We start from the raw sequence: 268115 nt of genomic DNA, 5'->3' as shown, positions 1-268115 counted from the left end.
TGCAGTATACAGAATTTCGTCTCAACGGTATGGCGTATATGTCTGCCTTTTTAGATGATTGAAAATAATAAAAATTAGCAGGAGCCAGGCTTTTATAAAGAGTGTTACGAGGGCCCATTGTAGCCTAACGCTAGTTACTGCTAGTGAGGAACCTAATGTTATTATATAGAAAGTCTTTAAAATTGCCTACGTGATAAATCAGTATTTGAGAAATTAGGTCGGGTTACCGTGTCAAAATGTTATAATACACGATTGTTCTGGTATATTCCTTATGATGACGCGCTGGTCTCGGGTTAACGTCGGTTTACGTGAGATCGCGTGTAAGCTGTACACATTTTCGTGGATTCTCTGGAACGTACGCGAGATATGCAAAGGACTTCCAAGAATAGAGAAACTGGGTCAGGTGTATCGAGAAAGATCTAGATGATTCTTGACATGGCGAATCGTATAAAAACCCGCCCAGATCGGAGAGTTTCTAAGCTTCTGAACGAATACAAGCGACGACACATATTATACCATTCTACTATATATCGTCAGTGCTCAACTACCAATACTTTCTGAAGGATTGAGATATCGATACCAAGATTGATTCTACACTTCCATTCAGAAGTTTGAAGAGGACTTTACTGTGATACTACAGTTTTCAGTCGTTATTGCGGAGAAGGTGAAGAATTTCTGTCTCCGTTGAGGAAGTTCGTTACGCCAGGAGTTGGTGGCTATAAAGCTGATTTTGGACTGACTCTGGTAATATTTAGTCGGCGAGAAGTTCGACTTGTGCTTCACTCTATTGTGGCTGGAAGTCCGTCTTCTGTTTTGGAGCATCGCCGGAAAGAAGGTGACTGCTGTTTCTGGGATCGCGAGAAACTTCGTCGAGGACCAGTGAATTTCGCGGTACAACGGACCGAGAATCGTCGTCATCAAGGTCGTGGCCGCTGAGGGATATCGCCGTTGGAAGAGACCAGCGTGTTTTAAAGTGTATCCTATCTTGTTAAGTTTGTGAGTAATTTGACATATATTTGTAATTACCACTTGTTGTTGTTAGTTCAAAATCCATTGTTCAATATAGTTTACGTTCTCATTTAAAATCTCTAGACTCGTCAACTCGTCTGTGTTCCTTACGGAAACGAACCCAGGCTTGTGTCTCGTTAAAATTAATTATCGAGACCTCTCGCATTCCAACGTAAGAAGAGTGACTGTATTCCTTGAACTATTTGAGGCAGGATTCCACGTGTAAGGGAAGCTATCAATTAGGTCTGTAATTGTACTAATAATTAAACGTTAAACTGAAAGTTTGGGTGAAGATGAAGGAGTGGGACAGGGAGAGTGGGAGGGTTACACCAGCCATACCGTTGATATTCTACATGACTGATATTCTACATGACTAATATGATTCAAAATACCTTCTTCTTTCAGTCTGGTGGCATTAAACCATTCATCATCTAAGTAGATCTCAAACTCTTCATCCTTTTCATCGAGACCAATTTGGACCTACACAAAATGAAAGATCTTACACGTAACGCTTCATCTTAAACACCAGTACGATTAAACCAAATCATAGCAAAGAATAATGACTATCCTGGCAAAGTTTTTTAAAATAACAGAATCGCAAACCAACCAGGGACTGAATCCTGTTCCTTTTTGTGTTGTGAAGAGTGTAATGATGCATTGGTTAAATGGCGAAACTGAGTTGGGTATGGGGGAGGGTTGACTACGTCGAAAGTACATTTTTAATTGCTGAAAAATTACTTGATGTAACTTGATGTTTGAAGTTCCTCGGTTCAACTGATGACACCCGTTACAAACGGAAGGTCATGATTTTAACGCTGGTGCATGGGGAAGGGGATCGAAAGCACTTCTGTGATGACTAAAGAATTACTTGTCAACAACAAAGAGAAGTTTACCCCTGTTCGACCTCGCAAGAGGTCCTACGGGGGATAATAGATGGTTTGGTAGAATAGACACTTTTTTTTCTAGGGAAAGTTGTCTATTATTCAGTCAGGGTGATGATGAGAAGTGAAGTATTGTGCCATAAATAAACAAGATGTCGGAACTGAATTACTTGTAATTCAATCTGCTAGATAAAAGAAAGTAATAATTAAATTTTCAATACTAAGTTTGTATTGATTTACAGAACTATGGGGTAAATGAGTCTTCTAAGCTGTGACGCTCGAGCCCTTTCAATTTGGTGGAGGGTAGGCCAGGGTTCAATCTAGACAGAAACAGATAACTTGCCTACTCATTCGGTTTAATGGTTTTGTTGCAACCCATTTGGCTCCGTGACTTAACTTACTTTAGTAGCATTGACAAACACCGCAGCAAATGCATTGAATACCGTAGCCTGGGTTGTCTGATTGGTCTTTCTGTTGATTGCCCTTTCTGTTCTTCCTTGAAGCACGAAAAAGTCTTTCTTTGTATCTTCTGCTTCAATTGAAACAAGGACATACTCTCCCAAGCCATTGAAAGTATAGTCATATCCATCCAAGGTTCTCATGTGAGGATCACCAAAGAACCATCCTAGATAGTGTACGAAATAGAAAGGTATAAATGTTACATGCAATCCCTGACATAAAAATAAGAGACTGTAGGATACTTTAGGAGACTGTATGATACAGTAGGAGACTGCAGTAAACTGCGGAATAATGTGGGGACTGCGGGAGACTGTAGGACACTGTAGGAGACTGTGGGAGACTGTAAGAGACTGTAGAAGAATGTAGGAGCATGTAGTCTCTTTAACTTTGTTTTGTACACTATCGTTATCTTTTAGTTGAAATGAAGATCTTTCCTTTAGTTCGCAAGATGATTAATGGGAAAGGCAGCACAGTGATCCTATTTTTCATTAATTGAGCAATTGGACTCCTTTTGGTTTATCAATCTGTTCTGTAAGCTGAGAATAATTAGATGTACTACTACACCGCCTACCCTCAACTTAAAGGAAATTTCAAGCAATAACAGCATAAGTATAAACATGAGCTTTGGCTCATCATGTCTTAGGCTAGGGTAGATAGGAGTGCATATGTAAAGGAGACGGGTAAGTGGGGAGTGATGTAAATGTCCTTCTCCTTGACCCAAATTCAATATACAAAGTTAGTTCAAATTACCAGTGCAAGAACCATATCAAAAAAGCTTTCTCGAATAATAGAATTTTTGGAGATCATCAGAAAGTGCCCAAAAGGAACAGTACCAATACTCCAAAATCCTCTGAACTAAGACAAGTAATGATGACATAAAACACATTGCCTTAAAACTTCCTCACCCCATCCTGGAGGCCTGTACCAAAAGGTTGAAGCAGTGGGCCTACGATTCCGATACAGATTGCAGAAGTACCAGTCCCTGGACTTGTAACAGCAATGATACCGAGGTAGAAAATCTTTCTCTGAAAAAGGCAACCCGTGAAAATTTTAAATTGATTCTTCCAAGAGTAGCTTTTGCAATTGATCCAAATACTTTTCAATGATGTAAAAGAAAATTAATTAAAAAGGGACATAACAACTTTTATAACCATATATCTGATTGTCCTTTGGGTAGCTCATTTGGAGAATCAAATGTATATCAGATGTATTGCTCAGATATGAGACATTTTGGCTGCGTTTAGATTACGGATCAGACCCCGCGAACAATGCTCAACATTAAAGCAATATACAATTCAATTAAAACCTCCGCGTATTCACGTAAAGGTAGAAAAGTATATTCTCGCTATGAAGTTCATTGAATAACGGACAAGGACGATGCCCTTGAACGAGAAGTTGTCTCAGTTCTTGCCAAAGGTAAACGACACAACCATAAAAACTTCTAACTTTAAAAAAATTATAGAAATGTAATAGGGAAGCTTAAACTTACCAAACCACTTTTCATATCTGTATTTGTCAAATCGCCATCCGTTGTTATATTGATAACGTTCTGCAAGGCTGCTTTGAAACAATGACCGGTACCCGTAATTAAGGGATTGGGTGTAAGTGTTGTAACAACAAATGTTGCCCTTGGCAGGGCTCCAGCTCCACCAGTCCCAAGAGTTCCATCCCCACCACCACGACCCACCCCACGACCACCACCATGGACGAGACAGAGCTGGCTGATAACAAATTTCACCATCTGACGAGAAAACAAAATCGTTTAAGAGTTAACAATTTACCTTGAAGAATTGTCAGGATGTTTAATTATCAAAATGCAAAACATATTTAATCATGGTTTAAACATTTCGTGAATAAATAAATGGTTTGGTTTTGACAAGATGTCATTAGTTCGTGAACTATTTTCAAGTTTCCTTGTGAGGTAGAAAAGCGACTTACATTCTCTGGATATATCTTCATAGAAGTCATCCCCAATTTGAGAAGTCAAATGGTCAGGCACTTGATATCTGTATTTTACATCATACATCCGTGATGTTCGAATGTATCTCCAGTCTCTACGTGCCTGCCAATATGAAGGAGGGCAAGGATCAAACCGAAAGGTCCATTGATATGGTGAAGGCTCTTGATAATACCAATCCAAACAAAACTGTTTTGAATTGACAGTGGTTTCTGTATTATCCTCTAACCTGAATTCCCATTTTCCTTTCAAACCTGTATTGCCAGTCAGTAAATCAGGTCGAAATTTGTCCAACGTCGAGGAGAAAGGCAAACTATTCTGTATCTGAGTACTTGCATAGCCGTTCGATCCTCTAGAGTTGTGGCCAATGATTACATTCGGATATGACAATGCCTGAACGTTCCAATTCATTTCACACTCTTGGTAATTAAAGAGGGCAAAGCTGTATCTACCGTCTGTCAGTAACACTGCCTGGAAAGTATTAGCCTGTAATGAAGATCATGACGTAATTTAGCGTTAGTATATGCAAAAAAAACTTAGTTTTCTTCACTTAATTGTAGATTGATATCAAATGAGACCAAACAATCCTAACATAAGGATATTGTGGAATGAAGAAGATATGATAGTTATTATACGTTTTGGGGTCCAACAAATAGCCCAAATTGTCCATTGCGGCAAAATCGTAAGGCACCAAAATTACCCATTTCTCATTTCTTTATTCATTATTTAAAGACGAATATTTACGGATGAACAAGTGCAATACATCTCCTTTGATAATTCTTCCTTCAACTTACTTCAACTCCTCCTGGCCGGATAAGTTTCTCCCAAGTTACAACCAACATCCACGTTGCTCTGAAAGTCGGAGGCTTCTTTGGTGTCCTAATTTTATCGGTAACGCTATCTATGAAGGTTTCGTCTGAACTTCTTTCGTACACCTTCGGAGAAATTAAAATGAATCTCGTTTAATGGTAAGCGTACACTTAAGCAAAACGGCGATAAAGTCATGAAGAATCATCAGCCATCTTGCATGCACAAACAAAATGCATCGTGTCAGTTGTTTAACAGTTAACAATATAAATTTAAAACAGTATTTAATTATGATAATCAGCTACTTTGATTAATATCTTTAGCATTAATTTTAAATCGATGGAAAGCAAATTGTGATATTGCTTAATTTTATTATTAACTGAACTTATAAGTAAAAAATACCTGGTAATAGACATTGCTATAGCCCAAAGCTATTTCAGCATCTGCCCAGAAAGGAGCCACAGCAGGTAGATAGTCAAGGAACCAAGAATGTGGATATGGATATGATGATCTATACCAGTAATACCAGGAATAATACCAGGACGTGTCTCTTAAAAAAATTATGAGACCATTCTCTACAATCTGAAAGTAATTTGGAAAAGATAATATTCGAAAAGGTTCAATCATGTATGTTTTGTTTTCTTCTTCCTTGAGTTAACTAAGTTTGAAAGAAGCTTTTAGTAACGGTATGTTATGTAACCGTCTGCTACTGATTATTGGGCTTCAAGTACAAACCATTAAGACAGAATTGAAGTAGTGTAGTTTAGAGTTGTTTAAAAAAAAAGGAAAACTAAAGTTATGGAATTGGAAGTCATTAAATTTGACATGGTTCTTACGTTGTTGTTTGTATACGTGGCTCACAGGTTTAAAAGCCAGTCATGTTAAAAAATATGCCCTCATTTTGGTATCTTTATTAACGAGCTGTATGATAGTCTCAGGCTCCCACACTAACCTAACATCGATTCCTACAAATCAATACATACACTCGCACGCATACAAAGCGTGCGCTAGCGCAGATACTCGCTCGAGTGCAAGAATCTGCAAAAGCCTCCTTGTAATCATAGTTGCTAGCGTATTTCATTTTCTTTAAAGAGGACGTTAACTACAACTGAAAGTACTTACGTAGAGACTGTAGTAGAAATTGTCTCCGAGAGGAAAGCCAGTTGGTATCGAGATAGTTTGACTTACGAAGTTATCCGCTGTTGCGTAAGAATACCCTTCCGGCCAAAAATATCTGTAACCTGTCCATGTTCTAAAATACGTTAAACGAAGGTCTCGTTGGCTTGTGCCAAACGGCAGTAATATTTCTTCTGCAAAGGAAAAGTGTAAATTGAATATAAATGAACCACCTGATCCATAACTGCATCACCTTCATTTGGGCAAAAATATCAAAACTATTGTCGATTCTAACAAATATGCTCTCTTTGCTACGTGTTCAGAGAGTTATGACGCATACTTGTTATTTCTCGCACCCATTCCTGCTACCTTGACCGTTACTTCAAGTCCCCTCCCTACATAACCAGAGTTTGCTTCAGTATCTGACAATCTGTTCAACTACTGAGGGTACTAAATGCTCTACATTCGTCATCGCTGTAAGGTATGAAACCATTAAATTATATCAAATACACCTACCAACACATTTTCCACATGTATCGCTGAGTATGTAACCATCTGCACAGCCGCAATTGTAGCTACCGTCCGTGTTTTCACATATCTCTTGCTCTCTACATAGGTCAGTTTGTAATTCACACTCGTCGATATCTAGATAAGCAGAATATATGTAAAGTAAACGACAACACAGATAAGGATCCAGCAAGTTGACATTACGGTCACTTACTTGAAAGACAACCCTGGATTGTTGTTTATGGTAAGAAAACAAACGGTTCCCTCTATTTGCTTTTGAAATACATAAAAAAAATCATAACGCATTGTTTGATGGACTCGATTTAAATTGATGTTCCCACCCATCCCCCATATACATAAATAGCTTTCTCTGCAACGCAGAAAATATTAATATGCTAATTACTCCCCCCCCCCCCTCCCATCCCACCACCCATGACTTATGTTGAATTATCAGATGATGGATTAGAATCATTGAAAGATCAACAAAGATCTTACACGATCAATTTCGGTCCTTAGTTAACGAATATGAATACTTTAATTTCGGTTGCCCGTTACAGTTAGGTGTGAATGGCTCAAAAATAATAACTAAATATGACTTACCATCGGTACATAGGCGGCCTGTCCAACCAGCAGAGCATGAACATTCGTACCTATTTTCAAGATTCTCGCACACGCCATTTTCACAAGGGTTGGATACACATTCATTAACATCTATGGCAAAACGGTTATATTGTGGAAGTAAAGATACGTAAGTCTTATTATATTAGCTAAACATCATATCAAGATTCAAGAAAACGAAAGAACATTCAAGAAGATGGAAGCTGCATATCTTAGTTTACTCCTTGGATAATTATTTGAAATATTCATAAGATAAAATGTATGCATAAGTCACGTAGTACATGGAAAGCCTGGTGTTTCTTACTGATTGTCTAATTTATCAATTATGTGTTGGCAATCTATATATTGAACTTTTCATGACGTAACTAGTGACGTGACGTAAGTTTTGGGGATATAGTATTCTCTCAAATATATGATAGGCATTGGCCCAAATTAGCCGTGAGCATAGATTACCCTATGAGTGTTGTAAAATCATTATGTCCAAATTAATGGGAATTAAATATTGAAAGTCTCATATCATCCTCTGCTTGATGATGGAATAAATGTTATATTTTTATGCGTTGTAATTATATTTTCATGTACATTTATATTTTCTGTTGTAACATGATTATCTATTATTAAGTTATCGCTCATTATATATCTTTCATTATTTGTATCGTTCGTTACAAACATACGTGCGCATACACGTATACATACATATCTTTACAAGTTATGTTTATTATCAGTTATGTAATTATTATTATTCTTATATATTATGACCGAAATTATCATATGTTATTATATACCAATAATATTGTTATATGTGTTAATGATATCGAGTGTCATAATATCATCGTTTAGTTTATGTTATCATTTATTTTACAACATCTTATTTCATATTACAATTCTTTACCGTATCGTCATAATCTTAGTCATCATTATGCTATCGTTTATCCTTCTTTTGTTATGTTTGTTATGTTCATAATATCAAAAACAGTTATCCATTATTGGTATGCTCCCATTGATAACATTATCATCATTACGTTTGTTTTACATTTATTATTACATACATAACAGTTTGTTGGTATGTTTTCTATTGTTATTAATACTTTCATTAAGTATGCTATCAATGAAATATTCTATTATAATCATGCATCTCTTTTACTTTTATAACTAGTTTTATCATTCTCTAAGTTTACTTTTGTTTAAACATATAGACCCAGTGCTCACCCGCACATGTGGCTAAGTCATCCAGCCATTCACCATTTTCACACGTGACAGATTTGCTGTTATCATCAGATTCGTAACCAGCATCACAAATGGCAACAACAAGTGTTCCGTGTTTGTTCTCTGAGTTACTAGGCCGTCCATGGACAACATTTATCGATCCACAAGGTGCTGCAATAGGTAGGAATGATGTAGTACAACCCTTATATGTATTCGTGTCGACACAGACCCAGAAATGACAGAATTAATGAAAAATATTATTTAACGATAAATAGATTATAAATTAAGTATGATTTCAATCAGAAGAAATACTGAAATATCTTTATGTATGTTCCTACTGACTTAAGCTTAATGTAAATATATTAATAGGCTTCATCGAATCAAAATATCAGGGTTTATGATGTCAACAAATGTACAAAATTTCTTAACAATGATCCTATGGGTGCTTTATTGCTAAAAAAAAAACAATGAACCATTCAACGAAGTTTATCAAATAGCATGTTTGGTTGATACCTCGCGGAAATGTTTTACAAAATTTCTCGTTTGGACGTGACATTTTGACTCAAAGGCATACCTGAAATATGTTTTTCTAAATATTATATGTCATCACCTATTCCCTACTTCTAGTCTTTGATAAGGACTACTACATGTGTATCTTTCTCTTATCCAAACATTAGAATAAACAGATTAAACTTACCAAAACAATCTGGAACAGCTCCAGTCCATTCACCCTTTCGGCATTTCAGTTCGGTATTACCGTTAATGACATAATTAGCTAAACATGAGAACGTGATCGTTGAATTTGGAGCGTGACGAGCTTTCTTTGGACTGTAACTGAGTGTCACGTTGTAATCCTTCAAGGAAAAACTATCGCAGTGATCTGAAAATTAAAGCAACAATTGGAAACAACAATAAAAAGAAACAATGTTGTCAATTTGTAAATTTTATTTAGGTTTGATATTTCCCAAGGGTTTGGAAGTAAAGGGAAATCAATCTCATTTGGCATTCCATCTAGGTTATCATCAAGGATGACACCGACTTATATATATGTATATGTAAATGTATAAATAGATAAATGACAAAAGGTGCTATATTTCTATCATTTTATCTATATATGTGTAATACACAACTTCAAACCTTACCAGTGTACAAACGCCTTTACATGCATCTGTTAAACATTGTGAGCAATTTAGAAGAAAGGTCCATACAATTATGGACGGAACTTTTACTAAATATTTTACTCACTGAATCAACTCGTTCCGAGAAAACTTGTTCTACGCTTAGTATGTCCAATGATCAAAAACATTTGAGGAGAAGATCACACAGTGCTATAAAAACAAGTATCGCCTATCGAGTATCATATATCATGCCTATTATTGTTAGTTTGTATTTTCCCTTGCTGTTCCCCTTTTGCCCCCCCCCCCCAATACTGTGGAGGACAATTCCACTCCACCCCCCTCTCCACCTTTCTGCCTCTGTCTTCATCTGTGGCTACGCCACTGCTCAATCCCAAATATATAATATTCGTAACAATCTCTTCTTTTGATTTTAGAGATAAAGAGAAGTTGCCATGTACAGTATAGGTCAAGAAACCTACAAATAATACCCGTCCGTCTAAATTACAAAGAAACGAATTAGTAATTCAAAGTCAACGTTCATTTGCATAAGTCTCTACATCTTTCAATAAATACAGCTCATTACAATAAAATAGGTAAAATAAAGTTTATCCGTATTACAAGGTGCACGTCCGTCAATTTAAGAATCATGCATGAGAGTACAGCTAGAACCAGGCTTCAGTGATTGAATGCAATCGATGCGTTTTTCATTGGTCGAATGGGGTGAAACACTCCAGCTATCACTATAAGTAATACGTGGTATAAATAACCAATCACATGTTGAAGCTAGAGATACTATTCGTTCAGGCGTGTTGTATTCAAATTCCTCACCTAGCAAGTTGTTACTTTTTTTTAATGTGATCTTTATGACGAGGCACAGGCGAACAAACAAGTAGACAACCAAATGGGCAACATTAAGTCGTAAACAAATGCGTACGTACACTAATATATTTTACGAGATTTTCATATCAATTGGTAGGGACTTGCTATCACTGGAGGTACACGTGTTGCAAGTAACGGTAGAATATTATTATATGACATGTATTACCAATGGATTCGTCGGGTGGTATCCGTTTGTTGTACTTTCGATAAAAAAGAACACATATCTTAGATCAAAATGATGTTTGAAAGGTGTCTCAATTCTAATGTCGCCATGAGTTTGTCTAAACCCTTCATTACATTTTTCTTTTATAAAGGAATAAATTGATCTCCTACCACTGCAGAGTTTGTCATCTTCGTCGGACCCATCTTCGCAGTCATCCTTTCCATTACAGAAAAGTGAATTTTCGATATATCTACCGGAATTACATCGCGTGTGACCGGCCTTGCTGCAATGTTTCGAACTTTTCTCTACATCTGTATGAAAAGGGCAATGATAAATATTAGTCGAGGTGAGAAACTTAGAAAGTAATAAATGAAATCAAATTGTCACGTTCTTTCCGCTTTCCCTTTCTTTACAAATCACCAAACAAAGCGACCGTACTAAATGAACATTATGTGATAATAACAGGAATCATAATTTAATAATATTTCTTACAAACCGTTTGTAAGTGTCACAAAGTTCCAGTGAGGGAACTTAGTGCGATAAATAAATATTAAAAACTCAATGATTGCTTTAAGACTAGAATTTTATTTAAAACGACGGAAATCGACATATACAGCACAAAATACCCGAACTCTGTATTGTACAATATATTCCAAGGTTTAGATTTGTTATAAATTCACCAATTGCGTCACTTACTGCAACACATGTCCTCTGCCTCATCCTCGCAACCATCACAATCACAGTTGAAGTTACAAACTTGACTCTGCGTAACGCAGCCATAGTTTGGCGAAGAACATTCAAAATTGTGACAGGCTCCTTGAAACACAAGATGGAAAATAAAATAAAATATATGTTGTTAAATTCACCTCTTTAATCACAAGCAATTACTAGACCAGCGAATAAATGAATAATATATAATCCCAATATTTCTTGGCAAGACTATAGTTCCTTCTGTTGTCATCCATTCCCTTTCGAAAGGAAACTTTAAAATGGCATGCATGATGTTATCTTTGATAATGCCATATATTACAACAATCTATCAGGGTTCGAAGAGAGAATGACTCCTCTCAGATTTCTTGGTTACTAAATTGTGTATTAGTAAAGTTTTCAACTTTCGTCTTTCCTTCGTTGTTTTCTATTCTTTCAAAGATATTTTAAAAATATGCAAACAGAATTCCTTTATTTTTCAAAACAAAGGACAAATCATTTATTTGCCTCCTTGTTTGTAAATTCTTCTTCTTGTTTTGGAAATTTTTAGTAAAGGTGATCTACCAAACGAATAAACTTAATATTGGTAAAGTTGGTATGCCAATTCTAAATTTAACTTATGAACAACTTTTATGTGAAGATTTATTCACAACAAGACGAACCATTTTATAAACTTCAAATATTTACTTAGGTAGTTATGTATTCAGTACTTTCGCTCTCTATTTTTATCTGTCAAGAACACAATATAAAGAGTCCCTGTAAACTTTAAAAGATTAGCTGTCGCCACATTTGTTTCCCTATGTGTGCTTATTTTGTTTTCCTACTTTATTTAATAGATCAAACCTTAAAAAATATATATAAATGCAAAATGTATTGCAACCATACCCTGTTTGGAAAAGTTGTGTCGACGCTTAATCCAGCTTAATATATTAAGTTTACCAGACAAAGCAATGCTAAAACAGATTTTTCAGTTGCAAAATAACTAGAAAAGATCAAATTTCCTGCCATTATGGTTTTGTATTAATCTAAAACAATCTAAGCAAATAAATGAGCTTACTTCTACAGCTGGTACCATCACCGATATATCCGTCTTCACAGTGGCAGTCATGTTTGCCACCGACTAAACCACAGAATGCTTTATTATGGCAGCTGATATTGCCGCATGATGGAGTATGGTTACTGGAACATACGCACCGTTCATCACAGGTTCTCGTAGTAAAGTTTGCCCCTAGCTACAGGTGAAATTTAAGTTTGATATAATAAACAAGTTTTATATTATAAAGATTCCGCGATTAAGAAAGACCCTCAGACCGGGGACAAACGAATGCGTTAAATGGGAGTATAATCAATCTTGGCTGTTTTATTCAATCAATTCATATAAATGTGCCAAGCGCCATCTTTCTCTTGGCGTGCTTGGAACCTCTACCCGAGTGTCAGGAACACACACACACACCCTTCCTTCGTCTTTGTTACCTTTCCGTCTTCTCCACTATTAGGGTAAGTATTACTTAGGTTCTTGCGTAAGGTTACAACAAAAAACAGACCTTCCCGTTGCACCCGTTTCTCCATCTTGAAAACAAGTTATTCCCAGTCTCAACCTTTGCCCTCATCATTACGTTTTTGACAACGGTTTTGTTTTCTTCCTTAGGCACACCCACTTAAGGGTAGCACAAGGTCACACCTGTTATGTCCGTTATTGTGCAGCTACCTCGATATCAACAATAGCGTTCTCAGATAGCTGTAGCTGTTCCCAATTATGTTAAGGTTACATAAAATGTGCACACAACGAGGATTCATGAGAAATGATTATTCAGTGAATCATAAAACAAACAATTCAATGCTAACACCATTCTAAACCTTCCTCCAAAATCATGCTTCAAACCACTCGCACTGACAGTACAAACAGTTCATAACCCTTTTCCGATGGCAACATGATATGCTCATACTGCTCATACTACTCAAACTGTCAATATGAGTGCTTTGAAAGAGGAAAGCACAGTATATGGAAAATAGACCCAACTGGGTGAACAAAATGAAACGTAGAGCAATGATTTGTAGGAATCGTTTAGTGCATCTACCCACCTTCTGATAGTTCCCTTTGTAAAAGCATCCACATTGAGATGAAGCAACACAAGCATTGCCTTCACGAGTATATCCATTATCACAGAAGCAACCCTCAGCTCGTTCTCCAGATGCACAATTAGTAACTGCAGTTGACGCACATGTGTTGGAACAAATAACTTCTGCACTGACCTTATAAGTTGAGTTAGACGGGCAGCGGAGTTCTAGTGAATGATTATAATAATAATAAAAATGTAAGATCTTTATTTTGATAATTGTATATATTTTCACTACATTAATAACATTAAATTCTTAGTGTAAAAAAAAATGTCGAATTCATTCAAACTTTCAAATAGATTGAAACATTTTCAATCTAAAACAGTTAAATAGTTAGGTTATAGAGACTAATATAACTAAATTGACGTGCTAGATAAATATTGCTATAATAAACAATAAGTTGTTACGTCATCAGGCAAATACATCGAATCTCATGTCTAACTTTGGGAAATATTCCCTCTTGTAAGGTCATAGAGATTATCAACAGAAATGAAAATCAAATAGTTGAAATTGACAGGAGTGACCTTTTCATTTATGTCCTCAATATAAAAGTTGCAATATTTTTAATGCATGGGTCTCAAATCTGAATGAACTTATCAATAGGCATATATTTTAACATATACGTAAATGAACAACGAAACACTAAAAGGATACTTATGAATGAACTTAAAACGAGGAAGAAACATCTGTCCAGACAAAGATCCGAACCAGCGACACCAGGATAACTGGGATCACTTGCATAATTTTCTCAAGCTCTTTCATTTATTTCAAATAAATATTTACAGCATGCATGATTAACATAACTAATACGCAAAAAATCGGCCAACAAATTACTGTCGGATGTTATGATATAATATAATTTTGTAATCGATACTGTTTTGAAAACAGCAATTGATACTCTTAATATATTGGGATATGTAACAATTTAACGTACTAACTGTAAAGAACAACATCAAACAAATAATAGATACCTGTATGTGTCAAGGCCGCATTCAGGAATTCAGAGCAGGGGAGGTTATGACCCTGGGGGGTTTCGAAGCCCAGAGTAGGGAGGTCTTATGCATACTAAGTGTATAAATAGGGTCTTTAATTAGGTCTACAAGCACGGTTGTGTAAATAATTACTTTTACCAGTTGTGTGGGTCCGAATTCGCGCCTGTGTAATATTAACTGTCTGAGAGATGTTACTGAACTGTTCAAATTCAGTGAGGTCTGTTGTTTTGCTGCTGCGCTGAAGATGGAGCTAACACTAATTTTGGGAATCAGAAAGAATTTAGAAGCTATAATTAAAGTAGTTTGTAACAGAAGATGGTTACACCCTTATATATGATTTTGTTGCCCCTACTACTCTACATGAAACCAATGAACTATCTTATTTGTCTTTTGTTGTCACAGTTTAACCTTTTGAACAGTTTGACATGAAAGATTCCTTTTACGATAGGGCAAATCTATTCATCATTCAATCAAGTTACCGTCTCGATGTAAGTAACATGTCGGTGTAATGTAACGTCTCTTTGTAATGTTCTGTATGTCTAATATTGATTTTGTAATAGTTCCTAGTCCAAATTTCTAGTTTACAAAGGGCGTTAGGGGTAAAGGTACACATTTTGTTATCAATTTACGACACATTTTGCATGTTCTTTTATTAAAATGCTCCTTCATCGTTATCTAATGTATGGTTCGATTGCTTATCAGTTCGACTACAGTTTAATATGGAATCATCTATATATAATGGAGGAACGTAAACGAAGGTTGGTGCAAGAAATGCACGTAGGCATGTGTTTGCAATAATGAAATGGGACATAACACATCATATGTCTTAACATCTCCATGGAATATGTAGGCCCACTGCCAGATAACGTTAGAATTCCATCAACGTGCTTCCTCTATCACGTGGTACATGCATTGGCAAATCAAACAGTCGTTTCGTCACTCCGAATGACGAAAATATCACGTATAAATCGAGAAGAACGCTAACTTAACAGTTTCTACATTTTAGAAGGATAAGTCGGTGTTTGAAATCGATTGTTGAATAACAATGCAAGAAATTGTCTTGCCCCGGAATATCCTTTAAAGTTAGTAGACAGTACATCCTTCACGTGTCGAATCCATGTCCCAGAACTTGTTTAATCTAGTAAGGTGTTCTTTTATATTAAGGATGTCACAATTCCATCAAATAAACCTCGGCCCTGGCTAAATGACCCAGGATATCACGTAATGTCCATGTCAATCAACAGTGGCGTCGAGAGCTACGTCGGGCCTCCTGACAATTATCTCACCGAGCCCCTCTTTAAGGTCTAAATGTTCCGCAAGTACAAGGTTACGAAAATACATACATTAGCCTTTATCCCATATTTCCCAAAGCTCTCTAATTGACCCCTGGACAAAAGCTGAAGCCTCCGCCACTCTTTCTCGACAGGCCTGCGAATTAAATCACATAATTACCTTCACATACGCTCTTCTGTCTCCAATCAGTGACTTCAATGCCGGCCATATTGCATTCACTAACGAAGCTTGATATTGTCCCACAACCTAGGTTGTCCTCTTGATTATAAGTATCAACACTACATAAGTCTGCGATGCACTTTTCATAATATAACTCGCTGTTACGTTGAGGACCAGCAGCAGATATTAAGCATGAAGCAAACGGACCTGGAAAACGAGAAATGTAACAGTGTATCCTACTAACATTAACATGTTCACACTTGAAAATGAAATGATTATTAAGGGAACATTCTCACACATTATTCCAATATAACAATTAAAAAAGCTGTGTCATATTCAAATGAATAAGCCACAACCAGGGATGTCTTCGTGTCCGGTATATGCGTTTCCGAATTCGAGTACAGCTAAACTGAGGCCGAAATCATACCAAGTCCTAGCGGCAAAGGTCTTGTCCATGACAAAGTTACAGTGGAAGTCTCAATGTCTATCATCATCCCCAAACTGATTCTCTCCAATACGTTATCTCCTATTTGAATATTTGTGGCGTTAAGTAATATTGTGTGCACAAGAATAAGGTATACATCATCCTGCCATTTGCTATCTAGATATTACTAACCGAGAAAGTATAAAGAGAAAATTAAAACGCGAAGCAGTAATGCTTAGTTTACCTTACCTGTCCACTTTAAAAATCTATTTTCTTTAAAGACGCGTTCACTTAGTTCTAGTTTCTTCTAAAAAAAAAGTTATGTCGTAGAGCAGTAGGAAACTTAATTGGTAATTTTGAGAATACATTTGTCAATCTTGGACTCGCTTGGACATGAGTCAGAGTCCAGACCACAGTAGCCTACTGATACTCTCGCCGGATCACACACCACTTTCCCTCTTCAACACCTCTCCCTTTTTGCATTAGTTGGTAGAGTATGGAAATATAGTGGACGACATATTTATAAATTTTCCCTCAAAGTTTCGACTACTTTTTCTTCTTTTTTGTCATCTTTAATGATGGTAGTCCTGCTCAGTGCAGAGCCACTACTATTTTGTCAATTATTTTCTTATATATAATAAGTCAACATTTCGATAAATAGGATCGACGTTTTGATTTTTGTAATATGTTTAGTAATATGTTGCAAACATTCGTTAACTTTTCCTTCTCTAAATTCAAGAAAAAATCTGCAAAAATATTTGATATCGAAATGTCGACTTTTCATCTCAAACTGTTGGCATTTCATTCCAAATAATGATCTTTGTATATCGAAATGTTTCCTCGACAGTTCAGTATTCAGTCTTAAAGTATCGAAGTCAAATGTTGGACTAGAGTGATACTATAAGTAACGCCCGATGGTACTACGTAAAAAAGGAAGTATAGGCAACTAAGGGCAACGAAAGGTCCAAATGTAGAACAGTTGACGTTTTCAGTGATCCTTTGAATTTTGACTTCGTTTGTCGAAATTTTGAACATTTCTTCAAATTTCGACTAAGAAAAGGCAAATGTCTGACAGATTATGACTGTAACTTGAAACAAAAGATGATCATTTGATTGCCTGCCGCTGTCTTTGTTGGTACAATTATCCAGCAGCATGGGCGGCGATCCGTACTTCCGAGTGGGGGGGATATGACCTTGTTGACTATCTAAGTGTAGCGCCAACATCGGTTGGCGCGAAGCGTACAAGAAAATTTTGGGATTTTCAAACCCTCTAGATGGCCGGAAACGGCACTTCCCGAGGTTCCCAAGCGGCATATACCCAACTTTAAAATAGGGATATCATGTCCGAAATATCTCATAATCAGGATCCAAAATCTTTTTTTTTTTAATTTCGGGTGTTATTTTGGGAAAATTGCCCCTGTCAATCTTGTTTCAGGCGCTACGTTAGAATGTTCGACAGCTCTTTTTTTATATTATTCGATGAAGAAAATAGGCCTGCACATGCAATACACAATTACACATAGTTACATTCAGAGGTACCGATTGCTAGGGCATCCAGGTGAAACGTGTATTAAGCATTACCCTGGTAACATGAGATTCTCAGCTGTTCGAGGAAACAGGTACGTGTGTAGGCCTACTATAGGGCCTATATGAATACTATTAGGGTGCATATATGTACTATATCAATACCGAGGGCGCAATAATACATTTTGTTGTTATAGGGCCAATGAAGCCTACAGTCAACTATTCTTGTTTTATAAAGACGCTTAGTTTAATAAGATCGCACTGCGTTTATGGTAGGCGAGAAATGAAGCTAAAAAAGAGCCGTACATTCAAGATGATGCATAAATATAGGCATGAAAATATTCTTATCCCTGGCATTTGGTGGGGGGATATGGTGTATTACATCCCCTCCACCCATTTTCATGGGGGGATATATCCCCCCTTCCCCCCAGGATCGCCGCCCATGTCCAGCAGAATAGTCCGGCATTGCCGTGGATTTTATCTTTTGTAACAGTTCTATTAGCTGTACTAATCTCTGAAGTATTTATATGTAAGCAATAATGTAACAGCAATGTAACTTGACATAGACAAGTTTTGTTAGAGGTGCGATTTGTCAAGTTGTCTATAACTTTTATTCCAAAACGAGTGTTTAAAATGTTCTGTTTTAATTTGAAGCAGAAAGTATTGTATTTAGTGTTGTTTTGTTTGTTTATGAGTCTACTCGCAATTACTTTTTGCCCAAAGGTTTAACATACTAACCCCTCAGGTCTCTAGAACCAAGCCCCAGGACAGTCCCTAAGTGTCTATTCTTGCAGATACAACGTAGACAGAATGGATTGTCACCGACACTCATACTTACATCACTTAAATTCCTACGGTGCCAACACTACCCAATCACCCAAAGCCCTCCTGTTTCACCTCGTCCCACACAAAAGGTTGCAAACAGTCTTTCTTTACATATTCATTGTTAATGTACAAAACTTAAAAGTTTAACCCACCAGATTTATCAGTCAATATCGAACATCTGTAAACTGCGGAAGACATAGTTGCATTGTCACGACATGTATGGTCATTTGCAAAATTGCCGTCTGACGTGCCTTCCTGCTTTATAACGAAACTCTTGACAAACTGGTTCAAAGTTTGCTGAAAATAACAAACGAAAGTCAAATAATAAAGTCTAAGATAAACATATTCAGCAGTACAACAACAAATTACAAATAAATCTGTCTTTTAATCGCATCCTTCTGATCATATTGAAATCATTTTCACATGAAAATTATAATCTTTCTATAATCACTGTAATATCCAGGTTAAGGCTGGAAGGTTTCCTTAGTGGTATAGATTTTCCAACTCATTGTCGTTTCATAAACATACCATGATACACGCACACATGAAAATATGGTATATCTTCCCAGTAATACTTATACATGTTGATATTGATTCTTTTTCTATTTTACTCACAATTTTGCCTGTATTGTCAGCAAAATCATCATCAGGTTCACCATTAAAATTTCCTAGAAGGCCATCTACTTTGTTCTTCCACGATGATGTTAGGCCCACAGAAAGACACCCGTGGTGGGTAATCCATCTCACTTGCAACCCAAGGTTAGTCTCCAGGATCTGTTTAGTAAATAAATTTTTAAAAACAGTACAATACAGAACATACCTTTACAAGTTATCTCATGAAAAAGATATTGAATTATCAGATGAAATTAATTGTTCCAAGTGTTACTTCGATATTGCAAGCTATGACATCCATGCATTCGCCACCGATATGAAGATTCGCATTATGTTTCGTTTTACATCGATAAAGCTCATATTTATATAAAACATATAGTTGAATTGACAGGTGTATGTCGTTGTCTCCAACTCCATTGATCACGTAACTTACATACTAGAAATAGTTTTATTACATGTTTCCTTTATTGTATCCTTTATTGAGTATAGTTTTTGTCGAAGAAACTTTCCCATAGCATTACAAGTGATATATGAAATGACGGGAGCTACAATCCACATAAAAGTTGCTCTGAACGAATTAAATGGGTACTTACAATGTATGTTCCAGTTTGCCATACCTCCACTTCATATTCTGGGATAATGATAGGCAAAATATTCTTTACCTCATTCAGCATAATATTGCCTTCTGTATCAAACTCAAATACCAGAGCCTAGAAGGGAAAAAAACGTATTACCTCATATAAAAGCCGGACTCTTCTCCACCCAAGCATTGTAATTCACAATTCTCATGTCTGTTTTAGCATTTTGCGAAATATAAAATGTAACATGCAATACATTGAATCAGGTATAGGTGATCAACCAGTTTCGGAATTAAGTTTCCACTGTGAAACTACTTTCCACTGTTGGTGTAAACTGTAGTCGTCAACATATTTGCCCTTTATGATGATCAATCAACTTTAAATGCTCTATACAGGTCCACTGTTTTGTTAAAGGCACGGAACATTATCATTAAAAACCCGATATTGTATTATCTATTGCCAAATGATCTTGATGGGATTGTTGTGAAAAATGAAGGAAACAAATCTTATCATTGGTTAAAGCAACTGACATACTGACATGCTTCACATTAAAAGCAACAAACATATCTTTGTCTTACCTCTTTTACGAATTTGAGTTCAATCTTCAGCTTCATTATCTCTGCCATTCCTACATCAGTCTTCTTCTCCAGTTGGATAAAAAGTTTGAAGTTACAAAATTCTGAATTCAAACAAACGTCTTCAAAGCGACTCTTGCAACCTACGAATAGGTCAGATCCATCAATGGTAAAGTTACGTCCATCAAAAGTCTTGAAATTTACATTTCCAAACGCATTTCCATACCGATAAGACTTTGTCAGTCGAGGAGTTACCGGAGCTATTGTCGTTATGTCCAAAAAACCATTGTCCGTGGAAACGACCGTGGAAACCTCTTCATCTGTTGAATGATACTCTGATGTACGAACCATATCATCAGTCGTAAAATTAGGGTCGCTGGATTTAACTCCAGTAATTGTTGACTGCTCAGTCGTTGTCTTTGATACTACATCATTGGTTTGCATGGTTGTTTCATCCGAAGTGACCACTGACTGAGAAGTCACGATGGAAGAAACCTCATCATCTGCTGTAAGAAACTGTAATGTACTAGCCATCCCATCAGTCGTGAGAATAGGATCGCTGGTTTCTTCTGGTATAGTAATTGTTGAAGGTTCAGTCGCTGACTTTGATACTACATCAGTGGTTTGCATGGATATTCCATCAGAACTGAATATTGTTTGAGAAGTCACAGAAGACGTAACATCATGATCTGTTGTAAGATACTGTAATGTACTAGCCATCCCATCAGTTTTGAGGTTAGAATCGCTGGTTTCGTCTACAGCCGTTGTTGACGGTTCAGTGGTTGTCTTTGATACTACATCAGTGGTTTGAATAGTTATTGTGTCACTAGTCTCCATTGACTGAGAAGTCACAATAGACGTAACATCATCATCTGTTGTAAGATACTGTAATGTACTAGCCATCCCATCAGTCGTGAGGAAAGGATCGCTGGTGTCTTCTAGTATAGTTGTTGTTGACGGTTCAGTCGCTGACTTTGATACTACATCAGTGGTTTGCATGGATATTCCATCAGAAGTGACTATTGTTTGAGAAGTCACAAAAGACGTAACATCATCATCTGTTGTAAGATACTGTAATGTACTAGCTGTTCCATCAGTCGTGAGGAAAGGATCGCTGGTTTCGTTTACTACAGTAATTGTTGACGGTTCAGTCGCTGACTTTGATACTACATCGGTGGTTTGCATGGATATTCCATCAGAAGTGACTATTGTTTGAGAAGTCACAACAGAAGTACCCTCATCATCTGCTGTAAGAAACTGTAATGTACTAGCCATCCCATCAGTCGTGAGAATAGGATCGCTGGTTTCTTCTGGTATAGTAATTGTTGACGGTTCAGTCGCTGACTTTGATACTACATCAGTGGTTTGCATGGATATTCCATCAGAAGTGACTATTGTTTGAGAAGTCACAAAAGACGTAACATCATCATCTGTTGTAAGATACTGTAATGTACTAGCCATCCCATCAGTCTTGAGGTTAGAATCGCTGGTTTCGTCTACAGCCGTTGTTGACGGTTCAGTGGTTGTCTTTGATACTACATCAGTGGTTTGAATAGTTATTGTGTCACTAGTCTCCATTGACTGAGAAGTCACAAAAGACGTAACATCATCATCTGTTGTAAGATACTGTAATGTACTAGCCATCCCATCAGTCGTGAGAATAGGATCGCTGGTTTCTTCTGGTATATTAATTGTTGACGGTTCAGTCGCTGACTTTGATACTACATCGGTGGTTTGCATGGATATTCCATCAGAAGTGACTATTGTTTGAGAAGTTACAACAGAAGTACCCTCATCATCTGCTGTAAGAAACTGTAATGTACTAGCCATCCCATCAGTCGTGAGAATAGGATCGCTGGTTTCTTCTGGTATAGTAATTGTTGACGGTTCAGTCGCTGACTTTGATACTACATCAGTGGTTTGCATGGATATTCCATCAGAACTGAATATTGTTTGAGAAGTCACAAAAGACGTAACATCATCATCTGTTGTAAGATACTGTAATGTACTAGCCATCCCATCAGTTTTGAGGTTAGAATCGCTGGTTTCGTCTACAGCCGTTGTTGGCGGTTCAGTGGTTGTCTTTGATACTACATCAGTGGTTTGAATAGTTATTGTGTCACTAGTCTCTATTGACTGAGAAGTCACAATAGACGTAACATCATCATCTGTTGTAAGATACTGTAATGTACTAGCCATCCCATCAGCCGTGAGAATAGGATCGCTGGTTTCTTCTAGCATAGTTGTTGTTGACGGTTCAGTCGCTGACTTTGATACTACATCAGTGGTTTGCATGGATATTCCATCAGAAGTGACTATTGTTTGAGAAGTCACAAAAGACGTAACATCATCATCTGTTGTAAGATACTGTAATGTACTAGCCATCCCATCAGTTTTGAGGTTAGAATCGCTGGTTTCGTCTACAGCCGTTGTTGACGGTTCAGTGGTTGTCTTTGATACTACATCAGTGGTTTGAATAGTTATTGTGTCACTAGTCTCCATTGACTGAGAAGTCACAATAGACGTAACATCATCATCTGTTGTAAGATACTGTAATGTACTAGCCATCCCATCAGTCGTGAGGAAAGGATCGCTGGTGTCTTCTAGTATAGTTGTTGTTGACGGTTCAGTCGCTGACTTTGATACTACATCAGTGGTTTGCATGGATATTCCATCAGAAGTGACTATTGTTTGAGAAGTCACAAAAGACGTAACATCATCATCTGTTGTAAGATACTGTAATGTACTAGCTGTTCCATCAGTCGTGAAGAAAGGATCGCTGGTTTCGTTTACTACAGTAATTGTTGACGGTTCAGTCGCTGACTTTGATACTACATCGGTGGTTTGCATGGATATTCCATCAGAAGTGACTATTGTTTGAGAAGTCACAACAGAAGTACCCTCATCATCTGCTGTAAGAAACTGTAATGTACTAGCCATCCCATCAGTCGTGAGAATAGGATCGCTGGTTTCTTCTGGTATAGTAATTGTTGACGGTTCAGTCGCTGACTTTGATACTACATCAGTGGTTTGCATGGATATTCCATCAGAAGTGACTATTGTTTGAGAAGTCACAAAAGACGTAACATCATCATCTGTTGTAAGATACTGTAATGTACTAGCCATCCCATCAGTCTTGAGGTTAGAATCGCTGGTTTCGTCTACAGCCGTTGTTGACGGTTCAGTGGTTGTCTTTGATACTACATCAGTGGTTTGAATAGTTATTGTGTCACTAGTCTCCATTGACTGAGAAGTCACAAAAGACGTAACATCATCATCTGTTGTAAGATACTGTAATGTACTAGCCATCCCATCAGTCGTGAGAATAGGATCGCTGGTTTCTTCTGGTATATTAATTGTTGACGGTTCAGTCGCTGACTTTGATACTACATCGGTGGTTTGCATGGATATTCCATCAGAAGTGACTATTGTTTGAGAAGTTACAACAGAAGTACCCTCATCATCTGCTGTAAGAAACTGTAATGTACTAGCCATCCCATCAGTCGTGAGAATAGGATCGCTGGTTTCTTCTGGTATAGTAATTGTTGACGGTTCAGTCGCTGACTTTGATACTACATCAGTGGTTTGCATGGATATTCCATCAGAACTGAATATTGTTTGAGAAGTCACAAAAGACGTAACATCATCATCTGTTGTAAGATACTGTAATGTACTAGCCATCCCATCAGTTTTGAGGTTAGAATCGCTGGTTTCGTCTACAGCCGTTGTTGGCGGTTCAGTGGTTGTCTTTGATACTACATCAGTGGTTTGAATAGTTATTGTGTCACTAGTCTCTATTGACTGAGAAGTCACAATAGACGTAACATCATCATCTGTTGTAAGATACTGTAATGTACTAGCCATCCCATCAGTCGTGAGAATAGGATCGCTGGTTTCTTCTAGCATAGTTGTTGTTGACGGTTCAGTCGCTGACTTTGATACTACATCAGTGGTTTGCATGGATATTCCATCAGAAGTGACTATTGTTTGAGAAGTCACAAAAGACGTAACATCATCATCTGTTGTAAGATACTGTAATGTACTAGCCATCCCATCAGTTTTGAGGTTAGAATCGCTGGTTTCGTCTACAGCCGTTGTTGACGGTTCAGTGGTTGTCTTTGATACTACATCAGTGGTTTGAATAGTTATTGTGTCACTAGTCTCCATTGACTGAGAAGTCACAATAGACGTAACATCATCATCTGTTGTAAGATACTGTAATGTACTAGCCATCCCATCAGTCGTGAGAATAGGATCGCTGGTTTCTTCTAGTATAGTAATTGTTGACGGTTCAGTCGCTGACTTTGATACTACATCAGTGGTTTGCATGGATATTCCATCAGAAGTGACTATTGTTTGAGAAGTCACAATAGACGTAACATCATCATCTGTTGTAAGATACTGTAATGTACTAGCTATTCCATCAGTCGTGAGGAAAGGATCGCTGGTTTCGTTTACTACAGTAATTGTTGACGGTTCAGTCGCTGACTTTGATACTACATCGGTGGTTTGCATGGATATTCCATCAGAAGTGACTATTGTTTGAGAAGTCACAACAGAAGTACCCTCATCATCTGCTGTAAGAAACTGTAATGTACTAGCCATCCCATCAGTCGTGAGAATAGGATCGCTGGTTTCTTTTGGTATAGTAATTGTTGACGGTTCAGTCGCTGACTTTGATACTACATCAGTGGTTTGCATGGATATTCCATCAGAAGTGACTATTGTTTGAGAAGTCACAACAGAAGTACCCTCATCATCTGCTGTAAGAAACTGTAATGTACTAGCCATCCCATCAGTCGTGAGAATAGGATCGCTGGTTTCTTCTGGTATAGTAATTGTTGACGGTTCAGTCGCTGACTTTGATACTACATCAGTGGTTTGCATGGATATTCCATCAGAAGTGACTATTGTTTGAGAAGTCACAAAAGACGTAACATCATCATCTGTTGTAAGATACTGTAATGTACTAGCCATCCCATCAGTCTTGAGGTTAGAATCGCTGGTTTCGTCTACAGCCGTTGTTGACGGTTCAGTGGTTGTCTTTGATACTACATCAGTGGTTTGAATAGTTATTGTGTCACTAGTCTCCATTGACTGAGAAGTCACAAAAGACGTAACATCATCATCTGTTGTAAGATACTGTAATGTACTAGCCATCCCATCAGTCGTGAGGAAAGGATCGCTGGTGTCTTCTAGTATAGTTGTTGTTGACGGTTCAGTCGCTGACTTTGATACTACATCAGTGGTTTGCATGGATATTCCATCAGAAGTGACTATTGTTTGAGAAGTCACAAAAGACGTAACATCATCATCTGTTGTAAGATACTGTAATGTACTAGCCATCCCATCAGTCGTGAGAATAGGATCGCTGGTTTCTTCTGGTATATTAATTGTTGACGGTTCAGTCGCTGACTTTGATACTACATCAGTGGTTTGCATGGATATTCCATCAGAAGTGACTATTGTTTGAGAAGTCACAATAGACGTAACATCATCATCTGTTGTAAGATACTGTAATGTACTAGCTGTTCCATCAGTCGTGAGAATAGGATCGCTGGTTTCGTTTACTACAGTAATTGTTGACGGTTCAGTCGCTGACTTTGATACTACATCGGTGGTTTGCATTGATATTCCATCAGAAGTGACTATTGTTTGAGAAGTCACAACAGAAGTACCCTCATCATCTGCTGTAAGAAACTGTAATGTACTAGCCATCCCATCAGTCGTGAGAATAGGATCGCTGGTTTCTTCTTGTATAGTAATTGTTGACGGTTCAGTCGCTGACTTTGATACTACATCAGTGGTTTGCATGGATATTCCATCAGAAGTGACTATTGTTTGAGAAGTCACAAAAGACGTAACATCATCATCTGTTGTAAGATACTGTAATGTACTAGCCATCCCATCAGTCTTGAGGTTAGAATCGCTGGTTTCGTCTACAGCCGTTGTTGACGGTTCAGTGGTTGTCTTTGATACTACATCAGTGGTTTGAATAGTTATTGTGTCACTAGTCTCCATTGACTGAGAAGTCACAAAAGACGTAACATCATCATCTGTTGTAAGATACTGTAATGTACTAGCCATCCCATCAGTCGTGAGGAAAGGATCGCTGGTGTCTTCTAGTATAGTTGTTGTTGACGGTTCAGTCGCTGACTTTGATACTACATCAGTGGTTTGCATGGATATTCCATCAGAAGTTACTCTTGTTTGAGAAGTCACAAAAGACGTAACATCATCATCTGTTGTAAGATACTGTAATGTACTAGCCATCCCATCAGTCGTGAGAATAGGATCGCTGGTTTCTTCTGGTATATTAATTGTTGACGGTTCATTCGCTGACTTTGATACTACATCGGTGGTTTGCATGGATATTCCATCAGAAGTGACTATTGTTTGAGAAGTCACAAAAGACGTAAAGTCCACATCTGTTGTAAGATACTGTAATGTACTAGCCATCCCATCAGTCGTGAGAATAGGATCGCTGGTTTCTTCTGGTATATTAATTGTTGACGGTTCAGTCGCTGACTTTGATACTACATCAGTGGTTTGCATGGATATTCCATCAGAAGTGACTATTGTTTGAGAAGTCACAATAGACGTAACATCATCATCTGTTGTAAGATACTGTAATGTACTAGCTGTTCCATCAGTCGTGAGGAAAGGATCGCTGGTTTCGTTTACTACAGTAATTGTTGACGGTTCAGTCGCTGACTTTGATACTACATCGGTGGTTTGCATGGATATTCCATCAGAAGTGACTATTGTTTGAGAAGTCACAACAGAAGTACCCTCATCATCTGCTGTAAGAAACTGTAATGTACTAGCCATCCCATCAGTCGTGAGAATAGGATCGCTGGTTTCTTCTGGTATAGTTGTTGTTGACGGTTCAGTCGCTGACTTTGATACTACATCAGTGGTTTGCATGGATATTCCATCAGAAGTGACTATTGTTTGAGAAGTCACAAAAGACGTAACATCATCATCTGTTGTAAGATACTGTAATGTACTAGCCATCCCATCAGTTTTGAGGTTAGAATCGCTGGTTTCGTCTACAGCCGTTGTTGACGGTTCAGTGGTTGTCTTTGATACTACATCAGTGGTTTGAATAGTTATTGTGTCACTAGTCTCTATTGACTGAGAAGTCACAAAAGACGTAACATCATCATCTGTTGTAAGATACTGTAATGTACTAGCCATCCCATCAGTCGTGAGGAAAGGATCGCTGGTGTCTTCTAGTATAGTTGTTGTTGACGGTTCAGTCGCTGACTTTGATACTACATCAGTGGTTTGCATGGATATTCCATCAGAAGTTACTCTTGTTTGAGAAGTCACAAAAGACGTAACATCATCATCTGTTGTAAGATACTGTAATGTACTAGCCATCCCATCAGTCGTGAGAATAGGATCGCTGGTTTCTTCTGGTATATTAATTGTTGACGGTTCAGTCGCTGACTTTGATACTACATCGGTGGTTTGCATGGATATTCCATCAGAAGTGACTATTGTTTGAGAAGTCACAAAAGACGTAAAGTCCACATCTGTTGTAAGATACTGTAATGTACTAGCCATCCCATCAGTCGTGAGAATAGGATCGCTGGTTTCTCCTAGTATAGTAATTGTTGACGATTCAGTCGCTGACTTTGATACTACATCGGTGGTTTGCATGGATATTCCATCAGAAGTGACTATTGTTTGAGAAGTTACAACAGAAGTACCCTCATCATCTGCTGTAAGAAACTGTAATGTACTAGCCATCCCATCAGTCGTGAGAATAGGATCGCTGGTTTCTTCTGGTATAGTAATTGTTGACGGTTCAGTCGCTGACTTTGATACTACATCAGTGGTTTGCATGGATATTCCATCAGAACTGAATATTGTTTGAGAAGTCACAAAAGACGTAACATCATCATCTGTTGTAAGATACTGTAATGTACTAGCCATCCCATCAGTTTTGAGGTTAGAATCGCTGGTTTCGTCTACAGCCGTTGTTGACGGTTCAGTGGTTGTCTTTGATACTACATCAGTGGTTTGAATAGTTATTGTGTCACTAGTCTCTATTGACTGAGAAGTCACAATAGACGTAACATCATCATCTGTTGTAAGATACTGTAATGTACTAGCCATCCCATCAGTCGTGAGAATAGGATCGCTGGTTTCTTCTAGTATAGTTGTTGTTGACGGTTCAGTCGCTGACTTTGATACTACATCGGTGGTTTGCATGGATATTCCATCAGAAGTGACTATTGTTTGAGAAGTCACAAAAGACGTATCATCATCATCTGTTGTAAGATACTGTAATGTACTAGCTATTCCATCAGTCGTGAGGAAAGGATCGCTGGTTTCTTTTACTGCAGTAATTGTTGACGGTTCAGTCGTTGACTTTGATACTACATCAGTGATTTGCATGGATATTCCATCAGAAGTTACTCTCGTTTGAGAAGTCACAAAAGACGTATCATCATCATCTGTTGTAAGATACTGTAATGTACTAGCTATTCCATCAGTCGTGAGGAAAGGATCGCTGGTTTCTTTTACTGCAGTAATTGTTGACGGTTCAGTCGTTGTCTTTGATACTACATCGGTGGTTTGCATGGATATTCCATCAGAAGTTACTCTTGTTTGAGAAGTCACAAAAGACGTAACATCATCATCTGTTGTAAGATACTGTAATGTACTAGCCATCCCATCAGTCTTGAGGTTAGAATCGCTGGTTTCGTCTACAGCCGTTGTTGACGGTTCAGTGGTTGTCTTTGTTGTAATATACTCTGATGTACTATTCATCCCGTCCTTGCCACTGGTGGTTTCATCGCTAATCACTGTCAAAGTAATGTTGGAATAATCAATTTTCAATTAGATTCCAATTGATAACTTCGATTAATTACTTTTGTTTTTTTTAACTGTGTTTAATCTTTTTTAACTTTTTAACTTATTCCCAAGAGAGATTATCCCATTCCTTTGTTTCCGTAACTTGATCAATTGTATACCGATTTATCTCCTAAAATATTCAATTGTGGTATGTCCTCAGACTGTCACTTATAGTTTCCTTACCGTTTCAATAATCCCTATGTCGATTTTAATCACAATTAAACAATAAGCAAATGGTCTCATTTAAGATAAACTTTGTGTTGATTGAAATGTAAAACTACAACTTGTAAACATTTTCAACATATTTTTTTTTTCATTTAAAATATGATCTTTTCTTAACGACAGGTATTATATGGATCCAATAGCATTTTTTTCTCACATGACACCGGGACATTTATGTATGTATACGATTTATCTCCAAAAATATTCAATTGTGGTACGTCCTCAGACTGGCACTTATAGTTTCTATAATAATGACCTAGTTTCAATAATGAGTTGATGACCTAGTTTCAATTATGAGTTGTTCCTATTGAATCTTTCATAATATTATCATGTGGTTGCCATGGGACCCGTAGGCAAAGGTCGCGTCGTTTGATGGCGATGAGATGTATAACTCCGTTGATTTTCCTCTTGTTCTTCTGCTTGTCTCATAGACCAACTATTTGTAGTTTATCAACGATTTGTCATTGTGACCCGTAATATTAGAAATATTTTGTATTGAAAAAAGTTTTTGGATTGACATAGTTATTCATTTTCTTTCAGCCAAGTAGTAATTTAGATCAATTAATTAAAGAGCCCGTCTACAATTAAGCCACACTTAACCAATATAACAAATCACTAGTCAATAGAAAACATATCTGAAGGGGATTATATGCCTTAAACCATGCTTGTCTATCTTAACTGAACACATCAATCATGTCATAGGAACACATGTAATTGTGCCGTGGGTAGATGCGTGTATGTAAGGGTGGGTGTAGCGATGTGCAGGGAATTCATGAGCGTGTCTCATATCAAGAGTACAAGTTCGTAGCCTACATGAGGATTCGGGGTACCATGGACCCGTGGTTAATTCAAAAACAGGCTGATTTGGCGGGACTAGTTTTGGAACTTGCATTCGTATTTCATGGTGACTGCCTTATGTAACCCCATCTCTCCATCTCCCACCTTACTATGAAGTCAAATAGGTTTTCCTGACTAAAGGATGATCATTCTTGGACAGCATAGAGATGTGAACTTTATCACATCTGATGCAGTACTATCAAGTCGTGAAATTATCACCTGTGCTGACCAATACCCAAATAGTATAACCCAATTTGGTAGAGTAGACTAACCTGTGACTCCTTCAGTGATTATGGTGGTGTTAGCATAGCTGGTCTTGACAGCAACTGTAAAGAAAAATGAAGAATGCATTTTGACAGTCCGTGCATTAACTGTGAAAGCGCATCTTTGACATCTGACCATACTATCATCACTCCCAGCTGCAGTGGATCAATCAAATGTTGTAGTTGCTTTGTCTTGTTCTTTTGGAAGGCCGGCCTTATCGCAACAATGGCCATGTCTACACTTTAATGACGAGAGAAGTTTTACTGGGCACCCATCCAGCTGCTTTAAATAAAACACTATAACATTAGCTCTTGCATGCTAACATTCCAAATGGAATAATTCCCCAAATGTAAACCTTTGTAACATAGATTCCGAACTTTTTTAAAGATTTCAACAAATGACTTTAACCATGTATGTTTCAGTTTTGTTTAGTTTCAAGTTGGTGTTATATTAAAGAAGTAGATGAGTTATTCAACTCAGTTACACTGCTTCTTAAAAAGATCGTCCATTTTGTATTCTTCTTAGTATTCACATGATGATAATATTATTAGTCTTTAAAAAATTCAGAATTACTTATAAATCCTGTACATGGACGTAGCTACATGGGGTATGGTTATGTCCCCCCCCCCCCCACAATAATTAACTTGAATCTTTAATATCTAGAAAATCGGTGGTCAGAAACATGATAGTGGGGAAATTATATATATGCAACATGTCTTAAATTAATTGAGATGATGGCAGTTTGGACAGGATCATTTTTCTTTCTGAGTCTATAATATTAAGCTATTTCTAATATTCTTAATCAGGCTTACATTATCACAATATTTGACGAAATTCGAACTTAGCATTAACACACATCAACTACTTGTACAACTCAGTTGAGAATACCACAAACCAACATCAAAATTGTCTGAATACGACCAATTGGCATTCGATTTAGCTAGAAATTTCGAAATTCTGAATTTCAATAAGGGATTTGGTACGTGTTCACTGTCTTCGTATCGCAAGTAAGGGTATGACTATAATGTAACCTACAGTATAGGCCACCTTTACTAATGAAGTCAAGAAGATTTCTATCTGTCAGTGTTATCATAATATTCTTTGTAACAAATACATACTCAGGATAAAAAAATATGATAACAACTTGATCAATAATTGTTTAGACAGTAATTAAAACTCGATTAGATGAAATCCCACCTAATTAAATAACATATAATTATGGTTAGTTTGGTCATCAACAATTCTACTAACTTGTCATACGGCACCCCTCCATACGAATCCACCCACTTGGAAAATTATGATTCGAGTTGGTATAATATTGACGATTTATTCCCCCCCCCCCCCGATCACAAGACCCTAGCAACTTCCCTGATCCTGTTTATATTTTTCATTTGTGTCGTCACCAATATTTGTAACTATCATATGCAAGAGGAACAACATTGTCGGAATTGAAAATGTCAGAAAGTGATATACTTACAAAGAAAGATAAACGTGCACACGTATCTTAAATCCATTTCACAGAAGATGAAGACTATGTAAAACAATTTTACACAGGTAGAAGCATAAAAGAGCAGTTCTTCTACATCGTTAATGAGGAAAGGAGATTTCAATTCAAAGAGGACAAAATATGTAATAGTTCTTGTTAACTACAGAACTGTTATGGAGAGCTTTTACAAGTACTGATAAATTTACAAGAAACTGGATGGTTCAGTATCTAGTTATTGTTTGAATTGAAGGCGTATACCCTGGATTTATGAGTTTATGTGAGAGTATGTATTTACTTTATCTAGTAATTGACCTTTGTACTTTAGTTGTACATGTTCTCCTTTGCCGATGCAATTGCTTATCTATAGTAGAATTGAATGCCTCTTGAAATCTTGTGTAAATACAATTGGATCAACTTCCTTCTACTTTACCTTCTAATATCTTACATTATTTATATAATCCAGAAAGCATACATCAAACATGCCACATACTTAAATTTTATTGCAAGGCTTGTTGAAAACATTCGTCAATTCTGACAGGTGACTTGAGATGAATAGTGAATATCCCTATAGCCCGGCAGCCCAGTGCACTTTGATCAAACGAACGAGGTACCAATATCTGAGTATTGGAACATTTGGGGGAAAACCCAGTATATCCAAAAGTGGATGTCTGCCGGGGTCCCTCTGCTGCATGTGGCCCCTGGGGCCGGTTAAAGGGGGCCAAAAAATGCATTTGCTCAAACGAACGAGGTACCACTTGAAACCAATGTCAAATTAATGCATGAATGCCACATAGTACTGAATGGCCCATTCCAGACAAATTTTCTGCTGCAAAGGGCCCGCCGGACGCCCCAAAAGGGCCCCTAAAAATGCATTTGATCAAACGAACGAGGTACCACTGGAAACCAATGTCAACTTAATGCATGAATGCCACAAAGTACTGAATGGCCCATGCCAAACAAATTTTCTGCTGCCAAGTGCCCGCCAGACGCCCCCAAATATGGCCCAAATGGCCATTATCGTAGCATTGACCCAGATTAAATATGCAAGGTACCACTCAAAACCGGTTTGGAATGTTGGGGTTGATCTTACAGATTATGGAAATCATCATTCCAGACAAATCCCTGCTACAAAGGGGCCAACAGACCCACTAAAAAAATGGCCCCCAAATAGGCTATGATCAATCATAGTTGGTATCACACAAAACCAATATCATATGAAAAGGTGCTTTCCACAGAGTAAAGAACTGCCAATGCAAGACAAATTTTCTTCTGCATAGGTCCCACCAGATAGAAAGAATAGGTGGCCCAATGTTGCCCTATATGGGCCTAATGAATTGTGTATTGAGGCAGACTATATGTGCCTTGTGACATGAAAACCAATCTATAACAATCAAAAACATCCTGAATTAACTGTTGTAACTGTTGTATAAAAGAAACTTTTACATTTAACAAACACAGGAAAAGTGGAATATTAGTCGATAGAGCAAATATATCCTGTCAATCAGTTTTAATTTTTGAACTTTGAATTTGAATGGAAGAAAGTATCATCAGTCATTGTCAATGCATCCTTTTATTATTAGCAACAGCATTTCTTCTCTGTGGACGATGCCCTTAGACTCTTGTAGGTGCTAAACAATGTAACATCTTTAGGTGAAATTATATAGTATCGAAAACATAATTAAACAAATGACGCTTGTTATACTTTATCATTCATGAGTCTTTACTTGATTAGACCTATTGGTACATAGCCAAATTGCAAGAATCATTTGTTAACGTTGATTGTTGAATAGGAAAGTGAGTAAATTCCTAAGTTAGTAAAACATTGCAAAATGATTTACATGTATGCCTACCTCGTGAGATGATCCCGCATGGTGAATCCCCGGAATTTCATTCACCTCCATATCGGAAATCAGTTACTTTGCCCAATCTTTCATCCAGTAGATATACAAGTCATGTACATTACAGATACCAGGCAAGAGTTAAGCAACTCTTTCTCAGAGAGTTAGAATTATAATGTGGGGAACTGTAACTCTTGCCCAGACCAGCAAATTCCAAAATATTTAGAGGCTTAGGTGAAAGGGTTATCTTTATTTTGCTTAGAGCAGGGAATAGCTAAATAAGATAAAACACTGGTCTTAAAACACTGGTCTTGTGTACATTAACTCCATTGTGGTTTGAGTATAGATAAGGGGAACATAAGGAGAGGGATTGACATACAGATAGTGAGATTTATCTTGTGAAAGGAGGGAGTAGCCATGGGCGGCGATCACGGGGGGTGGCGGGGGGACATGCCCCCCCCCCCCAATATTTTAGGTGAGGGGATATAGTATCTAATATCCCCCCAATATTTGGTGGCATATTTTTTTGTGGCTATAAATAGAAAATAATGCGTGAGATTATTTATCCAAATCATATTTGGCGGTGGCTAAAACTTCATCCAACAAATGCTGCATGAGGTAAATGACTCTTCGTGGTCGTTTCTGTGACCTGTGACCTAATAGCGTGTTGTCACTCATGATTATTATCATAATGTCTGTACATCTCTTGTGTATGAGTGTAAGTACGTACGATCCTATATATATGATCCACATCGATATGGGTTCACTGGGTTTCCATTTGGCCTGTTTCCTACAAGATTTCTAACCGCATGCGCGTAGCCAAGGGGGGGGGGGGAGAGAACGCCCTTTCCCTTGAGCATATTTTTTGTATTTTTTGTATGATATCGAAGTTTTATAGTAGCCGTTATAGCAGGTTTAATATTTGTACACCAATAAATTAACTGTGTCCGAATCTTCGAAATTTCCCTGACCAACATTCTTCATCATACTTCCCTCTACTCGTGCAATTTTGACGGGTCTGTTAGGGGTTGAAGAGGGTTTTTCTATATTGGTTGTCCATAGATTAAATTTTTGCAACATTATGGGTATGTTTTGAAATGAATTTATTATTCAAATTCTGAACAAATAATGGGCTTAAAACCTTGAAAAGTGGGGCTGACGGGTATTGTGGGCCGTTATGTAGAATAACCTACAAAAGCAATGATCCACAGGAGATGCGATGAGGTCGAACATGATGTGTGACTGGTGACAATCTTGAAAACTATTGAGAAAACTTGGTTCTCAAGCAAAAGTGTACATCTGGTTGGTCATTTCCAAGTGCCATTTCCAGTGATCTTGGGGGTATCAAAACCAGAAATTTTCTTGTACGCTGCCCGCCAACCAATGGTGGCGCTCCGCTTTGATAGTAATTCGCGCCCCCCGGGTTAGAAAATCCTGCTACGCGCCTGCACCCAAGCAAATGTCCCCCCCCCCCGATATTTGAAACAAATCCCCGCCCTGGGAGTAGCCTACAGCAGATATTCTTTAAGTTGTGTTTTGGGAGAAACAGGCAAACTGTTTGCTAATTACAATATGTTGTGTTACCATGGTAACCTTTTTTTAGCTGTTGCTTAAAATCCAGTCATATAATCATCTTGAGTAGAATTTGAATATATATTGTCACCACTTTTATGTATTAGTATACTATATGTTTTTTTTTTCATAAACCGATTTATGCTGGAAATGATATAATCATGAGCTTGAAATGTCATGTTACAGGGCACATGTATAGTCTGCATCAATATCCAATTCTTTAGACCCATATATAGGGCCACATTGGGCCATCTATTCTTTCTATCTGGTGGGACCCATGCAGAAGAAAATCTGTCTTGCATTGGCAGCTTCTCTACTCTGTGGAAAGTACCTTTTCATTTGATATTGGTTTTGTGTGGTACCAACTATCATTGATCATAGCCCATTTGGGGGCCCTTTTTTAGTGTGTCTGTCGGCCCCTTTGCAGCAGAAAATTTGTCTGGCATGATGATTTCCATAGTCTGTAAGATTAACCCAAGCGTTCCAAACCAGTTTTGAGTGGTACCTTGCATATTTAATCTAGGTCAATGCTAATGGGCATTTGGGCAGTATTTAAGGGCGTCTGTGATTGGCGCAGTAGTTGGGAATAGTTGCTGCATTGTGTTAAGATAACTATACACTTTCGTTCATATATACCTACCAAAAGTTTTGGAAAGTTGCTCATGTGAATATCCTGAATATGCTCGTGTTGATCATACTGATATCGACAGAGTATTGATGTATCCATGTTGAATACTAAAGTATATCACGTGCTCGCTGAAAGCCAATCATAATCGAGGAAATAATTTCAGCGTCAGTTCAGTTTGGGAAAAAAATATTCGCGGCCTGGGGAAGAGGTCTATTGGGTGGAGGTATCCTCCTCTCCTTTCAGGAACGTTGTATGAGTCAGCTAGACTCGTTAGTTGCAAACTGGGTTTATATAACTCAAGTAACTCATGTTCGAAATACTTCGTGCCTCTTTTTCTCCACAAATATCGGCATTTTTTTTTTTTTTGGCCATCTCTATTTTGAAATCCAGGGTCCTAACGTATTTTGATTAATATTGTGTACAGTTGAATACTATAATCACGATTGCTACGTAACTAAGTTTGATCAACATACTTATTGGCCTATAAAACCATAGAAATTTATGACTAGATGAATGTATATAAATTACCATATGTAAACCTTTGGAACATATCTTTAGTCAGACATAATGTTCTCGAGGCTTTGTGTATAATGGGAATGTTTAATTGACTCCAATAGGGTTGTGAACTTACACAATAAGTGATAACACTATTTACACATTTTCAATAAAGGCATGTTATTCTCTTTTGCAGTCCCGCCTGTACTTTACAAGCCATTCTTTTGTCCTTGTATATATGTAGATTATATTTACATCAAATAAACAGTTTCAGAAGATGACACCTTGAAAACTAATTGTTCAAGGAATTAACAGCCTTATAAATATAGCATCATAAATCGAGGGGAAGCTCATTGTATTATCTTTAAAGTGCCCCCCCCCCCTCCCTCTAACCTCTCCCAACGACAATAGCCGAGCCAATTGCATTTAACAAATGTGATTGCCCATCAAACATAGCCCCATCTAGCCACAAAACTATTGTACAGCACATTCAAAGATTGTTCGCCTCAGCTGTATAGCTTGTAAGTCGTTGAAAGATTCAAGATTCAAGAATACATTGCGATGTGAATATCTCTCTAGCTTAAAATAGCAGGAACGTTCATTTAAGGTGGAAGAATTGGATGGCGTCCAAGAGAAAAACCTTTTCCCTCGTTAAAAATGTATATGTCACTACACAATTCATAGGATATATTTAGCCAGACGTTTCAAAGTTCATATAGCCTATCAGTATTTCGTTTGTTTCATTTCAAGAAGCGCACCTTTGAGTATATTATTGTCTAGAATTCTCCTTCATCATAACTTTCATGGTGTCAGTAGGCTATCACTCTAGCGCAGGCACATAAATGTTAATCAATCATGCATAAGGAACAATGAAAGCAAAAATACCATTGAACCTTGAGAAGTCTTTAAAGCTTTTGTAAACATGCCATTGGAGGTCAACAACATCATCTCGGATTTTTGGGGTTTTTTTTCAAATTTGTTTTGTTCCCGTTCTGTGTGTCTAACCTGGGAAATCAAACCACTTTGCCTTGCACGGCAGACGGTAGTATTGGAGCGTAATCCGAACTCTTAATACTACTAAGTTGCGTCTATAGATTGAACGATCAGTTTTGTAGATAAAAATAAAATAAACAATTCCATAATGATAAAGGTTTTGAGATTAGGAAATAATATTAATTTAGCATTTTTAGAAATAGCAATATAGAAATATTCTTACTTATTAGACAAAAATCCATGGAACAAAAAGTACATAATTTTCAATTTTCTTAGTTTGGTTAATAATGCCAATACATATCACAAATTAGCATCAAGAGAGTAGTATTCGGAAACGTTGATCTCTGACCTATAAATAGTAAAAGACTAATTCTCTGTGTTAATATGAATATTTCTTTCATTTTGAATTCTTTACATACGCAATCATTGAGCAAATCAAGTTTTCATTTCTTGCTTCTTTTCTGTCTGTCTGGGGGTTTTTTGGGGCTTTTTTTTTTTTTGCTTTCAACTTCAAATTTTGGACGCCACTATAAATTGAAGCATCAAATGACCAATCATATATTCACTCACCAAGTAGAAACTGCTACTGTTCATGCTGCTAGGCATAATGTACCGCGTAATGTCCATATAAAGCTTACCATGGAATACATGCATGCAGATGGCGTATAACTTCACGTATCAAGTCAAATGATACTGATACGCTGTCATTAACATACACACTAAACGACATAAAAGAAATTAAGACATTCATTAATAATTTACAAATGATCGGAATTTCGTGTTCTCTAAAGAGAAACTGAAGCAGAAATTGTCAGTGGCGTCGCAAAGGGGGGCCTGGGGGGCATGTGCCTCCCCCCACAAAATCGTGCCCCCAAGAGCCCCCCCCCCCCCCGATAGTGCTTAAGCTTCACTACTACCCTGCATGAATTTAAATTTTCAACACTCTGCTTCACGTTGAAAGCTTTCCCCAAACCCTCTTGAGATGGAGAGGCTGAAGTATGCTTCCGCTTATATTATTCAAGCGTTTAAAGTGAGTTTAAATGACAGAAAAATAAGACAAACTGCTAGCAACCTTAATTTAACAAAATATTGAACATATGCTGATACGACATTTTTGATTCACTAGGATATGTACAAACCTCTTTATTAACAAATAATCGATCCATTAATTAAGGGGAAAATACAAGATGAAATTTAAGAACAATAATCTAACCAAAAAGTTGTCTCCTATAGAACTTTTCACTTTTTAATGCAAAGTTCGTGTGAAATTTATTTGATTCTTCTCTTCTTTTTTTTCAATTTTTACGTAAAGTAGCCCTTATTTTTAACACTGGATATATAGGCCTATCTCTTTTTTGCCTTTAATTGACTTCCGTTTATAAAGAAAGGGCTGATATACTTACAAGATATAACGAGGAATCCAACACATTTTAACCAATGGCTCATGTCAGCCGCTCTGCAGTACATTTGAAATCCAAGAGGGTCCTAGCTTGAGGACTTTCAATTCTAAATCAATGATAAACGGTCATCCGTTGAATTTTACTATGACAGTCTGCAGCGATTCAAGCACGCCGAGTGTGAAAGGCAGCTAACCCCTCTCAACTTGGTTGGGTCACATATTATAACCACATATGTGTCTCAATTACCGGCGTTGCTATAGCAATGAAACAAGAGAATGACTTTTAATGTGTTCTTGGTTATGTTTTCATGCATTGACCTCACGTACGTGTGTGACTTTAGCTGCTGATTGATAACTTGAACGTGATACTATGCAGCAATCACGGAAAAAAAAAGTTTGAATGATGAAAATGTCTTTTAATTCAGTTAGTCAAATAAACTGTTAATGATATGAAAGAAAATACAAATAGCACACGTTCGTGTATATAATTCTCCTTGGTGTTAATATACCGCAAAAACTGCCATGTAATCCTCTCAACTAGGCGTGAATGATGATGTCTACACAGTGGTGGGAAAGTATATATAAGGACTTTCAGCTGAGAACCCTATGGAGTTTGGTTTGTGAAGTTTCATCCTGTTACTCATCATATTTCATCATATATGTTTTTCTGTATGTTTGTAGCCTTTCTCTTTTAGCCTAAATTTCAGTAAAATATCCAAGTTGGCTTTAAAGCTTGTGTTAATTATTGTGTGGAAAAAGTGGACAATTTCATTCCTTGAACTGCTTTGAACTTTATCCAACATTTCTCGTGATGGAATTTATTCTGGGAAACCCCTCGGTGGATGATATCATTCTTGTACAGTGTGCTTAGTTAACCTCAAAAGATCATTCAAACATAGAGCCTACACAGACGTTCAAAGTAACGTGTACGTATTGTAAACTGTTATGTTGCCGATGTTAACGTCTAGACCTTTGTTATATATGCACTGTTGTAAAGATATATGAACGACAACAGTTCTCTTTGGCGTAATCTCCATCTTTCACCAACGAATTTCTAAGCTGCTTTCCTATCTTCGTGATGTTCACTTCGTCGAGTCGAGTTTAATTTCATACTTTAATTATAACAACCAAAGCATCAAATATATTGATACTATATCTCATTGGTAACTTTTCCCGCGGTAGTAGTTAATATTTCGAGCAAACGTTGTAGACTTATAATACTCAGGTGCGTATCCAGGGGGGCGTTGGGGGCGCGCGCCCCCCGGGTAAGGAAAAGGGGAGAGAAAAAAAGAGAAGAAAAAGGGGAAAAAGGGGGAAAAAGAGGAGGAGGAGAGGAAGGAAGGGAAAAGAAAATGAAGAAAGAGAGAAAAAGGAGAAAAGGAGGGAGTTAAAGAAAAACGCGAAGACATCGGGAAGAGAAAGAAGAACAGTGACATCATTACAGCGCTGAAGGGTAGCCAGTGACGGATCAATGATTTCGTAAATGTGTGACTCACCCTACCCCTTACACCGACAACTCCATTTTTTGACGTTTCCATTTCCTCTCTCACTATCACAACGCGTGTGTAGAATTGTGCTATGAAACCAACTGTGGCTGGTCTCGAACTCGACAGCGTCGTCGGGGAACATGACGATTTTTGGGATGAGGGCGACCGCCCGCCCCCCCCCCCCATTCAGCATTTTTTAAATGATATCGCTAAGTAATTTCAAAATAGAAAGTGCTTAGATGCAACTTACAAGGCCTGGGAAGTGTCATTTCCAGCGATCTGGGAGACATTTTTGGCCAAAATTTGCTTGTACGCTTCGCGCTAACAAATGGTCCTGGGTGGTGCCATTTCCAGCGATCTGGGAGGCATTTTCGGCCAAAATTTTCTTGTACGCTTCGCGCCAACCTATGGTGGCGCTACGCTTAGATAATTTGCCTACAGGCTTCGCCCTCCCTTGACAAATTCCTCGCTACGCGCCTGTTTGAATTTGTAACGCAAACAGCAGATATCACATCATATCAGTGAGCATGTAATTGGCGTTCCAGGATGAAAAGCCTCAAAACTGTCCGACTTGCCTGAAAAAATAACCAAAAATTTTCGCGCGCGCTCAACGTGTCAATATCTTATAAGCAAGCATCGGTTATTACATCGCATGCAATCATGTACCGTACGTTCCGTTAAAATTGCGCAGTATACCGCGGGATGCTAATGTAAACAACGACATGTCTCATGTAGATGTATAAAAAGCATGGAGGTCCAATTATGTCAAAACTCTCTTTTACATTAGTAATGGCGAATTAGGGGCTGCACCCCCGCCGCGCAGTGGCGGAGCGTCCATACGGTCATGGGGGCGGATACCCCCCTGACGGACTCAAATGGACTGCTGGCGCCTTTTTCAGCTCTTTACCACTTTTTACTTATTCTAAATTATTGACTTTTTTATTGCGCTCTCATCTACTTATTGACATTTGTCACATTTTGTTGGTGTAATTTGGCGATGACACCTTATTCTTCGTTTATCTGCAAATTAGCCAGGCCCGGAAATGTCATTTCCGGCGATCTAGGGAGTATCTTTACTCAAAAATTGTCTGTACGCTACGCGCCAACCAGTGGTGGCGCTCCGCTTAGATAGTGTCGAAAGCACCCCTACAGACCATTCTCGCCCCTCCTGACCAATACCCCTAGCTCCGCCACTGCCGCCGCGCCTCCTACGCCTATGTGTGTATAGTGTTCGGTTTCGAAAATATCTGTTATTTTTTCATTTCCTTCAACCAAGTTTTATAATAGCCGTTATAAGAGGTTTTAATATTTGTACACCAATAAATTAACTGTGTCTGAAGTTTCGAAAATTTCTGACCAACATTCTGCATCACACTTCCCTCTACTCGTGCAATTTTGACCGGTCTGTTAGGGTTGAAGGAAGTTTTTCTATATTGGTTGTCCATAGATGAAATTTTGTACAACATTATGGGTATGTTTTGAAGTGAGTTTATTCACGAGAAATGTGAATTTTCAAATTCTGAACAAATATGGGGCTTAAAACCTTGAAAAGTGGGGCTGACGAGTATTGTGGGCCGCGACGTAGAATCACCTACAAAAGCAAAGACCCACAGGAGATGCGATCAGGTCGAACATGATGTGTGCCGGGTTGACAATCTTCAAAAAGGTTATGAATGGAAAAAAACTATTAGGAAATACTTGGTTCTCAGGCAAAAAGTGTACATCTGGTTGGTCATTTCAAGCCCGAGAAGTGCCGTTTCCGGTGATCTGGGGGGTATCAAAATAAGAAATTTTCTTGTACGCTGCGCGCCAACCGATGGTGGCGCTCCGCTTAGATAGTAATTCGCGCCCCCCCCCCCCCCCCCCCGGGTTTGAAAATCCTGGATACGCGCCTGAATACTAGTAGGATCAGACTTATCGAAATTATGTTTAAAAGGCTAAGGGTTCGCTTTACGATAAAGTATACTGACATAGCACTATTTTTGAGAGTAAATAATAAAGCATCACTATACTGCCAATTAGTAAAGTAACTTGGGTCTCTCGTTAACCAGTCGATGAACGTTGCTTCATAACAACTTGAATGGGTGTGATAAATCGATCTAAAGCGAATCGAGTTTTGCTTTTGGGAATTGTTTTTCTTTGATGCTTGTTATTGTAATGTTGTGTAATTGGATACATTTTTCTCTGTTCTCTTGTTTATAGCTTATGTTTTATAAAGAAATAACCTGAAAATACCTTTTTGTAGGAAAAGGTTTTTATTCACAAGGGGGACAATGGGCATCCATTTGGGTTAGATTACCCCTTTCTGTGACACTAACAATTTATGCAATTTATACACCCAATCAGTGCAACGAAAAGTTTTTAAAAAGGGAAAGAGGTCTGTTATATTACTCAAAAGTACGTTTGACACTTTTGTAACAATATAGCATTGTGGTTTATGCATTTTCGGTGTAAATTAACAACATTTTTAAATATCTTCAAAAATATAAATCTATGATAAAGTGATGTTGTGAATACATCCATAAATAAGTTATTGAAAGTCCGAATTTAATTTATCTTACAACATAAATAAAGTCTAGTCATACACAGACCAAAGAAAGAATGACCGTTGTCTTTTTATTGTTAAAACAGATGATCAAGTCAAGTCAAGTGGGAGGCAAATAATTTGTGATAAAAAACCTATTTCTCTTGAATTTTTAATCCATTTTAATCCATAAAAATTATGTAGCATCGTTTGTTGCAATTTAAAATCATTCGTGTCTTGAAGGAATCAATAATAACAGCTTATAGGGTAAGCCTATTTGTTCATGTGATCTGTCAAGAATTACACATTATCGGATCACTTAGAAGGACATAAAAGAGACGCATTGCTTTATGCTTTCACTGCAACGTATAAAATTCTTGTCCCATCTGTCCTAGCTAAATTTATATCGGTTAATGTTGAAGTGTCGTCCGTTAGCTCAGTGGGTTTAGCAGATGACTATATGAAGCTGGTATATGGAGTTCGAAACCCGCCAAAGAGAGACGATCGCATGTGACAAAATTCTATTTTGACGTTTCATTCTTTTTCCCCTCTTTATTCATTCTCGTCCTTAAGTATTAGTCTCGATATTCCGAAGAACAGAGAGGCAAAAGAAATGAAATGGGGGTGTAGGCGGTTTTACACTATCTAACACAACATAGTGGCCAAGAACCTGAAGTATTTTTAAGGGAGGGCCCGAAGAAGGTGATGTGTTGGTTAGCACGACGGTGTAAGCGAAAGACCTTGCACTGCTAATCGAGTAAACCGTGGCTAGGGTTCGAGACAGGTTGGAGGCGATAATACCTCCGGCTGTAGGTATGGTGCTTTTTGTGGCCTATAGGATCCCGCGCCATGTCTGCCTTGTTGTCGTAATCGAACCCGGGAGGAACCGAGGAGGGTTGGTTGGTCAGAGGTCGACCAGAAGCGTTCTAGGTGGCTTGCGTTAATCCTTGCCTATGGCCTGCAGAGGGCGAGACACTCTCTGCGACCGGCATGTGTGCAACGCATGTCCACTAAATACGTGGCTCAATGAGTCGCTGTCCTCCTAAAAATGTACCTACGGAAGCTTACAAGTGCCATCTTAATATTTAATATATGTACAAAACTATTACTTAACTAGCGCCATCCCTTTTGCTTCCCGCATAAAGAAGGAAATTCTTGTTGCAATCCTGGTTGTTAGGTAATATTGGTTTAATTCCGAAACAATATCATAAAACTGAATGTTTCTTCATACTATCACTTTTGTAAGGCTATAGCCTTGTGATATTATTAATTTTCGATATAAATTAACAAAATTGTCAAATTCCTTTAAATACAAATCAGTGGTAAAGTGATATTGTAAATACATCCATGGATAAGTTATTGACCAAACAAATTGGTTCCTCCATAAATCAAGCTATTATTTTTATTAGAAATTTAAGAATCTGACTGCTTCTCTCAATTTGAAGAAATTTAGACTTTTCCATAGCCATATAGAAGTTAGAGATAAAGTCTGTAATCCTTATTTGTGGTCCGGAACAATTTCGTAAAACTGAATAATTTGCCTCAAATTTACACATTTGGAAGCTTTAATTGTAATCCGGAAAACTTACGAAAAACTGAATGTTTTGCCTCAAATTAACACTTATAAAAGGATATAGCTTTGTTATTTTATTAATTTTCGATGTACGTTAACAAAAGTTTCGATTTTCTTTAAATTACAAATTTAGGGTAACATGATATTATAAACACATTCATGTATAAGTTATGTTCAAAACATACATTTCTCCTTAAATCAAGCTATTATTTATTATTAGAAATATGAGATAATATATAATCGTAGAAGTCAAAAAGCTCGTTTTGAGTGTTTCCTTAATTTGTAGGGATATGAACCTGATATTGATTCCTGAAAAACTGACATTCAAGATCGGGAATTTTTGAAAATAAATAATTTTCCTTACGCCGTCGTTCTTTACAATTATCTTTGGAATACTTCACACTGACATAACGGATTTTAAATTTTCAGAAGTTCCCACTGAATAGCAAAATTAAATATTTATATCGGAGGTCGGCTCTGTATTAATTAACTTAGTTAGTAGGTCCACAAAATACCACATCGTGTAATTATGAATAATTAAATTCCCACTGGCCCTCTTTTAGCAGACTTGATACTAAACGTGCAATGTACAAAAGAATGATCAAATATCAGTCAAGTCATGAAAGCCATTAGAAGATACATTGGTCACGTGCTTTAAAGTTTGTCCCTATAGGCTGTCCACTGTTTTTATCCCGGCCTATGTTAAAAACAAAATTAAAGCCGCCGGCTACAATAGTGGAACCCCCCTTGGGAATATTGCAAAGAATTATAAACCTCTGAGAAATAAAATCGAAACAATCAGCATTTTTGGACATATCAGCAAGCTATATAGTAAGGACTTTCTCTTCCAAGATAATGTCTAAAATTATATCTACCGTAATTGTACATACTTTCCTTTAAATTTTGCCATCAAAACTCTGATTAAATCATACGCAGACTAGACAACTATTTGTCGTACCGTATGAAAAAACAACCCCCCCCCCCCATATTTCCCTATTCCAATATCCCACATCATTTAAACTAAAAGAATAAAGAAAACATCTGCTTTACACCTATATGTAAATGAGAGAATAACTGTCTACGTTTTTTGAATTGCCTTAGCCCTCTTGCATTAAACGAAATAAAATTGAACTCAACCGCCCTGACATTGCAAGAGGGATCCGAACAATAAAGACTAACAAAATCTAACAATATGAATCTCAGACATATACCACAAACAAAATATAAGTGAAGCAATATCAAAGGTATACATAGTTAATTAGTCAATTATTACAAAGTTAGATTTAACATATCATAATATATACATTTTAAGGAGAGAATAGAAAATTATACTGGGAGAAACAAAAGACAAAAACTGTCCTTGAAGAAATGCATTTTGTAACTCCATGAAAGTTATGATGATGATGATGATGATGATGATGATGATGATGATGATGATGATGATGATGATGATGATGATGATGATGATGATGATGATGATGATGATGATGATGATGATGATGATGATGATGATGATGATGATGATGATGATGATGATGATGATGATGATGATGATGATGATGATGATGATGATGATGATGATGATGATGATGATGATGATGATGATGATGATGATGATGATGATGATGATGATGATGATGATGATGATGATGATGATGATGATGATGATGATGATGATGATGATGATGATGATGATGATGATGATGATGATGATGATGATGATGATGATGATGATGATGGGGTGTTCTTGAAAGTTAAAACGGCAACATGTGTTTCGATATTGGACGCCAATTTCAAAGTTATTTATTTTTCTTTATTACTTCGAAACAATATTATTTACCACATTATTTTTCGTACTGTTTACGTCAAGAAATATTTGTTTTTCTTTCTCTTCTTTTTGTCAGGGGTGAGTGGGGTGGGGTGGGGTGGGGTGGGTGGGGTGGGTGGGGTGGGTGGGGTGGGTGGGTGGGGTGGGGTAGGGTAGGGTGGGTAGGGTACAAATTGAGCAAGTAAAATATGTTTTCTTTACTTCTATCCAGCCCTTTACGGTAATTAAACTCATTTAAAAAATATATCCAGAGACACTTCTTACAACATTCTATTCGTACTGCTTTTGTCAACGACTTAATTTATGTTTGGTGTTTATTTTTTTTTTTTTTTTGGGGGGGTGGGGTACAAAATTGAGCAAGTAAAATAGCTTTTCTTTTATATCTGTCCAGTGCCCTATAGGAATACAAAAGTAATAACATAGCAGAATGCTGTAAAATGGACTGAAGAATGATGTAAACAGAAATATCACAAAGATGCATATGTATACGGTACTGCATATACCACTCAAATATGCACGTCAAACAGTTTCAACACAATCTTTTTTAGACAAGCTAGAAATAACAATACTTTAACAATTTGAGAGCTGTTATGTATTACCCGTTTTTAATACTCTACTGAGAACACGGTATCGTGATCAATTTATCAGGAAACAAAACTGATTTCTGGTTTAATACTTGGAATATCTCTTATTATTATTTTATGAATTATTGAAGTAAAAGAACAACCGACTTAAAATGACTTAAACAATTGCAAAGAGCAACGAAATTTGTTACAACAAACGGGAATTGAACCAATGACCCCGGGATGACCTCAGAATGACCTCAGGATGACCTCAGGGTGACCTCAGGATTACAAGTTTTACCCTCTACCTGCTACTTGGGAGCGTGGGGATTCAAACTTCTCTACTGAGTTATGTGGGGATGTCATGAATCTCTATGAAAAGGACCAGGGGCGAAGTAAGGTATATATAATGGAGGGGTGCTGCTCTGGGGTCTTATAAGTCGAATTATGTAAGGGATCTGGGTTCCCCCCCCCCTCCCCAACCCACCCCTACCAAAGAAAAAGATGTTGACGTCAAACGTTGGATTCTGGTGAGTAGAGGTGGTTTAATTGATTCTCGGCTGAATGTATCAAAATTCCTCGAAGACTGAACGAGAGAGTTTTATTCGATACAATCCAGAAAGTTGCCGGGAATTGATTTCGACAGAATTCCCGCTTTTTATGTCTACAAAAATGATATAATCAAATGAACAACGGAAAATTGAAGTCACTATAGTTCGAGTCCTGTTTAGCCCAAAAGTAGTCTTTGTTTTGTTATTGTATTCATATATAAATATATATATGCGTGTGTGTGTATATCCAATGCCCTTCATTTTGTAATGCCCTTCCAATATGTGATAACTCAGTACAACCTATAGCAAATTCTGTGCACATTGAAGAAACGCCGTATTCCAAATGGGATGATGAATTTCAAAAACACTCAAAAACACACACACAAAAAAATCAATGTTCACCAAAACAAAACCTTTTACATAAAGAGCAATATTTGTGTATATATTAATTGTACATTTCAGTCAATAGGGGGTTTCAAAATCTGGATTGGCGTGGGCAAGTCTCCACGGTTTATTGCTCCAGATTTTCGCATTCCAGCCCACAAACGCTTAAAAGCAGCTGAACAAATCTCGACAACCTCGAAAAGAGAGAGAACAGATATTCCGAGCCAAAGTCCGAGCTGTCCACCGATATCACTCAAAAGATCCCCAAACTGAAATAAAAAACAGACTTGTTTCCTATCAATGTTAATGCATTACGATACTGAAAATTGTACATCTCAAGCCTTTTACCCCTTCCCCCTCCCTCCATCACTATCCCCTCCTCCACCACAAAGCCTCACATAACGGAGGAGGTGCCAGTCGTTTATATGTGTGGCGTAGCCAGATAGACGCACGGGAAATTGAGTCCGCTTGTCCCCCCCCCCCCCCACCCGCGGCCACAAACATTTTCGGAGACGAAATTGGGACGAACAAAAGCTTGGCAAGAGAAAAATCAATCTATTAGCAATGCTCTATTTATTTAATCGATAAGGTACTGGTGTTTTTATAGAACGATGTTATGTGCTACGCGGGAGTCGTCCTTGTTATACTTGGCGCAGAACGATTTAAATCTGAATCTGATACTGAACAATGTAAATCTGAATCACTGAATGACCGTTTAGTCAAATGTCCGTAGGAACTTGATTTTAGTCTTTCAAAAGATAAAAAACAGCTACTTTTGGGCCAATATAATATAGAGAAATGAGATACCTGTGTTTACCTCTAAACACACGTATTATTATTATTCGTTTTTGAATGTTTGATGTTGTTAATAAAAGGCCAATTGGGGCAGGGGTATGTATACCGCACCCCCCCCCCCTCCCTCTCTCTCTCTCTCTCTCCTCCAAACCTTCTTCCAAATGGCTTACACTTTATAACACACTGAGGCACTAAGTCTGTATACAGGCAACATTTATAGTGTTCTACTTAAAATTTAGTTATAAAATCATGGAAATGATAGAAAACCATACAAATGCAAATTTCATCTCTTACATATTCATATGCAATTGAATTGTGATTTCCATTGAAACTTTCATTATATGAATTAAAGAAATGAGATTTCAACGTTACCGTGTAGGATTTGTATTGAGTGATTTTCTCATAGTTGAATTCTTCAAAAAATATTTGAACTTTGGCAACATTTCTCCTGCAATTGAAAAGCGCAAATGAAACGTTTGCTGTAGAATATTGACTGTAAGAAACCGAAAGCTACTAAGCAAGTTGTCCTTTTTTTTACCAGTCATTATCAAGATCTTTAAACAAGGGTTTTAAGTTTCAAGTGGATTCTGTGAATCCATTCTGGGTCCTACTATATGACTTTGGAACATTGGTGGTTTGGTATACATACATATATATATATATATATATATATATATATATATATATATATATATATATATATATATATATATATATATGTATATATATATGTATATATATATATATATATATATCTAAACGTCATCATCATAACAAGTTTGTCAAAATTCCATAAAAAACATCCAAACAAATTGCATCATCATTATCACCATCATCACCATTATCATCATCATCATCGTCATCACCACCATCATCATCATCAACAACATGATCATCATCATCATCTACAGAATCATTATCAGCAATATAATCATCATCATCAACATCTACAGAATCATTATCAGCAACATCATCATCATCATCACCATCACATCTACCACCACCACCATCGTTCTCATTATGACTATCATCACAATCATTGTCGTCATCATCTACAGAATCATTATCATCATCATCACCAATATATTATCATCATTTCCATCATCATCATTGCCATCATCACCATCACCATCACCTCCACCATCACCATCATCATCATCATCATCATCATCATCACCATCATCATCATCATCATCAACATCAACATTATCATCATCATTATCATCATTTGGTTATTGGGTTATATAATAATATAGTCCACTCACTCAAGCCATTCATGTGGATCCTCCGCTCTTGAGAGATGACGGCGAGCCTCCACGTTGGTGCTCATAATATCGGCAAGGACTCCAACCTAGTCAAAGATTGAAATGAAAATATTGCTAAATATTTCAGTTTGCGACTTAACCATAGGTCCATCCACGAAGTACGAATTGAAGTAACGAAACACCGGCTGTCAATGTCATTTTCTTTCTTTACTCATAGCGAAAATTAAAATAATGGCAGATGATACTTTATGTTTGAAATATTAGAATCAGAATGACTTAAATAGATAATCCTTCTATTTATATATTTGATTTAAAAAAAAAAGGGTGTTAACGTTATTATTTTCATCATTGGAAGCATGCCATTGTGCTACACAAAAGCGCCAATACGGGCAATGTGAGGGGGTGATTCATTAACTGTTATGAGCGTCATCAAGTAACCTGTACATGTAATTAAAAAAAAAAAGCTTTACTCAAGTTTTGCTTCCAGTAATCGATCAAATGACACCCCAGACAATATTACCTCACAAGCGCGATATGTATGCGGTATGTTACGCATAACCATAGAGTTATCCCATAGATTTACTTCCACCGACTTGGAATTTTCCTACGGCCTTCACTGTACATGTATAGGGAGACTAATAATGGTAACGTGACAATGGGGTCAGAATAGTTGTTTGTGAGGAGTCGATTTTTTTGTTATGCTCGCCAAGTGGTGAAGACATCATACTCTCCACTTTTATACCATTTTTCGTCGACAATTATTCCAAAATTGGATAATTACAGTTCTTAGGTTAGTAACCATTACTAGGTTCTTTGTCATGAAAGGCAGGATTCAGACCACTGACGTCACATGATGACCTGACCACTCTTCGGGGTCATATCAGTGTTATGCGTCATCAGAAACTCCCTTTTCTATCTTTTCCAATCTCAGAGGGTTCGAATAAAAATGGACACTATTGCTGTGAAGGTTTAAGAGCACAAACAAACAGCAAATAGCTAAAAAGAATTTGTGTATACCTTATAGTTGATGTTTAATACACAGAATATTAAATATCATGACAAGCTCAATATCAAATCACTGATCACAGAATCACATATCGTGTAGACCTTTGCACCGAAACAGTCTTCTAAAGAACACGATATAGATAACTTCTCTCCAACATCGTCGTTCGTAATGTGATTTATGGTTTATACACCACACTGCCATGTTGATTATGGAATGTTCCGAATGGCTTTTATAACATAAAGACAACCCTATGTGTGTTTTATGGTAACCCTAATCTGTGTTTTATGGTTACCCTATGTGTGTTTTATAGTCTATAAACTATACACTGTACATGTCGCGTGTTCAATTAAATGTTTATTAATGTAATGACAATTCTATTTGATTGGTCACGACGTTTATAAATGTCAATGAATGTAGCGTAATAAGATTACTAATTTTATGCCAATCTATTTTTCCTTTTTATCACCCGGGTATTTTTTCATATTCGTGTTTACTACAGTACAAAATATACAATCAAAAACGATTCGACAATTTTTCCCACCTTTTTCTTCTTTATTTGTAATAAACCTGCACAAGTCCAACTTTATTACTACAATAAAAGTGTTAGTATCGCACCATACCGTCAGCTTCATATGAGAGAAGCGCAAAATATACTTCAACAATTTAGCAATTATCTTAACTTGTTATAATGTATCATTTACATCTGAAATATACCATAGCTTGCTGGTCACCACTTACCGAAACTGCATCTGATGGCCACTGTGCCATGCTAATAGATGGGATGTAAATCTGCTCCCTGAACAGTGAGAGACAAAAAAAAAAGTAAACAATCTTATGCGTGGAGTCAAGAGCAAACTTTATAGTGAGTCCGAATTTGTGCTAGTATTCTAGCATATAGTTGCATGCTCTCGTACGAGCCCCCAATTGATTTGTAATGAGTTCTCATGTCATTCCGGAAATTTAGGATAGATAGTAGGCCTAGTGCAAGACTAGAAGTATTAGAAAACTTGCGATCAATTCCTCACACTGGTACTCAAGCCAAAGAGTATTTTTCGTGCACTCGTACTCATACCAAGAGAAATTATATTGTACTCGTATTCATACCAAGGGGAGCAGTATTTGTATCCGTACTCATATCAAGAGGAATTATACTCACCTTTGTAGTCATACAAAGGTGAGTTGTTTTTGTTCTCGTCCCCATACGGAGGGGAGTTGTAGTCGTTGCTCGTACTCGAACAGATGAAAATTATACTTGTACTCAAACAAAGGTGACTTTTATTTGACCCCGCCCCCATACGAAAGGGAGTCGTAGTCGTTGCTCGTACTCGCACAAATGAGAATTGTATTTGTACTCATACTCATGCCGAGGGCAATGTCGTTATATATTTTGTAAATATAGTGACCACATTCATTGTCCAATGTTTTATTCATACTTGTTATAAAAACAGCCCGATGTCTTCAGCTGACAGTGACATAACATAGAGACAATGCACGGTAGAGTTTCACGGCAAGCTTTATCTCGATAACAGTATAGCTGCCTAAGCTGTACATCAATGCATACGAATGAGATCAATCATAATATAACAACATATATCCATCGGTGTAAACACCCCTTGGCAAACGGATGATCAAAATTTCTGAGAAAGCAAACTTTCGGCCTGAAGTATACGCTTACCATCAAGGGCGTAGGAACCGGGGGCTGGGGCGCCATCCCCCCCCAGTGAAAAATATAGGGAGCGGAAGTATCATTCCGCCCCCCCCCCCCCGCTTCGCAAGTCAGAAAACCCCTTTTTCATTTCTCAATAAATGATAAAGTGTGAAGTGTGCAATATTGCACCAAATTGCATCTGAGGCCACCTGGAAATGCCAAAAATTTCCAAAATGGAAGGGGGACACCCCTCCCATTAGACCCCTCCCCCAGGCCGGCCATCATTATTCAGCCCCCCCCCCCCACTCAAAAGTACCTTCCTACGCCACTGCTTACCATAGCCTGGTGCGAGCAACAACGATCACTTCATTTGACCAGGCTGGCATTAAAAAGGACAGGACCCAGCATATAGACCTTTGAAGAACGTCATGGTGCGAAACATGTGATGGGGAACTAACATGGGATATTTGGACTAGTTGTGAGCGATGTTCGAAATATTACTTGCACCACATTACAACACTGAAATCATCAACAGTTTCGGTGATACTTAGCATTTCCAGAGATTTCGAACATTTTCAAGGTGAAAATCTTGGAAATCGAAATAGCTTATATAAAACATACCGGTATAGAATCTTTCCTTTCCCCCTATTATCTTGGACTATGACATATCATAGACTAACATTGTGCATAACGTGGTTCCTAACTAAATTCGGTCCTGCTTACACGAGATATGTAATATATGAAATACTCACACACAGCGATTTACGCAGTCACATGCGACGTCGCCTTTCTGATACATTGAGAACGTGGTATCTTGACATTGTTTCTCTGTCAATAGTAAATAAACACACTGATGTACAAATGGCGATGATATAGAATCAGACTTCTGTCACTGTAATATATCTATACAATTTTGCCTTCATCGTTTTATTTTTTTAAACAGCCAGCCTTTAGTGACATTTCATCTATTTATTATTGGTTTTATCGCTAATATTGTTGACATTCAGATTTTGAAGCTAGACTGCATGGAGTTCTAATTCTTTACCAGCAGAGGCTAAGATTCTTTCCGATTAGGTTGAATGTACCGTTATAGAATGTTTGCTGATTAACCCATTTACAGGTGGTGCATGGGTTTATGTCGATTGTTAAATGTTCATCTAGTTAGACACGCCTCACCCGAATTGGCGTTCGGTCCGTTGCTTTTGTCGAGAAATCATAGTCCGCATTTGTTCCACTCATTATTTTAGTACCATTGCATTTACTCCATCCTTGCTCTTGTGGCTTTTTAAAGGCAATGGTCCCCCTACCCCCAGCCCCTCCCGTATCTTCTTCGCAAATACGAACAAATAGAGGGCGCTACAATATAGCACTATAAATCAGTCATACCTGTTTCCGAGCTACAAGGTGCCTCGGTATTATTCTTTCCGGTCGGGAATGCAGGGTCCATGCAGTGGCAATTCGAAATCACTGCGTGTTGGTAACAAGATCTCTCACAGGTCTATAAAAGTTAAAACGTAACGTCATATATAAGACGATGCATCAATACATTGTCTTGATTGAATGTCTTGATTGAATACTATAGCCTAAGCGCTAATTCCTAACAATGATAATACATGTATCTTTTACATTATGTTATATGAAGAAAAAAAAGGAAAACAATTCTTGACAAATGGTGGACCGTAGCTTTATACAGAGAACATTTGCCAAGACGTTCATTGCAAAGTATAGCGCATTATATCAATTAAATTTCTTCGAGGCACAGGGCAAATAATGATTGGAGCAAATGGGCCAGAGAATCAAACTCTCACCACATATATATTTAAATATTTATAAAGGTTAGGCTTTTGAAAGTGTAAGGCATTATAAGTCTGCATACGCAAGCAGTACAATAATTTGAGTTGATTTTTTTTTCCCGACGGTTCGAACTCAAATCTTTCCCGGGTCGGCCTTCTACATTGAGATCCCCTTGTATAGGCGGTATACCTCTAGTGAATACATGTAGTCTCTGTCAGTCGGAACTGTTATCTTCCCAAATTAAAGTGGTTGAGAATTTATCGCTGAGGTAAAATCAAGCAGGACGCAACATGACTGTAGGACTGTACGAAAGGGTTACTATATGGGATATCCAATTGACAACTTACACACATTGCAAAACAGTCATTCTAATCTTCAAAATCATTGAGGTTTTAAATGAATATAAATGTATCCCAGTTGTAAATGTTCTATGCTGCTGCCCGATCGATGAATTTCGGTTTCTTTTTACTTATTCGTTGATATGTAAGTTAATAGCACAGGACAACATGTAATTTTCTCATCTTCCACCCCCCCCCCCCCCCAATCACCGCCCTGATGGAGAATTAAGGTTTCTATACTAACCTTAAGACTATAGGCTACGTTGAATTTCTCCACGTAATAATCTTGGATGTGTTCACCTGATTGTTCGCCTTGGTGCAAACATTCAAAGTAAGGTTCACCTAATCTTGAAATCTCAAGCTAACATATGAAGAGAAAACACCAAATCGATGATGGATGCAATGAAATATATGAAAATAACTACAATTAAACACCACCAAATTGAACGAACAAATACAAACCAACAATAAACATGATAATATATATATATATATATATATATATATATATATATATATATATATATATATATATATATATATATATATATATATATATATATATATATATATATAGTTTTTTCACTGTTCTTGATTTTCCAACTCATTACGATTTTCATTTATATATATATTCATTTGCCTTTGTCGTTTACCTCCATTGCATTAACATAAAGTCTGTTCAAAGTATCTCTTTCGAGATCCGGCTTTAGGAATCACAAATGATTTCGAGTTGGTCAGCATCGTGTTTGATCTCTAGAGTAAGGCAAAATATGTCACCAAAAACAGAACTAGTATTGTTCGATACAGGTGACAAACGCCTACAGTGGAATTACGACCTTCCTAACCGGTTTCGAACCTCTGGACATACAATCAGCGTCCATAGCCTAGTGGTTAGGGTGTCCGCGTAAAGAGCGGAAGGCCCGTGGTTCGAATCCCGGTGGAGGCTGAAAGTTTTTTCACTGTTCTTGATTTTCAAACTCATTACGATTTTCATTTATATATATTCATTTGCCTTTGCCGTTTACCTCCATTGCATATATATATATATATATATATATATAGGAATAACGGAAAAACTATGCTGCATTTAGAGAAAGGCTGGATCTCGAGTGAGATACAATAATTAAATTAGGTAAGTGATTGGTAATGATAAATGATTGGTATTAAGTGATTGGTATGAATTAAGTGATTGGTATGAATTAAGTGATTAAATTAAGTGATTGGTATTAATTAAATTAGGTAAATGATATATATATATATATATTTAGGTTTTGGTGATTTCTGATGAAAAATCAGCCAAGACATAGCCTGGGCTTGATCAAACTTTCAACCCCAGTTCCCTCCTTACATTGAGAATTTGACTGTATGATCACGGCGGTGTTATACTGTGTGTTACGTGTTCCTTTGAGAGGGAATATATGATACATGCCGCCCCTGGTTAAAGGTTGACGAGCGATTTACATTACCTACTTTATATCTAAAAAAGAGCTTTCATGCTACGAGACTGTATGAAACGTTGTCAAATGAACTGTTTATGTAGATTGTCTGTATATACCAGTTGTGTGTATGAAGTAGTGTTACCATTACTGACATAGGGCTGTACAATTTGCTCAAGTATGCGCTTATTGCTTACCTTCTTTATACCGATTGCTGTATTAAACCCTGTTGATATCAGGATGCCGTCATCTTCAGGTAGAGGCATCTTATCTGCTTCATGGACCACTAAGGATAATCCTATCGTATCTGTCAAATCCGCCAGGTACTCATCTTGCTCAACAAACAGCTCCAGTACCAGTCCTATATCAATAAAAAAAAAATATGATGATAATAATAATTTCGTTGGATTAATCTTCTCCGTACAGACAATTCCATCCGTCTATTAATTACGTCAAGACGTTCATGTTCTTCCTTATACATAATATTATAAATTAATACGCCGATCGAATCTTTTCTGTAATTCTCATTACAGAAATGACGCCACCAAAAGTCTGGTATTGAATAGGCCGACTGATTTCAACAAATGAATGGCTGATAAAGCCATGAGAACCGGCTGGTGTGTTATACGAGTATGTAAATATATTATATCTAAATGTTTGCGTTATTTAACCTTACAAGATGGGATTATTTGAAGGGAGAAGATCTGCATTGATATATATATATATATTTTTTTAAGTTGTGCATTCGTAGGCATATACATATAGACAACAAATTTGGTCTATAATCAAGTCAACGCAAGTTTTGCTAATAAATACTTTGAAATATATAAATATATATTTAAAAAAATTAAATCCCCGACTGACGATGGCCACAACCCCACCCCCCTCCCCCTTCCCCCTTCAGTAAACATTTAGATGATGGGAATATTTTCAACGAGAGAATGCGTTTATTTGTTCCTACCTTCTTCTTTTTTTAATATTTTGTATGTATTCAGCTTAAAAACACTACTTCATGGTCGTAAACTGAAAGAGCAAATCATTTGCCCCATTTTAGAGATCAAATAAATGTTTAGTACAAAAGTAACAGTAGTTGATTGTTAATGTGTGTCGCTATGGCAACAGTTTGAATACAATTGAACATCTTGGCAAATGTTTGCTGATGGAAAGAAACAATCCAATGCATTAGCTTTTGTCTTCAAATACTACTGAATAATAAATCAAATCTACATTTTTAAGATCTGATCCATTAGCGTGGATAGTTTGATGACATGAAAACAATTTCTGGACAGCGGAATGTTATAAAACCTAATGGAATCATAAATAGCTCTCCCCACTTCACGTCAATTTAAGTGGAATCATTTTAGAGTGTGTCATACACTTTGTTTAACAAAAAGCCTTCCTCCTTTTCTTCTTCTTTTTTTCTCTCTCTTTGTGTTAAGTTTAGTTATAATATATATATAAAGTTTTACTAAATTAGCCAGAAATTATTAAAGAGAGGCCGAAAAGTTGATTTTGCGGTAGATTACTCCATTGTTTCCATATTGCTATACAATAAGTCATGATGAGTATGATCAAGTGGTTTTTCTCTCAATACTGAAGTCTAGTGTTAGTTCATTTATCTTCACAATAAATAAGTATAGGGCATGAGTGACATTACTTAGTTGGACCTTTCAAAGGGTTTCAAAGGGACTATAGGGAACATTTTAGCCTTTACAAGCCTATAATCCAAGTATAGGAAAAGAATTACAAACAAAATGTTTGTAAAATCCATCCCGGTTTTCAAGGTACTCAGCTTTAAAACATGGAATGCTCAATTAAGGGTAAATCGATGATGACGTTGGCTGCTCCGTCTAGTAGCTCTTAGTATGATTATGTTACTCGATTACTTTATAACTTCTCATGCCTCAAACAAAATATATTATGTAACTCCATATAAACAGCGGAATAAGATTGGCGGATATTCAACACCATATTTTTATACTTGGCAAAACTTGTAATGTATTGTTAACATGTTATGTGAGCCTCCCACCTCTCTGCCCCCCCCCCGCCCCTCCCGCCCCTCCCGCCTTGGTTTCAGTGTTGTATCTGATGAAGTGACCGTATGGGTCTCTAAGACTAGTCCATGCAACCACTTTAGGTAATGAGCTTCGAATATTTAAAGGGTAATTTCTCAAAAATTCAAAGTGGTATTAAATTATTACCATGATCTCATGGCAGTTGAGTGTTTATTAACTGTGTACAACGTATCAATTAATCGCGTTATGTCATTTATGTACTTTATGACTCTTAAATCCCAACGTCACGAGTATATAGTATGTACATACCATTTAATGGACCTGGGTGACTAGCTTGCAGTTCGGTTGTATTCCGTCTACCAAACGTAAAGCAGTTCCCATAAGTACTACTGTAAAATGTCGAAAAGTTCCTGGTGAAAGAAAGCAAAAACAAGAATATGTAAAGCAGTCTTTTTCCCATGTAACAACAAGAAGAAAATATCAAAAGGGATAGCCCTACTTTAGCTCATGTTTTTTTCTTATGTTTTGTTTTTAAGTAAGGGCTGGATTGCAAATTTTTCACGTATACTTCCTAAGAATGGTTGGTATAGATTTTCTTTAGTGACAAACAGGCGTGGATCCAGGGCTTGTGGGAATGTACACCTCCTTCTCGCCTTTTTCTGTAATCCCACACACACATAAAAAGGTTAAAAATATTGTAGTTATTAGCACAAACATGCATGTACAGACCTAATTATAAATACAATTTATATCCTAAGTATGCCATAGAATGCAATATTTTACGTCTACAACTTTATAATTTTTTCAGGAGAGGACGCCCCATACCTTCCTTCTAAATGGGAGTCGGCTTCAATAACCCCGAGACCAAAATCCCGGCCTTTTTAAAATCCTACATCCTCCCTTAACCTAACGGAAAGCAGCAATGAACCATTTTCGAGAACATTTAGTGTACAAATTACTGCACTGATATTATAGACTATTAACAGACTTCCACAGCCGCCTGTAGTGCGGGCGGAAGAATAATTATGATTAGGCTAGCCAATCATGGGGTTTCCAGATAATAGTTTCATAATATGACTCAGTCCGTCCATACCAAATTCTAAGGTTAAAGTATACTAGGCAGCGAGACCTACCAAAAAAAATCGGTAACCTTCAAACCCCTTCGGTAACCTTCAAACCCCTTCGCGAAGGATATGATACTGTATATGATGTTGGTTAAAGGCAAATGAGCGATCTATACACTCCAGTAGCGTAGGAAGGTACTTTTGAGTGGGGGGGGGGGGCTGAAGACTGATGGCCGGCCTGGGGGAGGGGTCTAAGGGGAGGGGGTGTCCCCCTCCCCTTTTGAATTTTTTTGCATTTCCAGGTGGCCTCAGATGCAATTTGGTGCAATATAGCACACTTCAACTCCCACTCCATTTTGTAAAGAATTTTGCATTTTCACCTGGCCTTAAATGCAATTTGGTGCTCCAAATGAGATTTTTTTTCTAATTTGGAAATGAAAAAGGGGTTTTCTGACTTGCGGAGCGGGGGGCGGAATGATACTTCCGCCCCCCCCCATATTTTTCACTGGGGGCTGGCGCCCCCAGCCCCCCCCCCCGGTTCCTACGCCCTTGATACACTCAGATGTGTGTTTCCTTATTATGATCATGCAACACTCAACTACCAGTTGATGCCATCACGCTAAGTCAAGTTTAAGAGGAGTAACGGCTGATGTCACAAGACTACCCCTCCCCCTCCCATCCCCACATATACCTTCCAACCACCTTCTACTTTCCCTATCTGTTTCCGCCTATAGTTAGTATGGCTCACACAAAGGTTTCACTACATAACAGTCCAATCAACAGAGGTCCCCGGAGCAACTTTGGCCTCCTCTTCCTCAATAAAAAATCGGGGAAAAAATCCCAAAGCAAACAGTTGCTCATCCAGCCATTTTTCAAAAGCTAAACTCAGCTAGCTTGTCTCTGAGCATCCCCTTCCTGAGTATCGAGAACATGGCCAACTCTTATATCGTATTCGAATCGTAACGACCAATTTTTTGGTATGTATGGTTACTTACGACGGAGCACATGGGAATCCCTGCCATTCACATTTCAACAACAGAGTTTCCAGTTGATGTCCAAGCTCGATTTGTTTCTCTTCGGTGAGGTTGGAGATCTTAGAGGTGAGATCTTCCCTGAGCTGCGAAGTTTCATCCTTCGTAGCGAAAAATTTCGGATCCGCCCGATCATTCCAAGTCTCAATAGTCTAGAATTCGAGAAAAAAAAATTGTACTTAAAACTACGGAACTCTAAATAGACTGGAAACTCTAAATAGTTATGCTAACATGCATAGTATAACGTACACGATACTGCAATAACTTGAAAACTGTTTGTTGTAATTTTACTTGGCGTTATATTTCTATTCGCGTATCACGACAAAACGGTACTATGTCTGCGTTTCTATTACCTCTAGAAATTTGAACAAGATCATGAATGATCTACAGCAGTCAGGGGCGGACTGGGTCTTAAAACCGGCCCAGGCATTTTCCACCTAGACCGGGCCATTATTCATTGATATGTTACTTACATAGTGGTCGCCGTCCTGGGGGAGGGGTCTAAGGTTACAATAATCCTTAAAATTCGGCTTCCGGTAACACGTATCAAACATTCAATTGATGTATATATAACGACAACAAGACATTAAGCATATGGACATTAATTTACTCTTACTGAGGTACGTCCGGGCGGCTCATTTGCTTTCATTATTATCATTTGCTGTAAAATCAACTTTGCTAGCATATTTTCTCGCAAATTTGGAAATCAAACTCGACCTCTTCAAGGAAACTTAAGGTCCCTGAAAAAGCACCGTGTAATGGTATTCCCTCGGTAGGACCAGGGACGATTATATAAGAAAACCCCTTTCATGGGTTCCAAATGAGCAAAATAGAAGACTGAAAATTAAATTCGTTTACAATTCGTTATTTGTACAAGTGGGTATATCCAGTTATGTTTTTGTATTACCCTGTTTAGTAAAATCAACTCAAACCTTGTCACGCTGTGGTTCCAAGCAGAACCATTATCTTGCAACAGCACTAAAAGCCAATGGCGTGCGCAAGGAGGGAGGGCGGGAAACCCCCTCCTCCACAAAATCCTTCATTCGCATCTGGCTGTTTCCATAAATTTCAGCCTCCTATACCTTATTCGCCGCTGCTACTGGCATCTGTTAATGCTTGTATACAAAATAATTCTCTAATAATAGATTTACATACCCATCTTAAAAGAGTCTTAGTTAAGGTATCAGAAGCACACCCAACCATCATCAGGTGTCTATATGTGATAGAGATGAACGACATACCCCCCCCCCCCCCAAAAAAAAAGGTTAGAACATGTATATTCCACCCTGCAGGGAAATAGCAACTTAAAAGTTCTTTGACAGACAAAGGTGATGGCGAGTTGAACAAAACAAAATATTACAGACCAATTCTCACTTGCTTTGATTTTATAGACTTATTATTTATTGCAGTACCTATTTTCCGTTATAAAGTTGGGCTTCACAAAATAATGGTGGATCGAACATGTTGAATTTCTGAGCATGTACCTCATAAGTTATGCTTTCATTCATCAGTGTCAAGTGTGTAAATTCAACTTGAAATGAAAGAAGGAAAAATGAATAGAGAAAAAAAGAATAGCTAAGGGAAGAGCCATTTTTCCACCTCCTGGCAACACCTTTTCATCATGACCTGACAACATGACACACTCATGACACAAATTTAAATCCTGATATCTTCCAAATATTTCGATTTATTCCTTGAAATTGTAACTTTTTATCTCAAAATGGTCAACAGAATAATTTAATCTCAACATGTCAACTTTTCTTGAAAATTCGGGATAATTACATAGTTAGGTGGTACTATATAAAGGAGAGTGTATGAGGGTATAACGAAAGGTCCAAATAAACTGTTGAATGATTTCGGTGTTTCCCTCAAACTTTCGACCTTTTCGACATTTCGAAATTTTTAAGGAAAAAGCCTAAACTGCCACGGACTTTGGTAGGCCTATATGACAAAACACAGAATGATAATTTGACGGTTAGCTAGCTGTCAATTTCCTCGTAGAAATGAAACCGGGCAATGCTTTTACGTCGGTATACCAATGTGCTATGCAGTCATACTTGTAACATTGACTCGAATTTTCAATGATTACATATGCCAGGGTTATTATTATGCATGTTTAGACATGGCAAAACTAAAAATGACAGATAAATCTACACCTCAGCTCCCCCTACTCAGTGGTTCATGCATGGGCGGCGATCATGGGGGGACGGGGGGACATGTCCCCCCCCCCAATATTTTTGGTGGGGGGATATAGTATCTAATATCCCCCCCAATATTTGGTGGCATAGTTTTTTTTAAGCATATGTTTTGTAATTTTTTTATGATATCGCTAGTAATTTCAAAATAGAAAATGCTTAGATGCAACTTACAAGGCCTGGGAAGTGCCATTTCCAGCGATCTGGGAGACATTTTCGGCCAAAATTTTCTTTTGTGCTTCGCGCCAACTTATGGTGGTGCTACGCTTAGAAAGTCTGGGTACAAGCTTTGCCCCTCCCTTGGCAAATTCCTCGCAAGGTGCCTGTCTAACCGTGTCACAATTTGTTACTATATATGACCGAAAGTAGTTTTTACTTTTTTTCTCGAAATGACTAGCTAGACGGACTGCATCCGTAATGAAATTTGGTTTGCATGTTTTGTATGAGTGTAAGTACGTACAATCATTATGATCCACATCGATATGAGTTCATTGGTTTCCATTTGGCCTGTTTCCTACAAGATTTCTAACCGCAGGTGCGTAGCCAAGGGAGGGGGGTGAAGGGTGGAGACCGCCCTCCCCCTCAAGCATATTTTTTTGGTATTTTCTATGATATCGAAGTTTAATAGTAGCCGATATAAGAGGTTTTAATATTTGTACACCAATAATTTATCTGTGTCTGAATTTTCGAAAATTCCTTGACCAACATTCTTCATCATACTTCCCTCTACTCGTGCAATTTTGACCGGTCTGTTAGGGGTTGAGGGGGGTTTTTCTATATTGGTTGTCCATAGATGAAATTTTGTGCAACATTATGGGTATGTTTTGAAGTGAATTTATTATTCAAATTCTGAAAAAAATAATGGGCTTAAAACCTTGAAAAGTGGGGCTGGTGGGTATTGTGGGCCGCGACGTAGAATCCTACAAAGGCAATGACCCACATGAGATGCGATGAGGTCGAACATGATGTGTGATTGGTGACAAATTTGAAAAAAGGTTATGAATGAAAAAAAAAATATTAGGAAAAACTTGGTTCTCAGGCAAAAGTTTACATCTGGTTGGTCATTTTCAAGCCCGAGAAGTGCCATTTCCGGTGATCTGGGGGGCTATCAAAACCAGAAATTTTCTTGTACGCTGCGCGCCAACCAATGGTGGCGCTCCGCTTTGATAGTAATTCGCCTGCATCCAAGCAAATGTCCCCCCCCCCCCAATATTTGAAACAGATCGCCGCCCCTGGGTTCATGTATAGAAGGTGAATAACCGGCACGCGATTGTAGTAGGCTATATAGGATTGGTCAAACTTGTGCAGAAAAGTGTGCTGCAAAGTCATTACTATATATAAAACGGAAAGGCTTCGAACGCTTGAGCTTTCGTGATGGACTTTATGTTTTTATGTAATGTTGAACCTTCGTGGTTCACGATCCACACGCTTATGTTGTCTGAATAATTCTTGCGTCACATTTTGGTTCATTCTCCTCATTTAGTTTCGACCTCTAACAACTGTGTTAAGTGCATTAGCTATATACAGATGGCAAATACAATCGCTCTGTCTTTATTATTGATTACTTGCAGTGGGTTTATATATACCTTACACACACATGCCTCATCGATGAAAGATGCCATTCATTTTATCCCCGACGATTTGAGCAAATAGCCTATGTGGCAAGTCCGCCACTGGCAGCAGTATAGATTGTTTTCAACGTTTTGTTATCCATCACTTTCAACCTACATCCACAGATATAATGTTCCAGAATTTTACCTTAAATTAGTTCCACAGTTAAAATTTGTCCAAAGAGATTACTAAATTCTACTTGAAGGGCCTAATGCTATGTAATCTTGACTAAATACCGGTACGTGTCAACATTTTGTTAAAATTAAGTCTTTAAAATACACAATAAGTGAATAAGTCATCAAATTAAATGCAAACAAGTTTAATTTGATAAAACAAATTCTATGTAACTTTGAGTAAATTCGATCAACAGTTTGGTTGAAATTAAGTCTGTAACATTCACAATCAGTTAATAGATCATCAAATTAACTTTAAATATTTATTTTGATGAGACCACGAACTTGTTATGTAACGTTACTTGCAAAAAGGGTTAATTTGATGAAATGATAATTAGTAAGAACTGGCAATATATTTTTATGATAAGTTTAAATTTCCTTTTATAATACTAAACCTTCTTTTGGGTGGGATCTTTCTCTTGCTTTGGAGAAACCATATATGATGTCTTAAAAGACATGTTCACATACAGGAATAATGATCTTTACATAAGTACAACGAAATATGGCATCACAAATCCTAACCGTGCGCCAAATCAATTTACTGTTCCTTACTTTAGACTTAGGTCTTCACAACTTGGTATTCGTTATGTTAGCGTAAAACTTTGGAATTTCCCCCCTACTACTATTACTGGTTGTAAAACTATGACTACTTTCAAAAAACGTGTTAAAGAGTATCTTATATCAAACTATCATTGATTTTGTATTTCCTTTCATTGCCATCTTTGTTCTGTTTTCTCTGTATACTTAAGCTTTCATTCTATATTTTATTTGTCAAGGGGTGTCAACGTAAACGGCTCTACAGAGCTTCTTGTTGGCACTCTTCAATCTCTTGTTATCTCGTACATTTACCCACGTCTATTGTGAAAATTGCATACTTTAATACAAGAGATTGAAATAAAGTCTTATGAATTGAATTGAAATGTTGGCCAAACAAAAAGTCATCGTGATTGCTAATTAAGTAGAACATATATAAGACATTGTGTGGGACATAATTTGCATGTTACATCCCTACTGGTGAATAATTCGCACATAATTAGAAACAATGAATTATTGTTATTATACATTAACCTTTATTTCTTTTATCCAGTGGTATTCAATGTAGTGTAAAATTGACACAGGCTTTTGTCAAAACGTGTGACAAAAAAAAAAGTGAACACGACTACAAATGCAATAATAAAACTTGATATCTTCTTACAACTCGAATTCTTTCAGGGTTCCTCAACTTACCTTACTATAATATATAGTATTTTTATCAATGTCAAGGAGGTACACATTTCTCATCCCTCCCCCCCCCCACACCCATCCCCACAAAAAAATATATATATATTTAAAAAGTAGATATTTAGCACAAAATTGCGTGTTATATACATACTTATAGATCTAATTTACAGCCCAACAAATTGCAACAAATAAGGCCACATTCTAATTACATCATTCTTATATATGAACAAAATAACATTTTTTAAATAACCTAAGGCAATTTTTTCATTACAAGCATAGAAAAAGTTTACCATTTATTAACAATAAGGGCACTTTTATTTCATGAATTGAAACACTTTGAAATTTCTCACAAAAAGTGGGCATACGTCCTCCCCCTCCTAGCTTCTGATCATCCCCCCCCCACCCCCATCCCCTGTACCCCACGAATCATTTTGCTTGTCTAAACAGCTATCAGCTATAACGAAGTTTTAAATGTTAACTGTGTACCACACCCTAATTCACCATATTATACTCAACGCGTATTAACACCATTACGAGAACATGACACAATTTGTCTATGTATCTTCTACATGAAGGATTTGGGGGCGTAAAGATTAAATCAAATGATATTTACTTTACGTCACAGTTTTACTTTCCATCGTGCAAATTCTACTTGCAGATAACAGACGAAAAATGACTATTTCAAAAATAAGCCATGCCCTTACCTCTGTAGTAGACCCACCCGAATTTGAAGTTCCGGTAAGAACAGATGTCACATCTCCATTTGCAATAAACTCGTTGCGAGTTTCCTCAGATGGTGGACTATTTGCAGCGAAAAGTTGTTGAAAGTCAGCCGAAAGGTGGAGAAATTGCGAAGCACGAACAGGATTCATGTTACAAAATGTAACAGCAGGGAACGAAATCTCTTTGTCGAATCTGATGTCTAGATTAACGCCATATTCGTTCGACCAATATCGGGCGCAACGTTCACATACTTGCCAAGTGAGTAGTGCTAATCCAGCCAAGAAAAGGATAGTCCAAATGGCGCGACCGATGACAGTTTTAGCTCGAGCAATGTTTGGCAGTCCGTGTGCGGATGAATCTTTCATTCGCGAAACAAGAACTTCAGAAAATGTATTCTTTGCCATCTTTATTACGGTTTCTTTTTCTTTCTTTTTTCGGGTTTTTTTTTTTTTTCTTTCTTTCTTTTTGGCTAGAATTTATTTTCTTCAATGTTAAATCCAAAAGATGAGTTCCGTATTGAACAGATCACAATTTTATGCTTAGGCCTTTACAGCTTTTACTATATATACTATCTCACAACGCATTGGTCACTACCCTACACCGTGTTGTGTTTTCTGCAAGTTACATAAAATCGTTAAATATTCAAGACATTTGAACTATATACCCTCGAATAGCTTATCGTGTTGCTAGTCATAAATAATTTTGCAGACCAGCGATGCTTGTTTAAATATTCAATTCTGAAGATAAATTTCCAGAACAATAAATGAGAAAATCATTAAAGCCGAAAGTTAAACAACTACTTTCCATTAGACTAAGTACCGTATATTGTGTAAACATGCGGAAACGTTGTGATTTCCTTTTAAGTACTGCACATCGCGCTTGATAATCCTGACTGTTGCATAAGTCTCTGCCAAGGTAAATTTCGAGCAGAGCGTAAATAATGAACTTCTTTCTTTTTTTCTTCAATATATTATAACAATGCCTACATTCAGGTAATCGATTCTGGTTTTCTGATTTTTAGTTTTTTTCTTTCTTTTTTTTTCTTCTTTTTTTTTATGGAAAGGGACGATGGAGGGATAGAAAGAAAGATTTCATAGTTGTAATTAAATACGAGTTGGAATGGTTTGACCTTGTAGCTGGGAAAGTCAAATAATTCGTTACATGGTGTACCAGGAACGACTGAGGCTATATTGATTGCAGTACAGTAAGTGACTAAATAAGTATTTAGACTGTAATAAATAAGCCTGTGTTCGGTTAGCATTCATAAATCGATATGACTAATGTAAACGGTGGCATTGCCAGTTGTAAAACTCATTTTGACCGTTGATTGACAGGAAGTCTCATCTGTAATGAGAAAGCTGGCTTCCTATAATAATAATGATTTGCTCTTCGTGTGGAACACAAGCTATTTAGTACAGTCTAAATAGCTATTTGGTCACTTACGGTACTACTATATAATCAATATAGCCTCAGTCGTTCCTGGTACACCGTGTAACGAATTATTTGATTTTCCCCAACAAGTTCAAACAATTCCAACTCGTATTTATTTACAACTATGAAATCTTTCTTTCTATCCCTCCATCTCCCCTTTCTAGAAAGAAGTAGAACAAAAAACGATAACTAAAACGAAGAAAACCAGAATCGATTTAGCTGAATGTAGGCATTGTTATAATATATTGAAGAAAAAAAAGAAGATCATTATTAACGCTCTGCTCGAAATATTCCTTGGCAGAGACTTAATATGCAACAGTCAGGATTATCTAGCGCGATGTGCAGCACATAAAAAGAAATCAGAGCGTTTCCGCATGTTTATGTTCGTGTATTTTATAATTCATAACACCCCATACCTTTAGTTCTGTCTTTAACTATTATTGTTACAGAAAAGCACAAGCTTTGCTTTATGGGAGGAAACTTTAAGCTGACTTTAATCAGAACATTGTCATAGTCTTTTCAAATAATTAATAAGAATTATTTTTGTTCGAATTCTTGGTCTAATATGTATTTTGAATTTTTTAAATATTCACCTTTACAACGTTACAAAGTATAGAATATTTCTTTAACATTTAATGATGACTAAAACGATTCATTCCTTCCCTATGTGAAGTTTATATGTTAAGCTATAAACAATGCTTTCAAAGAACATATTCTTTTGGGCAATTCACTGCGGTGGATCAAAGGAGATCGTTTTGAAGGTGTCAGCTGATCATTCGTCACCGATGTGTGTCCTGGGATGTCTAAGGTGTTCCCCACCCCTACCCCAAACCCCCTGGTAGTATGAAGGGTGCTTAGTTACAGAATTGTGCTATCTTTCATAACTTTTAAAGTAAATTTAGGATAGTAGGTCCCAGGGTGGATCCGTGGCTTCATAAAGGAGGTGCCGTGGACTGTCGTCGTTTAAGTCAACCCCCCTCCCCCCCACCCCAAACTCTTGAATGCTCCTTTAAGGCTAAATTGATGATGACGTAATATTAATCCATCGTTGTATAAATTATAAATAGTCAACAACACAGCACCTTTGGAATGTCATTCACCACCATTTGTAGTTGAAAATGTTGCAGTACACACAAACTACCCGTATTGTGTTGCATGAGAGGAATTGGCATAACGGTTGTATATTAAACTAACTAAATCGTCCAGTCAAATTAATTCATTAATGAACCTCATTTACCAGATATTGTAATAATTTTTGATAAATTGTTAAAAATTGTTTTCCAAAAGTGTTATAGAAATCCAACCTAGACTGACTAGCAACGCGTTTTTTTTTTTACGGTTTAAAACATTTTAAAAAATATGGTTGTGTCTAAAGTCAAGTATGCACCATCGATGGTAACAATTCTACGCAAAAAAAGAAGAAGTAAGAACAACATTTGTTTTCATTGTTCAATGAGAAAAAACAATGTATTATTATATAGTTTTGTTTTTCTTTTACAATTTCTGACAATAAGCAGTTCTCTTGTACACCATGAATAACAAACGAAGAATTGACAACTGTATTACTCTCTCCACCAGGTCATAAGATAATCAGATTAAATAAAATAAAAAACATAATAAAAATGATATTAATCAACTCAGAAATGTTTACAAGCAATAACAATGTTTTGTATAATATCATAAAGTGGCACATTACATAATTAACTGCATGTTTTAAAAATGTTGCACATTTCCTCTCCATTTATTTCCTTCTTACTGACTATTAAACGAATGTAAATATGGAATTCAATATACTTATATCAAAAAAGGAGCAAAAGTTTCAAGCAATTGGTAATAAAAGATTAGATCAAATCATTTGGGTGAGTTAAACTCTGAAACTCAAGTTTTAGACTAAATTTCAATATTTTTATTGTTGAATGTTTCAGTTAACTTGTCTGTGACATTTTGTTTTGCTTGGTTTCAACTTGTTTTTCTCAAATTTCGTTTCGGTCTGCATGAAGATGAAGAAGGATCGAGACTGCCTCTCACTTTCACAGATAAATGAAATAACTCGAGAGACTAATACTAGTGCTATATGAGTTCGAACTCTCTAAATCTCTTTCAGCAATGCTTTTAACCAAAACTGAATAGCAGTAACTGACCTTATATGTATTTACAAGATTAACATACTATATATGAAAATGACCATGGTCAAGAGAAGCTTCTGTTATGTGGCTTGGTTTCATGAATATTATCAATATATTCATCAATATATTCATCAATATTCTTCAATATATTCATGAATATTAAGGAGTGTTAGCTCAGTGGTTAACGCCGGTGCCTTTCAATCATAAGGTCCGGAGTTTGAGTCACTCCAAGATTAATTTATGTCGTCCAGTTACAGAGTTGTTGACAATTGACAATTTATAATCATGGACGTTAAATATGAATCTAAGAGACTGACTCCGGTCGGCTTGCGGCTTTGATAAGCCAATGATGTCTTCTTCGAGAGTTCCTGCTTGCAGGAGGATCTAAAATACATACATATTCATTGAGATGTCAACAGTAAGTAGCACAATGAAAACGGTCACTCTTGCAAAATTACACAACTGAATAAAAATGTGTCTTCCGTAGTTCAATTGACTGAGTTGCTAAAGAATGACATAAGACATTAAAATGGATCATTGTTGTCAACCAATAAACGCCTCCCCCCCGCCCCCACCCACAAGAAATGCACTCAGAGTGAACATTTTGTTTCCTAATCAAGGGAAAGGGTAAAGTTACATTCTTATAGTTAGACTGGATTTACAATCTCTGGAAATGACGTGGTGTTTTGCTATGGTTTTGTTCAATCTTTTATTCAAAGTAAAAAAAACTCATGTTGTCTGATTTTTTACTTTTCTTTCTCACTTGGAACAGAGTAGAGGATAAATCTGCTTGGTGATAGCCCCAGAGGTTTCGTTTTAAAATAAATCATGATAAAATTCCTGGATTTGTTTTATAATTGCACCGTATATTACATTCTGAATGCTTTAAGTTGTAAACGTTTAATAACTGTCATTATTGAAAACTTTAATGAGACCCTGAATGATCCTTTAACTACCAAAAGTTAAAATTAATGAAGAACCTATTTAAAACAATCATGTTGATGTTATCACGTTTTAACTTGCAGGAATGTAGATAACAACGTCCATAATTCTACCAAATTTACATAATATATACCAAATTGTGTGTGGTTCATGACAATCTATTTTACTATTTACATACTTCTGAAATTGTTTTGGACTATATGCATTTTAGCTTTTAGTATCGTTTAGAACGGGTGTGTTTTTCATATTGTTGCTTTTGGCTTTTACATTTTTATTTGCCTTATTGCTTCTATATATTTAATATTTTGGTTTTTGTTACTATTTGTTTTTAGGTTTTACATTTGTAAAGCGCTTTGAGCAGCTTTGCTGATTATGCGCTATATAAAGTTTACTTATTATTATTATCGCTTGACAAAAACTCAGGGATGTAATTTGAGAGTCCTGCCTCCCAATTAAGATTGAATATCCGTACCAAAAATTTCCTTTTTTTCCTTCATTGAAAAGGACCATGACAAATACAAATGTGTTACAAAATATCAGATAATTCAATTTAGAGGTACTTACCCACCCTTTGCGAAAAATTTAAATTAAAATCATTTTAAAAAAAACAGCAAATAACGTGGCAAAAGCCCATGTATTGTATGGTTTGTAACAGAAACGCCAAATAATGTCACAAAGCTGAACTACTGTACTATTTATAGGAAGACTCTCATAAAAGTAAATTCATAATACACCTAATAAGCCCAGTTTCTGAGAGGAGGGGGGGGGGGGCTTCACAAATACAACATTCCACAGACTGTTTCATTCCAAATGGACTTAAAAAAAAATTAAAAAAGAAAATGCAAACTTTACAATGTTTATAACTGTGTAGACATGCATTTCCCATGCTTGCAATTCGGAAAAATCCAGCAAAATGTACTTTTTTCACAAGATTTATCGATCATATTTTCAATAACAAACTTCTTATATCTTTGGTTTCATTGTGTCACTTCTGTAATCATCAGGAAAGTTTGCTGACAGAAGAAGAATACAAAGGTTTGCCAAAGATAGCACCATTTTGCATCTAAGAGACCTTACATAATCACAAATTTCTCTAAGGGGGAGGGATTTATATCCCTTTACAAACCTCCCCCAGAATGGCAATTCTGCAGGGGGTGACAAAGGAAGGTTCCACCCTGGGTGCCAACTATTCTAGGTTTGCCACTGCTGATATATGTGGTTTTAAGATAATATGTACATGTCAGTGAAATTAAAAAATTGGTTTTCATGTAAATGGTTTCACATGCAACTTTAGGTACCAATTGTTCGTCAACTAAAACTATTGAATGAACGAGACTGAAGTGTCAAACTGCACCGAGACACCGAGATAGAAACTGTTTAATCAAGAAAATTTAATCAGTAAAACAAGGGTGGCATACAAACGGTGGAATATGAAGATATTCTAAGCCTTACTCAACTTTCTTTTTTAATACATGGAGTACTTAAAGAAAAAAAAAATGTATTGCTGTCATTCTAAGAGACAAGTCCATTGTACTTAATGTAATTCAATGAGTATGAAGCATAAGACAGAGGGCAGCAGTTTAAAATGATCTTATTCCCTTACAGGACTAAAATTAGATCAATCATAAACATATAACTGATATCACTAATCCAACCAGTTATATCAACACTATAGCATCAGTCATCTCAACCACACATGTTACATTGGACGCTAACTAGCATTGCGTGATACAAGCATTGTCAACTGTCCCAAAGCTTATATGCAAATTAAGCTAGGTTTATGGAACATCACTATGACAGTGTGGTAGGTCTTGGCTTTAAGAGGGCTCATACCTGATATTCATTTGTAAAAGAGTGTGAAAAATTTGAAACATTTGTTGTGAGACTACGCATCAATATGCAAACCAACAAATCACAAACGATACAATTTTTATGCACAAATCGATTTGCCTGAAGGGACAGGTATAGCTGTCAACATAAATAGATGTTTTTAATGTTGTTTTTTTTTGGTTCCTGATTGATTTCTCAAACTATTCAAAGTCTGGAATAGTCAATCTTCCATCACTTCAGTTTGAATTGTTTTTACAAAATATTTTCATTTGATAGTTTTTTCATTTAATGTTTTTGGTAACATGCACAGAAGCTGTATCTAATGTTTATAGGGCATCTAGTAAAACTACAGTTACCCAAGATGAAGTGTTTTATGAAAATTCACATGACCTGTGAGAAAACAGAGTAGTACAGTTTTGACTTTGAAAAGCTTGATTATGCTTTATTATGCTTTATTATTATGCTTATGCTTATTATTATGCTTTTTTATTATTATGCTTATTATTATGCTTTATTATTATGCCTAATTATGCTTTAATTGCTGTATTTTATTATTCATTAGATAGAGGAAAACACAGAAAAAATACTCTGCCGTAGTTGGAAGTCAAGTCTGTGTGGTAAGAAACATTTATAGCAGATACCATTTCTAGAGAAGTACCTAGTAGAACAATGCACAGAAAATATTTAAGTCTAAACTTTTGTTTGTGTTTTTTTCGCAAGTTTATTTTATTTAAGAAATTTTTGAAATATCAGCATTTCTCCAAGCAAAGTTACATTTCATAGAACTACTTCTATACAGCGATAGAACATTCTGGTTCAAAGGATACTGTGTCACAGTTAACAGCAAGAGCATCTGCAACAGTCCATTTTCGTCATGGTCCAAGTGAATTAAAACCTATTTGACCTATTACAGTTGACAATAATCTCCACTCACAGTGTTCGTCTATGTTATCATGCTGAATATAGCACCATATATAGATATATATATATATATATGTGTGTGTGTGTATCTCTGCTTGAATTCATCAAGGTTTAGCTGTCAGGGCGTCGAGAACCTTCTCCTCTTCACTACCATGGAGTAAAAGTTCCCTCTTTATATCATCCGATTTAAATCCAAGCTCCTCAAATTGTTTCAATAACTTTAGGAACGCCAGTATCTGTCGGGGAAGAATTGTAGATCAAAGTAGAAAAAGGGTCATACACTAGTAGAGAAGTCATCAATGATTCACAATTTATTACAGTAGGACTGTTGTGTTTTCCAGTAAAAGTCAACAAAAGATAATTCAGTAACTGAAAACAATGCCACAATTAGATAGATAATACTTAAACTCTACGAGCAATATTTAAAAAAAACAACCTTTGATGTTACCACCACTAAATGAACCATCAAAGAAAAAGCATGAAAGGTTCACAAACTGGTGGTGGTGATGTTTGGACTTGCTGAAGTACTCAGCCATGTGAATTGAGAAGGATCCAAACTGTGACATCACTAATTGCTGTATTTTTTACCAACATTGGGGGTGATTTTTTGACTTTCAGCCTTGTGAATAGAGAAGAATCTAAACTATGACATCACTAATAGCTGTCATTTTTTACTTTCAAGTGTTCAATCTGACATGACCATAAAGTACCTGAAAAAAACAGGTTTTTTTTGTCCACCAGAATGAATCAGTAATAATGAAAAGATGAAACACGTTCAAAACGTTTGCAAATTAAGAACGAAACACATAAATTTGATGTATGAGTGCGCTGGGACACTTACATATAGGTCATTTCAATGTTGGACACCAAGTATTCAGTTTTGTTATTTCATAGTTACAAACTCACTAGGTGGAAGGTTCCAAAGTGGTTGTCACCGCTTACATAGATCTTTTAAGTAGACTGGGGTGGTGTAGCCAATTATGTACATATAAGACACAGCTAGGTGCATATATTCTAACTGATGTATAGCACCAAATACAGAATAACCTGTAACCATTGAAAGAATTTGTTCAGCAGTTTGAGATATCACGAGCATCAAGATTGAATAAGTCAATTATCATGGTTGGTTTGGGGTTGCTTCTCCTTAAATTTTCTTTCTTTTTTCTTCCTTTCTTTGTTCTCCATGTATGTAAAGACAGACAGGGGGGGCAAGTCTGTTTTGATTGGTGAGAGATGTCGAACTTCCTACCTTTTCATCGTTATTGTCCAAGAGATGAAGAGCTTCCTCTACTTTCCTCTCCCCGAACCCTTGGTTACTGAGTCTGTCAACTGCACATAACGCATCAATGACCTGCAGTTAAAATAACACAAATAAGTTAAGAATTAATCACAGTAATTGTAAATACCAAGACTGCAGTCTGCAACCACAGGTGGGAGGGGGTGGGGAGGGAATTCCCAAAGTGTGAGTAGAAATTGCAATGAGGACTATTTGACTTCTGCTTTGGCGCATTAATAATACCAAAAGATTGATTCCAAAGATACAGTACATGTGCAAAGTGAAGGATGTAGGGTCCGAGAGACCTGTGTGAAATTTATCTCTTAAGTACTGGCATAATTTGGATAGTCTCTGATGGTGCTGTTTAAAGTTTCAAATTTTAATACTGTACGATATGTATCAAATATCTGAAATGACCGCAATGTTCATATCTCTTCTCTAGTAGCAGAATGGTTTGAGTAAAAAACATTATCTTCTGTACCAACTCTCTCACCCACAGTCAGTTGAACAATAAACAACGGCGAAAAGAACTGATAACTGACATTATATAACCCTGCAGGAGTCTCTCAGAATTTGCACTGCTTTTAGAAATTGCTTCAAAACTACTGTACTTGAAGTCTTTTCGTTAACTTAAAGCCGACACTGAGATACCAAACTGTTAATTGGAGAAGGTACTGTAGTGTCTAAGTGGTGGGAAATGCTATACAGTAGTCTCTATTATGGTGTTCTTGGATGTAAACGTCAGTACTTGAGATAAAATGTCACCATTGATACTCTAAATCAGGGGTTCCCTAACTGGGGTGCATGAACCCCCCAGGAGGTGCGTGAGTCCATCCCAGGGGATTCGTGAGACATTTCTTCTGAAAGTCAAAACTAGAGTACTTTTTGTTGAACTAAAATCTGATATATCATATAATTTAGTAATGTACAAAAGTCTACAATATTAAACTATGAACTTGATCATTTACGCAACACTGTAATGCATACTATAGTATAATAATGACTCAGATGGAGTCTGACATCCACAGGGGGTTCATGGGGGGATAAAGTTAGGGAAACCCTGCTCTAAATGAATGATTGGATGTTTGAGCTCCTCCTCTTCCTCAACAAAATGGTTTAAGGAGATGACATCTTATCTTGTTTACCGACTCTCTCACCTACGATTGAACATCAAGTAACATTAACAACATTCATACCAATGAAAACTAAAAAAGTTACCGTGCAGAAGTTTGACAAGAGTTTCACTGCTTTTGCACAGATGACTTTGCCTTTCTTTTTCAACACGGAAGACTGCAATTAATTTTGCGACTGCTGATTCATTTACAGAATAAAAATATGAGGTAACAAATTTGCATGTAGACACAAGATAATGAAAAGCTAACTTCTCGGCTCAATGGAGAAACCTTCAGCTTCAAATAACAAATTGTCTTACTTTCATATCTCTACATCAATGTCATATCCTTCTCTTTATGGCTTTTTATGTAAAGTGAACTTTTAGTGTGTAATTAATTACACAGTCACTCACAGCCTGTGGCTATAGTAACGAAATCTTCTGCTATGTTCCAAGTTCCAACCAATTTCAACAAAACAAATAGGGAACCTAATCATTTTCGATTTCCTTTCAAAACTTTCACTACGTGGCTTTTACGGTTGTCAACAACATACCATCCACGTTTTCTGAGCAAATAACTTCACTTTGACTATGACCTTCAGTTCTAAATTTTCATAATTAAGCAATAAATTTGGAAGGTCAAGCATTACAAAGAATTCAAAAAGTGTCTGATTTCATTATGTAAGTAAAGGGGTACCTGCTGTAATTAGGTGCTTCAAATTTTGAGACTGCTGCTCTGATATTAACATTGTTCAATGTTTGCAAAATTTTCAACTAATTATTCTATTCTTCTACAGCAAACAGGAAATTAAACAAGCAAAGTCAACTGTTTTGAAGCTGTGGCAATATTTCAATGGCGATAATAAATGGTTTCCATGGATACTAAAAGAATTGTTCTCAGACAGATATTGATACCAGGAGAGGATAGCATTGGTGAATTCCAAAGACAAAAGGGAAGTCAAATTTGTATATCTTTTCTGACAAATCTTTTGTATAGTGTGGTATTCTGGATACACTTTCATAATAGCCTTAGAGGCGCAGAAAGATAAATATATTAACCTTCAGGTATAATTTCAAAGATCATAATTTGTTTGCTTTTGTGGAGAAGAAAAGTATATGCTTATGACTGACACTCACTGGTGGGGTATAAAGCAGTGTTGAAGGACTCGTATCAGGTTTGATATTTTACTCAAACTGTAAAGAGTAAGACTGTAAGGGTTTGGCGATGGACTGTAAGAACTGGAGGCCAAAAATGCAGACCAGGATACTGCCGACTAGACCAAGATATGGATCCGTCTGTTTTGAAAGTCTGCAAGGCCAACACGTTAAGTCTGACTATGACAATGTGGATTCCACTACAATACCCATATCAAAGAACAAAAGACCTCAACAAAAATAAATGTGAAGAAATCACCTCCAAACAGCCATCTCGATCTCTGTTTCTCTTTTTGTGTTTAGCAGGGATTCAGGCATTTTTCTTAAGGACATAAATAATTAATGTTAATTAAAGCACCATCAAAATACTCACCAATCTGTCGTCATGCCCTAATCGCTTCACCGCCCTAGCCGTCCTACCCTCCGGGAAACCCATGGAGATGATCATCCTTGCAAAGTTTTTACTCTCTGAATCTAAGGCTGTGAAGTCCGGATCTTCCGGCTTGGTCTCTGACCTCATGCTTTCACTCGACGACGGGGCAGGAGATGGTGGAAGTGGTTCGTACCTGCTAAGATTCTGTTGATAAAAGTGAGAATAAATTGTCACTCGATGCTTTAATCGCTGACGAATCTCACACAGGTTTAAAAATCCGACCAGAAAAGCAGCAAGTCAATGTAGAACATAAATACAACTTTCAGTGCTGTTGAGAGCCTGGTGTTTCCCAGAAACCACATTCAATGTGTCAGTTTTGTGAGACTCTGTTTTTATTTCCAATTGAATCTGTTCCCTATTTTAGGGAAACAATTTATAACTAGATACGAAGCATTCAAATGACACGTCCAAAACGATCAAACACAAAATGAACATCCATCGAGCAGTTAGGGTTACGATAACCGTCCATATCAGGCTGAATGATGTGGAGGTCTACCCAATCCCTCCTCTACAGGTAGTCAGAATATTATTAAGATCACTGCTTAGAGGAAGTCCCTACATACCAATATTGTACTTAGTCCAATTCATTCATGTTCAAGTCCTTGGCATGTGATTTCCGGAAGTGTTTCTAAGGCAAAGTCCTGTACTATTTTATTTAAGTCTGAGTCCTTGGTTTTCAAGTCCGAGTCCTTGGTGTCCAAGACTAATTCCAGAGTCCTAGTTCTTGAATACCAAGTTACCACTAAACAAGTTCTTGAAATACCAACTTTAACAAATTAAAATAGAACCTCAACTGAGATCCTTGCTGGGTCATACTGGTGAATGGTGATAGAACCTAAAAATGGAACTAACGCTGCCTTCCTCTGAAAGAGGATAGCATTCTGTAGTGGATTGGGCATGTTGGATTGGGAATGTTCCCTGCCTTCATTTTAGAGTCCCTCAAGGGCATAACAATGATATGGTAAAGAGCATAATTTGCTCTTATTACTTATACTAAAAGAATCAGAACAGCTAACCCAGGTTTCTTATGAAACCACTTTCAATGTGTTATTTCCACAACAAATTATTCAAGAAGATGTGGACATGATTTCATGATCCAAAAACTGACAGATACCCAGCACAGAATTTTGAAAAATGTAATTGTTATCTTAACAAGTATATATTCTATCGTATACAACCTGCGTTCTCACCAAGTCAGTATCTAAAATATGGAACATTATTAACAATTAATAATGTGAAATAAAAGTGTGAAAAAGAGTGTGAAATAAAATCTTTTCCGAATTATGGAGCACTTGTTTTTATAAACTGCTGAAGAGTTTCCCCCACTTTCAAATGTGGGGGTGGCAGCAGGTCATCAATGCCCCCCACCACCCCTCCCCAATCAATCTGATCTTTTGAACTAGCATAAATGGTGCAATGCAATAAGATTATAACTAGATTTAGAATACCTCCGAAGCATTGAACTATCCCGGAAACAACACAAACCTGACTGTAGCACTGGTACAAGACTGTTAAAACGTTAAATCACCTGTTGGGCAGCTATAAAAAAAATAATATTGGGAATGGTCAGAAAACTCGCTGGCACTTGCTGCCTACCCCTAAAAAAAAAAAAAATCTAAAGTATGCTAGCAAAGGAAATAATTTAAATCAGCAACCTGATCAAACTTCTAATTAATTCTATATAAAAAATTTGGAAATTACATGGTAAAATTGTAATTTGTATTGCAATGTGTCTTCTTAGTACAGCACAGGGAGAATAGCGATACAGTACTGTAGGTTGCAAAACACATTCTTGTGAAATGTGATATGCTACCATGAATGTGCTTACTACCTAGCCCCTCCCCTCTCCCCACCTCTCCCCCCCCCTTTTCATAATGAAGGCTGGATATGCCAACAGTTTACATAGGGTCACTATATTCCTTTACCATAGCTTAAAGAATATTAACTTGAAATTTTGAATAAATGTATTTTGTAATACTTTGAGGCAAAATAACAGTACGCTTCCTAACAAGGGTAAACAACAAACATATTTAAGGCCGATTAATTTACCGTACTCTCAACTTAAAGATGAAAAAAAAAAAAATCATCAAATTTTGTGAAGATTTGACATATTATTTAATTCAGACCTGAGGTAATACAAAAGTCTGAATTTTCTAGGACTTTTGTGTCTCAGTCCAAGTCCTCAAGCCCTGGCTTCCTAGTCTGACTCCTTCACAACTGAGTCCAAGTCCTTAAAAAATTGGACTTGACTGGACTACAACACTGCTACAGTACATAGTTGTACAAGTACTTCTGTGCTGCATTTCTTTTCATCTTAGTCCATATAACTATATGAGCACCAGTGTTCGCATTAGGATGCACGATTGCGGGAATCCCGCAATTTATCTAGAGGGTCTGTGCAAAAATGCCCCCCGCCCCCAATTTTAACATCCTAGCGATAACCCTGATCAGCCCTTGTGTAGATTATGCAATTTAATGTAAAAATGTATAGACTGAACGTAAATCACTAGTACTACATTCAAGGGATGAGTTGTAACTTACATTGGGATACCCGGGTGGATTCGTTGTCTTAGAATGATTTGAAATGATCCCTGCGGTACTAGAATCAAGCGGTGAAGAATCGCTTCTCCGTCTTTGGCCGTTGGCTTCTTTGTGCGAATTATTGTTTTCCGTTGTGAATGGGCTTACTGGCTTTCCGGTAATGGGAGGTAAGGGAGCGCTGTTCAACACTTGCCTCCTGTTTGTGGGGGTAGAATGTGAGATAAAATTGTCCAGGCTTTGAGAGAGATCTTCATGGTCTACCTGTGACTGGCTCAGGTAAGACGAGTCTTTTGGCACAGATTGAGACTTGAAGGGACTCTCGTTATCTGGCACATTCCTTTCGAAAGAGACAGATTTAGTTTCGGTTTCCAGCTGTGCCTCTTCTGTGATCTTCAGACGTTCTTCAGTCTCTTCGGTTTGAGAATTGCTTATAACATTACTAGTACTGGGGGGATCTTCCCCGGGGACGGGAGAGCTCCCTGGTGAGTCTGCACGATCTTCATCTCCCGGAGGCGGTGCAGCAGGCGCCGTCGTGGACGACGACGAGCTGGCCAAGACACTCTTCAGTTCCTCCATGTCATTCAAAGTCTGCAATTCGGTCGCTTCAAAAGGGTCCGAGACGGTTTCAAAGTCCGCCAGATCGAATAAGTGATTGGATGAACCAGAAGTGACAATCTTTGTGCCGTCGTCTACTATTTCTTTGGTGCTACCAGATGGTGTCGGCATTAAAATGTCAGTACCTAACTGGGCCTGAACCGGTGTTAACACCGGCTCGGGGATTGGAGTTGGTTTTTTCCTCGGTAAACCATGATCTTCCTCTGAATTAGTCTGACTGATGTGTTTATGGTTTGCTTTCACACGTCTTTCGTTTTCCAACTCCTCGAGAGACTCGAGACGGCTTTTCTCTCTCTCCAAGATATCCCTTGTCCAACTCAAGAATGCCTCCTCTGCTTCAAAGGTATACTGTATATGTTAAAATACATAAAGGAGAATTATCAGTAAAAAGCTCAAGGAAAATTTAAAAATTTGTTAACAATTTTTATGTTTGCATGTCAGGTACAAAAAACTGGTAAAGAGCATGATTTAATTATTTAGAGGAAAACAAGATGGGAACAGAGAAAAATGTAAAGTCTTTCTGCAAGGTTCTGTCTACATAGATACTGCATTCAGAAGTGTAAATCAAGCAATTGTATTCAACATATTTATGTTATTATCAATCTTCTCTCATGACCTACTTAACACGTTTTTGTGAAAATATTTCTTATCTTGCCATTATCAGCATGTCACACTGAAAAAGTAAGCCATTCTGTACTATTCTATACGTGAAAATTTGCAACAATAAAAATAAACAGGAAAAGATGGAGACGTAATTTCCGTGAAAATTTGAATTGTCACTACGTGGAAACAAGGAATTTCTACCAGTGAAACTTTGTAAGAGACACCACAGACAGGAAGAGGTAATAGTACACTCAAAATACAATAATATTATAGTTACTTAGATTGGACAGTAAGAATTATTAAGTATCCAATATTGACAAATGAATTCGGGATTAGGATAAACGATAAAATACGACCATACAGATTAAACCCAGCTATATATCTTTCCCCAAATACTAGATTTCCTTCAATAAGATTCCTACCTCTCCATTCCTCAGGACAGATGATTCAACAAGTTGGAAATGGTGCGGCAGATACACTTCAGGAGTTGGTTTTACATTATCACTTAATTTCATTTGCAGTCCTTCAACATTAGACACACCAACTGTAAGAGAAAAATTGCATGAGAAAATTGTAAACAAGATTTCAAACTACTTGTTGACTATAGTACTCCAGAAGAGAAATGGTTAGTTGGTAGGGAGAAGAATTGTCTTGCTGCTACTTAAGGTCATATTTGTTCAAATACTGGCAAAATATCTTTGTAATTTGTAGCTTACAAAACCAAATTTGACAATACAACTCGCAAATTTATGCAAGAGTGCCATTTTTTTGGGGGGGGGGGGGGGGTGTATGGTCACTTTGGGATTGTACTGCTACACACACAACCACTGTCTCTGGCAGTGGGAAATCCTTGTGTAAGACCTGTTGGCAAGAATCGTGAGTTTGAAACGAGGAGAAATTTTCCATAGTCTGTGTGGCACACATTTACACAGATGGAGGGAACATCCAGCATGAAGGGACATGAAGGAAGTTTCCCAATCAGTAGTGGATTAGTCTGGCATAGAACAAGTGTAGAATTGCATGCATAAATCATGAAGGAAAACTTGGCAAGCTTGTCTTTGACAGAATTACAAATAGAATTGAAGCAACATTCCAAACCTGTGAGCTAGATGTTCTTAAAACATTTTACCATTATACTATCTGTAAGCTTATTCAAAGTTGCCCATGGATGGAAATCTTTCCAATTTGCAGGGAATTTTGCTGATTGTGCTAATTTAGAGATTGCATAATTTTGATGTAACTGTGATATATGACAAGGAAGAAATTTACCATCCCGATTCTCCCCAACCCCCCTCCCCGTTCCCCTCCTTAGCATCTGTCAAAACATACCTGTCAAATCCACTCATGGATGTCTTCTTCAATTCTGCTAGAAGTGATGCTTACCTGAGTGGGATCTCCCAAATGTGTGTGATCCAAAAGCCATTTTAAGCTATTCCAGTCATATCAACATCTAGCCAGGACGAAAAGAGTTATACTGTACAGTAAGTCCTCAGAAAGGCACTCTGATTCCGGTCTTTCTGGTGTTCAGCTTGAAAAGTTCTTCATTGCAAGAGTTAGACGGTAGAAGATTTGTTTAGCAACCCTACAAGAGAAGAAACAAGTCATAGCATATTGTACATAGCTATATTCTCAAGACTAACTTACTGGTGTTTCCAGAGATCCAAGTTACTAAGAAGTAAAATATTGGGCCAAGAACACTGTTGACCGTATACATGGGATAACTGTTCTTTTTAAATGTTATAGTTTCTAATTCTAGTTTTATCATTCTTTGTCATATGAAAAACCAACTCTGCTGTTAATGACACAGGGAATGACAGATTTTCTTAAATATTAGCCATTAAGTATGGTTACTTTTATTTGACACCTGTGTGTCACCCGCCCAGAAACAGTGCGGCCACAGTGCGTACCGTAACCCTACAGACGGAAGAAGAACAATAAAATACACAGCTATGGCTATATTTGTAATGTAAGTCATAACAATACAGTAAGTTTAGGACTAATAGTAACGGTAAGTTAGTTAGTTAGTCCGAGTAATTTAGTTAGTCCGAGTAAACAAACATACATAGGCCTACAATACTAACACGGGCTACATACGGCTTATAATAGTGTAACTGTTAACGTGAGTAATATAGTTACTTCATACTGCACATATCCTTATACGATTCCGTGAAAATTACCTCCTTTTAAGCAATATTACACGTTAATTCGATCAAAGAGGCTTAAATAGTTCTGATTATTGAGCACGAAATACCTTCTCAAAAGGAAAACACCTTCGTGACACTGTTATTGCATGCAGAACGTGTAGTAATGGTATTCTCAGTACAGCTAGCAGTTCAAGACCTGTGAGTGTGATGTCAACATCACAGATATATTACTGACACAACTGTCTGAAAGCCTTCACAGGTGATCGATGTTAATATGTCATTTCTAAACACAGATCGCAATCTCGGTCAGTTCATGCAGAATTCAGTTCGGAAATCAGCATTATTTTGGCGTAAGATGCAGGGACGTAGCCAGGGGGGGCAGGGGGAGCGACCGCTCCCCCCTTTCAGTGTCGATTTTTTTTTTTTTTTTTAAACTGACGTTTTTTTAGCATGGTATTTTGTCAGTGCTCTTTTGATCTTGAATACTCGCCAGCTCCGTTAACTCGATTGTAATCGTAGTAACATTCACGCCTACTGATTCAACTACTTACTTAGTTTGGCAGATGCAATTAGCTAAATTTAGCTTATAGCCAATTACAAGCCTACAGTTGGCCACTGCGTTATAAAATACATATTGCCTACCTAACGGCACTCTTTGAAATGTCACGAACTGTATGCACAACAACGTCGACAACGTTCGTTCAATGAGTCGTCCTAAGTTGTTGCACGAACAGCATGTTATGAAGCTAAGCTAGCAATCGTACGTGATACGCACTTCCTATAAATAATTATTACACTGCTAATACACTGCGATAACGATATTTGTTTTTAGGCCACTGCATATCTGGCTGTATTACAAAATATGAAAGTTTATAATGTCCATCAGTTAAGTTCGTCAAATGTATTAGAGTCCAGACATTGGACAATAAACAAGAATCATCCTACTGGAAAACTTGTAAAAGAGCACTATGTTTGTCTTTCTGATATATTATGTAAAAGAACATGTAAAAGAATTTAAACAGGAAACAAAATCTGCTGATACTGATATCATATGATCAGGGCGTAGCCAGTATGTAGCACGATAGTTTCATTCAACACTCTACCCGCCGAAAAAGACTATAGGATCCGATCTTGTCAGTTTTTTAACAGGTGGTTAAGAACCCGTATACGCAGATAATATTTCAGTTGAGAAAACAATTGAGAAATTTGCATCAGATGGCAATCGTCGGATAGCTCTCGCCTTCTCTTATTAGGCTAACTTAAACATTTACTAGCTACAGTTGTATCAAAGACATTTCTGGACTATCTTTGTATCTACAAGTATCAGAAGTTGAAAAGTAAGACTACTCTGTACATGTACCTTCAAGGGCGGCGGAACCGGGGGGCACAGGGGGCAAGTGCCCCCCCCCCCCACTTTTCCTCAGGTTAAAAATGTGCCCTTTTTCTACATAAAACTTGTACTCTTGATCACCTTATTAGGTCAGCGATATTTCAGTAAGAGATCTAATCCTAATTTAGAACTATCAGGGGCGTAGCCAGTATGTAGCACTGTACGTAGGCCCGGGCCTACACTTTTTTTGGCCAAGTTATCTTTTTTATTAAAACACCCATAATTCAAATCCATAAGCTTGCTGGACGAGTTTAAGAGTCTAGACAGGAAAAACTATTGAAATGAACGTAGCAAGATTATGGCTAAATTAGGTGACCTATTCTTCTGTCATCTAGGCTGTCATTCATATCGCGTGCCGTTTCATTCAATACTCTACCCGCCGAAAAAGACTAGGATACGATCTTGTCAGTTTTTTAACATGTACTTAAGAACCCGTTTACGCAGATTAAATTTCAGTTGAGAACATTCCACAGTCAAATAAGCCTATCGTTGATTAACAGACTTTATATGTATAGAGCTGCATCACTTTGTTGCCTGTTGTTGTCACAATCGGCGTTCCAAGTTCCAAAACAGCCTTTTCGATAAACATTTACTAGCTACAGTTGTATCAAAGACAAATACTGGCTATGGTTGTATCAAAGACATTTCTGGCCTATCTTTGTATCTACAAGTATCAGAAGTTGAAAAGTAAGACTACTAAGACGGGGGGGGGGGGGGGGCGTTGATGGAGTGATGTGTATACGCAAATAAGATAATACAATAAGATTTATAAAGGGTACTAAATATCAGGCTGCATCAGTCCAATCGAATTTCTGCAAAGTGCCCTTTGACATCGGTGCCCCCCCCCCCCCCAGATTAAAAGTGCTTCCGCCGCCCTTGTGTAACTTGCTAATTTTAATACATTATGTATTATTGAATTACGTACTATTTTAAATCGTTTGTTTTTGGGGTTTAAAAGTGATATTGAATGAGGTGTCTCAAGTTAGCAAGAGGCCAGGGAACCAGAATGAACACTAGGGAAGGGCCGTTTCCGGCCATCTGGGGGGTTTGTAAAACCAAAAATTTTCTTGTACGCTCCGCTCCAACCGATGGTGGCGCTCCGCTCAGATAGTCGTGCCTACAACTTTCAAAATCCATATCAATCGCAAAAGGTGCTCCCCCCCCCCCCCCCCGTTCAAATTCCTGGCTACGTCGCTGGTAAGATGCAAGTAATGTCTAGTTTGTCAGCAGAAGTCAAAGAGTTGTGTATCTTTCTGCATTTTTTTTTTCCTGGACATGGCAAATTTCCTTGGGGCCGGGGCACCAAAAGTTAGAGAAGTAGACATTTCTAACGTCCGTTTGGGCAACAGTAGTACACAAACCTATCAAATTCTTCTGGGCAATTGGCCCTAACTTAGGCCTACTCGCACCGGTTTTCTGACCCGTTCTTTTTGATAACTTCCTACGTACGCCGCGTTCCAGCATTTGGTCCCCATTGAACCAACAGAGTGACAAAACCACTGAACCAAAATTAGTATAAAACTATGATCATAAGGAATTTAAGGGCATGCCAAAGCCTGGCAAAGAGAGCATTGGCATTATACATAAGAAGACAAGCAAGAAAATCGACCAGCGTTAGTCTTGAACAAAATATGCACGCTAGTTCTAAATAAATAAAGGTGGGCTAGTTTTGGAGATATAGGCACGCTTAGACGCAACTGGTTTCATAAATGTTGAAAAAGCGATAGCCTATATACAAAATTAATATCAACATACTGCAAGATGAAATCGGTGGGTGAAGGTAGGAGTCATACCGCTACCTCTTAAGATTTCGGAAAAAATGTATAAGCCTACATGACACACTGACTACTTTACACGGAAAGACGTATCATTTTAAAGCGCGGTTTAATTTAATTTATGAATATTTGACTACTGCCGATAGTACCTGACGACCTGCATGAGACAGCAAAAACCTCTATAAATTTATAGAAATTAAGTTATTTGAAATTATAAAAGAAACCCCCTCACAACCCCCCCCCCCCCCACTGGTTCCGTAATCCCCATTAACTTTTTGTCCCAAATTGGTTGGAGGTTTTGCAATGGACAAACGAAAAGCTGACGTTGCCAGATGCTACTAGTCATTAGATTTAGGAACACTTACCTCTATATAATCAGCGGATGCCATTCCGCGTTTTGTGGAAAAAATGTATGTTTGTTCGAAAATTTTACACAATTGGATATTACTCAAAATAACATTGCAAATTAATCCAACCAGGGAATTGTTACTACCTTCTGACTAAACTATAAGACAAAATTCTGGATTTCACGAAATGTTTAATGTGCAAGAAGTAATGGCCCTATATCGCTTCTGAACATCCGCGGCAAAGACACCTTTTGTCATATTTTGCATGAATTAGGTGCAAAAGCCTTCAAAACACTTCAGTTTGTTTTCTTCAATTTTCTTATTTGGAATGACCATGCAACATATTGCTTTGGTATTTTAGTATCGAATAGCATTAACAAATATAGCAAAATCGTTTTAGAAATTAAATTACTCAGTTTGTGGGCCTACATTGCAAAATAAACAAACATTAAATTCGTTTCAACTTCTTTAAGGATAAATCATCAATAACATTACAGTAGTAAAACGAAGCTTTTCAAAGACATCTTCCATGATGACGTCACAGGCAAACTAGTACGATTCGCCTCATGGAGTACGAGAGGGTTTATTTTGTTCAAATGGCTTACCACCACACAAACGCATCTATTTGAGATGGGGTTTTCAACTAGCTAACAGTAATAGTTATTAATTTTATGTTTAAGTTGGGGTTTGCAACTAGCTAACAATAAAATTTATTAATTTTTATATTTGAGAGGTGGTTTCAAACTAGCTAACAGTAATATTTTCTCTTACATGTTAGTGCGACGTTATCTGCCACAGGAATATCCCTTTAACATTTTTTTGTCGCACGTGATGGTGGTGGCGCTAGGTAAGTTTTAAAGAGCTACTGTATTAGATGTGTTCTTTTAATAAATCATAACCAGAAATGCCGACAGGTTTGGTAATTCTGCTGCAACCTTTCAAAAACTATGATATCATATTTATAAAGGATTTTCCAGAGGCCGAAGTTGAAACAGCAAAACTGCTGCAAATTTTCTGTAGCTTTAGGCTAAACAATACCCTCATAGCATTCTGTATTATGAACATATGATTTTCTTTTAATTTTTGTGATATTTTGCAGATGCATATGGCAAAGACAGAGTGGATGATGACATGGAAATATTTTGTTTTTGTTTGCCAATCATACATCTACAGAGGAAAGAATATTTCTACAAAATAGATACATTTTGATGACATTCTAAGCAACAAACACTTTGAAAGCTAAGTAAACATTGCAAATGTATCAGACTATCAGGTTTCAAGGATAAATACATCTAGGTTATATTGGCCTAAGTAAAGATTTTGAATAGCATTCCCATATATGACATCACAGCCCACTAACGGTGATCAAACTTTCTGGAGTAGCTAGTAGCCACCAAATTATGTTGGACACTCAATTAACCATATCTTGGGATAGGGGCAAAATATTGAGATAGAGTTTTCAAATATAGCAGAGTGGAATGTTTTTTTCTCTTCAATGTAAGTTTTAGGTTGTTTGTCACCAAAGAACCATTGTTGTAACTATGCAGAAAAGAACACACACAAGAAAATATATGAATTGTATACAAAATAAGTTGACATTTTATTTCTTCACATGCTCTTACAAAACTGAAACAAACTTTCCAAAAAAAGCTGTACATGTCAATATGAGAAATTAACAGTAGAAAGTCTAGCATAAAAAGTGCAACAAATGATAATAAATGTTAAGACAAAAAGGAACCTTCTTATTTACATGAAAGTCAAGAAGTAAAATACTGCTGGCTCCAATCAGCTTACTGTAACCTAACACAAGATGATATAAATGTCTGAGGATATTTTTAAATATCAGAAGTGGCAAATATTCCTAAGATTGATCGTTAACCTGATTTTGTGATATATGTAGAGTGTCAGGCATCTTTGTCCAGTTCTGAGGAATTGGGAATGTTTAGTGTACTACTGTAGGAGTAGGCTACACATCTTGTTGTGTTTGCTACATGTGCTCCAACTGGCCAAGGAAATTATCTTCTTTTTTCTTTAGAGTTCAACCACAGAACTTTTCTACCCTGAGTCTGATTTTGGTCATCCCATCCAGTGAGAGTGGTAGAAAGGAGCTGGAATGTTATGCCTTCTTCTTTAGAAGGCATGGCAATTGTAAGCTCTCTTGCGCACCAGTTACTGCAATCACCAATTACTTCTGCACATCTTTTAACATTCAGCTCTCATCGAATCGAAGATGATAATGCTTCATCTTTCCATCTCTACTACGACCAGAAACCCACCTTGAGAATGAATAAAGAATGCAAAACAAATTCAGAAAGTTTATGTGCACAGTGGATCAAGTGAGTAGTTACAGACTAATTTAAAGTACATTCCTTAATGCCAAGAATGGAAATATGAGAATGTTCAAGTTGACAGAGCTATAAACCATTGCTTATATCTCTATAGGACTATAGTTTGCATTTAAGATTTTCACATTCATGTTGAAAGAGATGGCAGGACAATGATAGGCTTTGAACTATATCATAAGTCAATACTAAATTTGCATGTTGTGACACATCATGTAGGCAAGTTTGAAACAATTATAAACTGGCTACTTTCTGGTGAGTAGCAGCAAGGAAGTAAAAGCCTGCTTGACTGAACTATGCACATTGCCTTCATGAGGAGATCATTTGAATGTGGTCACAGACATGCAGTGCATGAATAGTGGCAGTAATAACGACAGTGGTGAATAGCTGTGCATTCATTATAGTTACCACTCACACTGTGAGTCGCAGTAATGCTACTAAACTTAACCAATCAGAAAAAAAAGGGTACACAGTTTTGATGTTGTTAGATACAGTAGCACTTAAGATTCTTGTCTCGTATTTGAAAATTCACACGATGAGGAAGGTGGTTTTTGAAAACTTGGGGTAGGTTTAAAAGCTACCCAACTGTACTAGTACGTTCGGTCACATTGCAAAATTGACACACTACCTACCAATACTCAATAGTGGCTTCATTGTAGTGACGTCATTCATTCTTAGCCATAGAAATCAATTTCTATGTTCTTAGCCTACTTAATTTAATGTAGTGTGCATACGAGGACTAAATGCGCGAAATACTGTAAATTTAACGAGGCCTACCACTGATAGGTTTCCTTCCTCTTTTCATGGGCATCTTGTTCGCGTCGAAAAGCTTGAAGAAGTAAATAAACTGAATTAACCATGACTGATATAAAAGACACAAGCGGAAAACCCTCAATGAAAATGAACAGACAAATAATACAAATAGAAGGCACGTACAACCAAAGTGCTGCTAGCATATTCAGTTATGTACATAAATTCTCAACAGTGTTTTTATTTACCGGTGTAAAGTTAGTTCCTCATTCCGCGTTCCTCGTTCGACATTCACGAATAAGTAACTGCTGTACACATGATATACAATTATAAAAAGCCGAATGCTTCCGTGCGAGATGATCAAGATTTGATCGTCGAAGAAGTACATTTTAGTGTATTTTCCAAAGATAATTAGGGTTCAGTGATGGATCATTTGAACTCTCAAGACGATGTATAAAATTACCACAATGCGTCTTCACGGTCCAAACAGTGCTTGACCAATTCACATGACCACTTCACCATCACTTATTAAATAGATGTAACGGAGGCACGACAAAAGGGCCTAATCAGGTCAAGCACACTTTGGACCGGGCAAGACGCATTATGGTACGCTTCTACAATGTCATTAGAGTTCATATGGCCCATTGGTTGGGTGGAAGAAGGCGTGCTGGTGTTTTATTAGGGCCTAAAAGGGTTTTTTCAGGTCCCTTTTACATTCATTTAAGAAGTGATGATTTAATTAGTGGTCATTTGAATTGGTCAAGCACTCTTTGGACCGGGCAAAACGAATTGTGAGCCTAGATTTCTACATCATATGACCCATAGATAAACCACTTTTACTTTTGGACCGAATCTTGAAAATCTTGTAAGAAAGCATTCGTCTTGCCATAGGTCACAACGGTTACGTTGATACCATTGTCGCATAAGTAACTGAATAGGTAGCAGATACTCATTTACGAATGTCGAACGAGTAACTAACTTCACACCGGTTTGTTTTCTTTGTCAAATACCAGATGATAACATAGCGTATAGAAAGGTACGGTATATGTTGAGCCTAGGCCTAGTCTTTACTGTATCTAGTCAGCCACAACAAATGTACAGTAATACACACACACCAAATTGTAATCACTGTATCTGTATGAACTGAATAACGTAGCAGTAGGTTTGAGCCACCTAGGACCTAAGAAGGAGAGATTTGAATGAAAATGACGCATACAATATCCGTTAAGCTTGCTGGTAAAGTGGGAAGAATCCGCATTGAGGGGACTAACCTTGGAAGCAAAATATCCGATTTCAGGCAAAGGGTTCACTCTGTCCTAACACAAACAGAGAAGCAGGATGTACCTGACAAATTTAGTGAGTTAGACAATATAGATCGTACTGTATAAGCTACAACAACCCTAGGCGTAGACTAACGTAGTAACTAACAGATACAGTACTAACCCATTTATATTGTACAGAACTTAAACTTAATACCAGTAGGCCTAACAGTATAATAATATATAGTATTGGTAAATTCACAATATAGAGGCCAGTAACGTTATCGGTAGGCCTAATGCCATAGGCGTAGGAGCCTCATTTGATTTGGGGGGCTGTAACGACTTGCCCGAAAAATATAACCAAAATTTTTCGCGCGCGTTCCACACGTTAATGTGCATATCATATAGGCATTCATCAGTTATAACATCACATGCCAATAACATAAAATCATTTTCCGTGTTATTACCCTTTCATGTTGGTTATAATTATTGGGGAAGTCGTTACAACAATAATGATAATAATAATAATATAAGTTTAACCATTGATAAACACATTGCAAATTATTCTTCTTTCAGTACTGTAGGTGCCAGTGGCGGAGCTAGGGGTATTGGTCAGGGGGAGAGAATGGTCTGTAGGGGCGCTTTTGACACTATCTAAGCGGAGCGCCATTGGTTGGCGCGGAGCGTACAGAAATTTTTTGAGTAAGATACTCCCTAGATCGCCGAAAATGACCCTTTCCAGGGCCTTGCTAACTTGCAGATAAATGAAGAATAAATAGGTGTCATCGTCATTTGTCAGAAAATTGCACCAACAAAATGTGACAAATGTCAATAGGTATTTGAGAGCGCAATGAAAAAGTAAATAATCGCGAATAAGTAAAAAGTGGTAAAAAGCTGAAAAGAGCGCCAGCAGTCCATTTGAGTCCGTCAGGGGGGCATCCGCCCCCTCTGACTGCATGGAAGCTCCGCCACTGGACTAGGTGCCAGAAAAATTCTCAGCATATTGCCCAAATTTTCACCCCAAAAATTAAAAAACACACTGCAAATTATTATTCTTTCAGTAGGTGCCCGAAAAAATCTCAGCATATTGCCCGAATTTTCACCAAAAAAATTGAAAAACACATTGAAAATTATTCTTCTTTCAGTAGGTGCTCGAAAAATTCTCAGCATATTGCCTGAATTTTCACCACAAAATTGAAAAACACATTGCAAATTATTATTCTTTCAGTAGATGCCCGAAAAATTCTCAGCATATTGCAGAATTTTCACCCAAAAAAAATGAAAAACACACTGCAAATTATTATTCTTCCAGTAGGTGCCCGAAAATTCTCAGCATATTGCCCGAATTTTCACAAAAAAATATTGGTTGGGGGGGCTGCGGCCCCCCAGCCCCCCACCCCCCCGCCTCCTACGCCTATGCCTAATGCCAATGGAGATCCAGCTGATTTTGCTCTGTGGATTAGTTCTATCCTATTCCATCAGAAATAAAAAGAATTTTACTTGTAAAGGTTTGGTGTTATACTGCATTCATGAAGCAAGGAAAGCTTTCCATCACTTATGGGACATCTTGACCATATTGCAATGCAATACCTGATAAATTTATGCCCTAAGTAGGCCTAACCTTAGTAAGTTCTTAGACCTGTGCATGCTTGCCTTCATTTCAACCATCTCTCCCTATACTCCCTCCCCCTCCCCCCCCCCCCAAAGAAAAAAAAACATCTACCAATATGTCCCAACTACCAAGTACATCTATAGGACCTGTAAGTTAAATCTTTGAAAGAAATTTCATGGTTTTAATACAAATTGTTAATGTGTGATTTTCTCTACAGACCTAGTATATTGTGGGAAGCTCTTAAAGGATGAGTCAACCTTAGAAGAGAGTGGTGTGAAGCCTGGAAGTACAATACATATTCTTAAATTGAAACTAGCCGAAGAAGAACCAAAGCTTGGTATGTTTTAGTAATTCATTGCCATCATCTGCTATCAATCATTTCTCACTGTGACCAACACCTACGGTACCACTACATTGGAGAAGGATGACTTTTTGGTCTTCTTCACTCCTGTTGCACATACATACATGTCTCAAAGACCAGAAAGGTCCTATTTTGAAATGATACCATTTTCAAAATGTATTTTTACAATATCTTATGTATAGAATTCTAAACAGATGGATATGGTTTGAATATCATGTTTACCTCAAAGGTGGCAAACTTTTTATTTCTCTCATCAGCTTACCAGGATTCAATGATGTTGGAAGTGTCTTTAGAACTAACCACATGAATTCTTCAATGTTGTTTTTTATAAATGTGGTACATAGCCAATGAAATTGCTACGAGGCTCAGTAATTAGAAATGCCTCTGAAAGATATAACTAAATTTTCTTAAAAATAATCTTACACAAAATGTATATGATATGCTTACATTCCACAGACCCGATGGATGAAACTGACATCCGCCAACTAATGACAGCCCTCCATGCCGCACTTTTGAATCCCAGTCACAGACAGGCTGTAAGTTTCTTGTTTTCGGGTTTGACATTCCTAACGTGTTGCAAGCCACATATCTAATGAATCAACCTGGTGACATTAGTTTTTTAAAGGAGATCTACAATGGATTATGTGACTGAGATAACTGTCATGATCACATTTACCAAACATCCAAGAATATATATCTGCTTTCATTTGGAAGGTATCACAGATTTAATGTTCCTCGTCATACAAGAAGACTTGGTCAATTGTCTAAGAGATGAAAAATTGGAGGGCGTGGGGGTGGGTGGAGGATAGGGTAAGCAACAAAAGAAGTCAAATTGAGTCATACTGATCTGTGAGATCAGTGTAGTACTTTAAAAGTAGTTACTCAGCTGATGTCTAAATTCTTTCTTCATTTGCACACAATTTTATGACCCCAGATTGCTTACGTGATAAGTAAACTGTAGAAAGTTCTTAATCTATTGTAGAGTGCCAATTGTTCAAAACATTGTATCTTTTTTGTCTTAAACATATCAACACATAAATCAGCCGTACAAGTATGCTCATTTTGTTTACTCATGAAAAGGTACACAAGATCTTAACCAGTGCAGAAACTATTGATAATATCATTGCTGCTACACCTGGGATGTCTGCTGACCATGTAGCTGTATGTGAGTATTTCAAATCTATTAGTTGTTCTTTATAGAGAGAAAATGCACTTTTTTACAAAATCACTTTCTATTAGTAATGCTTACATAGCCTAGTGTGTCTGATTTCTTATGTTTATTTGTTATTTTAATTGATCAGTTTCCTATTTTGATAGGCTTTCAAGTAGTTTCTGTTTCATATTCCCATATATGATGTGGATGTATATATACAGTACAGTATGTATGTACTGTAAATATATTAGTACTGTAAAAAGTTCATAAATAGTTATTGTGATGAAAACAATCACCTAGGAAGGTTAAGTTCTTAGCAAAACACTGTAGATATGTAAAATTCTGTGCCAGAATTTGCTACAGTATTCTGTGTGATCTGGAGAATCAGATGGTCAGGAACATTCCGTTTTGGGGGGGCCAAATCAAAAGTTAAATAAATTGCGCAATGGACTGGAGTATTGCAAAGCTACTAGATATGGAGGTCGGTATATATATGTATATATGTTAATATATTAACCTACACTCACATATCTGAGGAAAGTTGAATGGCATGTAGCTTACACTTCATGTCTGGTGGCAGTTGTTGTTAACAGTGTACAGTTAGCTTATATTCTTTTTTTAATTTGGAAGATTATTTCAGATGACAAATGGATGACAAACCCACTTTTAGCCCTTTCATAGGGATTGAACACACAATAACCCAAAACATTAAGTTTCATTTTGTAACTGCGTTCAACAATATTATTAACAATATACTTTTCTGGAGATATACATCACTTGATTACCTAATTTGTTTTTAATTTTATGCAGCAATGTTGCGAGATCCTCAACTCCTTGTTCAAGTCGCTGACCCCGAAAATGTCAGGAGGTGAGTGGCTGAGACAAAGTGTTGGAATGTTTCACTTGGGTTACCGCAGATTGCTCATCATGCGTACTGTGTCACACAGTTATGTCGAGTACATGCTGGGGAATAAATTGCTACAGTATGCAAACCTGGCAAAATACTATACAAGTGCATATTTATATAGCATTTTTGTTAATCACAGAAACCATATTATTTTATAAGAGAAAGTCGTAACTGCCTTCAACACTGCTACACAAAATTTCAATGTTAAATCATTCCCTGCATACTGTAATCCGTAAGGCTATGAATGTTCAAAATCAGATAAGAAAGAGTAAGAATAAGTGATTGATATGAGCCCCCATACATGTTGCAATTGATTTGATAACAAGCAACCCCTACCAATTTGTGGTCTAATCATGTTCGTCTATTGGGTCACACATTTTGTTTTATGTTGTCATGGTAGCATTGTCAGAGAACACCCAGCCATTGGTCATGCTGTCATGAACATTGCAGCTTCTGTGAACGAGGAAGCTGCCCACAGCTCTAGAAGTGGCAGTATGCTTGGTCAAGACCCACACTTTGGTAAGATTTCTTCATATCAGACTATAGTTTGTTGTGGCTTCTACCTGTAAAAGAACTATCGGCATGGATTATCTTTGTCACTCAACTGTATGCTCAAAGGTGACTAGATGTCCCCCATTGCCCGGGACAGTCCCTTTATTTCATGGACCGTCCCCAGATACTTTCCTTGAAATGATTTTATTCTCCATGGGATGTTGTTGTAGGGTATGCATTTCTCCTTCAGTACTGTGAAAGTGTTCAGATGCTTGGTGTTCACTCCCAGCTTCCATTAGGGTGGTGGGTGGTGTTAAGTGATTGCCCTGGATCAAGATTACCAACAAGATTAATGTTATTGAAACATAAATTTATTTTAGATGTTACACTCAGGTATTTCAGGTTTTGGTGAATTGTAATTTTTCTTCCCCCCTTTTTTTTTTAGTAAGATTGATAATTTTCATATAAAATGTTGTTTTGATGATCCTAGCTTCAAATGTGGTGTCTTTCAAAATTCTGAAAAGTAACTGTTTCATTTTCTTCCAGGTTTATTTTCTGATGCTACTGCAGATGAAGACATGGATATCTCAGAGGTAAACTTAACCTAATAGTGGTTATAATTTAGGAGTGTATTCCTTTAAGCAGCTTTAAAAATATTCAATTTTTTTTATTTTATTCAATTTTGTATGAATTATGCAAGTATATGTTTCAGTTTTGTTCACTTAAATTTTCTTGTTTGGAATGACTATAGTTAAGCTTATGAAATAAACTGTTTTGGTTTTTAGTATTGAATAGCATTTACAAAAATAGTGGTTTAAGTTTATATCTAATCTGGTGTACAGGAATTTCATAATGCTAAGAGGCACAACTGTTTTGGGGTTGTTTTTTTTTAGGTTAGCGGTAATGGCAATCTCTCTGATTTAGCTTTCTGGTTTAGTATTATCCTCCAACTATACAATATCATCAAACTTTGATCAATTATGCCAAAAGAAGATAGATTTGGTTCTTGTAAAGGTCTAGAGGTAGAACTGAGCAATTTGACCACTTTGCGATGTGATTTTGCATAAATTATTTCCCAAATGTTATAGAGAGAATGTAGACATTGGATAATTCACAAGAAGTAATTCAAATTTCCTGAAACGTTCTGTTGAGTTTTCTTATTCCTTTGTTAGATCCATATGCCTACTATTCTGTTTTTGTTTTTATTCTTTCTTGAGCCAAAAGGTTCACCTTACCTATGCAAAATTGTTTTCTCACTTCCCAAATAGGCTGGACCGTCAACTGCTTCCGGTCAAAGGTCCCAAGGTGGCATCACAGCTGCACAGTTGGCCGCAGCTCTGACAGCTGCTGGAGTGGGCAGGGGTCCAGAGACAAGAGGTGCAAGCTTACCACAGGTATGTTGGAGTGTTAGGAGTGTTAGCTCAGTGGTTAACGCCGGTGCCTTTCAATCATAAGGTCCCGAGTTGGAGTCACTCCAAGATTAATGTATGTCGTCTAGTTACAGAGTTGTTGACAATTGACAATTCATAATCATGGACGTTAAATATGAATCTAAGAGACTGACTACGGTCTGCTTGCAGCTTTGATATTGCCAATGATGGCTTCTATGCGAGTACCTGCTTTGCAGGAGGATCTAAAATACATACATACATACATGTACTGAAAAGTGAACCTCATGGTGGTGGAGATACAACGGACGAAGTGCTAGTGTGCTTTGTAAGTTGTCATTGTAATGGCTTCTCTTTATAAGAAAAAGCAGTTTTGTGGCGATGGGTTTTGGAATAAATACCTTGCACTTAGCGCTGCGTAGTTTCTTAATTGCCTAGTTTAGTAACTGGATTTTCAACATGGTAGCAGTGTAGTTTCCTCTAGGTGTACGTGAAAGGTTTTCTCCCAGTGGAAAGTTTCAGATAGATATATGGTGTAAGCATTGTTTCATAGCTTAACTGTTTAGAATTTGTTTGTCCCACGTATCTGAAGGAAACTGTAATTCCTTCATCCGTTATATGTTCAAGTGGCACCATTTTCTTGTTTTGATGACTCTTTGCAACAATTGTTTATTCCTTGACCTTGGCAACTTCGAACATTGTTATATGTGAGTATGTATGTAAATTTTCTAATTTTGTGGTCCTTCATAGGAAGTTTTAGATGACTGGGAAAAATTCCAAGGGCTAGCTTTGGTCTCTCCTTTTGCTTGAACAAGTCTTTTGTTCTGTCGTTGTAACTCATTCAATACACATATATTTGGTATAAAACCATTAATAATTTGCTCAGTTGTGATGATCTTACCCATCAGCAGTATCTTGTCTTAACAGTTGATCAGCACATTGCATATATAACTACTGCAACTAATGTCATCAGTCCTTAAAGGAGTATTCCTGTTAAGCTTAATATTTCCCCCACTAAAATATCCCTTTCACTGTACAAACTTTGGAGATTTTGGAGACATTGCTGCTCTAGTTTAAAAATACAAGGATATCTGTGGTAATCAGTACGGAAAAGCATCTAATATAATATCCTGCACAATGTTTCATTCAACACTGCCCTTTAATAGACTCCTTACTTTTCGAAAAGTATGTCTTAAATGGTCAAATTGGCTTGTATGCACCAATCTTGTCTGTTACTGTTAACTTTTTCATTATTGTATTTTTTTTTTTATATAGACTGGTTTTCTGAGACCTTTTGAAAGCACGATGACAAACCCCAGCGATCCATCGACCTCTGCCAGTTCCGACTCTGCATCTGGGAGTTCCTCCTCCACCAACGCTGCCGCTGCTGCTGGTCGCATCACCAGCTCCATCTTACAACAGGCATTAGCTCAAGCGATGCAAACAGCTCAGCCAGAAATAAACAATACTCTTACTACTGCTGGAAGCAATGACAGTTCAACACCAAGGGACTTCACTGTAAGAATGAAAGATTGTAGTTTATGGCTTTATGGATGAATATAGACACTTTATTTTAGTCTTGTGTAAAAAGTAAGAGGGCCTGACGTTTCGATCCTAGCAGGATCTTCTTCAGAGGCTGAATGACAAGTTACAGTAACAGAAGGACAGTGTATCTCCTACCTCTCCTCCCCCTGTTGGTTTCTGTCTTCTCTCCATCTACTAATCCTCATACATCTTTCTCTTTTTGTGTTCACCCTGCTCATTAACCTGTCTGTATTCTGTGTGTGTATTTGTCCCTTCTGTTAACGTAACTTGTCATTCAGCATCTGAAGAAGATCCTGCTACAATCGAAACGTCATGCCCTCTTACTTTTACACATTCTCTTACACACTTTAGTGGATAAGCAGTTTGCTAACAGTTTTGTGGATTTTAGTCTTGATAGTTTATGGTCTAAGAAGAAAGGAGAAACATTTGAGTGCTAATTATGTTTCTATAGGCATTCCAAGATATATTAAGCTTTAAAATATGCAAAATCTTTGAAAATGCTTAGTGATGGATTATGGCATTGGCTCATCAGTGCAGGCATTAAAGTTAATCCATTGTTTCATAAACTCTGATAACTCAACCGAACCAGTCTTTTCACTTCATATTAAACAACAAGGATATAAATTATCAATGTCATTTCTCCTTGACAAATTTGTAACGCTTATACATGTGTCACGAGGCTATAATATTCTTTGTGTTTTCCCATCTAATTTCATGTTGCATCTGAGGAACCAACTTAATGGCCTATCTATTAGACTATTTAGTGACATTAATTACTTAACCTCAGTGTTTAAAAGTTCACTTCCTCAAATAAGTGTTATAGAAGTAAAACTTAGACAGATAGCAGTTGTTAAAGGTCTGCAACCGGATTTGCAAGGGGCTGCAGTAGTGATGGCCCTTCCATCTGAAAGCTCATTTTTCTTTTCATGACAGGTGCAACTTCAACAGTTAAGAGAAATGGGAATCACAGATGAAGCAGCGAGCATTCGAGCACTTGAGGCCACGGATGGAAATGTCGATGCTGTCTTACATATTTTCTTTGACGGAGATATATGAAGGAGAAAGACTTAACACTGGATATAATTTATTAACTGCTTGAACCATTGCCATGGATATGGCTAGAGGCATCATTTTAAAAAGAACCTGGCGATTTTCTGGTATTTTGTATGCTTTTTATAGAGGGGTTTACAGTACATATCTACTGTAAATGTTACACTGTTTGTGACCTGCTTGAAGCCAAGACTTGAAGTTCATGTCCATCTGCTGAAAGCTTTGATTTTTGGGAAGAAAGCAGGACTTTTGACTGGTGAAATTAATTTGCTTCACGTCAAGAAAGATCACAAGAGGCGGACATTCAGATATTTCATCTAGTCTTAATCCTGTCACATTGTAAATTAACTGTGATTGTTGTAAATTTTGATGGTAGATTCCTTTTGATAGGTTTATGCAAATATCATGCTCATTGTCATGTGTAACCCTCCTTTTTTTGCTTGTCAACAGAGAGTCAAAGTGTTGTAGAATATGTTTGAAAGTATGTACACAACACCATTACTGTACCTATGAAGTTGTTACTCATCATTTACTGTTTTGTTTGGGCATTATCTGGCTTTTAAACGAGTGAGTAATATTATTGACATGCAGTGTTTAGTTCATTTTCTTACCAGTAATTTTCTCTCCTTCATAGTCCTCAGCAATAGATCGTTTCATAATGCTGGCACTTGTTCAAGTGGTTCATCAAGTAGTAATATTATTACCTACACAATCTCAGTAAATAAAATAATGACCTACAAGTTTATTGCACATTTTTATCTCAATACATTACATGTATAGAGATATTGTAACAGTAAGTGGGACTTTCTCTTCTCTTAAAAATTTTTCAGCGTCTTCAAACAAAGTTCTTTTTCTCTGGAATTTCCAGAGCAAGAATATATCATATAGACCAACAAAAGTTACTATTTTTTATTCCAGAATTGTATCTCATTCTGTGATTTTTTCACCGATTTATGTCCAAATCGGGCCAATTTGGACTGAAAACACACTTTGTCACACCTGTTTTGCACACGCTCCAAAACTTATGTTTTATGAAAGAGAATAGAATAGAACTGTCTTTCAACAGTGGTATCGTCTAAGATAGGGTCCTATGTATTATATATTTTATTAAAATTTAAAACTTCCATTTGTTGTTTACAGGTAGGTATTAATAAGAATTTTACTACATGTATATGACATTTAATGGCTTTTATTTGCTTTATTTGATGTTTAAATGATTTTTCTTTCTTAAAACAACACTGAGCTGCCGCCCCTACTTTTAGTAAAAAGGTCCGTTTTTGATGATTAAGCCCCGCCCCCAAGTCTGTTTTGTAGCAGATTGGCTATGACTCATAACAGCTACATGTTAGATATACGAAAATGGCTACCCTCGCGAACAATTTTCTGTTCTGTAGTTAGGTACGCGAGGTGTTAGTGTATTGCATGCTAATTACATTCTGTACTGCTGAATTCTACGTAACATCCATTTAAGGATAGTACTGGTGTAGTGTTCAACCGATTAACCTAATCGGAATCGGTACGAATATTGCATAATCGGTACATAATCGGTATCGGTAAAAATTACGTGGAATACCAGTTATGTCATACCGATTATTCAAAAACATATGGAAGGTGAAAATATCATTATTCAAAAACATATGGAAGTTGAAAATATCAACTGATGAATTAGGTTTGTTCTTTTACTACGAAATATTAAAAAAAGGCACCCCCTATACGTCTTTCACAGTGTATACTTTCATCAAATTAGGCTGCCAGGGACGCCGATTTTGCTTCCTTCGTGGTTATTGGCTGCATATTTCTTGGCACAGTAAGCATAGCAACAATAGCAATTTCGCGAATTCAGGAATGTGCTGGACAGGGTAGGAAATAAGCGGGGGCAACGGGCGATTCGCCCTCGCAAGTGCTAAAAAGCCCTCCTAAAGCACAATTACGAGTGCGAAAAAGAAAAATGAAATATAAAAAAATCGCCCTCTTTATATCAGGTGTCTGTGTAAAATTAATTGTGACATGCGTTTGCTTTAGCTAGGAATTGCAGTTGCATCGCGAATCGCGCAGTTTTCTCACCCCGCATCAAAATTTGAAGCAGTGCGAGAGGGTCGCGCACAATCACCGGGAACTTCCCGTGGTAAATTACGGCCTGCAGTACCAGCGAAAATAACCTAAAATCCTCACAAATCTCCGACCACATAGTAGCCTTACTTCACACTAAATCAACTGCATGGAAATCTAAACTTGACATCTGTTTATTCGCTCTAGTTGTGTCGCAAATAAAAACTAAAAATATCCACGGAAACTGCAATCTTCGACCACATGTTAGCCTAACAACCACACTAAGTCAATGGGAAATGTAGCCTAACCATCGGTTTGCAAAAAAAAAAAAAAAAAAATGCGTAGCTTAGTTTACAACTTTCAATTTGCTGGAAATCGGCATTTGTTTGGAAGGTAATGTAAGTGATATGTCTTATAGAGGGAATGTTATATTTTATATTGGAGTAGTTTCTAGTTGTTATTATTTCTTTACATCAATCTGGTATTACATTTTAGAGTAATTTTAAACAAGTTACGATGGTACAATTTGCTTTTCAGTTTGATTGGCCTAAGCTTACACATTCTAATTGAACCTGAATGGAGTTATATAGGTAACGAATAGGTATGTTTAACTTCAAGTTCGTAACATTTCAATTTGTTCATAAACGGTATAATACTGAAAATAAGTACAAAATATTGTCGGAATGAAGGCAATATGTCATTAAAATTTACACTTTGGTAAAGATTGCAGATGGATGGTTTGTCTGAGATACTTTTTGAGATGGATATTTTGAGTAACTATCAAGCCATTAACAGGTGACATTTACGTCGAGGTGGTTAGGCCATTCGCTTAGCACAGTGCTGACTAGGTAGGATGTCATATCTCCGTATTTTGGAAATTTAAAAAAAAAAAATTTCTTTCCGAGAAACTCCAGAGGTAATTTGGTACATACAAAATGGTACCTTAGAGCCTTGTATAACAACGAAGCAAAAGGAAACTGGGGAAAATCACAACAATAATTGTTTCTGTCAAACTTTATTGCCGATTTCGTATAAACGGGATATTTTCTCATTTTCAAATAATTGGAATCGGTACGATTATGAAAAAATAATCAGCAATCGGTATTTTCTGTTATGCATAATCGGTTGAACACTATAATGGTGTTCAGGTAGCTTTTCAGAGCAAGGGCCATGATAAGTTTGTTTGATTGCCCTTCATGTATTTTGTATAATTACGTATACACATTCTTGTATTTCTGAAGGTTATTTACTGTAGGCCTAGTGCAATTTAAAAAAAATATATATATATATAGGCCACTAGGCCTATTAGGCTTTCAGTGATAGCCACATTAGCATTGTACTGGTGTTCAGACAGCTTTTCCTAGGAAGGACCAGGGTAAGTTTGTTTGATGGGTACGTATAAAAGAGGAGCCGGCCATAGCATCACAACTTTGATAAGACAATAAAAATTGTATAAGGTTATGTTTTATTTATAAGGATATAGGCCTAAGATGTATAAGGTTATAAGAAGTATGTTTAGCTTTCTTTTGAACCTGTAATGTTTGACATCAAATGTACAAAGAATTAAAATAAAATAACAAAATGGAGAGGAACTGAGGTGGCTATTAGGGGAAGAGGAGGCCACCCATCACTTGCATATAAAAACTTGTAATCTTCTTTTACATTATTTTTTCCAAGTCATAAATCCATGAAATCTTCATATCCGAAAAATTGAGATGGAAAAACGTGGGTTGTTTTGATATCTAGAAGTGGACACAGTTTTGATGGTAGTCACCACTACAGTCTACATTAACATACAGTAGGTCAATAGGCCTAGCTCTCAAGGCAGGCATCAAGAATATGGTCGAGTTGTTCGCCTCTTCTACTTTGGCTGTTGTCATTGACATCAAACTATATGACCAAAAAGTCCAACAGAGACTGACCCAAGATGAAGGATACCACATGAAAAACAAGTTCTTAAATATTCTATGACATTACTAAACCTTGCAACGTCGTTCTTTCGACTAACAGGCAATAAGCGCTAAAGGCAAGACTAGCAGGATAAAGTGTAACCTGCAGAGACTATTCGTGGCAAAGTAGCAAAAATGCAAGTTATATATTTGTTGTACCATGATTGATATTGATAATTGTAGAGACAGAGCAAAGATTTGAAATTAGGAATCAAAATTAAAACTTCCAGTATTGAGATACTGCATCATTGATGCTCTTGTTTGCATTGTTGTATTTATTTGTATTCAGATGATATACTGCTATATATCTGGTGTATCGAATATAACAGATACATACAGGACCATGCAAAACAGTTAACTTAAAACTTAATACTGTATGTAACCCAATGATTGCAGCTTAGCACCCTAAATCAGCTTGACCCCCTTCCTCGGACTAAAACTCTTCGCTGAAGAGTCGCCAATATGATGAGGATGAAAGTAGGGTCACCAAGCAAAACAGTTTCATTAGCAGGGTCCTAGGAACAGGTACCAGATTGAGGATGAAACTAGGGTCACCAAGCACGATGATTTCAATAGCAGGGTTAGCAGGGTTCTAGCATACAAATACCGGATGGTTGTTTTCTTTTACAGTCATACTGTATTTTAAATAACTCTCCAGAACAACACCGATTATTTATAAGGACATTCTCTCTGTAATTAATGTTCCATCAGTAATGGCTCTTAAGGCAGCTTGTGCATTTGTTCATCAAGCTTATCAGTCGTTACAGTATGGTAAGACATGAACTAGCCCTTTCTTACCTAATTCAACATTAGCAAGCGAGTAGTTACTCAGGCATTCAATTCTACAATATTGAAAATACAAGCTTAAACAAAAATGAATGCAAGTAGCCACTTTCACTCTATAATAGTAATAATGTTACAGAAATCATTCATGACTAAAATAATTGGAAACACTACTTTAAGTTTCTAAGACCCTTAAATGATCTTCAAGGGATATCAGGAAATACTTTTTGAGTTTGCTTTGAAAGTTTGAAAATTTATAAATTATGATGTCATAGAGAATATCTAAACAAATGTTGTTTATGCAAGACCTAGATCATCTTGGAACTTTTGTAAGAATTGATAGATAAAGATATAAAAAAAAATCCTGGATATGAACTCAAAAATAACAAACATTGCCATAAAATAAGGTAGCAAGTTAAATGATGGCCATTCACATTCCGACATTGACCAGCGTTTAAACTTTCCATCAAGATATTTATACCTCTCTGAATCATGCATGCTACGTTTCACACTTTACAATACCATCCTGCAAAGTCAGAAGGATCAAATCCATCAGGAGAGTATTCCTCAAACAGTTATTTGCTAATATTTTGGTGTACTACTGATGACCTTTAAAGCATTTAATATTGTTACTCTCGATAGATACTACCGAACACAATTTCAAACTTCTCTCTGTTTAAAATCCTTCCAAAGCGAGCAGAGAACAAGAGGTACCTGTTAGTGCTGTATCTCCTTAGTTTGTTTATTGTATCTTTATCTTCTCCACAATCTCTTAATGGAATGACATCAGAAACTGGAAATGTCAAGTCCTTTCTCTGCCCCCAAAATGTCAAATGAGAAACTTTAACACGTGTTTCATCTCTGCTGAGGTACATCATTCCAATCAACCGCCTGAAGAATTCTCCAAGAGCATAGAGCATTGATAATGCGAGTGTAGCGAGCATAACGGTCAATGATTTATCTACATGTTGAATAACCTCACAATATTCCGCTAAATACAAAGCTGGCACAAGGCTCACTGTCAGAACCGTCTGCCCAAGTTTTAATCGAGAAAAAATTCTCATTGGCACAATGTACGGAAAGTGATAAAATGGAGAAAATTCTTTTTCGCCTGTGGAAGTTTCTGAATATTTACATTGTCGTGGTGTAAAGGTTTGAAGAGAGAAGGGTCGAGATGAGGTACACATCTGGTTGCTTTGCCTTCTGTGACTGGATCTACTGCCTGAGATGACGGGTAATAGTTTTGATGAATGGTAACATCTTGAAACACTATGTGATTTCACTATGTGGGATGCCAACCAAAGGTGCCTTAAATACATGCCAGCCATTTGTACAAGTTTTGTTTCTAGGTGCTGATGCAAGCCTGCTGATGTGTCGCTTGAGAAATGAGATCAAACTGGCACTTTGTGCAGGTCAATTTCTATGAACATATCCGGCAGCTATGGAGTAAGGAAAAGAAAAAATTCTAGTATGTTTTAACAATTTCATGTATAGGCAATCTATACAATAAATCACAGTTTTATACAAATAAACAGACTGTGGAGAATTCATGTGAGTTTCTATTGCCGCACAATATATATGTAGGCCTTTAGTTGTAGTAATATTAAATAATTTATGCTAGAACTAAAATTAGTAATTGGTATGAAGACATGATCCTGCTCTTTCTTCACTTAGTCTTGCTTCCAGAAAACTAGTTTTCAATTGGGGTGGTAATTAGTTTAACCCTTTACATTCATGTCACTATACAGTAAGGTAATGGTACTAATTTAGAATCCGTACTATAACGCTATTCCCTGCCCCTGGCTAGCCCTAATTCCTAACCCCTAACCCTATTCCCTACTTCCTAACCCTAATTCCTAACCCCATTCCCTACTTCCTAACCCCTAACCCCACGATTCGAAGTAAGCTTTCCCATTCATATGGTACGGATTCTTAAGTTAGGCCAAGGTAACTGTAGGCTGGTGAGGTTCAATTGAACTGCATAAATTGTTCTTAACTCATCTCCACAGGACTGAGCAATTACCTCACTACAAAAGAAGAACTTTCAAAGACATTGACATATATACAGAAAGGGTGTTCAATTGAAAAGGAAAGTAAGCTATGCATTGGTATTAGATTCACGAAATTCACATGGCGCTCTCTAGCCTCTAACTGACAAATCTTAGGCTGCGTAAGTTTAACCAAATGCAATAAAATTACTGAGGACTTAAAAATATTGCAAGTATAAGAAGATACCAGCCTTCATCTTGGTTGGTTGAATTGAACGTAGACGTGTCATTAACATTACCCCACTTGAACATGCAGATAATGTACCCTACTGGCGAATTGTTTGTTTTCTTGGTAATGTTGTGGGGAAGTATATTAGTTGAATTAGCCCTTCTTAATTGTAACGCGATATATTTGATTTCAGTAAATCGTTGAACAATAACAATAACACACGGCTAACAGTTCAACTGTACCTTCAGATGAAATGCACAATGATCATGCCCTCTCACATGTGTTCCAGGTGTTTTTCTCTCAACAGTAAGTAGGACTCCTATTATTTGAGAATCATAATCGTAAATTCAATTTAACTGTCGTCAAAACCACAGGCGCTCCCACTGCATTGTACACTGTATAGCACACACAGCCTAGCCTAGTGATCGATACTAGGGTCCTAATTTTTAGTACAGTATTGTATATTATAAATATTCGTTTAGATGCCTACACTACCTGTAGTCCTAGCCTAAATTGTAAATACTGAGCGACATACGTTGGTAGCGCATGTGTTCAAGTATAGCCTAAGCCTACAAGTCAGTAGCCTAACAGTAACACTACTACAACTTCAAGCAAAACAGGTTCCCCGACAGTTCCTGACTGGAAGTTGCCAAGAAATAACGTTTGGCCTTACTGTTTAAGTGTTTTAGAAGCATCACCAAACTGTATTACTTTTCCTATCGGCACTTTTGTATCGTAATTTCAGGAAGTTTTTGCAAGGATCTTTCATGAATAATTACACAAAGTGATTGCCAGTAGACCTAGCCAATCCGATTTCAGTCCTAAGTTAGGCGTATGGCTGTGCCAAGTGTACTGTATATCATACAGTCAGACCTCAGTCTGAGACTGCGGAATTAAATAGCTACTGTAGCCTATGTATGAGTAGCATAGAGTCCCATAATGAAGGAGCTATGTCAGTCTGCGCTATTGTAATGATCTTATAACCATAAAGATGTGCATAATATGTTACAATATGAAGTTTATGTACACTTGAAGCTCAGGTTAAATTAGTTTTTGGTTATACTTACTCTGGACAACTATGTTCTCAATGATCCTCTGATGACCCAGTCGCCTCTCTGACTATTTCAATTGACAAACTCAACTCTCCAGTAATTGGCCTAGACATGTGAGGCCCAGACGTGTTAGCTGTATATTAGTTAGCCTGTATACAGCATGTACGAGCGAAAGTCACTCTGCAATGACACCAGTGGTTGGCTGTATACTACTGCCTACCAGAGATTTTACGTAGTGTGACAATCAAACGTTATGCAACATAGATGTTTAGGGTACAAAATAGTTATGCAGACAGCGCACATGAAAGCTGGCCAGGTCCTTATGCAAGGTACAAATATGTACTAAGGAAATGTAATATTGTACTAAATGGGCTAAAAATGGTGACGAAAGGCGCCACCTAAGTAAGTCAAGGTAGCTATGTATACAGTATATGGCCAAATTATAAGCTTTGCAACTATAGCGCTAGTGCGAGGTAGATCTACCAGTTAAAATATGATGCAGACTAGACAAGCAATTACTCCTAATAAGTAAGGCAATACAAATATGAATGTAATATGATCCACCCTGTCCTATAACCACTCTCTTAATGAGATAAACACAGGTTGAACATGTCCTGAGTAACTGCAATGTCTAAGGTAAAAGATATGTATAAGTTATAACTGTTATCAGTAACTTAACTGTCTGCAGACCATGTAGAGAAGAGAGTGAGTGACCACATGTGTGTCCCTTATAAACAGGTACCAGCCTAGGTACTTTCAATGGTAACCTAATTAGCATGTGTATAGAAATAAAGTGCTACTGATGGAAAATTCCATCAATGCAATCTGGATTACTCTAGCCAGAAACTTACTGTATTAGAGGGGGTAAGTAAACAAACAAAGTTGACCAGTATAATATGGTCACTACACACTAACCAAAACCCTTCCATGGCATTGGTTTTATCGAGTCCAGCAGTAGACAGTTCTTACAATTAATCTATAAAAAAAAAACATCTACACATCAGTTAGCATCAAAAAGCTTCTATGACATCATGTACCTTCAGTCAGCCTACCTATAAATATATCATATACAGTAATGTGTCTCTTTGTCTGTAGAATCTGCTATTGTAATGTTAGACTTACAACAAGCAATATTAAACAAGATGGACTTCTCTTCACAATTTTACAAACGTAAGATGGTGAAGTTGTCATAGCCCTTAAACTGAAAACAAGGACTCCCATTTCTACTCCCATTCTACTTAGCAACAACAGAAGGTATATGTAGCCTATCCTTCAAACTACATGATACATATATTCTTCCTAATCTGTTACCTGTTGATTCTAAGGTAATAGACTCTCAACACAGCAAAAGTTATAAGTGTATAAATGGGGACTTGCGATTTAACTTGTCAATATACAGTAGTTGTGTGCGCCGGTTTGTGGCTGCACCCTATGGGAAGTCCCCGGGGACACGTGGTTGTGGTGCCCCAGGAGAGATTGATTGAATTGTGCACACTTTGGTGTGTAGATCTGTGTGACAAGTTACCAATGACCAAGGCTAATAGCACCTTTGAACAATTTCTGTTGACTTTGGCGCTATATAAATGTCTTCTGATTGATTGATTGAAAAGTTAAGTTGGTTTTCTTATGATTTTGCCCTTTTGTTTTACATTTCGCAAGAGAAATGAAACATAAAATAAACTGAAGAATTATAAATTAGTACTTTTATTTTATTCCAGGTGAAGTGTTGATGCTGAGGTAAGGTACTCGCTGAAGTTTTGTACCATGTCTACTCCAGCAGACAGTTTAAATTCAAATACCTCACAAAGTGAGGACATTGTGATTGGTCGATCTGGATCTCCCATGGCGTCAGAGTTTTTACAAGAGTACAGGTCAAGAAGTATATCGCCCTCACCTAAACAATCTATTGTCTTCAATAGAGACAGTGACGCAGGTAATGTGTACCTTAGCCTCATTGTAGCCATCAAAATGCTATGTTTATATAGACATATTTCTTGGTTTATAGTATTTGCTCTAAAGTGCAGAATTTTCTCTTCATGATTGCTGCAGATCATTCAACTTAACTGCTCAAAATGATGTGACTTCAAACTGCCAAACACCTATTCTGTTTGGTGATATCAGTGACTGGCAGTTAGGATGTATATTTTAGATACCGGTACAGTATGTAGTTCTCAAATAAGGCTTATAGCATTTTATTTAAATTTTCTTGGGAATAGATTAAGTTTTTTAATTCTGAAAGATTTCTCACATATGTATAATGGCACGGTTGTCAAAATTTAGATTTCAGTGAACCACATTTTAACAAAGGCTGGTATCACAACATTTGTGGTCGTGGTTAAAACTGAATATTTATCCGGTAAATCAAAGTGGATTCTCACTCTAAAATTTCCAGTAATCATAGTAGACAATCACATGAGATTATCAGATTTAGACAACTTCATATTGCTATCTCAATATTAATATATTTGTATTGTAGATGGTGGTTTCTGCACATTGCATTCATCAAAATGAGGTATAAATTTTGTCATGTTTGGAAGTACATGAATACTGAATGAGAACATTTAATACTAGTCTTCCTGCGGAGACAAATGAAGAGTGCACCAACAGAGGAGCCATAGGTTGTAGTTTGTGTCGGCATTTGGGATTATAGATGTTTCTTTACTTGTATTATTTATTTTACAGGTCTTGGTCATCTCACTGAGCTAAGACAACGTATCAATGGCTTAGAAGAACAACGACTGCAGTTGACAACCACTCACAATGAACAGGTAACAGCTCTGGAAATTCTACCAACAGCTGTCCTTGACAGCAATGGGAATCTTCTGTAAAATAAGATAATTTGCGGGAACTTCTCATTCACCTATTGTACCTAAATGTGTGCAGTTTGTTGACTTCTCATTAAATTTGGTTTGTGTTATCACTGTAGTGGAATTTCAAGGCTGTCATCTGAGTTGGTAGGCCTTGTAATGGTAAATGTGATTGGAATTGAGCAAAGTAAGTTTTAGCCAGAGCGGAATTTCTCTTGAAATCCCTGCCTGCCGCATTCCGGGTTGTATTGAATGAAACTACGTCCTTAGGTGTTCTGTAGCAGATTGGTGTTAAATCTGTATTAATTCTTTTAAATTTATACTCCTTGTGTGAAGATTACCAATCTTGAAGGTGATGTTGCATTATGGCGGGCACAGGCTGAGAGAGGAGAAGCCAGCAAACAGAAGCTAGAATATGAGTTAGCTGTCCTCAAGAAGGCTCTGGCTAGAGAGAAAGAGTCTGCCAGAAGTAAGGAACATGAAATGAAGAAAAATCTGCAACAGCATGAAGGTATACAAGCTTGTTCTGCCATCAGCATAATATAAATGAGCAAATAAATTACCTACTGTAGCAATACTCACAAAGGCAATAGTTACTGATTGGTAACTATATTTTTTATAAATGTATGCAAAAATGTAACTGCAAAAACAACTGAGAAAGATTTTGGTAATGTCTGCAGTCACTGATGGAACCCAGATATTGAAGTTCAAAAGTATATAGAATGGTAATTCATCAATCTAGAATGCTTGATCTAAAACAGGCATTGGAAAGTGAAGTGGGTTGGAAGGGATTTACCAGATTTCTAAAAAACATGCATGAAATCAAACAAACGATAGCAACACTATGATAAGACGTGGTTACCTTTTAATTTTATTTTGTCTCAGAGAAGTATTCAAGTGATGGTTACCCACCTTTTCTCAACTTTCCTGAGTATTAAAACAGAAATCAACATTCTAAACATTTGCCTTTATTATGCTATTATTAACTTTCATAGCAGGTTCAAGGGTTAGACAAAAGTTAATTTGGTAGTGCTGTTCACATAAAATACTTCCTTTTTTTCTTCAAGAAACTAAAATAACATCCAATAAGTTCATTGCCTTCACCTAAATTTAAAACAATAAAACCAGGGGATTTCTGCAGCAGGGTTGATCTGTGTAAAAGAAACCTGCTCTCAATTTTCTCCACAGGAATGAACAATGAACTGGCTACAAAGGCAGAAGAGTTATCGAAGACATTGCAGTTACGTGATAAGGAGACGCGGCAGGTTGTAGAAGCTTTCAAGAAAGAAGTCAACCAAAAGGTCAATATGTTATGAGATAAATGAATTTCAAACCAATTACCGATTGTAACAATTTTAGTATCCTAAACTGGCAGTTGAGAACCCCTGTATCTTGTTCCTAGCTTTAAAACATATTTGTTTGAAGGCAAATTATTTCATGTAAGATATAACCTGTTAGTCCATAAAACTGACTGACAGTGGGTGATCTATGGAGTCACTGTGTTCTGCAGAGGTTTATTTTCAGTTATAACCTTGTTGACTTCTCTTTGAAATGGGTTAGAATTATTATCTTGGCCTGCAACACTTATTATTGTACTCTGAATTCAAGGTTCTCGAACAGAGTGAAAGAAAGTTGGTGCCGAAAGTGCCAGTCATATTGATGGTTGGATTATTAAAAAGTGTCATTTCAAAGTTCTTTGATTTACTCATGAATTGTTTAAAAAATATATTGAATTTACTGTTCTTGAATCTTTTAATTTACAGGAATCAGAAGTGAAACGTTTAAGAGATGAGAACGAAAGACTCAGAAAGGACAAGGAACAGATCGAAAATGTCTTTGCTGAGCAAGAAAAGTAAGAAACGCGTTCTTCCGTAACAAGGGAATAGGGTACCAGCCCATTTCCTTGGCTAACGTTACTTACCATGCACTTAAATTTGAAATGTTCTTGTTCAATTTTTGACCAGCAAAATCACAGTTTGACTGAGAGCTGGCATTGAAGAATGTTATTTGCTGAATTTAAACAGAGCATCAGAAATACCCTCAAACCATTTGTAGCCGCAATTTAATTTCTGTCTAGTGTGCTTAGTAAATTATTCTCCTTTGCACTTGGGTTTTTTATTTGTGCTGACAACCTATTTGTTGTTACTAAGCAACAAATGTCATATGTTTGTGTTAATATAATAGTTTGCCTGTCAGTGGCAAGTGGAGTAGTCCAGTTCCATATTATGAAATAATTTTAATATCTTATCTACCTAAATGGATTAGTTAGTTTAAGGTTATACTTAGTCTTTGGAATTTTTCACTGTTTTGTGTTGTTGTATATTATCTCTGTTTTCTACTTTGTATCATTATGGTTTACAACCCGCAATACAGAAGGAAACAATACAATAAAGAAGGAAATATTTTATTACAACAACCGTTTTAATATTCCTGCCGGTCATATGCTTGGAAAAGAATAAGCTGTACAGATTTAGACTAGTGTTCGGTGAGTTTTAATCGGTGGGTCTCGTATAACCTCGGCAGATGAATCATCGTAAACTTTATTTCCATTTTGTTCACCCACAGCTTGTATTCAGATGCCCAGGAGAAGCTTGCCAACCTCCGGATGGAGAGGGACACGCAGACGGAGAGTGTACGCAGACAGTTAAAGGACCTGCATTATTCCGCAGAGAGAGAGGAACGATTTAAGAAGGAAATGGAGGTTGGTTTTTGTAAAAAATTAAAATAAATACTTCTGAACGTTTCCCTTAATCCTCCTTTCTGTGTTTGTGTCTCTTTTTTCAGTCTGCCTATGCAAAATAATCCTGTTATTTAAAATGAAAGCATAAAACCCTGTAACTTTTCTTCTGTTTATGGCAAACACAAGATATTTGTGTAGATGAGGATGTAGATGTGTGAATATGTTTTATGCTTCCTCCCTCTTTTGTAATTGAGTTTCTAGCTGTTTAACCATCTATGATGCAAACTTTTGTATCATTAAAGTTTGAGAGGAGATGGATTCGTTATATTTGCCAACATTTGAAGCTGAACTTTGAGGTCATATGAGGTCATAGTTTCTACTAAGACCAAACAGTCAATCATATTTGTATACAGGTTGTGTTTCAACTATATGTTATATACGCTTTGGTACCACTCAGTCTTGAGAGAATAATATGATTCATATTTTGTCAAAATTTTTAAATTCCAGTTTGATTTCTTTAAGACCCAAAGTGTTAGTGTACATGAAGAAATAATAGTTTTTGTTATATTCAAGAAAATTATGACCACAACTGTTCTGTTTTAAAATGGCTTTGTATATCTTGTTAGATGATATTTCGTTATTGACATTTCATTGTCTTCATACTACCCCCCCCTCTCCCGACCGTTTCCACTCTTGCTCGCCACCCATAAGGTTGCCTTGACGAAGATAAAGACATTGGAGGAGAATACAGAGGCAGAGAGAGCAGCTCATCTAGAGACAAAGTTCAACTCTGAGCTGATTCAGGTAAGTGACAAACATTTGATACCCTAAAGCAGTTTGTTGCTGCCATCAAATTACATTCATAAAGATACTATATTGTCTATCTTATAGGCATTTGTCTATGATACCTTGGTGTTTCTGACAGAAGTCTTATTTTCACACTACACTCATTCTCAGATGGGATTAAAATTCCCCCCCATCACTCCTGATTTCATAGGTCTGAGATGGAAGTAAGACTGACAGTCAGGGGGGGTAGGAAGCTTCCAAAAAGTGAGGGCGCACAACATCAGAAGGGCACTTTCTCATTCCACAACCACTACTCTTTATACTATAAACCGATACACACTGGCCATATCACTTAAATATATATAATGTGTTAGTATGCTATCAATACTATTTATTGAGATTGTTTATTGTTAACCGTGCTACAAAAAGATATGGGATGCCATTTTAAAAATAGCATGTACAGACTAAAAATAAATTATTAAATAAAATATTAAAATTAACAAAGGCTTAAGATATCCAAAAGACAGTTCTTCATCAAAGGGGCACATTTCATTTGCCAGTAGTGCACATTTGCTAGTTTGGAAAAAGTGGGGGCACGTGCCCCCCTTCCCCCCCGGCTCCTACCCCCTGCTTACAGTGCAATTGTTTGGGGAGTAGTTAAGATACATATATATCTATGCTTATGGGAAACATACATATTCATACTTTATAGCCAGTTTCTTTATTTAAACAAACATTGCAAAGTTATAATATAGTGAACTTGTTTTGTTTTTAATTTTATTAAACCTCTCCTGGAAGTACCTCTTTCCAAATATGTTTCTAGCTAAGTTATGCTATTCACCAATCACCATGAATGGATTTCTTGTTCTGGTACATTTTTGTAAGTAATTTATTGTTTTCCTTCCTATTTATATGTCTTTCCATTCTTCACAGTTAAGAGTGAGAGATTTACAAGGTGCCTTGGAAGTCGAGAAGGCTGCTCACAGCGAACTGATCTTGAAATCGGAATCAATGTCAAAGCAAATCAGGTGTTTATTTTTTACTATGAACGAAACATCTAAATTGCAATTTCTAACGCATACAGTACAGGAGGGGGTGGGTTATTGTGGTAAAAGGTTGAGTGAGGGTTTGAGATGTTCAATATGTTCATCTTAATATAAATAGTAAGGGAGTATGTAAGGTTTAATGACTGCTTTGAAATTAAATAATACATATTCAAGATTTAAATAAGCATTTGGAATGTGCATATTAAAAGCAAATGCAATGCATCCTTGGTGAAGTCAAGTCTACTTTGCCTGAAAAGGGTACACATGCCAAAAGATGTATATTCATATATATATATATATATCACTTCCATTAAAACATATAAACCTCTCCTGTCACATATATTGCCTTGTGTACATAATATCTTGTTTTGTCATTTGCATTCATGCCACAACAGATGTTTACAAACCTCAAGAAAATCTGGTGTTTGCAAATGAAGTAGGAAGTACAAAGGAAAGCATTGCCTTAGTTACATAAGCGGACCTAACATGGAGTGAATTATGGTTATAGGGTTTGTAAAGAAATGTGACAAAGTACTTTAAATTTATGGCAAAATGGAAAAATAGAGTTAAGTTTATAAGTCCAGTATGCATACAGAAATAGCTTACACAGTGACTGCAGTTAAATGCACCATAGGTTGAATCAACTACTCGAATGTACTGTAATGTTGTAAAGTTTAGTTTTCTTCTTACATTCTATTTCATTTTTTTGTTTGGTCTTCCATTTTCATGTTACCACAGTGACCTGGAAACGTTGTACAGCAAAGAAAAATTATCTGCAAGCGACTTAAAAAGCCAACTAGAAAGGTAAACGTTTTTTATTACAACATGGTGTTAATAATATCAGGAACTAACTGAATTCATATACATTTTAGTTCCGTCATATTTATGGATCACTAACTCGACAGGCAACAGTTCAGCAGTGTTGTTGACTCGAGTCAATGATTTGGACTTGAGTCAGACTCAAGTCACATTTTATTTTTATTTCTCTTTTTTTACTTTTCTTGGCGATAAAATGAAATGACGTGTGACTTGATTTGAATTCATTGGACTTGTTTCACAAGAACGTTCGGCTGCTCTGCGATCCACAAAATGACCATCGTAGAATTTTACTTGCATCAAAGCATTGCAGTTGAGCCCACTGATGCATGTCATCCAACCATACTGTCATTGATCACTTTACAGAGATGCCTCAGCTGTTGATTTTCAGTCGGCATAAATCTATAGTATGACTTGATAAGTTGATGTTATATTGTGAAATTGTGACTTGACTTGCAATGAAGAGGAATGACTTGTGACTTGACTTGGCCAAAAAGGACTTGGTTACAACACTGTTTCATATTAGATAGCTAGGAAAGCTCAGATGACTTGGACTACAAATGGAAAGTTTGGCCTCCATGTTACCATTTTATTCTGTTTAGCGGGTATTTTTCTGTCTGTATAGTGGAGGTCCATGCTGAAATTTCACTGAGGTCAATCATTATTATTTTCGTGCAGAGTTCAGAGTGAGTGTACTTCAGTAAGAAGCAGGCTTTCAGCTGAGGTGGAAGGGAAACATGTGATGGTAACAGACATGTCTGAACAACTGCAAATACACCAAGAAAGCTTCGCAGAGCTCAAAGAGGAACTTAAGAAAGTGAGTCACATATTCTTAACTGTAGTAACAGTAGAAAAGTATTTCCTGCATTGGAGAGGTGTTTTTAAAAAATGTATGTTTTACCAAAACTTTTGTAGTATAATAAATTTAAGACCATTAATTGCAAGAAAAGTTAATATCCAAATGTTGATATCATTGTTAATTTTCTTCTGTCAAGTTTCTTCACACTATCTTTCATTTGGGACTATAAAAAGCTGAATGGCAATTAGGCAGTTCTATAATTTAAGGGTCCCAAATTCTTGTCATTTATGGTGTCCCCATCAAGACTGTGATTCCCAATTTCTGTTAAATTATTTCACCTCATACTAGAAACAAAGGAAGAGGATGGAAAGGTTTTGCTCAACAAATACATCACTCTGAAATAATTTAACCTTTGTCAAATATTGCAGAAGTTTTCAAGGAAAAAGTTCAAACACGAGGGGTTTGTGTGTGGCAGGGATAACCAAGAATGTTGTTTAGCGACATCAAAAAGTTGGAGCCCTGACTTAATGAATGATTGATATTAGTGTAGACTCAAAGCTTGCTGTTATTATTTAATTAATTTATGGATAAATGCATCACTGTGGGTCAGAAGAAACACCTCATAGTGTTTGTACAGAATATTAAGTTGTTTTTTCAGAGTGAAAATGCTACGGAATGGAATCAAGTAATGTCAGTGAAGTCATGCAAAATGATACAGGCTGTTTGAACATTGCTTTTTGTTCTTTGTGTAAAAGTAAGTTGGCCTGACGTTTCGATCCTAGCAGGATCTAACGTCAGGCCAACTTACGTATACACATTCTCTTACACAGGCTCTCTAGTGGATTAGCAGTTTGCTAACAGCTTTATTTAATTTTTTTTTTAATTTTTTTTTTGTTCTTATCAATCATTACATTGACATCAATCTTGATAACTATTGCTCCATAATTTTTATGTCCTTTCCATTCTCTCGTAACAATTGATTCTACTCTAGGCCAAGAAGAGGCAGGCGTATTTAGAAGAAACCTACGGTGGGTGCATGAAAGAACTGGAGTTACTCATCGACAATGTCCAGCAAATGAATCAACCTATCGGTAAGAGAGGTAGAGGGAAGCAGAGAGATACGCCGTCTCCTTCAGAAGTATTGGAGACCTTGAGGCAGTTGACCACCGATTTCCAAAAGAGATTAAACCTTGCATCCAAGGAGGTAACTCTATTAGAGTTTATTTTGCATTGTTATTGCTATTGTTACTGTATTGTTATTTGCATTGCATTGTTTGCATGAGTTATTTTGCATTTGGGAAGTTAAAAAATACCTATGTTTGAGTTCTGTTGTTCCTTATGCATATCTGTTAACTTCTTATTTCATTTTACATTTGTTTGATTTTTTTCATTCAGTTAAATTTACTGATCTCCAACCAAATTGAAGGGCACTAATACATTCAACGTGTGTGATTTGGATGTTTTGTTATGGAGCGGTTTTGCTTGGTTATGTAGGCGCAGTGTTGAATATCATCCATGGTAGCATCATAATAGCTGTAACTAACTTTGTTTAAGAATTAAGACAGCTGTTCTTTGGTTGAGGAAATGCCTTTTCCTCATTGTCATTGGTAATGATTGATTTTCTTATCTTGCCATATGTGTAGGTGGGGAAGATGGGTGAGGAGTGTGGGGGGATTAGTGCTGGCCCTCTTGTTATGACTGTCTTTGGGTATATATTGGCATACGTACAATTAGAATATATTTTCTGTCACAGAAATTGCGTAACTTTGTCTCATATTATCCTCTCTACATAGGTCACAAGACTAAAGACAGCATGCGAGAAGATGAACAGCGAGTGTGAACGTTACAAGGAGATTATGTGGGAGCAAGATAAGACTAACAAGGTACTCAAAGAGAAAACATTCCTGACTTACTCATATTTTGCTCTGGACAGGAGCAAAGACATTTATGGTTAGAGCAGGAATTCGAACCAATGACCTCTGTCTGGCTACCTAGGGATCGCAAGGGCTGGATAGCTCTGTTGGTATAGCACTGGGATTGTAACCAGGTCAGGGGTCACTGGTTCGAATCCTGTTCTGGCCATGAATGTCTTTTGCTGTTTGCCATTGTCTAAACTTTTCTCAGTCAGTTTTCCATTATTCATGTACATTTTAATGTGTCATTTCTGTAGCCTAATACTGGTTAAGAGGCTTGTGAAGTTTGTGCCTCGGTAAAGATCTGCCTCTCATGTTAGATATGCTTCTCATTTCTGGTTTCGTGTAAAGTAAGTTGGCCTGACGTTTCGATCCTAGCTGGATCTTCTTCAGAGGCTGGAGAAGATCCTGCTAGGATCGAAACGTCAGGCCAACTTACTTTTACACATTCTCTTACACAGGCTCTCTAGTGGATAAGCAGTTTGCTAACAGTTTTATTTTACTTTCATTTCTGGTTTCAGCGGTTCTGACCCGTATGTGTGTAACTGTGTGATCTTGACGAGGACCAAATATTTGTCCCGCTTTTCTTCCTTTGACTCTGTACCCACATTGTTTGAATTACTCTTAAGCCTAAGGAACTATGTGCCATCCAAATGTAAAACCACAAGTCACACAGTAACCTCCTTGGGAGGTCATTTCTTGTTTAGGAGATTCATTACTGCTTCAGTGTTCGCTCATCACTTTTGTTGGTTCCATGTGTTAAATTTATTCCTAAATTTGGAAGGTTGTCGTATGGAGGTAGCTGACAAAAAAACTTTAACACATAAATCAATCAGTAATTTCTTCAAAATGGATCATAAAAGTTACTGGTTATATAAGACAAACCAGATATGTAGCAGGGGCATAAACTTGTTAGCTGTTCAGTGATCAAACAGTTGGTGTTTAGGACCTTGAGGCAAGTGCCACGTTTGGTGCCTTGAGACAAAGCTATCAGAAATCGGATGCTTTTGCACCTCAACCTGTTGGCACCTTGGGTTCCTTGGACCAAGTGGCGCATGGTTACGGGCTGGTAAAACTGATAGGCCATTCCGTCCTTGCCTGGCAGCAATTTTCATAATCAGAATGCTCTGGTTTTCATCATCTTTCATAGTAGCTGTGTTTCTGTTGACTGTTCTATTTATATCAAGTCTGATGTGTATTCTGTACGATCAGTTCAGTTAGTATTTGTAATAAATGTTTAAATAAGAGTATCGCCGCTCTACAGGATTTGCAGAAGAAACTGACAGTCTCTACCAAAGAACTGGAGAAGGTTCGCCACTCCCTCAACGAGCACCAGACTCAGTCCTCTGCGTTTAAAGTGGCCCTCCAGAGGGCAGAACAGGACCATTACTCAGAGAAGAACAAAGGCCAGGACCTAGCCGAAGAGTTTATCCGACAACTGAAGAGTCATGAGGACAAACTGGAGGTACTATTTATATTCTAACCTGAGGATCTAACTGTTAGAGTGTAATAGCCTATCAGGCTAACTGTTAGAGTGTTATAGCCTAGGTAGAGTGTAATAGCCTATCACCTCAATCCTACACTGTTAGAAAAGGGCTAAAACTAAAAATTGCCTTAGTTAGAGGCCTTTGACATTGCTGGAACCCTTGCATCTATAGATGCAACCAGGGTTTAGTCAGCCTTAAGTATCATGATATCAGGCTTGATCTTGCATACAAGAGCTCCACAGTGCCTGCTAACCAAGAAGGTGTGGGGTCAGTAACTGGATTTACTAAGTTAGCTAGTTAATGACAATAATCCTTCAATCTTCTCTCCCAATTCTTAACTTAACTTAGTTAGTAGATCTAAAGCCTGATGTTGATACTTTCTTCAAAGAGTGAGGGACTTTCTTTAGGGATCGAGCAACAACATTTGCTATTGCGCTAATGTTTGTTAAAAATATCATGTATATACTGTACGGTGCTCATGCATATGCATATATCAAGATGTTATAAGATTTGAAAGCCAGCTATGTTTAGGCATTCTTTTTCTTTTTTTCAACTTCGTTGTGATGTCTTCTTTTACAGAACAGAAAAGTTTACCTGCATGGCCTGTATGAGCGAATCCGGTCAGGTCCAACCATTCCAGGCCTCACTGTGGTCAGTCTGTCCGACCCAGATTGGGACCAGTTAACCGGTGTGGTTCAGGACCAAATAGCTGCTCTCATGCATGCGTTTAACCAGGCAAATCAGAAGGCAAGTTACATGTATAGCAAACATGTGTATCAATTTATATGTTTACAGTTTATGTATAATGTTTGTAACATGTACTAGTTATTGAAGTTGGATTTTGTGTTGGTTTCTGACACTATGCCATTTTGACTAAGCCATAATGCTCTTGCATAATAGTAACATCATCCCTCAGTTTAACCAAGAGATCTACTTCGTAACCAATTCCAGAGAGCATTGCATCGTAATGCGGAAGTATAAGGCATGTGCTCTGTCAAAACAGGATACCAAAGAATAAGTTGAGTGTCTAAAACTTGGTAAATGTATCTTGGGATTTATGAATTTGTATAATTTACCAAAGTCGTGAATCATTTTGTTTCAAGGTATCGAAATTAACAAGTTCAATCAGGCATAAAGAGGAACTTCTCCACAAAACACAGGAAGCTCATGAAGATAGCTTAAATAAATTAAAAGAGACAGAGAAGAAGAGAGAGGAGGAGTGGACTTCACAGAGGAAGAAGATGGAGAAACATTACGAGAGGCAGCTGGCTGATCTTAGGAATAAAGCCGAGGTAAAATAATGCTGGAATTTGAATTCATTATAGTTCAATGATGTCATGCAATTTTAGATGCACACTTGACTTGACTAAGGCACCATATCATAACAGGAAGCTGCAGTAAGGCTGAATCAATATCAAACAATGCAGACTTGACTTGACTAAGGCACCATGTCATAAAGAGAAGCTGCAGTAAGGCTGAATCAATATCAAACAATGCACACTTGACTTGACTAAGGCACTATGTCATAAAGAGAAACTGCAGTAAGGCTGAATCAATATCAAATAATGCACACTTGACTTGACTAAGGCACTATATCATAACAGGAAGCTGCAGTAAGGCTGAATCAATATCAAACAATGCACACTTGACTTGACTAAGGCACCATGTCATAAAGAGAAACTGCAGTAAGGCTGAATCAATATCAAATAATGCACACTTGACTTGACTAAGGCACTATGTCATAAAGAGAAACTGCAGTAAGGCTGAATCAATATCAAACAATGCACACTTGACTTGACTAAGGCACTATGTCATAAAGAGAAACTGCAGTAAGGCTGAATCAATATCAAACAATGCACACTTGACTTGACTAAGGCACCATGTCATAAAGAGAAACTGCAGTAAGGCTGAATCAATATCAAATAATGCACACTTGACTTGACTAAGGCACTATGTCATAAAGAGAAACTGTAGTATGGCTTAATCAATATCAAATAATGCACACTTGACTAAGGCACTATATCATAACAGGAAGCTGCAGTAAGGCTGAATCAATATCAAACAATGCACACTTGACTTGACTAAGGCACTATGTCATAAAGAGAAACTGCAGTAAGGCTGAATCAATATCAAATAATGCACACTTGACTTGACTAAGGCACTATATCATAACAGGAAGCTGCAGTAAGGCTGAATCAATATCAAACAATGCACACTTGACTTGACTAAGGCACCATGTCATAAAGAGAAACTGCAGTAAGGCTGAATCAATATCAAATAATGCACACTTGACTTGACTAAGGCACTATGTCATAAAGAGAAACTGCAGTAAGGCTGAATCAATATCAAACAATGCACACTTGACTTGACTAAGGCACTATGTCATAAAGAGAAACTGCAGTAAGGCTGAATCAATATCAAACAATGCACACTTGACTTGACTAAGGCACCATGTCATAAAGAGAAACTGCAGTAAGGCTGAATCAATATCAAATAATGCACACTTGACTTGACTAAGGCACTATGTCATAAAGAGAAACTGTAGTATGGCTTAATCAATATCAAATAATGCACACTTGACTAAGGCACTATATCATAACAGGAAGCTGCAGTAAGGCTGAATCAATATCAAACAATGCACACTTGACTTGACTAAGGCACTATGTCATAAAGAGAAACTGTAGTATGGCTTAATCAATATCAAATAATGCACACTTGACTAAGGCACTATATCATAACAGGAAGCTGCAGTAAGGCTGAATCAATATCAAACAATGCACACTTGACTTGACTAAGGCACTATGTCATAAAGAGAAACTGCAGTAAGGCTGAATCAATATCAAACAATGCAGATTATCTCTAAAGACCAGTAGTGCCAATTGTGTGACCCTGCAGGATGCTGTTACCCCCTCCTCCCCATCTTCCCCCCTCCCCCATCACCCTGGTTTTGACACTGCCTAATTAGGTGTTGACTGTAATGAGTGATATGAGATGTGCTCATGTTAAGCTTGGATAGGTTTGTATTTTTTGCCCACCTTAGGGAGGGGTTAATACCAGAAAACTGCTTACTAAACCTGTTTTTTTTTTTAAATGTTCTTAGATTGGGTACTACAAGTCGCACTACCGCGATCATAGGGTATTTTTGTGATTAAGGACTATATCAATGTTAAAGGTAGTGGAAATGTCTCATATCGAAATAGAATACAGGACTTTTATCTTATGATGCTAAAGCAGCCACATGTACATGTGGGAGAAGTCCAATGGCTTATAACTTACACTCCAAATCGAGTGGCTATCGAATCTACAGTTGTTAGCTCATGTTAGGTTTCATTGCTTCAAATGCCACTGCCTATATCCACTTTACCATAGCACCAGTGGACAGTGTTCTTCAAACTGGTTGTCATCCCGTATTAGGCATTAATGTCTATGCTCTTTCAAATAAATCAGAAAATATTCAGTTATTGCATCGGTTGAGCATATTTGTGCCCTTTCTGTGAAAAGACCATGAACAGTAAGACGTGGCAATGTCTAGTTAGAAATACACATGCACTGTGTACCCGAGTCTCTGCACATATAACAGCTATATTATTCATTCGATAGACTTTGTTTTCATTCCATCTTTTTGTTGTCATTTTCTCATTATTTATTAGAAAACAGAAGAAAACGCTCAGCAGGCCTGGAGTAGTATGCAGACCGCGACCACGGTGAAAAGTGAACTCGAAGAAAACTGCAGACATTACAGAAAACAGCTGGAAGAGAGCCAAGGGCATCTACATAGCGCCCTCACTGGCTGCAGCCTTCTCATCGGATCACTCTTAGCTTACAGAGCTCAAATAGCAGAGTTAATCAGCGAGAGAGACTTATTGATGCGACAGATCTCGAGGTTCGACGGTTTCAAACGTCAACTCGAGGAGTTTGTGTCCGCCGTTTCCAGTACCATGGAGAATCACGGGAGAGGTTCTACCAAGCTTCATTCACTGTTAACATTTAGGAAGTTAGTCATCACAGTCATTGCTGCCAACAGGTAAATAAGTACTCACCAGAGAACAAAAGATGTATTCATGTTTAAGGGAATGGTTTGTAAAACTTCGTAAATATTGCAAAATTGTCTTCTTTGTTTTGGCTTGCTTTTATCCAGTTTTAGCTTTAAAGCATATGCCATAAAATGTCTGTCAGTGGTAAAGACGTACGTTCATACAGCTCGGATACTGCTTTTTTTTCTTTTTTTTTCCAAGCTCAGATACTGTTTAATGTATCCCCTAAACCCTGGACATATTACAACTACAAACAGGGATTGGCTAATGATCGAATCAATTATTTGAAATATTTGTAAAATAATGTAGACAGTTAGTAACATTGCAAAAATTTGAGCTAAATTGTGAAGTTAATATAGTTTCCACTGTGCTTTTAATGCCCACGATTGATCAGGGTACTTATGCCACTTTTCATGTTGTCCTGGTCCTATTTAATGACTTATGTAGTCTTAACACTAATTTGATTACTCTAAGATTGTTTTATTATTTATTTATTTTTTTACAGAATACGACACCTTGCATCTTCAAGAACAGGTAAACAACAGACTAGTCCACCTTCTACAGACCAAGCTGTGGTTTTACCACTTATTATCTGGCCACCTTGTCTTAACTCTGGTGAGATCTTTAAATTCTGACTAATATAACAAGTTATGGTTTAGAAAACTTCCCTTAGACAAAAATATATAGAGATGTCCACTCAGTTTGTTTGTTTCACAGAGAGAGTGATGTCTTCTTTGTATTTTTTTTTCCAATTTGATTTGTATGGTTGGATGAATGTTTGCAGCTTCTGACATTTCAAGAAATTGTTTCTGACTTTAAATCTCTCTATTGCTAACTTATGTCTGTATTTCCTGATGCAATTTTTGAAGTTTCAGTATTGCGATTTGGATCCTGAAACTAATGGGAGAATTTGTGTAATTTAGTTTAACTTGTTTCGTTTCAACACTCTTTATTTGGTTGTTTCTGTGTGTTACTGTTACAAAAGTCCCTATGAAATTAACACTACTCAATGACAGTAGATTTTATTCAGTCAGTTCTCATTAATTTTCTTGCTTCATTAGTTTTGCATTCAAATAATAGTTGTTGTCAGTAGTTTTCTTTAAGTGAGTTATTTCTTTAATTTACAATAAGTGAGCTGAATAAAATTATGAAGTGAAAGTCTCAGGGTTAATTGTCACCTACATTTTGGTACTACTGTATGTTATAGGAAGCTCCTCCCATTTTGCACTCTCCATATATCCTTTATTTTCCTGGCACCCTATATATCTCTTTTTCCACACCCTTAAAAGTGACCCATGGCCCTGTGGGGCTGTAGCCTCCTTGACACCCCCCCCCCCCCACCTCTCTCATCAGGCCTCTATTGTAGCAATAAAAAACTTTTTCTGATTAATTTCTAACACAGAACGAAGAATGGCTTTTGGCAGTTTGCACATTTCCTATCATTCTCAAGTGATTTGGATTGGGCAAGAGGAACTCATAACAGTATTACATAAGACCATGGACCAGTTAAGGACGACTTCATACGCTCAAGGTAAAATCATTGTCTTTCGTTATTCCCCTTGTCGTGCCTCTTTCCCGCTCTCTACTGTATATAAAGAACTTTTCTATTACTAATCCATGAGTAAACTTTATAAAGTTAAACTTTAAAATTATTCAACTGCTTAGAAACCAAATACATCTGCTTGTGGGAGGGGGGGTGGGTGGGGGGGTGGGTCATTGACATGAGGTAGTGAAATATTCCTGGGTAACTTATTCGATGAGATGTCAGAAATGTTGCACAAATCCAGCGAAAAACTCTACCATTACTTTTTAAGATGGTCGCATTTAAATCCAGTTTTTAGTTAAGTCATATGGTTCATCAATTTCATTACCTGTAATTTTATTCTTACAGATTCGATTGGAAACTACCATTTTTGCCAATCAGCTCAGCAGGTTTTAGACCAAGTTCTCTCAAGAGTGGAGACTATATTATGCTTGCAGTTGAGTTCAAGGACACATTCTAGTTCCCTGGGTACGATACCCAAGGGACACAGCGGCTCTCTGCTGGTAAGGCATCTAGCCAACGGCCTGAGTAGAGTGCTGGCCCTCAGTTCCATGGAAGGGAACCCTCATACTTATTCAACACAGGTCAGTTAAGTAATGCAAAATTAACTGGAGAATTAATTTAATAGCCTTATCAAGGTGTTCTTGAAACATCAATGATTTGGTGAAGAATTCAAGCATGAAGCATATATATATATAAAGATGGTACGTTAAATATATTTTATTCATAGTAACTTATAATACCCAATGCAAAGCAGTCAAGATTATTATCTACAATAAACTTGCTTCACACTGAATATTCAACAGCTGAATAGAATCCTTTATAGCTCAATATAAAGTAACACATCATTTAGTTACAACGTACATGAGGGTGTCGTAATTTGATCAGATGCTATCTTTGTTAAGTTCAATACTTTGTAGGATTGCTATGAATTTGTCCAAACTTGTCGACCAAATCCAAGAAGATGTTTGCCTTGTTACTCAAGATTTGTAGCTAGGAATTTCTTGCTCCCTTGCAGTAGGGCGCACATGTACATGACCATAATTTAAGTTTGACCACGAAAACAAATAATAAAGAAATGTGGAGATAGTTGAGCAGCAGATATCCATATATCCTTCTCCATCATGTTATAACTATTTGTTATTCCAGTGAGTGGCATCCTGTAAAATGTTCATTCCTCTTAATGCAGTTGGTATCAACACGTAGATAGTTAATCACTTTCCTTAAATCCATTTTCAGGAGACAATCTCCATCCTAAAGAAGCATCTGGTTAGTTTCACCAAACGTCTTCATGCAGCCGAGGTGGAGAGGAGGTCTCTAAGAATCGAGGTATCTCGAATCAGGGACGAGACTAATAGCTTGACTCAAGCTCAACAAAGAGCCGATGTACTGGAGAGACAACTCTTGGATGTTAATGCTAAGGTAAGTCACGTCTTCTTAAGGTCAACATCATTGCGCATAAATTTGTGAACATTCTCAAAAAAAGCACTTTCTTGAAAGTTCTAGCCTTCCAAATGTTGTTCAAATGCAGGAGCGTAGCGAGGAATTTGCCAAGGGAGGGGCGAACCTGTAGGCAAATTATCAGAGCCGTAGATTCGGCATTGGAAACTATCTAAGCGTAGCACCACTGGGTTGGCGCGAAGCGTACCAGAAAAGTTTGGCCGAAAATGCCTCCCAGATCGCTGAAAATGGCAATTCACAGGCCTTGCAAGTTGCTTCTAAGCATTTTCTATTTGAAATTACTAGGGATATCAAAAAAACGTACAAAAAAAATATGCTGTTGCCCCCTTTCCCCCCCCCCCCTGGCTACGCGCCTGTTCAAATGTTGACTAGACTCAAGTTATGCATTGAGCGGTTGTGAGCTGCATTATTTCTCTGTGGATGATTATAAGAGAGTTGTTATCACATTTTTGGTAAACAAGTTTTGGTCTTTCTGACTAATATTAAGGGGCTTATACTGATGAAGCTTAGAGGAAATTCAGGGATTGTTTAGCTCGAGAATCATGCCAAGATGTGGGCTGGTATTGAAGATATTTTGTTTGTTGTGATTTTGGATATTTCCTTTATGGTCTGAGCAACAGAGTTGGTTGTGAAAACCTAGCAATGACATTGACTGTCTTATAGTGATGCTATGCATCGTAAATAAACTGGCAGCTCATTTGATAAACCGCATAGGGTAGTCTGACATATGATAATCTTCTACGATCAGACAAGCCTTAAACCAGTCCTGCTGGGAGGCAACGAGTATGGATGATATCCAACAAGAAATTGTGCATTCCAATAGTAGATATATCTCACGATACATGTGGAAAATCCTGGGGTGATGTTTTGTTTCCTAATATAGCAAATTATATTATGCTGTACCCTCTGCTAGTTAGTGAATAGCATTCTGTTGTTACAATCTATGTGTGTAACATTGTGCACAAAAAAAATCGGAAATATTTCAATGTTGTCTTAATAGGTCTACCCACAATCGTACAGTAGATGGGTATGCTAGCCCTTAATAAGCCTTCATGGCTTAAGCACCCTACTGGCCTAACCCTGCAGATTGCTCAATCTAGTTATAGTGAAATTTTGTATTATTTTGCTCCAACCAACGGTTTTCTCTGACCTTAGTAGAAAATTAATTGAAAACTGCTTATGTAGGAGCCCATCATTTCCCTCTCTGCCCGTATTGTTCCATATGGACCAGGAAGACACAAATGAAAGCAATGATTTTCAATGGACTGTTACAAGGAGTGTTAGCTCAGTGGTTAACGCCGGTGCCTTCCAATCATAAGGTCCCGAGTTCGAGTCACTCCAAGATTAATGTATGTCGTCCAGTTACAGAGTTGTTGACAATTGACAATTCATAATCATGGACGTTAAGTATGAATCTAAGAGACTGACTTCCGTCAGCTTGTGGCTTTGATAAGCCAATGATGGCGTCTGCACGAGTTCCTGCTTGCAAGAGGATCTAAAATACATACATTTGTTGTCATTATTTTGTTACAGATGAAAGATTTTGTAGCTAAGACTAAATTTGATAGTATCTGTGATGAGCTGGCCAGGGCATTAAAGCGAGAAGAAGAGGCTCAGACAGTACTGAACCAACAGAGCGATCAACTAGAGGAGCTGAACCTCCGACTAAATGTCCAGACCACCGACGAAATAGAGAAAGAGAGAACTATAGCAGAAGCCGTACAGGTGATGAGATGAAATTTATGTTTCACATTACAATAACTGATCTACTATAATCTACTATTTAATATATAAATATATGGAACTATATTAGAAGAACTATATAATAGAACTATAGCAGAAGCCGTCCAGGTGATGAGATGAAATTTAGGTTTCACGTTACTATTATTTCCTGGACAACCTTCCTGCTGTGTACTTTATCTATTTGTTTACTGTTGTTAACGTTTCAATAATTTAGGCTTTGCCTGTGGTACTCAGAAAAGAAGGAGAAAGATATATTTGACAATCAAGAAGCAGTTTGTGAGAGGATGTAAACACTTCATGATCAGAACCCATTTTAGAATAATCAATTTGTTCAGATTAAATGGGCATCTGTGCCATAACTTCACAATAGAAAATAAACTTTATTTTTGACTAATGAGGTCAAAACACTGTCTAAACATCCTGCTGAATTGTACATCCAATCCCTGCATGTCAATTTCTTTTAATTGAATTTCTCTAAGTGAACTGGGAGCAAACAGGAGTGATGCCATTAGATTTTGATTTGGTGTAATATTTTGTAGAGATTGGTTGGTCAATCTATCCTTAGCCAGTTAATAGATTCATGAAAAGTTATTAAAAAAGTTTGATGTTTTGTTTTCTGTTTATCTCATCTAGTGAATGTTATGTTTGAAATCCCAGTTTCAGGGATGTGCCCAGGATTTCCTGAGTGCCGGGTATACTGATCGCCGTCCTGGGGGAGGGTACTAGTTTTGCTAACAGTTTACATTTTTAAATTTGTTTTTAGTGAAATATATTACGTACCTGGTAAAAGTTATTAGTTTGTTTCAAAGAGATTTTACAAGGGACCAATTGAGAGCCGTAAGTAATGTTTCTCGCATGCGTAACTGATCCATTATTAGTCTGTATGATTTTGGCATAGACTGGGCCCAATTTATGTTGAATATATTGTTAGGAATGTCGGGATTTTAGATGAAAATAAAGCTGGGCGGGATTCAGGATTTTTAAGACAGTGCTGGGCGGTAATTTTTAGTGCTGGGCGCTTAGGCACATGGGCACATCCCTGCAGTTTGAACTCTTGTACACAGATACATCAGGTGGCATGCATTTGACCTTTCCCCTCTGCTTGTCAAATACAATGCCCATCATTTTATATCCATTGTATATATATATCATATTCCTATTGTCTTAGGGTTTATCGGATGTAACAATGGATCTCAAGAGGAGAGAGCAGACCATCCATCAATTGAAGCGACAGGTCATAAACCTGGAGGAGGAGAAACAGGAGTTGAGAGACAGGACCAGAGAGGCAGAGAACATCATCAAGATAAAAACAAAGTAAATCCTTATGAGACTTATTCCTTGATAAAATAGTAGCATGTCAAGACTTCCAAAATGTAATGATAGGAAAATAATGGCTCACGAGAAGATTTAGTTTGTCGATTGGTGAAAGATGACTCTTCCTTATATTTATCTAACAAAATAACTCTTAATCAGGCTAGAATCATATCTACAAGAGCTTGTAAAAACAAATTCTCAGCAAAAACAGGCCCGAAATGGAGACAATAGTTCATCACGTATCGCATAGCAAAATGTTTAGCAAACATGTTCATATTGCTACACAAATACAAGATGCACCCAGCACTTTTTGTACACAGTATGATATTATTTTTTTCCAGGGTTTGTGAGAAACAACCTTGTAAACCATCAAAACTTTGACACATAGTTTTAACACTAAATTATTTTATATATTTCCTGGTAGATTCAATATCAACAATGAATTTGGTCTTAAATTAATGCCTCTGTATAAAGACCAATGGAAACAAGGTTTTCAGTTTTTCTTAAGATTGAGTTTGTACTATCCTTTTGTAAAAGATTTATCTCAGCTGTTATACTCTGGTATTTCTATTCTACAGAGATAAGGATGCCCTTGTGCTTTATTTGAAGTCATTGGAGGCTTCTGTGGAGAAGGCCAGGAGAAACCTGATGCATAAACCAGACAGCCAATCATACCAGTTGATGTTCAATCAGGTGAAATGAGACACATATTATTACATAATCACTGACTGATGTATTTAAACAGTACATAGGGGGATCCTGACATTATTCAAACAAAAGATGTCTTTCTTTTACTACTGGGGATTTTATGAATAATTGTATTGTAAGGTTACACTAGATATCTGTCAAATTATCAAATTTATTTATCAATTTTAGTTATATCAATATTTATTCAATTTTTCAATTTTTATTCAATTTTTGTATTCAATTTTTATCAATTTTATTATTTATATATCCAATGATCAAAATTATTATCAAAATTATCAAATTTATTTGTGAAATGGAGAGGACTGCCCATCATCTTTTGAAGCTGAGGTCGATGTTTCACATTTTCCAAATGTCACCCTAAATTGATGCTACTTTGCATAACGATACATATTAGTCTTAAACGAGCATAAGTATCTCAGAAAGTATGATGCACCCAGTTAGGACAATTCTTTCTATACTGACAAGGGCGGCGGAACCGGGGGGGGCACAGGGGGCACGTGCCCCCCCACTTTTCCTCAGGTTAAAAATGTGCCCTTTTTCTACATAAAAATTGAGGTGTCTCAAGTTAGCAAGAGGCCAGGGAACCAGAATGAACACTCGGGAATGGCCGTTTCCGGCCATCTGAGGGGTTTGTAAAACCAAAAATTTTCTTGCACGCTCCGCGCCAACCGATGGTGGCGCTCCGCTCACATAGTCGTGCATACAACTTTGCAAATCCTGGCTACGCCCCTGACTTTTAATGAATTTCTGTGGGTCAAACTCAAAGCTATATCGAATGGAAAAATTTTAAAGATATTAACAAGAAATAAACTCTAATTCCGAAGATTCCTACATTAGCAACTAGCATGATTTCACCTCATTTTGTCTCAAAAGAAAACTTGTTCCTTGTTTCCCAATTTGCACATTGGATATTGCAGTGCTAGTATGCATATTTTCCTTGAAGGGGGGGGGGGGGTGGGCGTTGATGGAGTGATGTGTATACGCAAATAAGATAATACAATAAGAGTTATAATGGGTACTAAATATAAGGCTGCATCAGTCCAATCGAATTTCTGCAAAGTGCCCTTTGATGTCGGTGCCCCCCCAGATTAAAAGTGCTTCCGCCGCCCTTGTATACTGAACTTTGATATTCAGCTTGAAGTCATTTGTACTGACAGTGTGAACAGTATGAATTTCCTTTTCTATTCGATAAAGTTTAGGAACTGTCCATACTGTCAGTATGAGTGCTTTGAAGCATGATGGGAGAAGACAGTATGGAGTGGTATTAGCATGAGAATCAGATGAAGGTTAGGAACTGTTCATGCTGTCAGTATGAGTGCTTTGAAGCATGATGGGAGAGGACAGTATGGAGTGGTAGTAGCATTAGAATCAGATGACGGTTAGGAACTGTCCATATTGTCAGTACTAGTGCTTTTAAGCATGATGTGAGAGGACAGTATAGAGTGGTAATAGCATTAGGATAAATTCCTGACTGGCTGTTCACTGAATATTCATAACTTATTTCTGTGTTTCTCTTCATCACAGCTGTTGACATCTGCAGCCATGTCTAACTTAGATCTAAAGGAACCAGAAGCCAGCACTGTACAGGTATTGGACTTATTCATACAGTTATCGTCATATATCTTGTGAAAATTACTGTTAGCATTTGGGAAATGAGCAGAACCTGTTTCCTCTGTCAATTGGTAATACTGTGTTCAACATTCAGGATTTGAATGCCAAATCTCAGTGGCGTGTCAGAAAATCTTATATATAGAAGCAGTATTGTTCTAGTGATAATCATGGCAGGTTTGGAAAGGGGGGGAGGGAAAAGAATTATTATGATTTTGTTATTTATAAAATCTTATTGCCATTATTATCAAACGGTATCCAGTGCAAAATTAAATTTGATATTGATTCATTATTGGATAAACTATGAACTCTTAAACAAAAACAAAATCTAATTTCTAGGATCTTGTAGAAAAATTCTCATGGGTAGTGAGGGGGGTATGTATTTTTTAGCAGTATTAAAATGTTTTCAACATAAAAGACAACATTTTGTCTATAGCATACTTCCTATAGCAAACATTCTATAGCATACAATTTCTTCTATAGCATTAGTGTTGACTTCTCATTTGATTTCAGAGTCTTCTGCAAGCATTCACAGATGCTCAGAAGACAGCCGTCAATAAGATCAGCATGCTAGAGGAGGAGATAGCCTCCCATAAACAGCACATCTCAAGTCTCAAGAAAGAAGTCAGTGCTGTTTGTAGGAGGGAGAGGGATTCAGATGAGGTGAGATTCTTCATGTAGTTATAAAGGGTCATATGTGTTTGTGCATAAATTTACTTTTGACCAGATATCATTCAGTGTGAAGGAAAGAGGCATTACTGAGAAGAGTATTAAATTATTAGTATTTATAGCTATTGGGCGGGGGGCGTGTTTGGGGGGATTTTATAGGCTCATTTGAAAGATGCTAAGTGAGGGCAAAGGTCAAATAACCAATAAAGTGTTGCAGTTCTGATTGTTGTGATACAAGCCTATTGAAAGTTGTTTGAAACATTTCCTGACATGAAAAGATATTAAAATGGATTTTTAAAGGTTTACAACATTTTCATGAATTTTGTGTTAAATCCTGTTTATATCAATTCATATTTTGCATACCAATAAAGTATTTTCATTTTGGTATTTTTAGGTCCTGAGGTCATCTGGTGATCCTAGCACCTTCCTTTCAGCGTTCCCATCGTTGTCCAACAAGATGATGACTGGTCAGCCACAGTCATATAGCTATCAGCCGGAGAGAAGCTACGGTGAAGACTTTGCTCCTCTAAGGTATGCTGCGTGATGTAACAGTTCCAATATTGCACCTCCTTTAAACCTTGTGATGTTATATGCTTTAACAGTTCCAATAGTTAACCTCCTGTAAGGTATGCCTTGTGATGTTACCTACATTAACATTTTCAATAGTTCACCTCCTTTTAGCCTTGTGATGTTACATGCTTTAACAGTTCCAATCTTTAACAGTTCCAGTATTTCAACGATTGGCAAGGAACTCTGGAAAACAACTTTTCCATCCCTGTATGCTCACCCTAAGCAAAGTTTTCATTGTATCTGATACCCTCTCTGTCAGGGAGTGTGTTTTTTAGCACATGAACTATACAGCTTATTTTGTCTATTTGTAAGTCCAAAGTAAGAAACAAATAACATTAACTTCTGTCTGCGCTTAAAATCTGATTTACAATTTTGTCAGAGAATCATGTCGCAGTTGTAACATGATCTCAATCACACAAAACGCACGCACACACACACACAAAAATGACGAAAAGTTGTAAATATTTGTCACAAAATATTATTATTAAACTCTTCAATAAATTATATTTACATACTTTTCAAAAGGGTAACTGTGCAATAGTTAAACACATGACCTGTTTTACTCATTCTACTTTGGAATGGACATGGTTCATGTTACACCTTAACACCATTATTTTGCTGTAGAATGACATATAAATTTCCTTTCCTTATTCTTCGTCCTCTCTCCTCTCTAGAGAAGCGATGGATTACAGTACACAGACCACACCATCTTCAAAGAGACAAACGTTCGATCTGTGAGGTTCATATAACAGACATATCGCTGCCCAGGGTGTGTTGAAATCAGTGTGTTTGAAAGCATACTGAATGAGGGCAAATCAACCCTAGGAGCTAAGAAACCGGACTCTCAGACCAGCCTAGTTAACTTTATTGCTCATGTAAACCATAAAGTTACTTGCAGTGCCTGATAGACATGGATAGTGGTTCCAATCAAATATTGGAAGTAGTCCTGAATGAACACGATACGGCTACAAAGTTAAGACATCGATAATGTCTGACACCCGATCACTTTTCAAAATGGTAAACAAAAAACATAGTCATATCGTATGGTGCTATGGTAATTCTTGCAAATGCATTCAAGAGTTGAGATAAACAGTTCATTAATCTCAAAATGACTGCTAAGCTCAAACAAAATGGCAAAATTTTGCCATTAATTTCTGTTTTGTTGCATTTCTACAATTCAAGAAATTTTACTTTAAACTCTCTGCAATTTTAGAATTTTTTTTTTTCCTAAACAAATCCACGATATCACCTTGATGTTAAGGCTGTTCATCACTCTATATATATATTATTTTTGCTAAACTTTTCAAACATAGTGCTAATATAAGCTGTAGTATCTTACACAGGGTTTCAATTGGATATACACCTTTCCTCTTCACTTTAATGTTAATAAGGCTTTGGACATTGTTTTTATTGACATTAATGACTTTTCACATCAGTGTGCTATTTGCCATTACACTAGAAACACTCACGCATTAGATGCCTTCCAAGTCATCCCTTGTTTAATATATTTTACTATACTTATTACTTAAACTACATATATTTCAGGTGAATTTTGACTTTTTATCAATTTAATATCCAACAGGACTGCCTACTAAAGTAATAAAAGTGCATCGTTGAAAGATTGGTGATCTCACTTGTGGATTCTTCCATTCCCACAAACATCACATCTCCAATCAGAGCAAACTTATCATTGTTGCAATGTTACTATGTGTTCAAACTTATCATTGTTGCAATGTTACTATGTGTTCAAACTTATCATTGCTGCAATGTTACTGTGTGTCTTTGTCATCTAGATCTATGCAGAAAGGTTTTTCTAAACATCTCTAAGACCATCTGACTGTTGAAGGTCTGAAAATAAAAAGAAATACAGAGATAATGTTATGATAACAATTCATGTTAACTCGAGATACATAGAGACTTGTTTACCTGACGTCATGGGGTTGGGGTTGGGGGGTTAAATCTCACTAGACAATAGCTCCTTTGCTCTTTCAAAGCTATTTAAAGGTAAATCATTGTGCTAGTAGAGAAATCGACATAGTTCACCTTTCTTCAAATTTATTTACATTTGAAGCAAAGAAATGTAATTACACAGATCTTGTGCTTATTGGTACTGATGGAAAGCATATTGTATAAAGAATTGTTCAAGCTGGTGGGGATGGGTGTGGGGGGAGGGAGGGGGACATTAGTTTGCAAAGCTTGGAAATAAATATAGGTTTGTCTGTGTTTATAATAATAGCCATGATATTTATCTGACATACTTTAATTACTTGGATTTGCTGTGGTCCCACAAAAGTCATGGTGTGTATCATCTTACTGATACCTCTTAAATAAACAATTAATTCTAGCTATAGTTTGCATATCTGTATTCATTAAGGCTTTAAACTTTTACTGCCAATTGGGCTGGGTATTGCAATGGATCATTAAAATTGCTAAGGCATGGTTTATTTTAAAAAAAAATCAATCTTCAGTCAGACAACTTTTATAATACTAACAATCTTCCCTTGGAACCTTGGGTGGTTTGGCAGTTTATTAGCAATGGAAGGATTGTTTTACTTTTTAAGGAATTGCTAGTAATTAATTAGTACTTTGTTTGTAAAAGATAAAAACAATATAGAAAAAAAGAGAACAGAAAATGTGAGATAAGTCGTAACTCATTGTAGGTTATTTACTATGTAAGTAGGTTAATGATCAAGGAGAATTACATATGACGAGAGACAGGGTAATATCGCTGTTATTGTAATGGATTGTATAATTGGAATTGAATATGTAAGAGTGCTCACATACTGTGTCCTAGAATAATTTAATTCTTGGATTATTACTTCAGTCAATAATTCACAATAAGTTTGAAAGTGCCTTAAGATGGATGGAACTGCCAATCACTTTACATATTTTGTTTTTTCATATATCTCATTTTTAACCTTGCAGTTGTATTGGATTTGTCTCATATTAAGAGGAAGTTTGTGTGAATATTTGGTAATTTGCGAAAAAATTAAATATTTTTTTACACAATTTTTGAAAAAGTATAAACAAGTTGATATGAATAAACCAAAATGAATGCAATCAAACCTTTGATTCCAAGATTTTGTTCAGTTTGTCAAACTCTTCTGTTATATTCTCTCCCTGAAAGAAAGTCAAATATGTAGTTGAGAATAGAGGAAGACCAGATCTAGAACAGCACATTACGTTACGTTAGACATGCTTGACTTGATGACAAATTTAACAAATGTAACAAATTTACAAGAAGAAAGCTGGTATGGCCAAACCTTTTAGTCTTTACTGGCTAAAAAAGCTTTTTCTTTTCTGGGTAGTTTGTTAACCCTCAACATGTTCTCGAACACTTACTTTTGTTTGTTTTTTGCATATGAAATATACAGGTTATTTGTCTTTTTGTGAGACCAAAGTAAGAAAAAAATAACATCACGTTATGTAAATAACATCGTTATTTAAATAACATATATATCGTTATTCAAATATTATATAAATAACATATTAAATAACATATTTAAATAACAATAACATATGTAAATAACATCACTTTAAAATCTGATTTACAATTTTGTGAGAGAGAGTCATATGACAGTTGTAATATGATCTCAATCACACAGACATACACACACCAAGTAAACAAAACAAAACTTGAAAAGTACAAACATAGATGTGTGAAGAAGGACAGTACTGTACTTTCAAGGGGGATACTAATCACAATGTACACCAAAAGAAATCTCAAAGGAAAATCAAGCGGTAATATTTGTCACAAAAATATTATTCTTAAACTCTACAATAAATTTTATTTACACACGTTTCAAAAACGTAATTGCGATAGTTAAACATGACCTGTTGTACTCATATATATTTAAATTTGTATCCCTATATCTTCATATTTTGCTCACATAAAAATATTTAAAAAATAAATCATGAAATGGGACTTCTCAAACAGGGCGTTATCACAGGGAAATCCTTTCACATGCCTGTTCTTATAGCTTTGGAAGAACACAAATCTAGTGTGTTCTTTGCTAAGGCTTTTCAGCTGACTAATTATTCCAAAAAAATAATATTTATCTATCACGATACAATCGTAACAGAAATGAAACCTTTAGGGAGAATGGTCAAACCTTACATTTAAAACTTAAAATAAAGAGATGTAAAATTCCTCACCTTCTTGTGTTCATCACCCCCATGATCTTCATCGATAAATTCCTGCCAATCCTCGGCACTCAAGTTTAAGAGAGATGATGCGAGTGACTGTTCTCTGGCTGAGAGGAGTGGGTCTACTACCTCTGATTGAGGTTTAGGTTGATAATGCTTGGTCTCATTGGATACCTCCACGGCAAGATCCTGAATTCAAAACAAACAAACACCCTCTTTAAACTGCTTATCTATTTACATATACATTACTACAAGATAATAAGTTTAAAGCAAAAACTCCCCTTCACATTCCCTATTTTCACCAGAGGTCGTACAATCAATGCTGTGAAGCCCTTGGTTCATCTAAAGCAGGGTTTCGCTATCTTTAACATAACATAACATAACAATTAATATTTATATAGCGCTATTCCATCTAGATCATAGCGCTTGTGACACAGACACAAATTAGCATGGAAATAGGTGAGACTTAAGATTACTACGAAATTGAGAGATATTGTCAGTTTCTCTTATAGTACGAGGGAGATTGTTCCATGACTGTGGACCGGCTACACTGAATGATTTCTGACCTAAGACCTTGTTCGTTCTAGGAACATTCAAGCGGGCTATGTCATGAGTAGAGCGGAGAGTTCTTTGAGGAGTATATGGTGACAGTAGATTGGATAAATAAACAGGTGCAGTATTGTTCATGGATTTAAAGACAAAAAGACAGTTTAAACTGAATCCTTTCCCTTATTGGCAGCCAGTGGAGTTATTTAAGTGTTGGAGTAATGTGATCTCTCTTGGATATGGAACATACCAACCGGGCAGCATTGTTCTGCAGGTTTACCCAGTGGCGTTGGAAGGTACTTTTGAGTGGGGGGGCTGAAGACTGATGGCCAGCCTGGGGGAGGGGGTGTCCCCCTCCCCTTTGGAATTTTTGCATTTTCAGGTGGCCTCAGATGCAATTTGGTGCAATATAGCACACTTCAATACCACTCCATTATCCCTCCACGAACCCCCTGTTGATGTCAGAGTTGTCCACGAACCCCCAACTTTTCGAGACATGATCTGAGTCATTATTATACTATAATACGCATAACAGTGCTTCGTAAATGAAGTTCATCGTGTAATATTGTAATGAAAAAAAAGGAGATGAACAAATATTTATTTGGAAACTCTGTTTCATAGTTCAGTTATTTATCACATGCACGGTACGGTACTACTATGGCAACATATGCTTATGGAACATGAAAAAAGTTTGTCGATAGGTATGACTTTTGTACATTACTAAATTATATGCAATATCAGCTTTTAGTTCAACAAAAAGTACTCTAGTTTTGACTATCAGAAATGTCTCACAAACCCCCTGGGATGGACTCACCCTCACCCTGGGGGTTCATGCACCGCAGCTAGGGAACCCCTGATCTAAAGTCTTCTTTGTGAGGAAAATATGAGAACAGTAAAAAAATTATATTAATTATTTTGGCTGGTATCGTACACTGTAAAGGCGTGGCTGGATTTTCCTTGATGATTCACTGTCAACTCCCAGAATTGTTGTCCTTACAATCCACAAACATTCATAATGCCAGTGTTTTCTGTTAGGTGTTTCATATTACAAATAATAGGCTTTAGTTACATGCCTTGATGACTCTCTTGTATTCTCTCTGTCTACTCCTGAGTTCCTTTAATTCTCTCCTTGCTGCTTTCATCGTCTCCTCTGACTGTTGAGTCAATCCCTGAAGCTGTTCTGCGGCCAAGGCTTCTAGCTGGTTCAGCGATCTCTCCGCTTCTTGCTGTCTTGAACGTGAAAGGTCTGTCAGAGATTTCTGAATGATTAAAGCAAAATCAGTTGTGCAAAAAAAAATATAAAAAAACATTTCAGAATTTTTTTCTGAAAACAATCTCCTTGGCATATTTATTTTATTCCTATTTTGAAATTTCTATACTTTGGAATATGAACCCCATTATTGCTTGATACCGTCAATGTGGTGCATGTTTATTATTTCTTGGAGAAATTGGAACCGATTCTGAATCCCCTCTTACATCAACTAATTGGCCATCATTACTACAATTACAAAACTGAATCCAGCTTTCCACCAGATTCAAAATACTTAGTGGAATGTTCCATGCCACTTACTGTAAGAGTACTTTTCTCACACTCAAAAAGATGCAATAATCCACCAGTCCCATCATCTGTAACAGAGGTTTAGCCAGACTTTTTGGGGGAGGGGGCAATGCTTTTCTTGGGTGACAGGTAGAAACTACATTCCAAAAAATTAAAATGTTCTGACAATTTTTTTTGGAGGGGGTAAATAAATATTTTGAGTGCCTAGCCCCACCCCCCCCACCCCCTCCACTGATAAGTAATAAAAAGTTATCATGAACAATTTCTGCACTGAATACTGTTTGAAAATAGACAAGGCCAAATATTAGCTAGTGATGTATGGATATTATGCAGTGCTTTATATCTTCATATAATGTCCCTGGTTGATGTTATGTGATAATTCTTGTTTCTAACTGGAACAGATGTCTTGGGAATTATATGGAATAGGAATAGTTGCACTCAAAGATTATTTGTGAACAATAACAGTTTTAATGTGTTGCAAATGCAACAAACCAAATAAAAGTCAGAAATTAAAAGGATTGCCGGGACTCCCTTACCTGCTTCTCTAGGGCCTTCTTAGTCTCAATCCACCGATGTTCGTAATTCTCCTTCTCTTTCTTGGCTACGATGAGTTGTCTTTTTAAGGATTCCATCTCTATTTTCTTATTCGTCACTTCATCTTTAAACTTCCTGGCTGTATTTTCTTCCGCCTCTAGCTGCTCCTTCAGACTCTCTTTGCCTAGTTCTCCAGATCTTGCTTTACCTTGGAGGTCTTCGATCAATGACCGCTTCTGCTTCGAGTCTTTATCTAACTTTTTAACCCTGAAAGAAGGAAGGAAGGAAGTTTGTTTAATTTTGAGCAGTACACATCAAATCTTTTCAATTTTCATTACATATCAAGATGATTTTAGAGTAAAACTATGCCTGCAGTGCCTACCCATTCAAACCACCAACAAGTACTGAAAAAACAATAGCAAAACAAACATTCTCATATATTATGTCGAGATTTGTGGCGTGATGAATTTATTAGGTTAAAATAGCACAGCAGCCCAAATTCAAACATTGTACAAACCCAACAGTCCATGAACCCCAAAATATTTTGTTCTAATACATATGCTTCAAGATAATACCTATTTGAACCATTGAGACTCATGGCTTGTGAGCAATGAGCATATACATCCAGCTTATACAAAGTTTTCATACTCTTCAACAAAGCAGGTATGTTATTATGGTAGTCTTCAACCCATCCGCACCCCCTACCCCTCACCCCTATATAACGATACACTTGTAACTACAGTTGCTATTTAATAGCCTCACTGGACTAAACTACTACATGAAATGGGGACTTGCGAGGTGACTATTAAATATAGTTGCGTGCGCCGGTTTGTGGCTGCACCCTATGGGAAGTCCCCCAAGGGACACGTGGCTGTGAAGCACTATGGTGCCCCAGGAGAGATTGTTTGAATTGTGGACACTTTGGTGTGTAGATGTGACAAGTTACCAATGACCAGGGTTAAGTGCAGCGTGGCAAGACTTTATTGTAAGTTGCGCGATTTAAGAACTGTTAATTAATTAATGAAGGATTTAGAGGCATCCTTACTTATCTTGCAGAGTTTGTATGGTGGTAGCCTGCTCTTCATTCTGTTCTCTCAAGGTTTTGATGAGACTAGACTGTCTCCCCATCTCCTGTGATTGAGTCTGCAAACATCAAATGTTACAACGAGAAATATTGACTATTAGCCCTTGCAGTCTCAATACTTTAGACCAAAACTAGCTTAAAACAAAACAAGAAACAGCTTTCTTTTCAGACCAGAACCTTCTTCGTATGTTGAGCAATTTACAGACATCTTATTTCATATATAGCCACGCACTTACCACACATTGTACAGGTGTTTTCATCTATTATCGCAGTAAATACATAATAAGACACTTGGTGACTTAGAGATGGCATGCAGCTCAATAATGACTCAATACAAGTCCGGATATTAGACAGGACTCAATACAAGTCCACATATTAGACAGGACTAAATACAAGTCCAGGTAAAAGGCAGGACTCTATACAAGTCTAGATATTAGACAGGACTCAATACAAGTCCACATATTAGACAGGACTAAATACAAGTCCAGATATATGACAGGAACATACTTGCTGACACATATATGAAATATGAACTATAATGTGGGGAAAGCAAATGGACCAAGTGGGATGTGAGAAATCAAAAGAGAGGGAGGAAATGGGACATGAAGTATAAGGTAAATGGAGGGAACAAGGGGTGTGGGGAGAGCAAATGGATGAGGTGGGATGTGAAATATCAAGAGAGAGGTGACTATGGGAGGAAATGGTGCATGAAGTATTAGTTAAATGGAGGGAGCAGGGGGTGTATGGAGACCAATGGCATGTTACTGCATAATGGTAATGATGAATATGGGTAAATGATGTAACATGGTTCCCTCGTACTATCAAGAATATCTTGTAAATGAATACTTACCTTCAATCGATCTTCCATCTGCTTTGTTGATGTTATTATCTTCTTCTCTTCTGTTTTCTGTGATTCTATTTCAGTTATTTGTTCCTTCACGAGGGCATTTTCCGTCCTGCTGCTTTCAAGCTCTCTGGAGAGCCTCTGCAATAAAGCAAATATTTACAGTCTAAGGTAGAATGGTCTAGGACTAGTAAAGAGGGCTTGCCAAAGCTGTACAACGGTCTTCCATAACACCACCAGCCTAGCTATTAATCAATCTTTATGTGTGTTTGTGTACCTCTAACAGCCTAGCTATCAATCAATCTGTCTGTGCATTGGTGTTCCTCTCACAGCCTAGCTATCAATCTGTCTGTGTGTTGGTGTATCTCTCACAGCATAGCTATCAATCGATCTGCCCATGTGTTGGTGTACCTCTCACAGCCTAGCTATCAATCAGTCTGTCCATGAACCTCTCACAGCCTAGCTATGAATCAGTCTGTCCATGTGTTGGTGTACCTCTCACTGACTAGCTATCAATCAGTCTGTCTGTATTTTGGTGTACCTCTCACAGACTAACTTTCAATCAGTCTGTCCATGTGATGGTGTACCCCTCACAGCCTAGCTATCAATCAATCTGTCTGTGTGTTGGTGTACCTCTCATAGCCTAGCTATCAATCAATATGTCCCTGTGGTGGTGTACCTCTCACAGCCTAGCTATCCATCAATCTGTCTGTGTTATGGTGTACTTCTCACAGCCTAGCTACCAATCAATATGTCCCTGTGGTGGTGTACCTCTCACAGCCTAGCTATCCATCAATCTGTCTGTTTTATGGTGTACTTCTCACAGCCTAGCAACCAATCAATATGTCCCTGTGGTGGTGTACCTCTCACAGCCTAGCTATCAATCAATCTGTCTGTGTGTTGGTGTACCTCTCACTGACTAGCTATCAATCAGTCTGTCTGTATTTTGGTGTACCTCTCACAGACTAACTTTCAATCAGTATGTCCCTGTGGTGGTGTACCTCTCACAGCCTAGCTATCAATCAATCTGTCTGTGTGTTGGTGTACCTCTCACTGACTAGCTATCAATCAGTCTGTCTGTATTTTGGTGTACCTCTCACAGACTAACTTTCAATCAGTATGTCCCTGTGGTGGTGTACCTCTCACAGCCTAGCTACCAATCAATCTGTCTGTGTGTTTTTGTACCTCTCACAGACTAGCTATCAGTCTGTCCATGTGGTGGTGTACCTCTCACAGACTAGCTACCAATCAATCTGTCCATGTGTTGGTGTACCTCTCACTGACTAGCTATCAATCAGTCTGTCTGTATTTTGGTGTACCTCTCACAGACTAACTTTCAATCAGTATGTCCCTGTGGTGGTGTACCTCTCACAGCCTAGCTACCAATCAATCTGTCCATGTGTTGGTGTACCTCTCACAGCCTAGCTATCAATCAATCTGTCTGTGTGTTGGTGTACCTCTCACAGCCTAGCTACCAATCAATCTGTCCATGTGTTGGTGTACCTCTCACAGCCTACCTATCAATCAGTCTGTCCGTGTGTTGGTGTACTTCTCACCGACTTACCTGTACAGTTTGTCTAGTTGTCTGTAGCTGATGGGTTGCTAGTTTCAAATCTCCTTCCAATCTTTCACTTTTATCTTTCATCTCTTCTTGATTCTTCTGTAAGGCATTCTTCATTTCCTTGAGTAATGTAACCTTCACAGGAAAAAATTGACATATACCCATTGTGTTATCAGGCAGGGTCATTTTGTATGTACATGTGATAAATATACTATCTATCTATCTGTCTGTATATCTATCTTTATATCTATCTGTTTGTCTGTCTGTCTATCTATCTATACTTAATTCAGCAGTTTTCTGAGCAACAAACTACCTACTGACTTGAATATAAAATATGTGTTTTCATGGAATAATTATGTAAATATAATGAAATTGCTAGCAGAAAACTAAAGATGCATAGCAGAACCTCAGGTAGTGTCCATCGTGTCCATCAAGAAAAAAGTTTTATTGGACATAAGGGGTCATAGTTAAGTGCATTGGAAAAGAAAATCATATCAGGTTTTACTATCCCCTCATCCAATCAGCTCAATGGGTTTTCCGGTTCAGCTACTTTGTGCTAATAATTTATCAAACATTCTTGTTAAAACACAAGGTTCATAAATCTGGACAGCCTGGCAACCATTTTTACGACACAGTAAACAATTTGCTGTTGCCATGTGTGGGTTTTTCTCTTGCTTATATTTATAAACCGTAGTGAGAATGATAAATAGAAGGTTAGATATGGGATGAAGTAAAAAATCAAAGAAACTTGAATGAAAATTAAGCTTTGATTATGAGAGGTAATATTTACCTGTTGTTGTAGAGTGCTGATTCGATGTTGTAAGTTCCTCACACTCGATTTAGTTTTGATCCCGGGGGAGGCCTTGGTTCTCAGCAATGGTTTTGTGATATCTTCAACAGAACAATTGAAGAGTAAAGTTAGAAATTAGATATAGCACAGAGACATTTAGTTTGTTTGGAATCTACTTCCTACATGATCAGGTGAATCTATCAATACAAACCGAAAAAATGTACTATGCTGTTAAAACTGTGAGAGATCAGAAACACATGATAACTTGCAACTAACTTAAAACCAATGCTTTCAACAGATAGTTTACAATATCTGTTCATGAAAATGTTTCTTGCTAAAATTCAGTAATAACAGCACACCAAACCAAGATGTTTTGTGGAATCAATGTATTTCAAGTAAAAACTTATACCATTTCCCCACCAACAATCCCAAGACACATTCCTACCAAGATAAGAAATAAATATGTCAGAACTTCCGAACTGAAAACTGAAACACGATGCTGAAAATGTGTATGCTAAATACCATTATTCATACATTATTCATACATTATTCCACCTGTAAAACTCATCTTTTTACTAATAAGTCAATCTCTTGAGAGCGAGACATGTTTCAAAACAGATTCCACCGTATCATGAACTGAGTGAAGGTTTAGTTATAATTACACAATATCAGGTTACTTTAGAGGTCAGAATTCCACAATATGCAGAGCTAAACAGATGTTTAAGTTAACATTAGTAACATGGTAAATTTAGTGTTTGAAGAATACAACAACAGCAGACTGAGATGCATAAATCAATGAGTCACTCAATTGAATCCATATCTGAAGGCCAATTGATAAAAAAACACAGACTGCCCAATATTTTTCCACCTTATAAATTCATATCTTTACTAGTATTTCATCTCTATTATATAGTAAGATATGTGTCTAGACAAAATTCCACCCTCTCATAGGTTGAATGAAGTTTTAGTTATCATTAGAGAACATCAGGTTACTTTAGAGGTCAAATTCAGCAATACGTAGAACAGAGCAGATATTTTACGGTATCATATTTTGAAGAAAACAACATCAGACTGAAGCCAGTACAATACCAGACAATTCATAAAGCGTAAACCACTGAGTCACTTAAGTGGCTGAATTTCATAGGCTAAATGAAGTTTTAGTTATCATTAGACAAAATCAGGTAACTTTAGAGGTCAAATTCTACTGCACGCAGGAATTGAGCAGATATTTACAGAATCATACTTTGAAGAAAACAACATCCGGCTGAAGGCAGTACAATACCAGACAATTCATAAAGTGTAAATCACTGAGTCACTCAAGTGGATCCATATCTGAAGGTCAATTGATCAACCAATTCCTCCAAAATCATTCACTTTTTTCAATGTCATAAAATTTACAATCTATTTTTGCTTTCAGCCACTTCTGTGATGGCTTTTGTTCCCATCGAGGAAAGACTGTTCTACACATTTACAGAAGCACACATAACTGAGTATATCTCTTTGTGTCTCTTCTCATTGTAATACAAAGAACGTCATTTGAAAAACTTTACAATGACTTAACAACCAAATCAAAAGTTTGAAGCTTCCGAGAAAGCCACTATCTTTCAATAGCAGGTGTACAGATGAGAACGAATATAAACAGTGGTGGTATGAAGTAATATTAGTAAACAATGGATGAAACAAGAAAAGGAATATATGTTACCGACTACTTGGTTTGTTACAGCCGGGCTGTTACTCCTCGAATCCTCAGATGCATTGGTACTGGTCTCATCATTGACATCTAAATCACCTACACCAACATTCAGGAACTTCTTTGGAGTTACACCTACATGAAAAGTATATCCTGCATGGTTAGCCAGTAATAAACACATAGAGTTATACCTACAGGAACAGTATATCCTGTATTTATAGCCAGTAATATAAACATAGAGTTATACCTACATGAAAAGTATATCCTGCATGGTTAGCCAGTAATAAACACATAGAGTTATACCTACAGGAACAGTATATCCTGTATTTATTGCCAGTACTATAAACATAGAGTTATACCTACATGAAAAGTATATCCTGCATGGTTAGCCAGTAATAAACACATAGAGTTATACCTACAGGAACAGTATATCCTGTATTTATTGCCAGTAATATAAACATAGAGTTTTACCTACATGAAAAGTATATCCTGTATGTTTAGCCAGTAATAAACACATAGAGTTATACCTACATTTAAAGTATATCCTGTATGTTTAGCCAGTAATAAACACAGGGAACATACACACATTAAACATTGAAAGGTAAATTACCATACAACTGTTTCTAATATATCCATTGTAAATAAAATAAAAATCACTTGGTAATAAGGGACATGATAATGGGGAATGAGATTCCTTGAAAGAAACTGCAATTGATTCCTTTGTACATATTTGCAAACTTTGCATTCCCACATGAATCCAATTCTAGCCAATAACTTCCTTCTGCTTAAAAACATATCGTTCATTGTTATTTCCAATTGGATGTAAGACTGAGCAGACGATCATATATTATTTTATACCTTATATTATTAGTGTTAGCTCAGTGGTTAACGCCGGTGCCTTTCAAACATAAGGTCCTGAGTTCGAGTCACTCCAAGATTAATGTATGTCGTCCAGTTACAGAGTTGTTGACAATTGACAATTCATAATCATGGACGTTATATATGAATCTAAGAGACTGACTTCCGTCAGCTTACGGCTTTGATAAGCCAATGATGGCTTCTTCGCCAGTTCCTGCTTGCAGGAGGATCTAAACTACAATACAATACCTAATCCTCCAAACTGATCGGCGTCGGTTTGAGTGGATACTTGTTTCCAGATGGTTTCTCCCACGTGATCCTCTTCGTAAGCTCTAGCCATCCTTGTTAAATGTTTCTGGACAGAATGAAACTGGAAGAAACGAGATGAGCCACAATTATTTCCATTCTATCTTCCCCTTCATCAAATCAGGTAATAATTTAACTGATACTAGATACTAAATTAACAAAGAAAAACGGCCAAATTTGATATAAAATTGATAAGAATCTCATCTTTCTCTTTTTTTCGATAGTTAACATTGTTAGACACTTTATCTTATTTGAAACTAAATACATCAAGCTTCCATTTCAAATGAATAAGAAATACCAAAATGAAGTCCTTGGTAAACATTTGACTTATATCCAACTATTGTTTTAATATTGTGTCAAAAGATGTCTTTAAAGTGATTTCCTGTGCTTGTATAAACATTGTAATTTGCTGTTAGTAAAGCTAAAGACACATTACTGCTGACACTCAAATATTTCATGAATGTGAATCACTGGAAAGGAGAAACTCTCTAATATTCAAGTAAAATGAGACTGGGGACATGAAGAAATACTAGCGACTGTATTTGTGTATAAATCATATACTACAAAACTGCAGTTTACATCTGAATCAAGAAGCCCTCAAAACAACTTTACCCAGGTCTACGGTCTTCTGACAGTATTGGTACATAAACAGGGATGTGCTCACACCGGAAGGCGGCGGGTAGATGCACCCAGCAGTTCTGAATGCCACCCCGCACAAACATTGTTTTAAATGTTTCCGCCCAGCACTTCTTTTGATGATTCATTGAACAAATTTTTTACCATTACCAAAATATGGTTGAATACTTGGCACAGAATAGGAATATGATAGCACCATCTGCCACCTAAGCATACTTCATTTGTAAAAAATTTCCAATAGGGAAGGGAGCCCCCACCCATGAGACCCCTCTCCCAGGACTTGCATCACTCTACCGCACATACCCACCAAGCTCAAATATTCTTGAGCATATCCTTGTATAAAGATACTCAGAAAACAGAAGTTAAAGCAACTCATTTGCAATCTTTCATCATCTGTTAACATGACTTAAATTTCATGTGACCATAACCAGTTGTGTCGAAATGTCCAGAATGACAAATAAGCTTTTACAGACACATGAATGGATAACACATATGAACTAATTTCCACATAGTAGTCTTGGTAGCTGGTTGTAGCAACAAAAAAATATAACCCTTTTCAAGATACTGAAAAAGTCAATTTTTAAAGAAGAATTGGAGATTGATCCTCAATTTGTAACAAAATGGCAATCTTTCTATACTACTCAAGGGAGTAACCAACAGCAGGGGCATCTATAGTTTGCTTTATTTTAGGTATTTCTGGGACAAATATTACAAAATAGTCCTACGTTTTCAACACATAGTGGTGAACCAATTGCTTACAGTTTAGTACAAAATTAACATGCTTTATTGTCTAGTCTGAACTTTTGTCAATTTTTATACATTCCGCAATTCGTTTTCATCGAAACACAAAATGTTCCTGTTTTGCTGTTGTCATGGTAACCTTGCCTATGCATCTTAGCATGATTCTTGAAGCTATGTCAAATTCTTGATTCCCACTCTCAGCTTTAATACCTCTCTGGATGAGGATGTCCATGTGCTTGATCTGTGATGCCTTCTCCCACTTGCACTTCTCTTCCTCGGGGTGGAGGTGGCCATCTTGGGAGCAAGTCTTTGCTTCCGTGGATAATCATCTTCATCGCTGTTCCAAGAGATGAGACGAAAGAGTTACTCCATCATTTGAGTCATTCAAAGCTCTTACCATTAGGTTGTTACTAACTGCACAGCTAAAAACTATTTAGTCCAATGCTTAAAAATGTTTGCATCCCACTAATTTCTAGTTGTGTTGCATATTTTCATTTTCAAACTTTTGAACTTGATGCATACTGTAATTGTATCATCATCCATCATCCCGTGTGCAGTTTGGCTCGACGTAAGCAACAGACTGTTGCCAGGTAACTTAGTATGCATCCTTAAAGGTCTACGGACACCTATGAACAACATTGACCTAATCACTCTAATAGGAATTAGAAATCATGAAAATAGCTGCAACTCCCCATCAAAATCCATCAAAGATTGAAAATTTTACAAGTCTTTTCTCGATTCTAATTTTATTTATGAATAAACATTAGCTAATTATGTTCACTGATGATGTACAGGAGTGACTGCCTAAATTTTTGTTATGTTATATCTTTGTTTTCACAACCTTTGTTTCAAGTACACTGAACACAAGTTTGTAGCCTACAGTGATTTTTTGACATATTTTATTGTCTTCTTTGAAAAGAGGAACATCACATTATTCAAATGATATATATGGGCCTGTAATTAAGGGTTAACTTATTAAAGGCTAAAATGAGAAAGTTTGACAAGCACAACACTCCACGTCATAGTTTGCACAGATTTAATGCATTACCCAGATTTATCAAAACTTCAAATGTATATACCTGTATCTTGGAAACGAAAAGAGCTTTCCCAAAAATGTTGACAGATTTTTAATGATGAACACACAACAAATGTACTTTTAAATGATGGAAAATGATACCAGAACATTAAGCCAATTCAATGTATGATACAGCCTTACCAACGACATGCTATTACTTTCTGAGGGGATGGGGCTTTTCCCCTCTTGAAGGGATCGAGCTGTATGTGAAGCCCATTAGAGGTGTTTGTTCTCTTCCTTCCCTACACATGTAAAAACCATGAATTCTTCTTTATCATCAATGTGATAAATAAATGAATAAATAATTAACAAACACACTGTACCTCTGACTGTTGTGTTCAGTGTACTCCTCCTCATCACCATCAGTCAGTATCTGACTCATCCTATCCAACGTTTGGTTCAATTTTTCATCCAGCTGGAAAAACAAGAGAAAGATGTAAGTCTCTATGACTCTGTTTAACAATGGAGATCTTCAACGTTTCTACTGAGGGCGCTGTTCTATCGGCCATATACACATGATCTATACTGTTTACATGATCTCCAAAGATTTTGTACATGTCTCAATCTACGTGCTAGTTGTGATATGGTTGCAGAGTAGAGGATGACATTCAAAGACATATGCAGAATGTACATGGCTGGACAACAAGTTTTTTACATCAAATTCATATCACACTGTAATTAAATACCCCGAGTAGGTTAAAATGATAAATTAGTAACAGCAACAGCAACAGCTTGTGCACTATTCACCAGCCTACACATCCCTCCTACAGTGTACATTAGTGGTCATTGTTATCCTTTTGAACAACCAAGTTTGCCGTTCGGACAACCAAAACTTAATGCCTGGTTGTCAAGGGAACAACCAGAAAGACGTTCAAACATTTGCATAGGAATGAATTACATAAATACTAACCTCCTTTCGGGTGGCAGTCTCTTCTCTCTCAGCTACTAATAGTCGATTCTTCTTTCTCATTCGTATCAAACTTGTTTTCAGTCTAGCTACCTTAGACTCAAGCACCTCGACTCTACTCTGGTTGACGGTCGATTCAGATTCCAGACGGGTACACTCTGCCTTTAAAACTCTGTTCCAAGTCCAAAATGCGATTGATGAAGATACAACAGCGGATTTTAACAGTTAACAGATAATAGTTTTGTGGCTGTCTATATACCACTTAATGTTGATATGAATAAACGAACTTAACCCATCACAAACAGTAAGAAAATAAATATACCATTTTGACGGTTAAAATCAAAATAACATTGCCGAGCATTTTCACTGGAATCAAGTTTTCTTGCGACTGATAAAATATCGAGGAGTGCAAAAAGTTCTCTCGACCTGGTTGTAGTTTCTCAACACCTAACAACTGAGAACAATTTTTGGGACTGATTTGATAATCTTTAGTTTCATATTACAGTTCATTGATTCTATGTTTAATCAATATTTGACGATTCTAGGAGCGTGGATATTAAACATTTTTTTAATTTTTTTTAATTTATGGATCCAACGCTCACCTTGTCTCATGAGATGTTTCTTCCAATCTTTGCTTTACTTCATATTGTCTTTCTTCAGACTCCAACAGTGCTGCTTTCAGTTGTGAATGCTATGAATTCACAAAGAAGAAGAAAAACACAAAATAACAGCTTTAAGAAATAAAATGAACAATAATTTAATAAAATGAACTGACCTTTTTTTCCAAAATCAAACCCAACAAAAGGCTGGGTAGCTAAATGGTAGGACACAATAGGACTTGTAACCCTGAAGTCACTGGTTCAGATCCCATGAGAGCCAAAATTATCTTTGATCTTTTCAAATTGTTTATAATTTCCTAGTCAGTTTGCCGCTGTTACAAATACATTTTCAAATCAATTATCTTTGTTTCACAAATTTAACATTCTGAAATAGAACTTGCTACAAATGTGGACGACATATACAGTTAACATTATAATTGCACGACTCGATACTATAACTTTAACCGTCGTTATGCCTGCTACCCAAATGGACTCATGTAAAACACTCTTCCTCGTTTGTGAGTCGAGTCTTTGCCTTTACCTCGTGAGACAAGTTTTTCAATTTCTTTCTTTCGTTCTCTTCGTGTTTCTTCATTTCTTTCATTCGTCTCATCTGAGTGTGCAGCTCTGTGTGATAATTTTAATTAATAATTGTAATTAATAATTAGCATTAAAATAATAGACTCTCTTATAGTTTGATATATTGCTCAATTATTTTGCTCAATATTGTTCGATATATTGTTCATTATATTGCCATCTATCTTAGAGCAGGCTGAAATCAGCATATCTCAAACTTCAATTTGAACTCAGATTTTTCTTATACTTTTCAAAAACTCTCAAAGAAGGATCATTTATACTAAAAATGTGAAAAATTGTATTCTCCTAGATATAATTTTCGATATTACAGCAAGATAGAAAGAAATCATAAACTCAGATAAACAATAAGTAAATTACAATGACAGAGCATTGCCTTAACCCAACACTCACATCCTCCCCCCCCCCACCTCCCCACCTTCACCTCCCCCAACACATAATGCTGCATTTTGACATAGTCAATACAACTAATTGTAACCTTCTGTAATGATTTAATACTAACAAAATGTTATTAAATGTGAACTTTTGGACAGATCGGTGACACGATTACCAGAAACATCTGAAATGCCTTATTAATACAAAAATTATCAGGAAAAGACAAATAAAACCAAACCTCTTTTGTCTTCTTGTAGACACTGAGTGAGTTCTTCTAGAGTACTAGCATCGGCAGCTGTCTGAACCTGCAGCTGATCAAACTTCTCTTGAAGTCTCATCCTAAAGGATAACAAAAATATGAAATTTATAATTGGGATTTCTCTTTTTTCTACAAAGTAATTCCATCATTCTCCTCTTGACGTGATATTAATCATGTTGCAATGAAAATAAACTTTCTTCCCTCCACCAATTATTTTTACCAAAAATATTATGTTTTTTTTTCTCCTTCATTTTTTCTCTTTTATGATATGATCTGAATAATGGCTTGGCTTTGATATATCAGTAGGCAAAGGATTTTGGATTTGGTTCATAATACCAAAAGTAGCCAAATTATTTTACTGACAATTGAAAATCTTGGAAGGAGTGAAGAAGTGTCTATGGTAAAAACCATTAAGAATCCACAGACTGCACTGTTGATTTTTAGTTATATGACATATTTATTTTTATAAGAAACACTTATATTTATTTAAACTCAATCTTTGCTTAATATAAAGTTGACTTGAGATCACTGTGAATTATAAAAGACACCCAACATCAAATCGGTAGTGACATAATAAGCTGAAAGGACACTACTAGCCTGGCTTTTGTAAATTTACCCCAAACGATTATATTAATAAGGACAAATTTCAACACACTGAGCAGCAATGCATTGATCAGAAACACACGTACTAGCGATATCTATGATACTGGTTGTCTATGACCAATCCTTCATGTTGAAAACACCACTAAATATCCAGAATCCTACACCACAGCAGAGCAAACACAGTTGGTATATTTTTGTACTCATTCTGTTTTTGTATCATGTCAGAACCTCGATAGAATGTCATCCCACCAGTGTCCCCTCCCGACCCCCCCCCCCTCCTCATTTTTCCTGCATTCTATCAAATACGAAGCTCACTTTTCTTGTATCAAGTCTGCTGTCCTCTGCTTGTAGTAAGTCAACTCATTCCACACAGCATCAGAGTTCTCTCTCTGTAATGACTTCGGAGCAGCCCTTTGCTGTGGCTTCTTAGATTTTGGTGGTTTTCTTGTTTTCATAGAATTAAATAAGAACAACAGTAACATCAATTGTCTCTGACATTTCTTGATTAAATGTACATAAATAATATGTCATTGAAGATAACTTTTCTGTATCAGCTTTCATTTAAATGCCAGTTAACTTTCATTATAAATCTTAATATACAACTGACGATCACTGTCTATATATTCAATTTTCATTTTAAACATTAATATACAACTGAAGATCACTGTTTACATATTCAACTTTCATTACAAACATTAATACACAACTGAATATCACTGTTTATATATTCAACTTCATATATAAACATGAATATACAACTGAAGATCACTGTTTACATATTCAACTTTCATTACAAACATTAATATACAACTGAAGATCATTGTTGAGATTTAATAGGCCAGGTGTAGCCACATCATCCTTTATGGTATTAATGGTCTAATCTAAATCCTGCTCTTTGTTTTGAAAAGTAACAAAGTAGTAGATATTTAGTTGAAATATTATCACATCTCCTATAAAAGTTACTAAGTATCAAATATTTAGTTCACATATTATCACATCTCCTGTACAATTAATCCAACTAAAAAGTCCAACTAAAAAGATAACATTATTCATTCACTTCAAAACAGTTTACCTTTTCTTGAACAGAACAAAGCAATGTTAGGCTATACAACAGGACTTGAACCAGTAACCTCAGGGTCACAATCTCTTTGTTGTACCAACTGAGTAATCCAGCCCTTTGTTGGTGGTGATCTGAGATAACCCTGACGAAACTGGTTAAAAATCCAGCTCTATCCAAACATTTCTTTACTCTTTTCAACTTTGTTTATGATTTCCTGGCCAGTTTTCCATTTAACATTTACTATATATTAATAAAGCAGTTAACTTTGGCCATAGTAAAGTAGCCTATCATCAGTATTTCAAAATAATAGAAAAACTGAAAGGAATATTCAAAACTGACTTTTCATTTTCTTCATAAGTCTCAATTTGTTCTTTCAGGATATTGTTAGCAGACTGCAGTGACTGGAGACGACTCAGACGACCTTGATGCGCTAGCTTCATCTGGTTCACTTCTTCGTCCTAAAAGTTTTCAAACAGTGAAATATTACATACAACAGTTTGTGACACCAAACATGAATTTTCTACACTATGATAAAGATTCATGCAATCTTTAGCTTTGGACATTCTTTAAGAATGCAATTATTCCTTCTTGACAAAACTGGGGCAACTTATCCGGTAACAAATGTATGAGACATATTACAGCAACAGACAGGCAAACTCTGACACAATTCTTTATGAAAAGTACAGCATGGTGGATAAATACATCCAGGACTAAAAATTCAGGCTACCTATTGGCTAAATGCAAGTGAATTTTGCCATTTCCCAGTAGGAACTACAAGACACTTGCATGTTTTCTTCCAGCAGACATGAAGAAAATAACCTGCAAAATCAATTCAGCAGGTGATTTGTGAAAGTGCGAACTTAATTTAAGCAAATAGATTTCTTAAGCAATTTGCATTTCTCTAGCTAACATTATGAAAACCCTTGGCCTGACATCTACCTGGGATGAAAGTACAGTAGGGCAAGGTAAAAACACTAGGATTATACTATTATTTACTGTGAAAGATAGGATGCTGTCTTGCAGGGTTCAAATTTATGTTGTAATATAGATGTAAATTGAAACCTTTATCTTATGAAAACCATATGCATACTTGAATAATGGGGAGAAGTTACATTACAGATTCAACCAAATTGCTTCATAGAGGGGTCAAAATAAACAGCTAGACACTGACCTTGAGAAGGAGTAATTTCTGTAGGTCTTCCACCTTTCTTTCAAGGTGAGATTTATCTTCCTGTTGTTTCGTCGTCGACAACGACTGGTCGTACTTTCTGAGGAGGGCTTCCTCAGATATTAAGTGATCGGTAGTTAATTTAGGGTCATGTGACCTCCAATGCTGCCCTACATCTGTCTGGGTTAGTGATGACTGTATATGGAATTGAGAATATCACAGGAATGATAATAAACACAGATTGAAATTCATTTATTCCAGTAATATTACCAAATATTCTTGATTTGTCAATGTCAGATGAACATAAAGGGGAAGAGAAAGTTTGTAGCTTCTTCACCTATCATGTTATTGTCATGTCATAGTAAGAAATATATTATCTTACTTATGTTTTAAGTTCTACATATGTTATAGTTACCCTGGAGATAGCACCCAGAGTTTTAAAGGGGCCTTCGAACATGTTTCACTCCATTTGCAAATACATGATTATAAAGAAAAACTTGAGAAATTGTATTTTACATGATCTAAATTTAACAGGAGGCTTCCAGAGCAATGAGATTTTAGTGCCAGGTATTTGGTATTCATGTTACCAGAGCTTACTGGCAAATTATTCATGTTCCCTTGTGATTGACTCTTTAAGGCAATCTGCTATTTGTATTTTGATGGGTGTGTTTAATTCTACCAATCACCAGTTTTCATTCAACATCCTATAACAGTGAGTCTCGCAAATTTTAGGCTGACTTCAAAGCCCAGACCGGTAAGATCATGATTTTCACTCTTATCAGATGACTTCTGACAATGCAGCAGCCTTGTAAAACTTAACGCTTGATTCAACTATACCATTTTCAATGTAACAACTTTTTATAAAAAATTGAAAGCTGAACTGGAGAATAAAATCGACAGAAAATTAACTTGACATTATGTTTACTAGTTTCGTTGGATTGACTGAGGGGTAATCTGTAGGCTTTGTAACCTAACTTGTAATGCACGCCCAAGGCACCTATCTTAAGTCCTATCCCCTAACATGAGATTATCCAGACACAACATGAGCAGGTTTTTAATGAAGTAGATATAAACTTATCCTTCTAAATCTTTACTGCAAGACCTTAGGACATTTACTTGAAGCTAATGTTATATATCTCACCTTAGTAGAAGTAACTTGTTTAAGCCATGAAGATCTGTTTGAATGAGATAAACCATGTGACATAAGAATTACAGGTGTAGTAAAGGATCATATATGGATGTTGAAACAAGACTCACAGACACTGCAAGTAGTGTCTACAAATTGTCCACAGTACAGCTAACAAGGAATAGACAATATTTTTACATTGGGTGAGGAAAGCCTGTAGAGAGAGCAGTGTTCAGTTATCAAATAAAAATATCATATTATGGTCCATAATGTTTGTTGTTATGTACATTCTATACAACCACAGGTACTTGTAAACTGGTATAAACAAATATATTGCACTATTGTTCCACAGGGTTCCTATTCTGAAACTGAATATTCATAAAAACTCACACCATACAGTGACACAAATGATTAAACCCAGAGGTAGGGCCACCATTGCCTTAAATCAGCCTTCAGGCACTGTCTGTTAGCCACACATCAACATTTACCTCCTAGTAAGTAATGTTCACATGTCATAAGCGACCACAAATGTGGGAGAAGCCCGCAAGGACTTATGGATTACAACTTACACGTCAGGTGGCTTTCAATTGAACATTTTAACTCAAATTGGAATCTTTTCAATTTAGAAAGTCATTTCAGATGGGGATTGCCCTTAGATTGCCCTTGGATGAAAAACCCACCTTACTATGACCTGGTCAGGAATTGAACCCTAAAAATCCGATTGCTAAGCCTCATTGCTTCAAATGCCACCGCCTTTATCCACTCGGCCACAGTAAATTTTGGGGATACTTAACAAACTGAACACTTATAGTAATTATTGTAGTAATTGTTAAAGGCTAAGTTAATATTACATCTGCATCTCAGTACTGAGAATAAGCTGAAATGATGCACATAAACTGACAAAATCAATCAAAGAAAAAAATGTGTTACGATCAAAACTCTTTCCCTCCTGTAAGTAAACCATCTTGATATCTTGATCTTGTACAAATATCTTTTCTTATAAAACCACCATTTACCTTTCGACCCAAGGTTGCTCATTGTCATTTTCCATTTGACCTCTGACCTCCTCCTTCTCAGCTGCCACTTGTGAACCAACTTCACTAGTAGATACCTTGACTTCTTCTTCAGCCTCGTTCTTCTCTGTGATCAGTTTCTGTAAAGCGTCTTCTGATTTCTTCACTGCCTCGTACCTCCGCTGGAGTTCCTTGTTTACCTGTCGATGGAAAGAAACACAAATGCAGAGAATCTAGAAATTTCTGAAATTGTCACCTACAAGAGAAGGGTACAATTTAGCACATTCGAAAAGAGACTTATCCACCAATAGAAAGATACAGTACAAGAAATTCACCAAGACATTCAAGTAACACTAAATAATATAATTTTAATTCATCAAAGTTTATTCTTTCTTCAATAAATAAATGAGTATAATTCTAAGTCATTAACACCTTGGATTCTAATATACCCCTGCTACAAGCATGAAGTTGAGATACTACACAAAGTTGAAACCACTTACACTGTCCTATCTGCTCCTATGTGACAAAAAATATCAAATACAACGATAAAGGACCCTTTGAATCCAACCTGAGTGACTGGCCACTTTCAAGTTATCGACACTCATTTTTCGTGGTTGCCTTTTCAAACTCAAAATCTCAATCTATAATATATACCATCAGAAATTCTGCTATTGACAAAAGAGAGAACTTACAGCTTGATAATTTGAAGCTTCAATCAGATGAGCATTTTCTTGGGTTTTCAACACTGAAAAGGAGAAGAAATTGCTGTTGAGAATGTTGTTGTGATGGGGGAAAAACACAGTATAGTGCTCCCTGTAATATGTTTAAAGATGGCATTGTGGCAATTGTGAATAAATGCTGGATTCAGTTTCTTTTTCAAGCACTGGAGGGTTAAACAACTTGTAAGTATTTGACTTTATATTTTGATAAGAATATTCTTCAAATATGAAAATCTTGAAAACCTCAAAACTATAAAAGTTTATGCTTCTTTCTTTTTTTTTAAAGAGTGGATCCCAAGATAATATATCTGTTGACCCATAATGAAATACATATCTCTTTGTGTCTTTGTTTTCCTAAATATGATTGCAGCTTGGTCATAATTGTGAGCATTCCTACATTCTCAAGTGACTTCCTCAGACCTAACCAGTCGTAAACAAACTGCCTTCTTACAGTTCTATAATTTACCAAGAATGTACTCCAAGAATATTTCAATTCAAAGTTAACTTAGTACTTGTTTGTGTTTCAGCTTGGAGTGTCTGTAACTGAGTAATGACATTTAGTTGCTGTGCTGTGTGATCAAGCGTTTCCTGGTAACTCTTCTTCAGTTGGGAATGCTTATTCCTGAAAAATAACAAACAAAGAATTCATTTGCTGACAAACACATTACTGCAAGATTATCAATAAAAGGAAGAAATATTACAAAGAAGGGAAGGATAAAAGTAAAACACAAAAACTATTACATGCTACTTGCTTCTGAATTTACCTACAGAGAAATTTTTCTAAACCCCCCCCCCCACAAACATATACAGACAAGACAATTTGATTCAACTCATCTGTTATGAAATGATCAAGGGTGGGAAATTTTGCTTCAAAGCTCATAGCCCAGGGATTCAAAAGTTAACAAAATCTACCTACTAATGATCAGTGCTGGCAAAGTTCACAAAACAATTTGATCTACATCCACTAAATGTCCTTCTTTGAATAGTATCACCTTTTCAAAGAATTGGTAATTGGCTAACTAACACAAATTGTTCAGATATGTGAGTGAAGGAAAAGTATAGATTTGTCTTGTATACCTGACAGAGGTAACTGACTTTATAGTGTTTTGACTTTCATTCAAGCTTAAAACTGCCTCGCTCTAGTATCGCCTTCACCCTTCTAACTTGGAAATCTAAATATAAGTCTTTCCGCTACTAAAGTATTCTTGAGATCGTTATGATATCATCGACGTTTACATACCTGAGCTTCTCCAGTTCTCCTTCAGCGATTTTTGCTCTTGTCATCCACTGAACGGCATCCTGCTCTGCTTGCCCTAGGTGAACTGCAGCCATTGAATGCTATGTAAAATGAAACACAAGCGTGGAGTAAATAGAAGCCCAAGGCTCTCTTACGTATAGAAACTAATGTACGGACTTACAGCAACTTGCTAGTAGTACACTGAATGTTATTGGTTAATTGCAGATTAATATAATAAAGGGTTCCAGCAAACAGACTTCAGTACAACAGGGCACTGCAAAGTCAAATATCACCATGAGCTGTTGAGGTATTCTATTAACTATCTTACTTCTATCTCGGCTAATGGAAAAATCAAATATCCCCAAACCTTGCTGTTGAGGTATTCTAAATACTACTTTCCATCTATCTTGGCAAACGGACAAAATCAAACAATGCCAAGCCCCACTGTTGAGGTATTCTATTTACTATCTTTATTCTATCTCGGCTAATGGAGCAACCTAACATTGAGCAATCAAAAGTTACATTAATTCTCAAAACCTACAAGAAGTCTTAAGTTTGATACCATTGATTATTACCAAAGTATCCTGTGCAGACAATTGCACAATTGTTGCACAATGTTCCAAAAATGAAAAAAAAGAGAAATATTTGAAACAGGATATTTATTGTAAGTGTAAGACTTAGTGACCAACCTCCTTAGCTGCTACTTCTGCTGATATACCAATACCATGAATGTCCTTCTCCATCTCCTAGTGGAAGAAGTGGAAAGAAATAGCCATAAGATTCAAGAATGACTGATATAACCAAACACTCTCTCTCTCAGCTACAGTCTTGTCAGAAATGTTGACAACTTGTTTTCATTTCAGATTTCAAGGGAATGATTTATCCTATATTGCATCGCATATTGCTATGCAAGTATGATCGAATTGATGAGAAAAGTGTATTGCAACTTTTGTATCCAAACCCTAGTGATTTCAATATTTTATAATTAAGAACACCCGCCCCCATCCAACCCGACCCCACCCCCCCAAAAAAAAATATATTTCATATAGAGCCAACCAAGTAATTGATTGGTTAGGTCAATCCAAGCATTTATAAAACCCTTGCACAATTTCTCCTTTCCTTGCAAAAAATTGTGCACAATTTTAATTTGGCTTTTTTTTTTTTTTTTTTCTTTTGCTTTTTGCTGTTTTTCTCATTGAGGGGAGAGGTAGGACAGAGTGTGAATCATGCCAGCTAGGTTGTTATTTACTTGAATAGCAGTTTTTCCCTAAATTAATAGTCACTTATGTGTATAGCAATACTGAAACAAATATTGGCGGTATTTACTTTAATTTTATCCATTAGCATGGAGTTCTTTTCTTCAATGCCAGTCAACTCCTCTCTGTGTTGATCAAGAACAGCTGTCAATCGTTTATTCTCGTGAGAGAGTCCTGCCAAAAGAAGGATGTACGTAAGTGAAAAGCAAACAAAAGGAACAGATTTCCAATGAGTAGCAACAACTTCTTCATCAGAAGTTTTCTATGTAACCAATGGCGTTATGATTTTTTAAATCTAACATTCAAACAAATCATACATCTTTGATAACATTTGATGAACTACTGGTTGTCCTTCTCTTAAAAACAAGATATTAGTAATCAATTAATGGAGGAACTAACAGGGTTGTTATGACAAGTTGCCTATTTCCTTCAGAACCACCTGACACATGAGAATGTCGGATTATACATGATAGATGACGAAATGCCAACTGGCCCCTGGTTACAATAAAGTGGTCCCTGGTTTCACACAAGGCCTTTGAACCGAGGCCCACTTTCACCGACAGGGGCCTCTGGTCCTCAAAACCTTTTCATCCTTGAGTCCAGTATCTGCAATGTGACACATACCTCTTCCTTCATCACTCAGTATGACATTAAAATATAGCGCATGGAAGCACGGCTGATATTAGGAAAAGGCTTATGGGTTACATCTGCCAGATGGCAATAACTTCACACTGCTTCTTGTACAGACATACCATAAACAAAACAATTACTGTACACAGTAAAATACCCGCATAAACTCACTTTTGTTTTCCTCTGTTAGACGTAGAATTTTATCATCTCGCATTGCAACTTCTCTACCGGTTTCTGATTTTAGTTCTTCCTTCTGCGAACGGAATGACAAAGAACGGGAGAAAGAAATAAACACCAACACACTGATCATGGAAAATTCAAAGAGACTCAGGGAAACAAAGATGTGTATTGACACCATGGCAATATTCCTGTTACATAATTGTATTTAACGAGTCTTGGTGTTACGTAATTGTATTTAATGAGTCTTTGGTGTTACGTCATTGTATTTAACGAGTCTTTGGTGTTACTTCATTGTATTTAATCAGTCTTTGGTGTGACAGAATTCTATTTAATGAGACTTTGGTGTTATGTAATTGTATTTAACAAGTGTTTGGTGTTACATATTTGTATTTAACAAGTCTTTGGTGTTATGTAATTGTATTTAATGAGTCTTTGGTGTTACACAATGATATTGAATGAGTCTTTGGCACTAGGTATTTGTATTCAACAAGTCTTTGGCACTATGTAATTGTATTTAATGAGTCTTTCAACTCTATTTGGAAGACAATTAGAGAATATATTTGAAAATGTCAATATTGAATATTGCAGAATAGAGGTACTCTTTACTCACAAATTTGATGACACAGGTACAAGATTTACAAGTATGAAGACAGATTGTATACCTTTGAGGTCAGGCCTATAATTACATGTTGCTGTTATTATAAATGTTATTATTATTGTTATTATTACTACTATTATTACTTTTATTACTATTATCACTATTATTACTATTACTATTATTTTTAAAATTGTTATTATTATTGTAGTCATACAGGGCTCATGTTAGGTTAAGGAATCATGCAGATTCTTTCACTGACGATTCATAATCAACGTTTAACACCAGTTGTTTTAAGTTCTTAAATGTATACTAGCAGATAAACGCTAGTGCCTTTTCACTCTACTGGCAAATGGCAAACATCGACTGGCATTTTAGCCAGTAAATAGCCCAAAGTCTGAGTCCTGGAGGTTTCATCCCCAAACCTACCTCTTCTGCAACTGCTTCAATGTCTGTCACTTTCTGCTCTAGTTCTTTTTCCAGCTGAGTTTTGGCTTTCTCAATCTCTTCAATTCTGTTCATATCAATAATAAAATATATATATATGACCTTTCAGATTTAGCAGAAATTCTACGTTGCATAGCCCATGGAAAGTCTCACCCAGGCAATGTTAAAGCTGCCTGGCAGAATGTTAATGTCAATACCAGTGAGTTAGAGATTTACAAAACATAATTGCTTATCGCTGAAGTTTTTGTCTTTCTTGTTCGCTACACGGTCATCCAAATAAACAGACTGCAATAACTTTGCCTTTCAGTAAAAACATTCTAACCTTGAAACATGGCTTTGTCAGATAGCTTTAAGATAAAGGTTTTTGATAGATCCAACCACCCAAGACTCTTTATCAAACTGTGGTCTAACATAGGTGATTATCCTCGTTTCCGTTGATGTCGTAAGATACAGATATCGCATAAACAGAGATCAGATATTGGATCAATTTGGCCTTTTGCTTTTGTACCAATCCTAAGTATGATAATGGTACCAATACTCAAATATTAGGTTTCTTTCATTTTCTATCATCCCTGCAAGTCTTCATAATGGAGCATACTTCCTTGAGCAGTTCCTTCAGTAATGAAACATATTTTACAATTTTGGAAGGATTTCATTTCTGACAGGAGGCTTACAGTATTTTATCAGCCATGAAGGACGTGACATGAATATATACACAAAACTACTGTACGATGAATTTCATCATGATCTCAGATTCACCTTGTTTGGTTAATGTCATATTAAGGTTTATAAGAAAACCAACAAATAAAATGTACCAGGGAATTATGGTCAAAAATTTGAAAGAGCAAAAAAAGTAGCCCCTCTATATATAAAATTTAGATAAAAGTGTGACCAATTTCAGATAATTTGAACAATAAAGTTAATATTTACCTTTTCATTGCAGCTTTGTTAGTCTCTGTCTGTTGGGTCAGAATCTATGAAAAGTGAGAATAAAAAACAAGAGGCTATTCTCTATAAGAGATACAAAGATTATTTTTTATCCAGTACCAACTATCCAAAACTACCACAATCCAACTCAAAATATAGCAATAGAAAAATGACCCATAGAGTTTATAGACAGGGGCTTGCAAATTGATTTTAATGTATCACATTATACAGGCAACATTTCAAGTTTTTGATGTGGGCACTGCACAGGACATTATTCAAATCTTTGTACAATACCCACTACACAAAAATGACATTAAAACAACACATTTGATCTTAAGTAAGACATTTTAGCAAAAAGATATTTTACCTTATCTAATTCTCCAATCCTGTCATCTTTAATATGCAGAATTTCTAAGACTTTTCTGTCCTTCAGCTCATTCTTTTCTTTTTCCCTGAAGGAATGAAAAAATGGGAGCCAATGATGAAAAGCTTTTGAACTATACAGTAAAGGATTTCATAAGATCTCAAAAATATATGAACAGATTTGCAAAGGATGAAAACCTGTAATGACAGAGAAATCAAGACATTCCATATATGCTTCATATTTTACTGGCAAATAAATCAGAGAACTTAGTCCTGACTTTTGTGACATTAGCATAAAATGGCATTCTGCAGATGAGGAAAACGTCCATAGAAGTGGAAACACTAAAATCAGACCAAAAATTATTATTATGCGTACAAGTTAAGGTAGAGATCTGGGATGTTTCGTTTCATTAATTTATGCGATTAAATCACAATGATGTACATTTCTTAATACATAACTATATGCTGTGAATAGTATGTTAATAATATGTTAAAAATATGTAATATATAATATGTAATATATTAATAATATGTAATATGTTGATAATATGTTAATAATATGTAAATAGTATGTTCACATACAGTACCTCTGGAGAACCATGCTGATAGCCTGTGTGATGTCAGGGTTCGCTACCTGCAATCTCTTCCAGAGGGACCAGACAAATTCCTTGTCTGCCTGAAATCAAGAGAACATTTTTGGAATTAGATCAGAGCACATTCATACATAAGATAATACTGTACAAGTCAGTACACAAGCAAGCTCCACGATCACTATAGAAAATATAATATCATGCCTGCACGATAAAATGATGGTGTTGATTTGCTAATATTCCATTTCTCCATTTTCTAAGAATGATTTTACTGGGTGATGCCAGACTTCATATTGTGGTGGAAATCAATGAATTTTCAAGTATTTTTAAAAAAAAAACATATTTTATGGATATAAATGAGAGATTTTTAGTCAGCCTCATAAAACACTGAAGGTATATAAATGGCAACTAATTTCTCATTAGCCTTCCCAACTATGGTTTCACATTGTACATGCTCAATAGAAATTGTCAAACGGTTACCAATTTGAATGAACTAAAGTACAACCGTACCACAAAAATTGACTGATCTAAATATGTTATTATGATTTAGAACCAATGATGTTTGGTAAGACTACAGTATGCTATCATGTACTGTAGTGTTACTGAGGAATTAGCCAGACCGGCCAAAGGAAAAACAATTGTGAATCGACGAGGGATGTAGCAAACGCTTTGACCAAGAGCAACATTACAGTACAACACTTCTTTTCTACTGAGCACTGATTACCTTGCATTGTACGAGATCTTCATGAAGTACTTGCTTCTCAGCTCTCAGTCTTGCTAACTCTAAAGTCAGTTGAAGAAGAAGAAAAGGTGGCATTTAAAATATAATTTCCAGACATGTTTGAACTGAAACAGAACCTTTCATGGTCATTGGTGGATTAATCTGTGTCTATTCAAACACCCCAAAACAGGACTGGGATTAAACAATTTTATTTTATTCTGTATTACTTGACTTGAAAGTATTGACAGGCACAAATGTTTGATAATATATGCCCCTTGTTCAAGCTTAAACTGTAATATTCTAATAGATATAGTACTGTGCAATAACATGTTAGGTATGTTTTTATTGAAACTTTAAGCCAAGCATTGGTGGATATGAAATAGATATTGTTGGCCACAGTGAAATCAAACACCCAATGTACAGAATAGTGACCCTTCAGGCTGTACCTAAAGTAGTGCACTCCTGTGACCAGAATGGGAATAATACATGTTTTGGAAAAAACAGAACTGCATGCACATTTTCCATTATATTGTAAAATCCCACTACAAGAAGTCCCAAAATTCAAACCTCTGCCCTTTATTCCAACTCCCCAATGTATACAGTTTTCAAAGTAACTTTACTCAAATTTACCACTTCCCATTTTATCTCATAAAGGTATCATGACGGCATATAAAATGTACTGTACTGTAAATTTCCTCACATGCCACATTATAGGATTTTGAAAACCTTTCTTACTGGACACACTATGCCCAGCTGAAGTAAAGCCTGGGCTTAGCATGTTAAGCTTGGTAAATTCATTATTTTATTACAAAATGAAATACAGTACCATATACCATGAGGTCATCTATAGTTATTTTGTATGTGAAGGTACATCCTGCAATCATTTTTTCTTTTTCATTCATCCCAATACTACTGTATGCATAACAATGTTTGTTTGATAAATGGACACAACGGTATTCGACGGTACATTACACCTTGTACTGTATATAGTTTCTTCATACCTGCATCCTTGGATAAATCTCCTTGAGTGATTTCCCGATCACTGGCAGAACTTTTCCCACTTTCTTTCAACAACTGATGTGAATTTTGTTGCTCGGTCATCTTTTACATAGATGTCAGACATCTGGGTATATTTAGTCAGAGCTTACTTTGAACAGTTGTGGAGGTTGTAACTCGCTCAATCATCTGTTAAAGAAGGACATACGGATAATCTTTATTGCTTATGCACTGACATTTGACCACAAATATTCCTACTCACCTGATATCTTGAAAGATGTTATGTGCATAACTAATCATAGGCGTAGGAGGAGGGGGGTCTGGGGGGGCCGCAGCCCCCCCAACCAATTATTTTTGTGAAAATTCGGGCAATATGCTGAGAATTTTTCGGGCACCTACTGGAAGAATAATAATTTGCAGTGTTTTTTTCAATTTTTTGGGGTGAAAATTTGACAATATGCTGAGAATTTTTCAGGCATCTACTGAAAGAATAATAATTTGCAATGTGTTTTTCAATTTTTTGGTGAAAATTCGGGCAATATGCTGAGAATTTTTTTCGGGCACCTTCTGAAAGAATAATAATTTGCAGTGTGTTTTCAATTTTTTGGGTGAAAATTTGGGCAATATGCTGAGAATTTTTCGGGCACTTACCAGTGGCGGAGCGTCCATACAGTCAGAGGGGGCGGATGCCCCCCTGACGGACTCAAATGGACTGCTGGCGCCCTTTTCAGCTTTTTACCACTTTCTACTTATTCGCGATTATTGACTTTTTTGTTGCGCTCTCAAATACCTATTGACATTTGTCACATTTTGTTGGTGCAATTTTCTGACAAATGGCGAGGACACCTATTTATTCTTCGTTTATCTGCAAATAAGCTAGTCCTGGAAAGGGTCATTTCCGGCGATCTAGGGAGTACAGTATCTGTACTCAAAATTTTTTGGTACACTCCAAGCCAACTGGTGGTGGCGCTCTGCTTAGATAGTGTCGAAAGCGCCCCTACAGACCATTCTCCCCCCCCCCCCCGGCCAATACCCCTAGCTCCGCCACTGGCACCTACTGAAAGAAGAACAATTTGCAATGTGTTTTTCAATAGTTAAACTTATATTATCATTATTGTTGTAACGAATTCCCCGATAATTTTAACCAATATGGAAGGGTAATAACACAAAAAATGATTTTATGTTAATGGCATGTGATGTAATAAGCGATGAATGCCTATATGATACACATTTACATGTGGAAATGTTGGTTATATTTTTCGGGCAAGTCGTTACAGCCCCCCCAAATCAAATGAGGCTCCTACGCCTATGTAACTAATGGTACATATTTAAGTGAACCTGGTACAATCAACTACATTTTATTAAATTTAAATTTACAAACATAATATATACAGAGTTCAGTTCACATCTACATTAGTATTGTGTGTGAATCTGCTACAATCTGGTAATTGCATACTGAAGCATTTGAGTAGAGTCTACTCTACGGTATGTAGTGGTATACTGTACATACACATGATACAGTAACTTAGAATGTTTCTCAACATCATGTACTGTGTTATACTATATAATTTATACAATTGTACTGATAGACAGTGAACTGCCATGTCTGAAACTTATTTGAACCCAAGTTGCAACCACAATTTCAATATACAAAGCCTCAACAGTAGCAGCTACTGTATACTATTGGCTATAACCTGAATGACTGAAGCATCAATTTTGTATTACTCCAAGAAATATTTCAACCATAATATATGCTGGCTACAGTACATTTAACTGTATGTTTGATATTAGAAAAGTTGAAGTGTTTTGCATCAAGATCTTTACACCATAAAACTCATTCTAGAGGAATCTGACGAAAGCCACCAATAAATCCATGAACTTATGAAGGCTAGCATTACCTAGGCCTAACTTTCATTGAAGGACATATGGGAATTTCAGAGAGATTGTGATTATTGTTGTCCTTTTGCAATAACATTTCTGTTCTTTGTAACCAGCAATTACCAAATAGGCTTTCCTCTGAAGTCCTTTACAAAAATTACAGTAACACTAACAGTGCCACAGAAATGAGCGTAGGACTAACGTTCAAACTTCGATAGTATGTAACTTAATGCTAGCCTAGACCTTAGAATTTCTAGGCTAGACTTAGTCTAACTAAGTTAGAGGTAGGTTAAGAATGATTACAAGTAATGTTAGGCTGCAGTACTAACCTAAGTTAGGCTAGACGGATGAAAATGAGCGACGGGACTAACTTCTCCTCATTAGCCAAAATTTTTCATAAAAATAAAATACAGAATTGTGGTGACAACTCTATACTGTAACTTGTAAGTGTCGGCTGAATCCTCTCATCATACCTCAACTTGAATCCAGCGCCTGTTTACAATACGAGCACAAAGGTCACTTGCTGTAGGCTAGCTGCTAACCCATGTACAGTAATGTTTACCAATGCGGCTTACTATTATGTAACATCACAGAAATCGGTGTAGTGAAAAACTACTTACATTAGAAGGACAACATACAGTACCCTCGTGCAATACATTGCTTTCTAAGTTTATCTGTAAGACACGCAGGGATGAGGTAAAACTTGTGTTCTAAAGTTAAGAGTGCAAACATTTCCTTCAGTCAACTAGGGCCTATAGCCTTAATAAGTTACTAACTTACCAACTTAAACCTAGGCCTAATGTTACGTTAATAAATAGTGTCGAACTCAAGATTATCACTCGTCTTAGGCATAGCCTACAGTAGGTCATACTTTATGTCATATATGGGTTGGGTTGTTCGTCTGTTATTTCAGGTTTTAACGTGACTTGGCACAGTACTATTTACTGTCAAAGCATTTGATATGTTTAATTGAAACTTATACTGTAGGCTTCAGCTAAGTTGACTAATTTAGTTCAAGTGACAAAATCAGAAAAGAAATCACTGCAGTACTTAGTACCAGTTGTAGTCTGTAACATATGCTAAAATAAATTCAGGAGTTACAATATCAGGTTGAACTTGAAAATTGTAATATGTTAGCAAAGAGTGGGATAGGCCTAGGTAATGCTAGCCTTCATAAGTTCATGGATTTATTGGTGGTTTTCGTCAGATTCCTCTAGAATGAGTTTTATGGTGTAAAGATCTTGATGCAAAACACTTCAACTTTTCTAATATCAAACATACAGTTAAATGTACTGTAGCCAGCATATTATGGTTGAAATATTTCTTGGAGTAATACAAAATTGATGCTTCAGTCATTCAGGTTATAGCCATTATACTGTAGCTGCTACTGTTGAGGCTTTGTAGATTGAAATTGTGGTTACAGCTTGGGTTAAAATTTGTCTAAGTTCAAACATGACAGTTCACTGCATATCAGTACAATTATATAACACAATACATGATGTTGAGAAACACTCTCAGTTACTGTGTGTACGGTATACAGTACCACTGTATACTGTAGACAGCTCTACTATGCTTCAGTATGCAATTACCAGATTGTAGCAGATACACACAATGCAAAATGTAGATGTGAAACTGTCGTTGACCTTCTATCCCTTTTGCCATTCTCTCAATCCGTGGCGGATTTGACCGATTGAAGATGAGAGGATGGCCATCCAGGTAAACATCCAGGTAAACAAAGATGTCTTCTTCACTGATTATAAAAACACATGTATTCAATATGGAAGGTTAGAAGGAACATGCACATTGATGACTTATGTATAGGCCTTTTGAAAAACATCATATAGATTTGCCATTTTGTGCACTTGTTACCATCTTGACAAAACATCAGAAAGCTGAATAAATATGGAATGAAGCAAATAAACGTGATTGCAAGAAAATGTTCTTTATTGTTTTTAAAGATGAGTGAAGCCAACAGTATAGATGGAGGCACCAATTCGTCAAGTGAAGCCTCACCACTCTCAGACAGGCAGAGAGCCAGAATAGAGAGGAACAGACAGAGAGCTTTGATGCTAAGACAGTCCAAGCATGCTTATCAACCATACACAAAGAAAAAGCCTGAGAAAAAGTAAGAACAATTGTCAAATTTGTAAATCCATACCAATTAGTTGTAACCTTTCCTGGACATTCCCTGGATGCACAATTTAAGTAGTCAAGTCTAACTCAGACAATGGTTTAGTTCGGGGTTCTACACATGAAAGAAGTAACAGATGTACAGTATATCACACTACCATATCATAAGAGTAAGTTGCTAGCATGATCTTCGATCCTGCCTCTTACTTTCTCAAAGGAATTAAGTAAGCACGTACCTCATGATCGATAACATAAAATTTGTATCATAATTGATTCCTGGTCAAGTGGTAGAATGTGACATGTGCATATCATGCAATCAGTAGCTATATATTAGTTTGTTACCTTTGGTGCTGAAACTTCACCAAAGAAATCTTGTTATTTTTTGGGGAAATCTGATGTTGTTTTTACATTTAAAGCAATGTTACTCTTTCACATGGTGGGTCAAGGTGGACAATTATATTTATATTTCATGCAGTGCACAATGTTGCTCATAAGACATTGTGGTATATGTTGTTTTGAAATGTTGACAGCCTCTGAAATGTTCAATAACAGTAGTTTGCAAACCCATAGCAATTAGAGTCATGGACATTGCCCTTAAGTATATCATACCATATACTGGGTCAAGTTGTTCATATTCACTGAAAGCTTTTTAACGTGACACATATTGCAACTGAACATAACAACATTTGCACGTAGAGCAACACACCTCTTTTTTCATCTTGACATTTCAGGGAAGAGAAAATACCTGAGGGTGCCATCCGTCTCCCTGGTGGACTTCTCGACACCAATGCTGGCTTCTTGATTCAAGAAGATGAAGTTGTAGAGGAAGAAGAACTAAACATTGTCCAGGAGCCTGGTCCACTTCTGGGCGCTGGCCTCTTGCGATGTCTGGAGTGTGGAAATGACTTCCAAGATTCATCTCTTTACAAGCAGTTTGACCACTCAGTCTGTGATGATTGCAGGTAAAAGGCTGCTACAGTGTGCTTAAATGTTATAACTAATGACATCGTATCCCAGGCTGCAACATTCTGGCTATTCACCGGCCAACTGCCAGTGTTTTTGCCATTTGCCAGTAGAAAATTATACTGGCAATTTCCTGCCAAAAGGCATTAAGAATTTTAACACATGGTAAGTCAGTTAACAAGCATCAGTCAAAGAATTGGCATGAGCTCCGTACCTAACATGAGCCCTGCATTACTACTTATAATCCGCAAAAATTATTGGGCCACTCTCAGAAGCCTGTACTGTAACAGATGTGTGCTGTAATTCAGGAAAATGCCAGTGAGAACTATATTTTATCCAGTAGACATTATAAGCATTGGCACCTATTAGCAAGTGGCCATAGTTTCTAGGCCTAGGGAATTTTGGGGCCTGGATATCCAGTCCATATCTGATCAGTTTCTTTTTCTAAAAGAAGTTTATATTTTCTTTTTCTAAAAGAAGTTTATATTTGATCATCTGTTTAAAGGAATGTACCTTTTTTATCCCTTTGACATCATTATGAGTGAGATTGTCGAAACAGATTGGCTAAATATTGTATTTCTGTATTATATTATAGTGCACATGAATAATCTTCAAATATGGGTTTTCTTCTTTCAATTGGTATAATGCAACTGACAATGGAATGCATGGCAAGGAAGAGAATTCAATGTATCCCATCTCTTTGCTATCCTATAATGGGTGTTAACAGAAATAACAAACATGAAATGAAGTTTCTTCTTCCTCTGTTGGTACCCTGGTTTTTGCCTCACGAGCAAGCATTGTGCAAGAGTATTAACATGGATATTGATGTCAGTGAGTTTACTGAACAGAAATAAAGTTCTACGAATACGTTTACCTGTCGAATAGATGGCTTGCATTCCCTTCATTTGGCATTTCTGTATAGAAACCATCAGAATATTTCCTTCCGGAGTTGAATGGAAATCTTTTTTTTTCTCCTTTTAACTATGCAGGGAAAGTGAAGAGAAGCACACGCTCATAACAAAAACAGAAGCTAAACATGAATACCTGTTGAAAGATGCAGATTTGGATAGAAGAGAACCTATACTCAAATTTCTCGTCCGGAAGAACCCACACAATCCACGCTGGGGGGATATGAAACTATACCTAAGACTTCAAGTGAGTATGTCAAACCATTAATGTCGGTAGTGCTGTGTCACGGAATTAGTTGCCCACTAGCACTGGGTAGAGGGTACATAATATGGATACTGGCGCTGGAGGTTGATTAAACGTCAAGCCTATCAATTTACAGATTTAATCACTTCCGTATCTCAGAGTGGGTTTTAATATCTGTAAAACTGTTATAAATGGAAACCCTATGATGGTATTCTTTCATGGTGTGTGAGCCATCAAATTGGTTAAAGTGACTAAGCAAAGATCAGTTGAACTGCAACATCACTGAGATTTTAGTTTTTCAAAAAACATGCCCTGCCAGTTAGTTTTGAAAATCGTTGTTTTGAAGTTTTCTAACATTGTCATCTTTCATACTTCAGATTGAAAAGAGGGCGCTAGAAGTTTGGGAATCTCAAGAAGAAATAGATGCGGCAAAAGAGAGGCGTACAGAAAACAGAGAGAAAGCCAAGATGAAGAAGCTAGATAAGAGTGTGAAAGGTTTGTCAGTTTTATAATATTTAGGGTACATGAATACAAAATGAAGTGATTTGTATTTAAGAAAGTAACAATTCCTTGGTCCCAGCTGCCTTGCTGGGGTGTATTCAGTGATATGGTGAGTGTTCCTATTCGGCAGAGTTCTCTGGATATTAAAAGACTGTGATTTCAGACGATGATCTGAAGCAACGAAATGGTTCATGGAGATCGGATTGATGACCCATTTGGTAGAGCAAGGTACCATGTTACCGTATGTCCCTGGTAAAGGTTATCTGAAATGGTTAATAATGTTAGTTAAAGGCCAGACTGCACATTTTTTACTTTGCGATCATTTTGGTTGTTTGATAAGAAATTGAGTTGTTTTGAACTAAACCACATGAACTTGGAACACGTGCCCTGTAGAATTATGTTTGTTCGATTCTGTGGTACAATTAGAAAATTACAGGTTAAACAACAGAGCAAAAGAGCAAGAACAATTCTTTTGCTCTTTACCATTGTCTATAATTTCGCGGGTCAGTTTGCCCTAATTATTTAGTTATAAGGTTAAACAAGAATCAGATCTGAAAATCTGTTTCATTTCATATTTTTCAATTTTTCATTTATTTATTTCCAGTATAAAATATATATATTTATAAATAGGACATCTAAAGTGAGTATGTAACAAGAAAAAAAAAAAAAAGTTGATGGTAATGCTATTGACTCATTTGGAGACAGTCCTGATGATCTGAAATTGGGACATTCAGATGTATAAAGCAGTGTTCCAATTTTAAGACTTTCTATTTTTTCTTGCGGGGGAGGGGGGGGGTTGCTGGAGGGGGGACATTGGCTATTGAATAAAGCTCCCAAGGTTATTCATTGTTCCATGGTCAATCTCTTCACCATTGAGAACAAGTGTAAATGGTGAGCTTTGAATGGAGTCGCACCTTGTAAATCTTACAAAGTATGTCATTCACAAGATATTCATTACAGGCCTTGCTTGGTGATCAGGGAATATTAAAAACTTTGAGTAGCAACGACGATGCAAGTTACTGGTTCCTTCTTTCCTTGGCAGAGCTAAGAAAAGCTGTTCGTACAAGTCTGTGGACCAAAGATCTGAGTTCCCACAAGCACGAATACGGAGAAGAAACGTATGATGAAGATAGCGATATGTACAGCAAGAGATGTACAACGTGCGACCATGAACTGCAGTATGAGAAGATGTGAGGGTTATACTACAGTGTTTGAGAATGAATGTGACAAGAAGGAAAATTCATCTTCAGTTTTATGCATTACTTCATAACTATTAAGTTCAGTCTTAATTTCACAAACAGACTTGTTGTTGCCTTATTGAAGAGAAGTTACTATCACTCAGGTCTAAGTAATGAATAGAAGCTAAGTCAATAGAAGCTAGGGTCAACCCTCCTTGGCGCATGCAAGTGTCGTTGATTTGCTGTGTTATGCACTTTTCCACACCAGGTAGCTGAAATCTCGGTTTCAGATGTTTATCAGTGGTAGACAGGACTGACCCACCTTGGCTCATGCTTATATGTCATTAATTTGTCATGCCATGCACTTTTCCCTGACCGGTTGCTAAAATGTCAGTTTGCATTCCAGGTCTTACATAAATGGTCAATCATTGGTAGCCAGGGTTAACCCCTCCATTGCTCATGCATATATCATTGATTTGTAATGTGGTGCACCTCAACGTAACAGATAGCTAAAATCTCACTTCTCTAGCTGCAGGTAAGTCTTCAGTGCGATAATTTGCAGAAGATAAAATTTCAAAAGAAGACAAGCATGAGATATTCAAGCATCTTGATTGGACATATTTAAGATAAATGAATGTCATTCCAAACTAGCAATAAGATGCATCAGACAATTTTCTATTACTGAAAATCATAGATATGAATATGTATATTTGGGAGTTTGTTAATTCTGCTTGGCCTACAGGTCATGGTGGTTCAAGAACTTGCATTTTCACATTCCAGTTCTCTGACAAGGAAATGGTGCATGTTGAGACAAAAATCAGTAACGTATTTGGAAACCACAGACCTGTGTACTCCTGGTTGGTACAGACAATCATTTTCATTTTACTCAGGGAGATATCCATATTAATACTAGATATGTAACATAACTCTTAACTTCATTTGACAAAATTTAGAGGCTAATCATCCTGATAAATTTGGATAAACTCCATGATCAAGAACGTAATTTTTTGCCATTGCTGCCATGATAAACAGATACCACTATTAAAATGAAATGTATTCTTTGTAGAGGGAGGTATGATAATTTGACAATGTTCATAAAAATATATCATATTTTCATACAATTTAAGCACAGAGTGCATTACATTCTAATTTCTTCTGTATTCGTGTCGTCTTAAAAGATAGTCAACAGGTCATTGGATATGGAAAAGGTTTTAAAGTGGAATACAAAGAAACAAGATCTTGTACAAAAGTGCTTTTGGATTGCCCTTGTTTATTTGATCCACTAAAGTGTAATATTTGAAATTTAAGAGGATTATGCTTGCCCAATCTCCCCCCTGACCGACCCCACTCTCTATCTTTAATAAACACTTACAGACACCATTTGGATGTGATTGTTATAGTCTGTGCCAAACGAGAAAGGACTTGGATACAGTGATCAGATACAATCAAAGATTCCATCTTGATGATGAAGGGGTTTTGAGTTATCTTGGGCCACTTTCCAGAAAGTTCCGTCACTGCAGATTGAAGTAAATTAACAAACTTGTAGTCTTCTAGTAGAACTATGGTGGCTTAATAGGGACATAGGGAAGCAAAAAAAGTTTGAGATAAAAGAGTCAAAATTTTGAGATAAAAAGTCAAGTTTGAGATAAAAAGTCAAAATTTGAGATAAAAAGTCAAAAGTTTGAGAAAGAAAGTCAAAGTTTTGAGATTTGGAGACACTTTTTTTTTCCTAAGTCCCTATTAAGCCACCGTATAAAACTATCACAATGACCATCGAATGTAAAAATTTTCACATCCTAAAATTTGCATAAGTTGCTCGTACACTAAATTCAGGGGGCCCGGAAATAGGTTTGAGCTTTGGCAACATTAAAGCTGCCCATGATCAAGTAACCAAAAACACAAACAAATAGAACAGACAGTATTACAATTCTTAGGTTTTCTTTGAATAATTATATTTGTATTATACAAAGCATGTTGAAAAACATGCAACCATCAACAGTGTTTTGGAAATAATGTAATGATGATAAAACAAATAAGGAGTGCAGGTCATTAAGGGGACTGCACTTTCCAGAAAGTTCCATCACTGCACATGAAGTAAATTAACAAACTTGTAGTCTTCTAGTAACTTGTATCACAAGTGACCATCAAATGTCAAATTCCACACCCTAACATTTGTACAATAAGCTCTTACACTAAATTAAACTCCGGAAACTTGTTTGATCAGCGGCTACATCAGAATTTCTGTTTAATACATAGTGCATACTTATAGAATATCCCATGGAAAACTAGGGCATTTTTCACAAGCTACAATATGAAAGCAATGCAATTGGCCATTTACAGAATATATCACTTCAGTTTTGAGTTTCTGATGTATGTATGTAAGTCAAACCTGGTTATATAAAGAACATTCAAATAGTACTATAACGAAATTAAACATTAATAGGATGATCATCAAAAAAAGGAGACTTCCCATTTTTAGGAGTTAATAAAAATGACTTAAGCAGAATTTTCACATAACAAATAAATGCAAGTTGATCAGAGAGCACCTAAAAATCTTGGTGGGATAAAGTATAACTACGTCAGTTGCATTGAACGAATTTGTGTGATGACTGGAGAAGGTAAATTACTACGACCTTACTCTCTCAAAAAATAATTATGTCCAAATGTTACAGATTATTAATTAGTTTCTGTTTAACTTAATGTAAACGCTAGAACCCTATGTTCACAAACAAAAAAACATGATAAGAGTGAATTCACCTTCCAAGAAGAAGTGTAAAACATCTAAATTTTGAAAGGAATAACTCGCATGCATAATATAATAAAGATATAGCCTGAAGGAGGACTTTGATGTCTGCATAGAAAGATATGTTCTCACAATAACATCTATGAGAGTAAGGAAATACATGAATTATCCCTCCTTTCCCAACTTCCATTCCCCACACTTCAACTTGCTGCATAAGTACGACTAAGGGATTGGTCATAACCATATAAGGGGTTTTTCAAGGCTTGATCAAGCCTAAATGTGACATTCAGCAAGCCGACTTCCATTCTTTTTGTTATTTTTTCTTTAGTTATGACAATGTTTCTTTTCAGTAATGAAGATGAGGGGGTTTTGCGAATTTACTAAGTATAAAATCTTTAAGCCCTTGACATGACGAAAGATGACAGGGGTTCGGCCGGGTGTTGATACAGTCAACGTTCTACCTTGAGAAAGTGAAAAACGAAAATACAAAAGGTACAAATATAAAATATGACATCACAGATTTACCAAATGACAGCTCTCAGACATAGTTTTTAAACAAGGATAGACTTTTCTTAGGAGAAGTTGTACTTCTGCAAAATTTCTGTCAGATAGGCTAAAGATGATGGTTGAGCAATTTGTGTCCCCTTTGAATACAAAAGAATTACAGAATTCATAATGCTTAATATGCATATAAAAAATTATGGAGCACAGACGATTATCTCTCAAGTTATTTTCAAACAATGAATTCATCCATCTATCTATCAATCAATCAATCGGTATTATTTTACATTTGAAATACTTTCTGCATTTGACAAATAACCTTGAAAGCACATGGAAAAAAGTAGAAGAAAAGTGCAAAAATGTAACAAAATCTCAACTCGATACCTGCAGAGAGAAACAGCCGAATACATTTGTATTAAAGGATCCATACAAACAATGAAGCACTTCTTTTTGCATAAATCGTTGAAGGAAAACTATTTGTATTATTGTTGAAAACCATTAACTATAACTTTAAGCTGCAAGGCATTGCATAGGTGTACTTTAGTACTGACATAAGCTATAATGGTAGAATCTTAATCCATATTTACAAAACAACTGAAAATATTAAAAAAGCTTTGAATACTTTATTTTGTTACATTTTGTTACATTTTACTTTGTTACATTTCAGAACCATTTCAAAATTTCAAATGAAAAAAAAAAAATCGTCACAGGTTTATTTACATCATTCTATATCAACAAGGACGATTTTACAGATGTGTCATATTCAAGGGCTTGACACTCAGCCACTCAACTACCCACATCTCCACTAGGATATATCCATAGGAAATGATCCTCTCTGTGTAGGATATACGCTTAGGAAGTGTGCTCTTTTGTTCATGGAAATACACTTTCTTATCGGATATATACACTTACATTTAAGCCTCACTGTGATAATAAGGTGAATCAGGGATGCTACCCACTTTGTCTAAGATTATTTTACATCTTGACCATTATATTTGGTCACAGAATATGAATTAAGACCGGGACTGCATAAGTCATTGCCATTTACATAAAGGTTACGGTGTTAGTTTCAAGAACTGAGTCACTTGTTAAGCAAAATTCCTCCTTGGAGGGCTTTACTGTGAGACAGTTGTACCTTTGTTGACTCACATCATGAAGAAAGGGTCTTTGTGACCCTTTCACATGAAGAAGTGTTTTTTAGTAAGACAATTAGTAAGACATTTAGTCTTACTAAATGTAAGACTACATTTAGTAGTTTCTTATACTTCTGTCTACTTGGTTTGTGACACAAAACTTCAGTCGTGTTAACGAGTTAAGTCGTGTTAACATGTTAATGAGGCTTGTCGGGGTCACTGACATGATAGTAGGTACATACAAAGTCACTGAATGGTCTTATAAAACACAATAATGATTGATAAAGAGGGCAACCACGGATTTTACAAACCTTATCTTGATTTTATACTTTCCTTGCATATGTATCACTTTGTCACTGTCTACATATTTATCACTTACATTAATTTCGCCTGCAATTCCATGACTTTTGCACTTCCCCACATGACCCTCAGTCACATTCCTGCATACACAATTATTGTCAAACCGGCTGAATATGCATCTAAATATAATGGTATTGCTATTAAAAGTTTACAAAACTTATCATTGAAGCAATCAAGTTGTCTCAGTCAAGATTTCAGCAATAAACGTTTCAATGACATGATCAATGACAATGACATGAATTTACATAGCAACACCTCCAACAACATCCTCTCCCCCCTCCCCCCCACCCCTCCATCCACCTCTCCTTCTTCAAGAGTAAAAGTCAATGAATCTGTCCAAAATTTCAAGTAAGCAAATTCAAAGGTAAAATGACAGGCTCATTAATTAGTTCAAACATCAAATCTTACTCAGAAAATTGTAAGATATTATCTATGGACATACTTCAATGAAGACAGTCACATTTTTTTCCCCTCAAAATTTAAATTCTGGAGGTAGTGCAAAGTTGTCCATTACAACAAGGTTGACCTCTGCATTTCATAAGACCACACTTCCTTTTTGTTTTAGCTCTGGTTAGAAAAAGTATTTAAACATTTCATCAACGAAATAACCTTTGTCATATATCTAAGACATCATCAAAGGAAAATAATTCCTTTAATCCTGTCTTCAATATTTTCTATCATAATTATCTGCTCATCATCAAAATGAATATCACCAGAAATAAGAAATGCCCAGGCTGCTTTATGTATCTCATCTTTTCATTAGTGCTATTGTAAACACTATTGACAAAAGCCTTGAGGATACATTTCAGTCAACATTATCTCACGGAATAAAGTACCCCTCTGGCAACAGTTGTGTCTCTGGGAATGCCTCGTCTTGCCCATTCGGTCAGAGGACACATCACACCTCGTGTATAATGTCAGAGATGACTTCATCTTTAACAATACCCTCGTCTTCCAAGCTACTGGACACTGTTCTGATTTTACTCTTCCCTTCCCCTTCCGGGACTTCAACACTCTCATTCTTCGGTCCAACATCTGTCGACCGTTCCCGATTGCGGTTCTCGTCCGATTCGCCGACTTCGTCCGTGTCGAATGCTAGATTCTTGAAACCCCGTTCAGGACCTTCATCCTCTTCCTCCTCCGAGTGACTCTCCATGATCCGCATCTCCTGTTCGTAAGGATAAAAGTTTGTACTGGTATCTATCGATCCGGCTCCGGAATCTATGACGGAGCCGACGTTCGACTCGGAGTCCGCGAATGACCCGGTATCAATCACTGATCCTGAGAATGAGCCGGAGTCTACGGGAAGCAGCGGCCCAACAGGTAGTGACGGCAAATCGTCCTCTTCGAAGTGAGGTTGGAAGATGGCGTTCCGGAGCTCGCAGCTTGAAATGAATGACGACCCGCTATCAACATTTGCTTGTCTCTGCAAATTTACAAAAAAATTGAAAAAAATTAAGGATTTTAAAGAGTATCTTAAACTTTGGAAATCGATTAATTTCGGTGCAAAGAGAACATTGCACAAAGGCAAAGCTCAAAATATCAAGTTAATTTATTTCTGTTGGAGATGCTGATCTCCTACCTTACTTAATCATCCCAAGCATATGCCCCAAATGTTTGTGACTATCTTCAGCGACAGTTTATCACAAATTTCAAAAAGTAGGCTACAACATGCCCCCCCGCCCCATTCCCATAGAACAGTATCAATTGTTACACCACAAAACTGTATATGAAACAGCTTCAACATTTAATAACACAGGGTGTTAAAGGGTGTGAAGACTCGCGCAAAAAGCAACGTCTAATGCCGGTAATCTGACCTAGTTTCGAATGAGGTGTAACAGAAGTGTCAGACACCACCATCAATCCCAGAAAATACACACAGCTTGCTACCGTCGGTAATTAGACACTAGTGTACAGTCAGTACATAACAGCTACGGTCAATACCCACAGCACAGTGTACAAACAATACAGCGATGGACATCTCAGGTCCAGCTAAAGATAACAAGGTATCACGTTTCATTACTGTCTGCATTTTTTAGCGACAAGAGAAAAACTTCATTTGCAAGCAACGGAAAGTTAACTTTTAAAAATGGCTGCACGCTGTTTGGGGCGAGTCTTCAATGCCTTTAACAAGACTTTCCAAAGAGTGATTTAATGGACTACTTACATCTTGTTGGAGACAATCCAATACCTCCTCCAGCTGACTAAAGCTAGGTCTCCCTGTTGGGTTCTCATTCCAACACTGTCTCATAGTGTTGTAACTGAAGCAGGAAAACAAAGCAAAAAGGTAATTGTTATGTCAATAAGTATGATCGATATTTCAGACAAACTTTGCAAGGAAAGAAAGAAAGAATTCTTGTTACAGAGTTACGACTAGGTTTGCCAAACATCGAAATTAAATAGGATATTAGAAATATCTATATAAAGTGAAGCAGAACCAAAAAGAGGTATGGCTATGTCAAGTACGCATTGTTGAACTCTGCATGAAGAAAATAAAGGGACCGTTTAAAGCATATGGCATCAGGATTGTTAATGCAGCGTTTTATAATTTTTTATTTGGGTATGACTTAAGAAGAAAGTTTGCAAAAGCTTCACATCAGTGTCAGCAATTGACTTAATCTATTAATGAGATGCAAACATGATATGTATTAGCTTCCACTAAAAACATGCACAATTAGCAAACCCCATCAAAACCCATAAATGATGGCCATTAAATACTCCCTACTACATAACACAGTGATTGCTTGCTGCAGCTTCAAACTGACCCTATGTGTATTTGAACACAGTGTGCTTGAAAAAATTGCATATCTTTTCCTGACATCTTCAGAAAAACTGCAACCAAAAACATATTCACACGTGAGGTTCTATACATTTGTCCAACGATCATGACATTATAATTTACATATCTTTAATGTATGAAATTTCAATGACTGTTTTAAGTTGTATGGATCAGCAAACCTGGACCATCAAGTGGTCAGATGTCGACGGACACGCTGGTCCATGGGACGGCAATACGTTAAGTGGCAGTGCCCCCAGTTGTAAAGATGGTTGCCACGGTAACACACCTGCCTCATAAATTCTCTGCACACACACACACAGAAGAGGTAATAAGGCTTGATATAAGCCAGTGCTCATGGAGGTTCAAAGTAGCTTCTGTGGGACTTCCTAACCCAATTGGGGAAAATACTTAACTAAACTATGAAGCGGACAAATCAAAACATGAAAGACGTTCTCACATTTCCTGAGGACATGAATCGGGCTTTGGAAGCCTGTAGCCGTCTTGAAGAGTTGTTGCAATCTCATGGATGGGTATATCATGATAAGGGGTGGCACCGAGGGTGAAGATCTCATAGAGTAATATACCAAAAGACCACCTGTACAAATGAAAGGAAGAAAAACAAGTTGATTTTTAAAATAAAATGAAACTGTTAGCAAACTGCTTATCCACTAGAGAGCCTGTGTAATAGAATGTGTAAAAGTAAGTTGGCCTGACGTTTCGATCCTAGCAGGATCTTCTTCAGAGGCTAAATGACAAGTTACAGTAACAGAGGGGACAAAAACACGCACAGAATACAGACAGGTTAATGAGCACGGTGAACACAATGGGATGGATGAAAGGGGATTATAAGTAGAAAGCAACAGGAGAAGAGGAGAGGAAGGAGATAAACTGTGGAGGGACAAAGAGAGGATTAAAGGCACAGGGTAAGGAATAAACTGGAGAGGGACAAAGACAGAAAGGTGTGAAGAAAAATGGAGGGGAAGAGAGCTGTGAGAAGAAGAGTGAAAGGGGGGGGGGAGGGAGAAAGGGGAGAAGGAGTAGGGAACAGAGGAAGTTAGTCATGTCCTTCCTGAATGTTCAGCCCATGAGGTTGAATGGTACGAAGGCGTTGCATCCAGAGCCTCTCTCTGCTGATTCGTACTAGGTCAGGACGGCTACCTAAGGATTCAATCCCCTGTAGGGACATGTCGTTAATGGTATGGTTGGGAAGGTTAAAATGTTCTCCAACTGGGGTCTCAGTCTTCATGGTGTTGACTGTGGATCTGTGACCATAGAATCGCTTCTTGAGGGTGGTTTTGGTTTCGCCAACATACTGGATGCCGCAAACTCTACAAGAGATCAGATAGATGACATTGGTGGTAGTGCAAGTGATGTGACCCTTAGTCTTGTGTGTGAGTTGCATGCTGTGGCTGGTGATGGAATTGGATTCAACAATGTGGTGGCTGCAGACGATGCATCTCGAAGTACGATCACATTTGAAGGTACCATGCTGAATGGGTGTGAGGTTAGAAGTAAGAGGTGGAACAGCAGCACGTACAAGAAGGTCTCGTAGGTTGCGTGGTCGTCTGTAGGCGATGATGGGTTTTTCAGGGACGGCTCGTTGGAGTCTATCTGAAGTGAGGAGAATGTTGTGGTTGTTAGAGGTGATTTTCTGAAGGGGAGGAAGATTTGGGTGGAAAGTAACAACCAGGGGCAGCTTGTTGTCGCAATCTCGTCCCTTTTTGTCCTTCACTGCCAAAGTAGATGATCTGGAAAGGGAGCGGACTCTCTGAATGGCTTCACGCACCCTTCTGGCACTATGGCCCCTGGCAATAAGGTGTTTTTCCAAAGCATCTGTATGGCGAATGAAAGAGGAATTGTTGGAGCAAATGCGACGAAGACGAAGTGCTTGACTGTAGGCAATTCCAGACTTGCAGTGACGGGGATGGCAGCTTGAAGAATGGAGATACTGGTGTGTGTCTGTGGGCTTGGTGTATAAGTCTGTAGAGAGAGAACCGTGTTCCTTGCGAACAGTCACATCGAGAAAGTTAACCTGTTGGTGAGAGTAATCAGAGGTGAATTTGATGGTGCTGTGGAAAGAATTGATGTGATGGATGAAGGTGAGCAGGCTATCCTCATCACTGGTCCAAATGAAGAAGATGTCATCAATGTAGCGCCACCAGATAAGGGGACGGCAGGGAGCCGTACTGAGCATGCGTTCTTCAAGGCTAGACATAAACAGACATGCAAAGGAAGGAGCCATCCTGGTTCCCATGGCAGTCCCGTGTCTTTGAAGGTAATGCTTGTCCATGAACGTGAAGTTGTTTTTGGTGAGAACCTGTTGCATGAGAGCTTTGATGTCAGAGATGGGTGGACAAGGGTGGACCTTCTTAGACAGGGCTGCACACGTGGCTGCGATACCTTCAGCATGAGGGATGTTAGTGTACAGAGAAGTGATGTCGAAAGTACCGATGATGGCTGTACTGGGGATTTGGTTTTTGATATCTTCAAGTTTCCTGAGGAAATCTGGAGTGTCATGGATATAAGAATTAATCTGAGGAACAAGAGGTTTGATGAAGTGGTCCACAAACAAGGATATCTTCTCGGTGGGGGACCCATTGCCCGAGATGATAGGCCTACCAGGGTTACCAGGCTTGTGAATTTTGGGCAGGAGATAAAACCTGGCTGCCTTACAGTCTGTGGGAGAAAGGAAAGAAACAGCCTTCTTAGAGATCTGGTTCCGCTGGTACATATCAGTGATGGTCTGTTTTATCTGCTGGGAGAAAATATCTGTGGGATCAGAATCAAGAAGAGTGTAAATATCACTGTTGGAGAGATGACGCATGGCTTCCTTGATGTAATCCTGTCGATCCTGGATGACAACTGCAGAACCTTTGTCGGCTGGCTTGATGATAATGTCACTGCGAGACATCAGTGAGGAGAGTGCTGTACGCTCATCTCTTGGAAGGTTGTCGTGTGTTCTGCGGAGAGGAGAGTTTGACTGGTTAGTCTCAGAGCTGACGACCTGTGTGTAGGCTTCTAAAACAGGGACTCTGTTCTTAGGAGGCATCCAAGAACTTTTCTTGCAGAAGGGTTCCCGTTCAGTTGGAGGATCATCTAGGAAAAACTCACGAACGCGAATTCTGCGAAAGAAATGAGTAAGATCTTGACTCAGTTCCGCTTGGTCAAATACTGGAGGAGTAGGACAGAAGTTGAGTCCTTTGGAGAGAAGCCTAAGGTCTGCACTGGTAAGAGTAGAAGAAGATAAGTTAACAACTGCAGTTGAGGATGGTGGTTCAGACTCAGGTGGAGTCTGGGGCCTTCTAAAACGGTTGCAAGCGGTACGTTTGCGTCTTTTCTGAAGGTCAGTCATTTTCTTATTTCTTCTTTCTGTGAGTTCAATGTTCTGCTGAGACAAACACAAGTTAATTTTGTTAGTGTACTGAGTCCATTCGTCATCGGTGCAGCATGACTGTAATTCAAGCTTCAGCCTCAGGATATCATCGTTGAGGCTATCTAAGGACAGTTGGCAGTGTTTGGTGAGGATGTTGATGAGACGGATGGAGGTGCTGTGTAAGACTCGGTTCCACTCTCTCTGGAGTCCTGGAGGGAGTGTCCCTAGTGCTGGTTGGTGTGTAACCTGTAGACCTGAGGGAATAATGCGGGAGAGAGAGTAGAACCTGTAGTTGGAAAGATGGAAAGAATAGCGCTGGGATTTCTGCATCAATTTTCTGAGCTTCTGAAACAAAAGAAAATGGTGAGACATGGTGAAAGCAGCGGGATGAGTAAATGATAAAAATGAAAAACTGAAACACAAGAATACAAATACAAATACAAAGTACAAAGTAGATAAGGAGGATCACCCGAAGGGATACAGTAACAGAGCAGCTGAAAATCAAAATAAAATGAAACTGTTAGCAAACTGCTTATCCACTAGAGAGCCTGTGTAATAGAATGTGTAAAAGTAAGTTGGCCTGACGTTTCGATCCTAGCAGGATCTTCTTCAGAGGCTAAATGACAAGTTACAGTAACAGAGGGGACAAAAACACGCACAGAATACAGACAGGTTAATGAGCACGGTGAACACAATGGGATGGATGAAAGGGGATTATAAGTACCATTCGTACCATTCGTACCATTCGTACCATTCGTACCATTCGTACCATTCGTACCATTCAACCTCATGGGCTGAACATTCAGGAAGGACATGACTAACTTCCTCTGTTCCCTACTCCTTCTCCCCTTTCTCCCTCCCCCCCCCCTTTCACTCTTCTTCTCACAGCTCTCTTCCCCTCCATTTTTCTTCACACCTTTCTGTCTTTGTCCCTCTCCAGTTTATTCCTTACCCTGTGCCTTTAATCCTCTCTTTGTCCCTCCACAGTTTATCTCCTTCCTCTCCTCTTCTCCTGTTGCTTTCTACTTATAATCCCCTTTCATCCATCCCATTGTGTTCACCGTGCTCATTAACCTGTCTGTATTCTGTGCGTGTTTTTGTCCCCTCTGTTACTGTAACTTGTCATTTAGCCTCTGAAGAAGATCCTGCTAGGATCGAAACGTCAGGCCAACTTACTTTTACACATTCTATTACACAGGCTCTCTAGTGGATAAGCAGTTTGCTAACAGTTTCATTTTATTTTGATTTTCAGCTGCTCTGTTACTGTATCCCTTCGGGTGATCCTCCTTATCTACTTTGTACTTTGTATTTGTATTTGTATTCTTGTGTTTCAGTTTTTCATTTTTATCATTTACTCATCCCGCTGCTTTCACCATGTCTCACCATTTTCTTTTGTTTCAGAAGCTCAGAAAATTGATGCAGAAATCCCAGCGCTATTCTTTCCATCTTTCCAACTACAGGTTCTACTCTCTCTCCCGCATTATTCCCTCAGGTCTACAGGTTACACACCAACCAGCACTAGGGACACTCCCTCCAGGACTCCAGAGAGAGTGGAACCGAGTCTTACACAGCACCTCCATCCGTCTCATCAACATCCTCACCAAACACTGCCAACTGTCCTTAGATAGCCTCAACGATGATATCCTGAGGCTGAAGCTTGAATTACAGTCATGCTGCACCGATGACGAATGGACTCAGTACACTAACAAAATTAACTTGTGTTTGTCTCAGCAGAACATTGAACTCACAGAAAGAAGAAATAAGAAAATGACTGACCTTCAGAAAAGACGCAAACGTACCGCTTGCAACCGTTTTAGAAGGCCCCAGACTCCACCTGAGTCTGAACCACCATCCTCAACTGCAGTTGTTAACTTATCTTCTTCTACTCTTACCAGTGCAGACCTTAGGCTTCTCTCCAAAGGACTCAACTTCTGTCCTACTCCTCCAGTATTTGACCAAGCGGAACTGAGTCAAGATCTTACTCATTTCTTTCGCAGAATTCGCGTTCGTGAGTTTTTCCTAGATGATCCTCCAACTGAACGGGAACCCTTCTGCAAGAAAAGTTCTTGGATGCCTCCTAAGAACAGAGTCCCTGTTTTAGAAGCCTACACACAGGTCGTCAGCTCTGAGACTAACCAGTCAAACTCTCCTCTCCGCAGAACACACGACAACCTTCCAAGAGATGAGCGTACAGCACTCTCCTCACTGATGTCTCGCAGTGACATTATCATCAAGCCAGCCGACAAAGGTTCTGCAGTTGTCATCCAGGATCGACAGGATTACATCAAGGAAGCCATGCGTCATCTCTCCAACAGTGATATTTACACTCTTCTTGATTCTGATCCCACAGATATTTTCTCCCAGCAGATAAAACAGACCATCACTGATATGTACCAGCGGAACCAGATCTCTAAGAAGGCTGTTTCTTTCCTTTCTCCCACAGACTGTAAGGCAGCCAGGTTTTATCTCCTGCCCAAAATTCACAAGCCTGGTAACCCTGGTAGGCCTATCATCTCGGGCAATGGGTCCCCCACCGAGAAGATATCCTTGTTTGTGGACCACTTCATCAAACCTCTTGTTCCTCAGATTAATTCTTATATCCATGACACTCCAGATTTCCTCAGGAAACTTGAAGATATCAAAAACCAAATCCCCAGTACAGCCATCATCGGTACTTTCGACATCACTTCTCTGTACACTAACATCCCTCATGCTGAAGGTATCGCAGCCACGTGTGCAGCCCTGTCTAAGAAGGTCCACCCTTGTCCACCCATCTCTGACATCAAAGCTCTCATGCAACAGGTTCTCACCAAAAACAACTTCACGTTCATGGACAAGCATTACCTTCAAAGACACGGGACTGCCATGGGAACCAGGATGGCTCCTTCCTTTGCATGTCTGTTTATGTCTAGCCTTGAAGAACGCATGCTCAGTACGGCTCCCTGCCGTCCCCTTATCTGGTGGCGCTACATTGATGACATCTTCTTCATTTGGACCAGTGATGAGGATAGCCTGCTCACCTTCATCCATCACATCAATTCTTTCCACAGCACCATCAAATTCACCTCTGATTACTCTCACCAACAGGTTAACTTTCTCGATGTGACTGTTCGCAAGGAACACGGTTCTCTCTCTACAGACTTATACACCAAGCCCACAGACACACACCAGTATCTCCATTCTTCAAGCTGCCATCCCCGTCACTGCAAGTCTGGAATTGCCTACAGTCAAGCACTTCGTCTTCGTCGCATTTGCTCCAACAATTCCTCTTTCATTCGCCATACAGATGCTTTGGAAAAACACCTTATTGCCAGGGGCCATAGTGCCAGAAGGGTGCGTGAAGCCATTCAGAGAGTCCGCTCCCTTTCCAGATCATCTACTTTGGCAGTGAAGGACAAAAAGGGACGAGATTGCGACAACAAGCTGCCCCTGGTTGTTACTTTCCACCCAAATCTTCCTCCCCTTCAGAAAATCACCTCTAACAACCACAACATTCTCCTCACTTCAGATAGACTCCAACGAGCCGTCCCTGAAAAACCCATCATCGCCTACAGACGACCACGCAACCTACGAGACCTTCTTGTACGTGCTGCTGTTCCACCTCTTACTTCTAACCTCACACCCATTCAGCATGGTACCTTCAAATGTGATCGTACTTCGAGATGCATCGTCTGCAGCCACCACATTGTTGAATCCAATTCCATCACCAGCCACAGCATGCAACTCACACACAAGACTAAGGGTCACATCACTTGCACTACCACCAATGTCATCTATCTGATCTCTTGTAGAGTTTGCGGCATCCAGTATGTTGGCGAAACCAAAACCACCCTCAAGAAGCGATTCTATGGTCACAGATCCACAGTCAACACCATGAAGACTGAGACCCCAGTTGGAGAACATTTTAACCTTCCCAACCATACCATTAACGACATGTCCCTACAGGGGATTGAATCCTTAGGTAGCCGTCCTGACCTAGTACGAATCAGCAGAGAGAGGCTCTGGATGCAACGCCTTCGTACCATTCAACCTCATGGGCTGAACATTCAGGAAGGACATGACTAACTTCCTCTGTTCCCTACTCCTTCTCCCCTTTCTCCCTCCCCCCCCCCTTTCACTCTTCTTCTCACAGCTCTCTTCCCCTCCATTTTTCTTCACACCTTTCTGTCTTTGTCCCTCTCCAGTTTATTCCTTACCCTGTGCCTTTAATCCTCTCTTTGTCCCTCCACAGTTTATCTCCTTCCTCTCCTCTTCTCCTGTTGCTTTCTACTTATAATCCCCTTTCATCCATCCCATTGTGTTCACCGTGCTCATTAACCTGTCTGTATTCTGTGCGTGTTTTTGTCCCCTCTGTTACTGTAACTTGTCATTTAGCCTCTGAAGAAGATCCTGCTAGGATCGAAACGTCAGGCCAACTTACTTTTACACAAGTTGATTTTTAAAGGAAATGTTATAACTGTGTAATAAACTATAACTTTGTTGATGGGATTACGATATTTCGGAGCCAAAAATCATCTCGCAAATTTCATACAGAAAAGATGTTTATTTATTTTTTTAATGCAATTATCCTATATTCTACATCTGATTGCTAGTAATGTACCAAAGAAGTTTTTAATAAGTTAGGGACAGACCATATACTTGTAACAACTTTAACCTCTTTCCTAGTTTGAAACATGCAAAGTAGTAAGAGCTAGCTAGGGTACACCTGCTACAGCAATTACATTTGGTAGTTTGAAGAAGAAAAACATATTTTGTCGCATTAACACAACAAACTTCAATACAAGATATCTTAATTGTACTGTATTATTCTTTTTTAGGACAGAGATGTTGCGTTGCACAAATAAAGTTGACCGGTACAATATAAAGTATCTCTATATACCCACTATCATGCTTATATACACAGGTCATGAATTAAATTCAGAAATACAACAAAATGGGTGAAAACTATGTATACTTACACATCTGATTTGTCAGAGCAGAAGCCGCTTCTCAAGGTCTCTATGCTGACCCACCTCATTGGACGCTTCCGTCCGTGAGCCATCCTCTTATAACCCTTTTCGTAGAGATCATCTGCCAGGCCAAAGTCACTGATCTTTGCCTTCAATCCTTCGCCGATGAGGACGTTCCGAGCAGCCAGATCTCCGTGGTAAAATTTATTGGATGACAGGAAGTCCTGGCAAGAAATAATTCATAAATAGATATATATATATATATATACAAATTCCACATCTTAATTGAGGTAAAAGTTAACCACAAACCAATTCCAGTAGTTCCAGGATTATCACAGCTAGGTATAAATTTATGAGCACATCTGGAGAAAAATTCATTTTTTAAAACAGAAAATTCCTTTTTTTTTACTTCGCTTATATCCTTCACAAAGAAAAAAAAAATTCATCTGGATCGAATTTTGCAAAGGCGATTAAGATGTGGATTTAACTGTGTGAATTAAAAGAAACTACTTACCATCCCCCTAGCAACCTGTTGAGCTATAAAGATAAGATCTGCTTCGGTGACACTGTAAATAATGTCATCGTCTGAACTCTCAGCCTGAAAGATCAACAGAGAGAGAGAGAAGAACAAGAATGTTACAATCACATATATACCAAATATGATAATTATGATAATTCCTGTAGTATATGTTTCAACAACGATTTCTCTTCCCACTTCTTCAATCCCACACCCCACCCCCATTGTCCCTAATTACTCTCAGTCTAATTAATTATTAGAGATAAGATAACCAATTTTCCTGTGGCTCATGACTTTCTGAATTGAAAAGATTACAAATTTAAATTGGAAGCCACCCGACGTGTAAGTTGTAATCCATAAGGTTTCTCCAACATTTGTGGTCGCTTAAGCGTCGTAAATATAACTGTTGATTATTATTATTATGCCAAACATAGTATTATTTACTATAACCTTCAGTATATAGTTCAAAAGCCTTGCTTGAACCCAATGTTACAGTGGCTTGTACCAAACATGAAAGTTTGATCATAAACTCTGGTATAATTTTAACAGCCTTGCCACAGATGGCTTTTGACCCAAAGTGGAAGAAATCCCCCCCCCCTGCTCCAACCCCCTGAGCTCCCTAATTCCGCTCATCAGATACCCCTGCAAGGAAGTAATGATGGTTCAACAGCCTTGGTAGAATGCTGATCATTTTATATAGGTCACCTTTCATATATAAAAGTTTCATCAAACTCTGTCACAGTATGTTTAAAAAGAAGTTAATTGTTACAAAGATAAAAGGATTATTATTATGATATATGACCAAAAATGTTAGTGGCATGAAACGTTTGACTCAAAAAATAATAATTTGGTGACGAGTGTTGGAAAACTAGCTGACATGGTGTTGCTTTGTTAAGCGACCAAGAAAAACAGAATTTTTGAAATTCTTGCTGCTGTTAGAAGGATGCATACAGCTAGGAGAATCTTTCAAAATTAACTCACAATTCTGCATCTATGTAGGAAACTGAGAAGATCTCCGTATCTCATGAATTCTGTAATGAGTAGCGGTGGATTAGTCATGCTACAACAACCGTGTATCTTGACCACATTTGGATGTTCTCCCAGCTGGAGAAGTAACTTAATCTCATCCAAAAAATCTTCCTTCCAGCCAATTTCATGTTCTGAAAAGGAAAAATGACATAACGATCGAGAAAAGATGATGGCATATGAACTTGATGAAACTTGCAGCAGATACAAAATACTTTTATAGCTAGCTACCTTTATGGCTTCTGTGGTCCACTCTTTTAGCCGCCCAGCCATAACAACTGTCTATCAACTACCATACATGTGCTCTTTGGACACACTTGAATATGTACCTTCAGCTATCTTAACCACCACCATGGTCCAATCTTTAACTACCCAGTAATAATAACTGACAGTGTCTATCAACAGTCTATTCAACTACCATACATGTGCTCTTTGGACAGACTTGAATACTTACCTTTCGCTACCTTGACCGCCACCATGGTCCAATCTTTACAGTCTTTCAATAAGACCTCTCCCTTGTAGACGTTCCCATACTGTCCTGTCCCAATGGGGGAAGTGACATCATACTTGACCTTTGTGGGGTCATACAATTCCTTCTCCAAGAAGATTGGATGACACTCTACACAGAAAGATAAAGAAACAGTGTTATGATACTGTTGAGCAAGTTGTGACCTATATCAACCACAAGTTCATGAAAATAACATAGAGATATAAGATATAGCTAAATGATGAAACACTGGAAGAAATTTCTATCTTTGATTCTAAACCATCCAATGCAAGGTCATTAACCAAAACACAATAGTAAAAGAAATGCTTCAACAGGGTTCTGAATGTATCAACAACAACAACAACAAACCAGATTTAAAAATGGACAAATACATGCAATGAAATTACTCTGAAATCAACATTAACATTTTCCATAGCCAACAAAACATGGACTCACCATGGTAGCTATCTTCATCGTGGTCTGGTATACGTCTGATATGTGTACCACAGCAAAAACACCACCAAACCATGAAACAGATCGTCATGACGACTATTGCAGACGTTGCACAGATGGAAATCAAACTGATCATCACATGTTGTCGATCAGGCTGCGTAACTGATACTAGAAAACAGTAAAAAGAAACAGCTGTTTGTACTACATTGAAACATAGGAAAGAAAAAAGAACAAAAAATTGTACAGAATGATTTCCTAAATGACATAATTGTCTTGGTTACATTTGCTTGCCCGCAGATTAAAGTTCCATGTGACGTTCTGGAATCAGAATTTTAGGCACCAAACATTTGTTGTATATTTTTCTGCTTTCCTGAAAGAAATTATAACTCCCATCCTGATGGAATGTTTTCATTATTGAACGACGAAAGAAGCTACGGATGGTTTTTAACGATTTGCTCATGATTTGCCACCTAGGCTTGTCAGTATTTGCACAAAAAAAAGTGAAAACATGTTTTCGACCAATTTACCTCAAAATTTACAAAATATAATACCTTCTTGCAACTAAACACCCTTAATGACAAAAAAAATTCTCAAAGTAAGGGAGGCCAGGGGGAAACTTTCTCCCATTTATACCCCTATCCCAAACCACAACATTTCCAGTGGAGGATCACCAAGATTAAAAGGTGAAAAGAAAATTGGGGTCACCAAGCAACACAATTTGAAAATACTAAGGCTCTCAATACACAACTGTAGGATTGTACCTGTAGTTTCACTGTCGCTGTTATTCATATAGCGTGTCAAGTATAGTAGAGTATAGTACAGTAGAGTATAGTACAGTATAGTACAGTATAGTACAGTACAGTATAGTACAGTGTAGTATAGTACAGTATAGTACAGAATAGTACAGTACAGTATAGTATAGTACAGGATAGGACAGGGGTCTGTAGGATTGTACCTGTAGTTTCACTGTCAATGTTATTCATATAGCGTGTCAAGTATAGTACAGTATAGTACAGTACAGTACAGTATAGTACAGTATAGTACAATATAGTACAGTACAGTATAGTACAGGATAGTATAGGATAGGACAGGGGTCTGTAGGATTGTACCTGTAGTTTCACTGTCACTGTTATTCATATAGCGTGTCAAGTATAGTACAGTATAGTACAATATAGTACAGTACAGTATAGTACAGGATAGTATAGGATAGGACAGGGGTCTGTAGGATTGTACCTGTAGTTTCACTGTCACTGTTATTCATATAGCGTGTCAAGTATAGTACAGTATAGTACAGTACAGTATAGTACAGTGTAGTATAGTATAGTACAGTATAGTACAGAATAGTAAAGTACAGTATAGTATAGTACAGGATAGGACAGGGGTCTGTAGGATTGTACCTGTAGTTTCACTGTCAATGTTATTCATATAGCGTGTCAAGTATAGTACAGTATAGTACAGTATAGTACAATATAGTACAGTACAGTATAGTATAGGATAGTATAGTATAGTATAGTATAGCATAGCATAGTATAGTATACAAATAATAAATGGTTATGAGTGCGATAGTGCAAATATTTCATGAGTTGAAAGATGGAATGTTCCATTCAACGAGGCGCAGCCGAGTTGAATGGAACAAATTACATCTTTCAACGAATGAAATATTTGCACTATTGCACGAATGGAAACCATTTATTATTTGTTTTATTCAACACCTTCAAATTTGGATATAATTGGATGTAAAATGCACTCATGCAACAGATTGTTTTGAACAGACAGGTTTCTCTGCTCTCTTACCATTGAAAAAAGTGCTATCAAAAAAGTACAACACATGGTTCTATTTCATAGAGTGCAATAGAGCGGATTTTGCATGCAATCAACGAGCAATTGACCAATCAAATGGCCGGAATATAAGTAGGTGCTGTATAATATAGTATAGTATAGTACAGCATAGTACAGTATAGTACAGTACAGTATAGTATAGTACAGGATAGTACAGGATAGGACAGGGGTCTGTAGGGTATTACCTGTAGTTTCACTCTCGCTGTTATTCATATAGCGTGTCAAGTTGAACCTTACAATGGCCACTTCCTTGCCATGGCTTGAAGGTTGGAACAGAGGTCTTACCTTTAAAGACAAAAGTACATATGAAAGCAGAAATTAACTTTAAAAAATGAAGGTTTGTACACTTCTATATTTATATCAATAATTAGGCTTGAAAATGAGTTAGAATTGAGTATAAAGACTAAACACCATGTTTTATATAAAACTAAAAACTTGAGTATGAAAGACTAAAAACCATGTTCAGGCACATGCCTGATGTAACAGTGAAACTCATTCCCAAAAGATAAGTTGCCATGCACACAAGAAGAATAAAAAAGGAAAAAAAATCAACTTGCTGTGTCATAAGAATACATTTTCTCTTTCCATCCAAAAGGCTTGGGCTACTCTGAAATTTCGAAAGTCCCACATTAATAGAATTTCTGCTTCATATTTGACCATTAGTTGGCTTTCGTATGTGTTAGCATACGAGTTAAGGACTCTCCAAGACCCTTCATATTGCAAAATACTGGAAATTCTTCAAAGACGTAAATCCTGCCCCCCCCCTTCCCGCCCCTTCCCCGCACACCCTTTTCTCCTCATCCTCACTATCAACAAAGTACAATATTCTGTAGTATATATATTTAGCAAAAGCTATTTGAAAGTTTACATTTATCAATCAGGCTCTCTGCATGGTAAAACACAATAAAGAAACATAATTTATAAATATTTGTGTTAAGACTTACCCACACTTCATACGTTAAAAGTTGTGTGGTCCACGGTAACGGATTCAACTCTATTTCCAGACTATAGATCCTTCTTGGATCCCTCTGAAAGATAATCGTTACAGATAACGAAGAAACATTAACCGTATCAGAATGAGTTAGACCAAGAGGATAAATCTGGACAGAATACAGGTTTAATTATGTCACATCTAAATATATATATATGACATGTTTTTACAGTGCATTGAAACAATTTAGACAAAAGAAAAGGGTAAACAGGGAAAGTGGTGTTGGATGCTCATGGATGTTCCGTTGTTTGTATGGGATTGGAAGAAAGGCTTTCATTGAATTATAAAGATTTATAAAGCCAATGTTTAATATTTAGGCCAATGACGGACAGATGGACGAATGGATGGATGGCTGGACAGACAGACAGACAGACAGACAGACAGACAGACAGATGGAGGAACTGCACAAATGGATGGACAGACAGACAGATGGATGGATGGATGGATGGATGAAAACAAACTTTAAATATTACATCTTTGAAATCATACCCTTTCATATTGCACTTGAAAGAACATTTTTTCATCCTTGCCAGCAGGGTTGATGCTAACGAAGAATATCGAGATGGTCTCGTTATCAATCACATTAATCTGGAGTGGTTCAGCCCAGGTTACAAGTACCGATACATTTCCATCCCCTTTCCAAGAAACTTCAGCTTCCAGATCGACCACGGCTGAAGCTAACTCAATCTCTGCAAATAAATGGGTCAAAGTATAAAAAAAAAACAAGGTAAGAAAAAAAGAGATTAATTATGAGAAAGAATTAGCAAACTTGAGGATGGAGAAGGGAGGCAGTCCCTAACAGAGGGTGGTCAGGCCATGGGGACAATTTATTTCCCTAGGCCCCCTTATTGTACTATTCATTTTCTGTAAATTATTCTATAAAACAAAATATGTTTTTTATTATGTTGTCCCATCCCCCATATATACAACAGAACAGAGCAAAGATTTTTTTTTTTTTTTATAAAACAGGATTCAAACCAGTGATCGAACCAGGATTCGAACAAGTGAGTCACAAATTATTTTACCTTGCTGTCTGCAAAAGTCCTCATCATGTGTGGCTGGCAAACACTCTGGTGAAAAGATAATTGAAAAATGATAGATATAAATCTTAAGATTGAACAATTTGAAAAGCTATTGAAACAGCTGATTATTACCAATTTCATTCACCCAAATAAACGTAACTTTTAGCTTCACTGCACTGTTTGTTGTTTTTTGGCTGTAAATTGTCCTGCCAGTCTTTGTACCAATGAGTAACGTACTATGCCATGGAGAAAGTACGTACCATGGAGTACCACAGAGTATTAACGAAAAATTGGAATTCATCTCAACTCAGAAATCCTGAGGGAAAGAGCGGAGCTAGTATGAAAATAAACCAGATGGTGAAACCACAACATTATTACCGCAGTTGGGCTTAATTGTAAAGGATAAATCCTATAGAAAGTGCATTTCCAGGAACAAAAGAACACATTTCCTGAGGTTCGAGGAAGGTTGTTAATCTACTGTAGGCTATTGCCACCTGTATCGAACAAAGCTGGTTGGGTGACATATTTTGCCTTAGGCTAGAGATCAACCATGGTGCTAACCACTTCGAAGAAATCATTTATGAATCCTACAGCCAGGATCTCAAAAGAGATGCTTTGAACAGAACTCTGTTAAATGAAATGGATATAATATGTGCATGATAAACTTCCTAAAAGTCATCAAAAGTTCCTCAAAGTTTTATATGACTCTCCATATATTTCCAGACATACAGCTGAATATTCAATTATATTTAGCTAATTGTCTTTAACAGGAAGCTAAATACTTTGACTCTCTCATGATTTGGGGTATATTAAAGAATATATTCATGACGCTAAGAACGATGATTGTGTAAATGACAAAATTTCAGCTGACAACATCCTATGAGGAGGCAGAAAAAAAAATGATGATGTCTTTTAAACACAGTATCAAAAATAACTGGTGACTTTAAAAATATGAATATTGGTACCAGACTTACATGAATATTTGTCATAAAATTCTTGAATTAAGTTCATTTTAAATATATATATAGAGATATATAGATATATATATATATATTATCTTCATCCTGCAATAAAAGGACTTGTTTATCCTGAGAAAAAGAAACAATGTAATTGCAAGGTTTATTCGTTAAACCCAAATCCTACCTTCATAGTCAAAGGCTCCCTGGAAGATACCACACATGTAAACACCAGTGGTTCTATTCCAAGGACGTATCTGTGTCAGGAAAATAAAACAAAAAGTGGTGTATGGATAATATTTTGTAATAAGATTGTTGCAAATTTCGAAAAAACAACTGACAGCGTTCTTTTTCATTTAGAGACTTTCCTCCATCTATGTAAAATCCAGTTTAACGGCACTGTGCAGTACCTTGCCGGTGGCTTCACACTGAAGACTGTCACATATTTTGTCAAACTAACAAGAAATTAGTGTGTGTGTGTGTGTATATATATATATATATATATATATATATACAGTAGAGTAGGTTGGCGTCTATCTTGGCGCAGAGTGCTCTATGTCCATTGGACAGAGCGGAATATATGTTGAGAGTTGTCTGAAGATCGCTATAACGCGTGAAACTCCGAGTTACAACTACTAGTGTTCCACTAGTCTCATCTAGTATCAACATATAAATACAGTATATATATATATATATATATATATATATATATAAATATATATATATATATATATATATATATATGTATATATATGTATATATGACCAAATAGCTACATGGCATGCACACACACGCACTTGGAATTATCATGAAAATGCTTCTTCTTAAAATTCATAAAAGATGTTTAAATTGAAATGAATTTTACTTACGAGCAGATGATATCCAAATGAATATGGTGCCTCCAGTGTAATGCGTTTTGTAGACTTCAGGGGAAAGTAAAAATTTAATTATTACCCATGATGCCATATAGGGTCATCACCTTAATATTAAAAACAAGTATTATACACCAGACTTCAAATTGAAAACATCAACAGAGAATAATTTATCTGGTATCGCCTCGCAAAATGCTACGTAAAACGGGCAAATTGCTGTACAAGTGTAAACATGTATAGCAGGTTTTTTTTACACAGGTGTACACAGGTGAAACATAGAACTTTGTTAAGGGAATGTTCAGAGCTATCAAAAGTGCTATAAAAACTTTGAGCACTAATTTTTTACTGATCAATAGAAGAAAACACTAAAGATGTTAACTAACCTAGTTCTGAAGTCAAAGTTGACTGAAACTAAGTGACTCTTAAAGAAAACAAATATTACACAACTATACATAAATACTTCTAAAAAAATACATTAAAAAAACAAATTTAACAGAATGTCAACAGGCTTATAATTAGTGATTCATAAATTGTTATATTTTACAGGAGATGAAAAGATTTATTATTAAAAAGTAAACTCTGTACTGATAGTTCTTATACTTTGAATACAAAGGTGGATCCATGTATCAAGTGTAAAAGTTCATCCAAGTTTTACTTTTGAGTTAATTAATTTCATTCATTACGAGATTTTCCAGACTTTGACCTGTGTTGACCTCAAATGACCTTGGAACAATGCAGCATACAATTTTCAGTCACGAAACCATTAAGTTGTTTCCACATTCCAAGTATGAAATGAGTTCACATATCATAGCGTGCTGGCCAATTGGCTATGGCGTCGGACTTGTGATCCAAGGATTGCTGGTCCGATTCATGCCTAGTTCGTTACGTTGTGTCCTTGGGCAAGATGCTTTATCTCACTTGCCTATCTCCACCCAGGGAGTTAAATGGGTACCTGCGAGGTAACTTGTCATTGGGCGCAGTATATAACTGCTATCGACTGGAGGGATTGTCTCTGGGACAGGTTATCATTGACCAGGGGGTCATATAACGTCTGTAAAGTGCTTTGAGACCTATCGCTGGTGTAAAGCGCTATATCAAACTCAAATATTATTAAATATTATTGTATATTGTGTGAACAAGCCACAGTGTCATGCACATACAGACACACATCCCATCACTATTGCACTAGATTCATTTTGCATCCGACAGGGAATCAAAACCTACAATGGTTACACACCCGAGGAAGATTTAACTTCAGTATATACTTACTGTGTTGTACCATTTCTCTATGTAGCTGCACCTGTCTTTATCCTCCACTATAGACCGACATGTCTTCGGTAGGCAGAGACTGCTCGCATATGCCGGTTGGCCAGTTTTACCGGAATGCAAATAAGTTTTCAATAGGGCCACTTCATATGAGAGATCTGACAAAGTCAAGGTGATATGTATGTCGTAATGTATGTCGTCCAGTTACAGAGTTGTTGACAATTGACAATTCATAATCATGGACGTTAAATATGAATGTAAGAGACTGACTTCGGTCAGCTTGCGGCTTTGATAAGCCAATGATGGCTTCTTCGCGAGTTCCTGCTTGCAGGAGGATCTAAAATACATACATACACACATACATATGAGAAGGATGTAGAACCTCATCATGTGATGTAGGATATCCAACTGACTGTTTTTTTAAGAGAGGTAGACCTATGTACTGAAACTGCCTTTCACAGCGGTAAAGATTCGGTAAATTCACAAATTTTTGTTCCATCCGAAACAAAAATTGGGAGATTGAATAATAGGCAAAATTCAACTTTATAATATATAATAATATTTTTTTAAAACGTAACATGGAAACCTTTTGGGGCTTCACCTCTACAATATTTATAGGATATGTAATTTTAGGGAATTGTGCCACTAATATTTATTGTATTTTCCAGGCAGACATGAACAGTTTGGGCTCATACTTTGACACAGGGCTAGTACAGTACTGTAGGGTTACGTGACAAATTACAATATTTGTCTTACCTGTTGCAACATCTTGCCACATAAAGGTTGTGTTCAGGCTACGAACATCTGTACTTCTGTAGCCTTTTATAGATGTTATGTTAGCTGTGAAAGAATTAAGCCCAAAAATAATTTTTAAAAAGTGTTAAATATAAGCTATGACACAATTAAGTACCAGTATATCCAACTTTTCAAATCGTTTGGCCAATCTTTGGGTGAAGTTTGCATACAAGTTACAATTTGGTTTGCACAGGGTAATATTTATTAGCATAACTTGCATACATGTGCAAGGTTGTAAAATGTTGTAACTGCTGTACACTAAGTTCCACTCACTTGCGGCAGATTAGTGTGTGATGCCTACCGTGTAAGGTGCCCACGCTAACCTGACATTAGTTCACCTAAATCCCTGCCTTACATTAGGTTACTGTATAACCTAATAATGTAACTGCTGTACATACTACTTTCCACTAGCTTATGGTAGATTAGGTTATTGTTTAACCTCATATTGTAACTGCTGTACACTAATTTCCACTAGCTTATGGTAGATTAGGTTATGTATAACCCTTAAAAGCATTGAAGGCTTGCCCCAAACCGTGTGTCGCCCTCTGAAAAAGTTAGCTTTCCGTTTGCTTGCAAGTGAAGTTTTTTTCTTGTCGCTACAAAATGCAGACAGTAATGTAAGGTGATAAGGATGAACGGTGGCCATATACAGTAACTCTGAGAAATATCTTGTAACGATATCTCATGCACTAATTTTTAATATTTTTTATATTTTTATTATTGTTATCTTTAATTAGGGTAGTCCTGCTCAGTGCAGAAGCACTTAATAGTTAATTATAACCATAAATAGTTAATTATAACCATAAATAGTTAAACATAAACTTAATATTCAACCATAAATTCATAGAAGATCATAGAAGCAGCAGTACTTACAGAATATATCTGCAGTGTCACAGGTATCATTCCCCATAAGTTTACAGGTAAAGCTTGACACTGGTTCGACAACTGCCCTCAGTGGTGTCTCCTGCAGCTCGGAGGCTGCAGCCGCCTGCAGGCCGAGATGTAAGCCAATGAGCAATGTAAACAGGTTACGATGAACTGGAGAGTACTGCGAGTTCATCGTAGTGGCAAGAACAACTGAAGGAACAAAGAAAACAATAACAGGAGATATAAAATGGGAAATTTATGCTGCCTATTTAATTTTAGAGAATTTAACTTCCACATGCATGGACATCAAAATTCTTAACACATATATATTTTTGGCCTTCCAATTAAAGACAACTTTTTGATTAAATATTTTGCCACTATAAAGCTTCCAAAGTACATTATATCAGTCAAACTGGGATAACAATTTATCAAAATATTAATAAGAAATACTTCTAGATTTACTTCATCAAATTAATTCTAAGTACATATACTGTAGTACTGTAAGTAAGTATAAGTAAATTGCGTTGATTCCAAATATAATATTCTTGTTCAGAATGCAAAGTCCAATCGAAACCATAACCCATGATCACCATGTCTAGCTGTCAATGTTTACTAACAGAGTAACAGTTTTCTTTAATTTTCAAAACATTACTCAAACGCCTGCAAGAGCAAATTAATACTTGGTGTCAGCTCCCTGACAGTAAAAATAAATGTACCCAGTGATTCAGCAACCGCCAGTAAATCAATGACTCTGTGGTCATCTTCTGGTGCATCCTTTTGAGAATTTATGCTTTCAAAAAAAGCAAGAACGGTACAATTTTAGGCCTAGGCAGAGATTGTGTTTACATTATAAATGATGATATTTAATCAGCTCCAATCTCGGGGCGAAAGGGCCAGCCTTGGGACTACAGTACAGACGTTGAACCATGATAAACAGTGTATCATCTTGTTTTGTACATGTACATTAGTATCAAAATATATTGTTTAGACTATACTGCATGTCGAAACAGTAATGTAAAATTTAGATCTGTTAAAGGGTGTGAAGACTCTAATGCCGGTAATCTGACCTAGTTTCTAATGAGGTGTAATGGAAGTGTAAGACACCACCATCGATCCCAGAAAATACACACACTACTTGCTACCGTCGGTAATTAGACACTAGTGTACAGTCAGTACATACAGCAATACGGTCAATACCCACAACACAGTGTACATAGCAGCGATGGACATCTTAGGTCTAGATAAAAGATAACAAGGTATCACGTTACATTACTGTCTGCATTTTGTAGCGACAAGAAAAAAATGTCACTTGCAAGCCACGGAAAGTTAACTATTTCAGAGCGAGGCACGCGGTTTGGGGCGAGTCTTCAATGCCTTTAAATGCCAGATACCTTAATGCCCAGTAGGCTAATTGTGAAGTTCAGCTCTACAGTAAACTGTGATATAGTTTTTATGTACATTAACTCTATCTAGACTGAACTATATATTCATTTAGCTCAAAACTTTCAAATTTCAGAAAATCAATTAAAATTAATCTCATATTTGTATGACTTCATAACTGCAAGTCATTTATTCTATACAAAACTCTTTCTGATCTTAAAGACTACAAGCATTTAACCACAATAAAGAAACGACTGTTCGACCAACCGTTAAGAACGGTGATACTACAGTAATAATACCGGGCAAGCCAGGCCGTGCCACCCTGGTTTTGTAATTATTACAGTACCTTTTGTCTCTTATTTAACCTCTTAACAAACAAATCGAGACAATACCAAAAAATATCCCACCTGAAAAACAACCTTTTATGATGTGTTCATCCTTTAAAAGTAAGCACTGTAGCTACAACAAAAAGATTCTAATATTTCCGACTTAAGTCACAAAAAAAATATCAATTCAGTTTCGTAGTTATAGAAACAAGTAGGTCTATAAACTTATTACTGAGGCATACCTTGTACTGTATGACCACACAGGCAACTTACTGTACACGCAACGATTTAAAACTCAATTTATGAAGAGGGTACAGTTATACCCACTATGCATGATATATTTACCTGTCAACCTTCCACAATTTTAGATTCCAGAATGTTATTTTCATTTTTTGGGAACCGAAATGTGAATGGTGTGGTGGTGATCGGGAAGAAAGCTCAGTAGATACCTAATTTTCACAGTACTGTATTTGGGCTACTGTATCATATTGAAAAATACTATTCAAATATGCACTGTCAAGTAGGTAGAGTAATATGTAGAGTAATGTGTACAGTAATGTGTACAGTAATATGTACAGTAATGTGCATAGTAATATGTACAGTAATATATACATAGTAATATGAACAGTAATGTGTTCAGTAATATGTACATTAATATGAACAGTAATGTGTACATTAATATGAACAGTAATGTGTTCAGTAATATGAACAGTAATACAGTATGTTCAGTAATATGTACAGTAATGTGTATAGTAATATGTACAGTAATATTATTGTACAAATTGTACCAAATTGAGAATGTTGTGATGGTGAGGAAGAAGCTCAGTTTATACCTAATTTCACAGTAGTTGGGCTACTGCATCATATTGAAAAATACTATTGAAATATGCACTGTCAAGTAGAGTAATATGTAGAGTAATATGTACAGTAATGTGTAGAGTAATATGTACAGTAATGTGTACAGTAATATGTACAGTAATGTGTACAGTAATATTTACAGTAATGTATACTGTAATGTGTACTGTATACTGTATAGTGATGTGTACAGTAATGAGTACAGTAATATACACAGTAATATGTACAGTAGAGTAAAGCTGCATGTGCCCACAAGAGTGGTGTCCTTTGAATGCGTTGTATGCATGCTTTATCCCACGGAAGGTATTCATGACTGAAAAATGTTTGTCATGTACTAGCTATAAACCTCTAGCCAAGAACATAAACCATTGAACAAAGTATATGTTACAGTATAGAAATTCCTAGTGTTTGCTGCTGTCTTTGCAAATTTGAACCATTTGCAAATTGTGTTCTTTTCTCAGCACTGTCAAAACTTCTGTTGCTTGGAGACTGCAAAAGAAAGGGGCATTGTGGACAGTTCAAAAGGAGTCCTTGCTGTAATGTAAATGTAATGATGTCAGCCAAAGTTTAACTACAGTGGTGTGGTAACGTACTGTAAGTTGAACATAATGTGTGTGAGTGGGTTGATTCTGTTCAGGATAAAGCAGAACCAGCAGCCAATACGTAGATTCAAAAAAATGGAATTAAATAAGACAGATGACGTATTGGATGCACTCTTAGCTCACAGTCTTTCATTTAATTTCCATCTTTAACTCAATTATTTTTCAGAATGCATGCAGATCGACCCTGACAGAAACCATATCACAACACAATTAATGGCTTAGCTATCGATAATGGACTTCAGATTACTATATTTCACCTTTTAAGAAATAAGGAAGGAGGTCAGGTTGTTTAGGTATACAGGGGAAGGGGTTGAAGGTTGAGGGGCGCCATGTCCTGTCCCCTTTGTGGAAGGAAAGATAATTACACATGTTTTGTATCAGATTTGGAAGTGACAATTAGCTCAACTTTGAAATAATGACTTTTTTGTCTTTCTGTGCTCAAACTGGACTTACTGCATCTTGAACGGCCAATTATCCAACTAGGAAGTTTTTCCACTGTACTGTACATACAATAATTACTACATTGTCATATAACTACAAATATAGTTATATACTACATATATAGTTACTACCTTAAAAAGTCCTTCAGGATATTTTGTATAATTTCAATCTACCCAGATGCTCACGTACTGCAAGACTCTATCAGAAGGCATGTCTTGGAATTATATCCGGATGTGTATACGTGTGCCACTGAGAGCCCCATCCTGCAAATGTTTGATATCATTATTCACTGTCTGGAATGAAGCCTGCAGTATACATACTCACCGGTAACAACGATAATCTCTTGACACAACGGGCTACCAAATGTATGTCCACACCCAGCACTGTAATATTGAGTAATCGCTCAAGGAGTACTTTGTATGCATTACACCAGATATTGTTTGTTCTGTGTTGTATATGGAATGCTTTCTCTGACTTGATCAAACCGGACACAGAAGAGAGAAAAACCACAAGAGTGCTTCTATAGATAGTATACGACACCAAAGAAATTATTGCCATGAGAAATAACAAGATTTCAGCTTTGGAATAACAGACTTTTGCAGACCTAAAAAAAAAAATCAGTCATATTGATAACTATTGGCGACTATTAAGAACAAGAAATAATATTCTATTTATATAATATTCTCCTCAGAAGAGGAAATAAAGGTGTGATAATGAAGAGACTAACATAAACAAAGAAGCCTTAAAACTTACATATTGAAATTTATCACACCTGGTTGGAAAATTTTATATCAAATCATGCGCTCAATATTTTTCTGAAATAGCCAAAAGAAAAAAAAAAGCACAAAGTAAGATTTCACAATAGAAAACAGTGTGAGCACTCCCACTACCATGACTGTACAGTATATTTGCCAGGACTTGATGTAGCCCGAGTGCCTCCCCCCACCACCCCTCCCCCATTTTTACATATATTTTTTTAAATATGTGATATAACCGGATGTTTTTCGAACGTGCAGGCTGGCACATTATTTTTTCAGATTTTTTCCAAAATTGGTAAAGTTTTTGTACCAAAAAAGGAAAATTTAAGTACACCAATGTGGTTAAAAATGAGAAATGATAGCACCATTTTGCATCTAAGCCCTTTTCGAAGAGCAAAAATTTTCAAAAAGGGGGACACTCGCCTCCCCTTATACCCCTCCCCGAGGATGGCAATCTACCGCTGCATGTGCCTGAAATGGGGACAGAAATTTGACTTTTCCCCCCCTCCCTCCAAACCAAAAAAAACAAGCTACACCCCTGATATTTGCATTACAAAATCACCACTCTGGATGTTATTGAACTTGCTCAGAGATCCAAACCATTTGTCTTGTTTTGTTTTTTTAAGGGGGGGTCCCCTTTTTGTGTCCTTTTTTTATTCATTCTGTTTTACAATTTTATTTCCTCCTTCAAGCTCACACAGGTTTGCTCGGGGAAGGGGAGGGGCCCACAGTCGTATCTAGGTAACTAAAACTCAGTACAATTGTTCAGACAAAATAAATTCTAAACAATCCACTTACCTACTGTAAAGTAGGTACAGTATATATGCTGTAGGCCTATAGATAAGAGGTCCTTCCTTTTCTCCCTTTTCGTGTTTTCCCATTTTTTCTTTCTGTTTGCTCATTCAGTTAAGTTCAATTGGAGGCAAATTTATGTAGAAATATTTTTACCATTCATTCAGATCATTTGTAAACATATACAATACAGCATATTCTACAGTAGGCTTTAGTGTTTGTGATTTGCATTCCACAGTAATTTTGAGGTCCTGTAATCTTTTGAAACTGTGCTATTATAACAACTGTACGATTCTGTGCACAAGACTAATTTCTTGACAGTTTGTTCTTTTGATTGTGATTGACTTGTTTTGTAAAAGTACCTCGAGCAGCCACTTCCTAGTTCTGATTAGGTGCTATATAAATCCACTGTATTATTATTATTATTATTATTATTAGTTTGTACAATCCCACAGTTCTTCACTGTGTACATTTAATGGTATAAAGTAACTTGCTCTACCTAAACCAAACTTGTATAGCAATTTGTGAGGCAATGACCAGACTAAACTTGATGTCTGGGAATAATTTATCCTCCAAATATTGCGTAGTAGTTTGGCATAGTTTGTATATATGCAACTTGACCATTTTGCATAGATCCATTTCGCAGGTGCGTTACTGGAGAAATTATTCCTTGGAAAAAGGTACTGCTCACACAAGTTTTGAAATGCTGCTAAAGATTATCTGAATTTCGAAAATTCTCAATTTCTCAGCATTCGATAAGAAAGAGAAAGGATTTAACTTTAATCAAATGTCATTTACAGCTTTGATTCATTTGTGACCCTGCAGTGTATTGTGTTTATGATGAATTTCATTTTTGCGCCTCCTAATTTGATCTTTTTCTTTTTGTCTTTTCCACAAATTATATATTTTACAAAGATTGAACACACATGTATGCAAGTGCTGTCATTATTATCTTCTCTCTACCCAGATGTCTTAGCAGGCTGGTATAGTCACACTGGTACAGATGCATGGTCAGTAAGGTCTTCTGGGCCTGGGGTCCATTAGGAGGCCCAGGAAAATATGGAAAGGGCCCAGAAAAAAAATATATAAACATGAGGCCATGTGACATGACTGTTCATGGCTCTGCAGTGCTATACTATCTCTATCTCTATCTATCAAATTTTCCATAGCAGAGCCTGCTGCTGAACATACATAATTTAAGAAGTATAACCTGTACTTGAATCTATGACTGTACAGTACTTGGTCTAGCAAAACATTTTCACAAAGTGAAGGCAAGATTGCTTTTCAATATCACATATATATTGAGGTTTACAGTACAGTAGCATCTCAACAGACATTTGCTCGCACATGATGCATCCGATTTATGTTTTGGTTTTTTGTGTTTTGAAAATAAAGACAATATTGGACACTTTATGTTTTTGTCTGAATTTTTCACTGCCTTTGATGCTCTCCGGGAATTAGGCCAAAATATTGTGAAAAAGGTAACATATTGTCATGATTGTGTGAGCAAATTCCTAGGGTTAAAAGGTAAATAGTAACATTATTTTAGTCTTTGAAAGTGTCTTAGATAAGACTGGTGCAAGAAAATCAAACTTCTGTTTTCAGTCCTGAAGAATGTTTCTGTGGCTGGGAGACTTCAAGCTATATGAAATATAGTTTAGTTTAGTAGAAGAAAAGGATCAGGAGGGACACTCAAGTCCCATCAAGGACCCTATAGGAGAGGGGGGAAAAAACTGAAGACACAAACACTCAGACCCAATTACAATGCTTAAAGCACGCTTGTCCAAAGCATTCTTAAACCCATTCACACTACTTGCACAACTTTCTCAGGCAAACCATTCCACTCATTCACAACCCTATTAGAAAAAAAGTAATTATGCCGAATATTAATCCTACTTTGTGAATTTTGGAGTTTAAGACAATGACCTCTGGTTCAACTACTATTAGCAAACATGAAAAAGTTGGTGAAGGATAAATTGTCAAAACCATGTATACACAATCTTGAAAACCTGAATCAAGTCCCCACGTAACCTCCTAAGCTCCAGTGTGGTGAGATTCAACAGTTGTAACCGCCTATAATAAGGAGCACTCTTTTAGGAACTATAACTAGAAACTATAACTACAAATTTAAGTTGCTGAAGAAAATATTGTTATTTGTCTACCACTCATGAAACAGTGCCTGCCCTCTTCAAAACAAACATGTACACCATTACTTACTGTATAAGTAATTATAAGTCACAACCACCAGAAATGAAAGATATATACTGTAAACAAAGCTTTGATGATATAATTTTAGCACAAACCATATCTGTTAGGAGTTTGAAATCTGAAGGTTTCCTTGTTGATGTAGTTGTTCTCTGTAATTGGTTTTATATGAAATGACCATTGAACTCCACTACAAACAGTAAGACTTACTCATTGAGAGAAATCCTCATACAGTTTCAGAAGCATAGAAGTTTCGCTTTCTAAATTGTGTTTACAAAGTTTACAGAGTATAACCTCTACACCTACCTCAAATGACCTTTGACATCTAACAAAACAAACAGGTTCACCTACATAGCATAAATGTGGCAAGCTATGACATATATATTTGATTCAGTACCCTTCTTTATTATTTTCGCGAGGTTTCCAAACTTTTACCTTACAACAATTCGTTGAACATCTATACACAACATGAGACATCCTCAGCAAACTATCCCTTCTTAAAATGTTGCAATTTACAACTTTTACAAAGTACTGTATGTACACTTTGACTAGATATCTGACTGACCTCAATGACATTTGACCTCCAACAAAAACAATTCTGTTCGTCAACACAATGTGGCATTCACATACAATACTACACCCAAGTTTCCTTTTCAAAGTCATGGTTTTTAATATTTGTCCTCTGATGACCTCAAATGACTTTAGACCTCCAATAACACGTACTACTATGTAGGTCCATCTACTGTACATACCAAATGACATTCGACCTCTACTACAATTGGTGCACATAAATACTACTCAGTATGGGATATCTGAATACCAAGTATGGTTAATTCAAGTTTTTGTTCTTGAGATACAGTACCATGTTTACAACTTTAGCTAGGTACGTGTCACATACGCCAGAAACACACACGAACACATCAAAACCAAAACTTTAGGGCAAATGTAACTTACGATGTCACTAATTGTCATCGCCAAACAACAACGAATCAACAATGTGTAACTTACCGAAAGTTCAGCTGTTGTGTGGAAATGCTCACAATGAAACTTCGTTTACTTTACATAAACCTGTCTTCGGCGCCAATATGTGGCCTAAAAGCTAGTACAAATATTTTACGGTACATTCGACGCTAGTTCAACTTGTCGAGGTGAAAATGTCAAGTAACTGCTGGAAACCACACAAACAAAAACGTATAACTGTGAGATGGGAATGTCACGATAGTATACTGTGGATCTCAGCTCTTTGGAGTCATTCCGAGGGCACAGCTAACACTAACAGTAGTATCTAGATGCAAAGAAACCTGAAGTAGTTTCTGTACGAGAACGTGACTTTGGAAAGTCAAAGACAATTTGAGAGAGTATTTTGACCATTGATTATGGCCATATTATCCCAATTTCAACTGCGAAATATTTTCAAATATTTTCAAGTCTTGCCAAGTTACCAGCTAGTGTAGAAGACAATCAACACTCTGCCTACCTCCGTTGACTCCAGTGTTGCGAACTAAGTCAATGGTTTTACTGTATAAAAGTAGCTAATACACTTATCACGTATCGAATGACACAATGAACGCTAATGACAGTGGTATGAATCACCCGCTCGTCGCATGCCTCAGGACCGCAAACGTAAGTGTACGCCCTCTTCTCTGGTGAAAAACTTTTGTTCAAAAGTAGGTGAAAAGACTTCGAACCCTCAAAGATTAATGGGCAATAATTGAAACGGCAGCACGGGTCTTAATTTTATACTTATAAGGACCGAGACTTTGTGTTCAAGGGGCGCAAACACACCAATTTCAATCGGAAGAGTGCTAACATAAGGTGGAATTTATCATTCTGTTGCAGTGATATGTGCAAGCGTCACTGCATAAGCAGTGCTGAGGGCCTAAATTACATACGTTTTCAAAACACGGCCTGATATACGTCCGTCTTTCCTTCATCCCCACCACCCCACCCCCTCCCCAAGCCCACCCTCCCTGAACCAGATGCTTCATTGGAGACAGAAGAACATAGCGATTACAAATGGTGCATAAAATTCGTGTTGAAAAAATTTGGTTATATTTTTCGGGCAATTCGTTACAGCCCCCCCCCCCCCCCGCCCAATCAAATTGAGCTCCTACGCCTACGAATATATAGACCACTTTTCTGCAACTGTCGACGGCAGGGTAGTGGAAGTGGGGTCTTGCAATTTACCTCCCTGCGCTGGAAGGGTACCAGCTCCTCACGACACTGTTATTAAACATAACGGGGAGGTACTCTAAAAGGAGTTAAGCTTTTGGCCTACTTGACAGGTCCGTCTGTTGAGTGGAAATGTGATCGCCTACCATTGTAGGGTATGTTAATCTTCAGTGAAGGAATTACAGCACGAACATCTAGTATTCGCGAGAGGGTTGCACTCAAATTGTTCCTTTGTTTTACTTGTGAACAATATGTTTGCAGTATGGTGAGGTAGTGCGAACAATCACTGGTCCTCGTTAATAACTCCTTTGCTCAGGCGAGGAGGGGGTGGGGGGAGGGGGGTTACTAGGCGAAAAGCACATGACAGTTTAAGCCTTGTTTCTATTTTTATTCTTGTGCTATATTCAGAGGAAGGTTTCTCTCTATACAGCCTGCTTTTCCAAACATTTCAATCATATTATTCGCAATATATGTATATATATATATATATATATATATATATATATATATATATATATATATATATATATATTTATATATTTATATATTACAATAATATATATAGATATTATATTACAAATAATACAAAAACAACAACGTGCTATATATCCTAACCTCACAATATAATTAGTGTCTTTACTTCAGTGTGAATTTTAGAATCACACGGAGCTATGCATGCAAGCTTAAGGCCTGAGTTGTCCTTAAATTATATCAACTCTATAAGAAAGAATTTCAACCCCTTATTGAAGTGTAATGTAGCATAGCAAATGATAACCTCAAGAAAGAAACACAAGAAAACCTTGGTACGATTAACGGTATCAATGGCGATAGAATAACCGCATAAGTCGTATTACAATTAGCTAACAGTCTGTAGCAACAAAGATGGATTTAACTGATAACAGTCGATAAGTTTGTGACAAATAAGTGAGTTAATCTTCCAATTGACGTGTCTGTGAGAGTAAACTTGAACCAAATCGTAACTAACTAAACAAAGTGACTATAAAATGACCCTCCAAAAAACTAGTGCTAGGTAATTACCTCGGCAAGAGCCGTGCCTTGCACGGCTCGCACAGGAGTTTCACTCTGTCCACGCAATGCTAGATATGCTAAAGCGACCACACAGCTGATTCAAAAACTTATAAGACAAAATCGTTCTGTGCCGGTATAGCAGTAGGTCGATGTTTCACGGGAGACCAAATATACTTATAATCCAGGATAAACTGTGTTGGGGAGACTAGGATAATATGTACCAGAATACAGTGACAGGGGAGACGAAATATACTGCCACACCGGCAGCTTTTAAGATATTTTTTATTTACACAGTGTTCATGCCTATATCTATATTATACCGTATGCAATATATGAAGGAACCTTTGTGATCATAATGTTATACCAACATGCAACAAACTTGAGAAAGGAAGCCATTTTCTGAAGTTTGGTATAATCAATCGTTGTTTCTTCCACGTCCCTTTGCAGTCACATTAAATTAGCAAATAATAGACGAGTCGGCGAAACAGATAGCCTAACGGCTTGTAATGTGAAGGTAAAGGAAAATAGAATCGTGGGTTAAGTACTGTTTGATTACCGGTACACTATAGTGTCCCGGTAATCAAACCCACGATTCTGTTGCTGTATTGTATATGTTGCTGACAGTGTTAAGACAGCTTCGAACAGTTGGCTGCTCCGCAGTGATAATAAAATCAAATACCGTACAGCCATGTTCAACTTTGCTACTTTCAAATTCAAAGTAACTTAATTGTTCATTGGCAAATATTACAAGTGCGTGACTAATTGAATGGTTTCTGGTGCGAGTTTCAGTTCTATAATAACAGGTTTTCCTTCGCTTGGGTGCCCCATGTTTTCTGTAACAGATACCGGTATAGGCAACATGTTTAATGTTAGGTAGGGTGGTACCAACGGGCAGGAGTCAGATGTACGTTGTATAGAAAATGCAGCCGATGCCAGCGTGAACATTATTGCCCAGAGGCTTATTGGGAAATGAGGGGTGGGGGAGGGCCGGACACAGCCACCGGTTCCGGGAATGATCGGTTGAACGCATAGGCGTAGTAGCCTAAGTTGATTTGGAGGGGGGGGGGGGGGCTGTAACGACTTGCCCTAAAAATAAAAGCAATATTTTTCGCGCCCATTCGCGCGCGTTCAACATCTTAATGTGCATATAATATAGGCATTCATCGGTTATTGCATCACATGCCAATAACATACAATCATTTTCCGTGTAATTACCCTTCCACATTGGTTACAATTATTGGTCGTTACAATAATAATGAATATAATATTATAAGTTTAACCATTGAAAAACACATTGCAAATGATTTCTCTTTCAGTATAGGTGCCCGAATAATTCTCAGCAAATTGCCCGAATTTTCACAAAAACTTTTGGTGGGGGGGGGGTGCAGCCCCCTCCCGCCTCCTACGCCTATGGTTGAACGGAAATAATGGAGTCTGCACAAGACGTGTCATCTCGTTTAAAGCTGCATTTTGTGTATTTAAGATGAATATGTCATCATTACATTGTTTGTACAGAATATCAAAATGTATACAACCCAAACTTATGGGGAGCAAATCGGAAGTGTTGGGACGCCGGTTCAGGATTTTTCCAGAATTTGTCAACTTACCTTTAATGCGTTCTGAGTATCGATTCTGAGGGATGGGGTTCTGGGGGGTCGTGGCTCAGTCTTCATCGATGTTCGAAGTAGCCACCGAAGTGGCCTAAAGAAAACCCTGATCGCTGGTTTCATGGGCTATTCCGGTGGCTAAAGTTGATTTCTTCAAAACAATATAGTCGCCTGAAATGTTTTTGCATCTCCAGGTCGAAACATTATCATATCATAGCTTTTGTTTTTTGAACACACATGAGTTTGTCAAATTTAATGATGTTAAGGGAATGCATCTGGCAAGAGCAGAAGTTATTTATAGCGTACGCTGTCGTCACAATTTAACGGAAAATGTCTTGGTTTATTGTCTTACTAAAATTTCCAGTAATTTATCCACAGATTGAAATAGTATCTCTACAAAACTGAATTTGTTTGAATTATAAGCAAAGAGAACATGGGCAACTAAGCCATCATTCAAAATGTATCACATGTCAAGGTTATTTACAGAAGGTTATTTACAAGGATATTTACAGAAGGTTATTTATGATAGGGAAGTATATGCTTTGAAAGAACATCTACACATCACATACTATACCTTTAGTACCTTCTGTGTTCCACTTTCTGGAGTAAGAGAGAATTTAGCCTGTTTCAACGTTGCTTAAATTCAATGCACAATATCTCGAGTTAGGGACAAGATATTTAGATAAAGAGTGCGAAGTAAAGAAGTTGAATATTTTTCTTCTCAAGGTAAGCGTTACACTTATTGTCTGCCACCAGGAACACTACAACTCTTTTCACTGAACCAATAGATGGCAGCAGATAACATTATTATATGTGGCATGACAACTAAAGCAGGATATACGAACTGCTCTCTAATGGTGTCAACAAACAACTTTGTCAGGGTTGCACCTTCGTTTTGTAATTTCTTATATTGAGTGCGACCTCCACCGAAGTAAAGAACGGCAGTATCAACTGCAACTGTGATCTGTACAAGTAGACACATATATGCATGTTCGCACGGCATATTACCCTGCAGACTGTAGTACAAGAACTAGGACGTACTGTATGCAGTGTGGGATAAAATAGTATACTGAGGTGTATTTACGTACGGAGGTATGATGAGAAGGATATCTAAAGCTTGCCTACGTCTTACTCTTTATGACTGGTGAAACGCATAAACTGCATTAGTAAGGCTCGTAAGATTTGCTCCCAGTGTATTTGTGTGTGAACGAGTGGTCTACTAAACCAGAGGCTACCTGTTCACTGGGTCAAAACTTGAAAATTTGTATGGTACTTGTGAATGTGAGTATGTTTTTATAACAGCCTAACGTAGACCCTATGCTTGGCTCGCTATAGATAAACCTACACTGTACTACTAGAGTGGGCCTATCATAATGTTACTAGCCTAGTATTACTAGCCCTGTATGCTATAGAAGTCGGTATTGTAACTTAAGTCAAACTTAACTTAGGCTACTTTTCCCGTTATACTGCTGTTGCAATGTTGCTTCAGTCTGCCTGTTGTATTTGTAGTGTAGGCTGTATAGGCCTAATGTTACTTGTTGGGCCCAAGTCTTAGCCTAGGCCCCTCGGCCTTAAATAGGAAGATTGAAGATTCAATCCATGGCCAGCCAGCAGAAATCCACAGTTTTCCCATCAGAAGTGGTCTTCCAAATTGTAAACAATCCAAAATGTGCTGAAACTGTATTAAATTGGATATCCAATATCACTTGTGCAAATACTGTAATGTGAGTTTGAAGCCTGCCAGCTTCCACCACATATGCATTTATGTAGTAGAAGCTGCCTTCCAGACGGACTACTATTATCATCAAATGGATATAAAAAAATTGTCTTCATTAAACACAGTCACATTTATGTTTAAATATGTATTTTCCAGATCATTTATATTTGGATGTCTTGCAAGTAGAACTCTTCGGGGAGATGGCTGGTGCTCCTCACCATAGAAATTTCAGACAGCAGCAGCTCGTTGAGGAACAACCAAGCCGATCCGATGAAACGACCCCACCACAGAATCACAACAGTAGCAACCCGCAAGCACCCGCCGGTGATAACAATCTCCGATTACCAGGGCTCAATGATCTCTACGATGCATTGCCAGTAGCTCCTGAACAAGTCCCATTGGTCCGGAGGGGTGGCAGAAGTATACAGTATAACTGGCAGGCCACAAAAGTCTCCACGAAGGAACGCCTACTGTACATGTTTAATAATGAGATCCTCAGTGACGTTCACTTCATCGTTGGGAGGGGCACAAACGTCCTGAGGGTCCCCGCCCACAAGTTTGTACTCTCTGTCGGCAGTGCCGTGTTTGATGCTATGTTCAATGGGGGCATGGCCACATCCGCCAGCGAAGTGGATCTACCGGACGTAGAACCGGTCGCATTCTTGTCGCTACTGAAATTTCTTTACACGGACGAAGTGCAGATTGGTCCAGAAAGCGTCATGACCACACTGTACACTGCGAAAAAGTATGCGGTGCCCTCTTTAGAGACGGCGTGCGTGGAGTTCTTGAAGAAGAACCTCTCCGCGGACAATGCTTTCATGCTGTTGACACAGGCCCGCCTATTCGACGAGCCCCAGCTGGCGAACCTGTGTCTGGAAATGATCGACAAGCACACGAACGAGGCTCTGTTAGCGGAAGGGTTCACGGATATCGATCTGGCGACGCTCAAGGTCGTCCTGGAGAGAGACACGCTCGGAATCAAGGAGAGTAAACTCTTCACCGCAGTGATCAGATGGGCGGAGCACGAAGTGACCCGAACGAATCTGGAACTGACGCCAGAAAACAAGCGCAAAGTCCTGGAACCCGCTCTCAATCTGATTCGATTCCCGCTCATGCCGGTAGAGGAGTTTGCGAGCCAAGCCGCTCAATCTGGTATCCTAACGGACAAGGAAGTGGTGAATCTGTTCCTGCATTTCACGGTCAACCCGAAACCGCCGACGGAATTCCCGTCCAACCCCCGTTGTTGCCTGACGGGGAAGGAACAGACTCTGTCGAGGTACCGTATGGTGGAGAGCCGATGGGGTTACAGCGGAACCAGTGACAGGATCAGGTGAACGTTCTTGAGCAAGCACCCAGTATTATTATTGTATTTCTAAATTACTTCTCATTCTGTCGACAAGTTCACCAATTCCACTGATTAGTTTTCAAGCAGCTGAGTTATGTTTGTAGCATTCAGTACTGTAGACTTATGACTAAAGATATAGACAAAATGTCGATATTCCATTGTGACATCGTTATTATGCAAAGCAAACTTATTCATCAGAAAACTAGGCTTTGCTTAGTTATTCCTACTTAAATTACAATATTTTCATAGCAGTTGCTACTCTGTCCACCCTACAGTCCTTGCATTCAAGAGATTGTTGCTCAGTAAACTCACTGAAGTTTTAGTGAACTGTAAAATATGCTCCCAAAAGCTTAGTCACAGTCACATGGTGACCTCAAATATGTAGTCCATCCTTTTCCAGTTGGACAGCATTAAAGGTTGGATTTTATAAATGTTACATGTGGTCTAGTGTCATGATGGTTTTTGGAAATTACTTTGTGATTCCATACAAAGGAGAACATCTATGTCACTGTTTGCATGCTTAAGTGATAACTAAATTTGGGTTTAAGAAGTGTGTTTCCTCATTTTTAACACCTTTTAAAAGGACCAGCTTGAAAAACATAAAACCAAAATCCTTTTTTATTGTTGCAGGTTCAAGTGTAATGTTATGATGGAGTAAAATGTGTTATCACTTAAGACTTAATAACCGTAATTTGTTTTACGTTCTCAGGTTCCGGGTCAACAAAAGGATCTTTGTGGTTGGGTTTGGTCTTTATGGATCTATCCACGGTCCCGCGGACTATAGTGTCAAAATTGAGATCATCCATTCTGATTCCGGGGAAGTGCTCGGTCAGAACGATACAGCCTTCAGCTGTAACGGCTCGGATTCCACCTTTCGAGTCATGTTCAAGAATCCAGTGGAAGTCGGGCCTAACATGGATTACATTGCCAGTGCAACCCTGAAGGTGAGGTTTTACAGAGAAGACTTGTCCATAGGGCAGTTTATACTCAGTACATCTTATTCCAGCTTCAAATAGGAATCATGTTAGTCATGGCCACTACAAAATAAGTCACGTCATAGTTGGTTTTACAGTATTTCTTTACCTTGTCCAAAATGGGCAAGGACGTTAGTCTCAATCAGGGTTATCAGATGACCTGAAAGTTAAATGGTTCCTTGTAACACCTTTAACCAAGTCCAGAACCACAAACACACTCCCATTGCTGTTAAAGTGCAAACAAAACACTGGTTGTTTTTTCTCTCAAGCTGGAAGATAATTTAGTAGCTAATTGAAGTCTGGAAGACATACAGTGTGAAGACAGATAAATCATAGTTAGAATCGTTGTTAGTTAAAACATTATATGGTGATGTGCTGGAGAAGGAGACCCTTGGCTTTAACACAAATCAAGTGAAATCCATCGATTCCAACAGACAACTTTGTATGCTTCAAGAATTCCTTAACATCTGTCATTTATTTTTGCAGGGCCCTGACTCGCATTACGGCACTCACGGGGTGAAAAGGATCGTCCACGAGTCGGTCTCCAGTGAGAGGGTCGTTTTCAACTTCTCTTTGGCCATGGGGAACAACAATGGAACTTCTGTGGAAGACGGTCAGATACCAGAATTGATATTCTACACCTGAGGGTCAAATGTGTTAATGGTTGTGGAAACCCCAAATCACTGTGAAATAATCTTTGAGTGGTGCTTTACACAGAGTCTCAGCTGGCTTCCGGGCACTCTTGTAGTTGATAGCACCATTGGCCGATGGAATACTTTTTCTTAAGGTGTCATCTGGAACATTGTTTAAACTTGTCGGTCAAACATCAGTCGACGAAAAACAGCTGTTGTAACTCATCTTTCTCGTATTTTCATTGCTTGGTATGTATAAACATAGTTAAGAGAGAGTTGTATTCAATGTAGATTTCATAGTTTGGGTGAGGTGTATTAAAATAAAGCACCCCACTGTCCGTCACGACGAGAGAAGATGGCCTTGAAGATGGAAGTAGTTAAACGTAGGGATTCAAAAGAGCAATCTTATCTAAACATATCTTAAACATGAAAAGTAAAGTACATCTCAAGCCTAGTTTATTAAGCTATTATTCAATTGTACAGACTGCATTTGCTTGATATATGTTCTTTATTAGGAACATGCTGTTTTTATAATGATATAAGATTTCTGGCTTAAAAATGCTTGATTTATTGGGCTGTTAATTTCTTACCAACTTCTTGCATTGCTTGAGAGTTATTACAAAAGCTTAAAAGTAAAATTGTCACGTTAAATGTTGATGAATCGACAGTCAGTGTTTTAAGGTTTTCTTCTTTGTTAAATTCTGGTGTTAATGTTGTGTCTTCAGAAGGGTAATGCTTGCCACAATCTATATCTGTTTTTTTTTGGGAGGGGAGGGGGGCGTGAGAAAGTCTTTTATAGCAGTCATAGGATGTCTCTGGAACACCTTTGGACACCTTTAGACAAATAACCAATCTTCATGTCAAATGTGAAATAAGTGACAAGGTGGTCCTGTTTGCATTCATATCAGAATAGAAAACTGACTTGGAGCACATTTGTTTTTATCTGAAGTCACTGGTCTGAATCCTGTCTTACAAGTTCCAGTAGTATCAAATTTCTCATGTTTTCCTTTGAAATTATTACAATTTCTTCATCATAATTGAAATTTGTGACACATAGTCTGTTAGTCAGGGATTGAGCAATGTCAGTGCTCTGTTGTGCTCAGAGTGATACTTGGTAACTTTAAAGGTCAACTTGATTGTCAATTGGAAATGATAACATTCGCCACCTCATAGTTCAATGTTAAAACTCACGTACAAATCATTTAGTTTCCTTTCCATTTTATGTTTAAAATGTAATGGTTACTTTTTCTTCACAATTTGAATCGGGATAAAGTTCTTAGAAGGTTAGTTTAAATGGTATCTATTCTGTCAATGTCTATATTAGGAATGTAATAAATTAACGTTAAGGGTCGCCATAGTAATGAATGAGTAAGTTAGTGCAAAAATGAACTGCCTTTTGACCTTCAAACCAAAGCTTGATTGTTTCAATGTTGACCAATTCCATGATTTGACTAAAACTTGAAAGCTTGGATATCACAAGAAGTTTAGAAGACTGAAGATATTGGAAACCTGATAATACTCCAAGTTGTTTTTAATCTTAAATTGTTTCAGAAACTAAGAAAGAACGGATCAGTTACTGAGTTTTGTAGCCAGTGAACCAATCAACTGTATACTTGTTTCTGAATTCGCAAACTTCAGAACCATAGCAAAGGTATTTCACCTTACATTTGGAAGGAAAAAAATTTGTCAGAACATGAACATCTCTGGATGGTTCACTTTCAAAACGATTGTAACATTATTTTCCTAAATTATAGTCTGGTAACTGATTGGAGATCAATGACCATTATACTCAGAAGACCATTGCTGCATTGTGTGACATTCCTACACACGATTACATTTACTCTTATAACAAAGTAACAAGACTCGGATAGAAATTTGCATGTTGCACCTACAGCAGATCGGAAATATATGAACATAGTAAAAGTTTGCCCTCTGACAGGAATGATTAAATCATTTCTAACACAAGTATGGATTTGGCTTTCAGAGATTTGCTGTGTGTGCAGACAGGTATAGCCTGGTATCTATGCAGTGGCGGAGCTAGGGGTATTAGTCAGGAGGGGCAAGAATGATCTGTAGGGGCGCTTTCGACACTAAGCGGAGCGCCACCACAGGTTGGCCAAATTACACAACAAAATGTGACAAATGTCAATAGGTAGATGAGAGCGCAATAGAAAAGTCAATAAATCGTGAATAAGTAAAAAGTGGTAAAGAGCTGAAAAGGGCGCCAGCAGTCCATTTGAGTCCGTCAGGGGGGCATCCGCCCCCCTGACTGTATGGACGCTCCGCCACTGTGTCTATGTATGTATGTATGTATGTATTTTAGATCCTCCTGCAAGCAGGAACTAGCGAAGAAGCCATCATTGGCTTATCAAAGCTGCAAGCTGACCGAAGTCAGTCTCTTAGATTCATATTTAACGTCCATGATTATGAATTGTCAACAACTCTGTAACTGGATGACATACATTAATCTTGGAGTGACTCAAACTCGGGACCTAATAATTGAAAGGCACCGGCGTTAACCACTGAGCTAACACTCCTGAGCTAACACTGAGCTAAAACTCCTATTCCCTTTCCAAGGGACTTGATGAAATATCATCAAAACCACAGAGATCTGCTTGTGTTCAGATGATCACAGTCTCGATGTAAGGGGAGTGAGGCTGAGAGTGGATCAATTAAGTTGTTTTAGTTTTTGTGCCCAGGTTCCCCATCTTGGGTGACTTTTCTTAAAGAGTGATATCATGTGAAAGTTCAAAAGTAACATAAAAAGTTGAGTTTTCAGCAGCGTCATTTAATTATAATATGTGCAAAAGTCTAGAACTGAATCAAATTAAACTTGATGTTTTTTTCTTCAATAGTAGATAAATCAAATTTAACAGTGATGTTGACTTGGTTACCATAGTGACTTTAAATACGAATGACAAAAAAGAAACACTTTTATACCGTCTGTACAAAAATGATAGGGTAGTAGTTAATGTGTACAAATTTCTTTGTGTTGGGAATGTTCTTTGCAAAGCAAGATATTAGAGAATAAAGGAAGATAAAAGTCTAATAAGAAGCGTCTTTGTTCTTTTTGGTTTCCTGAAAGGGAAAAACTATGGAGTCACTTTATCCTGACCTTGCAAAATTGTGAGGGGGACTGCGGATTGCAAAGTCGGCAATGACTGTAAAGCAGATCGTAAAGTCAGTTATAACTATTATACAGTTAGGTTTGTCCAACTCTTCCAACAGACGTTTTTACCAGACTGAATAAACAAGATCGGGGGTTAGGGGGAGGCAATGGCCCCACCAATATGTGCACAACACTGGAGGTTCCATATTTTTCACAAAGCTCACCGGAGTAATTACAGAGACAAATGAAACACGGCAAAACTTCATACGAATGGGTAGACAAAGGTTATAGAATATATTTTCCCCATCACAGGCTCTGCCCAGCACCCTATAAGCTTTCTCTAGGTTCAAAGTATCACAAATAAGGGAATATATTCACCTTTAATATTTAATGCATTCTTAAGCAAACTCAACTTTGATAGTAAAATTTTCATGTTGTTACATTTGCTGTGCAAGATTTTATAGCTTCAGAAAATAAATACCTTCAAGGTATTGCTTAAAATAGCTATAAAATATGACATGTAACTTGAAGCCACTGATACCTTTGAGACATGCAAGAACTGCAGCAAACTATTTGTGGCAAATAACTGTCACACACTAGCACCTCCCCCCCCCCCCCCAAGGCACAAACACATTAGTTAGTACATTCCAAGTTCCCCTCCCCTATGTCCCTACTTGCAGATTGTAATTTGAAACTGAAAGTCCCACTTTTAACCTCCACTCTCTTTAAGAACATCAATTCTTTGACTGACATACAAAATGGTAAATAATTTATTAACAATAATAATTTGCTTTAATGCCACCTTTACACCCTAAGATCCAATGGGTATATTTTTCACCGATAATTATCAACCCGTGGATTCTATGATTTGTTTTGGTTTGGAAAGAAGAATTAACATAAAAGTTCTGCATGAAAAAACTTTGAAGAGAAAAGCAGAGACAACTAGCCATGAAAAGATAGAAATATAAAGGCATTATTATATCATAAATGTTATAGAAATAAGATTAGAAGTAAAGCAGAATAAAATAGAACATGGAATATCAGATAGTGATGTTAGAAAATAATAAAGGGCAGATTTTACAGCATGGCAGAGATTTCAGAACAGATATGGATTTAAGAGGGCAGTATTCATCAAAGGAATCATCTAAGAGCCAGACTCTTTAAATATTGCAGCAGAAAAAAAAAACACAATTTTAAAACAACACTATGTACCAAAGTATTAAATATTTAATTACTTGAGCATCCATTAATTTTAACTTTGTTAAATAAGAGAGTGAATCCTGTTAAATCTTTGTTGAAAACACAGGCTTTTTCACTTTTTTGTTGTTGACTGAATTGTGGTAACACGGCACTGATGAATTTAATTTAACTATTTTTAACAGAAATTGATATTATTAAGAATGTTTCTATTAAAACAATGAAAAATGCTGTTGGCTACGTCCTATAAAATTAAGCATTAAAAACCAGAATTATTATTATTATACAAATTTCCAAAATATAACACACTACCACATGGATACATGAGAAAGAAGAAAATAGGAAAGAAGAATATTAAATTGACTTTCTTAGCTAAACGATGCTATGTATGAATCTCATGGGAAGGGGTGTGTCTTATTAAACAGTTCTTTGTAAATGGGTGTGTAACCAGGTGTGGATCTAGGAGGGGGTGTGACCATGGGATCCTTGAAGCAGACTCCCATGTAAGATTAACATTTTAAATAATAATGGTGTATTTTGGGGCATATGTAGGCTGCAAATGATGTCTATAATTAGGTTAGATGCAGAAGTAGCGCTACTCACTAGAAATTGCAATTTCCTGCCCCCGCCCCTCTCCCATGATCTACATCTGACAACTGTTGCTTATTCACTTAGTCATCTTTGAGCATGATTGTGTCATAATTGTAGATATAGAATTTATATTCTAGTTTTTAAGTAGGTTTCTCTGACCAGTATAATTTTTGTATTTTTCCTTAATCAGCAACGTTTCTTTCAGAAGAGCATTGATGTTGAATTGCAGTAATCATCAAAGTAGAACTAACCTCTTAAAATTCCATCAAAGCAAATGACAAAACACCCCTGGAATTATCAGAAATATTATGTTTTAACTGTTTATTTTTTCATGACTTATTTCATGACTTTACATTTATACCAAACATTGTCTATAATATAAGTAACCTTTTGTCTTGTTACGGAAAAAGTGCAAAAATATGTAATAATACAAAAACTGGAAATGTTAGACAAGGAATAATTTTCTTTTTTCTTTTCTTTTTTACTTCTCCCAATTTCACCTTTTCTCCTCTTAAAAAATAGCTGTATTTATCTCTCAATAATAAAACAAAGCCAAGAGGACATTACATGTCCCTCAAATGACAAGAATAATATATCACCTATAGAAATCTTTTTAAAAGTTTAAATGATGCAAACGAAAAATCAATTTGATACTATACATAAAGGCAGCTACAAAACAGTTAGGCACCACTGAAAGACAGCTACAAAACTAGCATTTAAAAAATCTGAGAGATTCTCAGAAAAATATTTTTGATTTTTGTTTTGTTTCTTGGTATTGCTAGATTCCTCTAAAACAAATTCTTGTTTTTACGAAGAGAGCATTGGCGAACCGACGGTAACACTTCCATTTGCAGTTTTTTTTTGTTCTCACTGTTGCGATCGAACGGCTGGCGCTGTACGTATTTAATGACTGTCCTGCGTATGATATGACGGCTGAAATTATGCCAGAGAAAGTTCCTGGGATGCCTGGAAGGTCTCACTTGGCTCTAAGTGGAATGGTTTGGCCACGAATCCTGCCTCGACGCACAACATCACCAGATACTCATCATCACCAAAGTCAGACATTGCCTTGGCTTTTTCAATCCATGGATTCCATACCACTAGAAGAGAAACAGAATAAGAAAAGGATTAATGAAGCATCTATAATTTAAAAAGTTACATTTCCTGTTATTGAAATATTAAAGCAGTTGTTTGCGCCCTTTTCTATGATTTTCCCAACCTCACTGAAACCGCGATGCCATAACGACATAACTAGCATATTATTCAAATCTGGTGGAAATAAAAAGTCAACAAATTTTCAACTTTGAATGTTGTTTTTCTCGAAGATATTTTCCGTTAGGATCGCAATTAGCCCTGCCCACAATATGAATATTTAAATTCTGTGACCATCATTGAACAATGAGGTAAATAATTTTCACTTTGCCGGCATCATAAGCAGCCCAGTACACCAATATGTACTACAACACCATGCTTTATTTGTGTACATTGTGTATGGCTGTGATCATACCGGACGCAACTTTTTCGGATTGCTCTGAATGAATCTATTTTAAGCAACAGCTCATAAATAAACATGTCAGCTATTCACTGATTGATTGAATTTAAACTAGTGGATTTGGAGAACTACATAAGAACTTGTGGAAGAAACTCTACTCATTATCTGCAGAAGTCCTTAATTACTCGCCAATTAATGCTCTTAGCAGAGAAAAACTTGGCTAATATCTTAGTTTGTTATTTTGTGATGAATACATGTAAAAAAACTTGATGCACATGTCAAAAGGTGGGAAAATGGCAAAAAAGTGCAAAAAGCTGCTTTAAGATTTCAATTTGCTTCATTGTTGACATTTGACGCAGCTCTTCTTTTTATTTTGTCAAAGTAATTTTTGATGTCGCATGAAGCTATTATCAAGCTGCTGCTTCATCATGAAATGATAACAACTATATCGATACAGACTCCATCTTGGTTTTCAAAAGTTAGTTTCAACTGCTTACCAGCATCTGGAAAATTGTTCTTCTTGATAATGACACTCTTTCCTCCCTTTGTGTTCTTCACAGTTAATTCATTTGGAGTCGATTTGTATATTCTGTGAATAAAATATGACACGTATTATCGTACTTGTGGCATACTAAAATTGATATCAATGTTTCATAGAACCAAAATTTACCCATACTGGAATACAGTAAGTTACTTACAGGCAATTCAAAATATTTACCACCTGCTGAATCACGTGTGATATAATTTGGTAAATTCTTCTTGACAAGTTTGACATTTTCCATGATGTAACTCTTTGCAGTGAACATTCATTTAATAATTACAGCTTCTTCTAACAACCAATATGTTGCAACATTTTACCTGTACTAAAGAATTTGGTGAACACATAAATCAACAAACTGCAGACACTACAAATGATCTGCCTTGTCTCAGAGGTCGTTTAAGCTAGACCATGTTGGTATGTCAGTCATGTAATGGAGACCCGATCATATTTTGTCATTTTCAGTGACACACAATAGCACTATACCAAGTTTTATCACCTCAGTTTCTTGGGGGTGGGGCAGTGAATCAGTGGGTAGGGGGTCAGTGGTGGGGGTGTGTCACCATGTTTAATTAGTCCAGTAATTGAAAAAGAAGTTAGTCACAGACTAACATACCTATCTGTCTCTCCCGAAATTGTGACCTCTTCATTTTCTTCTGTGCAATCTGTCTGACCGGTTACCTTTATTGAGAAATATTGATACAGAATCAATGTGACAATGATTGAAAGTATCATCAACGCAAGTTAAAAGGGTAACTATGGAGGAGATTGTCGGTTGCAGAATACAGTAATGTACATGAGACATCAATCCTTTAACTTTTTAACTTGAAAAAAAGTAATAATAAAAATATCCTATTTGTAAGAATGTATTTTCACATATTAAAACCAGATGTTAATAAACTTGAACTTGAATAAACTTAAATAGAGTTTGGTTTCATTCTGAATGCCGTATTGTCTATTGTGAAGTTATGAATAGCATTGTTTCTACGCCATTCGACGCTCATGCAAAGGCATTAGACAACTCACTTCTAACGCCATGAACAGTTAGTAAAGAGAACTCTGAGACTACCATAACAACAACAACTATGAATTAGTAAAATCACAAAAAAAGGTCACTCTTTTGTTTGTCCCCATAAAATTAGTGATAATTACTGCAACTGCAACACTAATGAACAATGCAGGAATCCTTATCGCCTGAAATTGGCACATCTACATACACACATGGTTTAGCAATATCTTGCATGCTATGTATTCACAATATGATAAAATTGCACTTAGAAATAACTGCAAATTTATCATAGACTAGAGATCTTCATTTTGTCTGTGAATTCAACAATTTATTAGTTAATCACAGCTTCGCAAACTCATTGCTTTCAAGCACAGCATATTTGGTTTTACCTTAAAATATTATTGTTAAACTTGTTAGTTTTATATTTACAGGAAAATCTAGTAGCCATGGAGCCTGAACAACCAACCACAAGTCTAGTTTATAATTTAAAAAGAATCAAAGATAAACCTTGTCATCATATTTCGTTCCTTGCAGTCCAACCACCGATGTCTGTGTGATGTCGTCCACTCCCAGATATGTGTGAAGCAAACAGGTAAAATCAAATGCCTCTTGACCTGGAAGGTAAACACAAGATAAACTTCAAGTACCACTAAATAGTATAGTTCTTGATTCTTACTATAAAGATCATCCACTACCTTGGACTCACACAATAATGTCCAAATAACTATATATAAGTACATTCACTGTTCAGGGGCCTAATTTGTGTGGAGGAGTATTAAGAGAGGTCTGCATTAAAACTAGAGCACCAATGGTGCAGAAGCTCATACCTTTTCGAGCTTAAAAATGTAGGGCCCACAAAACTTTATGGCCCACCAAATTTCAGGCCATTTTTCAGATTCCACAAATTTTGGGCCCATGAGGGATAACCCCCCCCCCTCCGTTAGCAGAACCCTGGCCACACCACTGGCTATAATTCCTATTTTCCCCCTTTAAATCTCCTATTTTACCCACTCTCTCAAACAATACCACTGACCTACCCTATTAAACTTTCTCCCCTCTACCAGAGCAGACCTGAAGCACTCCTTGCCAAAATTTTGGCTGGCTGCCTACATACCTCAAGCTCAAAGACTTCTAAGAATCGGCAAGTGCTGATTGGCTATAGGGCTCTCATGCTTACAGTTCAACAGTTAATAACAACTCCCAGTCCTGCTTTAATTCCACTAACAGCCTCTGCAGAGCTTAACCACACTGCAGAGACTGGGAGACAAATTAAAAGAGCTTTGGCAAAAGGTGAAGGCTCAGATTTTTTTAAACAATGGGGATTAATTGTAATTAATTAACTTTTGACCAAAAATTATTAGGCATCACCTTATTCATACACAATCCAACAATCATCAGTTCAACTTTGAATATGATCCATCAAAATCTTGAGGAGATTGAGATATTTGAAAATTTTACAAAGAATGACCCCCGATGACCCCCTAAATGACATTTGACCTCAATTTTCCGAACACCCCTCGTAACTCTCATCCTGAGGAACATTGTGACCAAGTTTCATTATAACTGGCCATACACTGTACGAACAGGAGCAATTTAAAAATATAGGGCCTCGGCCCGGGCCACAAAAGACCCCTAGTTGATCTTTGATCTCAAATTCATGAACACCCTGAAGGTAAAACTTCCATAGTACTATCGTGACAAACCCTCAACATTGTACCATGGAATCTGTAGGAGAAGAAGCATTTTGCGTATTTTCACAAAATGGCCCATTACAGCCCACAAGTGACCTTTGACCCCAAATTTCGGACCATCTCTGATGGCCCTATACCCAATGGTCCTTGTGTCCAAGTTTCATGAAATTCCATCAAACACTGTGCGAGTGGGAGCGGTTTTACCAATTGTTGACGGATAGAGTGATAGACGCTGCACTGTAACAATAGCTCACACCAGCATGCTGGTATGAGCTAATAAGGAATGAAATCAGTATCTCCCACAGAAGACAAAATCGATCAATTGATTACATATTTTGCCTGTCCTGCCAAGCCCCTTTCATCCCCCACCCCCTTGAGCCCCCTCTCCTTCCCATTCTGAAGCCTATGAGATGCAAATAATCAGCCACATTGCCAGGTGCATTATTCATTCTAGGCATGGTGTACAAATGAGGTATATTATAAACTGTTTCTAATGCTATTGTAAGTGTATATTGTCACAGAAAGTTCCCTCTGAATTTTCTTTCAGTGCTAAATTTGATAAATTACGCTATCACGTCCAAAAGTGTGTAATACAGTGGATGTTTCAAGAACAATATGCAACAAGTTACTGTCTAACTAAAAGAAAAAGGAAAACTGATTTCTTCAACTAAAACTAGTCAACACCAATATCAATAAAGTATAGAATGAATGTGAGACGATTTACGACTATAGCCCATATTTATGTATATCCCAATCTGTAAAAAATAATTTAATAAAAATACTCCTACATAGAGTTGTGAGCATGCAGGCGATAATTTATTCGGTATTGCATAGTAAAATACTATGCAAAATGTTCAAATTGCTATACAAATGCAAAACAAATATCACTTTTGTACACAGGGACCATTATAGTATAAATTATATTAGAGACAAAATTTGAACTGGGATGACAGAAAAAAGAGTACGCTTTGGGTTAAACCTTCCCCATTGGGTATTTGGTTATCATATCATGGTGGAGGAAGAGGCAGCCTACCTCTAAGGATAAACAATTTGCCCAATCCCCACCAACATTCCCCTCAAAAATGATTTCACAAGTTGTGATCCAGCTCAATTGCAATGGGTTCTTTTTTTTTTTTTTTTAGTTTTCAAGTTTTGATGATTGCATACTTATTTTCTCAAACAATTACCAGATAACTCAAAAGATTGAAGAAAATATATTTTCTTGTCCTTACCTTTGTTATCGACTGTGAATTCTAACAGAAGTGATTTTGCCTTTAGTGTCACTGTGTAGGTGAGTTTGAATCTGCGGAAAGAGATGTGAGATTCTATTCAAGACTGAATAATGAAATTGAATAATGAAAAGAATGAAAATCATAAAAATAATGAATAATGAAAAATAAATAATGAAAAATAATAAGAAATAATATAAAAAAAACGAAAAATAAAATAATGAAAAAAAAAACAAATAATGAAATCCATGAAAATTCAAATAGAATTCAAATATGATTATTTTAAATTAGCCAAAAAATCGTTCAATACATCAAAAAAGAGGGAAAAGGAACCTCATATGAATTTAGAAATACCAGTATTGAAATGAACAAATTTAAAAGAATGACATATGTACTGTATATTACAAATATTCTTAGTATGTTACCGAAACACTATTTAACAATGATTGATTATCTCTGTCAGTTAACATTTGGATATATAATTAATATGAATCCATATCACTGGCGACTGATAACAAACATTGCTCTTAGACAGACTTACGAATAGTTCCAGATTTTTCTTGTTTCTTCACTGTCTTCCATAGTAAATGTTGCAGACACATCTCCACTTTTACGGTCCTATTGTAAGAAAGACAAAGAGTTACGGTAAGTCTGCAGTGAGTCAGGGATTCATCCATCATCTCAGCTTTAAAGGAATTGTCTGGTGGAAGATTTTGATACATTGTCCTTGTAGTTATTATTTTTCTCTTTCTAACCATGTAAAAATTGTCCCCATTCGACGTTTTTTTCTTGTAGAAATCTGGTTTTCAAATTCACCAGTTTCTCACCAAAAGTACCGTTTGTTCGAACGCTTCAATATGGTGATTGACGTAGTGCTTGCAGATAGGCAAAACAGGCGACTTGAAGTTAGCACTCCCAATTCCGCAGCAAATTAACTCACGTGTAAGCACATTGAATTGCCTCATATATATAACGTACATACTGGCGAACGTATATACTACGATGCTCAGTTGGTGTATAGCGTTACACATAGTACACTCACACTCAAACCACAGTTCATTAACTGTTCGTCGAAATCGCTGAAATAAATTTCACGGATCAAATTAACAGTAAAAGGAAACTTATAAAGTATTCGTTAAACCGAAAGATGAAACTTGGCGGGATCGATGTCATCGCAGAACTGTCCGATTGTAACGTTAGAGTAGCCTATACACGCGAACATTCTTCGCGCTGGAGCTGGATACCGCGATGTATAAACAACGAAGAGCCTGCTGTTAAAACTTATCTTGTGTTACACAAAGACCACAAAACCACCGATCTACTACATATATTGCGGCTTAAGGAGTTTTTGAAATTATATCTAATTTATAAGAAATTTCACAGGAAATTATTGAAGAAATTGATCGATTCGTTGTCAGAGCAGAATATAGCACTGAGAAGCTTAGGCTTCGCAGAACTGTCCGATTGTGAACGTTTGAGTATAGCCTACATGCGAACATTTTTCGCGTTGGAGCTGGATAGCGCGATGTATAGCCTGAACAACTCAGAGTCTGCTGTTAAAATTTACCTTGTGTTACACAAAGACCACGGAACCACCGCTCAAGTACATGGCGGCTTAAGGAGTTTTTGAAAACATATCTAATTTTTAAGAAATTTCACCGGAAATTAAGGAAGAAATTTATCTGTATACAAACGCTGTTTTTGTTGTGATTACCGTATAGGTTCTGTGCGGAGGGTGGGTTATGACGCAATCTGCTATGGCAGAGCTGACGTCACGTATTGTACTGTTCAAATCATTTTTGAAATGTCTATCCATAACGATTAAAAAATCGTTTCTCTGTCAAACGCAACATTAGCGTTGTCATACTTTGACAACATGTTTGGAAAATTATTTACTATTTTTTAAGGTAACTTCTTTGGGCCACCAGACAATCCTTTTAAGGAAAGGGGTAGGCTGAGATTTAGTTCATGACTGTATAATGCAACTAGAGTTACAGGGCTGAACATGCAGTCTATGTTAACAATTGGATCATTACTGTGTGATGCTACTAGAGTTTACAGGGCTGGATATATCACATGCAATCTATGTTAACACTTGGATCAATACTGTATGCTGCTTATAGAGTTACAGGGCTGAAGGTGCAGTCTATGTTAACACTGGGATCATTACTGTATGCTGCTACTAGAGTTACAGGGCTGAACATGCGGTCTGTTAACACTGGGATCAATACTGTATGCTGCTACTAGAGTTACAGGGCTGAACATGCGGTCTGTGTTAACACTTGGATCAATACTGTATGCTGCAACTAGAGTTACAGGGCTGAACATGCGGTCTATGTTAACACTTGGATCAATACTGTATGCTGCTACTAGAGTTACAGGGCTGAACATGCGGTCTGTGTTAACACTTGGATCAATACTGTATGCTGCTACTAGAGTTACAGGGCTGAACATGCGGTCTGTGTTAACACTTGGATCAATACTGTATGCTGCTACTAGAGTTACAGGGCTGAACATGCGGTCTGTGTTAACACTTGGATCAATACTCTATGCTGCAACTAGAGTTATTAGGGCTGGATATATCATATGCAGTCAATGTTAACAATTGGACCAATACTGAATAAATGTTGCTACTAGAGTTGCAGCTACTGTAGGACTGCCGATTGTGTCAAACTATTAGTAGAGAACTCCATCTCAATATCAAGACTGAATTAATGTAACCCTGCTGCAGTTTGACAGGCAAGACCCTCCTTAACTCCAGGAAGTGGTTTAATCACAGTGGGTGGTCTGTAATATTGATCGTGGTTAATGTTCTTCATAAGTTTCACCTTCCTATTATTATCTTCGGGATGATTTATCCCTGTAATGTGATACACTGGGGATTGTTCATGCAGCTGTCAAAGTTCTCTGCATTTTGAGTTTCATGCATCAAGACATATACCTTTCGGACAGAAACATTATTTGCCTTACGAGGATAACGATTTAAAGGCACTGAAGGCTCGCCCCAAAACGTGTGCGGCCATCTGAAAAAGTTAAGTTTCTGTTGCTTGCAAGTGAAGTTTTTTTCTTGTCGCTACAAAATGCAGACAGTAATCAAACATGGTACCTTGTTATCTTTTATCTAGACCTGAGATGTCCATTGCTGCTCTGTACACTCTGTTGTGGGTATTGACCGTAGCTGCATGTACTGACTGTGCACTAGTGTCTAATTACCGACAGTAGCAAGCTGTGTGTGTATTTTCTGGGATCAATGATGGTGTCTAACAGTGCTGTTACACCTCATTCCAAACTAGGTCAGATTACCGGCATCAGACGATTCTTTGTGCGCGAATCTTCACTCCCTTTAAACATCATAACAAATAACTAACACTGTGTCAGCTCAGTTGTCATGATTACATTCAATTTGCTGCGGCCAGACGCACTCCCAAAATATCACCGAATTTGAAAAATTCATGAAAGTCACACAAAATGCTATGAGGATGACCTAAAGATGCTGGAGTTTTGACACTAATTTGTTTCACCAAATCGACTTCAGAAACCAGAATATTGCTTAATTTAAGCTGCATCCTCTAGTAATGGTGGACTCCAAATGTACACAAACATATTTATTATGCCATCTACACTAAAATGTTACCTATTACTAATCATGTTGTATATGATACCAACCTTATTTTGACCAGACAGTTTCCATAGTGATGTCCTAGCAAAGCCATGCTGCGGTCTGCCTTCACCCCACGGCCCAAAGTGAGCTATACATATAGTTAAAAAGGTAAACAGAAATGGATACCAGATCAGCATGTCAACAAGACAAAGTACATTCAGTGAGTACAAAACAATGGAGCTTATCACATAACAGTTCAAACAAAGTTAAACATTTAAGATTAAATCAATGAAGAAGAGAGTTGTTAATTTTTTTTGGGGGGGAACATGTGTGCTTGACATAGTGAGTGTCTGCTTTTATAGAAGGAATGTATATCAACTGACTATAGGCTAATTTTCTGCATTATTTAATAAAGCAGTAAACATATACTCATAGAAGACTATCTTTCTTGATGAAAATCATGTAAACAAAAATACTGAGAAACACCGAACATTTGTGTGACAAAAGGATACAAAAGTGTAGCAAGTTTGATACTGGTAGTAAATGTCCTACAGAAACTACAGTTTTTATTAATATTGGTACTTCATGTATTTCAAACTCTTGTCTATCATGTGACATGACTGGTCTGATTTCAAATTGGAAACACGTAATTCATCGTTAACGATAAGATAACGATAACGATAAGATCCAAGTATTATATACTTACGAAATACAAGGGGAATTCCACCTCTGATGGCTTTCTTATTGTTGAAGATAGCATCTTTGCTGTAAATGAAAAAGGAATATTGCTTTGATTTTGTCATTTCTTGTATCCAAGCATTGATTCATCGGTATATATATTCACCACATATCAAATGTGCTAGAAAATGAAGCATTATGCTCATTTCAGATTCAAATTTCAACAAATACTGTATTCTACACTTTGTACCATTCTGAAAAAGCATTTTCTTTTAAAAACTTTTTGATTTAACATGCTGCAAGATAATTACTCCAGATAATTACTTTTGGTGTGCCAAGAAAGTAATTCCCCAAAAATTTCCCGAGATTTTTAGCATGCTAACATATCATACCACACTGGCATTTGTAGGCAGAGGCTGTACTCAACATGTTTAACCAGTTCAAGATTTAATATGTTGCATGGATCTTGACAGGTTAGCATGTACTGTATGTACATACTGTATTTTACTACTAGATATGTTGCATGGGACACTTCCATATGGTTAGACCTTTTTGATATATATTGTAGAGTATACAGTTACTGTACTTAAATTTACACATCACTGCATCCGATTGTGTTTCCAAGTCCTTGTGAAGAAGACTTACTCTGCAATTGTCTCATGACAAATTGATCCTGGCATTTTACCCAAACCTTCCAAGTTTCCATGATGGTTGAATACGAGCTAATATGAGTAATGACTGCCATGACTTCATGCAGATGCGATGACTGATGTGTGCAGACCGCAGTACTGGTTACATTTGGTCACATGACATAGCAACCGATTTTTGGCATGATGATACAGTATGACAGGCAAACTAGCACTGATTGTAGATCATACATACTGTAGATACATACCATACAACTTTCAGTAGTGACAGAGGTATATGTAGTGCCTCCTTATTACCACTCAAACTTGATTTGCTATGAGAGTTAAAGAATTATGAGCAAATTTATGTACAGTAGTGTCGATGTGAGCACTTATAGTCCATTTTACGTACATCATTAATGGTAAGTATATATAACTGCTGTTGGCCTAAAATGTCAGGTTCATTTGTGTGATGATCTATCAAGCTTACCACAAAACCTTGCTTGGCTTGAGGTATTTTTTTACACCAGCTGTCCCATAGCAACATAAGCTATGCATTTAAATTTACCTGTCACGTTTCAAATAAAGTAACATTTACTGACACCCACTGACCGAATGCACTATTGGCTCAATGCCCAATATTTCCTCCTTTCAAATCTGCATACTGTATCATTCTGAAGACCGACACTAGCGAATTTCAGCCGAGTATAGTCTATTCTACTCGTCTCTGGTCACCAGAGAAATTACAATCAACAAATATGAAATCAATGATCAAACCTATTCCTGGTCCTACACATATATATATATATATATATAGATATATATATATATAAACTATATTAGCTCTTTATTGGACAAAGTTTTGTTAAATTTAACATTTGGACTTAGAAATCAATGTTTCCTTATTTTTCTAAACTATAAAGACAGTAATTCACATCTCAGTCTTGCATGTTTACTGCATATAATTGTGAATGCAGCATAATGATTAAAACTATATCGATTTTACCCTTATTGTATTTCCTGTGAATGTCAAAGGTTAAATACTGGAGCTCTGCTGTACATGATCTACAAATAATTATCACATCTGAACATCTGTTCTGAATGACTCTTTCATTAATCAGTTGGTATCTTTCATCAGTTTCCCTGAGATTAACTAGCAATTAAACCCTTGAACTTACAAAATGTATAGCTACAAACACTATTGGTCAGTGTTTAAAGCCAAAGTACTTTTTAATTAACATATATTTTATACTACACTACTGGGGGTTATACAGCGTGGGTTGACGACCTACTCACTGTGCAGTATGTTATCAAAATGTCCACAACTTTGGGGAGCTGTTATTTAGGGAGCTATTATTTGAATAGATAGGTTGCTACTTAACTGAAGAGAACTTTACCGTACATGCATATATGCCTAATTAATGAGTTTGATTCCATGCATGGCAAATTTTAAGGATTTTTTTTTCTGGCTGTCCCTCGAACAACCATGCGGGCTTTACAATTTAGTTGTCGGAACAGCAAATTTGGTTGTCCGAAAAATGTAGCATAATATGAACAATGACCAACATGTACACTGAAGGAGAGATACAGTACATGTACAGTAGGTTGGCAGATGAATACAAACTAGCTTTGGGAATGATAACAATTTATCATTTTACCTATATTTGGCGGTATTTAGTTTACTACAATGCAATCTGAATTTGATGTAAATAACTAGTCATCCATCAGACAACCCCCACCGCTGATTTTGGTTGTACAGTACGAACAGCAATTTGCTCGTCTCAGAAGACTGGACTACCACAAGGAAGTTTGCTTTGCTATTATATAAACAGTAATATTAATAATCAATCATAAGCTATCAATCCAATTAGTACTCTACAGGCTAGTAAGGGGCCAATCAGCCTTCAGCATACTGGTCGGTGCAAGAAATAACAAATAATTACACAGATACGCTTTCCAGGTGAAGACAGCTGTTTCAGGTGTTCAATTTAGGGGCCAATTAAGTAACACTGGCATGCATACTGACCAGTAGAATAAGGTAATCAAATTATTGCAAATACCACTGAAATCACATGCACTCAAAGGCACAGAGGACCAGGTCATCCCCAGGGACAAATTATGCCCAGCTGGGTCACTTTTTGTGAGTTATATTAATTTTATCTTTTAAAATATATTATTAAAATGATAATATGGTTGTAAACAGCTGGTTCCATTTTACAGAATGAAGGCTACCCCCTCCCTATCTCCACCCCACTCCTCTTTTCAATGTCCTGTCATATTTACATTGAAGATATTACATATTTCCTCAATTAATAGGTGCATGGTTTATGTAAGTAGATTTAGTAAAGGGTTATAAAGATATTGGAAAGTAACAGCTAAAAGAGACAAGTGTTAAACATGTTTTACTACAGTAATGTATGCTTCCATCACTTTTGTACTCTAATTATGTACTTCAACATAAAATCAAACTGTTAGCAAACTGCTTATCCACCAGAGAGCCTGTGTAAGATAATGTGTAAAAGAAAGTTGGCCTGACGTTTCGATCCTAGCAGGATCTTCTTCAGAGGCTAAATGACAAGTAACAGTAACAGAAGGGACAAAAACACGCACAGAATACTGACAGGTTAATGAGCAAGGTGAACACAAAGGGATAGATGTAAGGAGATTAGTAGACAAGGGATGGAGAGAAGAAAGGGGGAACCTCTGAAGAAGATCCTACTAGGATTGAAACGTCAGGCCAACTTACTTTTACACATAATTATGTACTTCACAGTAATGAGATGTTCTAGCAAGACTAGCATACTGTAGTTTGGCGATAAATTTTCATGTCTATGCAGCTGTTGCGGCTGTTAAAGCAGCTAAAGTACATGTACAGTATGCAGCTGTGATGTTTGTAAATATGTAATTGCCACATGACAAAATGTGTACATAACTTAAAGGCATTGAAGACTCGCCTTAAACCGTGTGCGGCCATCTGAAAACGTTAACTTTCCGTTGCTTGCAAGTGACGTTGTGTTCGTGTCGCTACAAAATGCAGACATTACCGTAATGAAAAGTGATACTTTGTAATCTTTAGCGGGACCTGAGTTGTCCATTGCTTTATCGTTTGTCCACTGTGTTGTATGTACTGACTGTACACTAGTGTCTAATTACCGACGGTAGCAAGCTGTGTGTGTATTTTCTGGGATCGATGGTGGTGTCTAACACTTCTGTTACACCTCATTCGAAACTAGGTCAGATTACCGGCATTAGACGTTTCTTTTTGCGCGAGTCTTCACACCCTTTAATGTAGAGTATAAGATGGGATGCTGATAATAACTCCCAGAGCTTCATTACACATAAGCAGATGAGCAAATTTGTTTTTAAAGTTAAATAGCAGCATAGTATTTAGTTTAAAAAAAGAGAAACTCAGGCTCAAATATTTAATTAAGAAAAAAGGAACTTTATAATAAGAATTAATATCATGGTCTATATACAGTAATTTCAGAAACTTTTGCAGTCAACGCAGAAAGCTTAGATATAATCAACTGTAGTTATTGCTACTATTTCTTGTAAGATGGACAAGTGCTTGAAACCTCTCACATTTTAGCTATACTTCTAGAGTATTTCATTCCACATTTCCAGGAAGATACAGCTTTGTTGTAGAGATCTAGATGAAGAGCAGTTGTACACGATCATCTTTGAGCCTGTCCTACTCCCCATGTTCAGATTCCACCTCGAAAACCATTTAAACATTCCCTCTCCCATCCCTCACCTACTGTAACCCTGATAACTGTTACAGACACCTTAGTCATTTAAACAGTTAAGATGATGGTCAAAAATAGAGAATTTTATTCCTCCCAGGACAGAATATAATACTAAGTCTACATTCCAATTGATCATGCAATGAGTCCAAGTAGTACCTTAAAAACAATACTTCATGTTCTTTCAACTTCCAGGATGTCAAAGTTCCACCTGTCGAAAAAAGTGGAAGATATGCGTAATTTTTTCATGTCAATCATAACATACAAATATTATTTCAGAAGATCCAGTGAAAACATCTTGCTATTTAAAGAATGACATGTCAAGTTTTAAGTTGTCATATACTGTAAATAGAAAAAGAAATAGCTTAGCTTGTAACATTTATAGTTTTTCCCCAAATCAACAGTAATTTTTTTTTTAAAATAATTTGAATTATATATGCTAAAAATGTAATGCTGTTAAATCATTCACTGCAGTAGTAGTTAAGCCAACAATTCTGTCAGTTAAAATTAACTGCTACAGCACAAATTAGGGTTATTTATTACTTTACAGAAAACCTTATTACCTGTCTAATCTCTACTACTGCACTTTCCCATCTACTGTACCTGCATCCTCCTCTATTAATCCACTGAGAAAATCAAAGGTGTGCTGTATACCCTTGGGGGGGGGGTGGGCAGGATTGAGTGGTGGGATGCATTGTACACTATTTTCAAGAAGGTACAGTATCATGTTAGTTTTAAATGGGGCAGTGGTGCCATAGGCTACAATACTAACAGGGTGAAATTAATTCCAGTTGTTCACACCATCTGGTAGATTCAAAGCAGGTCAGTGGAGAAAATATTAAGTTATATTGTGAAAGGATCAAGTTTCGTTATGTTGCATACCTGTAAGATACAAACTGATATATATTCATGACCCACTGGGATTTTAAGCTACATACCTAGCAAAAATTATGGATTTGAATTGCAGTGGTACTTTAGGTCTCTTTGAATTGACCTACTGTAGAGTGTAATTTACACTGTACAGTACGTGTGAAAAAATACAGAACTAGAATGCACACAAACAGGACGATAATTCAGACACACAAGGATTTTTGGATTGGGTATTCAGTGATAACTCTACTGTTGAAATTTGTAATGTCAACTTAACTTTTTGAGGCACAGCACAATAGAGACAAATAAACATGCAATACTGAACTTTAATTCTTGGGGTTCAAATTTGCTTTGTAAAATTATTTTGAAGAAAAGATGCCAAAATGAATGAAGTTTATAAGTTTTTAAAGTTGGTACCAACAAACATTGTAGAGTAAATGAGTGCATTATTAATGGTACTTGACTCTATAGGACAAAGGAAGTGGGGGGGATGGGGGGGGGACAGGATATGACGGGATTCTAGGATAAGGAGAAATAAATCAAGTAATCCAATTATGTGTTTACTGTCAAGTGTGGGCCCCACAAAACGTCCAAATAAAAAATATAATTGCAAGTCCAATCATTTCATGAAAACTAAACACTATTTGAAACATGTGTTTCTTTACACTTGAATTATTTTCTTTTGTCAGTAGGTAGTCATTAATCTACACTTTGAAATGTTCAAGAAACAAAACAATGAAAAGAAACTCTTATTTATCATTACTTTAGTATATTTCTACGTCATGTTCCTTTAACTGCACTGTCAGGTTATGAGATACGAAACCCATCAATTTGAAAACCGCCTAGAGACACCATCAACTCACTAGCCCCCTGCTGTGTAAATAGATGTAATCTCGTCATGTAAGCGAGAACAACTTTTACCAGGAAACTAGAGTAAGTATGACACATCCCTGCCAAGAAGAGTTACACATATGCTCATGAATGTTAACTCACCAGGAAGGGGCGGGGGGAGGGGCGTTCTCAATGGCGAACCACTGGTGCATAGCAACATGGTTAGTATTACAATGAAATGAGCCTACTTTAAGATTTTCATTTAAGATATAAGAATATCTTTGGTTGTAGTCTCTATACTGTACGATAATTTGAAATTTCATTACACAATAATTTCAGATCAAATCAGTCAGCTTGAAAGAAAATATTAGTAAAAATATGACGTCCATAGTTCAGGAACTTTAAATTTAATTTGTTGAAGAATATTATGTATGCTCAAATTTGTAGTGACCATGGTAATTTAATTATAACTACTACTGTACAAGTGCAGTACTGTAGTGAACTGAGTAGCTCATAAAAGTCATTCCAAACACTAAAAGCAGTTTCCCAGTCTGTTATATCAATAACTCATTATTATACTTGCAGTGGGAAAATTATAGAATTGGCCTTCATCAGTGACAATTAATAACACATTTAGTTTAAAAAAACAATGTTATCTCCCATTCTGTCATAATTCTCAGTTAAATAAATGGGTGTTGATGAGATTCTATAAATATTTCATTATTATATATAAAATTATATGTTATATAATATAATATTATATATATATTATAATATAATATATTATATGTTATTATATTTAATATTTATATATATTATATTATTTATAGATTATATATAATATTATATTTAATATTTATGTATATTATATTATATATAGATTACAGATCAAAATTTACAATCTTAAAGTGTGAGGATGAGGCTAATGAGTGTGCTGAAGAAACAGTGGTATACGTGTGCCAATTCAGTTCTATGTTTGTGTAACAGTTCTATAGTGATTGATCTATGGTCTGGGTACATATACAGTATGTTTAGGGGTCACAGGTAAAGGAGACTAATAGTAAGGTTCAAGCAATTATGTTCAATGAATGATATATACTGTATCAAATCCAATTTAAGTTATTGACATGTACCAGATGTACCTCTCATACTTGTATTATCACATCTGACATGACAAATGTACTGTAGATATACTGTACTGAGCCTGTACATTTATTTAATGGAATCAAGCACTTATGGGAGCTTTGGGAAATGGGTTATTGGTACATAATCATGGATGCATCGATCTTTCTTGTGTTAGTGTTTTAACAAAATGGTGAGGTAAAGTAAAGAGGCTGGTGATAACTTTGGGGAGAAGGGCCGGGACGATAAGGTCATGTACCCATTGGACCCACCATATCCTGGGGCTATTTCAAGTCCTTAGACCTGGGTACCTTTTTGAAATAATTTTACTTCATTGTCAGGTATTCCAAACATCAGTAATGACTTATTTTCAAGTCGGGGCTTTAAAAGTTAAAAGAGTTGATTCCGTATCTCCACCTGATTGCAGATCTTGTCGTAGCTAGAGCAACACATGTGTGTCTCATTAGTAGTATGAGTAACGATTCTTCATCTATAGCTATAACTATTAAAGAACAAAGAGATAAACTGAAAACTATAACATAGTACTTACAAATTTAATTGTCTTCATTTTATATCACAATTAACGAAGACCCACATAGCACAGCATGATAGCAATGATTTATTTTGCTACATCATGTTATGTACAGAATATGCATGCATGCAAACATACTGTACATGTGCACAACTTTAAAATCAATAGGCCCCTTCTGATTGCCACTTCCTGGTTTCCAGATACTTCAAAGTGATGTATCACTTTGCAGAATCTCACCATGAAAGTCAGTTATACATCTCCCAAATGTGAGTAATGGCATTATAAATATCACAATTACAACATTCTGATGTAAGGCACCACCATCCCCCTCTATCCAAAACTTCCTCCCACATTAAATTAACCGCCTCTCACCATGAGTCAACTTCACTCAAGGTGAAGTCGTCATCTGACATCTTTAATCTATCCAATATACCTCGAGACTGACTTTACGATGACCTTATGAGTTAGCTGAATGCTGGCCACATTCTGTTTGTTTGTGATGATGAGTAATAAAAACTTGAAGTCACTGAAGCATGGTCAAATAGTTGCAAAAAGAATATATGATATCAAATCATTTTTTGAGGACATAAATTTTTGCAGCCTCCTGTAACTAACAGAACATTAATTATTAATTAAACTTCCTGCATCCACATACTGCTCATCACCATAGATGCTAATTAAGATTTACATATAGTCCTCTATACAAGTGTTTTATAGCTCAACAGCACACCATACCAACAAGTAATACACTAATTAATTTTTTTTGATGGCTGCCATTAACATTCTAAGAATTCAGCACTGCCAAGACTGTCTCTTACTGAGAATAACTGATTGAGCTAATCATGGTTTGAGATACTTTGGTTATAAAGTACAGTAACAAATTATTTTTTTTACTGCACTTTGAATACAAATTATTTTTTCTTGTCTAGCTACATGTACATATTGGTCAATGTGATATATCATGATGGTCCATCAACTATGTTAAAATTTATGCAAGAATATCCACTTACTATAATCAATGTTGAAGTTCTAAGGCCCTAAATATGTTGGGTACATTTCTTAAACTTGTTTGCCCATTACTTTGGCATGCAGTACTACTGTTGTCCTAGCTGGATTGTAATTATAATTGATAAATGCAATTAAATCACAGTTTATTAAAGCACTCTGCTAAAATTAAATTCATTGAAAAGCAAATACAAATTGAATAAAGTGCAATTTTGTTGGCATGGTTACCTAGCATGGGGTGGTTATGGGTATTGAAGAAAAGACTCCTTTAATATATACCCTCATTATCGTCACCATAAAGCTTGCACCCCTCAGAGAGCACAACATTTTTAATCAATGTAATTTCGCAGGAATGATGAAAATAAATTCCCATAATGAAAATTGAACTGCTTAAATTCTCTATAACTAAGGCTTAAAATTAGCAAAAGGTCATTTGAATTAAACACATCATGTTTTCTTAAGTACAGAGCGACTCAAAATCGAAATTGACATTTCGATCCTCAAACATTTATGTTGCAATATGTGACCCAATCTAGATTTGGGGAATTATTCAGTAAAATAGGTTTTGGCATGTTTAGAGCTGTATGGTTTCACTCGGCAAGGGGACATGAGCCATGGTGATGAGGTGGGGTGTACAGGTTCTGAGCCCTGAGGGCTACAGTACTAGTATTCTCTACCATTCTGACGTGTTAAACCAAACAAAGGAGATTGTTCATTAACAATTTCATTTGTAAATAAATACGTCAGTAAAATCTTGAATTTGTTTTCCTTATCCAAAAATCCTCGGAAATCTTTTAACAGACTAATTAATAGAAGCCTGGCAATTAATATTTTAAGAAAGCAGAGCCTTAGTTCAAATAAAAGTCCAATGAGGAGGGTGGGTGGGGAGGGTACCAGAAAGCCCTGTATTTATGCATGCTCTATCCATCCTACAGTGAGTCTTATAAGAGTCATATATTCTTGGCCTTCGTGCATGAGGACTTACAGATCTAGGGCTAAATAACCATATAAGCTTAGCTGTTTTCATATTGATTAAGCTGAAAAACATGCAAACAGAACATAATTTCATTTAAAACCCTTTAAAGTTTAATTCTACAACAATAGGGGAGAGATAGATAAGACGTGGGGATCGAGGGAGGGGGAGGGGGCACAATTACTTAAGAAAAATAGCATTTCCTCATCAATCAAGTTGTTTCAATATAATTTTGATATAGTTTGGGAAGGACATATGCGACAAAATTACCAGTGATGGACAACTTTTATGGAAAGGGATACCTTTATGCAGTTTTTGTTGTTGTATGCAGTCAAGAGATATTTTGTCAATGGTACACTGAATTTCTAGCCAACTGATGGGAAATATGGTGGATACTATACTCACCAAAGATATATACTAAACTCACCACTAGTAAGTACTATACTCACCAAAGTTCAATGTCCATTAGGACTCTATCTGGGATATCTGATGTGGATAGGCCATGAGAATAGATACATAAGATTTCCATGTGTCCATGATAACCTTTCATAGCATAGTTAGCCTACAGTAGGCCTAACTTCGACCAATTATCACTAGGCTAATTAAAGTGAGGCAGTCCATGAAAGACTAACCTAAATGAGATCCATTCCTGTAATTACTTAATTCTGATAAGGTAAATTTAACAAAATTAATGCTATGTTACACAAGGCCTAAGTGAGAAAGTATCTCAAATCGTACCGTAGGGTTAGTCCACAGGCCAGGTTTGAAGTATATTAATTATAACTGAATATTACCAGGGAGTTGTTAACAACTCCATGATATAACTAGCCTACAGGTACTATGTAGTAGTCAAGCTAAAATATTTAGTTTTGTACCTGAATTAATACTTACCAAACAAGTACACGTTCGCACTGGCGTCTGCTCTTCTTGTAAGAGCCACTTGATCAATGTGCTCAACCTGGGTTTTCGACATTTTCTTGTTAGAAATGGTAAATTGTAACTTCAAAACCTTTTTGAATACAACAAATTCAATATGATACGTGAGAGTTGCTATATCTGTATTTCCTTTTCCTTTTGAATGAGCATTGACCGCTTGTCGAAACCTGCACTCGCTTTTAAAAGATCGTAAACACAGTCGAGTCACTTCTTTGGGGCTCCAAAAATTAGCAAGTAGGTGTGTGACGTGTTCCCGACTTCCGTATCAATTATTCCTGGGACCGCTACCTGTGCAATGAGTAATACGTTCGATTGGCTGATGAAGTATTTAAGATATAAATATTAATAGCGTATTACATATTCAACAGTATTTGTAAACAACGTGGGCAAAGGTCACCCGAGGTTAAACGTCGAATGGCAAATGTACATATAATAACACTAACATAGACGTAGGGATTACATTCGCGAAATAGGCCTATACTAGAGTATACGTAATGCTGTAACAACGTAGACTTGGAGGTACGCATAAGGTGATCGTTCAGTTATTGGGTGAAAGTAGAATTCGGCATAGCGGCCAGAACTCAATTGAATAAATTCACTGGATTGCTTTTAATAACCTGTTACAGTCCCCAAATAACATGATGAATGTTATTCAAGCAGTTAAATTGTACATATCGAAGATGATAGAGGACTCTGGGCCAGGGATGAAGGTCTTACTGATGGATCAAGAAACGGTAAGGCATCCTAACGAGTAACGAGTAACGGTATTGAATATTATTATTTATTTGTACCTTTTTTCGGTCAAAGTTTGCGTACACAAGAGGTACCGATTTCGCAACATCCCCTCCCCACCGAAAAAGATAAAGAGAAAATGAATAACCAGTAGGAAAGTCGCGCCATGTAAATATGGGAATGCATCATGTTATTTTCTCGGCAGCCCGGCGAATAAGAAAACGTATCATGTTATTTCCCCATACTGCTGTTGTTAGTGTTCCTGCTGCTGGAAAATGGTGGAATCGCATGTAGGCCTAGGAAGCTGAATGTTCTGTGTCTGCTTATATTTATAAGCAAATAGTACAGATAGAATTGTTAACCGGTTTTTTACACTTCGCTGATTAGTTGAGAGATGTGGTTATTTTGCAATCTTCACTTTAATGTTTTGAATTGTGGATGTGGTTGATCTTATATTCTCCCACAAGTGTTGTCTTCCATTATTGAATAGAACATTGTGGAAGTTTATTGAAGGACTATGTGTTATTCACCCTCTGGTTTCAAAGAATGTAATGTGGATAAACATAGTTGCTTTTCACTTCATCAACAAGTGTGGAAATAACATTATGTACTTTGTAAGCTCAGCACTCTGATTGGTTGATTAACTGCCAGATGGATAGTTAGGCTTACATTGCTATTCACCAGGCTACTGGGTGAATAGCCGCAATGAAGGAAAAAAGGAAAAACAAAATGATTTTTAAAGTGAATTTTTGCTGTGGATGGTGCAATCAGTTACAAAAATAAATTGCCTTTAGTTCCCAGGACATACTGTCAATATATATAACTTGTATGTATACATGTGCTGTACCATGAAACCTAAACATTAAAATATTCTTCATAATATTCTTTACAAAGTGGCTATTTTTACGACTAGTCGTAACAATAATTTCCGGTTACCCATGCGCAGTTGCTTTTAACGTGGCTATTTTTACGACCAGGAGTACTATTTTTACGACCAGGAGTCACAATAATTTCCGGTTAGGGTTACCCCTACTACATCCGCACTTGCTTTTTTTACTTTACTGCGCATGAATTCGCCGATGTCGTAAGAATAGTTTACAAATAATTGTTACGACTGGTCGTAAGAATAGCACGGCCTATTCTGTATGAACCTCTTTCTTGGATGTGAGTATGAAACAGTATAGCTAGCACGTCTCTGTGTACATGTACAGTAGCTGGCGATAGCTTATAACTTGAGAAACAATTGTTTTGTTGTAATACCATTGTTAACTTGTAACACATGTACAATGTGCAGTTAATATTACATAACAATGACATCACCATATTACTTAATAATGGTACTGTAAGTACAATTGTCCAACATACTCCACTACTGTACCTTACATTAACCTAACTGTACAGTTATTCTACTTTATATCAGCTAATGTAATTTCACCTTTTTGGCTGAGAAATATTATAAATTCTTTGATGAACATTGCACCAGTTGTTTGAGTAAATCTGATTGGTTTGATTCTTATCTGAATTGCACAGTAAAATAATTGGTTAGTATTTTGTTGTATAGTGATGTCAAATCCTCAGAGATAATTACGTAAAGGGTATTTCCCCTACTCATGTGATAATCATTGTCCAATCATATGCATGTTTTACGTGACGGGTTTTCGAAAGTGCAAGGTAGGGGGTTGGAAGAAGAAAACGTGAGGAAGGACTTAGTCTACTTTCTTAGTTTGGCGTCGACAAAATAAAAGCACCCCAAAACAAACAAGCACAACACTCTGGCTTCTGAACTGCCTATTGTCTTTAGGGTCTCAGAAAGCAATGGGAAAGGATGATTGATTTTCCTTATTCTAGAATTCAAGTATCTGAAGTCTGTAACTACCTGTACCCTCTTTTCAATTGATTCTTTCTTTGATATGACTAACACCGGAGATGTGTAAGACTGATGTCCAATGGACAAAATACCTAATTTAACCAAACGGTTTAACTCTTTGTCAATGGCTTGCTTCCCACTATCGGAAGCAAAATAAGGTCTGATATAAAATGGTTCATCATTGGATTGTTTTTGTGTTTTCTATGTTTTCCAAATTTGCAGATCAGTTTTGTCAGCATGGTCTATGCACAGTCTGAAATACTCCAGAAAGAAGTGTACCTGTTTGAACTAATTGGAAACAGAAACAGAGAAACAATGAAGCACCTCAGAGCAATCTGTTTTTTGAGACCAACACCAGTAAGTATCTGCATATATGGTGTTTCTCTAATGGTTAACTTTGTATAGTGTGTTCTTCAGCAAGGCGTATCCCTGTAATGTGGTTTTTTAAATTTAAATTATAATTTTTATCATATTTCATTTAAGTTTACATAAAATGATGAAATCGTCTCAAAAAGTTGAAACACATAAAAATCATCCGTATCAATATTGCAAGCTCATGCAGATAACATAGCTGTTCATTTAGCTTGACTATGTGCTTAAATGGACAGTCTCAGTGCAATTGATGAAAAAAAATATCAGGTACTTCCTGGATGTGATAGTATGCTGATATGAGTATCTGTTTGGGTGACCATCATTAAAAAAAAAAAAAATTGAAGTATGAAGAAATAATAACTTTCTCTTCTAACATTTATTAGTTGAAACCTCTTGATGAGTTAGTTTGATTATGTTTTGTCTTCTTTTCTGACAGGAAAACATTGATCTTCTTAAACGAGAGTTGACCATTCCAAAATACGGAGTCTACTTCATTTGTAAGTTAACCCTTCATCTGATCATCCTTTTCCCTATTTTTTACCTTCTTGATTTTTGCAGCTTCTTGATCTCTTCTAATGCATTGTAGAGACTTCCAATTTTCATTTTGTTGCAATATTGCTTTGATCATGTAAAAGCCCAATGAAACGGCGGCCTGTTTTGACAAATAAGAAGTTGGTAATTAGCAATTTTATCTTTAATTACTTTTATTTAAGTTTGGTAGTTTGACAACACTTCTATACATATTTGGTGAGAAGGTTCTTACCATTCTGTACAATGCTGGGTGTCAAGCTTCATGCAGGTTTTTAAGGACCAAGGGGCATCTGTGTATGATGATTTATTCCTAAAATAAACATTTTCTGCTCAATTACCATGATGACACCATTCACCATTCTGTTGCCAAATACTGTCCATACACAACATAACACCAAATTTTAAAATGATCTTTGCCATGCAACATGCTACATTGATGTTTTTGTTTTGTTTTCACTTAAGGATTTTCTTCCTAAGCAGTACATTTCAGCTTCCGGAATTTCCCTTTCACTTTTCAAAGTTTTGAGTTTCTACATTATTGCTGCTGTACTGTAGTCAATCTGTATTACACAAAACAAGGAATTGTCCTTAAATACAGTAATTTGTAGCTTCCGAAGTCTGACACTGGTCTGTTTAGGCTTTCTGTATATTTGATATTTGATTCCTCACATATACTAAAGTGTAGACATCCTACCAGCATATATATCAGTGTCTTGAGATCTTCACAGATACAGGCGGGTCTCTGAGATTGTCATTTTGACCTTACTATCACAGTCAACAGTTACTGTACAAATGCACTGTATATGGATTATTCAATTTAATTCTTTGTATCGATATAACACTTGAACTGTAGTGTAAATGTGTCTGATACACAGTATTATTATTATTATTAGTATACACAGGAAGAATACCCAGTGGTTATATGAACGATGGATTTTTTAATTTAGTAGAACATTTTAGGTTTAATATGTCGCCATTCTCATTTTCTTTAGCTTGACTGTACCATCTTCACCCAATGAATATTTAAATGGAAATAAGTTTTTATCTTTCAAAAAATATTGTTAAAACTCGGGTTCAAGAGCTGTCTTCACAGTTTTGACAAAATGAAAATTAATGTACCCAGATTTGTCGACATTTCTAGTTTTCTGGTATATCAGAAATGGAATAATTAGTGGTACTTGTACAATGATGTGTAATATAGTGCCTTACAAGGAAAATACCATAGTTGTGTGGATTTTAACTACCTTAAAGTACCTTTATCACACTTTAAACAAACAACAGTCTGTAGTAAGGTAACTTGCTACATGTGTACAGTCTTACTCTACCTGGTACGTTCTTACTTACAATACAGTACTACTATTAATTTAATGGTATGTGACAGTATACATGACCAAATGTGACTACGTTAAAAAGGTCTCTGCTGGTCATTGTAAGGGCTTTTGAAAATAAAATGCGTTTATACAGGCGTCGAAATTCAGGCTATTTTACCTGGTGGATGTTATGTTTCGCCAATAGAAAAACAATGCATTTGCAGTATTCTGCCAGTATTGTAGATATAAGTAAAGAACATAAACACTTGATAATTTGGATATTATTTGTCCGTAAAAGTTGGCATGATTTCCACAACCAGGTTAAACTGCGTACTGAACAGCAAAACATCATTGGGCTACTGTATTCCCATCAGCCTCTGAAATATGAGCTAAAAATTCAGGGAAATGTCAATGATAACTTGATTTTTAGCCTGTAGAGCTTTGTCTTAATCACTTGCATATTTTAGCAAACTGTGGCAAAAATTTTGAAATTCAAGACATGTAATCCAATTTTTTTGGGGCTAAATATATTTACAGCCTGTATGAGTATCCCAGGTTGTTGGTATTGCACTTGGCTGTATGTGGTCTTTCACAATTACTTTGTGTAACAGACTACATTTTATTTTGAAATTCTCGATATGTAATCCAATTTTTTTTTCTCTAAATATATTTACAGCCTGTATGAGTATCCCCAATTGTTGGTATTGCACTTGGCTATGTGTGGGTTTTCACAATAACTGTGTGTAATAGACTGACTGTACATTTAGGGGCTCAGTAGTTCCTTTTCTCTCTTTCACCCAGATTTCAGTAACGTGATCAGCAAAAGTGAAATCAAAGGCTTGGCGGAAGCCGACGCTCAGGAAGTGGTGAGGGAAGTTCAGGTAAATTCATGAGTCCAATTGTTATACTGTAGCATGTATATACTGTAACTTACTGAGGGATCATTTTTAGAGATTAAAAACACCCAAGGTCAAATTTAGGATGAGATGGGGCACAGATTCATGGAAAGCTGGAATGTTCATAGATCTAATGTGATTATTTTTACATGTTCATCAGTTTAGGTGCTGTAAAAGACAAAGAAAGTCTCTGCAGACTATAGCTAACATTGAAATTGGTATGTGAAGGTTGAGTGTTATATAGTTAACACAAGGAGAACGTTAAACGTTAAAATTTTATTAGATATTTCAAGCTTTTGTTTGTATTAAATTTACGGAGTACATTTATACTCGGTTGATTCATGTATCTTTCGGTTCATATTCTCCGTTTTCCTCCTATATAACCTCCTGGGGCTGCTTGTAGCTTCAGTTGAAGTAACTCCTGTAGCATTGTTTATTATGCATTTCATTCTATACAAATTTGCTAGACATACAGTAGACATGAAAACCTGTGAAAAAAGGTTTGATTTGTAAAACTTTCCCTTTCGAAAGCTCTTTTTCTTTCACTATATATTTTACAGGAATTTTACGGAGACTATCTTGCCATCAGTCCACATGCATTTTCCTTAGGGATTCCAAACTGTTCCAGAGTAAGTATCGGAGATCATGGCATGATGTGGGGGTCAGGGAAGGCATGTATTATGTCAGTATATATACCAAAATTACTGCTAAGAAGGGGATGCATGAAGAAAATATTGGTAAAAATGTAGGGAATGTCCTCACCTGAAGCATTACTGAGGTTTCCTCTCCATACCTAGTTTGAAAGAAGATTTATATTTGCAAATAAAACTTAACTTCCAGAAATATTCAGAAGAGCGGCACGTGTCGCCTCCCTGGATCCCGTTCCTGCGTATCCAGTATAGAAACTTGAATATATGAAAATTTGAAATATGAAAATATAAAATATGAAAATTTTTACTTAATGTTTAGACTAACTCTACTTGCATTTAAGAATTTTCAAAAATATGGCTGTCTAATAAAATTGATTATGAAAAACTTCAAACCCATTTGTATGTGTGGGAGCGGTTACTATTATTAGACTGGTCTTCCCCTCGGGGAGGCCTCACAGAGTTTTTCGTTTTTGTCCCGCAACAAAATGAAGCCTTCTCAGACCATCAGACAACCCTTGCAGCATATCCGTAGCAATTGCTCAAACAGTGAATGGCCCTGACTGTAGTATAGGATTCATGGTTTAGATTTCCACTGTTCAATATCACAGCGGCCTTTCTGTTCCGTCATAAGACAGAATGTAATTAATAAAAGAAACAATTTTTCATTATCTTTCATTCATGTCATAGGTCTTTGCTGCAAGGAAATAATGGTCTCAAGCTCATGGCTCCTTTTGAACTTTTAGCACTATTTCCAAACTGAACATTATAGTCACTTACTGCATTGTCTCAACTGACATTAGTTTTAGTTTTTTTTTTGTTCGTTTGGCAAAGGTACGGCATAGTGCTTGTTTTGTATTGAGACTCTTGGAACTGAACCAAACCTCAGCTTCTGCTTAAATTATTACTGTTTTCCTTGCCTTTTTTATGCAGCATTCCAACTGGAAGCCAGCTCTTCTTAGCAGGGCTTGTGAGGGACTCACAGCAGTTCTCCTATCTCTTAAAAAATGTCCGATGATTCGTTACCAGAATTCCTCGGAAATGGCCAAGAAACTTGCCGAAACTATCAAGGTGGGACAGTTATAAGTTTTGTTGTTGGTTTATTAATTCTACACATGTATCTGAGTGAAATACAGGTAAAATAACCCAAAAGTGTGCTAATATTGCTACTGATTATGCAGGCTTCATATTTATTAGTAGCACATCAATTTTATGATACTTTAATCACAAATTTGCAAACATGGAATATTGGTGGTAAACTCACAAGGTGTTTAGGGATTTTTCTATCAAAGTTTTAAGGTTCTGCATTTTTTCAAGTACATGGTGGAATAGGTGTTTTTTTGTATACTATTTATCCCATATTGTCCTAAGAGCTATCATTCCTCTTACTTTCCCACCCCCCCACATGCCCTCACTCCCCTCCATTCTCTGTCAAGTCTGGACTCTAGTTATAGTTCATTACAGCAGTCGTGTATGTGTTCAATTTTTGCTTTGCTTAATGCAAGAATTGTTTTCAATACAATATTCACATATGGGACTTTGGAATAGTTTTAATAAACTTAATGGGTAAATAAATTACGCCAGCGGCTTTCCTTCAAAAGATGACTCACTACAGATAGTAATTGGTGGGCAGTTAATAGACCAACTTGCTGTTAAAACTATTGCTTCTCTGTGTTCTTCGCTTTTTTTTTCCACAAAATTTAATACAATAACCTCCTTTAATTATAGCTAAGAATATTACTGCCATAAGGTGTTGTTTTTTGTTTAAAATTTCAAGATTTTCATTTTTTTGTTTTTGGTCTACAGCAAACAATAGCAAGAGATACCAGCTTGTTTGACTTTAGGAGGACGGATGTATCACCTCTGCTTCTGATCCTAGATAGAAGAAGTGATGCAGTTACACCACTTCTCAATCAGGTCAGCTATTCTTTTGTCAAAGTTATTTATTCGATATCATTTCTCATCATAAATCATGTCTAAAATTACACATAGATCAACCACAGGTTTTGACGATTCATCTGTGCATTTTGCAAGGCGTTCAATATGAGCAAAGATGTTAAGAGTTTATAAAGTATAACAAGTGAATTCAGTATGGTATTGAATTAAGAAGCAATGTATTTAGTAAATGAAAGACACCCTAAAGCAGTGGTGGGCAATCCTTTTTGAATGAATGGGCCAGATATAAGGAGTGAAAAATTGACTGGGCCGCACCTAACACAGACCTGCTATTGATTTCAAACCTTTGTTTCCGAGGACTTCCAAGCAATAGGTGTATGTACCTAATCTGTATTCACAAAAACATAATGTCAATGCAGTACAGTTGATAATTAATGGGGATAATAGGCTTACCTGACAGCATCATTAGTGCCGATAAATTCTAAGCAGCTAGCTCGTTTTTTGTGATGATGTAAAACAGATTGATTTTTAAAGTTTTTCATTAGACAACTCACCGGCCGCAAAAATATAGCCCTAGCTCATAGATTGGGCTAACACAAATCTACCTTGTACAATCAATGTGTGTTAGACTTATACAGGTTTGTCCTCATTGTTATCATTAAGTAATCCACCTACAAAAAAAACTACTGGGAAGTAATTATGAAATTATGAATGAGCGAATCAAAATTGACTAGAAGGGGCTTTGAACCTGGGACCTCATATAGAAGGGGTTTTGAACCTGGGGCCTCAGATAGAAGGGGCTTTGAACCTGGGACCTTATACATATATATACATATAAACACACATTGTAAAGGCGAAAGTTTCCTATTGTTTAACATGTCAATTTAATATTTCTAAGTTAGAATATGTTTCTTTCCTTTGCAGTGGACATACCAAGCAATGGTTCATGAACTACTAGGAATAAAGAACAACAGGATTGATCTGTCTAACGTACCTGGGATATCCAAGGAGCTGCAGGAAGTGGTCCTCTCATCTGAACAAGATGAATTCTATTCACAAGTAATTCCTCTGAAGAAGTTGTTACTTATCAATAGAGAGGAAAAATAATAAACTTTATATGACTTCTGAAGATCACCAAACTTCCATCTTAGAAAATCCAATTTGTGAAATTCCCAGCCCACCTCTTGAAGTCATTGTTCCATATAATCCATTTAATTTCAACTGAAGTGTCTTTTACTGTTGATTCAATCCTGCACAAGAATTCTAATAAATCTGGATTTTTGTTATATCGACCATAAACTAGTACAGTGCTTGAAAATAAAATACTAAGAAAATATTCACATATTTGACATTTTATTTCAATTCTTTTATATTGAAGCATTCCCTTTTAGGGAGTTTTAGTTTACATGCTATAGTTTTCATTATATTATATGTTATAGTTATATGCTTTAGTTAAATGTTATTATTATATGTAATAGTTATAGTTATATGTTATAGTTATATGTTATAGTTATATGTTATAGTCAAATGTTATAGTTATTATGCCATAGTTTACATTGCATTATTAAACAGAATGTGTATGCTTTAGAATAAAAAGTAGGTTTTAATGACTATAATGATTACTACTAATATGAAAGTTAGGGGAAGACCACTTCTTGTTGTAAATGCTTTATATAGAACCAAACTGTGTCTATAAATTCTCCACTCACCCCCCTTCCATGCCACCCATTCGCTGGGCATCTATAAATGCTAAATATTGCTTGTTTTTCTCTCGTTTGTAGAATTTATACAATAATTTTGGCGAAATTGGAAGTAAAATCAAAGAACTGATGGATGAATTCCAGAAAAAGTCTCAAAGCAACAAGAAGATTGAATCCATCGCTGATATGAAAGTATGTCTGCTTTTTTGCAAATCTGTCACAACTTTTCTGTTCAACCTGCAAACACTGTGTACAAAAGTGAAGACTTGTAAAAGAGATTTTTTTTTTGAGAGATCGTAAGATATTAAAATATTTGAAATAAGTGTTTGCAGGTTATGCAATGAATGGTTGTTGGAATTTTATATTACATTAATTTCAACACAACGAACAAACGTAGTTGGTACATTGACGTTTGTCTTCGTTACCACAGTATTCAAGATTTGCTTTTCCATTTACAAAGTGTCTGGAAGAGTGAAAATAAGGAGTCACTCATAGTCTAGGCATTGCGGTTGTTCTCGAACAAACTACGTGTCCAAAGAATGGTTTAGAAGAATTGTAAGCAACTTACGGCTAGGACGGCTCAGTTGTTAGAGTACATGGCTTGGTTACTGGTTGAAATCACAGTGTAGGCCAATGTTTGCTGCAGTCAAAAGATTGCTTAAAATAAGTATGAGCTCTAAGTTAGCTTTCTGTTCATGATTTGATTTACAGGTGGAAACCACTTGATCGTGATATCATATCTAAGCGGTAGTATTTGCAAGTTGCAGTGAAAACTCTTATGTTTATGTGTGTGTGTATTTAGCATAATGGCTATAATTCGACGCCATTTAGAACCTTCTGTGTAACATCCATGGGTGCGCTCGGCTAGATGCGTAGTAGATGCTACTAAACCTAAATCGCAATATCAACTTGTTCAGTCAACTTTGAAATTTCATTTGTTAAACTGAGGAGTATACATGCGTATATCTGTGAAATGCCTAACTATTTAATTGAAGAAATACTTGTCTTTTTTTTTCTGTGACCTTATTGTCTCTACAAACTTATCTACTCGTGTTTAGTCCTTTGTGGAGAACTACCCGCAATTTAAGAAGATGTCTGGGACAGTTGCCAAACACGTTACGGTCGTCGGCGAGTTGTCCAGAATTGTGAACCTGTACAACCTCCTCGAAGTCTCTGAAGTTGAACAAGAGTTGGCCTGTCAGTCTGATCACAATGAAGCTTTGAAGGTAGGAAACACTTCTGCAAAGACAAACTCTCAAAATGAAAATTGGAATTGGTAGGGAGTGGGGTTGGGGGGGAGGGGTGAAGGTGTAGGGAGAACTTTGTTCAATATCTGAAGGTGGGAGATTTTTTTTGTGTAAGAGAAGAAAATATAGGGCGGGATTGAGGATAATTTGTATCAATATCGTGTGGATAGCAGTATCCTCCCTGTGATATTCCAGGAATTTTTTCGGAACTTTTTTCGGTAGTAGATCACGAAGATGTCTGCGAGTTTGATATCACTTTGACCGTTAATTGTCCAAAGTCCAAAGATGATCAACCATGCTTTTTTTGGCGGTATTTCATTCACAGGTGCCTAGGAATAATTTAGTGCTCACATCATTTGAAGCTGTTTTCAGGTTCAAGAAATTTTCAAATTTCTCCGAAAATAGTAAAAAAAAATGGAATGTTTCAGTGTCCAATGCAAACAATACTGCTAAGATCATCTTTGCATTTTTGTAGCAATTTGCCCCATCGTGTTTATCATTTTAGCTATCTGCGAAATCTGATAAGTATACCGTATGTGCTTAATACAAGATGAGCTGTTTGGCTGATATAAACTGTGTTAAAAGCAGCTTTGGGATATGGTATAGTATGTGACATAATTCCACATAGTTGACATACAGTTGTATTCTACTCTTTGCCGAGCTATGCTTCACCTATCTACAATAGCTACTGTAGTTGTTCCAATTTCCTGTCTGTGGACTCCTGTTTGAAAGCATCACCTAAGTTTTGAATGATTTTTCATTTCCCCAAACAGAGAATCAAGGAACTCCTGAGTAAAGAGAAACTTCGTCCTCTCGATGCGTGTAGATTAGTTGGGTTGTACGGCCTGAGGTACGAGAATCACAGTAACAGTAACTTTGTCGGCCTGATGGATTCCCTGAGGAAGAGAGGAGTCAGTGAGGAGGATAGACAGGTGAGACAGAAATAAATATTCTGTAAATAAAAGACACTTTCCAAACTATATTGCTTGCAACCCCAAAATTTATCACCAACCCTTTTGCTATCGGTTACGAGCCAGTGCAATGAAAACAAAGAAAATTATCGTTCAACAATGTTACAGATGGAATCTGACAAGTGGCGCCTCGCAACGATTAATTTCTCAAGTTTTGATAAATATATGTGCTGTTGTTGCGCAGTTTCACCATCGATCAAACAGGGAATACATATTGGGTGATTTTTAGACCGTAGAAGTGTACTACTGGTTGCAACGGGCCTTTGGAAATTGTAACATGGGTTGTCAAGGGAAACCTATGGGCAGTAGGCTGTAAAATATGAATTATCTGAAGATGTTGGCATGCTGGATTTGAAAAAAAAAAGAGACAAAACTCGGTATCCAAACTGTAGTATTTATTTTTTTCATATCAATGGACTCTGTATGTATTATGATTTTGTGCATCATGGGAAGTACATACTGTAAAGTGCTTGAACAGATTATACTCGTCCGTTTTTTATGATTTTGTGCAGTAATTGTCCAGGTGTGGTATATAAATCAAATATGAAAACAAAATGTTTAGATGGGTATTGGCAGTCTAGTCTATAGTGTTATATGGGAATGAAGGGTCAGATCAAGATAATCCAAATTATACCTTATATTTACAATAAAACTAAAATCAAAATAAAATAAATCAAAAGAATGTTAGCCAACTGCTTATCCACCACAGAGACTGTGTAAGAGAATGTGTAAAAGTAAGGGGGCCTGACGTTTCGATCCTAGCAGGATCTTCTTCAGAGGCTGAATGACAAGTAACAGAAACTACAAGGGACAAAATACAAACACAGAATATAGATAGGTTAATGAGCAGGGTGAACACAAAAGAGATTGATATAAGAGGATTAGTAGGCAAAGGATGGAGAGAAGACAGGAAAGAAAAAATTTGAAAGAAAGTTGTTTCAATCTCTCATTCGCTCCATCTGGTAGAGCAGTTACTTCCGACAGTGATTTCATCAATTTTATGGTAGAATCTGTTACCGAAATTTCATATAACCTTGATCAGTGACATTCCATATCCAAATATTGTAATATGTGTCAAAATTTGTTTTAGGTATCTAGTTTGCTTTTTGCATGTGATTATTTGGTATGTGGACAACTGGGCAACGAAGTGTTGAGGATGAAACAAATGCATTTATTAATTGCTCGACATTAATAACACCCATACGAATATGTCAAAGGCACCCTTTAAAGGAAACTGCATGCACTTTGCTCACCAAATTTTTGATGAGATTGAAGAGTTGGTCAAACTGAGGAACTTTTGTAGGCATTTTGTTTTGCTCATCGAGGAACACACAGTTCGTGGATGATAAGTATCCTCGCCCATTTCCTCCCTCTCATACCCACCTCACCTTTAATATATCAATGGTTTCATCCTCTCAGCAGGCTCCATAGATGTCGGATAGCTTGTAGAATCTTAAAAACCAACTGCTTTCTTGAAAAATTCCCCTTTTGTATTTGTATTTTTTAGATCCTCCTGCAAGCAGGAACTTGCAAAGAAGCCACATTGGCTTATCAAAGCTGTAAGCTGATCGAAGTCAGTCTCTTAGATTCATAGTTAACGTCCATGATTATGAATTGTCAATTGTCAACAACTCTGTAACTGGACGACATATATTAATCTTGGAGTGACTCGAACCGGGGACCTTATGATTGGAAGGCACCGGCGTTAACCACCGAGCTAACACTCCACCTAACACTCCACTTTTCCATACTTAATGTTTGTTTTTTGTCTTCAAAAGATGGTGCGCAGAGTAGTCGAGTATGGTGGGGGACGGTCGAGGAGTGGTGCCGACCTCTTTGGGCAGGAAAACACGATCTCAAAGACCAAACGATTCTTTAAGGGGTTGAAGGTATAATCTTTTCATGTCTTGGATTTGTTTTTCTTGACAAATTTTTTTACAAGTTAGGTTCCTTTTCTGTGAGGAGTTTTGTACAATCTGGTTAGTTTTTTTAATTATGTGTCTGTCGACTTACATTTAAGTGTGAAGAGGGGTTTTGTGTGGTGGAACTACTGTTTCATGTCTCAATGTTTGATCTCTAAATGCAAAACGGTTTCATGAATGTCTTTCTTAAGGTGGTTTGTTTCAAAGTAACTATTTTTTTCTTTTGACTGTCTCAAGTGTCATGAATTTTCTTGACTACGTCCATTCACAGCTTTTTTTGAAATGGTGACAAGGATTGGCAAGAACATGCAAGACTATGAGATTTGAAAAATGTTCTGCTTTGTCAGAATATGAAAGGCTTTTTTACAAAACTCGAACCAGGATTAAGATAATCCAATTGGGGATAATTGTTCTCATGCTGTAGTTTCATTGGCAGGTCAACGCTGGTACACAGTTGTCAAGATTTGACCTGACCTTTTCATATTTCTCTTTGGCTTGACTTTAAAATCAACTCATTATCATGTATGATATACATCATGTAACTTGTTCATTTTCCATATTTCATAGATCAGAAGTGATATGATAGTGTAGGTGTATAGCCATTCCTACAATTTCACTTTCGTCCATGTAAGTTGGACTTGTGACATGGCATATGGTGGAGCTGCAGTGTTTCATCTCATAAAATCCAATTAGTTTATTTTGGAACAAAGTATGGAATTGTCACTGTTTGACCCTCATTAATATTGCTTGATGTGACCCACTTCACAAAAATGTTCACAAGATTTTGGATATATCGAATAATATGATTTTTTTGTGTGTTTTGCTGAGGTGCAGGGAGTGGAGAATATTTACACACAACACACACCGCAAGTACACGATACCCTGGATCAGCTCCTGAAGGGAAAATTGAGAGAAGGGGCTTACCCTTATGTAGGGAGCAGTCAACTTAAAGAAAGGTAATGAAATGAAGATCACAACTTGTATATTTATGTGCAAGCGAAGTAAACAATTTCATTGAAAACTGACATTTGCTGTGTCACGGAAAGACTCCCATCAAAGTTAGCCTGTTAGTTTTATCATTACAGTACGTGATGGTAATAGTTAGGATGTTTGGATCATGTTAATTTCAATCCTCCTCTCTCACCTCCCCTTATCTACCCTACCCCTAATCCCCAATCCATCTTTTTCCAGTTAAGTTATCCCCTCAGTCAGGGGCAGATTGACTTCTCTGCCTCAGAATTGGTGTGCCCCTGTGTCCCAAGGCACCTGAAGGTGCATACCAGGTCGAGATGCCGAAGGCCCCTATTTCCTCATGGTCCACCTGATCTCAGGTAACATAGGCTTGATTGCAAACGGTGCTATTTGTTGAGACGCCTCGTGCACTGCATATTTCAAGACCCCATGACACTGTTTGGATCACTCAGACTGTAGCATTTCATCACTCCAGTCTGCCCCAGCCTTCAACTCATACCATGGTATGTCTGCTTCCTATGTGTCAAATGTGTAATGCACAGAGTAATGGATATGTGAACTGAAAAAGGATGGTCAGATTGCTACACATTCTTGGGTACTGAATTACATCTCAACCATTGGTCAAAGGAAGTTGTTGAATTACGAAATCCAAGAACAGTTTCGTGACTATAATGTGACTATTATGTAAATATATGACTATTATGTGACTATAATGTGACTATTATATGACTGTTATTTGGTTTTCATCAAAGTCTGTTACAAAATGAAACCAAAGTTGCACCGGAATCCAATGGCAACACCCTCAGATTTGTTACCTAGTGACAAATGGAAAAGATATTTACCTAGCCAAGTAACATCTGTTTCTATCTGTTTTATGCCCAACAGGCCTCAAGATGTGATTGTATTCATCATTGGGGGTATCACGTATGAAGAAATTCTTGCCATTTATAATTTAAATAAAGCTACACCTGGTGTGAAGATCATCATTGGTGGATCCACTGTGCATAATTTCCAGAGGTGAGTTTCAGATGACATCATCTTTAATCATAAAGTTTCCCCATGTATGAACACTGCTGTATGTGTATTGCTTAGATATGGTGATAAGGAAATTCTTTATGCTTGTATAGTCCCTTAATATGTATGAACACAGATGTATGTGTATTGCTTTGATACCATGATAAGGAACTTCTTTATGCTTGTATAGTTCCTTAATATGTATGAGCACTGTTGTATCTGTATTGCTTAGATACAGCGATAAGGAACTTCCTTATGCTTGTATAGTCCCTTAATATGTATGAACACTATCATGTGTGTATTGCTTAGATACCGTGATAAGGAACTTCTCTATGCTGGTATAGTTCCTTAATATGTATGAGCACTGTTGTATCTGTATTGCTTAGATACAGCGATAAGGAACTTCCTTATGCTTGTATAGTCCCTTAATATGTATGAACACTATCATGTGTGTATTGCTTTGATACCATGATAAGGAACTTCTTTATGCTTGTATAGTTCCTTAATATGTATGAGCACTGTTGTATCTGTATTGCTTAGATACAGCGATAAGGAACTTCTTTATGCTTGTATAGTCCCTTAATATGTATGAACACAGGTGTATGTGTATTGCTTTGATACCATGATAAGGAACTTCTTTATGCTTGTATAGTCCCTTAATATGTATGAACACAGGTGTATGTGCATTGCTTTGATACCATGATAAGGAACTTCTTTATGCTTGTATAGTTCCTTAATATGTATGAGCACTGTTGTATCTGTATTGCTTAGATACAGCGATAAGGAACTTCCTTATGCTTGTATAGTCCCTTAATATGTATGAACACTATCATGTGTGTATTGCTTAGATACCGTGATAAGGAACTTCTCTATGCTGGTATAGTTCCTTAATATGTATGAACACTGTTGTATCTGTATTGCTTAGATACAGCGATAAGGAACTTCCTTATGCTTGTATAGTCCCTTAATATGTATGAACACTGTCATGTGTGTATTGTTTAGATACCACCATAAGGAACTCCTTTAGGATTGTATAGGCCCTTAAAATGTATGAACACTGTCATGTGTGTATTGTTTAGATACCACCATAAGGAACTCCTTTAGGCTTGTATAGTCCCTTAATATGTATGGACACTGTCATGTGTGTATTGTTTAGATACCACCATAAGGAACTCCTTTAGGCTTGTATAGTCCCTTAATTTGTTTGAACACTGTCATGTGTGTTTTGTTTAGATACCACCATAAGGAACTCCTTTAGGCTTGTATAGTCCCTTAATATGTTTGAACACTGTCGTATGAGTATTGCCTAGATACCATCATAAGAAACTTCTTTATGCTTGTATAGTCCCTTAATATGATTTTGTTTTGTTACCAACTACTGACCACTTCAGTCAACTAGGAGTTACAGCCAGGGCTTCATTTGTCGTCGTATATCATTGTTTTCATTTTTGCTTCTCTTCTCTCTCTTCCAAGCTTCCAAGCTGAAATCGCCTCAGGGACCAAAATGTGAAACAATGAGAATCCTACGTCGTTTGAAATTCCTTCCTTCGTCGAGCTAGGGACGCCTCAAACAGCCACTGCCCTTTCGAAAGTTCAGTGAAATGGCAGAAGACTGAAATCCCAAGAGACACTTAAAGTGGGTAGAGCAGGAATAATGAAGATTAAACTACTTTCTGGTCTCCTGGTTGGATTACCACTAGAAGATATCTCAAGACTTCAGTGATTACAAAATTCAGCAGCTAGTTTCATCTCCCTTAAACGAAAACAATGTCGCATCACACCAGGGCTTCAGGATCTTCATTGGTTATCAGTTTTTCATAGGATCATAGGCGTAGGGGGCAGGGGGCTGGGGGGCTGCAACCCCCACCCCCAAAATTTTGTGAAACTTCGGGCAATATACTGAGAATTTTTCGGGCAACTGCTGCATGAAAAATAATTTGCAATGTGTTTTTCAATGGTTAAACTAATATGATTATGATCATGATTATTGTAACGACTTCCCCAATAATTATATACCAATATTGAAGGGTCATAACACGGCAAATGATCGTATGTTATTGGCATGCAATGTAGTAACTGATGCATGCCTATATGATATGTATACTAAGATGTTGAACGCGCGAAAAATTTTGGTTTTGGGGCAAGTCGTTACAGCCCCCCCCCCCCAAATCAAATTGCATAGTATCACATACAAAAACTCTCATCCTCACTTATAAGGCACTCAATTGCACCTGACTGTCTAACCGAACTAATCATTCCTTGTATCTTGTTTACTTCGTTCTTCTAAAGAGACAGTAAAATATGTTTATACTTACCTTTTGTTGGGTTGCTCTAGCATATTTCGTTGAACTACAGGCAACTGTAAAATTTTCAAATATGTATTTATATTTTGGTTGGTGTGTAATCACTTTTCTAAGAATTGTGCTGTCTGATAAGAAATCATTGAATTGTGAATACAGATCATTTGAAGGAGATGAAATTTAGGCATCCAGTATAAAATCTCCAAACAGCCTTGTAAGGCTTAGTCTTGTAATTATGTGAAGATTTTAATATGAAGACTCGGGTTCTAGGTAATAAGTGTTTTACATCACTCACAAAATTGGGCAGGGACCTATTTGTCCCACAGAGATCACAAATTCTTTCTGTGTAGCAATCCACCTTCTTTCATTGGTTGCTAGCTTTTCTAGTAGTGAAGTTGCCCCACTGTCAGATAAGTACAGTAATTGCTTGTGAAACAAGCAGTTATGACTTGTCAAATGCTGCAATACAGCTTAACCAAGTTGTACATTACCATGTTGTATTGCACCTGCAGTAGAAATATGCTACATAACTGACTGGCCAGTTTCCAGAGGATGAAAATTCTTTTGACTATTTGCAGTTTTACAGCAGTTCAAATTGGCATAAATGTGTTGCAGTCCTGTTAATGTATCAGTAACAGATAAATTCATTTTAGCTATTAGTCAATCACCTACTGTCAAATAACTTTCTTTGATATGCTCCAAGTAAAACCAGCTAATTGCTGTCAGGATGTTTATTTGCAATTATTATTTCACAAAAATTGTGATTTTGAGTTGAGTAATGCTATGAAAACTGACAGATTGCTTACATTGAATGTGCTCTTTGGAATTTGATGTGTTCCTTCTTCTAAAGAATGTCATACAAATATTCATGAGTTTTCAGGATATATTTATTTGCAATTTTTATTTTTACAAAAATTTGTGATTTTGAATGGAGTAATGCTATAAAAACTGACAGATGGCTTACATTCAGTGTGCTCTTATGCATAGCAATCTAATAATGACATCTGATATGTTTATTCTTCTAAAGACTGTCATACAAATATTCATGAGTTTTATCTAGTGGGATACAAAACTCAACTAAGGCTTTCTTTTAAGGCTTCATGCCACAAACTCCTGGCAAAATGTGGCAAAATCCTGCTCAGCTAGAATGAATCAGTGACAAACAATAGTGATGATCTCTATACAGACTTGCAGTGTCTATTATGTGAAACTGTGGAGCACAAAAGATTACACATCCTACTCAGCCTGGCTGCAGTATGCTGCAGCCCCCTCAACTTCCTATGTTTTATGTGGTATTGGAAACTAGAACAGACATTTTGCTCTTACTTGTCAGCACACTTGGATGTTAGTTCTTTGTGATAGCTTTAATATTCTTTCATACGACCATCATTGAAGAGCCATAGTGTCAACAAAGAACAGATGCAGCAGCTGCAAGATCATGCTCAGTTAGAATGTATCAATAACAAACAATAGTGATGATCGCTATACAGACATGCAGTGTCTATTATGTGAAACTGTGGAGCACAACAGAATATGTCATACACAGCCTGACTGATGAAGATCTCACCATGGCTGCAGAAAACTTGCTCACAAGTCAAATTATAACTGCTTGTCTTGCAGGGAAAAATACTGGGTAAGACACGATTCTGATAAAAAAAAATGGGGGACCAATATATGGAATTAAAGGGATCAGGGTGGTTCTTTTGTCATCACTCATTTCTGGTTTTTAATTTTTCAAAGTCTTGTGTTAAGGTAATTTTGTTTTTGGTGCTTTGTAGTCAGTATTTTTTGCATGAAAAATTATCAAATCTGTGTTCAATCTATTGTTATCCTCATTACTGTGGCCAGAAAGAAAAATAATGATGTAGTAATGAATGTATTTAGTAGTTATTGTATTGTTCATCGGAGCATTTAAGTCAAGCAGTATACTGCCTGTATAAATATTAATAATATAAAATTATATATTAGCACTTATAAAGGAGCTTAAATTACATTTTTCTTTCACTCTTGAAGGATATGCTTGTTTTTCTTTTTGTGTTGTTCAAATTAGTTTTGTATTGTGGAAGGGACTGTGTTTACAAGTTGCTCCATTACCCATTCTCCTTGAAATATATGGGGAACAAGTGGAAGGGGGGGGGGGGGGGGGGTGAGGGGATGGATAAATCTGGGAACATTTAAAACCTAACTTTAAAATTCATCAGTATTATCCCAAAAATTTAGCATGCTAAACATTGGTAAGAGCTAGCTTTCAAAGATATCAATTTTGGCATGTACCATCCCATAAAATAATGTCAAGATGTTGAGGAACGTGAGGCAGTAGGGAGCATCAAATGGGGGGGGGGGTATAGTACAAGTTGACCCACATATTCCATTTGGCATCGTAACCTATCTGGGGGCATTTGGACGTAATGACTAGTATTTTGTAATATAATTTGGATCTAGTAAATCCGCAACACTTGGTCACCTTAACTTTGTAATATTATTCCCCTAGTAGACCGGCAGCCCAGAGCACTTTGATCAAACGAACGAGGTACCAATATCTGAGTATTGGAACATTTGTGGAAAAACCCAGTATATCCAAAAGTGGACGTCTGCCGTGGTCGCTCTGCTGCATGTGGCCCATGGGGCCGGTTAAAGGGGGCCAAAAAATGCATCTGATCAAACGAACGAGGTACCACTTGAAACCAATGTCAACTTAATGCATGAATGCCACATAGTACTGAATGGCCCATGACAGACAAATTTTCTGCTGCAAAGGGCCCGCCAGACGCCCCAAAAGGGCCCCTAAAAATGCATCTGATCAAACGAACGAGGTACCACTTGAAACCAATGTCAACTTAATGCATGAATGCCACAAAGTAATGAATGGCCCATGCCAGACAAATTTTCTGCTGCTAAGGGCCCGCCAGACGCCCCCAAATATGGCCCAAATGCCCATTATCGTAGCATTGACCCAGATTAAATATGCAAGGTACCACTCAAAACCGGTTTGGAATGTTCGGGTTGACCTTACAGACTATGGAAATAATCATGCCAGACAAATTTTCTGCTACAAAGGGCCCGCCAGACGCCCCAAAAGGGCCCCTTAAAATGAATTTGATCAAACGAACGAGGTACCACTTGAAACCAATGTCAACTTAATGCATGAATGCCACAAAGTACTGAATGGCCTATGCCAGACAAATTTTCTGCTGCTAAGGGCCCACCAGACGCCCCCAAATATGGCCCAAATGCCCATTAACGTAGCATTGACCCAGATTAAATATGCAAGGTACCACTCAAAACCGGTTTGGAATGTTCGGGTTGATCTTACAGACTATGGAAATCCTCATGCCAGACAAATTTTCTGCTACAAAGGCCCGCCAGACGCCCCAAAAGGGCCCATAAAAAATGCATCTGATCAAACGAACGAGGTACTACTTGAAACCAATGTCAACTTAATGCATGAATGCCACAAAGTACTGAATGGCCCATGCCAGACAAATTTTCTACTGTTAAGGGCCCGCCAGACGCCCCCAAATATGGCCCAAATGCCCATTAGCGTAGCATTGACCCAGATTAAATATGCAAGGTACCACTCAAAATCGGTTTGGAATGTTCGGGTTGATCTTACAGACTATGGAAATCATCATGCCAGACAAATTTTCTGCTACAAAGGGCCCGCCAGACGCCCCAAAAGGGCCCATAAAAATGCATTTGATCAAACGAACGAGGTACCACTTGAAACCAATGTCAACTTAATGCATGAATGCCACAAAGTACTGAATGGCCTATGCCAGACAAATTTTCTGCTGCTAAGGGCCCGCCAGACGCCCCCAAATATGGCCCAAAATGCCCATTATCGTAGCATTGACCCAGATTAAATATGCAAGATACCACTCAAAACCGGTTTGGATCCACACAAAAACAATATTAAATGCAAAGGTACTTTCCACAGAGTAAAGAACTGCCAATGCAAGACAAATTTTCTTCTGCACAGGTCCCACCAGATAGAAAGAATAGGTGGCCCAATGTGGCCCTATATATGGGTCTAAAGAATTGGATATATGTGCCTTGTAACATGACATTTCAAGCTCATGATTATATTGTTTCCAGCATAAATTGGAGTTACTGTACACAAGACCAGTGTTTTATCTTATTTAGCTATTCGCTGCTCTAAGCAAAGTAAAGATAACACTTTCACCTAAGCCTCTAAATATTTTGGGATTTGCTGGCCTGGGCAAAAATTACAGTTCCCCACATTATAAGTCTAACACTCTGAGGAAGAGTCTTGCCTGGCTTGGATCCACAGAACTACGGTTGGAAGAGCAAGAATGGGTGCTACAGCCCTGACTGGTTTGAGGGACCGGCTCTCCCAGATCATCTATTCCAAGAGGGGGAACTGAGCGAAGGTTTTCAAAGTAGCCGACCAGACGTGGCTTCCGAGTTTGATGGCGATGATTCAAGTACTGAACCATCTTGGAGTGATGACTCCGACAATGAAACATTGATTTGAGCTTCCATTGTCTTTTTAGAATCAAGTTCATGGGAATACTTAATTTTCATAAACTTAGAGATCTGTCTGAATGGCAAATGCAGTGTCTTTTTACAATGCACACACTCCAGTGTTTAATCACTGTCAAGAGACATGAATTCTCAGTTCTTATACTTCGAACCTAACATGTGTCATGTTCAGAGTAATCACATAATGATCTTTTGTTACTATCTTTGCCAATTATGATTTTAGTACATTTTAAACTAGCAAGATGACTTTCTTCAAAGGTAAAAGATCCCTTCATAGATGAAAACAAAAACCCTCATCTAGCATTCATATTTCTGAAAAATGGATGCCACATCTATTTGTTGGACTTGTTACAAGCTATTCGAATTGAATTAGTGTCATGATGGAAGTTCTAAAAGACCAAGATGGAGTAATATACGCCAATTACTCATTTTATATTTTGTATCAGGGAATGGAGTCATACGTGGTGATATCAGTATTTGTTTGTTCAATCTTAGCATTTTAAGTCCTTTAAAGAGTGTACCTAGCATAAAGGTACATATACATTTCTATGCTTCAATTATGTATCTTTTAAAAACCATATTGGACAGTTTCAACTTGAAACTGTCCAATATGGTTTTTAAAAGATACATAATTGAAGCATTACTTTCAACCCAAACCTTTATCGTTAAGTACACGTTATAAAGCATTTTCACCACTGTTTGATAATTGTTTCTTTGTCTGAGCTTAAGAAACAAAACAATCTCTTTTGTTCGACTACATGTATGTCTTAAGATGACACTTAAGCGTTCTTTCTCAAGATTTTAAACTTTGTAGATTTACAATGCTAACGTAAACACAGTGTTTTAAGATACAAAATGATTTTTGGTTTCTTATTTACAATACATAAACTGATTTTAATCTGCTCCAGTGTTTCCAGCGAAACAAAGTAACTGTCAAGTTAAACACTGCTCACGATACAAAGTACTGACTGGATAAAAGGAAAAAGAATAGATAAAAGGAACAAGAATGGATTTGAGAATGCATTATAACTGTCAGGATCTCCCTCAAAGACTGAGTTCGCGTCATTTTTGTTTTGCTCAATGAAATGTTCAGTAATTGATACACCTACTAGTATACTAATCTCATTATTCCATTGGCCTATGTAGCGGGAAGGAATTTGAATAATTCAGGATGTTCTTGATTGTTATAGATTGGTTTCTTGTGGCATCTTAACTATTTAAACTGCATATTTCTTTTACATGTGGAGGGCCTTTTGCAGAAGAAAATTTGTATTG

General features: G+C 37.0%; 12 protein-coding genes, 1 long non-coding RNA gene and 1 other non-coding gene across 27 annotated transcripts in view; 6 read left to right on the top strand and 8 right to left on the bottom strand.

Annotated features, from left to right (window-relative positions):
• The window catches only part of LOC139978868 (uncharacterized), a 57718-nt gene extending 36266 nt beyond the window's left edge, over window positions 1-21452 (bottom strand). For both annotated transcript variants that reach the window (XM_071989403.1, XM_071989404.1), the window contains exons 1-21: window positions 20531-21452; window positions 19968-20084; window positions 19378-19536; window positions 18915-19059; window positions 15990-16196; window positions 13510-13712; window positions 12485-12659; window positions 11416-11535; window positions 10890-11030; window positions 9257-9439; window positions 8563-8730; window positions 7336-7446; window positions 6745-6873; window positions 6235-6422; window positions 5515-5694; window positions 5100-5240; window positions 4287-4791; window positions 3838-4089; window positions 3254-3373; window positions 2291-2514; window positions 1401-1488 (exon numbers count right to left, since the gene is read on the bottom strand). In XM_071989403.1, coding sequence (XP_071845504.1) covers window positions 1401-1488; window positions 2291-2514; window positions 3254-3373; window positions 3838-4089; window positions 4287-4791; window positions 5100-5240; window positions 5515-5694; window positions 6235-6422; window positions 6745-6873; window positions 7336-7446; window positions 8563-8730; window positions 9257-9439; window positions 10890-11030; window positions 11416-11535; window positions 12485-12659; window positions 13510-13712; window positions 15990-16196; window positions 18915-19059; window positions 19378-19536; window positions 19968-20084; window positions 20531-21430 — 4456 coding nt within the window. In that variant the 5' untranslated portion in view covers window positions 21431-21452. The remainder of the gene's footprint in view (window positions 1-1400; window positions 1489-2290; window positions 2515-3253; window positions 3374-3837; window positions 4090-4286; window positions 4792-5099; window positions 5241-5514; window positions 5695-6234; window positions 6423-6744; window positions 6874-7335; window positions 7447-8562; window positions 8731-9256; window positions 9440-10889; window positions 11031-11415; window positions 11536-12484; window positions 12660-13509; window positions 13713-15989; window positions 16197-18914; window positions 19060-19377; window positions 19537-19967; window positions 20085-20530) is intronic.
• A 25248-nt stretch (window positions 21453-46700) lies between these two features.
• LOC139979027 (epithelial sodium channel subunit beta-like) lies at window positions 46701-67382 on the bottom strand. The gene is made up of 11 exons (XM_071989663.1): window positions 66336-67382; window positions 60396-60583; window positions 58646-58746; window positions 56519-56682; window positions 55130-55246; window positions 54140-54251; window positions 53506-53581; window positions 51844-51901; window positions 50100-50185; window positions 49207-49282; window positions 46701-48308 (listed from the first exon to the last, which is right to left on the bottom strand). The coding sequence occupies exons 1-11, from the start codon at window positions 66756-66758 to the stop codon at window positions 48114-48116; spliced, it is 1596 nt and encodes a 531-aa protein (XP_071845764.1). The 5' UTR covers window positions 66759-67382; the 3' UTR covers window positions 46701-48113.
• Trnaf-aaa (transfer RNA phenylalanine (anticodon AAA)) lies at window positions 55759-55831 on the top strand. Its single transcript has one exon. It is a non-coding gene; the product is annotated as a tRNA-Phe (tRNA).
• Window positions 67383-71456: 4074 nt separating the features above from the next.
• Window positions 71457-83816, bottom strand: LOC139979055 (uncharacterized). 3 transcript variants are annotated; one of them, XM_071989698.1, is made up of 7 exons: window positions 83590-83816; window positions 82722-82920; window positions 81761-81882; window positions 80121-81083; window positions 77520-77723; window positions 74854-74955; window positions 71457-73840 (listed from the first exon to the last, which is right to left on the bottom strand). In XM_071989698.1, the coding sequence occupies exons 2-7, from the start codon at window positions 82759-82761 to the stop codon at window positions 73709-73711; spliced, it is 1563 nt and encodes a 520-aa protein (XP_071845799.1). In that variant the 5' UTR covers window positions 82762-82920; window positions 83590-83816; the 3' UTR covers window positions 71457-73708. The 3 variants fall into 3 exon arrangements, with proteins under 3 accessions (XP_071845799.1, XP_071845801.1, XP_071845800.1); XM_071989700.1 differs by having other exon boundaries at window positions 82722-82877; XM_071989699.1 differs by lacking the exon at window positions 83590-83816 and adding an exon at window positions 83516-83534.
• Window positions 83817-88566: 4750 nt separating this feature from the next.
• On the bottom strand, window positions 88567-90945 carry LOC139979069 (uncharacterized). The gene is made up of 2 exons (XR_011797073.1): window positions 90114-90945; window positions 88567-89270 (listed from the first exon to the last, which is right to left on the bottom strand). It is a non-coding gene; the product is annotated as an uncharacterized lncRNA (long non-coding RNA).
• A 206-nt stretch (window positions 90946-91151) lies between these two features.
• LOC139979061 (ubiquitin-like protein 7) lies at window positions 91152-100603 on the top strand. Its single transcript, XM_071989709.1, has 10 exons — window positions 91152-91442; window positions 93175-93294; window positions 93775-93854; window positions 94399-94483; window positions 95282-95339; window positions 95779-95897; window positions 96417-96463; window positions 97139-97264; window positions 98534-98776; window positions 99737-100603. The coding sequence occupies exons 1-10, from the start codon at window positions 91286-91288 to the stop codon at window positions 99857-99859; spliced, it is 1158 nt and encodes a 385-aa protein (XP_071845810.1). The 5' UTR covers window positions 91152-91285; the 3' UTR covers window positions 99860-100603.
• Window positions 100604-100963: 360 nt separating this feature from the next.
• LOC139979068 (transmembrane protein 186-like) lies at window positions 100964-107248 on the bottom strand. 5 transcript variants are annotated; one of them, XM_071989723.1, is made up of 2 exons: window positions 107094-107248; window positions 100964-106073 (listed from the first exon to the last, which is right to left on the bottom strand). In XM_071989723.1, the coding sequence occupies exon 2, from the start codon at window positions 105960-105962 to the stop codon at window positions 105264-105266; it is 699 nt and encodes a 232-aa protein (XP_071845824.1). In that variant the 5' UTR covers window positions 105963-106073; window positions 107094-107248; the 3' UTR covers window positions 100964-105263. The 5 variants fall into 5 exon arrangements, with proteins under 5 accessions (XP_071845824.1, XP_071845823.1, XP_071845820.1 ...); XM_071989722.1 differs by lacking the exon at window positions 107094-107248 and adding an exon at window positions 106922-107050; XM_071989719.1 differs by lacking the exon at window positions 107094-107248 and adding an exon at window positions 106874-107017.
• Window positions 107025-135188, top strand: LOC139979049 (coiled-coil domain-containing protein 171-like). Its single transcript, XM_071989688.1, has 28 exons — window positions 107025-107157; window positions 109622-109836; window positions 110586-110671; window positions 111047-111221; window positions 111899-112011; window positions 112474-112562; window positions 113276-113411; window positions 114102-114194; window positions 115110-115204; window positions 115961-116026; window positions 116717-116855; window positions 117829-118041; window positions 118631-118720; window positions 120015-120215; window positions 120817-120984; window positions 121341-121529; window positions 123888-124261; window positions 124777-124886; window positions 125674-125802; window positions 126163-126398; window positions 127054-127236; window positions 128809-129000; window positions 130187-130332; window positions 130911-131025; window positions 132565-132627; window positions 133162-133311; window positions 133712-133848; window positions 134562-135188. The coding sequence occupies exons 2-28, from the start codon at window positions 109668-109670 to the stop codon at window positions 134623-134625; spliced, it is 3921 nt and encodes a 1306-aa protein (XP_071845789.1). The 5' UTR covers window positions 107025-107157; window positions 109622-109667; the 3' UTR covers window positions 134626-135188.
• A 155-nt stretch (window positions 135189-135343) lies between these two features.
• Window positions 135344-169070, bottom strand: LOC139979050 (centlein-like). 3 transcript variants are annotated; one of them, XM_071989691.1, is made up of 36 exons: window positions 168829-168986; window positions 166627-166810; window positions 165629-165687; window positions 164902-164990; window positions 164319-164403; window positions 163955-163998; window positions 163007-163091; window positions 161974-162055; window positions 161243-161346; window positions 160606-160662; window positions 159920-160017; window positions 159192-159301; window positions 158653-158705; window positions 157964-158160; window positions 156963-156996; window positions 155825-156016; window positions 154993-155111; window positions 153909-154037; window positions 152970-153070; window positions 152304-152389; window positions 151766-151854; window positions 151167-151335; window positions 150580-150671; window positions 149392-149518; window positions 147748-147868; window positions 146653-146775; window positions 144951-145051; window positions 144164-144295; window positions 142606-142740; window positions 141717-141814; window positions 140674-140938; window positions 139653-139838; window positions 138043-138222; window positions 136954-137007; window positions 135670-135735; window positions 135344-135634 (listed from the first exon to the last, which is right to left on the bottom strand). In XM_071989691.1, exons 2-35 carry the CDS (start codon window positions 166724-166726, stop codon window positions 135673-135675), a joined length of 3759 nt encoding a protein of 1252 aa, XP_071845792.1. In that variant the 5' UTR covers window positions 166727-166810; window positions 168829-168986; the 3' UTR covers window positions 135344-135634; window positions 135670-135672. The 3 variants fall into 3 exon arrangements, with proteins under 3 accessions (XP_071845792.1, XP_071845791.1, XP_071845790.1); XM_071989690.1 differs by having other exon boundaries at window positions 135344-135735; window positions 168973-169070; XM_071989689.1 differs by having other exon boundaries at window positions 135344-135735.
• On the top strand, window positions 169067-175652 carry LOC139979065 (DNA repair protein complementing XP-A cells homolog). 4 transcript variants are annotated; one of them, XM_071989714.1, is made up of 7 exons: window positions 169088-169195; window positions 170196-170227; window positions 170458-170624; window positions 171361-171591; window positions 172582-172747; window positions 173122-173239; window positions 174288-175652. In XM_071989714.1, exons 2-7 carry the CDS (start codon window positions 170204-170206, stop codon window positions 174437-174439), a joined length of 858 nt encoding a protein of 285 aa, XP_071845815.1. In that variant the 5' UTR covers window positions 169088-169195; window positions 170196-170203; the 3' UTR covers window positions 174440-175652. The 4 variants fall into 4 exon arrangements, with proteins under 4 accessions (XP_071845818.1, XP_071845815.1, XP_071845817.1 ...); XM_071989717.1 differs by lacking the exon at window positions 170196-170227 and having other exon boundaries at window positions 169067-169195; window positions 170456-170624; XM_071989716.1 differs by lacking the exon at window positions 169088-169195 and having other exon boundaries at window positions 170189-170215.
• Window positions 175653-176358: 706 nt separating this feature from the next.
• LOC139979053 (uncharacterized) lies at window positions 176359-211945 on the bottom strand. The gene is made up of 18 exons (XM_071989696.1): window positions 211922-211945; window positions 201359-201562; window positions 200447-200530; window positions 199694-199848; window positions 198422-198475; window positions 197740-197809; window positions 196600-196644; window positions 196064-196263; window positions 195528-195611; window positions 194769-194868; window positions 192748-192912; window positions 192259-192423; window positions 191760-191938; window positions 190776-190859; window positions 190271-190485; window positions 182397-182534; window positions 181328-181421; window positions 176359-180586 (listed from the first exon to the last, which is right to left on the bottom strand). Exons 2-18 carry the CDS (start codon window positions 201543-201545, stop codon window positions 180059-180061), a joined length of 2547 nt encoding a protein of 848 aa, XP_071845797.1. The 5' UTR covers window positions 201546-201562; window positions 211922-211945; the 3' UTR covers window positions 176359-180058.
• A 2432-nt stretch (window positions 211946-214377) lies between these two features.
• LOC139979056 (BTB/POZ domain-containing protein 2-like) lies at window positions 214378-220453 on the top strand. Of its 2 annotated transcripts, none has more exons than XM_071989702.1 (4): window positions 214378-214611; window positions 215393-216566; window positions 217291-217525; window positions 218042-220453. In XM_071989702.1, the coding sequence occupies exons 2-4, from the start codon at window positions 215437-215439 to the stop codon at window positions 218198-218200; spliced, it is 1524 nt and encodes a 507-aa protein (XP_071845803.1). In that variant the 5' UTR covers window positions 214378-214611; window positions 215393-215436; the 3' UTR covers window positions 218201-220453. The 2 variants fall into 2 exon arrangements, with proteins under 2 accessions (XP_071845803.1, XP_071845802.1); XM_071989701.1 differs by having other exon boundaries at window positions 214380-214800.
• A 2034-nt stretch (window positions 220454-222487) lies between these two features.
• LOC139979067 (uncharacterized) lies at window positions 222488-244230 on the bottom strand. The gene is made up of 10 exons (XM_071989718.1): window positions 243916-244230; window positions 237851-237902; window positions 233351-233409; window positions 232710-232792; window positions 229585-229661; window positions 229047-229117; window positions 226631-226737; window positions 225731-225795; window positions 225074-225165; window positions 222488-224184 (listed from the first exon to the last, which is right to left on the bottom strand). Exons 1-10 carry the CDS (start codon window positions 243995-243997, stop codon window positions 224024-224026), a joined length of 849 nt encoding a protein of 282 aa, XP_071845819.1. The 5' UTR covers window positions 243998-244230; the 3' UTR covers window positions 222488-224023.
• Window positions 244231-244411: 181 nt separating this feature from the next.
• Window positions 244412-264349, top strand: LOC139979054 (vacuolar protein sorting-associated protein 45-like). The gene is made up of 15 exons (XM_071989697.1): window positions 244412-244694; window positions 246782-246916; window positions 247368-247428; window positions 249574-249653; window positions 250229-250297; window positions 251249-251386; window positions 252122-252232; window positions 253136-253270; window positions 253993-254103; window positions 254970-255137; window positions 255932-256090; window positions 257908-258018; window positions 258886-259007; window positions 259909-260040; window positions 261511-264349. Exons 1-15 carry the CDS (start codon window positions 244599-244601, stop codon window positions 261545-261547), a joined length of 1665 nt encoding a protein of 554 aa, XP_071845798.1. The 5' UTR covers window positions 244412-244598; the 3' UTR covers window positions 261548-264349.
• The last annotated feature ends 3766 nt before the right edge of the window (window positions 264350-268115 follow it).

This window comes from Apostichopus japonicus, chromosome 13 (genome assembly GCF_037975245.1).
Source record: "Apostichopus japonicus isolate 1M-3 chromosome 13, ASM3797524v1, whole genome shotgun sequence".
NCBI lineage: Eukaryota > Metazoa > Echinodermata > Holothuroidea > Aspidochirotida > Stichopodidae > Apostichopus > Apostichopus japonicus.
The sequence above is the reverse complement of the archived record's forward strand: the minus strand, read 5'-3'. Positions and strand labels throughout refer to the sequence as shown.

Bases quoted from the DNA above. Each gene is read 5' to 3' on its own strand.
- LOC139979027 (XM_071989663.1), bottom strand. From the start codon at position 66,758: ATGGCAAAGAATACATTTTCTGAAGTTCTTGTTTCGCGAATGAAAGAT. The intron at 60,584-66,335 runs GTAAGGGCATGG...CTCGAATTCTAG, and splicing joins CGGGTGGGTCTACTACAGAG to ACTATTGAGACTTGGAATGA. The intron at 55,247-56,518 runs GTAAGCAATAAG...TTCATATGTTAG, and splicing joins CAGCAATCGGTATAAAGAAG to CTTGAGATTTCAAGATTAGG.
- LOC139979055 (XM_071989698.1), bottom strand. From the start codon at position 82,761: ATGGCTTTTGGATCACACACATTTGGGAGATCCCACTCAG. The intron at 81,084-81,760 runs GTAGGAATCTTA...TAACATATACAG, and splicing joins CTGTCCTGAGGAATGGAGAG to TATACCTTTGAAGCAGAGGA. The intron at 77,724-80,120 runs GTAAGTTACAAC...TTTTATCAACAG, and splicing joins ATCCACCCGGGTATCCCAAT to AATCTTAGCAGGTACGAACC.
- LOC139979061 (XM_071989709.1), top strand. From the start codon at position 91,286: ATGAAAATGACGCATACAATATCCGTTAAGCTTGCTGGTAAAGTGGGA. The intron at 93,295-93,774 runs GTATGTTTTAGT...TACATTCCACAG, and splicing joins CGAAGAAGAACCAAAGCTTG to ACCCGATGGATGAAACTGAC. The intron at 97,265-98,533 runs GTATGTTGGAGT...TTTTTTATATAG, and splicing joins GAGGTGCAAGCTTACCACAG to ACTGGTTTTCTGAGACCTTT.
- LOC139979068 (XM_071989723.1), bottom strand. From the start codon at position 105,962: ATGGCTGGCATGTATTTAAGGCACCTTTGGTTGGCATCCCACATAGTG.
- LOC139979049 (XM_071989688.1), top strand. From the start codon at position 109,668: ATGTCTACTCCAGCAGACAGTTTAAATTCAAATACCTCACAAAGTGAG. The intron at 133,312-133,711 runs GTGAGATTCTTC...TGGTATTTTTAG, and splicing joins GGGAGAGGGATTCAGATGAG to GTCCTGAGGTCATCTGGTGA. The intron at 133,849-134,561 runs GTATGCTGCGTG...TCTCCTCTCTAG, and splicing joins GAAGACTTTGCTCCTCTAAG to AGAAGCGATGGATTACAGTA.
- LOC139979050 (XM_071989690.1), bottom strand. From the start codon at position 166,726: ATGACCGAGCAACAAAATTCACATCAGTTGTTGAAAGAAAGTGGGAAA. The intron at 165,688-166,626 runs GTATGAAGAAAC...AACTGACTTTAG, and splicing joins AGATTTATCCAAGGATGCAG to AGTTAGCAAGACTGAGAGCT. The intron at 153,071-153,908 runs GTGAGCTTCGTA...GTTATCCTTTAG, and splicing joins GCAGACTTGATACAAGAAAA to GATGAGACTTCAAGAGAAGT.
- LOC139979065 (XM_071989714.1), top strand. From the start codon at position 170,204: ATGGCCATCCAGGTAAACATCCAG. The intron at 171,592-172,581 runs GTAAAAGGCTGC...TTAACTATGCAG, and splicing joins TCAGTCTGTGATGATTGCAG to GGAAAGTGAAGAGAAGCACA. The intron at 173,240-174,287 runs GTTTGTCAGTTT...TTTCCTTGGCAG, and splicing joins GCTAGATAAGAGTGTGAAAG to AGCTAAGAAAAGCTGTTCGT.
- LOC139979053 (XM_071989696.1), bottom strand. From the start codon at position 201,545: ATGAACTCGCAGTACTCTCCAGTTCATCGTAACCTGTTTACATTGCTC. The intron at 195,612-196,063 runs GTATGATTTCAA...ATTATCTTTCAG, and splicing joins TTCAAGTGCAATATGAAAGG to AGGGATCCAAGAAGGATCTA. The intron at 180,587-181,327 runs GTAAGTAGTCCA...GTAAATTTGCAG, and splicing joins TGGATTGTCTCCAACAAGAT to AGACAAGCAAATGTTGATAG.
- LOC139979056 (XM_071989702.1), top strand. From the start codon at position 215,437: ATGGCTGGTGCTCCTCACCATAGAAATTTCAGACAGCAGCAGCTCGTT. The intron at 216,567-217,290 runs GTGAACGTTCTT...TTACGTTCTCAG, and splicing joins GGAACCAGTGACAGGATCAG to GTTCCGGGTCAACAAAAGGA. The intron at 217,526-218,041 runs GTGAGGTTTTAC...TTATTTTTGCAG, and splicing joins TTGCCAGTGCAACCCTGAAG to GGCCCTGACTCGCATTACGG.
- LOC139979067 (XM_071989718.1), bottom strand. From the start codon at position 243,997: ATGTCGAAAACCCAGGTTGAGCACATTGATCAAGTGGCTCTTACAAGA. The intron at 237,903-243,915 runs GTAAGTATTAAT...TTTTTTCGACAG, and splicing joins TGCGAACGTGTACTTGTTTG to GTGGAACTTTGACATCCTGG. The intron at 226,738-229,046 runs GTAAGGACAAGA...TTTACCTTCCAG, and splicing joins ATTCACAGTCGATAACAAAG to GTCAAGAGGCATTTGATTTT.
- LOC139979054 (XM_071989697.1), top strand. From the start codon at position 244,599: ATGATGAATGTTATTCAAGCAGTTAAATTGTACATATCGAAGATGATA. The intron at 247,429-249,573 runs GTAAGTTAACCC...TCTTTCACCCAG, and splicing joins ATACGGAGTCTACTTCATTT to ATTTCAGTAACGTGATCAGC. The intron at 259,008-259,908 runs GTAATGAAATGA...TATGCCCAACAG, and splicing joins AGCAGTCAACTTAAAGAAAG to GCCTCAAGATGTGATTGTAT.